The 288,358-nt window shown below is 39.3% G+C and overlaps 3 protein-coding genes across 12 annotated transcripts in view; 2 read left to right on the top strand and 1 right to left on the bottom strand.

Annotated features, from left to right (window-relative positions):
• LOC122560162 (tyrosine-protein kinase HCK-like) overlaps nt 1-40,703 on the top strand; it is a 90,941-nt gene extending 50,238 nt beyond the window's left edge. For both annotated transcript variants that reach the window (XM_043710498.2, XM_043710496.2), the window contains exons 9-13: nt 986-1,168; nt 14,599-14,675; nt 32,543-32,696; nt 38,528-38,659; nt 39,237-40,703. In XM_043710498.2, coding sequence (XP_043566433.1) covers nt 986-1,168; nt 14,599-14,675; nt 32,543-32,696; nt 38,528-38,659; nt 39,237-39,439 — 749 coding nt within the window. In that variant the 3' untranslated portion in view covers nt 39,440-40,703. The remainder of the gene's footprint in view (nt 1-985; nt 1,169-14,598; nt 14,676-32,542; nt 32,697-38,527; nt 38,660-39,236) is intronic.
• Nucleotides 40,704-68,443: 27,740 nt separating this feature from the next.
• tm9sf4 (transmembrane 9 superfamily protein member 4) lies at nt 68,444-116,203 on the top strand. Of its 2 annotated transcripts, none has more exons than XM_043710501.2 (18): nt 68,444-68,464; nt 75,604-75,717; nt 77,063-77,162; nt 81,272-81,440; nt 83,350-83,479; nt 87,887-88,010; nt 89,808-89,926; nt 90,331-90,442; nt 93,698-93,768; nt 97,970-98,102; nt 98,195-98,276; nt 102,104-102,179; nt 103,425-103,508; nt 108,827-109,002; nt 110,785-110,848; nt 111,310-111,429; nt 113,774-113,863; nt 114,001-116,203. In XM_043710501.2, the coding sequence occupies exons 1-18, from the start codon at nt 68,450-68,452 to the stop codon at nt 114,148-114,150; spliced, it is 1,929 nt and encodes a 642-aa protein (XP_043566436.1). In that variant the 5' UTR covers nt 68,444-68,449; the 3' UTR covers nt 114,151-116,203. The 2 variants fall into 2 exon arrangements, with proteins under 2 accessions (XP_043566436.1, XP_087850977.1); XM_087994851.1 differs by lacking the exon at nt 68,444-68,464 and adding an exon at nt 69,500-69,605.
• A 17,492-nt stretch (nt 116,204-133,695) lies between these two features.
• Nucleotides 133,696-276,172, bottom strand: plagl2 (pleiomorphic adenoma gene-like 2). Of its 8 annotated transcripts, XM_087994850.1 has the most exons (7): nt 276,042-276,157; nt 209,183-209,258; nt 162,970-163,074; nt 161,981-162,231; nt 156,365-156,495; nt 156,059-156,267; nt 133,696-139,395 (listed from the first exon to the last, which is right to left on the bottom strand). In XM_087994850.1, exons 4-7 carry the CDS (start codon nt 161,997-161,999, stop codon nt 138,150-138,152), a joined length of 1,605 nt encoding a protein of 534 aa, XP_087850976.1. In that variant the 5' UTR covers nt 162,000-162,231; nt 162,970-163,074; nt 209,183-209,258; nt 276,042-276,157; the 3' UTR covers nt 133,696-138,149. The 8 variants fall into 8 exon arrangements, with proteins under 8 accessions (XP_087850976.1, XP_087850971.1, XP_043566438.1 ...); XM_087994846.1 differs by lacking the exon at nt 156,059-156,267 and having other exon boundaries at nt 133,697-139,395; nt 156,435-156,495; XM_087994845.1 differs by lacking the exon at nt 161,981-162,231 and having other exon boundaries at nt 156,059-156,495.
• Nucleotides 276,173-288,358: the final 12,186 nt, after the last annotated feature.

The raw sequence follows: 288,358 nt of genomic DNA, 5'->3' as shown, positions 1-288,358 counted from the left end.
TTTGAGGGCAAGTAGGGTTGTGCAACAATGCCAACCTTGCCAATGATGCCAACGTCACTCAAGAATACAGGAAGAAAAGTATGTTCATAGTTAATTATTATCTCAACTCATCATTAATGAGAAGGTGTTGAAGCTCAGTGACTAATGTCACTGCTTCTGAGTGAAAGGTCCTATGCCCTAGTCTAGGATTTATTGGCTGTGGAAGAAATGTTCATGTCCAATTTCAACATGCTGGTGACCAGCCTGTTAATCCTATGAAGATACACCAATAGTGAGAGTGGGACACATTCCTGGTCAGCCATGTGATGGAAAGAAACTGGGGTCTATACTATCATCACTATTCTTAGTTCTAATCCATAGCATGTGTGAATGTGTATGTTGCCACAGCAGCTTTGATCTGTTGGGAGACAGTTGTCTCAGTTGCCTAGACTACCAGTGTCAATCAGTTTGGTGCTAACAGGATTGGATTTGATCCCTGTTCCAGTTGGGATAGATTCCAGACCTTCCTTGCCCTACCCATGGTTGATCTGTCTTCAGGCAGAGCATTTTTAAAAATAAATCTTTCCAACATTTCCAAAGAGGAAAAAAGTGCATGCAAAGATATGAATCAGGCATTCTAAGTCAGCTGGAAGATTGGAGTTTTCCTCCAGGGGAAACTGCAGAACAGCACTAATGGTAACTTAACTGTTCTCCAATAACTTCTGGAAAATAGCCAAGAATTATTTTTAAAAGCCAAAGAAAAGCTGTTGTTACCTTTGCTAGGAGGAAGTGTATTTGTTTATTAAGTGCAAAGACCCAGTGAAGTAAGAAAATGTCCTGTGACTCAAAGATGCGCACTAGCAATCTGCAATTGCTGAATTTAAGATAAACTTTGAAGTCAGTTGAGCACTGTTTCTGTGAAGAAAATGTAATAAGTAATCCTGATGCTCTCTTTGAAAGTTGAAATTCAGACTTTGCTGATGGGACAAATATTTAACTTTTTCAGCTACATACAACAACCATACCAAAGTCGCTGTGAAAACGATGAAGCCGGGCAGCATGTCTGTGGATGCCTTCCTCATGGAAGCTAACCTCATGAAGTCTCTTCAGCATGATAAGCTGGTACGGCTTAATGCTGTGGTAACAAAGGAAGAACCGATATACATCATTACAGAATACATGGCCAAAGGTAATATGCTGCTACTATTTATACAGCTCTTTCTTGCTTTCAGGTGTTTTGAAAATCTTTGGGTTCAGTGATGATATCATTCCTGAGGGAGGTTTGCAGGACTTTGTACAATTGTATTTGCTCCAATTACTTCACAATACTTAAGCACACATGCAGAATAAAGCCTATTTTTAAGATTTAATCCAATATGTTCACCCTTGCAGCTCACATCTACTTCTACCAGGTTTAATTACTTGACTGTTCTGAAATATTGCAATTTCTGGGTAACCAACTGATGTTTATCAGGCAACTGGAGATTTTCAATTCAAAGCAAGCCACTTTCCATTGTGGTTTTATCAATGTGCAAACATAATATGAGCATTGTTATCCTTCATATGCACTGTCAAACAAGAGTTGCCTACTGCTAAATATTCTCCTGTCTTTTCAGTTACGTTCTTAATTCAAACAGATTGGCTACTTGACATGACTGGTTTGAATTTCTTTGTAATCTTGAATGATCTCATGACAGAAACATTAGACATTCAGGCCTCCCACTGCCCGTTCACCCCAGACTCCTTTTTCTGAACACACAAAGGCTGCTGGCTAGCAGTTCAATTATTGGTGACTCCAGGGACCATCAAAGAGATTATCTGTTTCCACCTTTGCAACATTGACCAAAACTATCTGTCTCGGTGTACACAATACAACCTCGATTATCCAAACATCAATTATCCGACTTTAGGATTATCTGAAAAAGATCTCAAGATCCTGTAAAAATGGCGTTAGGCTACTTAGTATTCAGTTATCAATTAAACGGCATAATGGCGTGCATTGTTGGATAACTGAGAAATGTCCGATAACCACTACTCAAATTACCACTTGTTAATGATTGGACCGGTTATCCGTTAAACGGCATTAAGGTGTGCATTGCCGGATAGCCGAGAAATGTTTAGATAACTGGCACTCATAAATTACAACTTGTTTATGATCAGATCAATTATCCGAACAAAATATTCCCTGCCCGTCTTGCTCAGATAATCGAGGTTCTACTGTATCTGCATTACCTCAAAACTTCGCTATTCTGTTTTCTACGCTCTACCCTTGAGGTCGTCCAAAACACTGCACGTGTTTTAATGTACTAAGTCCCATTCACACATCACCCTGCTTGCTGACCTCCATTTGGATTGTTTTCAAAGTTCTCATCCTGGTTTTCAAATTGTTGCATGGCATCACCCTTTCCTGCCTTTAATCTGCTACAACCCATTGAAATATCTCTGTTCTTCCAATCGTGGTCTCTTGCATATCCTTGATTTTTAATTACACCACCATGGGCAGTCATAACCCCAGTTGCCATATCATTAAACTTCCCCATCTCATCTTCCTCTCCTCCTTTTGTAATGTTCCATGGATTACCTCTTTAATCTCGTTTTTGGCCATCAGATTGAAAATCTCCTTGCACGCCTCCATTTCAAAATTTGTTTGATAACACTCCTGTAAAGGGCTATGTTTGCATACCAGCTGTGGTTTGTGGTTGTAACACCCTTTCTGGAAGATGGCCACCAATCCCAATATGCTTTGAATAAAAATTTTATACCTTTTTTAGAATTTATGGAAATTATTTATATAGTTTGCAAATCAGAAAATAAGTAATGAATAATACTCGGGTGTTTGAGGAAAAAAAGTTTTGTTAGCCATTTCATTACCAGTTATGCCTGAGAATCGTGTTACTAAATTTAGCCTCAATAAATCAGAACTCTATGAATACTCCGTGGAAAAACATTATTTTGAATTGTGTACTTTTTGAATACCATTGCTTTGGCACAATGTATTTTAAATCTTCAATCGTGCTTATGAGAGAGCAATTCGATTGCATGTATGAAATAAAAGATTCTATCAGCCATGACTTGTGGAAGTGTTTAATCTTTTTAAAAAAAAAAAAAAAGTGGTCCCTATGCTCCCAGAGGGTGGTTCTGTTAAAGAGATGACTGGTGGTGAGTTTATTGTGCAGGTCATCATGCCTCTGGTGACGGACGAGAGGCAAAGTCATGAAGGTGTGACAACCTCCGACAATGCGGGAATTGACCTTCCGCTGTTGGTGTCACCCTAAATTGCAAACCAGCTGTCTCGTGCACAGAGCTAACCAGCCTCTGGTGTCAATAGAACAGTAATAGTGTGCTCTGGTACAATGTTGCTTTATTTAGAGTCACGCCATTGAGAAGTGTCAGAAGCTGTTTGCCTTATTTGATGTTAACTGTCATGGTGTTTATTGCAAGTAACAAGTGCATGTCAACAAAGCATTCATGTTAACACACTCTGGCTGATACCATCTGAGTTTTTGATGTGTAGCTGTTTTGCAATAAAATTCAGCAACTGCATACTCCCACATACTGTATATTGTAACTTGAAATTTAATGGCGTAGGCTACAGAATGAAGGGATTTGGGAGAGTTTGTCCATGAATCACAAAGCTAACTTCCTAGTTCATTGGGTAATAGGGATGGCACATGGAATGTTGGCCTTTATTTCAAAGGGAATGGAAGGGAGGATTTTCTAAAACTATACGAGGTGCTAGTCATACCTCAGCTGTAACACTGTATGGTTTTTGAGCCTGATATCTAAGGAAAGATATTGGATTGGAAGGAGCAGTCTAGAAGAGGTGCACTAAGCCAACACTGGATATGGAGGAAGTGTCTAATGGGGAGAAGTTGAATAAGTTGGGCCTATACTCCTTGGAGTATAAAAGCATGAAGTGTTTTTTTTACTATTCACTTGTAGGGCATGGGTGTCGCTGGCTGGCCAGCACTTATTGTCCATCCCTAGTTGCTCTTGAAAAGGTGATTGTGAACTGCTGCAGTCCACATGCTGCAAGTTGACCCACAATATCTTGAGGGAAGGAATTCCTGTATTTTGACCCAGTGGCAGTGAAAGAATGGCAATATATTTCCAAGTCAGGAAGATGAGTGGCTTTGAGGGGAACTTTAATCAGCTGGTGGTACTCCCACATATCAGTTGCCATTTTTCTTCTTGAAGTGGCCATGGGTTTGGAAAGTGGTGTCTAAAGATGAATTTCTGCTGAACATTGAGTCAATAGTAGTAGCAGTGTGTACTGAGCCTCAGTGGTAGAGGGAGTGAATGCTTGTGGATGTAATGCCACAATATTGATATTGCTTTGTTCTGGATGGTGTCAAGTTTCCTCCGTTTTGTTGGCACTGCACTCCTCTAGGGAAGTAGAGAGTATTCCATCTTACTCCTGACTTGTGCCTTGTAGCTGGTTGACAGAATTTGGGGAGTCAGGAGGAGAGTTACTCACCATAATGTTGTTAGCCTCTGAAGTGTGCATACAAGACACTCTCTGAGGACTTACGAGCTCGATGCAGAATGATTTGGAGATGCCAGTGTTGGACTGGGGTGTACAAAGTTAAAAATCTCACAACACCAGGTTACAGTCCAACAGGTTTAATTGGGAGCACACTAGCTTTCGGAGCAACGCTTCTTCACCTGATGGAGCGTCGCTCCGAAAGCTAGCGTGCTTCCAATCAAACCTGTTGGACTATAACCTGGTGTTGTGATTTTTAACTCTATGCAGAATGGTTGTTTTTCCCTTATGGGAAAATCGAGGACTAGAGGGCATAGTTTCAAAACCAAGGGTCGTATGTTTAAGACACAGATGAGGAGGAATTCTTCTGAGGATAGTGAGTCTGTAGAATTCTTTACCACAAAAGTCTATTGAGGATGTGTAATTAAATACACAAGGCTATGAGAAACTTTTTTTTTTTGGAATCGGTAAGGGAATAAAGTGCTACAGGGAAAAGGTAGGAAATTGGAGTAGAGGATTATCAGATCAGAATAGACTCTGGCCTATTTCTCCTATTTCTTCTTGTCTTATTCTACCCAGCTGTTTGTCTTTTTTGAGACCATAAAGAGCAGAAATTTCCCTCTGGTGTTTCTTGAGATATTTTATCAAAGAACCTCCTGTTTTTCTTAACTTTGTAACAACAAGAAATAAGCCAGTTGCACATTACTAAGCCAGGCCTTTAAATTGCCATAGCCATAGAATTTCCACAGTTGGCTGGAGGAAAAAAGTAAATCCAGCCATTTCTTGGAGGAAGCTGTTCACTTGATGCTATGTGTAATACACCGTTTTAAAGCTGTTTCTCCTATGTGTAAAAAGTGAACAGCAACAGCCTGGATTTATATAGCATCTTTAACATGGAAAAATATCCTCCGGTTCCACAATAGTGAACTTGGTAAAATGTGGTATTTTGCTAAAGGTGATATTAAGAAGATGATCAAAGAGGTGAATTTGACGACATGTCCTCAAATCTAAGGGAGAATTTGAGGAATATTTAGCACTTTTAACCTAGGTGTAGGCCATGCAGCCTCTATCTTGTTCCACTACATAGTTATTCTATGGGTGATCTCTTCGTTCAATTTATCTATCCGTCTCAATTCTGTAACCTTTTTAATACCCTTCCCTAACACAAATTTGTCATCCTTGGTTAGATTTTAATTTTTTTTTTAATTTGTTTAACAGCAACGTTATGGGGAGTCAACAATGCCCAGGGTTGGGAAGGAGATGGAATGTTTGTGTGGAAGGACACCATTCAACCCATTGTCTGTACTGGCTCTCTGGTCGTTTTAACCTAGTGCCACACTCCTGATGTTTCCTGTGCACGCTGACTGATTATTTTAAATAGGTTCAGTTGAGACATTGTTTCTATTTTGATCACACTTCCAGGGTGTGCATTCCAGACCCTGAATACTCGATGTCTGGAAAAGGGTTTTTCTGACATTGCGTTTTGATTGATTAGATTTTGATTAGATTCCCTACGGTGTGGAAACGGGCCCTTCGGCCCAACCAGTCCACACCGACCCTCCGAAGAGTAACCCACTCAAACCCATTTCCCTCTGAAAAATGCACCTAACACTATGGGCAATTTAGCATGGACGCTTCACCTAACCTGCATGTCTTTGTACTGTGGGAGGAAACCAGAGCACCCGAAGGAAACCCACACGGACACAGAGAATGTGCAAACTCCACACAGACAGTTGCCCGAGGCTGGAATCAAACCCCGACCCCTGGTGCTGTGAGGCTGCAGTGCAAACCACTGAGCCACCGTGCTGCCAAAATTGTTCTTTTGCAAAACAATTTAAAACTATGCCCTCTGGTTCTCAAACCATTAACCAGTTGGAAGTTTGTCCCTGTCCACTCATGATTTTAAAAACTTCTAATAACTCTTTGTTTTCCTTGGAGAGGGGAAGACTATCTCATTGTCTCCAGTCTTTCCTCATAAATGAAGTGTCTCACCCTGGAACCATTCCCAAACCTCTTCTGCACTCGCTTCAGTCTGTTTTGCATCCTTCCTATACTGTGGCACTTAGAACTGTACACAATACTCCTCCAATTAAGGTCTAAACAGTGTCTTGTGTAAGTTAATCATAACATCCCTGTACTTAAATCTATGCCTTTATTTATGAAGCCTAGAATACGATGTTTCATTAATAGCTCTCTTGTAGTCCTGTGCCTTAAATGAATTGCATAAATTTCCACCCAGCTGTCTATGCTCTTGCCCACCCTTTAGAATAGTAATCTTCTTTCTTTTACAGACTTTCAATGTCCTCCTTATCAGTGGGGAAGAGGGTGGTAAGCATCATCTTAGTTGTGGCGGACAGGCTGACCAATATCAGGCATGCAGGATTTGAGGTTGGGGAAGGGACTGATTTAAAGACTGGTCCAGAGCCAGCCCAAAACTCTGCATGTCAGTGACTTGAAGACAGACCTTGGGGGCCATGTCTTCAGTGTATATACTGCAATATGGGCCGAAGGCCTGCTGACTCTGCTTGACAACAAATCCAAGCTGGAGTTGACATGAAAGGTCCACATTCCAAAAGAAACCGTCTTAAATGGAGTCAACGATGCATCCTTCTGCTCAGCTATTTACCAGAAGATCTGGGCCATTTTAGACAAATGAGTTACTGGGGTATTCTGTCAGGGTTGCTAAATGAAACAGAAAACATGCTGTTGTACCAATCCCATTTCTCCTTTTCACTTCTTCCTTTCTTTCCTGTTTAAATGTCACTGTAATACCTTCCTTTTATGTTTATTTTTAGAAAGCACCACCCAGTTTTGACTATAAAGAGAATAGACTTTATTTAGGCCATCCAGGACATCCTAACGTTAAGTAGGGCAGCTAACTATTAAGGTCTAATGAACTTGTGTGAGCATCTTAACATATTTCAAATGCCAACAAAAATATAAAAATTGCTAGTAACCTATTTCCCCTAATCTTATTTGCCTGCTTTCTGACAACCACTTTCTAAAAATTAAACTTTGACCACAGTGTCAAAGTCCTCTCTCTTTGTTTGTGTATACACTGATATGTATTTGTTTAAACTTTCAAAGTAACACACACAGCAAAGATGCTGGGAGCAATAACCTGTTGACTGAAATAAATTTGCATACAGTTCCCTTTTCTGTTGCAGTTTGTGCCTTTCGTAATCATTTTATTTAATGAATCATTAAAGATAGAAGTCACTTAAATGTATAGTCACTTGCCAGACATTGAATATTTTTAACTGCTTTTTTAAAACTATAGTTACTCACAACCAACCTAAAGTCTCTTTACGTCTAGAATTCAATTCGCATTAGCTTTCAGTTAATGATGTTGTGTACTTTTAGTCCATTTTGCTCGAAAGTTGAAACACTTTGTTTGACATAATTTTCTGCACTGAATGAATGCTAGTATTGTAGCGATGCTGGATCAACTATGGTATGGCTGGTTTTGGAGAACAAGTCTTCAGCACTACAACTATTGTCTGGACTTGTTATCTTTGCTGGATATGGCACCTTGAGCCATTTCTTGGTGTGTTATGAAGTGAACGGAGTTTGTTGAGAATTGACAATTTTGACATTGGTGTCCTTGTTTGGAGGTTAACTTGGATCATGCACCCATCATTGTAACATCCAATGTCTGTTGCTATCAGGTGGTTAAGAAGCCAAATGTTATACTTGCCTTTTATTAGTTAACCTCATTGCTCTTAAAACTCAATGCCTTATGTTGGAACTGTATAAAAAATATTGGTTAGGCTACAGTTAGCATATTGTGCAATTCTGTAAACCACATTATAGGAAGGGTATAGTAGCACGGGAGAGGGTGCAGAGGTGATTGATTTGATTGGGATGGTCCCCGGGCTGAGGAGTTTAAGAGGAGAGATTGGACAGATTAGGATGTTTTCCTTAAGAGCAGAAGAGATTGAGAGTGGACAGGATTGAGATATCTCAATTGAGAGGGATAGACCGGAAACACCTCTTTTCTCCTTCTCCCTCTCCTCTCTCTCTCTTCTGAATGGGTTCAGAAAAGATTTGCAAATTGTTGCCAGGGTTGGAAGATTTGAGCTATTGGAGATGCTGAATAGGCTGGGGTGTTTTCCCAGAGGGTCGGAGATTGAGGGGTGAACTTAGAGAAGTTTATAAAATTATGAAGGGCATTGATAGGGTGAATAGGGTAGGGGAGCCCAAAATTAGGGGGTATAGGTTTAAGGTGAGAGGGGAAAGATTTCACAGGGACCCAAGGGGCAACGTTTCATGTAGAAGGTGGTATGTATATGGAATGAGCTGCCAGAAGAGGTGATGGAGGCTGGTACAAATATTTTAAAAGACATCTGGATGGGTATATAAATAGGAAGGGTTTAGAGGGATATCTGCCAAATGCTTGCAGATGGGACTAGGTGAATGTAAAATATCTGTTTGTTTGGTGTGGATGAGTTGGACCAAAGCATTTGTTTATGTCTGTACATCTCTTTGACTCTATAATGGTGGGATCAGTGACCAGGGGCATAGATTTTAAGGTAAGGGACAAAGTAGAAAGGGGAAGTGAGGAGAAAATCTTACCCTGAGGGTAATGGGAATCTGGAACTTGCTACCTGTAAGGGTGGTAGAGGCAGAAAACCTCACAACGTGTGTGAAGCATTTAGATGGGCCCTTGCAATGTCAAGACATTAAAGACAATGGGCTAAGTGCTGGTTAGTGAGATTAGAATAGTTGGTTGTTTTTGACCAGTACAGATGTGATGGGCAGATGCACCTTTTTCTGTGCTGTACATTTCTGATTCTGTGACTGAGTCGTGCCAAACTTGAAAAAAATCCTTATCCTGTATTTGGCTGTTTAGCTGGGGTCATATATGTCTAAAGGCTGGTCTTGCTTGGCATCCATTTTTTGCCTGAGAAGATTTCCAGAATGGAAAGGAGATTTAAATCATAATTGAAGATAACTAATTTAAGTAGGAAAGAGTTAAAATTATTTTATCTATTTTAGTTTACAGAGCAATATTATGTGAAAAGTTTCTGGTGGTCTTGTGTTTTACTGGGTATGAAAGCTGTTCAGTGGGTGGATAAAATTGTATCAACCTGATGTTCTTCCAAATAGCTATGTAATAAAAGTGCTAGTGATTTTATTTAGTGGCTAGCTGAACCATAGGATGAGGGAAATGGACTTGGCTCTGTTTTCAATGGAGTCAAATACCTTGTCTGGTTTCATTGTTCATAAACTATCATGAACAATGATCATTTTTGGTAATTTACCGCAGGGTAAAAGCTTCTATCGAGCTATCACAACTAAATCTTCAGAGTGGCAGAAAATGAGACAAAGATAAATCTGATTCCCAGCTGTTGGAGAGAAACTTCTAAAAATTAAATATAGTAGTCATGGAGAAATCCATGGGGATCATCTCAAAATAACTTGAGAAATGGGCAAGTTTGGGCTGCAGTCCATTAAGTCTGGCTCAATTTTACTAAATCCTCACTCTGTCTGACTATAATTATGACAATGTGATCTGCTTCAACCATCAAACTATTCAACTTGGGTACTTATGTCTGTTAAACTGGTAGTCATTTGTTTTTAGAACTGGGTTAAAATTTTTAATAATGAGAAGAAAATGATGCATTTGGTCCAAACCCTTCCATGTTTTAAATTCAAAAGGTAAACCTACTGTACTGGGACATTCATTCCTGCCCCATCCCACCAGTTCATTCCTTCAGTTACACATTGATTTGAGTTATATTCTTTGTATATATCAGGATAATTTATTGTAAATGAACAAGCACTTAATTATTTGCAACCTTGAACAATGTGGAGGAAGATGCAAGTTCCTGTGGTCAGTCAAGAGCGTACATTATGCGCTAGATTTCAGCTTCACTGTTTTCTGCAGTCAGTTTAAACCACAACAGCTGAAACTGCAAGAGGAAATAAAGATTTTATTTTAAATGCATAGGAATGTTTTCAAAAGAAATGTTTTTTTTCTATTTTATCATTTGCTGCAAAAGAAAGTTTCATTGTTTATTCATTTGAGAATCAGTTAGTGTTCAATTTAAAGCATGAAATTGGTGATCATTTTAATGTTTTAAGATATGTTCAGGAGTATTGATTGACAAGCGGGTGAGTGATTTTATTATTTTTGAAGGAAGTTTGAAACACTCTTGATAGTACAGTTAAATACATGAAGCATGTCTAAAAATTGTACTTCAATCTCCAGCTGTCTAAATTGACCATTGATGTTGCATAGTTTAGCTGGTTTCTAATCTAACCAATTAGATAAGATTGTTAGGAGTTTTCATTCATAATTTTAGCTTGTTGCAAATATTTAAATAAACTACATATAAAAGCTTCAAAATTAATGTTATGTTATTACTTATTTCATTCTGAATTAGCCAACAATTATTTATTTGTAATTAAGCATAAATTGTTAGCAAGCAATAAAGTTATTGAGGGGGAAAAATATAGTTTAAGCAACTCTAGTTTAATTGGAGATTTAAAGTTTGAAATTGCCTCCCGCTTGAGCTCATTTGTCCCATTTACCTTATTCAGAGTAATATGTCATTAATAGAAATTGTAATTAAATTGGACTGAAATGTTAGGGTAGAAATGTTTAACTAATTAGATTTAATTTGTTACCTATTTTAAAATAGGTTAGCATCTCCAATTAGAATAGTTAACAGAACATTTGCACACAATGAAGTATTTGTATTGTGAAAACCCATTTATAACACTTTTATAAAATTCTAAAGCCGTGTATTTAATATTGATTAGTAAATTAGCAATTGCAACTTTTCATCCTTCCTTCCTTAACTTGCCTTCTACTTCTCAGAAGCTTCAAGTGCTCTTCACTAAATACCCGTGCTCACTGATTACAGATTAAACCATGCCAGTCAGGTGCCAATATCCTGTATCAAATCCTTCCCTCTACTCTCTAAACCCTATCCCTGTAACATGAAATCCTATAACCCTCCAATATCTGCTGCAATTTTGGTTTCTTGGGTCTCTAATTTTATTAACCATTTCGCCATTAATGACTACACTTTCAATTACTGGCACCCTAACCTCTGGAATGCCCTTTCTAAATGTTACTGGTGAGTTACCCCTTATTGGTGTTATGGTAGGGGATTTTAACTTTCCAAACATTAACTGGAATTGCCATAATGTTAAGGGTTTAGATGGAGAGGAATTTGAGTGTACAAGAAAATTTTCTGATTCAGTATGTGGATGTACACTAGAGAAGGTGCAAAACTTGACCATCTCTTGGGAAATAAGGCAGGGCAGGGGACTGAGGTGTCAGTGTGAGAGCACTTTGGGGTCAGCGACCATAATTCCATTAGATTTAAAATAGTGATGGAAAAGGATAGACCAGATTGAAAAGTTGAAATTCTAAATTGGAGAAAGGCCAATTTTGACAGTATTAGGCAAGAACTTTCAAAAGCTGATTGGGGGCAGATGTTTGCAGGTAAAGGGACGGCTAGAAAATGGGAAGCCTTCAGAAATGAGAATCCAGAGAGAGTATATTCCTGTTCTGGTGAAAGGAAAGGCTGGTAGGTGTAGGGAATGATGGATGACTAAAGAAATTGAGAGTTGGTTAAGAAAAAAAAAGGAAGCATATGTCAGGTATAGACAGGATAGATCAAGTGAATCCTTAGAGTATAAAGTTAGTAGGAGTTTCTTAAGAAAGAAATCAGGAGGTCAAAAAGGGGACATGAGGTAGCTTTGGCAAATAGAATTAAGGAGAATCCAAAGAGGTTTTACAAATATATTAAGGACAAAAGGGTAACTAGGGAGAGAGTAGGGCCCCTCCAAGATCAGGATGGCAGCTTTTGTGTGGAACCGCAGAAAATGGGGGAGATACTAAAGTATTTTGCATCAGTATTTACTGTTGGAAAGGATATGGAAGATATAGATTGTAGGGAACTAGATGGGGCCATCTTGCAAAATGTCCATGTTACAGAGGAGGAAGTGCTGGATGTCTTGAAATGCATAAAAGTGGATAAATCCCCAGGACCTGACCAAGTGTACCCTGGAACTCTGTGGGAAGCTAGAGAAGTGACTGCTGGGCAGCTTTTTGAGATATTTGTATCATCGATAGTCACAGGTGAGGTGCCGGAAGACTGGAAGTGGGCTAACACCAAAATTGGAGGAATGGTGGACAGCAAAGAGGGTTACCTCAGATTACAACAGGATCTTGATGAGATGGGTCAATGGGCTGAGAAGTGGCAGATGGAGTTTAATTCAGATAAATGCGAGGTGCTGCATTTGGGAAAGCAAATTTTAGCAGGACTTGTACGCTTAATGGCAAGGTCTTAGGTTGTGTTGCTGAACAAAGAGACCTTGGAATGCAGGTTCATAGTTCCTTGAAAGTGGAGTTGCAGGTATATATGATAGTGAAGAAGGCGTTTGGTATGCTTTCCTTTACTGGTCAGAGTATTTTGTACAGGAGTTGGGAGGTCATGTTGTGGTTGTACAGGTCATTGGTTAGGCCACTGTTGGAATATTGCATGCAATTCTGTCTCCTTCCTATCGGAAGGATATTGTGAAACTTGAAAGGGTTCCGAAAAGATTTCCAAGGATGTTGCCAGGGTTGGAGGATCAGAGCTATAAGAAGAGGCTGAACAGGCTGGGGCTGTTTTCCCTGGAACGTCTGAGGCTGAGGGGTGATCTTATAGAGGTTTACAAAATTGAGGGGCAAGGATAGGATAAATACAGTCTTTTCCCTGGGGTGGGGGAGTCCAGAACGAGAGGGCATAGGTTTAGGGCGAGAGGGGAAAGATATAAAAGGGACCTAAGGGGCAACTCTTTCACAGTAGGACTGTGGGAGGAAACCGGAGCACCCGGAGGAAACCCTTGAACCCGGGTCTCTGGCACTGTGAGGCAGCAGTGCTAACCACTGTGCCACCGTGCCACCGTGCCACCCACCAATTACTTTAGACATTCCTCTGCTTTTAAGCCCATTTGTCCCAATGTGTACATGGAGGCTTGGTGTTGACTTTGCTTTGATTATGATCTTGTAAAATGATTTTGCATTTTATTATGAAGGTGCTACATTTGTTTTTCTTTTTGGAGACTCCCCTTTATTTCCTATTCAGAGTCAAGATTAGAGTGGTACTGGAAAAGCACAGCAGGTCAGGCAGCATCCGAGGAGCCGGAAAATTGATGTTTCGGGCAAAAGTCCTTCAGGAATGAAGGCTTTTGCCTGAACCACTAATTTTCCTGATCTTCGGATGCTGCCTGACTTGCTGTGCTTTTCCAGTACCACTGTAATCTTGACTCTGACCTCCAACATCTGCAGCCCTCACGTTTGCCTTTGTTTCCTCTTCACCATGGATAGGAAAGTGTAACACTTCCATGTGTTAGAACCTGCCCCATACTTTTCCCTCCTGAATTTTTGCCGTATGTTAACAAGAATTTAGTTTGACAGATACTTAATTTAATTCCTGTTATAATTGCTGTACTTGCTTGAATGTTAGATTCTGAGGGGGTCTGTCTCCTTCATCTCCCCACACTTAATTATACACCTTTTTTTTTCTCTGGTACTTGGAGAAAGCCTTGAATTAAAACCTGAAAACTGACCTTACTCAAGTGCTTTAAGAGAACTTTTTTAAAATTATTGACAGCCGAAAGATTTTTTAAATCGGAAAGTATATCTGTTACCTCTTCCTCCTTTTCTAGTTGGCCCTGTCCTGAATTCCTTGCAGAGGCCAAGGGCTCATTCATGGTAACCAACTAGAAAACTAAGATCATTACAATTACAAAAGGATTTCTCCCTACTACTTTGCATTAAAACAAAGTCCATGTTAAAGGTTAAACCAGATTTTCCCCTGGCAGGAAAATCTTGCTTAGTAATTGATCTGATCCTTCACTATAGTAAAGCATTTCACTTGGGAGGTAAGGTGGAGAGTAATGTAGGTATTGGTATTTTTTTTCCTCTGGTTGTCAGTGATTAAAGTTATTTAGAAGTTAACATCATAGCCTATTCCATAACTTCAATCTAAAGTTAATAGAGAATCATTTTGATAACCCTTGTGTAATTTGAAAAGCAATAGAATATTTTGTGCACTTCTAGTTTGTATTATGTCATTCTTTTAAAACTTGCAGTGGTGCTTGGTCATTAAATCTATCTTTGTCTCTTACAGGGAGTTTATTAGATTTCTTGAAGAGTGATGAAGGGAACAGATTGCAGTTGCCCAAGCTGATTGATTTTTCAGCCCAAGTAAGTTATCGTAATTACTTTCTAGATCTGTGCAGAAGAAATATCAGGTGGAACATAATTAAAACATTTTGAAATGATAGTGTTTTTTAAATGAGTAAGTTACAAATACCCTATAGTGCTATAGTGGGATATTTGAAAATTTGGAAGATGCAATAAATATCTCTAGTAGTTCAGTAGCAAGCTACATTGTGTGCTTGCTCTTGGGTCCTTTTTGATTTCATAGTCATAGAGACGTACATCATGGAAACAGACCCTTCGGTCCAACGTGTCCATGCCGACCAGATATCCCAACCCAATCTAGTCCCACCTGCCAGCACCCGGCCCATATCCCTCCATACCATTCCTATTCATATACCCATCCAAATGCCTCTTAAATGTCGCAATTGTTCCAGCCTCCACAACTTCCTCTGGCAGCTCATTCCATATACTTACCACCGTCTTGTGTGGAAAAAGTTGCCCCTTAGGTATCTTTTTATATGCCGTCTAGTTCTGGACTCCCTGACCCCAGGGAAAAGACTTTGTCTATTTATCCTATCCATGCCCCTCATGATTTTATAAACCTCTATAAGGTCACCCCCTCAACCTCCGACTCCCTCTTGCTGAGATATTTGTATCATCGATAGTCACAGGTGAGGTGCCGGAAGACTGGAGGTTGGCAAACGTGGTGCCACTGTTTAAGAAGGGTGGTAAGGACACGCCAGGGAACTATAGACCAGTGAGCCTGACGTCAGTGGTGGTCAAGTTGTTGGAGGGAATCCTGAGGGACAGGATGTACATGTATTTGGAAAGGCAAGGACTGATTAGGGATAGTCAACATGGCTTTGTGTGAGGGGAAATCATGTCTCTCAAACTTGATTGAATTTTTTTGTAGTAACAAAGAGGATTAATGAGGGCAGAGCAGTAGATGTGATCTATATGGACTTCAATAGGGTGTTCAACAAAGTTCCCCATGGGACACTGATTAGCAAGGTTAGATCTCACTGAGTACAGGAAGAACTTGCCATTTGGATACAGAACTGGCTCAAAGGTAGAAGACCATCCTCTGGTGGTGGAGGGTTGTTTTTCTGACTGGAGGTCTGTGACCAGTGGAGTGCCATAAGGATCAGTGCTGGGTACTCTACTTTTTGTCATTTACGTAAATGATTTGGATGTGAGCATGAGAGGTACAGTTAGTAAGTTTGCAGATGACACCAAAATTGGAGGAATGGTGGACAGCGAAGAAGGTTACCTCCGATTACAACAGAATCTTGATGAGACGGGCCAATGGGCTGAGAAGTGGCAGAAGGAGTTCATTTCAGGTAAATGCGAGGTGCTGGCTTTTTAGAAAGCAAATCTTAGCAGGACTTATACACTTAATGGTAAGGTCCTAGGGAGTGTTGTTGAACAAAGAGACCTTGGAATGCAGGTTGATAGCTGCTTGAAAGCAGAGTCGCAGGTAGATAGGATAGTGAAGAAGGCGTTTGGTATGCTTTCGTTTATTGGTCAGAGTATTGAGTACAGGATTTGGGAGGTCATGTTGTGGCTGTACAGGACATTGGTTAGGCCCCTGTTGGAATATTATGTGCAATTCTGGTGGTCTCCTTAATATTCATTTAAAACATCTTAAAGTATTGTTTGAACGGAGGCCTGAAAACTGATGACAGTCCTTCAACAACTTGCTCTGACTCTCAACCATTCTCTTACCTGAATCTGCAGTTCGATCTGCTGTCACTGTACATACTTGACCTCTGTCACTGCAATTTGAGTGTCATTCTCTTTTTTTTTCTTTTGGAATAAACAGAATAAAATGCCTTGTTTACTGTTCAAATTAGTAAGGGTTTTACACATTAGCATTCATAGCTTAAGGATACAGTACATGAAAATATGTTAAACATACCTTAACGGTACTTAGATCTCACAGATTGCTTTGAGCAATTACAGTTCAAAGGTTGGCCTTTAAGAATCCAGATAATCTGATTAAATTGTTTCTAATTGAACATTTCTTTGTCTCAGTAACAATCCATACATTTCAGTATTGCATAGTATCCTGCAATTCTTGTAGTGCAGTACCAGTGTCCCTGTCTTTGAGCCAGGACTGAAGTATGAAGTAACACCTCTGAACAGATTGATTGATTGTTTAAAAATTATACTTTTTAAACACAATAATACTTAAAATTAAATGGGAGTTTCTTAATGGAGCGATTAATTAAACAACTGCCCTTAATGACTTCAGTTAATGAGCTGGTTTATTTATTACTGTTTACATCAGGCTACCAAGGGAGGTTTAAATCTCTTTGACATTGTATAGTAATTTTGCTCTTAATTGCTCTTCTGCCATATAAATGTTTTTAAGGAAAGATCTTTAATTTATGTATCGGCCTCTGATTTTCAACTTCAAATCATGGAGATATACAGCATGGAAACAGATCGTTCAGTCCAACTCCTCCACACTGACCAGATATACCAAATTAATCTAGTCCCATTTGGCCCATATCCCTTTTAAACCCTTCCTATTCAGATACCCATCCAGATGCCTTTTAAATGTTGTGGCAGCCTCCTCTACCACTTCTGGCAGCTCATTCCATACACCACCCGCCCTCTGTGAAAAGTTTGCCCCTTGGTCCCTTCTTTTAAATCTTTCCCCTCTCACCTTAAACCTATGCCCTCCAGTTTTAGATTCCCCTACCTTGGGGAGAAGACTTTGGCTGTCCACCCTATCCATGCTCCTCCATGATTTTATAAACTTCTAATAAGGACATCCTCCACTTCCAATGCTCCAGGGAAAATAGCCCCAGTCTATTCTGCCTCTCCTTATATCTCAAACCCTCCAAACCTGACGACAACCTTGTACATCTTTTCTGTGCCCCCTCAAGTTTCACAACATCTTTCCTATATTTGGAAGACCAGATGTTCAGTACAGGACCCAAAACTTTACAGAAAATTGTGAATTTATATATCTTAATAGCTTTCTTTTTGAATTAATGTCTAGAAATTGTCATGTAAATTGTCACTAATGGGCATGTTGCTCCATTTCCTGAGTTAAACTGCACTACTGCCTACTTGTTACTTGTTATGGTGACAGAGGGACACATGCAGGTAACTCCCTAATGTCTATGGAGCAGCTTGACCTATGTTGTCCTGGCACACAGCTGAACTATCTGATTCATTGTGCATGAGTTCTTAATCATGGAAATGTACTAGTCCACAAATTCATATATATCCAATAAGTTATTACAAAAAATCATTAAAAGTATTACTGCTCCATGTAAGATTCTAGGGTATGTCATAACAAAGTAGATACTAGAAGGATGTTGCCCCACACACTCAGAAGTCTAGAGTTAGTCAACACATTTCAAAATAAATGGTCTCCTATTTAAGTCTGAGATAAAGTTAAGTTTTTGTTTTTCACGGGGTCTTGCATCTTTGCAGTTCTTAAAGTTTTAATGTAGGCTGGGCCATTGAATATGTTGAAGGCTAGGTTTGACTTTTGATCCACAAAGTTGAGGCAGGAAAAAACCCAGTGGGTGAATGATCAACTGCTGTTCCTATTCCTTTAAAATCTAATCACTGGAGGATCAATAGCAACTGGGAAATTTCATGGGGCTTAAGCCAGTACTAATTACATGCAAAGTCCAAACGTAGGTGTTCTTAGTCCTTCACACTCCTGATTTGGTTGTTGCTTTGTTAGGTTCTTGGAAGTATTTAGCGTTCCTTTTTATGATGGGTGCCAAGGGTTGTATAATGTGGGAAAGAAAGGTAGTCTCTGTGATGGTGGAGTTATCATTGATCATTGCAAAAACCCATCTGTTTCACTTATGTTCTTTAGGAAGGAAATCTGCCTTCTCACCTGGTCTAGATATGACACCAGAGCCACAGCAGTGGGGTAACTCTTAACTGCCCTTTCAAATGGTCAAGTGAGCTATTCATTTGTCATAACTAAGGGCAGTTAGATATGGAAATATTACCAATCCAATGGTGAAACAAAGACTGTGGACATGGCCATGTCCCTTTTCCCAATATTCAACAATAAAAACTTATCCTCTTTTTATTTTTCAGCATTGCATCTAGTTTTACAGGCGATACCCTTGTAGATTTCCTTAAAACCTGACTTGTGGGTGCCTTCCTCTTTATTCTTTGCAGTTCTCCTACAGCTGGAGCATGGCTACTAGAAAATAGCTGGCTTTCCCTGATGAAGATGCAGTTGGCTTTGATTTATTGTAGTCTGGATAGCAGCAATCTGGTCTGATCTGGCTGGCTGAAGCAATGGCAAGGCCACTGGAGGAGTGGCATTGATGGGAACACACATGCTGGTTGCAGTGGCAGCATCTGTGGTAACTAGCAGATAAGTTGTCTGTTGCTTAGTCTACTGGTGCTGTCATGGAGTTGCTGTCACCACATTCACAATGAAGGGGTTGGACACCAAGATCTGCATAATAACATCTGCAAGTTTGTCCAGGTTCCTAGACAGGGACAAGAGATCATCTGGCAAGCTGCCATTGTCCCAACGATGTGTTTGCCAATTTATCAGCATTCTCCTATATGTCATCCGATTCAAGGTTTCACCTAAGTGATCCAAAATGGAACCTGTCCTCCAGTTCACCCTCTGGAGAGTTAACGCACAAATGACCCTTTCCCTTAGATTGACTGTAGCCAACATTTGCATGGTCACCATGTGCTATTCCTGCTTCAGGACACTCTTGTATGTTTGGGGCAATTTCTTTCTCTTTAACTGGATGTGGGCATCAGTGGCTAGACTAGCATTTATTTCCTTCACTAACTGAACAAGCGTAGGCAGGGATGAGCTGCTATCTTGAATCACAAAAGACTCTTGTTTTGATGCATCCACAGTGCTGAAAGGGAATTGGAGTTCTGACCCCATGATAAGGAAGGAGAGGTGATTAAAGTTCCAAGTCAGGATGGTGTGTAACTTGGAGGGGAATTTACAGCTACTGAAATTTCCTTGGATCTGCTGCTTGTGTCCTTGGAAGTAGTTGTAGCTGTGGTTCTGTCAAAGGAGGCCTGATGAGTTGCTGACACTGTACCTTGTGGATATTACTCACCTGCTGCCAACATGTGTCACTAGTGGAGGGAGTGACTATGGTACCAGAGAAGTGATTGCTTTGTCCAGGATGGGGTCAAGCTGCTTAAGAGTTAATGCATTGTGACTCATGCAGACAGGCAGACTATTCCAGCACACTCCTGACTTTTGCATCGTTGCTTGGGAACAGGCTTTGGGGAGGCAAGAGATGAGCTACTCACTGTAGAATTTCCAGTCTCTGACTTGCTCTTGTTGCAATAGTATTTACATGGTATATGCTTTTGCCCGAAACGTCGATTTCGAAGCTCCTTGGATGCTGCCTGAACTGTTGTGCTCTTCCAGCACCAGTAATCCAGAAAATATTATTTACATGTCTGGTTAGTGTTTGGCCTATAGTAATTACTAAGATGTGACCGTGGATGTTCAGGGATTGTAATGCCAAGAGGTGTTGGTTAGCTTGTCTCTTGTTGAAGATGGTCATTGACTGGCACTTTAAGAAGTGAATGGTACTTATCATTTCTCAGCTCAAGTACGTGATGTCCAGGTTTTGCTACAAATGGGCTTAGGTTGCTTCAATGGTGTAGACTAGTGCTGAACATGATGCAATGATCAGCAAACACTCCTTTGTTTGCCCTTGTGAAGGGAATGTCATTCACAAAGCAGCTGGAAATTTTGTCCTCTGACACTACTCTGAGGAACTCCTGCACAGAGATGTCCTGGGATCGAAAGGATTGACCTACAACACAACCATCTTTGTACTAGGTATGACACCAATCAGAAGAATTTTCCCCCTAATTCCCATTGACTCCAGTTTTACTGGGGCTTTTTGCTGTCACATTGTCAAATTCTGCTTCAATGTCGAGAGCAGTCACTCTACCAGTGTCTGAATTGGTGGTTAGGATTCAAAGATCAAGTGTTGGTTTAAGCATATGAGAGCTTTTCACCATGTACCAGTATTTGTTGGGGAAGTTGATGAAATTGACCTCTGAGGGTGTGGGGGGGAAATTGTGCAAATAAGTTTATTTGCAGAAAAACATTGTGTGACTGATTGGCATCTCTGAGGTTCTAAAGTTCTGTCTTCTGTGCTCAATTTTATCAATGTCTCTGTTTGCACAAGGCTGATGTGTCAAGTACTTAAAACTTGTTAAACAGTCTTTGGATACTCAGGAATGGAGGTCTTTTTAAACAAATTCACTTTCTTAGCATTTTCATGTATCATTGTTATTATAGGGTTAATTAGTTCTGTACATACAGTATACTGGACTCATGGGCATTGCAGGACCATGAGTTGACGTGAAGGGTATGTGGTACCATTGGTCAGGCATTGAATTGTCATGACGGTGGTCAGAGGGCATGTGTTAGCATGGCAGGGGATGGATGAAAGCTTTTGAATATGCTGGGAAGGTTTTAAATGGGCTCCAGAGTAGTTCCAACTCTGAAAATCTGGCCCTAAATCTGTTGTTCCCAGCTAATTAAACTACAGATGAATAACTGAGCTAACGGCACAGATATCTGATACGTTTGAAAGAACCTGAAAGTACAAGGTCACTTTTTAAATATTAAATGCAGTCAAATGTAGTAGGCTCTTGGAGCCCCATGCCTTCATAAGGAGAAGGGAGTTTGTCTGATAGCACTTTACTAAAACAGTCCAGCAACAGCTATTTAGCTTGCTGGAGAATGTGACAACTAATAGGGCTATTTTTAACCCAACAGTTTGCTGTATTCTTGTATGAAATAGTTAAATTAGAGGCAACCAAAGCAGTCATCTCATCCCATAGACAAAATTAGAAGAGAAAATTTGCTTTTGGTTTTGTTCTCCACTGAGGTTTCCTGATGAAAGTTAAACATTTTTCAAGTTTCTTGGCCAAAACCAATTCAGTACTGTACTGCTTAGTCCTGTGTCAGTACTGCGACTGCATCACTTGGATAACGTCCGTTCTGTATATCATTTTGCTGCCATTCATTGCTTTTGAATGTTAAGTTTGCTCAGGTTGCTTGTGACAAGGCTGGCATATTTGCACCAGCCAGGTCTTATCTGTTTCAGATGAGAAAGTGATCTGGTAGCGTACACAACACGGTGAATATCTTGGCAATGTCTTGCAAGTTAAAACTCCCAACAATGTGACGTTATCACTGTTGTGCTAAATGCTAAAGTCTTACCCTTGATTCTGGACTCCTGGCCAGCAGGACCATCCTCCCAGCATTTATCCTGTCTTGTCCTAGTTAAAATTTTTGTAGGTTTCTATGAGATCACTCCTCCTTGAGTCAGTTGTGCTATCCCAGAATTCAATCTACCAAACATTTGTGACACTCCCTCCATAACTAAAACATCCTTCCTCCAAATGAGATCAAAACTGCATACAACAAAGTATGGTCTCACCAAAGCCCTGTACGATTGCAGCAAATATCCCTGCTCCTATACTCTAATCCTCTTACAATTAAAGCCAACATATCAATTGCCGCCGTTACCATCTTCTGCACCTGCATGCTTACTTTCAGTGACTAGTGTCAGACACCCAGGTCTCCTTTTCCAATCGTATGTTTGCACTGAATCATTCCAGAAATAATCTAATATATCACAGATGTATAATTGTGCCTCCCAGTGACTTTCCAAGTCAGCCATATAGTAGCAAATTTTGTTTATTTTTTAATAGATTTTCTGCACTGATACAATACAGTGAGGAGGATGAATCCAACTCTCCTTTTTCTAACTTGCTTGTTTGGTGCAATAAATGTCTAAAATTGTTTTCTAGTATATTTTTACATTTGTCTCAAAAAAGAAATTACCCAATTTTACTGTCAGGGAGTCAATCACAAGGTTTTTTGAGAGAAAGAGCAATTTTATCTGCAATCCCAAAGGAAAATAATAAAGATGTGATGTCAATCTCGCACAGTTAAAGGGATAGTGCCTAGTTTAAAAAAGGCTGAAATGAACATAAGGTTTAAGACTCATAAGGTCGTCTTGAAAGAAAAATTGCATAATTGATGTCTTGTAACCTCAGCAGTAGCAAATATTTCCATTTCTTTCCAGTTCTCAATCAATTATATTGATGGGTGCTTTTCCTTCTTGGGAGGGCTATATTCAGTTCTGCAGTCGCAAAGTCATCCCTCGCCACTCCCTGAAATCTTTATTGGTGTATGTCCATGTATGAGCTTGATCATTAATGTGGTTTTTCATTTAAAACTTTTATTTTACAAGTATAATCAAAATAAGAAAAGTGGGTGGAATAGTTTAAATTTTGGCTAAATGGGTTTTAGTTTAATTCACATTGACTTCATGAAGCTTAGTTAAGTGATGTGGCTATTCAGGTCAATATTTTTCCTTTTTTTTTAATCTATTCTGGTCCATGAGAAATCAAAGGGGCTAACATCAAGCGATGGAGTTTGAAAATCAGTAGTCCATATTTTATTAATATCACGATGATATTTAAATACCCTGGAGGTGCCAGCATTAGATTGTAATAGCTGCTGTTCTTTTCACTTATCAGCTGAGTGAAAATGCAAGTAATTACAATAGCATTTAGCTTCAGTCAACAGAACCACTTTCTATAGTTATCTTTATAGATGAGCTATTTTTAAAAAGAACTGTCTAAAAGGGAAGTACAGATATGCTTAGCTGTATCTGTGGGAGGATGTTGAATTGCAAAAAGACAAATTTGAGGGCAATGTAATCATTGTAATTTTTTAATAGAAACATTAAGAAATTTTTGCTCCAGTGTGTTGTTGCCATTTTGGTCTGAAGTAGTTTTTGAACAGCAATATGAATCTCCGCTTGGAGGTGGTGCTAAGCTCAATGGCAATGAATTGCAGGAATTATTGATGCATCTTAATTTTCCTTTATCGCGCTTCATAGCATTGGAGTGCAGTATTGAAGCTTGGCTTTAATTTTCATCAGTTTGTTTTTAAGAAAAGAAAATGTATGTATAAAAACAGACTTGGGTCTCCCAAATTTCTTCTATGCTGAGTTGGTTGTTCTCAATAGAATAAGTTTAATCACTAGAGAAAGGAGTGTGGGGAAATCAGCCAGAGCCTTCTACTCCTGATCACTCTTCACAGATCCCTGGTAGAACTTGCACATGAATAGATCTAGGGAGAGATTAAAGTTAGGCTTGGCTATGAATAACCTTCCACTGAAGGGGATTGGACCAAGGACTGCAGGAGTTCCTCCGGGTAATGTCCTTCAACTGAGATTATTTGACCTCCAACACCCACAAATTCCTTTTGTTTGGTATGTTTCTAATCAATGGACAATGTTTTAATCTCTTTAGTTCCCATTAATTCCAGTTTTTCAAGGCCACCTTGATGTCATCTGTGGATTGCTCATCTGTGAATTGCACCTGTCAAAGGTTGTCACTCTCTCCTCGTCTCTGGAATTGAGCTCTTTTGTCCATTTTGGAACCAGGCTGTATTGAAATCAGCAACCTTGGTGCAAACAGAATGTCAGTGGGAAGATTATTCCTTTGCACATGTTACTTCATAGCACTGTCGACTATGTCTTCCATCAGGTAAAAACAATGACTGCAGATGCTGGAAACCAAATTCTGGATTAGTGGTGCTGGAAGAGCACAGCAGTTCAGGCAGCATCCAAGAAGCTTCGAAATCGACGTTTCGGGCAAAAGCCCTTCATCAGGAATAAAGGCAGTGAGCCTGCAGCGTGGAGAGAGAACTAGAGGGTGGGGGTGGGGAGAAAGTAGCATAGAGTACAATGGGTGAGTGGGGGAGGGGATGAAGGTGATAGGTCAGGGAGGAGAGGGTGGAGTGGATAGGTGGAAAAGGAGATAGGCAGATAGGACAAGTCCGGACAAGTCATGGGGACAGTGGTGAGCTGCAAGTTTAGAACTAGGGTGAGGTGGGGGAAGGGTAAATGAAGAAACTGTTGAAGTCCACATTGATGCCCTGGGGTTGACGTGTTCCGAGGCAGAAGATGAGGCGTTCTTCCTCCAGGCGTCTGGTGGTGAGGGAGCGGCGGTGAAGGAGGCCCAGGACCTCCATGTCCTCGGCAGAGTGGGAGGGGGAGTTGAAATGTTGCGCCATGGGGCGGTGTGGTTGATTGGTGCGGGTGTCCCGGAGATGTTCACTAAAGCGCTCTGCTAGGAGGTGCCCAGTCTCCCCAATGTAGAGGAGACCGCATCGGGAGCAACGGATACAATAAATGATATTAGTGGATGTGCAAGTAAAACTTTGGATGTGGAAGACTCCTTTAGGGCCTTGGATAGAGGTGAGGGAGGAGGTGTGGGCACAGGTTTTACAGTTCCTGCGGTGGCAGGAGAAAGTGCTAGGATGGGAGGGTGGGTTGTAGGGGGGCGTGGACCTGACCAAGTGGTCACGGAGGGAACGGTCTTTGCGGAAGGTGGAAAGGAGTGGGGAGGGAAATATATCCCTGGTGGTGGGGTCTGTTTGGAGGTGGCAGAAATGTCGGCGGATGATTTGGTTTATGTGAAGGTTGGTAGGGTGGAAGGTGAGCACCAGGTGCGTTCTGTCCTTGTTACGGTTGGAGGGGTGGGGTCGGAGGGCACCTCCGCCATTCCTCATCAATTCTTTGTTATTGCTTCAAAAAACTCAATCAAGTTTGTGAGACATGATTTCTCTCACACACACAGCCATGTTGACTATCCCTAATCAGTCCTTGCCTTTCCAAATAAATGTACATCCTGTCCATCAGGATTCCCTCCGACAACTTGCCCACCACGGACGTCAGGCTCACTGGTCTATAGTTCCCTGGCTTGTCCTTACCACCCTTCTTAAACAGTGGCACCACGTTAGCCAACCTCCAGTCTTTCGGCACCTCACCTGTGACTATCGATGATACAAATATCTGAGCAAGGGATCCAGCAATCACTTCTCTAGCTTCCCACAAAGTTCTAGGGTACACTGATCAGGTCCTAGGGATTTATCCACCTTTACCCGTTTCAAGACATCCAGCACTTCCTCCTCTGTAATTTAGACATTTTGCAAGGTGTCACCATCTATTTCCCTACAGTCTATATCTTCCATATCCTTTTCCACAATAAATACAGATGCAAAATACTTGTGTAGTATCTCCCCCATTTTCTGTGGCTCCACACAAAGGCCGCCTTGCTGAACTTTGAAGGGCCCTATTTTTCTCCCTAGTTATCCTTTTGTCCTTTAATGTATTTGTAAAGAGCCTTTGGATTCTCCTTAACTCTATTTGCCAAAGCTATCTCATGTCCCCTTTTTGCCCTCCTGATTTCCCTCTTGAGTATACTCCTACTACCTTTATACTCTTGTAAGAATTCACTCGATCGATCCTGTCTATACCTTTACATATGCATCCTTTTTCTTAACCAAACCCTCAATTTCTTTAGTCATCCAGCATTCCCTATACCTACCAGCCTTTCCTTTCACACGAACAGGAATATACTTTCTCTGGATTCTCATTATCTCATTTCTGAAGGCTTCCCATTTTCCAGCCGTATCTTTTACCTGCGAACGTCTACCCCCAATCAGCTTTTGAAAGTTCTTGCCTAATACCATCAAAATTTGCCTTTTTCCAATTTAGAACTTCAACTTTTAGATCTAGCCTAACCTTTTCCATCGCTATTTTAAATCTAATAGGATTATGGTTGCTGGCCCCAAAGTGCGCTCCCACTGACACCTCAGTCACCTGCCCTGCCTTATTTCCCAAGAGTAGGTTAAATTTTGCACCTTCTGTAGTAGGTACATCCAAATACTGAATCAGAAATTTTTTCTTGTACACACTTAACAAATTCCTCCCCATCTAACCCCTTAACACTATGGCAGTCCCAGTCTGTTTGGAAAGTAAAAATCCCCTATCATAACTACCCTATTATTCTTACAGATAGCTGAGATCTCCTTACAAGTTTGTTTCTCAATTTCCCTCTGACTATTAGGAGGTCTATTATACAATTCCAATAAGGTGATCATCCCTTTCTTATTTGTCAGTTCCACCCAAATAACTTCCCTGGATGTGTTTCCAGGAATATCCCCTCTCAGCACAGCTGTAATGTTATCCCTTATCAAAAGTGCCACTCCCCCTCCTTTCTTGCCTCCCTTTCTATCCTTCCTGTAGCATTAGTTTCCTGGAACATTAAGCTGCCAGTCCTGCCCATCCTTGAGCCATGTTTCTGTAATTGCTATGATATCCCAGTCCCATATTGCTAACCATGCCCTGAGTTCATCTGCCTTCCCTGTTTAGCCCCTTGCATTAAAATAAATGCAGTTTAATTTATTAGTCCTACCTTGTCTGTCTGTCTGTCTGTCTCAGATTGACCTCTTTCCTCACTATCTCCCTTGGTCCCAACACCCCCCTCACTAATTTAAATCCTCCCTGCCAGTATATTAATCACCTTCCAATTTAGGTGCAATCCATCCTTCTTTACAGGTCAATTCTACCCCGAAAGCAATTCCAAAAATGTGAATCCTCCTTCCATATACCAGCTCCTCAGCCATGCATTCATCTGCTGTATCCTCCTATTCCTGCCCTCACTAGCTTGTAGCATCGGGAGTAATCCAGATATTACTACTCTTGAGGACCTCCTTTTTAAATTTCTGCCTAACTCTCTCTAATCTCCCTTCAGAGTCTCCACCTTTTCCCTTCCGATGTCATTGGTTCCAATGTGGACAAGGACCTCTTGCTGGCCCCTCTCCCTGTGAGAACATTCTGCACCCTTTCCGAGACATCCTTGATCCTGGCACCAGGGAAGCAACACACCATTCTGATTTTTCGCTGCTGGCCACAGAAACACCTGTCTATACCTCGGACTAGAGAATCCCCTAACACAATTGATCTCTTGGAACCCAATGTACCCCTCATTTCATTAGAGCCCGTCTCAATACCAGAAACTTGGCTGTTGTACTATGTTAAAGTGAGGACTGCAGATGCTGGAGATCAGAGCTGAAAATGTGTTGCTGGAAAAGCGCAACAGGTCAGACAGCATCCAAGGAGCAGGAGAATCGACGTTTCGGGCATGAGCCCTTCCTGAAGACGGGCTCATGCCCGAAACGTCGATTCGCCTGCTCCTTGGATGCTGCCTGACCTGCTGCGCTTTTCCAGGAACACATTTTCAGCTCTGTTGTGCTATGTTCCCCTAAGATTCCATTTCTCCACCCCCCCCCCCCCCCACCCCCACTACATTTTCCAAAACAGCATTCTTGTTTGAAATAGGTATAGCCACAAAAGACTCCTGCACTAGCTGCCTACCTCTCTTACCTTTCCTGGAGTTAACCTATCTCTGTGACTGTATCTGAGATGTTCCCCCTTCCTATAACTGCCATCCATCACACACTGTTGTTGCAAATTCCTCATTGCTTCTAACTGTCTCTCCAACCGATTCATTCGATCTGATAAGATTCGTAGCCAACAGCATTTATGGCAGATATAGTCTACTGTAATCCTTAAACTCTCTTTAAACGCACATCTGACAAGAAGCACATTTCACTCTACTACTAAAGGCCATTTTGTTGCTTCACAATCTACAGACCCAGAAAATAACACTCTCATTCCTCTACAAACACTGCCCCAGGTTAAATGAATAGTTATGGCTTCTATTTTAAGTTTAATCTAGAGACATATATCTCCAAAAACACATCATCAAGAAAGGACCCACTCTACTCACTACTACAGACTTTCTGTAGGTCACACTTAAAACAACAATACAGTTATCTGCTTCTGTGCTGTGAACGTCACTCAACAGTTCCTCCAAGATCAGTTGTGAATTTCACTGTTAATTTCCCCAGATGCATTCTGATGTCCAGTGATCCATGAATTCAAACAGCAAAGGCAGTGTAAGTTTTTCTTTCTCTCTCCCCTGCACTGACCTCACCATGTGCTTCCTTTGTCTGTTGTTCTTCCTTTTAAACTGTTGTTGTTGTTCTGACTTTTTATTTCCAAAGTTCCAAAACAATGCAACAGCATATGAAACAGTAATTGCTGCTCCTGGAAATCCCCTCCAGCACCTAAAATGCCTCCACAAAGGAGCAGCTGTTACAGCCAGAATTTTTTTGGTAATCGAGATTTCATTGCCCCATGTTTGACCTGACATCATGGAATCTAGCTGCCAGTGACATCCCTCCAAACTAGGCATTATGCTACTAACATATCTCGTGGGTTTGTTCTGCCAGAGGGGCAGGACATATCCCAGGATGGTGGTGATGCTGTCTAGGCCATTTGCCTGCTTTTTTCATTTACGTACTCCTGTTGAGTTTTTACTGGAGTTAGCCACAGTAAATGGTTGCCAGTCTATCAGGGGGAACATGCATTAGAAGAGGAACATGTGCAAAAATATTGTGTTAGTGATAACTCTGTCACACAACCACATCTCTGACCATTTTTAAAATATTTAAAAATATCTCAACATATTTCATGAGTTATTTTAGTGTTCTGAACATGAAAAGCTTTAAATTTTAGTGCCTTGTAGAACAAGTAAATTCCTGGTAGCCTGTTTCAAATAGAATGTGAATAAGATACAGGCAAAAAGAGGTTCATTTTTGGATTTGTTGAATATGTTTGTCTGTGGTTAGCACTGCTGCCTCACAGCACCAGGGACCTGGGTTTGATTCCACCCTCTGGCGACTATATGAAGTTTGTGCATTCTTCTCTGCATCTGTGTGGATTTGCTCTGGGTGCTCTGGTTCCCTCCCACAGTCCAAAGATGTGCCAGTTAAGTGGATTGCATGTGCTAAATTGCCCAAAGTATCCATGAATGTGTAGGCTAAATGGATTAGCCATGGGAAATGCAAGGTTACAGAGATAAATAGGAGGGTGGGTCTGAGTGGGATGCTCTTTGGAGGACTGGTGTTTAGCTCGATAGGCGAAAGGCCTGTTTCCACATTGTATAGATTGTAAGGTTATATGTAGAAGTTTCAAATATGTAACATGTATTGCTAAAACAAAGTGAGATAGAGTGGAGCTCCACCAACTGGACGTATGTTGAATAGACATTTGTGACCACCAAATCCCTTGTATCATGCACTGAGATGACCATCTGGACTGTTTGCAAGGTACTGCAAGTTCATGAAATCACTTTGGGGAATACTAGGTGGACTTTAGAAATGTTCTTCCTTACTATGAGGCCTCCTGCACTGGGAGCACATGTTGGCAATCTCTGAGAAGGATTCAGTGCTCCAGCAGAGTTTTTATTTTCCAACTGGGAGAGAATAATCAGCAACGAACAACAGCCGAGAGAAGACTCTGTCAACCAATTAATGTCAAACCAGGCCTGCAACATTCTTTCAGCTTTTGGTTTTAGTGGTTCCTGGTCATGTGATATAACTTGCATTGTCACTGTTGTTCCACTTTAAGTAATATTGATCAAAGAAAATAATGAAATTCTTTATTTAAAAGTGAAATATTGGTAAGGATTCCTTTAGTTTAAATGAACACTTTGTACATTTTAGGGACCCTAAACCATTGAGGCTTTCCTAATTTGAGAGGACAAAAGGGAATCTAAGATTCTTCTTGTGAGATCAAGCAGAACAAACTGCATGATGGGCAAATGGTAGTGGTTTGTGGAATGCTGTTTAATTGCTTTAATTATAAGCAAACTGCATCCAAAGCTGGGACTGTGCTTCATTGCAACATGTCTCATTAACCTTTTGTGGTAACTGTGACTTGTATATTAATGTATGCATCTGCATAAAGGAGATGAGATATTTTCAGACTCTAAGAAGAGGAGAAGCAGAGGCACAGTGAAGGAAAGAGAGGGCACAAAGCAAAGACCGTGGAAGGAAGGACAGGAAACTGAAAAGATGGAAAACAGCATTGACATGAGAACAGTAGTAGGCCATTCAGACCCTAGAGTCCTGGATTACCTATGGCCTAACTTCATATATCTTTGTCCCTTATCCCTTAATTGCTTTGCTTAACAAAAATTACCTATCTCCAATTTAAAATTAGCAACTGATCCAGCATCCACTGCCATTTATGGAAGGGAGTTCCAAACATCTACCACCCTTTGTGTAGATGTACTACTTAGCATCACTCCTGAATGATCTGGCCCCCTTGTCTGGAATCCCCAACCAGCGAAAAATAGTTGTCTTTATCTACCCTGTCTGTTCCTGTTAATATGTTGAATACTTAAATCAGAAAAACCCATAACACTCAATGCTAAAGAGACCTAATGTGTATAAGTTCTCCTATCTCTAAATAGCAATAGAGAGAAGGAAAATGAGATTTATGTAAAGCTAGAAAGGAGAGAAAGAAATGAATTTAGGTATAATGAGAAAATTGATGGAGGAAAAGTGGAAAAACACCCTGTTTGTCCTTTTTATACAATAAAACACCAAAAGATTTCGCACTGAACCACGTGAGGTGACTAAATGTCTGATCCGAATAGACAGACATTTTTCTGTATTTTAAATACAGAAGTACCAAGGCAGAGTGGTCTCTGGGGATAATTCCAGAGCATTGTGTCTGAGCAAGCATGAGTGATGCATGAATGGTGCAACAAGTTAGAATGCAACAAGAGGTTTTGAGGTTAAATTTCCATGGATGCAAAACAAGACGTTGATGGGAGAGCATTGGAACAGTCAGGACTGGAGGTAACAAAGGTGTAGACTTGAATGATACATAGAAATCTCAAGGAATATAAAACAGAGCTAAGTTTAGCATAAACGTGACTAGAAAGATCAGCACAGACATGCTGAGGGAAAATTCAAGGAATCTATGTAGCTGGCAAAGGCTTGTGCCAGGAAAATCGAAAGGTTTTATATGCGGACAGCTCTTTTTGCTGAGGTGAAGATAGCTATAGATTGGCTGCTCACTGAACAGAAGCAGGCAGGCTCTAAATAAAGACCCAACTAAGCGCAATTTTTCTGGGCCACTAACATTTTGCCAGCAGCATAACCCTCCAACAAATGGAGGGCATCAACATCTTGCAAGTAGCCTCCCTGTGGTAGTCTGGTAGGTGAGGAGCAGGGTCCATGGGAATTGAAGGTAGAGAAGGCATACTCGTTATACAGAGGGGTCCGTCTGCTTAGTTTTTGAAGTTTTAATTTAAAACTAGGCAGTCAAGTTGTAGGCTGCCTCAGCAGCACCCTCACTTGCATTGGACAAATGGCCAACTGAGAGGTTACCTCTGAGCAAGGAGCTCAGGTGATCTCAATGCCAGCAGCTGCAAGCTCAAGACCCCGCATGTTTTCACAACCTTGGTGTTCAGAGAAGCATGTTGGGTTGACTAGAGATGTCAAGGTGGATGATGAACGCAGTCATACATTCTGTATCTGTATTGTTGGGAATAGCCTTCCTTAATATAAGGAGGTCATCATACCCAAAAAAAGACTTAATCAGCATTATTTAAGTTGTCACAGCATTACTAGTTATGCTCATTCATGGGATTAGAAGAACTTTACTCCTCACTCACTTAAAGGGAGCCCAATAATAGTCACCTACCGTTACTCTTAAATCTCTCAATACAAATTTGGAAGTAAACCCAAACCTTTGTATGCATGTCTTAGCTGTTCAATGTAAATTTGTTGAGATGTTTGTTTTTATTTGTAATGATGGGAGCGTTCTATCAGTGGAAAAGTGGAGCCAAAAAGAAAGGCTTGAAGTATACTTTTGAAACCAGCTACATGAGTTAAGGGCAAAGATTTTGTTTTTACTGGTAGCAAATAGTGAATGGTCTCTCTCTGCCTCTTCTGCCCAGCAAGATGTCAAAGCTAACCATGTATTGGTGGTGTTGAAAAACTTTGTATCATTTTACTTCCCTATCTTTTAAATAGTGAACTTTGAATGTTTATAGCATTTTCTACAAATCTAGCAATGCACTCTGGTGTGTAATTTAAATTTTTATTCTGAAAAATAATAAATCTGTCTACTCAGATTGTGAAATTGCATCATATATAATCTCGCACTTTGTATGATTTTAAGATTGCAGAAGGAATGGCTTACATTGAATCCAAGAACTACATACACAGAGATTTGAGGGCTGCTAACATCCTGGTGTCTCATGCATTGGTTTGCAAGATAGCCGACTTTGGCCTAGCCAGGATAATTGAAGATAATGAATATACAGCCAGAGAAGGTATGTTAAAATATTTAAAATATGAAATAATTTGTCCTCCTGCCACTTAATGAAACTGCTGGCAACTGCAACAAGATCCCAGAGGAACTGGGAAGCTATTAATTCTGGTCACGCTCGGCATGTTGTGTTGTGAATGTGTATTTGAAATTCCACATTTCTATTTATTGATACAGTAAATCCTCTGTATCGGCAAAATCATAAATTCACCTATCCATGCCAAACAAATAAGTAACAACGAGATTAAACAACCATGGGCAACACTCTTGTCTGCAATTTGTAACCTATTTTTAACCACCTTTTTAAATGAGCAGTGCACTTGCAGATTTCATCGTTCGCAGGGGTTCTCAGGGACAGAACCATCACAGATAAGGCCTACTGTAATGCATTTTGTTTTGCTTATTTTGACTAATTAAGCATGTTCTAATAAGGAGTAGCAAGGGGTCTCCATTTGCACAGCTGACATTATTCCCTTAAGTTGGGAGTCCCTGCCAGTACAGTTTCTGGGGGAGTGCTTGATGGGAGGTGGGTTTCTTTTTGAGAGTTGGTGGGTTTGTAGCGGATATTGATGGATGGCCGAATCCGAGAAACTGAAACCGTGAAGTCAAGAAAGGGAAGTCAGGGATGGACAGTTACCTCAGCTATACTTTTTCACACTCTGCTTCTTACAAGGACTAATCCATTGTTCCAATTTCTCTGAATCAGTCATGTTGTCCCAAGGATTCTACCTTCCACAAAGGGGACTTTGACATGTTGTACTTTTACCTTTAACTGAGGACCCCCTGCCTCCCCTTCCTCACTGTTCAAGATCCCAGATGCAGTTTCCAGGGGAAGCAGCATTTTATTTGTACTACTTTCGATCTCATCTACTGTATTCACTGTTCAGTGTTGACTCCTTCATGTTGACAAGACCAAATGCAGATTTGGTGAGTATTTGCAGATCACCACTGCTCTATCTGTAACAATTACTCCAACTTTCCAATTGCTTGACATTTCGAGAAACTGTCTTTTTCCGATAGTAATATTTCTGCCCTGAGCCTGCTGCAGTGTTCCACAAAGCTCAACAGACACTGGCGGAAAAACCCTTCATTTTCTACCTAGAAAATCTACAGTCCCACTCTCCACCTGATCACCCCTGACAGCTGGATAGGCCTGTATCCCATGTATCCTTATCTTCTGAATGAGCCTATCATGGGGAACCTTATCAAACACCTTGCTAAAATCAAGTACACCATATCCACTGCTCTACCTTCATCAATGTGTTTTGAAACATCCTCAAAGAATTCAGTAAGATTTGTGAGGCATGACATGCCCCTCACAAAACCATGCTGTGACTATCCCTTTCTTGAACAAGGTAATAACATTTTCCACCCTCCAAACATCTGACACTACTCCAGTGGGCAGTGAGGACGCAAAGATTATCGCCAAAGGCGCAGCAATCTCTTCCCTTGCTTCCTGTAGTAACTTTGAGTATATCCCGTCTGGCCCAGGGGATCTCCCTATCTTTGATTTTTCAAAATTTTCAGCACATTTTCCTTCTTAACATCAACCTGTTCAAGCATATCAGTCTGTTTCACGCTATCCTCAGAAACATCAAGCTCCCTCTCAGCAGTGAATACTGAAACAAAGTATTTATTAAGGACCTCCCCTACCACCCCAGCCTCCAGTTCCCTCCACTATCCCTGATCAGCCCTACCCTCAGACTGACCATCCTCTTGTTCCTCGCAAGCGTAGAATGCTTTAGGGTTTTCCTTAATCCTACCCACTAAAGCTTTTCATGTCTCCTCCTAGTTCTCCTAAGTCCATTCTTAAGTTCCTTCCTGGCTACCTTGTAACCCTCTAGAACCCTGTCTGATTCTTGCTGCCTCAACCTAAAGTAAGCTTCCTTCTTCCTCTTGAACTAAATGTTTCACATCTGTTGTCACCCAAGCTTACTTCACCCTACCATCCCTTCCTTGCCTAAATGGCACTAACCTGTCCAGTACCATCAGCAAGTGCTCCCTAAACAACCTCCACATTTCTCTGCATTTCCCCAAGAACATCCTGTTCCCAATTATAGGTGTCCCAGTTCCTCCATATTTTCCCCCTCTTTTTTCTCTCCTTCCCCCCCCCCCCCTCCCAAGTAAATACATTCCCATACTGTCCACTCCTATCCCTCTCCATGAGCATAGTAATGGTCAAGTAGTTATTATCACTATCACCGAAATGCTCTCCCACCGAGAGATCTGACACCTGGCATTGTTTGTTGCCAAGCACCAAATCCAATCTACATATTTCATCAGGAACCCTTCCTTCCTGGACACACTTGACAAAAACTGCTCCATCCAAACTAATTTGAACTAAGGAAGTTCCAATCGATATTAAGGAAGTTGAAGTCAACCACGACAACAACCCTGTTACTTCTGCACCTTTCCAAAATTTGGCTCCCAATCTGCTCCTCTGTGTCTCTGTTGCTATTGGGGAATCTGTAGAAAACTCCCAATAAAGTGACTGCTCCTTTCCTGTTTCTGACTTTGCCCCATATTGACTCTGTAGACAAACCCTCCTTGATGATCTCCCTTTCTGCAGTTATACTCTCCCTAATTAGCACTGCCACTCCTCTTCTCCCCTTCTCCCCTTTTCCCTCCCCCCCCCCACCCCCCCCCCACCATCATCTCTTTTACCTACCACCCTCCTCCCATTCCTTTTGAAACATCAAAACCCTGGAACATCCAACAACCATTCATTTCCCTGTGATATCCAAGTCTCTGTAATGGCTACAACAACATCGTCCCAAGTACTGATTCATGCTCTTGGGTTCATCACCCTTATTCCTGATACTACTTGCATTATAATAGACACTTCAATCCATCACACTAACTGCACCTTTGCCCTATCAAGTGCCTATCCCTCCTCACTCTCTGCGCACTGTATTTGGCTGTTCACCACCTACTCTATCATCTGATCTATATTTGTAGTTCCCACACCTCCTGCCAATCTAGTTTAAACCCTCCTGAAGAGCTCTAGCAAACCTGCTGCCCCTCCAGTTCAGGTGCAACCTGTCCTTCTCAGACAGGTCCCACTTTCCCCAGAAGGTATCCCAAAGATCCATATATCTGAACCTCTCCCTCCTACACCATCCCTGCAGCCACATATTCATCTACACCCACTCTCTATTCCGAGCCTCACTAACACTTAGCACTGGTAGCAATCCCACGATTACTACTCGGCTTGTTCTGGCTTCAACTTAACTCTCTATATTCTCTTCAGGTCCTCATCCTTTTCCTACCTGTGTCATTGGTACCGATTTGTACCACAACTTCTGGTTGCTCTCCCTCCCCCTTAAGAATCCTATAGACCCGATCCAAGACATTCCTGACCCTGGCACCTGGGAGGCAACATACCACCCGGGAATCTCATTGGTGATCACAGAATCACCTGTTGGTTCCTCTCTTGACTGAATCTCTCATCATTATTGCTGTCGTATTTTCTCTCTCCAGCTCCCTAACGTGGTTTGTGAGGAGCTGATGTTGGGTGCACATCTTGCAGGTGAAGTCTGCAGGACACCCGTGATGACCCTTACCCCTCACATCCTGCAAGAGGCGCATGCAACTGCTCTAGCCTCCATCCCCTCTGCTCGAAATTACTAAGAGAGATTGAATAAATGAAAAGAAAAACCTTACTTGCCTATCCTCCATGCACAATCTTTTTGTTTTGGTTAGAGGAGGATTACTGGGAGTTACTACACGTGTAGTCTTTCGGGTTTAGCCACAACCTGAATATAGCAGTTCACATGCAGCAATCCCCATGTCTGTGTCCACTCGTGTTGACCTTTTGCTCCGTCTGTTCATGAGGTAAGTCTTTAAAAGGGAAACTTTCCTTCCCCGCTGCCCCCTGGACCATGCTCTCACCACTCCCACTGATGCAAATACAGTTGGCTCTATTCTTTTTACATGATCCCATTATTTGTTTTATATCCTTTCCCACAGTTTGGGTAAACACCCAGTACTATTAGTAAGGGACTTCCAGGATTTTGACCCAGTGGCCATAATAACGATGAAATATTCCCAAATCAGGAAAATGTCTGGCTTGGTAGGGAACTTGCTGATGCTGGTGTTCCTATGCATCTGTTGTGTCACTCTTCTAAGTAGAGTTTGTGTTTGGAAGGTGTTGAAGTTTAAATACACAATATATTTATAAATCTTTTTACTGTTAGCTTTGTATTAACTTGAATTGTTTTTCTATATTTTTTGCATTGCTTGTTACATTCTCTGCATCTCTTTGGTTATTTTTGCTCTCTTAGCCTACTGAATTTCCATTTTTCCTTGCATGTGTATAAGAACTTTTGTTTCAGCATGTCTCTTACCTCTCATGTACCACGATCATACAAGTGGAGCTTTTTGGCCATTTCGGGTTGCATTGCAACTTAATCATTGTTAGCATACTGCCAGAGGAAGTAGTGGATGCAGGTACAATTACAATATTTAAAAGATATTCTGACAAGTACGTGAATAGGAAAGGTTTGGAGAGATCTGGGCCAAACACCGGCAAGTGAGACTAGTTCAGTTTGGAAACGTGGTCAGCATAGATTAGTTGGACCGAAGGGTCTGTTTCCATGCTGTATGACCCTGACTTTATTAGAAATCTGCAGACAATTCCCTTGAGAGTTTTGTTGTTTCTTACTGATACTTAGTCATATTCAAAGTATTTCCTTCATGTTTCAATTCTTATTTAAAATTTCCTCTCTTCACCCAAGTATTTGTCCATTTTAATATAGTCAACAGTAATTCCCAGCTGCTAGTTTGGAAATGTACTAGATACCTACATTATTTTAAAAAATTTCCCTAAGTTCTGTTTCTGTCTTGCCACATGTTTTGAAAGTAGATGACAAACTATTTATAGTAGCACATGGCATATACAGTGGTATTTAATGCTATTATAATAACTTCCACAGTTGGCTTTTTTAAACCTTTTTTTGTCATACGACTGAGATTAGCTTCAAGCTTCTCGTTTTGAACTGTTTTCTGTTTAATGTATAGTTATCTTTAATCTACTTATGTTTACTTTTTCCTAATGTGTCTTTGTTCAACATTCCTCTTGTGTTCATTTAATTTTGTACACTGGTTTACATTGGGCTGATTTCAGAACTGAAATCTAACTCTGACTCATAACTTCGTAAATGCCCATTGCTTTAGATCGAGATGAGGCTGTTGCTGTCCGTTTTGAAGTGTATAGAATGCCTTGTTCAATGCCTGCGACATCCTCTGGGTTATATCCTTCTATATTTATGCTGCTAATGAGCTATGAATGAAGTGATTTAATATTAAAGCATAAATCTGTAATAGCTTTTGTATAAAAACACAACATTTCTATACATATTTCTGTTTTACCATTAAACATTTGCAACTATAATCCCAAGACACATTTGCAGAGTTCATTGTTTCTTTAACCTTGGCATCATCCATTCATTTTAGAAATCCAGCAAGGACAAAAATAGTAAGCAACAGGAATGCAGACATCTTTCCCACCTTTTTGTTTCGAAACTAAAATTTCATCAGGCATTTAGTACTGAAATTATAAAGCAGAATAATGTATCGAAATAATTTTGTTTTGAAAATACAATAATACTTCCCACTAATTTATAGGCTTCATTTCCATTGTGAAGTTATGTTTTAGCTATCTCGTAAAAAGTGTGTATTTTTGTTTTTGTATTTACTACTTTATATAATATTTTAATTAATAAGACTTCCGGTCTGATGGGTCTTGCCCAAGCTAATACAGATTGGTGAATCTATACCCTCAATGGATTTCATGGTTCTGGAGTTTAATTTGGCTTTTATAATCTCCATTTTCAGGTGCCAAATTTCCGATTAAATGGACGGCGCCAGAAGCTATCAATTTTGGGTCATTTACAATCAAATCTGATGTGTGGTCCTTTGGAATTCTTCTCATGGAAACCATCACATATGGCCGGACCCCTTACCCAGGTCTGTAAAGAACAGTCAAGTTTTTCCAGCAGAACTGCAGTTCAGTTATATAAACATTTCTTCCCTTTGCACTTGCATTACTTATTGAAGATGGCACTTAATGCAACAATAGAGTTGGCTCACTTCATGCTGATGCTGCAGTTATTGTACAAATGCAGTCTGAAGCTGAATTCAGAACGTCAACTGAAGCAGTGGCACGAGGAATATACTGCAGGAGGACATCATGATTCACTTCATTTCAGTGAATTTGTGCGCTGAGCTGTAATTTGCATTATGTTCAGCATTTGTTCTTCCAAAAATATCAAAATGTTGATGAAACATGGAGGGTAAATGTATTGTTGTACATCTAATAGTTAACTTACACTCTACCTGTTAGTCAGACATCCAGTCATATATTTTAATCACTCAATTATTAATGTTTATTTAGTACATTTTTTTCAGTCCTTTCAAATACTTTTGCAAATTTGAATTTAAGAATGTTAAATTGATAGTGGTGGGTGGATATGGCAATACTGAGCATACCAGTACATCTGTTTCCAAAAAAAGGAAGCTTACAATTGCATTTCTGATTTTTAAGGAATGTCAAACCCAGATGTGATACGTTCATTAGAACATGGATATCGGATGCCCCGTCCAGACGTGTGTCCAACAGAGCTCTATGACATCATGATGAAATGCTGGAAGAACAAAGCAGAAGAGCGTCCAACTTTTGAATACTTACAAAGTGTGCTAGAAGACTTTTTTACAGCAACGGAGAGCCAGTACCAGCAGCAGCCATAACAAAGTGCCAAATATATAGGGACGATCACAGGAGAAGAGCAATTCAGGCAACAATTTTAAATTTAACTGTTTAAGACCTGCACTTGCAGTTTTTTGCACCTTGTCCAATAAAAATAATTTTCAACATTCTTGATCGTAAATAACTGTTTTTCATGCTATGTATTTTCAGTAAGTCTTTGAAAATGTGAGCAATCCTTCTGCACAAGATATAAAATGTTCATCAGTCCATAAATGACTGAATAATGTTTTTTTTTTTCGGAACAATGTTTAAAGTAATATTGGTAATGTATTTTCATTGACATCACAGTTTATCTTTTTTCTAATTGTGCACTATTTTTATACTGAAAGTAGCACTCAGAACAGCCTTGTCATTACAACCTTTTTTTTCCCCTTTTTACAGCAATGTTATGTTTACATGCTACACAAATCGAAGTTGATTTGAATTGTTTCAATTCTGGATGGGCTCTCATGACAGGTTTCCCAAAGCACAAATAGTTCATATAAAGGGAGCAGTTTTAGGAAATATGTTAATATAGTTGTACAGTGTCTCAATAACTTGATACATTGATCCCAGCACTTGCAAAGAGGGGAAGGCAACAAAGTTCTTCAATAATATTTTCAAAGACTAGATGCTATTAAGATGACCATTATCAATTAAACTGAGTATCCTATTTCATATTAACTAATAGAATCCTTGGCTAGTCTTGCTTTGAACTGTGAGTGAGCAATGTGTGGAGTTGTACCCTCTGATCTCTTTCATTCCTTTTTTAAAGGGCTCATTTGTTGTCGAAAGTCAAAGTTGACTTAGTCAGACTTAGCAAAAATGTAAACAAACTCACATGACCGCTTCTTTGTGAATTCTCCACTGTTGACTTTCCAGGGTAATTTGGAAATGAGCAGATTCATGAGGAATGATAAACTATTGAGGCAAAATCTTAAAACTAATTCAAATCTCTGAAATCAAAACTAAACCCATTATTTTCATTGATCTCTTTTATTCTTGGAATATTTTGTTTAAAGTTTTTTAATCAAGTGTGGAAAATAATTTATAATGTGTGTGCTGCATTAGTAAGTTTCATTGGCCAAAGTCTATAAGAACTTTGTTTAATAATGAACTGGAGTTTGAAGATTTATAAAGGATGCATCATTTCTCTCTGGATTGAAATGGTTTCAGAATTAAAGTACTGTGACTTCAGAAATGTTGTCATTCATAGTGTATATTTGTATTAATGCTTGAGGTGTGAAATAAAGTGCCTTAATCTTACTAGTTCTGAAATTTGTCAGACTACATCTGTGAAATTGACGGTGATTCAACAAGTTGACTTATCAATCATACTGATTTAACATTTGTCTTTATAAATTTTAATCTGCAAGTTTTCTAACAATGGTTATTCTGACTTCCATTAACAAATGTGTATCTTTCAGTTATCCTCCTGTCTTTGCACATAAGCAATGCTTTCGCAACCAAGCACTCCCATCAGATCAAATGCTGAACAACTTGGGAATTCAGAGCTGGACATGCATAGTTTCCTAAAACATGCTCCCAGTCTAGGAGTAGCAGATCATAGAATCACCTTTCCAGTGCATCAATGAAGTCTCAATTTCCCTGCCCCGTTCTTGGCATTATACACTTATTTGCAGATAGTTTTAATATGCTTTAAAAGAAAACATCTGTAAGAATGTGTTGAGTCTTCACTTTGAGTCTATTCAATTCATTTTAGATATCTAATTTTATTTAAATGTCTCTAAGGCTGAAACTAATTAGTTCCCCTCCTTTTAAAGATGTCAAATATTGAATGAGAAATGTCCTCATTTCAGACAAAATATGTGTGGTATACCTTGATCAAAGTCACTTATCTACATTTACAGATTATTGGCTGCTTCAATCCATAGGATCAACAGACTGCATGAATTGAAGGATGCTGCCACCATTCCTCTCTTCTACATTAGGTCTCAGGGCATATTTGATCTAAACTCCTGGAGGAACAACTGCTAGTGTGTCTTAACAAAATGGTTCTATCTTTTGCAAGATGTAGAGAAGTTGCATTAGTTTGTTAGATACTGTTACTAAGACTGAGGAGACCTGTGGATATCGGTCTACTAGATGCTATCTCTTAGCTAGAAGCCAGAATGTGACCACAGACTGAGTGAAGCATTTTCTCAGTTCCATTACAATACTCAGCAGATTCTACTTTGGTATAATGTGTACAGTTTCTATAACATTCCAACACTTGAACTATCTGAAACTAACTTGAGTTTCTGAAGAGTTTGTGACAATTTTCTACATTGTAAATCAAAGAAGGAATAATTTTTTAATGAGAATTTTGAAATAGCTCTTTTCAACTCCTATGCTTCGAGTTGCAGAAGGAAATGGTAAATCTCCAATGATTATAACATCTGCATTTCAGAGCTGCAGCCTTGAATCTTGTGCATGTTGTGCTTTGTAATCTATGATTTGGTTTTGCTCAACCATCCCTAAAATTAGTGGAGCCACATGTCATTTTCAATTAAGTGCTACAATAAAGCTTTTCATCCACAATAAATGGAACACTCCATATAATACCCACCCATGCCACCACTCCCCTCCAAAAAAAATAGTCCAATCTCCGTGGTGGCGGGGGGGGAGAGAGATGTACCACCACTATGTAAAGCATTCCGCTTCAGTACCAATTTCTGATCTGTAATTAGTTACGTTATCTTAGTCTGGGTGATAATCGGGACACTGCAATTGACCATTAGATTGAAGGGGGAAAAATCGTAGCATTTGTGTTTCTGATTACTGTCAATGATACCCTACTCCCTGTTGGAAATTTTAAGGGCATCAAATGGAGGATAGATTGAGACAAATATTTGGTGACCCCTTGAGTAAATATTCTACTTTTGCCTCTATTTAGACAAACTCTTAAACAATAAACAAGGATAGTCTGTGTCCTTGGAACCTACTGCAGCAGGAATTGGAAGCTTTGAGACTGGGAGGGAGCAAAAGTAAAATTGGTATAGTCTTCAGGAAAAAAATGCTTCCTGAATTTAAACTTTCAGTTGATGCCCATTATAATGTTATGATACAAGTTTTTGAATTCATCTGATTTTTTTAAATACATGGAACCTTTCATGGATTAAAATGCTTTTAGAAAAGGATAAACATTAATATGACCTCAGTATTCACCTGAAACCAATGATTCAGATCTTTTACATCTTTCTAAAAGTTTCACTTTTTGGTTTGAAAGTCACCTGCAGACTATCTGATATTACCCATAAAGAACAATCTAGCCAGACACAAATACACAAACTATTTCAAGCAACTGCTTCTGAACAAAGGCAAAATAAACTGTTTTGTGACAACAGCACTGGTAAGTTTGTTTCTATTCAGAAAAATCAAAACATATCTTCAAACTCTGTCATTGTAGAGGATACATCAATTAAACAAACATGGTTTGAACCTAACACCTCAAACACTTTCAGGTCTTTGTAAGCTGCATATTTTGATTCTCCTTTTTGTATTAAACACTCTCACTATTTTTCCAAGCTTTATACTTATGTTTGTATGTATTTAATGCATTTTATTTTCTCTGTTTAAAACCTTGTGATTGACTCCCTAAGTCTGATTAGTAGTAACATTTCATTGAAATGTGATACAGCTGCATGATGAAATAACTTTTTTTTTTAAACTCATACGAGGTTTTTTAAAACCCATACGAGGTTTTTTTAAAAGGAACAATTTCACTCCTACACCTGTTGGTAACAGGAAGACCATTTTAATTCCTTTCTGTCAATGGATTATTTTATTATTTGAAACTTTTGTAATGATAGCATGTCCTATTCAAGTTAGGTTTTTTGTGTGTAAATTATAAAAACCTATTCTTGAGCATTACTACTGTCAGATATTCTCAAACAAATGACTTTTCATTGCCTAATTTTAATTGAATTTCTCCTTAGAGCAATTTAAATAAATATTATTGTCCTTTTAAATATTTTTGTGTATATCTTCTTGTTATTGCACCATGATTTTGTGTCTCTCCCTTCAGGTAAACTAAGGGAGGTCATGGTATCATGGTGATACCACTTGGCTCTCAATCCAGAGGCCTAGCATAATGCTCTGGAGATATTGGTTCAAATCTCACCATGGCAAATAATAGAATTTACATTCAACTAATATCTTTGGCAAGTATTACTAGCTTTATGGCCACCATTGGCAAGACTATCATCAATTGTTGTAAAAACCTTTCTGATCCAATAATGCCCACTAAGGAAGAATATGCCATAATCCTTGAATTGGCCCACATTATGATGCCAGGCCCACGGTATCATAAAAACCTTAGTGTAGAAGCAGTCCATTCAGCCCATCACGTCTACACCAATTCTTCAAAGAGCTTCCCACAGAAACCCACCTCCCTACCCTGTTCCTGTAACCCTACATTTCCCATGGCTAATCCACTGAGCCTGGACACTATGGACAATTTAACATAGCTAATCCACCTAACCTGCACATCTTTGGACTGTGGGAGAAAACCAGAGCACCCAGAGGAAACCCACACAGACATGGGAAGAAGGTGCAAACTCCACACCTTCACCCAAGGGTGGAATTGAGCCAAGGTCCCTGGTGCTATGAGGCAGTAGTGCTAACCTCTGAGCCACCATGCTGTCCAAGTACTGTTTTGCTTTTAGTTACAGTCCTTCTTAGGGGCAGCGTGTATTAATTTTGTTGATTTAGTTGTTTTAAAATAGTAGAAGAGAGGACTGGTAACAGTGACAGACCTTAACAACAAGCTACCCAGATGCTAATATTTGATAGTGATCAATAATAGGAGCTGTTGCTGAACTTCCTGAAGGTGACAGTTTTGGAAAGAATCCATTCAACCCAGAAGAAAAGTAAAATTCTGAAGATATGAATTAAAGAATTATTGCCTTATGGAGTCACAGGCAGCCAGCATGTTGTAGAGAATTCTGCATCACATTTTGTCTCATGGTGTATGTGTAGGTAGGGAGCAGTAGCAGGAAGGAAAATAATTACTGTAAATTTTCCATTTTAATAGTGATCTATTGCTTATTAAATAAAAATCAGTAATTGGATGGAATTTTCCCAGTTTCAGTTAAAATGGTTTCTCTAGTGAGAATTAAGACACCTAGTTAACCATGGTTTAGAGTGACTTCTCAGTCACAAGGTTCTGCTCTTCTTCATTAGTTATGGAATTGGGCTCTTTGATTCCCTTCTCATGGAATTGCATCCTGGATTGGTGTAAGTACTCCGTATTGTCTGGTCATCAGTGTCAATGTCACTGGCACCATATTTAAAGCCCAGCCTCGATGCAACTTCAGATGCAGCAAGCCAGGAACTTACCCACACCCTATAGTCCTGCATTGTTATCTAAAGAACATGGTTCAGAAAAGTCTTAGCTCCCCACTCATCAGACAGGGACCTGAAGTTGCTAAGGCTGGCTCTGCATTCCATTTCTCCTGCAGACTGGCATAGGCCATGTCACCAGACTGTGCCAGCCTGGTCACTGACCCAGGTCAGTGCTGTGGCCTGAGTCAAACAATGCACAGCAATGCAGGAAGAAAAGCTACCATCATCTTTCTGCAATTTCACATTCTCAGAGCCACCACACAATACCTCTGCCATTACACATGCATCGCACAAAGACGCATGGACTACAGCTCTCTCTATTGCAGGCTTCATGTCAACTTAATGGCTGTCACCCACATATTCGTCCCAAACCACTGACTCTTCCTGCCCTCCGCACTTACCTCCTCACCTGTCTTGCTCATGTATCACGTTAATTACATTTCCATTCAATCTCATTCACGATCCCGCCCTTTGTCCTATTGCTGGAAATATTGTCATCTAGCCCAACCACCCACATCCAAAGAACTTAAACTGACCTACATGCAGTCCCTAGGTTGGGTGCACTTGACTGGCAAGACTGGCTGTGGTCAATCCCCTAGACTGGAATCAGGTAAACCTGAGAATGATGGTACCCCTGAGTGACTGCAGTCCCCATTGACCCCAATAACGATTGACCCACTTTGTTGTTTGCTTTAAGCAAACAACAATGTCTGAAAGTGTTTGCCATGTAAACCTCTGCTGTAGGCCTGTCATTGAAACAGTGCCATGTTATACTGTGACATGCCCATCTCCTTAGCTGTTCAGTTTTCACTACAATGGCAAGCTGTCTGCCTCTCACTTGGCACTCGTAGGAGCTAACAGCCTGTAACTTGATGCTAAAGAACCTTAGCATTGAGAGCTATTAAAAGCCACATGGGCTTGAATATCCATGTAAGTGCAATATGCATGAGCACTAACAAAGCAAGCAAAGAGCGAAAAGATGTATCTTGTGCAGACGCATGCGATGTGTGTGTGACACTGCGCACCAAGACAAAGGTGTTCCAGGGCTCCAAAGTGAAGTGTTAGACGACTGAAGTGGTGTGAGAGTTGATCTGAGAATAGCCATCATGATGTGGTGAGGCTGGTGGTATGTTGCATCTAGTTTCTTGGGGAAGGAGAATAAAGTTGCCACATAAATAAAGTGATTTGGCTCTTAATAAGATTAAGTTACATAGTGATAAGATGGTCGCCTCAATAGCAAAATTATGAAGTTGCCATTTAAACATTAAGGAGAAAATCATAAACTTTTTCTCGATATCATGATTCTGATTTTTCATCGTCATCATAGTTTCCCTGCTTTTATGCCTTGCTCATGCCACATCAAGGAGAAAATTCTGCCAACAGAAATTACTTACAAAGGAATCTCCACGGATGAAAGATCCACAGCTACAAATGTAAATATCTGTAATTATGCTGAGTTCAAATATTTTCTATTCAATTTATTAGAAACGTGCAGGAAAAAAATAAATTAAAGACTTTAATTGTGCCTGTTTGTAGGATGTCACTGTTCTCTGAAGACAGAATGTTTAAAGTATATTGACCCAAATCTAACATTGGTCATACTTTATGATAAACGTTTGCTTAGAATGCAAAATTTACCCTGACAGTACCCACTTTTCAAATATTTATTGTGCCTTTTTTGGACCAAAGCAGCAAGCACTAAAGCATACACACTTCAATGAATCACACTGGATGGCATCTAGCTAAAGCTATGAACACACACAGCTAAAGTCGACTGAAAATAAGAATAGAAACATCATGATGTCAATCAGTGTTAGACAATGATTTGACAGTAAGACTGTCATTCTGGTGTTTCATACAACAGCCTACACACCCTCTTTTAAACTTAGACAGCTGAACACATGTAGAACACCAGTGAAACTTTATCAGTGCTATTTAATGGAATCAACAAGTACTTGCAAGTTAATTGCTGGTTGATTTTGTCTAGTTGTGCAAAAATTATTCAAATGTTGATGCTTTCATAATTGGTCAAATGCTGCAAAGGGTTATGTGCAGATACTGAATAGCCATTTGCTGACTGATATCTGCGCAAACAAGTGGCTAACAGGTCTTCCACTGGAATACAGTGAGACTTGGAGTGAATTAGCAGAAATCACAAAAAGCAGGATCAGCTACTAAAAACGGAAGGATCAGGAAAGGTGGAAGGTGTGGTAATTGTAATGAGTTCCCTGATTGGGGCTGTTAATCTGGTCCAATCAGGAAAGCCCTGGCTGGCAGATATAAACAGGAGAAAATAAGCACTACCGCACTTAGGTAGTAGTGTGGGGGTTAAATTATTAAAAACAAAATATATAAACAGGAGATTCCCTCCCCTTCACTGTTTTAAAAAAAAACAAAAAAAAAATAAAAAGAAAAAAAGAAAAAAAATATAAACAGGAGAAAATAAGCACTACCGCACTTAGGTAGTAGTGTGGGGGTTAAATTTAAAAAAAAGAACAGGAGTGTCAGATATCCTGATCACTAAAAAAAAGAAAAAAAATAAACAGGAGATTCAGAGTCTCCTCAGTTTAGGGGGACTGACTCTGTGCTGGCTGGTGTTACAGTCAGTATGTTACTGTTAGCTTCTGCTTTCCTTCTTTGGAGGGGGAAGCCTGATTCTTGAACTGGCTGAATTATTTAGCCAGTTTGTTAACTGGCATTCCTTTTAGTGAGGACTGATTTGTTAAACTCCTGATGCACATAATGTGTTTCAGGTGTAACTCAGTTCTCATTATGGGATTGTTGTTTCACTGGTTGGTTGCAGCCTGTGTGTTACGCTCTCCTCTTTCTGAGAAAAGGACAATGTTAATTTATGATAGGGCTTAGCCCTTGGACTGTAGTTTTCTTTGTTTTTTTTTTGTATGTGTCTTCACTTTCTATTGGTGTTTTGGACTGAGTCCTGTGGAAGACATGCATTTTACCAAAGGAGCTGTTCCTGTGGGGAGGCCTAGCCCTGGACTGGGCCTCTGAAGATTGAACACCTGTATGTGTGCTGGGAGGTGAGCAGTTGCTGTATCCTGGAGTTTGGGAGAAGACCTTTCCTTCAGGAGTGGACCAAACCCCTGTGAGTTAACTGCACCTGTACTATGTACTGTGTTCTTGTGAGTGGGCCTGGCTCTCCAAGGCTGGACCAGGACTCTGTTGAGACTGAACATCTGTGCTATGGGGTGTGCATTTGCTGCCTCCAGGAGTGGACTCTGCCCTTGATTGTGGACTGTTTTTTAACAACGGATTCTGCAGTTTGGAGCGGCCTCTAATTCTGACATTGCACATTGTATACTGGAGTGGACTCTTCCTGGAAATGGATTCCATATCTTGAAGACTGTATAAATTTGGACTGTGTACCAGAAGGGAGTTTTTTTTTTGGGTAACTAACTGTATTGTGGTGTTTCCTGGGTCTATCACCTGCACTGTCTTGCGTGTCCCTGGGGTCTGGCAGGCCTTGCTGTGAGCTGGGAGGCTCATGGGTTGTCCTGAAAGCTGTCACCCCGAGAGCCGGAGGGTGGGTAGGCCATGCTGTGAATCTGAAGGTTGGTAGGCTGTCCTAAAAGCCGGAGGGTGGGTAGGTCACCCTGATGCCAGTCACCCCGAGAGCTAGATGGTGGGTAGGCTGTTCTGAGCACTGTCGTCCCGATAAGGGGTAATCGGGACGGGCTGTCCTAGAGGTGGTCGAAAGGTGTCAGAGCAGCCGAGAGCCAGAAGGCAGGTAGGGGTGGGCTGAGATCCGGAAGGCTTGTGGGCTACCCTACACGCTGTCGTCCCAGGGAAGGGGACGGGCTGTCCTAGAGGTGGCCGAAAGGTGTGCCAGGATAGCCCACTGGTCGGAGGTGCAACGAGGTGGGTGAGAGCCCAATGGTACCTAGGGGCAGACCGAGAGCCAGAAGGTGGGTAGCCGTCCTCAGCGCTGTCACCCCGGGCAGGTACCGGGGCGGGCTGCCCCAGAGGTGGTCGAAAGGTGCTGAGGGTGGTTAGTGAAGCCGGAAGGTGGGTAGGCCGTCCTGACTGCTGTCACCCTGGGCGGGTACCAGGGCGGGCTGTCCTAGAGGTGGTCGAAAGGTGTGTCAGGGCGGACCGAGAACTGGAAGGGGCATGGGGTGGACCGAGAACCGGAAGGTGGGTAGGGGCGGGCTGCCTTAGAGCGGTCGGAAGGTGGGAGGGGCGGGGGCTTGCTGGGTCTGTATTGTCTGCACTTTTGTATGTAACGGTATTGTCTAATGTATAAATGTCATTGTCATTGTCTTGTCACACGTGGAACTGGGATTTGAGGTTTGTCCTCCTCCCTGTAAAATGGTTGAACGGTAGGGTTCGGGGCCTAGCTTTGCTGCTCCCCTCCCTTGTAAAACTGCTGTCTTTCGTGTACAGCTGTCAATGTTTTTTGTAAATTGTTTTGTAACTTGTTTAATAAAATATAAACAGGAGAAAATAAGCACTACCGCACTTAGGTAGTAGTGTGGGGGTTAAATTATTAAAAACAAAATATATAAACAGGAGATTCCCTCCCCTTCACTGTTTTAAAAAAAAACAAAAAAAAAATAAAAAGAAAAAAAGAAAAAAAATATAAACAGGAGAAAATAAGCACTACCGCACTTAGGTAGTAGTGTGGGGGTTAAATTTAAAAAAAAGAACAGGAGTGTCAGATATCCTGATCACTAAAAAAAAGAAAAAAAATAAACAGGAGATTCAGAGTCTCCTCAGTTTAGGGGGACTGACTCTGTGCTGGCTGGTGTTACAGTCAGTATGTTACTGTTAGCTTCTGCTTTCCTTCTTTGGAGGGGGAAGCCTGATTCTTGAACTGGCTGAATTATTTAGCCAGTTTGTTAACTGGCATTCCTTTTAGTGAGGACTGATTTGTTAAACTCCTGATGCACATAATGTGTTTCAGGTGTAACTCAGTTCTCATTAGGGGGTTGTTGTTTCACTGGTTGGTTACAGCCTGTGTGTTACGCTCTCCTCTTTCTGAGAAAAGGACAATGTTAATTTATGGTAGGGCTTAGCCCTTGGACTGTAGTTTTCTTTGTTTTTTTTTGTATGTGTCTTCACTTTCTATTGGTGTTTTGGACTGAGTCCTGTGGAAGACATGCATTTTACCAAAGGAGCTGTTCCCGTGGGGAGGCCTAGCCCTGGACTGGGCCTCTGAAGATTGAACACCTGTATGTGTGCTGGGAGGTGAGCAGTTGCTGTATCCTGGAGTTTGGGAGAAGACCTTTCCTTCAGGAGTGGACCAAACCCCTGTGAGTTAACTGCACCTGTACTATGTACTATGTACTGTGTTCTTGTGAGTGGGCCTGGCTCTCCAAGGCTGGACCAGGACTCTGTTGAGACTGAACATCTGTGCTATGGGGTGTGCATTTGCTGCCTCCAGGAGTGGACTCTGCCCTTGATTGTGGACTGTTTTTTAACAACGGATTCTGCAGTTTGGAGCGGCCTCTAATTCTGACATTGCACATTGTATACTGGAGTGGACTCTTCCTGGAAATGGATTCCATATCTTGAAGACTGTATAAATTTGGACTGTGTACCAGAAGGGAGTTTTTTTTGTTTTTTTTGGGTAACTAACTGTATTGTGGTGTTTCTTGGGTCTATCACCCGCACTGTCTTGCGTGTCCTTGGGTCTGGCAGGCCTTGCTGTGAGCTGGGAGGCTCATGGGTTGTCCTGAAAGCTGTCACCCCGAGAGCCGGAGGGTGGGTAGGCCATGCTGTGAATCTGAAGGTTGGTAGGCTGTCCTAAAAGCCGGAGGGTAGGTAGGTCACCCTGATGCCAGTCACCCCGAGAGCTAGATGGTGGGTAGGCTGTTCTGAGCACTGTCGTCCCGATAAGGGGTAATCGGGACGGGCTGTCCTAGAGGTGGTCGAAAGGTGTCAGAGCAGCCGAGAGCCAGAAGGCAGGTAGGGGTGGGCTGAGATCCGGAAGGCTTGTGGGCTACCCTACACGCTGTCGTCCCAGGGAAGGGGACGGGCTGTCCTAGAGGTGGCCGAAAGGTGTGCCAGGATAGCCCACTGGTCGGAGGTGCAACGAGGTGGGTGAGAGCCCAATGGTACCTAGGGGCAGACCGAGAGCCAGAAGGTGGGTAGCCGTCCTCGGCGCTGTCACCCCGGGCAGGTACCGGGGCGGGCTGCCCCAGAGGTGGTCGAAAGGTGCTGAGGGTGGTTAGTGAAGCCGGAAGGTGGGTAGGCCGTCCTGACTGCTGTCACCCTGGGCAGGTACCAGGGCGGGCTGTCCTAGAGGTGGTCGAAAGGTGTCAGAGCGGACCGAGAACTGGAAGGGGCATGGGGTGGACCGAGAACCGGAAGGTTGGTAGGGGCGGGCTGCCTTAGAGTGGTCGGAAGGTGGGAGGGGCGGGGGCTTGCTGGGTCTGTATTGTCTGCACTTTTGTATGTAACGGTATTGTGTAATGTACAAATGTCATTGTCACTGTCTTGTCATATGTGGAACTGGGATTTGAGGTTTGTCCTCCTCTCCCTGTAAACTGGTTGAATGATAGGGTTTGGGGCCTAGCTTTGCTGCTCCTCTCCCTTGTAACATTGCTGTCTCTTATGTACAGCTGTAAGTGTTTTTTGTAAACTGTTTGTTTGTAATTTGTTTAATAAAATATAAACAGGAAAAAAATATATATATAAACAGGAGAAAATAAGCACTACCGCACTTAGGTAGTAGTGTGGGGGTTAAATTTAAAAAAAAGAACAGGAGTGTCAGATATCCTGATCACTAAAAAAAAGAAAAAAAATAAACAGGAGATTCAGAGTCTCCTCAGTTTAGGGGGACTGACTCTGTGCTGGCTGGTGTTACAGTCAGTATGTTACTGTTAGCTTCTGCTTTCCTTCTTTGGAGGGGGAAACCTGATTCTTGAACTGGCTGAATTATTTAGCCAGTTTGTTAACTGGCATTCCTTTTAGTGAGGACTGATTTGTTAAACTCCTGATGCACATAATGTGTTTCAGGTGTAACTCAGTTCTCATTAGGGGGTTGTTGTTTCACTGGTTGGTTACAGCCTGTGTGTTACTCTTCTCTTTTTTTGAGTAAAGGACAATGTTAATTTTATGGTAGGGCTTAGCCCTTGGACTGTAGTTTTCTTTGTTTTGTGTATGTGTCTTCACTTTTTATTGGTGTTTTGGACTGAGTCCTGTGGAAGACATACATTTTACCAGAGGAGCTGTTCCTGTGGGGAGGCCTAGCCCTGGACTGGGCCTCTGAAGATTGAACACCTGTATGTGTGCTGGGAGGTGAGCAGTTGCTGTATCCTGGAGTTTGGGAGAAGACCTTTCCTTCAGGAGTGGACCAAACCCCTGTGAGTTAACTGCACCTGTACTATGTACTGTGTTCTTGTGAGTGGGCCTGGCTCTCCAAGGCTGGACCAGGACTCTGTTGAGACTGAACATCTGTGCTATGGGGTGTGCATTTGCTGTCTCCAGGAGTGGACTCTGCCCTTGATTGTGGACTGTTTTTTAACAACGGACTCTGCAGTTTGGAGCGGCCTCTAATTCTGACATTACACATTGTATACTGGAGTGTACTCTTCCTGGAAATGGATTTCATATCTTGAAGACTGTATAAATTTGGACTGTGTACCAGAAGGGAGTTTTTTTTTGGGTAACTAACTGTATTGTGGTGGTTCCTGGGTATATCACCTGCACTGTCTTGCGTGTGCCTGGGTCTGGCAGGCCTTGCTGTGAGCTGGGAGGCTCATGGGTCGTCCTGAAAGCTGTCACCCCGAGAGCCGGAGGGTGGGTAGGCCACGCTGTGAATCTGAAGGTTGGTAGGCTGTCCTAAAAGCCGGAAGGTGGGTAGGCCACCCTGATGCCAGTCACCCCGAGCGCTAGATGGTGTGGGTAGGCTGTTCTGAGCACTGTCGTCCCGATAAGGGGTAATCGGGACGGGCTGTCCTAGAGGTGGTCGAAAGGTGTCAGAGCAGCCGAGAGCCAGAAGGCACGTAGGGGCGGGCTGAGATCCGGAAGGCTTGTGGGCTACCCTACACTCTGTCGTCCCAGGGAAGGGGACGGGCTGTCCTAGAGGTGGCCGAAAGGTGTGCCAGGATAGCCCACTGGTCGGAGGTGCAAAGGGGTGGGTGAGAGCCCAATGGTACGTCGGGGCAGACCGAGAGCCAGAAGGCGGGTAGCTGTCCTCAGCGCTGTCACCCCGGGCGGCTACTGGGGCGGGCTGCCCCAGAGGTGGTCGGAAGGTGTTGAGGGTGGTTAGTGAAGCCGGAAGGTGGGTAGGCCGTCCTGACCACTGTCACCCCTGGCGGGTTCCCGGGGGCGGGCTGTCCTAGAGGTGGTTGAAAGGTGTGTCAGGGCGGACTGAGAACTGGAAGGGGCATGGGGTGGACCGAGAACTGGAAGGTGGGTAGGGGTGGGCTTCCTTAGTGGTCGGAAGGTGGGAGGGGTGGGGGCTTGCTGAGTCTGTATTGTCTGCACTTTTGTATGTAACAGTACTGTGTAATGTACAACTGTCATTGCTGTTGTCTCTTTATATCTTTGTGAAACTGGGATTTGAGGTTTGTCCTCATGTCCCTGTAAACTGTTTGAACAGTAGGGGTTTGGGGCCTGGCTTTGCTGCTCCTCTCCCTTGTAAAATTGCTGTCTCTTGTAAATTGCTGTAAATGTAACTGTTTGTTGTAAACTGTTTTTGTAATTTGTTTAATAAAATAAAATATAAACAGGAGAAAATAAGCACTACCGCACTTAGGTAGTAGTGTGGGGGTTAAATTAAAAAAAAAGAACAGGAGTGTCAGATATCCTGATCACTTTAAAAAAAAAAGAAAAAAAATAAACAGGAGATTCAGAGTCTCCTCAGTTTAGGGGACTGACTCTGTGCTAGCTGGTACTACAGTCAGTATATTACTGTTAGTTTCTGCTTCCCTTTTTTCTGGAAGGGGAACCTGATTCCTGAACTGGCTGAATTATTTAGCCAGTTTGTTAACTGGTATTCCTTTTAGTGAGGACTGATTGTTAAACTCCTGATACACACAATGTGTTTCAGGTGTAACTCAGTTCTCATTAGGGGATTGTTGTTTCACTGGCTGGTTACAACCTGTGTGTTACTCTTTTCTCTCCTTTTTTACTTTTGAGAAAAGGACAATGTTAATTTTGTGGTAGGACTTAGCCCTCGGACTCTAGTTTTCTTTGTGCTTTGTATGTGTCTTCACTTTTTATTGGTGTTTGGACTGAGCCCTTGTGGAAGACATACATTTTACCAGAGGAGCTGTTCCTGTGGGGAGGCCTAGCCCTGGGACTGCGCCTCTGACGTGTGTGTGTGTGTGTGTGTGTGTTATGGTATCCTGGAGTTTAGGTGAAGACCTTGCCTTCAGGAGTGGATCAAACCCCTGTGAGTTAACTGCACCTGTACTGTGTTCCTGTGAGTGGGCCTGGTTTTCCCAGGCTGGGCCAGGACGCCATGGAGACTGAACACCTGTGGGGTGTGCATTTGCTGCCTTCAGGAGTGGACTCTGCAGTTTGGAATGGACTCTATTTTGGACAATGCACCTTAACAACTGGAGTGGACTCCATTCCTGGGAATGGACTCTATATTTGGAATGTGGACCAGAAAGGACTCTGTTTTTTGGTAATTAACTGTATTGTGGTGTTTGATGGGTCTATCACTTGCACTGTCTTGTGTGTCCCTGGATCTGGCAGGCCTTACTGTGAGCTGGGAGGCTCATGGGTCATCCTGAAAGCTGTCACCCTGAGGGTCGGAGGGTGGGTAGGTCATCCTGTGAACCTGAAGGTTGGTAGGCTGTCCCGAAAGCCGGAGGGTGGGTAGGCCACCCTGATGCCAGTCACCCCGAGAGCCAGACGGTGGTAGGCCGTTCTGAGCGCTGTCGTCCCGAGAAGGGGTAATCGGGACGGGCTGCCCTAGAGGTGGTCGAAAGGTGTCAGAGCAGCCGAGAGCCAGAAGGTGCGTAGGGGCAGGCTGAGATCCGGAAGGCCTATGGGCTACCCTGCACGCTGTCGTCTCAGGGAAGGGGACAGGCTGTCCTAGAGGTGGCCAGAAGGTGTACCAGGATAGCCCACTCGCCGGACGGTGCATCTGGGTGGGTGAGAGCCCAATGGTACATAGGGGCAGACCGAGAGCCAGAAGGCGGGTAGTCATCCTCCGTGCTGTCACCCCGGGCAGGTACCGGGGCGGGCTGTTCCAGAGGTGGTCAAAAGCTGCTGAGAGTAGTTAATGAAGCCGGAAGGTGGGTAGGCTATCCTGACTGCTGTCACCCTGGGCGGCTATGTCGGATTTGAGGTTTGTCCTAATCTCCCTGTAAACTTGTTGAACGGTAGGGTTTGGGGCTTAGCTTTGCTGCTCCTCTCCCTTGTAAAATTTTCTGTTGTATACAGCTGTAAATGTTAACTGTTTTTTGTAAACTGTTTTGTAATTTGTTTAATAAAATATTATAAACAGGGGTGTTCCCAGACAGAATTTCACATTGGCCCCTAGGTCCTGTACCTCCCCCGGGAGCCTGTGTCCCACAACCTGAGCTGCCTCTAGAATTTTAATTTTGTCCCTTTTTAAGGACGTAAAAAGGCGGGCCCTGTATCAACTGCTGCTGCACACCATCCACTTCTCCCTCATCCACCGTCCGGACACGCCTTGGCGTGCCTATTTGCCACCCGGGCGGTGGGGATCCCCAGTGGAGGGCTCTCTACAGGGGAGTCCTTCCCCCTTTCTCTCGGGGATCTGGGGTGGAGAGTGCTGCACGCAGTGGTCCTCTGCAACCGCAGATTGTGGTGGTTCACGGACTCCCAGCCCAACTGCTTGTTCTGTGGCGCTGTGGAGTCCGTGGACCATGTATCTATTGGGTGTGGGTGTTTGCACTCCCTTTTTGATTTTCTTAAAAACCACCTCCTCTGCTTTTGGTTGCACTTCAGTCCCACGCTCCTGATCTTTGGGCACCTGGTATGCAGGAGGGAGGGCAGGTCTAAAGACCTCCTCGTGGGTCTGCTCCTGGGCCTGGCCAAACTGGCCATAAACAAGTCCAGGCAGTGGGCTGTGAAGTGGGTCGTTGAGGCCGACTGCCTGCCCCTCTTCTGCGTTTACGTTAGAGCCCGGGTGTCCTTGGAGAAGGAGCACGCGGTCTCCACCAACACCCTGGAGTTGTTCAGGGAGAAGTGGCACCGCAAGGACTGGAGTGCATTATTTCCCCCTCCAACTCTATTTTGATTTAATTCCTGCCCTCCCCTTCACTGTTTGATCACACAGCATTGCCCTTTGATGTGAAGGGCACTGCTTGTCACTGGCTACTTGGGTGTTTCCTTTCTTCCTGGTAGTGGAAATTTGAATAAAGATTTGTACACCTTGTGTCTCTCACTGTATCTCATACCTGTACACACACACAACGTGGGTGCTGGGGAAAAATAAGCAATTATGCGGTAGTGTGGGGGTAGAGAAAGAAAGAAAAAATAAACAGGAGCGTCAGAAGTCTGGCTCACTCTGAAAGGGGAAAAAAAACCAGGAGCATCAGACAGTCCAACACTCTGAGAGCTGGCTCGGAGGGAGCTGGACCAGTGTGGGAAGGACTCTCCTCTTGATTGCTTCAGGAGAAGGGGGAACTGATTCTGGGACGAGCTGGCCCACAGCCAGTGAGGAAAAAAACAGGAGTGTTTCAATCATTATTTTATTGTAATGCAAAAAAAAATAAAGAGGTGTGTTACACGCAAATGGCACTTGAAGAAAAAGAAGTGTCAAAGATCCTGTTAACTCTGAGAGGTGCCTCTGCGGGAGCTGCATCCGTGTCAAAGACTCGATGATGGGATACCGGTCTCTCTGGAGTTATTTCAGTGGTGACAAGAGAAAAACATACAGCTGAAGAAATTCATTTGCAACAGTCATCTTTGAGTTGGGGTAAACATTTCTGCTATCATGCCATTATTTCAGAAGCTTGACTCATTTGATCCTGCCTTCGAAGACTGGGCTGAGTATGTGGAAAGAATGCGTCATTTTTTCCAGGCAAATGACACTGGAGATGATGAAAAGCAACGGGTATTTCTTCTAACATGTTATGAACCTATAGCTTTCTAAATTATGATGAGCCTAACCTTCTCTGAGGCAACAAATACTAAAACCTTTTAAGAGTTGATGGATTTAGTTAAGGAATGTTACAGACTCAAGTCTCCTCTAATTCTGAGACACTATCAGTTTTACTCAGCAGTTGGAGAACCAGGGGAATCAGGCTGGGGATTTTTTGATAAGATGATAGGCAGGGGCATGTGACTTTAGTTTAATCCTCAATGAGAGGCTGAGAGACCATGTGGGATTAATGATGTAACCATGCAAAAGTGCCTATCAGCTGAAGCCTAACTGGACTTCAAGAGGCATTACAACCAACTTTATCATTGGAAAATGCGGCGAGTGGAGCATGTGAGTTGCAGGATATTCAGACGGAAGTGGACATCCCCCACCAGTCTGACTGAGCCACGGAAACACCAGTTGAGTGAAGTCAATTGCATAGCCTCACTCCAGACATGTCCTGAATAGAAGAACTCATGGTCAACCCACAAAAAAAACCCAAAACAAAGTCAAGCTTCAGCCAATAGTTATAATATTCTTCAGGATCTGGGCCAGCAAGCCATTATATTTGTTGCTGGTATGTAGATTCGAGACAGCAAAAGAGTCTCACTAAACCTAAATTGAGGAAGAGAACTCAGGTCAGTATCTAGGAAAGTGCACACCTGGGAAAATCCACCTACATGTGGTTTTGAACAGTTGAATTGCTTAGCAACATCCAGTCAGAGCCAATAAAAATAAACATTTAGTTGAATGGTCACCTGGTTCTAATGGAGATTGATACCTCTGTGGCTGTTTCAGTGATTGCAGAACCAGTTTTTAACAAATTTTACTCAGGACTCCAACATCTAAGGTCGTGCAAGATTTTGGCTAGACCGAGAACCTATATCGAGGAACCTTTATAGATTAAGGGTACAACTTCAGCTCCAGTCTCTTATGAGATGCAGCTGATTCAGTTCCCACTGGTTGTAGTAAAACGCTTGGGCCTAATCCTGATGGGGCGAAATTGGTTGAGAAAGATTCACCTAGACTGGCTCCACACTTTTCAATTAGAAAATGGCTGCCTGAGCTAAGTACTCAGAGGTTTCTCAGGAAGGTCTAGGGACTATCAAAAGAGCCAAGGCCACCTTGCATGTTGACCAGGAATCCATTCCATGATTCTTCAAGGCCCGCCTAGTGCCATTTGCCTTATGGGCAAAAGGCGAGGTTGAAATCAGAAGGAATCATCAAATCAGTCTTGTTTACGAAATGGGCAGCACCAGTTATACTGATTGTGAAGCTCAACGGGTCAATTCACCCTTGTGGAGATTTTAAACAAACGGTAAACTGCTTTTTGCGGGTGGATAAATACCCATTCCTTTGCATAGACGATTTAAATAAGCTGGAGGGGTTGTGGGTTGGAGTGGGGGGAGCGGGGGCTGTCCTTCATGAAGCTGGACATGAGCCATGCGTTCTTGCAATTGCATTCTTGCATTCCCAGAAGTATGCTACAATTAATACCTATGAGGGTTTGAACCAATATATGAGACTGCTGTTTGTCAGACTGTGCAATTTTTCAGTGGATGATGGAAAACATTTTACAAGGTCCAACCCAGATTGCCATTTATCTAATTGATGTGGTAATAACAAGGAATATCAATAAGGAGTACTTCAAAAAAACTTGGACATAATGCGTAGTTGTTTCTTCCAGGTGGGCGTATGCCTTAGAAGGGAAAAATGTTTCCAGGCACCCCGAGTGACCTAGTTGGGCTACAGAGTCAACAAGACTGGGTTACACCCATTGGTAGATAAAGTGAGGGTGACTCCCACATCTGTACCAGAACATAGGTCTTTCCTTGGACTAGCAAATTGTTACAGAAAGTTCATACATAACCTGGCCTCCATCCTGGCACCTTTTGCTTCAAGGGAAAAGGGGATAGCCTTGGAAATGGTCATATAGCCAAGTCGTAGCTGTTAGGGAAGTGACAAAACAGCTATCTTCTGCAAAGTATTGCACATTAAGATCCTAAGCAAGACCTGGTATTGACATGTGATGCCTCCCCGTAAGACATTGGGGTTGTATTAGCTCAAGCATGGTCCAATAATAAGAAACGCCCAAGAGCATATACATCCAAGACTTTGGTTAATGCAGAGCAAAAATATACGCAGGTAGAGATGGAAGGTTTGTTGATTGTATTTGGTGTCAGGAAGTTCCATCAATACCTTTACAGACAGAAATTAGTAATAATAATGGACCACAAACTCTTGGTAGGTCTGATAAAAAGGTCAAGGCAACACTGCCCATAGCTTCAGGCCGGTGGTGGGCTCTAATCCTAAGTGTGTATAATTACAAGTTGGAACACCATCAGGGAGGCCAAATAGCAAATGCGGATGAATTGAGCGATCTACAGCTGGCAGAGACACCTCGGGTGGTACCACCACTGGGAGAGACCATAATGGTTTTAAATTTATGGACACTTCCAGTCACAGCTAAAAGTAACCGACTTTGCACTCGGGGTGCCTGGCAAAACTGAAACAGCTGGTTGTGATGTGGGGAACCAAATTGTATCTGAAGACTGACAGGAAGTGTGTAGCCAAATGTGTTAGTTATCACTATCATATTAGAATAGGAATTTCCTTCCATGACATTCAGTGGAATACTGATCACTTACTCTGTCTCTGTTTCTTTCATATTATTTGAAAATGTAGAAAGTAGTCAAGAGAATGTTTCATGCAAGATTTTGTGGGATTATACAGGCTGATACGACTGGCACCTTGTGGTATCTACCACTTCCTCCAGTATGTACTTCACAGCAAAGTTTGTTTGAGTTAGTTAACTGACACCAATATTCTATTGTCCAGAGTCTTTCTCAGAGTGCACTACAGTAGAGTTTTTACAGAAAACGCAGTTATCTTAGTTCTCAAGATGATTATTTGTGTAATATATAGACTTCAGAGCTTTAATAATTTTGTGGATTGAAAGATAAACTGTTATACTCAAAAAATTAGCAATAACTCTGTCTGGAATAAACTATTAAAGTCAAGGACAAACCAATTCAGGAATTGAAAGTAATTAGCTGAGTCATAGAGTCATAGAGATGTACAGCATGGAAACAGACCCTTCGGTCCAACTCGTCCATGCCGACCAGATATGCCAACCCAATCTAGTCCCACCTGCCATAGAAGTTACCATAACCAGGCACATATCCCTCTAAACCCTTCCTATTCATATACTGATCTAGATGCCTTTTAAATGTTGCAATTGTACTAGCCTCCACCATTTCCTCTGACAGCTCATTCCATACACGTACCATCGTCTGCGTGAAGAAGTTGCCCCTTGGGTCTCTTTTATATCTTTCCCCTCTCACCCTAATCCTATGCCCTCTAGTTCTGGACTCCCCCCAACCCAGGTAAAAGACTTTGTCTATTTATCCTATCCATGCCCCTCATGATTTTATAAACCTCTATAAAGTAACCCCTCAGCCTTCAATGCTCAAGGGGAAAACAGCCCTATTCAACCTGTCCTTATAGCTCAAATACTCCAACCCTAGCAACTTCTTTGGAAATCTTTTCTGAACCCTTTCAAGTTTCACAACATCTTTCCGATTGGAAGGAGACCAGAATTGCACGCAATGTTCCAACAGTGGCCTAACCAATGTCCTATACAGCCTCAACATGACCTCCCAACTTCTGTACTCAATACTCTGACCAATAAAAGAAAACATATCAAACGCCTTCTTCACTATCCTATCTACCTGCAACTCTACTTTCAAGGAGCTATGAACCTGCACTCCAAGGTTTCTTTGTTCAGCAACACTCCCTAGGACGTTAGCATTAAGTGTATAAGTCCTGCTAAGATTTGCTTTCCAAAAATGCAGCACGTCACATTTATCTAAATTAAACTCCATCTGCCACTTCTCAGCCCATTGGCCCATCTGGTCAAGATCCTGTTGTAATCTGAGGTAATCTTCTTCATTGTCCACTACACCTCCAATTTTGGTGTCATCTGCATCTTACTAACTGTACCTCTTATGCTCACATCCAAATCATTTATACAAATGATGAAAAGTAGTGGATCCAGCACCGATCCTTGTGGCACTCTACTGGTCACAGGCCTCCTGTCGGAAAAGCAACCCTCTACCACCACCCTCTGTCTTCTACCTTGGAGCCAGTTCTGTATCCAAATGGCTAGTTCTCCCTGTATTCCATGAGATCTAACCTTGCATATCAGTCTCCCATGGGGAACCTTGTCGAACACCTTACTGAAGTCCATATAGATAGCATCTACTGCTGTGCCCTCATCAATCCTCTTTGTTACTTCTTCGAAAAACTCAATCAAGTTTGTGAGACATGATTTCTCATGTACAAAGTCACGTTGACTATCCTTAATCAGTCCTTGCCTTTCGAAATACATGTACATCATATCCCTCAGGATTCCCTCCAACAACGTGCCCACCACCGACATTAGACTCACTGGTCTATAGTTCCCTGGCTTGTCCTTACCACCTTTCTTAAATAGTGGCATCCCTTTCGCCAACCTCCAGTCTGCCAGCACCTCACCTGTGACTATCGATGATACAAATATCTCAACAAGAGGCCCAGCAATCTCTTCTCTAGCTTCCCACAGAGTTCTAGGGTACACCTGATCATGTCCTGGGGATTTATCCACCTTTATGCATTTCAAGACATCCAGCACTTCCTCCTCAGTAATATGGACATTTTTTCAAGATGTCACCATCTTTTTCCCTACATTCTATATCTTCCATAGTAAATACTGATGCAAAATACTCGTTTAGTATCTCCCCCTCCTCCTACAGTTCCACACAAAGGCTGCCTGGTCTTTGAAGGGCCCTATTCTCTCCCTAGTTACCCTTTTGCCCTTAATGTATTTGTAAAAATCCCTTTGGATTCTCCTTAACTCTATATGTCAAAGCTATCTCATGACCCCTTTTTGCCCTCCTGATTTCCCTCTTAAGTGTACTCATACTGCCTTTATATTCTTCTAAGGACTCACTTGATCTATCCTGTCTATACCTGACAAATGCTTCCTTTTTTTTCTTAACCAAACCCTCAATTTCTCCAGTCATCCAGCATTCCCTATACCTACCAGCCTTTCCTTTCACCCTGACAGGAATATGCTATTTCTAGACTCTTGTTATCTCATTTCTGAAGGCTACCCATTTTTGAGCTGTCCCTTTACCTATGAACATATGCCTCCAGTCAGCTTTTGAAAGTTCTTGCCTAATACCGTCAAAATTAGCCGCTTTCCAATTTAAAACTTCAACTTTTAGATCTGGTCTATCCTTTTCTATCACTATTTTAAATCTAATAGAATTATGGTCACTGGACCCAAAATGCTCCCCCACTGACACCTCAGTCTCCTGACCTGCCTTATTTCGCAAGAGTAGGTCAAGTTTTGTACCTTTTCTGGTAGGTACATCCACATACTGAATCAGAAAATTTTCTTGTACACACTTAACAAATTCCTCTCCATCTAAACTCTTAACACTATGGCAGTCCCAGACTATGTTTGGAAAGTTAAAATCCCCTACCACAACCACCCTATTATTCTTACAGATAGCTGAGATCTCCTCAAAAGTTGTTTCTCAATTTTCTGCTGACTATTAGGGGCTCTATAATAAAATCCCAATAAGGTGTCATCCCTTTCTAATTTCTCAGTTCCACCCAAATAGCTTCCCTCGAGGTACTCCCAGGAATATCCTCCCTCAGTACAGCTGTAATGTTATCACTTATCAAAAAAGCCACTCCCCTTCCTCTCTTGCCCCACACCCCCCTTCTATCTTTCCTGCAGCATGTGAATCCTGGAAGATTAAGCTGCGAGTCCTGTCCATCCTTGAGCCATGTTTCTGTAATTGCTATGATATCCCAGTCCCATGTACCTAACCATACCCTAAGTTCATCTTTCTTCTCTGTTAAGCCTCTTGCATTGAAATAAATGCAGTTTAATTTATCAGTCCTACCTTGTTCTCTGCTTTGTCCCTGCCTGCCCTGACTGTTTGGCTTGCCTTTGTTCTTAATTGTACCAGTCTCAGATTGATCTCTTTCTTCACTATCTCCCTGGGTCCCACCCCCTACCTTACTAGTTTAAATCCTCCTGAGCAGTTCTAGCAAATCTCCCTACCAGTATATTAGTCCCCTTCCAATTTAGATGCAATCCGTCTTTCTTGTACAGATCACTTCTACCCCAAAAGAGCTTCCAATGATACAAAAATGTTAATCCTTCTCCCATACACTAGCTCTTCAACCATGCATTCACCTGCTCTATCCTCCTATTTCTGCCCTCACTAGTTTGTAACACTGGGAGTAATCCAGAGGACCTCCTTTTTAAATTCCTGCCTAACTCTCTGTAATCTCCCTTCAGAATCTCAACCTTTTCCCTTCCTATGTCGTTGGTTCCAATGTGTACAATGACCTCTGGCTGACCCCTCTCCCCCTTGAAACCATTCTGCACCTTCTCTGAGACATCCTTGATCCTGGCACCAGGGAAGCAACACACCATTCTGATTTTTTGCTGCTGGCCACTGAAATATATGTCTGTACCTTTGACTAGAGAGTCCCCTAACACAATTGATGTCTTGGAACCCAACGTACCCCTCATTGCATTAGGGCCCATCTCAATACCAGAAACTTGGATGTTCGTGCTACATTCCTGAGAAACCATCATCCCCTAAATTTTCCAAATCAGCATTCTTGTTTGAAAAGGGGGTAGCCACAGGAGACTCCTGCACTAACTGCCTCCCTCTCCTACCTTTCTTGCAGTTAACCCATCTATGTGACTGTATCTGCGACTTTTCCCCCTTCTAATAACTGCCATCTATCAAACCCTCTTGCTCTTGTAAATTCCTCATTGCCTCTAACTGTCTCTCCAACTGATCCATTCAATCTGACAGGATTCGCATTTATTGCAGATATAATCCTCAGTAACCCGTAAACTCTCCCTAAACTCCCACATCCGACAAGAAGAGCATATCACTCTACGAAAGGCCATTTTTGCTTCTTGCAATCTACAGACCCAGAAAATTGCACTGTCTTATTCCTCTACAAAACACTGCTCCAGGTTAAATTAATTCTTATGGCTTATATTTTAAGTTGAATCAAGAGACATACCTCAATAAAACATATAATCAAGAAAGAACCCACTCTACTTACTACTGCAGATTTACTGTAAGGCCATGCTTAAAGTATCCACTTATCTGTTTCTGGCAAAAGAAGGAGTGGAGGCTACATGACCAAACTGCTCGGGTAGCTGCTTGATAAACTGGATGCTTTATTGCCACAGAGGACAAGGACTGCCCTGCAGAAGAATTTAAGGAGTTGATCAACCCCCAACCTATGTCTTTGAACAGATAGTTAAGGTCAAATGTAATAAGGAGCAAAGAAGCTACTTCTGATAAGAAGGCAGACTTGCAGTAATTTGGATGAAAGAATTTAAAGAATCATCAATAATGATCTGAAGAACAAAAAATTGTATAAGAATCAAAAATGAGAACTGCCCCCTCAACAGAACAACTTTGCATAACGATTGAACCCTGGACACTTCCAGAGACAGGCCCCTGTTGGTGGAATCATGGCCAAGTTCTACTATTAATCGGGTAATAGCCAAATTGGGTTGTGAGGCTTAACCTGCTTATTTGAGGGGTCTTTATTTTGGTTGCAGCATGCAATTAAGTTTTAATCATTATTTCAATATTTGATTGTGAGATTTTTTAATAAGTAGCTAAATTAAAAGTGACTTGTGGTGATTTACTCACAATGTTAATGCTCTTGAAAGCTGTTCTGAATATACCTGTTGGAGGTTGGTTAACTCAGTTGGCTGAATGGCCGGTTTGTAATGCAGAGTGATACCAACAGTGCAGGTTCAAATCCTACATCATGTCGGTCCTGCCTTGTCATACAGTCATAGAGTCATAGAGATGTACAGCATGGAAACAGACCCTTTGGTCCAACCCATCCATGCCGACTAGATATCCCAACCCAATCTTGTCCCACCTGCCAGCAGCCGGCCCATATCCCTCCAAACCCTTCCTATTCACATACCCATCCAAATGCCTCTTAAATGTTGCAACTGTACCAGCCTCCACCACTTCCTCTGGCAGCTCATTCCATACAAGTACCACCCTCTGTGTGAAAAAGTTGCCCCGTAGGTCTCTTTTGTATCTTTCCCCCCTCACCCTAAACCTATGCCCTCTAGTTCTGGACTCCCCGACCCCGACTTTGCCTATTTACCCTATCCATGCCCTTGCCTGAGGTGTAATGATCCTCATGTTAAATTCACAGCAGTCATCTCTCTCAAAAGAGCAAACAGCTCTATGGTCTGCAGGGATTGTGGTGACTTTACCATTACAGCTACTCCCTACAATGCTATTGTAGAACTCGCCGTCTCCACTAACAAATTGTATGTGACACCATGCAATGTAACAATAACACAAATTTCGTCAGAACTTTTACATTATGCAACAATGGTTAAGCATTCCTATGTCATACAAATATTAAGCATAATTAGAAGTGATGAAACTGTACAGTAGATTCGCCAATAAATATTTTGATACATTTAATTGTCCACAACTGGAATACTAAAGATAGTATTGTAGGGGGTGGTAATGACCATACATTTAATAACTGCACAAGTTGGTTTCAACATTTCAGTGGTGCTGATGTGTGCATAAATAACACAACTTAATGAAGTGAAATATGACTAGGAGAGAGTGACTGTTTACAGTGTTAGAAATGTCAGTCTGGGGCACAGACTTAAGATCGTAGGAAAAGGAATCACAGGTGATAGAAAGAAATAAATCTTTTATGCATCAAATTGATAAGATCTGGAATTTACTGCCTGAAGGAGGTGGAAGCAAATTCCATAACCATTTTGTAATGAATATTTGAAAAGGAAAATTATCCTGGATTATGGATAAAGGATGGTTGAGAGAACATAACAATTATTCAAAAGCAAAATACAGAGAATGCTCAAAATCTGAAATAATCGTTAAAAATGTTCAGCATGTCTGGCACATCTGTGGCACGATAAATCTTTGAGTTTAGTATGACAATTATGTAGAAACATAGAAGAGCAGCAAGTTGCCATTCGGCCCTTCAAGCCTGCTCCATCACTCATCATGATCATGGCTGATCATCCAACTCAATAGCCTAATCCTGCTTTCTCCTCATAACCTTTCGCCCCAAGTGCTATATCTAGCTGCCTCTTGATTACATTCAATGTTTTGGCATCAACTGCTTCCTATGTTAATGAATTCTACAGGCTCACCACTCTTTGGGTGAAGAAATATCTCCTCATCTCCGTCTTAAATGGTCTACCTCAAATACTCAGACTGTGGCCCCTGGTTCGGGACACACCCAGCATCAGGAACATCCTTCCTGCATCTACCCTGTCTCGTCCTGTTAGAATTTTATAAGTTTCTATCAGATTCCCCCTTCCCCCATTCATCTGAACTCCAGCAAAAACAGTCCTAACCTAGTCAATCTCTTCTCAAATGTCAGTCCTGCCATTCCCAGAATCAGCCTGGTAAACCTTCGCTGCACTCCCTGAAGAGCAAGAGCATCCTTTCTCAGAAAAGGATACCAAAACTGCACACAATATTCTAGGTATGGTATCACCAGGGCCCAGTATAACTGCAACAACACATCCCTGCTCCTGTACTTGAAATCTATCGCAATGGAGGCCAGATTATCATTTGTCTTTTTTACTGCTTGCTACATCTGTATGCTAACCTTCACTGACTGGTGCAAAGGACCTTCAGGTCCCGGTGCACACTCCCCTCTCCCAATTTACAGTTGTCCAGGTAGTAATTTGTCTTCTTGGTTTTGCTTCCAAGGTGAATAATCTCACATTTATCCAAATTATACTGCATCTGCCACTAATTTGCCCACTCACCCAACCTGTCCAGATAATTCTGCATCCTTATGACAGTTCACCCTCCCTCCCAATTTGGTATCATTTGCAAACTTTGAGATGTTACATTTTGTTCCCTGATCCAAATCATTAATATATATTGTGAATAGCTGGGGTCCAATCGCCAATCCCTGTGGCACCCCACTAGTTGCCTGCCAATTTGAAAAGGACCAATTAATTCATAATCTTTGTTTCCTCCCTACCAACCAGTTTTCTATCCATCTCAATACACTTTCCCCATCCCATGCACTTTAATCTTGGACAATAATCTCTTATGCAGGACTTTGTCAAACACTTTCTGCAAGTCCAAATATCCACATTGATTGACTCCCCCTGTCAACTCTACTTGTTATATCTTCATAGAGTTCCAACAGATTTGTCAAGCATGATTTCTCCTTCATAAATCCATGTTGACTCTGTCTGATCCTACTACTGCTTTCTAAATGCTCTACTATAAAGTCCGTGATATCTGATTTGATAATTTTCCTCACTGCCAATTAGATTAGATTACTTACAGTGTGGAAACAGGCCCTTCGACCCAACAAGTCCACACCGACCCGCCGAAGCGCAACCCACCCATACCCCTACATTTACCCCTTTAACCTAACACTACGGGCAATTTAGCATGGCCAATTCACCTGACCTGCACATCTTTGGACTGTGGGAGGAAACCGGAGCACCCGGAGGAAACCCACACAGACATGTTAAGGTAACTGATCACTAATTCCTTATTTTCTCTCTACCGCCTTTTTTGAAGGTTGGAGCGACATTAGCCACCCTCCAATCTGCAGGGACTGTTCCAGCGTCTTAGATTAGATTACTTACAGTGTGGAAACAGGCCCTTCGGCCCAACAAGTCCACACCAACCCGCTGAAGCGCACCCACCCAGACCCATTCCCCTACACCTAACACTACGGGCAATTTAGCATGGCCAATTCACCTAACCTGCACATTTTCCGACTGTGGGAGGAAACCGGAGCACCCGGAGGAAACCCACGCAAACACGGGGAGAATGTGCAAACTCCACACAGTCAGTCGCCTGAGTCGGGAATTGAACCCGGGTCTCTGGTGCTGTGAGGCAGCAGTGCTAACCACTGTGCCACCGTGCCGCCCTAATGTCGAATCCTTTTCTCTAGAAGGGCAAGAGTATCAGCTATGCCTTGCTCTTTGTGGAGTATGTGGAACATGCCTTGTTCCGGTCCAGCTAAATAAATACTGAAAACAACAAATGCACAGTGGGTCAGGCAGCATCCATGGAGAGAGAGCTTGCCTGACCCCTGAGATCTCCAGCATTTGTTGTTTTCAGTGCGGATTCCAGCACCTGCACTAATTTGCTCGTACATAGTTGTTTTAGAGGGCAGACACATACATGCTGGTTCGAAGTGCTTCCTCCTGTCCTGTTGCATTCTGTGATCCAAAAATGTGTTGCTCAGGTTGTGCCTGTTCTCCATCCTGAAGATGTGTGTTTGTGTGTGTGTAGGAACTCTAAAGTGATGTGCAAAAGTGGGTGTAAGGTTGGTCAAACAACTGGCCATCACAACCACAGGGAGCAGTCAGGTAAACAACGATTAAAACATGATGAACAAACCCAAATGACAAGACAGTCACTGAATTCGAAGCCGCTCAGATTCAATTTAAAAGGATTGAAACGTCACTCCTGGCGGTCAGCCAATGGGAGGGAGCGAATGACCTCACTTCCGGTTGCGTCACTGATGACACGTGGATTCCAAGATGGCGCTCATGAGGGTAAGAGGAAAGCCTTTCCCTCCCCATCCCCCCCCTCAATCCACCCAAACCAGTTATAACCTCTTTGTGTTCGCTGTCAGTTTGCGGGAGAAGGGGGTTGTTAGGATTCAGGCGGCGTTGTGCGTATCCCCCTCGCCCAGTCCCGTCAGCCCGCAATGGCCTAAGAGACCGGCTCTCTCGGCTGCTTCAGAGCAATTTGCTTTTGCATTGAACAATAAAGGAAGCAGCAGTAACTCAATGGGTTCCAGCTCGACTGGTTTACAGGTGTTGCCGTATCCCCAAATCTCCCCACGATCCCTGCCCTCAGCTTGTTTCGTACAGGTCAATCTTTAACTCTAGAAACGTGGGGACCAGCTCGCCCTTGTCCTGTAACCCAACTCAAATGCACTCCATGGCATCGTTACATTTTGCACGTTCTGCTTTTGAACGATTCAGTTGGAGTTGTATTTCAAACGTGGTTATGTTAAACGTTCGGATTGTTGGATTTGCCGTGGCTGGAAATTAAAAAGTTATTTCAAGTTGGTAGACAATAAGTAGGTTGTGTGTAGGAAAGGACTACATCAGAGTTTTAATTTGATGGGATTGTCAGGGTTTTCTCCCACAGGAATTTTTAGGAATTCATAAATATTTTTGCAAGTAATTTGACTGTTTTTTTCCCGAGAGAGTTGTAGAGATATACAGCACGGAAACACACCCTTCAGTCCAATTCGTCCATGCTGACCAGATGTCCCAACCTAATCTAGTCCCATTTGCCAGCACTTGGCTTATATCCCTTTAAACCCTTCCTAATTTTATATCCATCCAGATGCCTTTTAAATGTTCCAATTGTTCCAGCCTCCACCACTTCCTCTGGCAACTCATTGCATACACACATCACCCTCTGTGTGAAAAAGTTGCCCTTTTGGTCTCTTTTATATCTTTTCTCCTCTCACCCTAAACCTCTGTATGCCCTCTAGTCCTGGACTCCCCCAGAGAAAGAAATATGTGAAAAGTGGTTGTTGAGGTCTTGTCAATTTTGTTTTATAGTGATGGTAGGGTGTCCAGGTAATTTGTGCAGAGGTTCTTGGTAGTGTTAGAGTTTGCATATTTTGGATTATGTCACCATTTTCAAAGAAGTACTTGTGAAAACTAAGCTTCGTTGGTATGATAAGTATTTAATATGTAAATTTGTGCTTTAATGTAAACTGTACCTTTAAACTTTTATAGTATAAAGATGAAAGCATATTTTCTTGCAAAAAACTTCATAGGATGGTGAATATTAAAGATTTGTTTAAAACAGGGCAGCTCATCATTCTCAAATGTTGTTCCTGTTTATTGTAAGTGTAGAACCAATCACAGTCCAAAGATGTGCAGGTCAGGTGAATTGACCATGCTAAATTGCCCGTAGTGTTAGGTAAGGGGTAAATGTAGGGGGGTATGGGTGGATTGCGCTTCGGCGAGGCGGTGTGGACTTGTTGGGCCGAAGGGCCTGTTTCCACACTGTAAGTAATCTAATCTAATCTAAGATTATTATAATTGTTCATACTGTTTAAGCATTCTGAATCTAGAACAAAATTCTCTTGTTAATGCTTCAAATCAGTGTCCTTGCTTCAGCACAGGAGAGTTGACAAAAGGATACTGACCTGAAATATTAACTTTATTTCTCTCTTTACAGATGCTGCATGACCTGAGTATTTCCAGCATTTTCTGTTTTTATGTCAAATTACTAGCATTTGTATCTTCAGTAAAATCCTCGAGGGTTGATTTGATCTTTGGATCCACTTTAGGAAAAATGTTCTTGAAGATGCCCTATCGATAATTGTCATGTGTATGTATTCGATGTTTAATGTTTGAGCATAAAGCCAAATCGTCAGAAAAGCAATGCTGATGTGGAAGGTTCTTTCGATTTAAATTCAAAGCAATCATTAGCATCAAGTTGCTTCTTGAATGTTTCCCTCTATTGTACCTGAAAATTGATTCATGTGGTTGAAATTATTAACGTCAGTCTGATGTTGCAGGAGGATGCCTTTTATAAAAACAAATGTTGCCGTGATGATGGTTGATTTTCAGGGCTTTCCTGGAACAGTTTTTCTCTTATTAATTGAAGGTTGATTTCTGACAAATTGCATGCAGATTCAAGAAGTGCAACAGTTGAAGTCATTCCAGCTGATACTGTTAGCAACTCTTAGTTCTGTTTTCCAAGCCTCCTGTAGGTATTAAGTTGATTTCCATTATGCTATGCTTATTAGACTACTTTGATTCCAGTTGGGATTTGGATTTTTTTTAAAGAGGAGCATGGAACATTTTAAGGGGAGGTTTCTGTTGGCAAGACTGACTGTAACAGAGTTGTAAAGTAGTTTGATGATTTTGAGGTCAATGAGAATAAAAGGAGATCAGGTTATACCAACCACGTGTAGATGTCAAGAGAACTGGTGAGCTAAAGAAAAGAAGACCTTGCTTTCAGCTACTACCTGTCGTGGGTGCTTTACAACCAGTGAATGGAATGGGGTTCCACAGTTTGAAGGCCCTAGAAAACAATGTTACTGTAGAAAACTGATCTTGATTTTTTTTTACTGTCACAATAGGGAAAAAGAATATAATGTCATTGTTCAATTTTCCTTTCTGCTAATGTACAATTTTCAAGTTACTGAAAATGTGCAGTGCTAAAACAATGAGGCAATGCTTATATTTGTTAGATCTTGGGCATTTAAACCAAATCCTTTATGTACTCAAATTATATGCAAAGTTATCAAACTCCAGATATAGAGTGCTTAAAGTAATCAAATTGTAAATCTGCCAGAATTGCAATGCTACTTGAAATGTGAACTAGCATAAGTTATTATTTTGTGATATCACGTGGATCTGGAGCCATGTTTGCTAGGAAGAAAATTGAGATAATCCAAAACATTGGGAACATGAAAGAGGTTTTGACCCATAATGAGGCAGAGTTCAAACCCATGGCCGAGAGATGGTAGAAGAGTGTGTTGCTGCTAACATGATATCACTTGTGCATTAGTCTAGAATTTATAGAGAACATTGTGTTACTCAGTGCAAAATACATTAATGATGGAATTAACAAGGTAGGAGCATTGCCTATTCCAAGTACAAACATAAGTAAAATTATTGGAGTACTGGTGGATCAGAACATAGTAATTCTTTTTAGGAAATATATTAAAAATATTGCTCAAATCTTCTGTGTGTTGTGAATTTTGTATAAACACTTAGTTTAATTTAACATAAGTGATAAAATGATTAATCTTTGGACTTAAATATCTGCACAAAGGTCATTCAACTAATCAGGTCTGCCTTGTTATTTTAGATTTGTTTCGATCTACTTTCTTTTTCATCTAGGGAACTTTTGTCTTGTTTAACTACTTTGCCTCATATTACATCAAGATTGCATGTGCATTTGAATGCTTTTAAATATATTGTTCCTGGTCTGACTGTTTGTTTTTACATGGATGGTTTTACAGCAGACAAATAGGCCATTCTGTCTAGCTAGTCTATTCTTGCTTATGTAATCCACAAAAACTGCTGCCTCTAATTATATCTTCCCAAATACATCTTCTAAGGAAGTCCCTCATTGAGGATGACTTGCTTCCTCTCTGGTTTTATTTGTTTCTGAGATGGCTGCAGGGTAAGATAAATGTTATTTGGAGTTTTGTACACACTTTCCAACCTTGTAACTTAGGGGCACTTAAGTAAGAAATGGGCAATGTGCTGAGAGCTTTTAAATAAATTTAATTGCTTTCAATTTGGATGGTATGAGATCACTGACTTCCGTGAGTCTGAGAGTTTGATCTCCAAGGGATGCTTTGAAGCCCTCCATAAAGCACTTCAGCTGTTCTATTGACAGTTTCTGGCTGGGACTGACTTCCAAGTAGAGCAGTTACTTTGGGGGTCTGGTGTCAGGCTCATGAGTGGCATGTTGTGCCCAGGTAACTTGGTTTTGAGTAATTTGCACCCTGATACTAATTTAAGATGCTCTTGGGTGATCTTTTGTCGTCATAATTAGAGGATCTTGTGAAAGCACTGCAAATTGTCAGGCACATGTGTTGCCCAGTGAACCATAAGCTTAGTTTTGCATTTGTGTTTTTGACCCTCAGTGCTGTTTTCCTCAGCTGAAGGCTGGGCTGACATATTTTGAGACAATTATGAATTTTGTCATACATATCTGCCTTAGTTGAGAGGAGACTCTTGAGATATGGAAAATTGATAATGTTTTCCAGGATCTCTCAAATGATCCTCAGACAAGATTGCCTGCATTCTAGGTTCTTAAGAGGGAATAGCTATAGAGATAGTTGATTGATTGATTGGTTTGTAATCTTCCAAAATTCCTCTGATTCTGGAACTGTCTTAGTGGATTCCTGTACTTAACAAAGACTACTTGTGATTATCTTCTTTGTAATAAATAGCAAACTGCTATGAACTATCAATATGTGGCTCTACTGGTTGAAACTCTAACTCCTTGGAAAATCCCTACATGCAAATAGCTGTATGGTTGGATAAAAGGTTATTAAGAAATCACATTTCAATAACACCAGTTGACAGGCTTATATTAGGTGTTCCTTAAGCTTCCCAAGACCTTCAGTTGTCCCAAGTCTGTCCTCCAGAGACTCAGTTCTTTGCTAATACACTGGTGATTTTACATAACGATTGTTTAGTTTGTTGTTTAGATGTAGAGCTTACAGCAAATGATGGGGAAAAAAAAAAAATTTCTCCAGGCTTCAGTTATTTGCTGCACAAAAAACTCTTTTTCCAGGGTGGAAAATCTTGTGCCACTATATAGTTTGTACACATGAAAGCTGTTCAGCCACTGAAGAACCAACGACAATTATTATCAGGCTTATGACCTCTGGCATCCACAACTGGTCACATTTACACCAAGCAATCTATCTGTTACCAGCTGAAAAAGTCTCTGCACTCACCCTAGTGCTATGCCATCTTACCTCACCTTCCCACTGCTAACAAAGTAGCAGTGGAGACACAACTTAAAATGTATTCCAATGAGCTGTTTTTAAGTGTTGTAATTCCTTTCATAGTCCTTGGTTTCAAAACATGCCTGTTCTATTTCAGTCAGCAATTAAAATAATCTTTACAATGTTCCCTTTCTCATTTGTCTCTAAAATTACACTTGTATATCTCATTTATTAGAAAATCCTAGGAGCCTGGGGAACTGGTGCTGCAGTGCATGTTAGACAAGCCTTTCACACTGAGCTAAAATCCAACCTAATGAATGGAGTGAAGTTGTTCATTTTGTCTGTTAGTTGTCGAATGAGTTGCAGCAGTCTCACCCAATTCCCAATGAATGCAGTTCATGATACAAAACTGCTTGTTACACTAAATTGATCAGTATAGGAAATTAACAGCTGTGTAGTGCTTAGAGATTAGAGTTAAGGTATATTGTTGAAACACAGTGAAAGGATTTTAATATATTAACTACACCATATTTGATATAAGTGCATTAATTTTAAGTGACTGAGAGAATTTCTTGTTTTATTCCATCACCTCGATACAAAAAGTCATTAAAGTTGAATTATTATTATTACATTTAAAATTGGGCTTCAATCCAGTGTAAAACAATACTATAAGTAAATTACAGTAAGAAAATGCAACCCAATCAAATGATTCTGTATCAGGTTCCAAGGACATTTGATGAAAAGCCTTTACAAAAAGTAAATGATGACTTAAGGGCTTTTGGATACCAGTAACACAAGTTTATATCTTAATTGTGGGCGGTACTTTAATCTTCATGCAGATTGGGAAAACTAAAATTGGAATAATAGAGTGGAGGGTAAGTTTACATATGAAAAAGGAACAAAATTAGACCAGTCATTCCCTTGAGCATACTCCGCCATATACTTGTATTATGGCTGATCTGTGTATGTTTTGATTTCCACATTCCTATCTACTTGGCTGCTGAGTGTGATAGAATATTCTCCTTGTCTGGATGAGTGCAACAAGGAGGGGATGGGGGTGGAGATCTGATTGAGGTACACAAAGTTATGTGAGACACTGTAGATTATGAGAATATTTTCCACATGACAGACATTTCTTAGACCAGAGGGCATACGTTTAAGGTGAAGAGTAAGTGGTTTTGATGGGATCTGAAGTTTTTTTTTAACCCATGATGTGGTAGTTATATGGAATGTGCTGCCTTCTGACTTGGAGCTGATTCACTGTTCCTTCACTAGCCGAATCAAATTTTGAAATTCCCATTCCCAACAGCACATGCACTGCAGCAGTTCAAGATTTTAACACATTACCACCTTTCTCCAGGCCAACTGGGGAATTGGCAATAAATTATCATTCTAGCAATGTTGGAGGCATCCACTCGTGGATGAGAATTTTAAATGCCAGGACATAGTAGGTTGTGAACCAAATGTAGATAAATGGGATATGTAGTTGGTATGTGTTTGGTTAGTATAGACATGGTGGGTTGAGAGGCTTGTTTCTATGCTGAATAACACTCTGAATCTGTGACCATCCAGAATAAAGCCTGATTATTTGGCATCTCATTCGTCATCTTAAACATGTTCTCCCTTCAATAATGTGCAGAGCTGCTGTTTGCATCTTCTACAAGATGTACTGAAATAACTTGACAAGGTTCCTTCATCAGCGCCATCAAAAATCTGACCTCTTTCACCTAGAGGAATAAGCATGGCTGGGAGAAAGGAAAGCTGCAACCTGCATGTCTCCACCTGATATGGAACTGATTCACTGTTCCTTCACTTGCTGAATCAAATTTTGGAATTCCCATTCCCATTCCCGAAAACGCTTGCACTGCAGCAGTTCAACAAATTGACACATTACCACCTTTCTCCAGGCCAACTGGGAAATTGGCATTACTAGCAATGTTCGCACCCATGCCCCAAGGAAGTTTTATTTCAAGCCAGGTGTATTTGAATTTTACCTGAAGCAAACAGCAATTTCTGCAAAGAGAATGGAGTGCCTCAGTGAGACAGAGCTCTTTTACTCATATATAGCTCATTTGGAGCGTTATATACATTTAAGCACCTAAGTAAGTCATTGTAGTATTTGCCATATGTGTCATTCAATGTTTATCAAAAGCCTCATTTTGCTTCAGGTAATAATTATGCAAATTTTAATAATCTTGTTAGAATTCATATACTAACAAATTTTAAACCCTTATTTTTCAGGTAATATTAATCTGGCTATCACCATTTCTCTTGGTCTTGCATCCATCATATTCTTTTTACGTACCAGGTGTGGCTCCAATGGACTTTCATCGAAATCATCCTGTCGAAATTAAGGTATGCATGTAATTTATTTATCATTCATTCTTGAGATTTGGGTGTCACCAGTAAGGTGGCTGGTGAGGGGCATGGATAGAGTAAATAGACAAGTTATTTTTCCTGGGGTGGGGGAGTCCAGAACCAGAGAACATAGGGTGAGAGGGGAAAGATTTAAAAAGGATCTAAGGGGCTACTTTTCACGGAGGGGGTGGTACATCTCTGGAATGAGTTGCTAGATGAAGTGGTGGAGACTGATACAATTACAATATTTAAAAGGCATTTGGATGGGTATATGAATAGGAAGGGTTCAGAGGGAAATTGACCAAGTGCTGGCAAATGGGACTAGATGAATTGAGAATATCTGGTTAGCATGGACGAGTTGGACCAAGGGGTCTGTTTCCATGCTGTACATCTGACTCTAAACGGAGATTCATAACTATTGAACATTTTCAAATTGTCATACATTATTAATAATTCATTGTGTGGTCTTCGGTACCTTGGTGAAGCCAAACGAGACTGACAACTGTGTGTGAAATGTCTCTGTTCTGTTCTCAAGCTTGATTTTGAGCTCCTTATTTAACCTTAACCTTCACCCCAATCTCACTCCGACTTCTTGGTCCTTTTATACCTACAGTTTTTGAATGAAACTAAACAGATGCTTGAGGAATACCACTTCAGGTTTTAATTTGAACAGGCTTGAAGTACCAAGTGGCTTATTTTTCATGTTACCTAGTGTAGTGACGAAATGTCTGAAAACGAACCTTCCAGTTTAACGAGCTAACTTGCCTATTTATTCTTCATATGTTCATAATTTGGCTGTTTATAGTCTTTAAGACTCAATGTTGATTTTAGCAATTTCATATCATAACCACTGTTCCCTTTTTTAATCCGACAGCAACTCTAGGAAATAGCTTACTGCATGTTATCTAGACCAATTTTTTTTTTATTTCTTAATTATACCATTTTCAATCCCCTTCCGTCTTGCATCACAATTCCTTTTGTCATTCAATATTTATTGCCTTCAAACCTTGTTGTTCATAACTTCACTCTCCTCCCTCTCTGTCTCTGTTTAAAACACGTTACATCGTTTTTCAGTTTGAAGGTAAAGTCAATGACCTAAAACATTACTTCTGTTTCAGCCTCCCTAGAGGCTGCTTGAGCTGAGTATTCCCAAAACGTTTTGTTTTTGTCTCATTTTTGCTGTTTGTTAACTGGATCAAAGGCTGAATGGTAGCTTGGATGTTTCTGTGCTATCTTTTGAAGCATAAACTCAAGAAGGCATAATTACTTTTATTAAAATAAATATAACTGCATAAAATGCCAATGTGAAAAAATAACTAGCTTTTAGTTCTTCATATTTCAGGCAGTGAAATTGACGAGCTCACGGACGCAGCTTCCATATGAATATTATTCTCTCCCTTTTTGTCGTCCAGAAAAAATTGAATACAAGGCAGAAAATCTCGGTAAGTTTGTTTTAAATTTTAAAGTATTTTGTATGTAGTATTCAGACCACAACAGATGAATTAATGACACAAGTACAGGTTAAAAGATATGATCTTATAGCCATTCTGGAAACGTTGTTACATGGTCAATACTGGGGACTAAGATATTCAGTATATGTGCAAAGGACTGGCAGGAAGGAAAGAGTGATGGAGTAATGGAGTAGCATTATTGATGTGGGGTGAAATAAGAACTGAGGAAGAAATGATCTCTAATCGGAAGACATTGAATTTATATGATTAGAAATAAGTAAAACAAGAAAGAAGTCACCGTAAGTATTGTCTATAGGTTCCCTAACAGTAACTCTGTGATGAGACAGGCAATGTATCAGGAGAGAATGAGGGCATGCCATAAAGGTAGTACATTAATCATATGTGAATTTAATCTTCTTGTGGATTGGGGTAGTCAAATTCGCAAAGGAAGAAATGAAGAAGAATTCATAGTCTGTAATTGGAACATTTTCCTAAATCAATATTTGGTGAATCTAAAGAGGAATCAGGCTATTTTGGATCTGATGATTATATAATGAGGCAAAGTAAAAGATCCCCTAGGAAACAGTGACCTTAATATGGTAGAATTTGCAATCAGTTAAAGAGAGAGAGGAACCTGGGTCAGAAACAACTGTGCTCAGCTTAAGGATAAAGGCAAAGGAATCAGGAGTAGTAGAAACTTGGAGTAGACTGTGAAAGGAGTTTAGCAGCAAAGATGGTTCAGGACCAAGATAGTAAGAAAATGGTTTGTTTCTCTGCAAAGATATATTCCAGTGATGAAGAAGGATTCTAGGAAAGGGATAAACCAATCATGGCCAAAGAAGTTAAGGATAGCATTGAGTTGAAAGAAGAAACATGCGATGTTCAAACATTAGAGGTAAGTCAAAGGTTTGGAAAGGTTTAAAACATAAAAGACAATCCAAAAGTTTATAAGGAAGGAGAAAATAAACTGAGGTAACTCATGCAAGCAAGGAAGAGAGAATAAAAGTGAACTTGGTTCCCTTTCCAAGAATAAGGCTTGGAAAATAATAGGGAACCAGGGAATGGCAGAGACATTGGATAAATACTTTGTATCAGTCTTCACAATAGAAGACAGAATAACATCCCCAAATTATTAAATATTCAGGTGGCAAAAGCAGAAGAGGAAATAAGTACAATATCACTCGAGGAAAAAAAAGTCCTAGGGAAGCTAATGGGCTAAGGACCGTTAATTCCCCTGGACCTGATGGCCTGTGTCCAATGGAACTAAAGGATTAGCAACAGCGATAGTGGATGTGCTGGTAGTAATCTTCGAGCACTCCTTAGACTTTCGAAGTCTCAGAGGATCAGAAATCTGCCCATGTAGCTTGTTTATTTTGAAAAGGGAAGGAGACAAAAACCGGTAACTATAGGCCAAATAGCTTAATGTCTATCATTGGGAAAATTGAAATCTACTACAAAGGAAATAATAACAGTGCATTTACAAATACATAATATGATGAAGCAGTGCAAGCGTAGCTTCATGAAGGGGAAATCGTGCTTGTCAATGTTGTTAGAATTCTTTTTGAGGAGCTGGCAAACAAGATGGATAAAGGGAAAGCAGTGGATGTAATGTATTTGCATTTTCAGAAGGTGTTTCATTACGTAACATACATTAGGCAACTTAGTAACATAAGGGTCGATGATGTTTGAGGTAGTACATTAGCATGGATAGAGGATTGGCTAACTAGTAGAAGACAAAGTTAGAATAAGGGAGGCATTTTCAGGATGGCAACTTGTACCTAGTAGAGTGCCATGGGGATCAGTGCTAGGAACACAGTTATTTACATAAAGACTTGTATACAAGTGAATGCAACTATGCTACATTTGCAGAAGACACAAAAATGGTGGGAAGATAAGATGTGAAGATGACGCAAAAAGTTTGCAGAGGGATATACAAGTGGGCAAAACATTGGCAGATAGAATATAATATGAGAAAATGTGAAGTTATTCACTTTGTCAGGAAGAATAGAGAAGCTAAATGTTATTTAAATGGAGAAAGACTGTGGAAAGCTACAAAACAGAAGGATTTAGGAATCATTGTGCATGAATCATGAAAAGGTAACATCCATGTCCAGTGGGTAATAGGGATCGCAAATAGGATGTTAGTCTTTTTTTCAAAGGGAATGGAGTATAAAAGTAGAGAGGTTTCTCTGAAACTGTCAGTCAGACAAGAGCTGGAATACTGTGAATCTTGAGTCTCTAATCTAATATATATTGGCATTGAAGGCAATCTAGAGAAGGTTCATTAGGCTGATTATGGGTTTGGTGGGACTGTCTTATTAGAAGAGGTTGAGTATGTGTGCCTGTACACATTGGAATTTCGAAGGTTGAAAGGTGACTATATTGAAAGACGCAAGATTATTAGGGGATTTGACAAAGTACATGTGTAAAAGTTTTACCTCTTCTGGGAGTGTTTAGAACTAGTGGGTTTAATATCATAGTAGGTCTTGCACATTTAGGACAGATTTGGACCAGAACAGTACAGGAACAGGCCTTTGGCTTAGTATGTCTGCATTGACAATGATCCCATTTTTAACTAATCCCACAATCCATAACCTGTTATACCTTGCCTGTTCATGTGTCTGTCTGAGTGCCTCAACCATTGCTACTGTACAGGTCATTCTGCAATAATGTGTATTTCGTTATCACGATATTCCTGTAATGCAATTGACGAATTGGGGATACTGTTTCTAAAGCGTGAACTTTCAAAAAGTGTTGTTGGCTGTAATGCGATTGCCTCGTCAACACTTTAAGTTCTGTTTCTAAAGAGCGATTTTTCTATAATGCGGAGTTGCATTATATCTGTATTTGGTTTTACGACCTACCCACCCTCTATATTTTAAAATAAACTTAGCTTACACATAGCTGTTAAACCTATGCCCCCTTGAAAATGAGATAGGAGGAATTTCTTCTGAGAGTAACAAAGCTGTGAAATTCTTTACCACAGACAGCTGTCAAGGCTGGATCATTAAGTATATTCAGGGCTGAGATATGTATCTTTAAATCAGTAAGGGAACCAAGGGTAAATTGGAAAAGGCAAGAAGTTTGAGGATTCTGAGATGAGCCATGATCTCAATGAATGGGCTGAATGACCTACTTCTGCTCTTATGTCTTATGGTCTAAAAACAAATTGCCAGTTGTCTTTTGTGCTACCAATCAATGGTCTGATTTCAGAGATTAAGCGAATGGCTAGTATATTAAATCCAAAGGCAGAATTAAAGAAAAGAGTTGAAATACTTGCCTGAATATCGTATTACATATTTTGATTTTGATTAAATTTCAGTAGGATCGTAAATGTTGATATGAAATTACAGCTATATTGTGTTTAGGAATACTGTTGAACAGTGGAAGGTGCAGTTTGTTCATCTGTCAGGCTATCCCAAATAAAAAGGTTACTGACTCTGGTATTGAGTTAACTGATGTGCTGTTCCTGATCTGGGAGCACCTTTCAGTAATGTTTCTCTTTCCAACCTCAGGAAATGTTTGTATTTTAATGTTATTAGTAATAGGATCCTAGATACAACATGGTCACCTTTTGAAATGTCTCTAACTCAAAGGAAATCTTGTTTTTTCTTCATAATTTAAATCCTTAGTCAACCGATAACTAATTGTCTAGCCAGCAGAACAATGTCATGGATTTTTCATCTGATGGTGTTTTAACAACTGAATTATCTGTTGAAGTGTAGAGAATTTAATTATTAGCTATTGCATCGCACTTCAATCATGAGACTTGAACTAAATTTATATCAGGCGAAAGTGATCAGAGTTGAGTGTGGCACTGGAAAAGCACAGCTCATCAGGCAGCATCTGAGGAGCAGGAGAATCGATGTTTTGAGCATAAGCTCTTCATCCTGATGAAGCAGGATTCTCCTCAGAGGCTGACTGGCTGTGCTTTTCCAGCACCACACACTCAACTAAATCTGTATTATCCTAGGAATACGGAGTAAATTGTTTACAGCTGTTTTTGTTTCCTGTAACAATACCACTAATAATCTTACACATTCAAAATAGGGCGGAAGAAAACGAAGGATTAACTTACAAAATTTATTCTTGTTTTACAGGTGAGGTGTTAAGGGGTGATCGGATTGTGAATACACCATACAACTTGCATATGAACGTTGAAAAGAAATGTGAAGTGCTCTGTGACAAACCAAACAAACCTGTCAGGTTTAAAATAACAGAAAGTAAATTGGTCGTAGAAAGGATTCGGGAAGAATATTACGTTCATCTGTAAGTATTTTAGCTGGTATACTATGCTGATTTTGAGAAACCTTCTCAATGGCTTGCTTGAAACATGTTGGGTGGACACGATTTGGTACAAGTTTGACTGAGAGTAGCACAGTTTTAGTTCACCTCAAGTTTATATCGGGAGTGTGGAACATGCTTGTGGGAATTTGATAGCAAAATTAATTTCCATTTTTCCCAAATTTCAACAGTGATTACTATTCAAAAGTATTGTCCCAAAAATTGGGACATCCTTAGATCATGACCAGAGCAATATTAATACATTTATTTTTAATTTGCAAAAGTAAACCGAAGTGTGTGTTGCAATTGTCGGTTCTTAATTCATGGAGAGGTTCCCAGCAATTGTCCCTTTTGTTTGCATGGAAAACTGGAAAGCCCAGGAATATGTGAATCCTAATTGGTCAGTTGTGAAGTTGGCTTTAGGGGTGAGATTAATTCTTTACTCTTCATTGGAATAAACCATGGATTAGAAACAGCACTTCAATGATTCAGATCCTAGTTTTGAACCCAATTGTCCTTTTTCAAAAATAAGCAGGCAGGTACAAATCAGACTGGGTAATTGGAGTTTTTCTGGTGCCTTTGAATTTTTTGTCAATTTGGAGACTTTATCCTCCAGTTTATGCTACCTTCATTAATGGATTTCTAAATGGTTCCTTGTGCTGTTTGCATTGGTATTCTGAAGGGAAGGATAATTGTTTTCCATTTATCTTGAAGATACACTTTACTATCATTAGGGGACTTTGGTGAAAATTATTGAGAATTAAAGTCTGAGAACTGTTATTGGTGGTTTTGCTTGTTGTAATGCATTTACAGTTGCATAGTTAGGTTTACTTTTGCAAATTAAAAATAAATGTATTAATATTGCACTGGTCATGATCGAAGGATGTCCCAAAGTGATCTTACGGCCAATACTTTTGAATAGTAATCACTGTTGAAATTTGGGAAAAATGGAAATTAATTTTGCTATCAAACTCCCACAAGCAGCAATGTGATTTGCACCAGATAATTTATTTTAATGCTGATTAAAAATAAATATTGGTCTGGCCAATAGTTACTTTGATATTAAAACCATAACTGCCAGTTACAAAAGTATATAGAATAAGTACCTGTTAGATGATTTATTTGGTTTTGGATCTTATCTTTTGTAGGCCTTAAAGTATTAAATAAAACCAATGGGATACAATACTACCTTCTGAATTTGATAACATTAACAAAACTCTGTAATCTGCTAGTAAATGCTTCATCCAAAGCTGAGGTGATACATTAAGCAGATCAGTCTTCTATTAGCTGTACCTGAAGTGTGTTTACACTGTCAAGTTCCTAGTAGTGCCTCAGATTCATTCTAAAATAACCTGCACTTGAACACTGAGTTGGCAGACTCATGGAGACCCTCCTAAGGTGGCAGTTTAATGCACTTTTGGGGTAGAGCAGAGTGTTTTCTATGCTGTATTATGCATGATCAAGGAGACTTGAAGTTGAAACTTCAGGGTAAATTCGTCAACCCTAAGCTGCCAGCAACATTTGTGCTTGAAGGGTACAAGAGTTGAATACACAATGGCATACTATCATGATCTAGCAAAAGTTCCGTGAAGCATATCAGAAATTAGCTATGGTCTTTTAAAACAAAACTTATGAAATTAAGGCTTTTGTCACTCAAACTGAGCAGGCCAAGAGGTTTTCAAAACTCAAAAGTTTTGAACAGATGAAAGACTTTGTGACTAGGTGATATAGATTCAGGATTATGATGAGAATTACGCAGGGGAACTCAGCAATATTTTTACAAAGGTAATTAGAATACTGAAGATTTTGCATGTTACTATGGATCTTTTAATGTAAAGTTTGAGGTATTCGTTTTTTTCCCCCTCCATTTATGAATGGTAATTGTCTGTTCTAGAATTGCAGATAACCTGCCTGTCGCAACACGATTGGAATTTTACCCAAACCATGATGACAATGACAAAAAGAAAGAGAAGGAAGTACAGTTTGAGCATGGTTATAGATTGGGATTTATTGACAATAACAAGGTAAAACTAACTGGACAGACTTGCTGCACTAAACAGGAAATCTATCCTTAGAAATGAAATTAGATATTTGAGCCATAAGTAAACAGAAAGTTAAGCTGTTAGAATAATTACTTCAATACAAAAAGCTTTGATTTGTGTGCAGACATTTGGATCTTATCTTTTGTCAGCCTTAAAGGGGTTCAGTGGTTAGCACTGCTGTCTCACAGCGCCAGTGACCCAGGTTCGATTTCAGCCTCAGGCGACTGTCTGTGTAGATTTGCACATCCTCCCTGTGTCTCCATGGGTGTGCTCCGGTTTCCTCCCACATTCCAAAAGGTATGCAGGACAGGTGAATTGGCCATGTTAAATTGTTCCATAGTGTTAGGTGCATTAGTCAGAGGGAAGTATAGGGAAATGAGTCTGGGTGGGTTACTCTTCAGAAGGATCGACGTGGACCTACACTGTAAGGATTCTAATCTTCTAATTTCTTAATGGGAATTCAATATATGAGAAAAGTAATAGTGCTATTTCTGAAAATTCCTGCTAGTTTGTAATGTAGTCAAGCTGCTTTGTCTTGAGGATTAAAGCATATAAACACAATACTGAATTCCCTCATACCACTACCCTCAATGAATTATGGGCAAGATACAACAATGCCTTCACCTCCAGGCCTGCTATCACAATTCTCTCCCTGTTCAAAGGACATGTTGAATTATTTCCAAGACCCTCCCTTGACCTGTATCCTTACCTTTGATCTCTTGCCTTTGTTCTTACCATGCAGTCAGTTTTCAGTGAAATCAGCTGCCTTAATTTTTCTGCTCTCTTCACCCACTCTCACGTGTCTCCCTCTGAACGTGGTCCGGACTCTGAGTCTAATCCTAACTGTATCATCATAGCAGCATCACTTTTATGAGCAGATATCGTCTGGTATACCAACATCTTATGTCTAGAGATAAGTGCCAGTGCTCAATTAATTCTTCCTATCTCTCCTTGGACCATGACCCCACCACTGAAAGTCATTTACAAGGCTGTTGGTGACCTCTTGTCTGAATCCATAGCTTCACATCTTTATAGTTCCACAACCATGAACAGCCTGTTTCTACCTCCTTCCCAAATTCCCAAGCACAACTGCCCTGGCAGACTCATCATTTCAGGCTGCTCCTGTTCCAGTGAATCTTTTTTCCTATCTTGACACTCTTCCCCCTCATCCTGTCTCCTCTTGTCTACAGGCATGACTTTTCTGAGGCCTTGTGTCATTCCAGCAATTTAATTTCCTGGCCCTAATGGCAGCTGCTTCACGATGGATGTCCAATCCCTCTAAAACCTTGTAAGCTTCTAGGTTGGTCTGAGGGCTTGTTTTAAAAAATTCTCAAGGTCAGGTTCGTAGGAGAGTAGTCTGACACAGAACAAACGACCAAGAGGCGAGTCTGCTAGAATATGGGCATTTTATTCCCCGCAGCGTCGCCAGAACGGGTCTGGCTTATACTCACTCTACATGTTACCGGAACTGGGAGCCGTCAGTTCTCGTAGAGCGGTTGCCAACAACCCACGCTCGGCGGTTAAACGTAACCCCGGAGCAGACTCACCGAACTGGAGACTTTTCCAGCTGATATACTCTCTTCCAGATATAAACATTCATGTGAACAGCAGAGCAAGGCTAAAAAACACATTCCATTCTGGTTACATACAGATAAGAAGATTCACACGGGACTAAGCAACACCTCCATTCCGGTTAGATTCACACATGTATTGGGACATAATTTTTAACCGTTTCACCACATTCCACTGCTTGGAATTTTACACCACAGGGCTCTCCATTTCTTCCTTGACCAGTGACTTGAACAGTCTCCATTTACCACTATCCTATTCTACCTGGCTGAGCTTTTTATCTCATTGAACAATATTCCATTAACTTGTCACACCTCTTCTAAATGAAAGATCTGCCTGTTTGGTACCCTGTTATGAACAAATACTGGGTGAGGTTCCCCAGTTTAATATCTTTTCAGATGGGACACCTCAAACGCTGAAACAGGTGAGGGGATGAACTGACTTCCCTTAGTTAATCACCTGCTCCCTCTTTTGCTGCAGCAAGTACAATTGAAAAAGGATCCCTTCCTTTGTAGATGGTTTTCTCCCAAATCCAAATAAATTAACCTATAATAAACCTTTGGATTTGTGACCTTTTTCCTTTGTAAAAAAAAACATATTGCAGTTAAAGTTTGATATGTCAGTAGGTGATCTTGTGTTATAATCTGCGGTCATGACATCCTGCATGGAGACTAGTTATGTTTATCATTTTGTGGAGTGTGAGAAACATTTGTCGTTGTGGACCTTCTTGGGCCTGCTCCAATAACTCTTTGCAAGATATGTCAATGAATTTATTGGTGCTGTTTCTTGCTACTCTAGAACTGGCCTGGTCAATTTCTGACTCTTCCGTCTCTTCCTTGATGTCTCTGGCTCCATTTCTGAGTATGTGATTGTTAACTAATATTCATTGCAAACCCACTTACTTCCACACCTACCTTGACTACACTTACTCAAACAATGCATCCTGTAAGGACTTCATTCTGATCTCTTAATTTTACTGTCTGTCACATCTCTTCCAGGGTTACTACCTTCCACATTGGCATTCCTGATATGCCTTCCTCTTTTACAGGATGTTCAACTGTGTATGACCCAGGTGCTGCATTTCTGTTCTCACTCCTTCAACCCCATCCAGAGCCATGAGAGGTTTCCCCTTTTCTTCACTTTTCACCCTACCAGTCTTCATACAAGAAGGATAATCCTCTGTCCTTTCCACCAAATCCTGTCTGATTCCACCACCAAACATACCTATCCCTCTCCTCACTGGTCAGTAAGCATTCCTACTGAAACACTCTGATCCACTGCTCTCAGTTCTAAAACGGCATCCATTTATCTCAGCATCTTCCCACACGTTTGCAGGATATGTAACAACTTGTCCTTTGCCTTCTACCTCCTCTCTAACCAAGGCCCCAAACATTCCTTCCACGCGAGGCTGCAGTTTCTTGTATTTCTTTCAGTCTAAATTATTTGATGCAACATTCTTTACACCATGGAGACCAAAAGCAGGCTCGGTAGCCACTTTGTGGAATACCTCCACACTCTTTGCAAACCTTCTGGGCAATTGCCATTTTGGTCCTTCATCGTGTTCCATGTTCATGTTTCTGTATTGGTACAGTTGCAATTTTCCATTGAAACCCAGTGCAAGCCGGAGGCTTAGGCACTTTACAGCTGTCTGAACTAAACTTTGAGTTCAACAGTTTCAGATCATGAACTCTGACCTCTGTTTTGCTATACTTTTTCTTCCTTCCATGTGTCTGATTCTTGGTCACATGTTTCTGCTTTCAAAGCTGATTATATTCTACACTGCATGTATGTATTGTGCATTTTCTGCAATCATTACCACTCCCTTTGCCTTTTGTTCTCAGACATGTTCTTGATCTCTAATCTCCCTCCCCTTTTACCATTTCGTAACTTTTCCTTTTTGTTCTACTTGCTGTTCCCCTCATTTTCAACAGCCAAAACCCCATCATATTTCTAGCTGCCTTCAGATATAAAGAAAGATCATGTTGGACTGAACAATAACTGTTTCTCTACAAATGCTGCCAGACCTCCTGAGTTTGTTACATGTGTTCTATTCAAAATACTAAAAAATACACAATAAAGTAAGCACAATTTGTTGAAGGCTGCTTTATTCTAGAAATGCCCCATACTTCTAGAATTGCCTTTATAGATCACATTCCATTGTAATTAAATATTTTTGATATTACAATAGAGCATTCAAGTACTCCACTTCTGAATCTTTAATAAATGCTGGTATGTGTTGAACAGAAGTTTGCAAAGATTAAGTCTAGAAATTTAGTAATTTTATTTAATGTTTAAATGCAAGTTTCAATTTTCTTTCTGAAGCATTGTGTTCTGTCTATTAAATGTGCCTTGATCTTAATGAATGGCAGAGCAGGTGTAGATTAAAAGGATACAGATTATCATTTTAATCTGTATGTTTATGTAAAATTCATCATTATTATAGTGTTTGAGTTCAGGCAATAGCATTATCCACTGTATTTCCATACCCTCTGACTTACAAAGCAAAAATAATGATGCCATCTGTATTACTGTAACAGAATAACTTATTATTCCCCAATGTTTCTCTGAGAGTGGAAAATGTGGCTTTCACTATGTATTTAAGACTTAATCCAGAATAAAAACTATGCCACAAACTAAACTTCATAATTCCAAGCTGTAATATCTACATTGCGAGCCCATTGTTTTTACAATTGTTTGTTTTATTTTGCGTGTGGTCACGTAAGTGTAGGTTTGGTGGGAGATCAGGCATACCTAGTATTCTGTCTCCCACTCTCACTTCTCTTGCAAATACAACCAAATTCACATGTTCTTACTTTCCAGTTCTACCTCCACAACCATCTCTCCTTCATTGTCTATTATCACAAGGAAGAAATAGAGAAAGAGCAGGAACCTACATATAGAGTTGTGCGTTTTGAAGTGATACCACAGAGTGTTAAGTATGAAGGTAATAGTATTATTTCTGGATATAATTTGAGCATACTTGCATGTTGTAGAATTATAACTACAAAGGCAAAACAATAATTGTATAATATTTAAGTGAACATTTAAATGCAACAAATGTATATCAGCACTGCTCTGGTTTTGCTACATATGCGTGTAGATTCATGGTAAACAGTTAACTATGGTTAAATGTCTTGTAGAATATTCTTCATATACTAATGCTACAGGGAGTAGTAATATCATAGGCACACTTTGCTTTTTAGCAACATGACAGCATATTCAAAATGACATACAACCAATGGTGTTGAGCTTTGAAAAACAGTTAGTTCATATTTCTGGTGCTATGCTTAGTTGGATTTATGCCTTTTCTTGATAGGCTTTTGATGTTTTGATTTTGAGCAAAATTAGGAGACTAACAGTTCTCGTATAAATTGGTAACAGTATTTTTGTATGTTTTATACTAATTCCCTGCCAGTGTGAGCGAATGCAATTGGTCCTTGCATTAATTTAGTGCTAACGAGAGTTCAGGTCAACCCTAGCTATGTTGTTACGTTAGTTGTACAGTTATGTCAAGGCAGACAATCTTTATAATGTGGGGAGAAGTGGGACTTTTGGGTCTTCATAAATCCATATGTAAGTCTTTTATATTTGCGGAAAAAAGCAACTAGTCAAGCAATAATTATCTATATGCCAATTGCATTAGGCATGGTAGGTTTCTGCAATATCAGCCATGACAGTGCTAATGGTTCACAGGACTGGGATAACTTCAACTTCCAGTGGGATGAATCCCTGATGCCTAGCGCGCTCCAGTTCTGGAGTAGGTACAGCAATAGTATTCCAGTTAAAATCTTGTCTCATAATATGTAACATCACAACTACCCCCTGTAATCGCAGCCCCACCAAAAAACACTACCTGCGAACCCTTGGACCAATTGCCCCTCAAACTTGATTTGACTACTCTCAATCTGACGCACGAATCACCTAATCTGCTTACCTGTTCTCACCCACCTGCCTGTTTACTCATATTTACCTCCACCTACTAATTCACTGTCCTTTTGCACACCTTGTGCACCTACCATATCCCAATCACTCTCGACCTTTCACACCCTATTTCACAAACATACCAGCCTACTCCACTATCCATTTACTCATCCACTTAACCGCATCACTCATTCACAAACATTCAGGCTGGACCTTTAAAATTACTATATGTCAACTTAGTGCCATAGAATGGAGCATTTCTTCTCTGCTGTTCTCTTTATAGGTCTCCACATGAATTCCTGTTTTTGAGCATTTTGGATCAGAAGTCAAAACTTTTTTAAATGCAACATAGTAAGTGTGCAGTTTTCTGACTGGTCAATGTCAGTGCAGCATTTGTGATGCTGACGGAAATATTTGGGATAATATTTGCAACTTCTCATTTACTTCTATTGCTTCAATTTTTGCTTTTATGTACAGAGTTCAGTTTGACTTATTTATCCACTCCCAACATAATAACGTTCAGGTGAATTTTTTCCTTTTTCATGACAAATGTAAGCAAGCATTTTCAATTTCAAAGTTTTCTGAGGGAAGTTAAAGGAGAAAACAAAAGACAATATACTTATACTGAATTTGATCAAATGCAAAATTAAAGGTGGCTTAAGAGTTGCTAGCATTATAAATCATTGTTTATCATTGTTTGTTTTTTTGTGAATGGAAGAAATATTTGTCTCATTACTTAATGAGTAAGTATTTCAAAAAAAAATTCAAACCCATTAAATATTGGGTTGTTGTATCTATTTAATTATCTTTTTTTTTCCAGATCTAAAAGCTGATGAGCAAGGAAATTGCATCCTGCCTGAGGCTGCAGGGTCTCTTCCCCAGGAGATTGATCCCAATAAAGAAAATGACGTGCTTTTTACTTACTCAGTCCGTTGGGAGGTAAGCATTGTGTAGGCAATAAACATGCCAGTACAGAGCCCTACATTAGTCAAATCCAAGCATCTGATTTTGCTAACTATGTCCTTTTTAAACTCAATTTTTTGGAGAATTTGTAGAAGGAAGATGTGAATTACTGAACACTTGAAGAGTCTGAACCACAAAGCTATGCAATAATAGTTCACCATTTTCTTTGTATTGTGAACCAGAAAACAGCATGTGCTTTTATTTGTGCATATGAGCACCCAGTATGTCAAAATGACCTGAAGGTTTATACTGCTGATCTGGCGTCAGGTTATCGTAAAACTTTCTGCAGACTGTGTAATTAAACTTGGATAGAATATGAAACTGTAAAGTGTCAAGTTAATATCAAATCATTTATACCTTTCTGTACTTTGTATTCCTAGGCAAGTGTTATTAAATGGGCATCTCGCTGGGACACGTACTTAACAATGAGTGATGTACAGATTCACTGGTTCTCAATTGTGAATTCAGTCGTTGTAGTTTTCTTTCTGTCTGGTGAGTTGATTATTATTGTTATGCTTTTCATTTTCGTAGAACTATTTCATGGTTGTTTAAGATTATGAAAAGGGTTTAACATGGTAAATATGATCACTTGTGGAGGTGATCAAAACTAGGGGCCATAAGTATAATCTACTCAGTAATACTTTAATATGGAGATAAATTTATCTCGAAATGGGTTACAATGTCTAGAACATAGGGCAATATGTAAATCACTACAGCTAGAAAGTTGAGTTCACGAGTAAAGATGCAGTTCAAAGAAAGCAAGACAAATGCAATGGAGAGAAGAATAACAATAGATGATGATGAGTGGGAGGTGGGTCATGATGCAATGAGTGCTCTGTTTCAGTGCTACACTTCTAATAGAATATATAGTGTGAACAGGATATCCATACAGCAGTTCAAATAAATCCTTTTTAATGTATCTTTTCTGCATTTTATAAAAGCATTGACTGAGTTCATTAATTCCTGGGAAACTAAATACCTAACAGGCAAACAAATGTAGTGATGTACCAGATAAGTCCCACATTTCTCAATCATTAGAGTCTTTCTGTTTTCAGCTGGTCAACCTTCCCAGGAAAATCATTGTACCAGTGCCAACAAACTTCCATGGTTTCCAAATGACACAGTAATTGACTGACAGGCTCAGATATCAACATTTGAGATGACCAATAACTGCCTATACCAGCAATCGGAAAGAAATAGGCAGTCAGTTCAGGAGTTTTCTGAGAGCATTTCATTCTGAAACCAGTATTTAGAGAAGGCAGCAGCCTTCATTCTAAAAAAAGTAATATTGGACATAAAACATTATAACTGTCTGTCTCTGTCTCCACAGATGCTGCCACACCTGTTGAATTTCCCCAGCACTTACTGTTTTTATTTCTGAATGTTGATTAGAGTGATGTTCATCTTGGGAGTAACAGCCAAAGTTAGATAAACAGCACCATAGTTTCCTCATCTCTACAGACAGCACAAAGAAGATTAGAGGAATAACAATAGGATATTTGGTAGTTAGGAGGACAGACAGGCACTTCTGTAGCTACAGACAATCAGTAACTGAAAAACTAGGAAATTACATCAAAAATTAATAAACAGCACCTCAAAAGAAGACGACTCTGGATTACTCCTGATACTGTGTGTAATAAGTATGGAGAAAGGAGATAAAGCAGATGGAAAGATGGCACAGTGCAGAAAGGAGGACGTTGGGGCCAGCCTTATGAAATGGGACCTATCCCAGGCTGGATTGGTGCAACAAAACAGAACTGGCATAATCTCTTTTGAGGGGGTATTTCCTAGTTCTACAGAGGAGGGCTCAAATTAACTTAACAGAGTAATCGAAACTGGCAGGAATATTAGAGGGTAATGTCCAAGTGCTCTGAGTATTAGAGAATCTCCACCGGAGTAGGAAATATTAAGTTATTTAGATGGGTTCAGAGTTAGGTGGCAAGCAATAAAGACTCATTTGAGTTGTCATGCATGTCGGCGAATATGCAGAGTGGCAGATAGCTGTGAATGTAGATGTATTGCAGACCCTAGTAGCTATGTGGCAGTAATATGTTACGGTTGTAACTCAGACCTTTTTCAAAGAAAAGCAAGATGTGAGTATCAAAAACTTCTGGATGCAAGATGCCAGGAAGGAGGAAGGGTACCTGCATTATTTAAAGAGTGTTGCAGTGCTGAAGAGACAAAATACCAGAGAGGCCACTGACAGAATGGATTTGACTTAAGTTGAAAAAACAAAAAGTGATACAATTAAATTGTTGACTGATAGGAAAATTGGAAAGGGAAAATTTGCAAGGAAATGACAGAGGAGTGCAGGAATTATAAAATTATTTTAATAGGTGACTTCAGTAATTGAAGTGTAGACTAAGGATAATAGTAGGCTGAAGGATCGAGGAGGGTAGGAGTTTCTAGAGTATGGAAATGTGTTGCTGGAGAAGCGCAGCAGGTCAGGCAGCATCTAGGGAACAGGAGAATCGACGTTTCGGGCATTAACCCTTCTTCAGGAATGAGGAAAGTTTGTCCAGCAGGCTAAGATAAAAGATAGGGAGGAGGGACTTGGGGGAGGGGCGTCGGAAATGTGATAGGTGGAAAAAGGTCAAGGTGAGGGTGATAGGACAGATAGGGGTGGGGGCGGAGAGGTTGGGAAGAAGATTGCAGGTTAGGGAGGCGGTGCTGAATTTGATGGATTTGACTGAGACAGGCTGGGGGGAGGGGAAATGAGGAAACTGGTGAAATCCGAGTTCATCCCTTGTGGTTGGAGGGTTCCTAGCCGGAAGATGAGGCGTTCTTCCTCCAACCGTCGTTTCGCTGTGGTCTGACGATGGAGGAGTCCAAAGACCTGCATATCCTTGGTGGAGTGGGAGGGGGAATTGAAATGTTGAGCTACAGGGTGGTTGGGTTGGTTGGTCCGGGTGTCCCAGAGGTGTTCTCTGAAACGCTCCGCAAGTAGGCGGCCTGTCTCCCCAATATAGAGGAGGCCACATCGGGTACAGAGGATGCAATAGATGATATGTGTGGAGGTACAGGTGAATCTGTGGCGGATATGGAAGTTTCCTTTGGGGCCTTGGAGGGAGGTGAGAGGGGAGGTGTGGGCGCAAGTCTTGCACCTCCTGCGGTTGCAGGGGAAGGTGCTGGGAGTGGAGGTTGGGTTAGTGGGGGGTGTGGATCTGACGAGGGAGTCACGGAGGGAGTGGTCTTTACGGAATGCTGATAGGGGGGGGAAATATATCCTTGGTGGTGGGGTCCGTTTGGAGGGGCGGAAATGACGGCGGATGATGCGCTGTACATGGAGGTTAGTGGGGTGGTAGGTGAGGACCAGTGGGGTTCTGTCCTGGACAGAACCCTGTCCTGTCCTGTTTCTAGAGTATGTTTAGGACAATATTTCACAGCAGTAGTTTTTCAATCTAGTGAGAAAGGAGGCACAGTCAGACCTGGTTCCAGTGGTGTACCAGTGTTTTGAATCCTTGGTTTCAGCATCAAAATTAAGTGATCTGTTTCATGCTCCGTTATGTTTTTTTCTCCTGTACTGGGATAATTCTTAAAGGAATATTTCTGAAAGCTAGTTTTGCTGTTATTTAGGCATAATGTTTTACATATTCTTAAGGGCAAACATTTTTTGTCCTTTAGTCGATGCCTTGAGATGGTGGCTGAGTTAAATTTAGAAGTTATAGCTTAACAATTTGAAAATGATGACATTCTTCACCTTTCAGTTTTGAAAACCTAATTTTGAAACTTCTTTCTTTCTCTCAGGAATTCTTAGCATGATAATCATTCGAACTCTCAGGAAGGACATTGCAAACTATAACAGAGAAGATGACATTGTATGTATGTTTGACTGTGAATTAAATGACTTGGGAATAAGGGTATTTAACACATGAGCTGTTGGCAATTTATGGGACATTTCTTTCTTCCTGGACAACTTGATTAACTTTTCAGTTATGCCCTTGGAGTGGCAGGGTGCGGGAAGAACCAAATAATTTATTCACCTGTATGAAAATTTTCCACCTGATATGCTGCAGCTGAAGCAAAACAAAATCTAAGGTTCAAAATATTCTCATTAACATACTTTGCTTAGACAATTAATAAACATAACTAGGCACTTCACTTCCTACTACAGTTGTTGAAAGTTATTTCAGTATCCATGTTGTTCCTCAAACACCACCTCCCCACTAAGAATTGCACAGGTCAACTTTATAACAAATATCCACATTATGGCATATTTAGTTTTGAAAATAAAACAAAACCAAGCAAGTCATCAATCCTGTTTTCTAGCAGCTAAAATAACTCTGTTTTGCTCTTTACTCTTAAGCTCCCATTTATTTAATTTTGTCTTTGGTCATAATATTTTTGGGGTCATCTTGCAAGTTAACTGGACTGTATATGTAAACCCTGATGTGGAAGTGCCGGTGTTGGACTGGGGTGGATGAAGTCAGAAGTCACAGGAAACCAGGTTATAGTCCAAAAGGCTTATTTGAAATCACAAGATTTCAGAGCACTGTTCCTTCATCAGGAGCAACTCTGAAAGCTTGTGATTTCAAATAAACCTGTTGGACTACAACCTGATGTGATGTGACTTCTGACTTCATAAGCCCTGTTTGTCCTACTGTGCTTTGGAATGGGCTATGTATTTCCTGACTTTTAATCTGTTTCAGTGTTGCCTTTAGTTTTTCTTTGTTGTGTATATAGTCTGCTAATTGTGCCCATTACATTCCAGGTTTCTGTGCACCCATCAGTTGAGAGGAACTTTGGTAGCCATGTTGTAATCTGCAGTTCTGAATGGAGAAAGTTGCTTTGACAGCTTTGGGTGCTGTGATTTATTTACATATTCATTTCCTCATTGGTGTAACTTTTCTTTTCAGAGGGTAGTGGCAGTGGTAAATTTAGTTTAATTTTCTTGTGAGAAGCATTTAAAATTCTAGACTAGAACATCATGATACTGCTTAATATTTTTTAAAAAAGCAAATCCAATTACCTATTGCATTTGAGATTTACTCACCATGTAACTAATCTGCTAAGAAGCACCTGCTAAGAAGCACCTACCCATAAATAATGAATTACCCTTCCAGCTCTCAACTATTTCTGAGCAATGTCTCAGGATATCAACTTGCTTTACTCCTATGAATTTAACTTAAACTTGTTAAAACAAATGTTAGTTTGAATTTTTTTGAGGATTTGCTCTTACTAAGAATTGAAGTTCAGGGAAAGGACTTTATGGTCCAAGATTAGATTTCCAAACGCAATGAATTGCATTCTCTCATACTTCAAAGTTGTAGCAACTAAGGTATTTTCTCTTAATTAGGTGATTCAATATAATTTGTAGTTTATTTAGACCCTTGAGCTATTTTGTCTCTTTCAGTGATTTTTTTTTTTAGTGCTTTTGTTTCTCTTGTCAATGTCCTTTTAAATTCAGTCTATCTCAAGTTGTCACTTATTCCATTTATGCTGTAAAGAGGAAATCAAGAATCTGCATTTGAAATGTTCACTCAGTCATCGTTCACTTTTAGGGCCTATGCTGTACAGGACAGTGGTTGGGCCACTCTTGGAATATTGCATGCAGTTCTGGTCTCCTTCCTATCTGAAAGATGTTGTGAAACTTGAATGGGTTCAGAAAAGATGTTGCCAGGGTTGGAGGATTTGAGCTATAGGGAGAGGTTGAATAGACTAGGGCTGTTTTCCCTGGAGTGTCACAGGCTGAGGGGTGGCCTTATAGAGGTTTATAAAATCATGAGGGGCATGGATAGGATAAACAAAGTCTTTTCCCTGGGATGGAGGAGTCCAGAACTAGAGGGCATCTGTTTAGAGTGAGAGTGGAAAGATATAAAAGAGACCTAAGGGGCAACGTTTTCACGCAGAGGGTGGTACGTGTATGGAATGAGCTGCAAGAGGAAGTGGTGGAGGCTGGTACAATTGCAACATTTAAGAGGCATCTGGATGGTATATGAATAGGAAGGGTTGGAGGGATATGGGCCGGGTGCTGGCAGGTGGGACTCGTTTGGGTTGGGATATCTGGTCAGTGTGGACAAATTGGACCAAAGGGTCTGTTTCTGTGTTGTACATCTCTGACCCTGACTTTATTCGTACCTTGTTGAGGCACACGGATTGCAGATTTCATTTGGTCTAATTGTTCCTTTATGTGAAAGACATTTAGTGGACGTAGCTGATATGTGGAAAGAGTGAGAAAGCACGAGTGAGTGCATGGCACATAGCCCCAATGTTGGAATAAAAGTACCTCTGAATAAAGAGAATAGTCACTATTCATCTTGATACAATGACTAAATGCTTGATAACGAAAGTGAAAGTTGTATCTTCTCACCACTTTACACTGAGTTCAAAAATGATCATCAAAGACATGGATTTTGCATTTTTAATTCATTCATAGAACCTTACAGTACAGAAAAGGCCCTTTGACTCATCAAGCCTATACCATAAAAAAAGTGGGCTGGGGCTTCGATGGCTGGTCTAGCCTTTATTGCTAATCCCACGTTGTTGAGAAGGTGGGAGTGCGTTGCTGCCTTGAACCGCTGTTGTGCATTTTATTTAGGTATACTCCTGATGTTGTTAAAGAAGGAGATCCAGGACTTTGACTCAGTGACACTGTAAGAATGAGGTGTATTTCCAAGTCAGGATGGTGAGGCTTACAGGGAACTTGCAGGTGGTAGTGTTCCCATGTATCTGGTGCCATTGTCTTTTTAGCTGATAGTAGTTGAAGGTTTGGAAGGTGCTGTCTGAGGAGTCCTGGTGAATTATTGTTGTTAACCTTGTAGAATATACATAGTGCTTAATTTATGCAGTGATGGAAGGAATGGATGTTTGTGGATATAGTGCCAATCATGCAGGCTGTTTTGTCCTGGATGGTGTCAAGCTGCTTGAGTGTTTTTGGCATTCCACTAATCCAGACAAGTGAGCAGTATTCCATCACACTCCTGAGATTGTCTTGTAGATTATGGACAGATCTCGAAGTGTCAGGAGGATTGCGAGTCTCTGACCGAATACAGTAGCCACAGTATTTAAATAGTTCGTTCAGTTCTCAACAGTAATAACCTCCAGACTTTTGATAGTGGGAATTCAATTATGCCCATGTCACTAAATGTCAAGGATGTCAGTTGGATTCTTTCTTTTTCAATATGGTCATTGCCTGATATTTCTGTGGCGTGAATGCCATTTGCCACTTGTCAACTTGAGCCTTGATATCGTCCAGGTCTTACTGTGTTTAGACATGGGCTGCATCATTATCTGAGGAGTTAAAAATAGTGTTGAATGGTGTGCAATCAGCCATGAATATCTCTGCTTTTGACATTGCAATAGATACTCTTAGGATAGATGGTAGGTCATTGATGAAGCAGCTGAAAATGTTTGTGCCTTGTATACTAACCTGAGGAATTAGGACACTTGTGACATGGTGACACTGTCCTGCGTGTAAGTCCAAATGCCCAGGTTCATATCCCATCTGCTCCAGAGCTACGTCATTACACATCTGAAAGTCACCTAAAATGATCTACTCTCAAACTCTTTTAGCGATGTCTTTAAGCTAAGATTGTTAGCCTCCAACAACCACAACCGTTTATCTTTTGTGTTAGATACAACACTGACCAACAGTATCTTCCCTGATTTGTATTAACCCTAGTTTAATTGGACTTCTAAGGCTCTTTCATGTCATACTGTGAGGAATGTGGCCTTGAAGTCAAGGTGGTCACTCTCTGTGTACCCTCAGGAGATGACTTCTGTTGTTTGACGAAGGCTGAGTTGAGGTCAAAACCTTCGTAGCCCTAGTAGAAACTGAGCCTAAAAGGGAAATGGTAAATGCAATGGCATATTTTAAAAATTCATTTTAAAATTTAAATAGAAATTCATAAATGTTGCTGAGCTGACTCTTAATGAGGAAACAGGGAAACTGGCCTGTTTGCTTTCTTGAAAGGCTTGTCTTAAGCACTGGGTAGTAACGAAGAATATGAAAGTAATGGGCAAAGTGACATTTTTAGTTGAAGCTCAATCATCATAGATTTGTAAATTTAATGCTTGTAGGAAGACACGATGGAAGAATCTGGTTGGAAACTTGTCCATGGTGATGTGTTCAGGCCACCTCAGTATCCTATGATTCTCAGCTCTCTCTTAGGATCTGGGATCCAGTTGTTTTGCATGATCCTCATTGTAATCAGTGAGTATTTGCCATCATATTTCTTCTTTAAAATATGATAGCTGTATTTTTTTTAGATCCTTTTCTAATGTTACATATGATTTTATTTTCAGTTGTTGCCATGTTAGGAATGCTGTCACCATCTAGTAGAGGAGCACTGATGACAACTGCTTGTTTCCTGTTCATGTTCATGGGGTATGTTAATTGATTTTTTAAAAATGTGTGAAATTCAAGGATGAGAATGTTTTCCATTTGTTCATACTCCACCTACAAAATTAACAGATTATCATTCAAAGATGGCCTCAACCATTGGATCAGCCATTGGCATCATATGAACACCAGACAATTGTGTTCGCTGTCTTTATTTTCACTTCGCCCATTCCATTGACTTATACATATGTCACGTTTTGCTCCAAAAGTAGATCAAAACTTTTTCTCCCATCTTTAACAGTTCTATTACCAATACAGTGAGAGAAAACTATTGATGCAGGGTTCAGATGCTGAACATGTTCAATCATTTTCATGTTGACAGTTGACTGGTTTAGATTGATGTCTCATTAAGGTTGTCTTCAAATTTGATTGTTAAATGGGCTACCAGCTTGAAAAAAGTCAGCTTGCCGTGAGTCCTTTTGTTACTGATACTCATGAGGCGAACCTGCATTTTATTCAATTATTGGAATTACATGACCTTAGCTGAGTTTAATAGCAGCATGTGCCATCATAAAGCTCATTGTGAATAACTTCTTCAAATATATAATGCTCTTGGCCTCCATTGAAGGGACCTAGGTTTGTGATTTGTTAAACAAGATTAGATTAGATTACTTACAGTGTGGAAACAGGCCCTTCGGCCCAACAAGTCCGCACCGACCCGCCACCCACCCATTCCCCTACATTTACCCCTTATTACCTAACACAACGGGCAATTTAGCATGGCCAATTCACCTGACCTGCACATCTTTGGACTGTGGGAGGAAACCGGAGCACATGGAGGAAACCCACGCAGACACGGGGAGAATGTGCAAACTCCACACAGTCAGTCGCCTGAGGCGGGAATTGAACCCGGGTCTCTGGCGCTGTGAGGCAGCAGTGCTAACCACTGTGCCATCGTGCCGCCCACTAACAAGCATGGTTCAAGGTCAGGTTTAAAGGAAAATTAAGACCACTCTAGTTGCATTTCATATTGTTTGATTCATTTTGTTGAATTCTTTGATGTTACTATCAAGATTGACAAGGCGTGTGCCTGGAATTTGGCAATGTGAATCCCTAGAGGCATGTAATAAGATGCCATGCAAACAAATTGCTTAGGCTATCAGTTGACAACTGGTTGTACAACAGTGAGTTTTGACGCCTTCTGAATGTAGCGTACCCATAGATTTGGACTAGGGTCTCGACTTCTTGATATAAATAATAATGACTTGAATGAAGGAATTGAGGGTATTGCATGTGGATTTACAAGTTGACTTGACAGGAACAATATTATGTAGATGGGTATGGGACATTCTAAAGGATAAAACCAAATTAAGTGAGTGGTAAAATTATATAGCAGTTGGAATTCGCTGTCAAAAAATACATATGAACATACAAAACAGAAACCAGCCATTCAATAAGATTATGGTGATCTTCAAATCCACATTTCCAGCTACCTGATAACTTGTCAACCCATTGTTTAACAGTAGTCTACTCCTGCTTAAAAAAAATTCAAGGACTGTGCTTCCATCTCTTTTCAGGAAAAAAAGTTCCAAAGACACTGAATCCTCAGCAAAACAAAAACCCACCTAATCTCCAGTTGTAAATGAACCCTAGTTCTAGATTCTCCCATAAGAAGAAACATTCTCTCTGCATCTGTCAAAACCTCTCAGGATTTTATATGTCTCTGTCAAGTCGCCTCCTACTCTTCTAAACTCCATCGTGTACAAGGCTCGCCTGATCATCCCTTCCTCATAAGACAACCTGTCCCTTCCAGGTATTAACTGTTTCCAAATCATTTACAGACTACCTTAAATAAGCTGACCAATACTGTGCACAGTTCTCCATATGCTTTCTCACCAGTTGAAGCATAACCTCACTACTTTTGTGTTCAATTCCCCTCATGATAAATGCTAACATGTATTTACTTGCTGCACCGGCATATTAACCTTTGTAATTCATGTAGAAGGACAACCCAATCCTTCTGCAACTCAGCTTTGCAATCTCTCATCACTTAGATCATATACTAAATTTTTCCTGATAAAATGGACTATTTCACATTTTCTCAAATTACACTCCATTTGCCGCCACATAATCTTTTTGTTACTCCTGTGTCCTCTTCATAACTTACTTTCCTGCATTGTTTCGTCAGCGGCAACTTAGGCAACCATGCATTTTATGCCTTCATTGAAATCATTTGTATAAATTGTAAACAGTTGCAGCCCCCGCAACAATTTGTTTGGCATACCATTTGTTACATTTTGCCAATTAAAAAACAGTTCATTTACACCTACCGTTTACTCCTATTAGACAACCAATCTTTTCTGTCTCTACACAGTTTTTATTTTCCACGGGCACCTATTGAAGTGTCACCTTTTCGGATGTTTTGTAGAAATTGAAGTACATCCGCTGATTCTCCTTTGAGCTGAAATATGTTACCTCTGGAAAGAACACTATTAGAATGGGCAAGCATGACTTCCTTTTCACTAAACCATCGTAACTTTGCCTTATTACTTTGAACTTGCCCAAAAGTCTTGCTGTAACTTCTTTTTTCAATGGCTTCCAACATTTTCCTGTGACAGATGTTCAGCTGTCCTGTACTTTCCTCCTAAATGTCCTCCTTTTTTGAATAAAGGAGTTAACTTCTCTATCTTCCTAATGGATCCATCCCAAGATCTTGATTTTTGGAGAATTAAAATCAATGCATCAACTATATTACTAGCCTCTTCTTCTAAGCTCTCAGGTTGAAATTCATCAGCCTGCAACTTCAACAATTTATTCCATTCCACTTTGGTAATTGTGTTTTTTCTAAGTTCCACCCTCCCTTCCATGATCTAATTGATTACTGCTTTTAAAATGTTTCTTGTATCCCAAACATATTTCATATTTAATAGAAGCTCCTACTGTTTTTATATTTCTATTTTTTCTTACATTTTTCACTCCTTTTAATTTTTTGGTCATTCTTTGCTGCTTTTTATATTCTGTCCAATCTTCTGATCTGTCCACTGACCTATCTTCACTTCTAGTTAACCAGATATGGTGGGTCCATCCCTTTGTGTTCATCTTACTGATTGAAATGTATCCATTCTGCACATTCTAAAATATCCACTTACGTTTCTGCCGCTGCAGACCTATATTGATCTATCATTTAAGCTAATTTGCAAGTTCACTTTAGCCAGCTCTCTCTCCGTGCATTCATAATGGTCTTCTTGTAAATTTCAAAGAATGCTTGCGACTAAGTAGTTTCTCGGTTTTGGAATTTTCTGGATTATCACATAGGGTGGCATTGGAATGTCTAACCACAAGTCTGTGAATCTGAAAACATTATGGATATAAATATTAACCTGAATGGTAAAATATTATAAAGCAGCAATACAAATTGTTTTACTTATTCAGCTATATCCTCCATGTTTTCACTCCCAAAACACACTACTAATGTTGAGCAATGAGGTGGGTCTGTTTAAAGCATTTTCAGGTATAATTAATGTTTCTGACTGAGCATTTTCTGGATTGGAGATGTTGCAAACTTGAAAATTGGTAATATTAAAGAATACTTGAATTAAGTTGGTGATTCATAAAAAGAAAACTATTGACAGAGTTGAAGGACCAAGTTTTGTCCATGACATTGTGATTCAATTATTTCAAAACTCCAGATCACCATGGCAAACTCCATTCTTTCAAGGAATGGCTTTAAATGGATATCTCTAGAGACAACAAAATTCTAATATTCATGCACAGTAAGACTCAGTTTTTCCAGGTTGTGAGACTGTATTTAGAAAATATTTAGTCCAACACTCCTCTTACTCAGTCAATCTTACGGAAATTTTTTTTTTCAGGCTGTTTGGTGGTTATTTTGCAGGCCGTCTGTACCGTACTCTCAAAGGCCACCGATGGAGGAAAGGTGCTTTTTGTGTAAGTAATCTTGTCAACCAAGTAAATATTGGCTTATTTCATCAAAATTTAATTTGAAAAGGATATCCTTTTTTAACCATCATTCAGTCCTAATTCAGTGTATCCTTCAAAGCCACTGTAACAATTAGGGGATAGATATGTGTGTTGCCTCTGAGCATTGCTGCTTTTCATGAGTTCAGCAGTATGTCAGGATACAGTATTGTAGTCTGTGTTCTGCTGTTAACCCAGTCTCTCAAAATTTTAGTTAATATGTTATCTCACATCTTTTGAGATTTTGAACCAGTTTTCATAATATGCAATGGGCATGGAGGCCATTTGGCAAATGTGTGGAGGATGTCCCTATAATTGACTCTTTAGACCATGTGGTCAGAGATGCATTTGGCATGTTGACTATAGAGAATTTCAGAATGAAACTGATGCATTGCAAAGTTTTAAATGATGAATTCTGCTTATAAGGTTGAGTTTTGACTTTAGGTCACTCCTTTAAGCTTACTAGCATTTTGACCACTTTTTTTGTCTTGGTACTTTTTAAATAATGTATCGGAGCTACATTGCCTTTATCGCCACACATTTAAAGGTAACATAAACCTCAAAATCCTTTTCCATGAAGACTTTCATCAGAAATATCCCAAATTACTTCAGTTGTTTGTCATTACTTACTCCAATGGAATCTAAAATAACTGAAATTATCTGGACAGAGTTTACTTTTGAGAGTTATTCAAGTGATTAGAGTCGTAAATGTAAGCCTGCAATGTCAATAAGCTATTTTTGAGTAATATTTTTGCGCAGTGTTCTACAGAAAAATGTTTAGCAACTTTGACTTATCAGATTTAGCTAATCAGCCAGAGATCTTAGCACCTTTCTGTTTCATGAGATGGTTTGTGTCTTCGTGGTCAACTCAGTTAGATGTTGCCTTGTGTGACTCAAAATCCATAATCTGGTATCAGCATGTGGTTTTTATTGGATCTCGAATGTCTCTAGGTACTTAGTAAGAAATTACATACACCACTATTATACAATCTTTTATTTACCCTGCTTCTCAGGGGAAGATTAATGCATGAAATCTAATTGACTTTTAGAAGAACAGTCCACTGACGCAAGCTTTGGTCATTTAACTTAGTGAACTGGGTAATGTGTTCCACCGCTAGTGTTGTTCTGTGCTAAACTGCCTCAAATAAATAATGGGGTCTACAGAATTTACTCTATCTGTATTTTGCTCCTCAACATTGTTTTTCTCCTTTATAGACGGCTACTCTCTATCCCAGCATTGTATTTGGATTGTGTTTTGTCCTAAATTGTTTCATTTGGGGAAAGCATTCATCAGGAGCTGTAAGTATGAATATAAACATAAGTTGTTAGTAATTATAATTATTTGTGGAACCGTTTGAGTACAATAACAACATTTTACAAAGTATCTGAATGGGTATATGAATAGGAAGGGTTCAGAGGGATATGAGCCAAATGCTGGCAAATGCGACTAGATTATTTTAGGATATCTGGTCACATGGACAAGTTGGACTGAAGGGTCTGTTTCTGTGCTGTACATCCTCTGACTCTGGGTCACTGCTGCAGCCCAGATTTGAGATTTGACAAACATTGCTTATGAAAAGCTGTTTATCTTGTGGATTACCTTAACACGTATAAACAATATTAAGTGTTCTGTCTTGTTTTATTTCACTGTCCTACCTGGCAATTATGCTTTACCTCCTTGCTATGCACCAAATACTGTCTGTTATTGGTATTCTAAAATTAAAATGGGCGGCACAGCGGCTCAGTGGTTAGCACTGCTGCCTCACAGTGCCAGTGACACGGGTTCGATTCCCGCCTCGGGCAACTGTCTGTGTGGAGTTTGCACATTCTCTGTGTCTGCTTGGGTTTACTCCAGGTACGCCAGTTTCCTTCCACAATCCAACGATGTGCAGGCCCAATGAATTGGCCATACTAAATTGCCCATAGTGTTAGGTGCATTAGTCAGGGGTAAATATAGGGTAGGGGAATAGGTCTGGGTGGGTTACTCTTCGGCGAGTCAGTGTGGACCTGTTGGGCTGAAGGGCTTGTTTCCATACTGTAGGGAATCCAATCTAAAAGCAAAATAACTAATCACAATTTAGTTTAAACGAGTGCAAAAATGTTTCTTTTGTGTTTATTTCTATGTTGGGGACAAAAGGCACAAAACAGGTAGTTGGAGGAAAGTGAAATAGAAATTCTTAGTAGGACTACAATTTGCATTCAAATAGGCCTTCAAATTTGAGCTATTGCTGAGTTGTCAGCTTGGCATAGGTGCTGCATTGATTGCAGAAAGGTTGGATTGTTTTTAAAATTGAAAGAAGTTTGAATTTTGAAGGGTTCATTTTATTTGTTTAAACTAAGTATCAGTTATTAATTTTATGTTCAGATATTTATAATGGAGTTCAGTTTTTGTTGAAAAGCAATTTTTAGAATTTCCCAACATTCCTAAATTAGAAAGCAGAATGGCAAAAATTAATGTCAGAATTACTACCTGAACTATAAGCAAATTAGTGTCAGATAAATACGATAGTTAAATGCTTATTTGGTGCGGCAGAAGTTTAGTCTAGAAGAAGTAGGTTTAAATTCATGAAGCTTTGGTATTAATTGGGTCAAGTGAAATGGTCTTCAATTGCAACCCACTATTCAGACAAGATGTAAAACTAGGAAGGAACAGAGACTTTTTAAGGGGCAAGGGTTCAAGTTTGGGAAGATATGATAAATTGAATAAAGAAGGCAAGGCAAATCAATGTAGCAATTAGGAATATGATGATCAGAGCATGGAAACAAGGGATAGAGAGTCTAAGAATGAGGAAAGTGTGCCAAGCAGGCTAAGATAAAAGGTAGGGAGGAGGGACTTGAGGGAAGTGTGTTGGAAATGCAATAGGTGGAAGGAGGTTAAGGTGAGGGTTATAGGCCGGAGTGGGGGTGGGGGTGGGGGCGGAAAGATCAGGAAGAAGATTGCAGGTTAGAAAGGTGGTGCTGAGTTCGAGGGTTGGGACTGAGACAAGGTGGGGGAAGGGGAAATGAGGAAACTGGAGAAATCTGAGTTCATCCCTTGTGGTTGGAGGGTTCCTAGGTGGAAGATGAGGCGCTCTTCCTCCAGCCGTCGTGTTGCTATGGTCTGGCGATGGAGGAGTCCAAGGACCTGCATGTCCTTGGTGGAGTGGGAGGGGGAGTTGAAGTGTTGAGCCACGGGGTGGTTGGGTTGGTTGGTCCGGGTGTCCCAGAGGTGTTCTCTGAAACGTTCCGCAAGTAGGCGGCCTGTCTCCCCAATATAGAGGAGGCCACATCGGGTGCAGCGGATGCAGTAAATGGTGTGTGTGGAGGTGCAGGTGAATTTGTGGCAGATATGGAAGGATCCCTTGGGACCTTGGGGAAAAAAAGCAAGGAATGACTAAAATATTATGAAAAGAGAAATTAGGGTGGAGGGAAAGTTACCCAATAATTTAAAAACATGATTTCTATAGGTTTTTTAAAAAGTTCAGGAATAAGTACACTTTAGTCCGAGAGAGAGAGAGAACGAGATTCTAGTAAATTAATAATGGACAATAAAGAAATGGTAGATGAATTATACAGAGATTTTGCATCTGTCTTCATTGTAGAGTCTACCAGTAATGTCGTTGAAATAATTATGAATCGGAAGTGAAAGGAAGAGATTCCAATAAAAGTACAGTGCAGACTGTTCTTGTGCATGAATTACAAAAAGTTAGCAAGCAGTTTCAGCAAATAATTACGAAGGCAAAGGAATTTTCGGGCTTTATTGGTAGGGCGTTGGAGTTTTAAAATAAGTAAGTCTTGTTGCAACTGTACAGGGTGTTGGTGATGCTGAATTTTATACAATTACATTAATCTGCAAAAAGATAGTGGGAAAATTATTAGAACTAAAAACTGACGAGTCCCCAGGTACTGTTGGACTTCATCCTTGGATTTTAAAGTAAAGGGCTGCTGAGATAGTGATTTGTATTATTTTTAATCTTTCAAAAGTCCCTGTATTTAGTTGAGCTCAGTTGGTTGGATGGCTGGTTTGCGATGCAGAGTGATGCCAGCAGCGCAGGTTCAATTCCCTCACTGGCTAAGTTACCATGAAGGACTCTCTTCCTTAACCTCTCACCTTGCCTAAGGCATGTAACTGTCGGATTAAACCACCTCCAATCATGTCTCTCTCTAATGAGAAAGCAGCCTCATACGACTATGGCAACTTTACAGCATTAGAGAGGCCACATCTGGAGTATTGTGCACAATAAGTACATTTTTTAAAAATACATTTTTAAACCTAAACCATCATTCAGCAAGATCATGGTTGATCTGCCCAGGCTTCAACTCCTCTATCGTGCCAGTTCATCATAGCCCTCAACTCCCTGATTGTTCAGATATCTACCTCCTCTTAAAATGCATTGTGATTTAGCCTCCACAATTCACTGAGTAGAGAGTTTCAAACATTCGCTATTCCTGGGAGAAGAAATTCCTTCACAATTCAGTTTCAAATAATTGTTTTCTTATTTTGTAACAATCTCCCCTAGTTTGAGATTCCCTACTCCTGGAATCATCATCTTAACATCTACCTTGTCAAGCTCACTCACACAATCTTTTGTTTCCATAAGCTGATCACTCTCTGAAATTCTGAGTAAAGGATTGACCTGTTTAGCCATTCTTGAGAAGCCATCCCCTTCATCTCAGGAATCAGTGTCATGAATCTCTCTTGAACATCCTCCAGTACCAATATATCCTTTTTTAAATACAGAAACCAAAACTGTATACATTATATCAGGTGCAATCACCCCCAAACCCCCCCGCACCGCCGTACAACTGAAACAAGACATCCCTATATTTAAATTCCAAACCCAGCAATGAAACACAAAATTTAATTTTCTGCCTTTATTACTTGCTGCATCTGCAAGCAAACATTTTGCTTTTCATCCACAATAACACCTTGGTCCTTTTGTGTAGCACTTTCAGTCTCTGTACATTTAAATAATAGTCTGCCTTTTGATTCTTTCGACCGAAATCCAGAATCTGTCACATGCCTTCATTAAACACTATCCATCAAGTTTTTGGCGACTTGCTCAACCTATCCCTTTGCAGATTCCTTGTGTTTTCATAACATCTTCCCAGCTCTCTTTTTTTTAAATCGTCAACAAATTTGAATACATTACACTCTGCCCCCTCTTCAGTCAATAAGATATTTAGTAAATAATTAAGGCGCTGATCCTGAATCTTGCAGCACTCCACTAGTTATGCCATTCTGATCTGAAAAAGACCCATTAACCCTATTCTGTCTTCTGCGTACTAACCAATCGGCAGTCAATACTCATTTGTTACCCCCTGTACTGTAAGCTCCTGTCTTGTGCAGTAACATTTTACGTGGTGCCTTACTCTCTAGAGTAGCAGTTCCAGCCATTTTAATGCCAAGGCATACAGGCTGCATAACTGGGTAAATTTCCCTTTTATTTGAGTAACAAGGGAGTCAGAGGTTATTGAAGATGGGCAAAATGTGAAGTTGAGTTCACAGTCAGATCAGCCATGGTTTTAAAGAATGGTGGAGAAGGCTTGAAAGGCCATATAGCCTACTTCTAATTTGTATGTTTGTAAAACAATAAATAATGGGCCTGCAATGGTGACTCCCCTACCTGTCCCCCTCAACCAACTGAACCATATACTCCATTCCCAAATCCTTTTGTACTCTCCTCTTTGAAACAGCTATGTTTGTCAATTTTACAGTGTTTAAGGTAAATGCATGCTAATGGGCTGTGGCAGAAAATATCACATTTTTATCTCACTGTTTAAAGGCATTTTCTTTAACTTTAATTGTTTTTGTGATTATCTCAAAATATGCTACCAAGCAGAAGGAACCTCTGTTCCAATCAGTGAAGTGTTATGTGCAACTATGTTGCAACATGAGGACATACAGCAGCCAATTGTGCATCGGATCATCCCACAAATAGCAATTAAATAGTTTTCTGTTAGAAGAATAAATGTTGGCCAAGACAAGCAATATTCGCCATGCTTCCAATTGTAATGTAAGATTTTGGGCACACCCAAGGTCAAATGGAAATTCATGTAAATTCTCTCATTGGAATGCAGTAGTATTGACAATGTCATTGTCCAAGAGTACTACACTTCAATGCTGCCAATAATTTACTGTTTGTGTGTCTCAGACATTCTTAGAGATGAGATTGTAACCACTGAATCAATGCTAATCAATATAATTTTTAACATTAACTACCATCATTTTCTGAAAGTAAAAATAAGAGAAATTCTTACTATCTGTACAGCAATTTGTTATTCTAATAAAGCATCACACTCTGGATTTCTTGAACATTAGTGTAATGGGATTTTTCTTGACTACATGAGTAACCGATGTCTGAAATACATTGTAAAAAAATGCTTGCTTTGCTTGGGATATATTCAGATTTGTGTACCATATTTTTAGAATCTGTGCCAGGAGTTTTGACTTATTAGAAAGCAATGGAATCGGCTTTGAATTTTCAGTTTCCTGTTGAACATTGAAGTTGTGCTATTTACTGACTTAATTAACAGCGCCAACGTATTAGTTTCACAAGGTTAAGCTTTTGCGCTCTGATCTCTTAAAATTATTAACGTTTCAGCCAAATGTAACTTTTTTTGTATTTCTTTTCAAGGTTCCCTTTCCTACGATGTTGGCCCTTCTCTGTATGTGGTTTGGTATCTCCTTCCCATTAGTATATCTTGGCTATTATTTTGGCTTTCGAAAGCAACCATATGACAACCCAGTGCGGACCAATCAAATACCCAGGCAGGTCCCTGAACAGAGATGGTACATGAACAAATTTGTTGGGTAAGTTGTAGATTACCAGTGTAAATTTTGAGATATTGTGAAATTCTATTACAATTTGTCTCTCTTAACTTCCTACCATTGGAAATTATTTACCTGGTTTTTATGATTCAATTTTATGGACAAAATTTATTTTGAATGAGATTGCGTTCTATCCTTGCACAAGGCTTACAAATGTAATGCTTTTATGGCAGATAGTATTGAGTGTCCTTGTGTGTTTTGGTTAGGATTGTTTCAAACTTTTATGTGAAATGAAAGCACAAATAAAGCCTTACTTGCATGTCATCCTAACAAGGCTAAAAGAAAACAAAACCTTAATTGCAGATATTAACTCTGTGCTGGCATTTTATTGGAACAACAGTAGATCTTTTAGTCCACCTTTTCCATCATTCTGTGGCTGATCTGCATTTCCACTCCTTTTACTTGCCTTTGCTCCATATTCCTTGATGTCCTGACCTAATGAAAGCTGATAAGTTTTAGTCTTGAAAATATAACTGTACTAATTCTCAGAGATTTTTTGAAGCAGAAGGTTTAAGGATTCCTCTAACCCTTTGTGTGAAAAAGTATTTCCTCATTTTATTTCTAAATGGTCCACAACCAATTTTAAGTTAATCGTGGCTGTTTTTAGACTATATTAAGCTTCTTTAATTATTTACGCAGTTGAATGTCTCTATCATTTTATTACTTTGGATTAATTACACCCCTAACTTCCAAACTCAATGGAATACAGATTTTGTAAGACATACCTTCTTCTCAGTTTATATCTTTTTAAAGACCTGGTAAACCAGTGTTTTACCTCCAAGATCTGTATTACTTCCATAAACTTTGGTGCCGAGAAACTGAATATCTGATGGGTGCCTAACCAAGGTACTATACAACTGTTGTTTCACTTTCTTATCCACCGTTTTGAGATAAAGGTAAATTTTTCATTACTTTTGGCTTTTGTTTGAACCTATGGACATTTAAATCCCTTTGTAGCTTCCAGGTTCATACTTCCATATGTTAATTGACATCTGCCAGTTTTGACCACTCCCTTAAACTGGTTTTACACCCCTTTGGAACATTCTAGCTTTATAACATTTTAAAGAGAGTGCTCCAAAACATGCCATGGTATATAATTCAAACTTAGATTGATGCTGAGGTAGATTTACTCTAGAAGGAGAGATTGCAGTGCAAGTGGTCACAGGATCCATGCAGCTCAACTCCAGATAAAGAACTGTTGCATTTACCAAGTGTATTTCTTAATCTTTTTATTTTGTATGTTCTCTTCACAGATGTTGACTTACTGTTTCCAGCACTTTTCCTCCATTTTGTTATAGATTTCAAATCCCTGCAGTTCTTATTTTTGCTTCTAGTTACAATAGTAATACTGATGCATATGTTTCAATCATAGAATGTTAAGATACAAACAGGACATTCACCCTGGCAAATATTAGGTCGGTGTTTTTCTCCACATTAATTTGACTAGTCTAATCCCAATCCCCTGCTTAATCCCCGTGCTCTTTTTCAGCTATCTAATTCTGTTTTAAAAGATTTATAAGCTTTGCTTCAGCACTGATTTATGACAATTCATTTATGACACATTATAACCACTTGCTCCTTGGAGGAAAGTTGTAGTCTTCACTTTAATTTGTGGTTATTTTAAGTTTTGTTCCCATGTTTGTGTCTTGCCAAATGTGCAAACAGTCTATCATTACTTACTTTGTCAAAATCCTTAACAATTAAATCAAATTGTTGTATTTGTGTTTCTGTATCATTGTCTAATTTTACTCAATATTTTTGCAGAATTCTTATGGCTGGTATTCTGCCATTTGGTGCCATGTTTATAGAGCTGTTCTTTATTTTTACTGTAAGTAAATCTATTGTATTATTTTATTGAATAAGTTTTTTTGGTATAATCTACTTATACCATTTCCTACTTTTTCCACCTGTTCTTTTATATTTGTTTTTTAAGAATATTTAGCTAGTTTCCTTTTCTGATTTATATGTATTAATATTCACTGTTCTGATAACTCTGATAAAAATACTGATTTCTCTTGCCTATTGACAGGTTAATTATTCATTAACCCATAGAAATTATTTTTAATTGATCCTAAAACCATTCATAATTTTGAGTCTCAACTAGGTTTCCCTCAGTACGTGCAAATAGAGTCTTAATTTACCTGGTTAATTTGGAAAATATATTCCTGACTGTAACCAGAAGCTGGTGCCTTTTTTTGACTAGTACTTAAAGTTTGATTCTAAATGAAAGAATAACTGTCATTATTCAACTGTCATTTGATTTGAATTAAAACCATTCTTTGTTTGCAGGCAATTTGGGAGAACCAGTTCTATTACCTCTTTGGATTCCTATTTTTGGTATTTATTATTCTGGTTGTGTCATGTTCTCAAATCAGCATTGTCATGGTTTACTTCCAACTTTGTGCAGAGGTATGATCAGATATGCATTTTATTTTATATGGCTACCATCATTTTTATTTTGTAATTTTAAAAGAAGTAGTTTTAAATAAGGAAGTTAAGAGATCCTATCACTAAGCGTCAATAAAAACAGAAATTCTTTTAATTTTGCAGTTTTCCTTGCCCAAAGATTTTTGATTCTTGCAGAGTCCATGGTACTACCTTCAATACAGAAACTAAGTGGTCATTATTTATGTATAAACTGTCATACTTAAGTACTAATCTGTCTATGATTATGTCGTTAACGTTTACTTTTAACAGTGGTCCTGTAGTTGGGGCTAGTGATCTTAGATAATCCCTAACCTGAGAATGCTAAAGTTAGCCAAAGTTTACCTTGTCCTAGATCAGATCTATCAAATCTCAAAATTTAGTAGTCTGTATGGCTCATTACATAGGGAATAAACTCAGCTATTGGGAGCTCAGTGTACTTTTAATTGTATGTGATTCATTCATTCATAGTCATATCTATGTGAGTACCCATTTCCTTTGTAGACAGACTTAGAAACATACAAATTACTCTGCTAATGTTAACTCTACCCGGTCTGCTTGGAATCCAAATTGGCCTTGACCATTGAATGTCTTAATCTCTAAGACCTAGATAATTTGTAATCCTATCCATTTTTAAAGTACGTGAAAGCAAATCCTTCATTTTCATAATAGTCATCACCTTCCAAAAGCTTCCTTACTCTTCTGCATAAGAATTTATCTATTCAGGCTGAAAGCAGGAACCAGCTAAAGCAATTTGATTATTTTATTATTTGATGACTTATGTTTTAAAAGCATTGTTTCTGCTTGCAAACCTAGTTATTTGCCTAAGTGACCTTTGCCTTTGTGTGACTGAGGCAGTTGGTATTGGCAGGCTATAGTGTAGGAGTTGTATCCAAAATGTATATATGAGGTGTGTGTGTATATTATATATGACTATACAGAAGTCACATCTGTATTTGCTTATATATCCCTTCTCTCCCCACACCACCACCAATGCAGAGGCTAAGGCCAATAATACCTTTATTGCGGTCTGATTCTACAAACTACATTGGGATCAAATGTGGGACATTTTTAACCCATGGAGTATATTTAAAATGAGGAATTAAGGCAAAGATTTTCTTAAAGCACACTTTGGATGATTCCTAATGGGAAAGGACTTTGCTAATGCTGAAAATGAACAATAAGTTGAGCTGATGATAAGTTGCCAGAAATGACTATCAGAAAATGAGGACTAGAGATCAGAGTCTAGAAGTGTGGCGCTGGAAAAGTGCAGCAGGGCAGGCAGCATTCGAGGAGCAGGAGAATCAACATTTTGGCTTTAAGCCCTTCAGGAATGTGGGGGGGGAATGAAAGGGGCTGAAAGATAAATAGGAGGGTGAGGTGAGGTAGCTGGGAAGGTGATAGGGTGAAGCGGATAGGTGGGAAGGAAAATGGACAGGTGGTGCCGAGTTAGAGGGTTGGATCTCTGAGGAGTTGGGAAACTGGTGAAGTCTAATGCAGTGTAGTTGGAGGGTCCCATGGCAGAAGATGAGGCATTCTTCCTCCAGGTATCAGTTGGCTAGGATTTGGTAGTGGAGACGGCCCAGGACTTGATGTCCTTGGCAGCGCAGGAGGGGGGAGTTGAAGTGGTCAGCTACAGGGCAGTGAGGTTGTTTGATGCGTGTCCCCCAGAGATGTTCCATGAGTTGGCGTTCTGTCTCCCCAGTGCAGAAGGGACAACATCGAGAGCATTGGACACAGTAGATGAGGTGTTTGGATGTGCAGGAAAATCTTTGCCGGCTGTGGAAGGATCCTTTGTGGCTGAGGGGGGAGGTGTGGGTGCAGGTTTTGCATCTCTTGCGGCAGCAAGGCAAGGCACCAGGCGTGGAGGATGGGTTAGTGGGGGAGTGTGGACCTAACAAGGGAGTCATGGAGGGAAAGGTCTCTGAGAAATCCCGATATTAGTGGGGAGGGAAATATATCTCTGGTGGTGAGATCTGATTGTCGGTGGCGGAAATGGCAGAGAATGAAGCACTTTATCTGGAGATTAGTGGGGTGGAAGGTGAGGACCAGAGTGGATTCTATCTTTGTTTCAGTTGGAGGGGTGGGGTTCAAAGGTGGGGGTGCAGGAAGTGAAGGAAATGCGTTGGAGGGGAATTTGCAGTCCTATTTGGCTGTAATTTCTTTTATCCCAAACTCAAAATTAGTAGAATAATTTTGAAATGTATTGACCTATTTTGAAATATCAAGTTTGGAATTTTAGGATGAACATTGTTTAGTACTGAGTGAAGGAAGCTTTTTTGTTTTAATTCTAATCAAAATATTAACTGACTTTTCTTTGACGTTTCAGGATTATAGATGGTGGTGGAGAACGTTCTTGGTGTCTGGCGGATCAGCATTTTATGTGCTTGTTTATGCCGTATTTTATTTCGTTAATAAGGTATGAATGACAGAAAACAAACTTACTAATTCGCTAATCTGCTAATTCGCAGCAGCAGGGTATATGTTCAGAAACTTGTTAATTTGTTTTGCATTGCAATTCTAAACTGTTTTTAAAAACAAAATCTTCTTTTCTAGCTGGATATTGTGGAATTCATCCCATCATTGTTGTATTTTGGGTACACAACTCTGATGGTGCTTTCTTTCTGGCTGCTAACTGGAACTATTGGATTCTATGCTGCGTACATGTTCATAAGAAAAATCTACGCTGCTGTAAAAATAGACTGAAAACACAAGGAACTTATGGTTATGATGGACCTTCCAAGCATAGATCTTCATGGACATGCTGGCAAGCAATTTTCGATTCTGAAGAATTCCTTCAATTTAGGTATAATTGCACAGTGTTCACTTTTGGAGCGATAAGGCAACAATATTGGAATTCTTAAAAGGAAGTTTTTATATGCTAGTTTTGTTTTGAAAATATGCCCTTTTCGAAGAACAGGATATTTAGTATGTTTTTGACATTCGTTAATTATATTTAAAACTATTGGTATCCATTTCCAATTTGTTCCAATATGTCATTGTGAACATTCTACATAAATGAATTAAACCAACTTTTACCTACTTTATCACTTTGTTATTGTGCTGGACACTTTAAAAAAAAAATATCTTGCTGGAAGTATTTGTTGCCTCTTAAGCAGTTATATCTTAAAAATTCAACCATTTGCAATTAAGCCTGATGTGGAAATATTTATGTACAAATACAGCACATTTTGAGACAGAGCCAATTTGAAAAGAGGTCCATAGAATGTCTGAGTGCCATTAATCAGAGAAGTTCATTACTTGTACTTTCTATGCAGCTCCACTAACTGGGAAGAAAATGATCTTTTTAACAAGATATGTAGAATGCTGGTAGCTCAAGAAGCAGTGCAATGATCTACTTTACCCAAGCATATTTGTAAACAGACAATGCCCATTCTATTTGAGTACTTTGAAAAAAGCTGACTTGCTCATGGAGAGGAATGCTATGGGAATATGATGCTTAGAACTTGGTAGTGGATTTTGGTTGATAGATTTCCCATTCATTTTTTTATGTTTGCAGTCAGTTAAAGTCTACCTTATCTGAATATATTTGTTACGATAATTATAGTTGGGCAAACAACTGAAGTGGACTACACACCAAAAAAAACTGATTACACTTATGTTCAGATGTAAATAAAGCTTTTTTTTGTTTTTAAATGTTTCTTTTTGAAGTAATTAAATAAAAACCATGTAAACAAGACCTTAAAATGGAAGCCTTTAAATCACTACTGGTGCAAATTCAAAATTGCGGTTGACATGGGAGTTATAAAATGCAAAAATGTGGTTTATTAAAAATTTGAAATTGCCTGTACTATGAAGTGTTTTGGTTTGGACCTCAATTTACTGAGGCTGATGTGCATTTTTAGATTTAAATATGTATAAATAGCATAGCTACAAAGATTGAGTAGAAGTATTAAAGTATTACCAAAGGCCTGACCAAATTTATATTGTTTTGTCACTTCCTTGATGCTTTTTGTGAATGTCTCATAATTAAAGCACTGACGAGCTGCATCCAGAACATGTTGCACTTTGTGATCTGTATGCAGTGCATGTGTACAGATACAGCAGATTGTTCTTTATTTTAAATACTAAATAGATCCATAACCTATAACTGATATTTTGCATTATCTATTTTTTCCCTTGAGCCCAACTTTCAATGAAGATCAAATATCCGTTTTCTTTAGAAATGTAAGAGTAGTAGACACTTTAAATGTCTATTTGTATCTGGACCTATGATCAAGATAGTAACAAAATGAAAACTGGAAAAGAAATGGAATAATTACCTTTAGTGGCTGCCAGTATGATTCTATTTACTAAATCACTGATGGAGTATTAAAAAAAAATACAACACTGACTTCATTCAGTACAGGCACATTTGAGTCTTTGGCTGTTAAACATATTATAAACCTTTTGATTTCCTCTTCTGTACAATTAGTGGTAATATAGTCCTGGAAAAGTGGAGGGTGGGCAGGGATAGGGATAATATGAAGTTTACTGTGATTCAGCTTTTAAGTTTTGTATATTTCTAAATATTTAAATATTCTTTTTGAAAACCTGCATTAGATTCTTTATTTCATCTGGTTTCATGGAATCCATTTAATTTTGAGAGACTTTCATGCAAAGGTGTAAATAAATGCAATTTTGTACTTTTGCTTTTTGGTCATAGGCACTGTATGGACTGATTATGTAATTGTTTCAAAAGGCATGTTACTCTTTATATAATGTCCAGTATAAAATAAAGTGTGTAAACTTTCCTTTATACATTTTGTAGTGGTGTGATTTAAGCTTTTTCGTGTAAGGCAATTTCATTGCAGTGTTGTATGAAACTTTAATATAATCATTGCGTAAAATGTTTTGATATGCTTATGCAAAGGACTTCACAAAATAGTTTCTTGCCAATGAATGTAACCCTTTGTCTTCCAGGAACACATTTCTGGCAAATATTGGTCAATATTTTTAAACTATTTTTCGGACATAGTTATTGTGCAGTACTAGATAGAACAGTTTAATACTCAAAATATTGGTAGTCTGAGACTCACAAGTATATGGCACTAGGGAGTTTGGTTTATTTTTGGCATGCAATTAAGTGTATCACTTTGAAAACTAAAGCATTTTGTTTTGGATCATTTGCTTTCACAGCCATTATAATGAAACTGGAAACGATGAGAATGTATAGTCATGTTCTAAAATTTCATCTGGAATGTAGATGAACATCTTTCTGAATCAATATCCTCAGGGAGAAGCTAAGCAATCTTTAAGACAGTCAGCCCATTGTACAGCTCTTCAACTGAAGTTCCTTCTCGGATCACATTTTGTTGCCCTTTGCCTCTATCTTTTAAAGAAATTTGATAAATGTTTTCGAAATATTAAGAAAAGCTTCTTGAAGCCCATTAACTGAAAGGAATAATGGTCACATGGAAACAATAGTGAACAGTAATTTTGTATAGAGATCTATATTTATGACCTAGTGGTATTGGGGACACAATTTTTAAATTTGCAAATGACAAATTTGGAAATATTGTGAGCTGTGGATATACTTTAAGAGAACTTACTGGTGAGGTAGACCAATGGCAGGAAAACCAAAACGGCAATATGAGAGTAACCATTCTAAAATGGATGTGGGGAGCAGAGGAACCTGATGAGGGAGAGGATGTATTTTAAAACTATTTCAGCATGCACATATTGAAGAAGCAGTTAATGAAGAGGAGGATTTTATTTGCATGTATTTGTGCACTTTGTACTTACAAGGTTTCAAGGGATTGCTACAAGATTGTTGCAATATTTTCATTGAAGAGTAGTTACGGGATCTCAAGTTAGTCGAAGAAAACAGTTTGAGACTGAGGAACATTCCTTGAAGGAAAAATTTGAAGTCGTTCTGCCACAATATGACAATTGCATTCCCCTGCAACCCTGCACTATAGAAAATCACTATACCCATTTAGTAGAAAGTTTGCATTATCCAGTGTCCACAGTTTGTCAATAGTGTTTATCACCAATGCATGTTAATGACACACAAGTTATACCAGAACGACCTTTAAGCTGTGTTGCTGAAATGACTGAGAACCCACTGGCTCAGGAAAAGTCACGGAGCTTGGAAGAAGGCATGTGCAATTAATAATTCAGTGTAGTTTTGAGCGAGAGTGCATTAAGTCCACAAGCAGTAATTTGTTCATTCCCAAATAAGTTGAGAACTCAAAAAAAGAGTTCTGGGTTGAAGCTATCTATCCATCAAAACATTGCAATTGTGCCTGTCAGTAAGTGCTGAAATGTAGTTTTTAAAATCCAGGGCAGGAAAGTGAACCACCAGAATGTGATCCATTTGTGAGGTTGTCCATAATTTACAGATACTTGGGGGGGGGGGGGGGGGAAGGATAAGTATGCAAGTATAGGAGTTAGGGTGCCAGGTTATAGGTGGATAGTATAGTACAGTAAGCAAGTGAAGTGTTTAGCACAGGTCAAGGTGCATGGAGGTATCAGATTGGCAGAAGTGTGTCTGGCAAGGAGGAGGAGTTTGTTGAGTAAAGGGCTCTGGTTCAAAGGAATGGTGAGTTGGGGAGGGGAAGAGAACAATTCCATTCAATAGTTACCCTTGAGTTACACGAAACTTTGTGAAGTTACTGACATAAGTGTACAGAATCCTCTGATTTAAGTGGAGAGTTCCAGATACAGGGAATTGTCCATTAGAATTTTCAATTTTCTGGCCATTCTTGGAGTCTATTGTGGTGGGAATTCTGCACACTCCCAATGTGCAACTCCTATCTATCCTGTACAACTACTTGGGGATTTAAAAATCTGGTTCAATGTATAAAAAGTGTAGTTTAGCCATCACATATGAGGAAGTTTTTGAGTTACTGAAGGAGTACAGAGCAGGCAACTAGACTGATGCCAAGAATGGAAGGCTTGCAATAAGTGGAGGGAGACCAACTAAATGAAAAGATAATTTGGGGAAAAACAGGATTATTAGTGTGTGCAACTTTATAACACCAGTGACTATGAGCAGAAATCTTGATTTTTCATGGCACTGCTGCTTCGTAGAGTGCTCTTCCTGCAATGGAATGATTCTACTATGAAAACCTCACCTTTTAACTTTGTTCTGCAAGGAGAACACACCCAGTTTCTTTAATCTTTCCAGGTAGCTGAAGGTATTCATCTCTGTAACCAACTTGGCAGCACGGTGGCTCAGTGGTTAGCACTGCTGCCTCGCAGCGCCAGGGACCCAGGTTTAATTCCAGACTCTGGCAACTGTGTGGAGTTTGCACATTCTCCCTGTCTGCGTGGGTTTCCTCCCACATTCCAAAGTTGTGCAGGTCATTGCCATGCTAAATTGCCCATAGTGCATGAGTAGGGGAATGGTTATGGGTAGGTTACTCTACGGAGGGTAGGTGTGGACTTGTTGGGCCAAAGGGCCTGTTTCCACACTGTAGGGAATCAAATCTAATCTAATTCAGCAGCCTCTAATAGTTTTGTGATCTACTTAAAGCATGGTGCCCAGTAATGGACAAAGTATTGCAGTTGATATTGAAGGAGGGTTTAATACTGGTTCATCATAGCTTCCTCACTTTCAGCTTGTATAATTTTTTTTTGTAAAAGTCCAGGACTGAGAATGGAAGGATGTACCAATTCCTATCCCATGACACTGCTTCAAGGTTAAAACAAATTTCAAATTTAACCAGGTTGATATTTACTGTTTATGTGGGTTTTAGACAAGATCTGGTATAGTATTACAAACATCAGCCAGGTTTTTCTTAAATCAAAGATTATTTGTAATGAAACAAAGATGGAAATGAAATATTCTAACATCCCAGATTTAACCTGAGGTAAATATGAGTAACAAGCTATGATCCATTATTCCATGCAAAATACATTGCTGAGAAATCTGTAGGATTCAATTTCCTGCTGTGGGTCAGCAAATCTCATTGAAACTTCATATGGGATTATAATTCTGTACTTTGGATGAACCACTTGGTAAAAGTAACTTTGGTAGAGGGTCTGCAAAAATGCTATAAGCAATGCTTCATCCTATAACAACAACAAAAAAAACCTTTGCTTTCTTTCATGGATTTAAGTGAGCCAGAACTCTGCACTAGTTATAGTAGTATAATTGTCAGCATTCAGCTTCATTGTGCCATTGAATTGAACTGTAACTTCAGAAATTTGCACATATACAGAATAATGCAGAAAATCCAGGAAGTTACAATCAGCAATTCCAGAGGCACTTGCAGACTGCAAGCAATGGGTAATAATTGAATTGACTGACTTGTTAAACTTTCTGCAGCAACCTTTCAGTATTGAAAACAGTTGTAGATCATTCTAGATGCAACAATGTATTAACTTCATAATTACTAAATCTGGACGTTTCAGAACCTATTACTTTTCACATCAATTACTAATTTACAAACATCATGAACAAGGTAGCATCAGTGGGAATATAGTGATTGTATCTAAGACACTAAATTGTAGTTTATTGATTGAAATCTATGAACAGTGTATTGATCTAGTTATTTAGTAATTGCTGAACTTTGATCCAGACAGATCTTTGTATTAGTGGGACACAGGTGTTTGGAGCTGGGGTATTACAGTTTCAACTAACCTATAGCAGAACCCTATTACAAAATTGATTAGCTTTTGTTAGTCTTTGTTGTTGAGGTTAAGACCTTGGTAACCAACCCAATATATCTCAGAACTGGTTATCTTTATGGGCATACTGCAAACTATCCTTTATTACTCCCATGCTGAAGTGATCCAAATGGCTGAAAAACAGCAGGTACCTTGGAACTAATAATGTAAATACTTGTGTGTGCACATCTATTTGTATATTCTTTCTAAAAAGCTGTTATAAATACTGTACAAGTCCCATGCAAAGAACTTCCCTTAAAACTTCCTACATATAACGGATAGTTAAGCACGTTACTTAAGAGTGTCTGTATATTACAATAGAATGCCACTGAATAAGCCAGCACTATGATTTCCAACAACCTTGCCCAGGTGGCCATTCTTCAGGTGAGGATTTGCTATTTTATTAGGGCATGAGTTAATCCTGTTATCTTTACAGTGTCCATACTTTCCAGTAAATCATAAACTGGTTGACAGTAAGGAGTATTATCCTTAGTCGCTTCTCCCATGAGTTTCTTCAATACAAATTGTCTTTAACACGATTGAAGAATTTGCACTTATTTGTAGGATGCAAACTTTCCCGACCTGTAGTAGCAATTCCGATCCCATTAGTTTAAATGGTGTAGCTATTGCATGATTTTCGTATCACATGAAATCATGAGAACAGAACTACTGTGTTATATCAGAACCTGACAATCTAAATTTTAATACACTAACAATGCTATTTATGAGAGTATACTGAACAGACTATTGTAAATTTACACAATTTAAAGCCAGGGCAACAGTAAATAAGCATTTATTTCATCCCTTTAGATTAAATGAAGGCTTGCATTCTGTACTAGTTTTATATACATAACTCCTATTTTGCAGGTTATCTAAAATATGCATACTGTTTATAAATTATACCTAATTTAATTAAATTGTCCACCTGAAACCACAATATCATTAGAGAAAAATACAGATAGAGCGACAAGGAACAGTTCTTTTATTAAAAAAAAAGGGGGATCAGCCAAGAAAGAATGAGTGACAGTATTGTTCAAGCTACCACTACAGAACAAGAAAGGGATAATGAACATGTGTGATGAAGTTGAAGGCGGGTACTGTAACTTTAAAAGAGCATGAATGCTGTTCTGAACTGAGAGATTACAGGTGCCAGTGTTTGTGACTAGATGGCAGTCCCAGAGTGTCCTGGAAAATTGAAAATATGTAACATTTGGCTGTGAAATGGCTCCTTGAACTTTGGTTGCTATTTTGACAACAATTTGAATTTAACCAGTTTAAATTAGGCCCTAGATACTAAAACCCAATAGAATTTGAATTTATTGTTTTGTCAAAATTGACCCAATGAGGCAATCTGATGTTGGGAATAAGAAATGTGGGAATTTTGAAAACGAGAGCGAGCAACTGCCGTCAAGACAGATAAACCTGGAGATCTAACATCTTGCTCTCCAAGAAATTAGAAAACACTCTATCAAAAGGTACCTTTTCATATGAAGCCTTTTCGCAGTAAAAAGGATGGCAACTACCCAGGGAGGTCTTCAGCTGGAAGAAGTAAGGCACAGAATATGACAATGGCGATGTGGTTTTGAAATGAAGTTGATGTAATTTGAATAAGTATCTTATTGGAACAGCATTTTGTTAATAGAGTTTAAGGCAGGTATTAAGCAGCCAAGAGAAAGGGTACTTAGAGTTGTAAACAGTTGTTTAATATTCATTTTTAGTGGAAGTTGGGAGTTCTCTGTCACTCATATTTTAACAGATTTTGAGGCAAGGTGAGCTATTCTGGGGGTTCAATTTAATTAACAGAGGGTTCATCTCCTCGTCGTAACTCATTCAAAAATAGATTTGGTTAAAATTAAGGAACACAATAGCTATTATAAAATAAATTTTAGGGCTGGAGATCTGAAACAAATGCAAGATGTGCCAGAGAAATACTACTCTACTCACGAGAGTCATCGAGTCACAGAGCTGTCCAGCATGGAAAGAGACCCTTCAGTCCAATTCGTCTATGCCAGATATCCTAAATTAATCGTCCCATTTTCCAGCATTTGGCCCATATCCCTAGAAACCCTTCCTATTAACTTACCCATCCAGATGCCTTTTAAATGCCATAATTGTACCAGCTTCCATCACCTCTTCTGGCAGCACGTTCCATTTACACACCACCCTCTGCATGAAAGAGTTGTGCCTTGGATCCCTTTTAAATCTTTCCCCTCTTGTCTTAAACCTATGCCCCCTAGTTTTGGACACCCCATTATGGGGAAAAGACCTTGACTATTCACCTTACCCTTACTCCTCATGATGATATAAGCCTCTACAAGGTCACTTCAGTCTCTCACACTCCAGGGAAAATAACACTTGAACAGTTAACTGTTTCCTTTCCACATGCTATCAGACCTGAGTTTCTCCAGCACTTTTGTTCCAGAGCAGCTACTATGTTAATTGCTTGACATACAAAATAGGACTATGAATAGAGACAGAAAACCAAATTATAGAAAGATCCATAACAATGGGCAACTTAATTATCCTCAGACTGAAAATTAGCATAAAGATTTGTGCTAACTTATCTTTGGATGGATTGATTCTGCCACTTGTGAATTTCTGCCCATTAATGTTGGCTCTGTTACATTCAATAAACACTTGTCTGCATTTACCATTAAGTTCCTGCTGACTGCAGTGTCTAATAATCTCTGCATTTTATTATGTTCCTTTCTATTGACTCCATGAGTAATGATGTCATCTGAGATATTGGCTGTCATTAAGATTCTTTATCACCAAGGACTTCATGTTCATTTATCTCTGCTGTGACATTGATGCCAAAGAGGAATCTCTTGAGGTCTTTGCCAATACATAAGTGACAGAAGCTGTCACCTCTTTTGAACTGGTATGATGCTTCATCCGGGGGAATCCCACATCAAAGTCTAATTTGGAAACCACTGTGCCTACCAACAACTCTTGAAATACTTCATCCACAATGGTGATGTTTGTCATATGTCGTTACCTGTCACACATCAAAATAAAATCTGATGTCACCATTTGGTTTAAGCACAATCATACAACAGGGCTCACCCACAGTGTAGGTCCCCAGTGGCTCAGGGATAGTTGATTAGTCCCCTGATCGTTGTCTCAATTTCACTCCACAAATGAAAAGGTTTCTGCATTCAGGGTGAGCTATAGGCTTCATGGTCTTGGCAATGCTTAATTGTGTTTAGCAGTTATGCAATACTTGAAGCACTGGCCCAAACTCCTCCTTTAACTTTACATAGTATTTCAGAACATTTAATTTCAACTCAACATGCAACATCCTCATGACTTGGGTAGATTCTTTGCTCACATTAGGGCTCCTCAATCTCAGACAGCATGCATTCTGGCTCTGAATCCCCATTTCTTTCATCCTCAGTGGAGTAGTAAACAGTTTGAAATGGAGTCTTAGATGCTTAATGATAGTGCTGTTTGACACATTTGAGCTATGCACTTGATTCTTCTCTTCATACACAGTTCCACTGATAGTGGTTAGTTGATGACATTACTCTCACTGTGCAAATTACAATAATGGCTCACTGCTGTTGAAATGAAATCCTTATTTTTATAAAGAGGTATAGGGTGCAAAACGTGAGGAAGATATTAAAATATTGTTGAGCCTATGGTGTCTGGAATTGGACTGAATACACAAACAAGATGGCAAGGCCTTAGAAGGTGAGCAGAGGAGATTTGCTAAAATGGTGTTGGAGATATGAAAGGCTTTAATTACACAAACTGGCATAATCATTAGAGCAGAGATTAAATGGAGATTTAACAAAAGGAGGAATGGCTCTTTCCACATAGAAGCATAGGCAACAACAGGGCAAATAGGCATATGAAAAGCAACATGAAGAGGAGTACTTTCACAAGAGTGTATGATGAACTTAAACGGACTACTTGAAAGGGTGGTGTATTTCAGAAGAGAATTAGGTTAACACTTCAACTGTGTTGGGGGGGGGGGGGGGGGGGAGAAGAAGTGCACAGCTTACAGGAAAAAGCTGAGGAGTGGTATTAATTTGGTGACTCCAGCAAAGAGCAGCATCCTGTGCTGAACTATTATATCACTGCTCTTTAGGTACATTTGGCTAACAGCAACTAATTTAGCTCAGAGTACACATCAGGCTTGAACTTCTTTTGTACAATTGAATCAAAAGCATAACATTAATAAGCGAGGCACAAAGGGTTTTTTTCCCCCATAATCGCAATCCAAAAAAACGTAGAACTGAGAAATCAGCCCAAATAACTGACTCTCCCCAGGTACTAGTGCATCATGACTAAATTATAATAGCTTGGATTTTACTATTACTATTTGAAATTACAATATGCTGTTAGGTTTAGTATAAAACAAACCAATGTATCACAAGCAAAAAAAAACATTAAGGGAAGTGCATGGAATATAACCATAACGTAGCAATCACTACACTACCTCACTGCAACTGTCTTTTTGTTATTCATTTGTGGGATGTGGGTGTTGCTGGGTGGGCCAGTATTTACTGCCCGTCCCTATGACCTCGAGACGGTGGTGGTGAGCTCCCGGAATGAGACCGTTCGGCGCAGCCATTTTGGCGCAAGCGATTTGGCGCGACCTGTCTGGTGCAGCCTATTTTGCCGCAGACCCATTTAGGCACAGAACTATTTTGGCGCAGATATACGGTAGTCATCAAAGAAAAACAACATAATAGTAGAATTATTAAATGGGTAGTTTCCAGTATGTTGTAGTTATTTGTGCATCAACTGCATTTAGTCTGTGATTAGTCCACTCCTAACCATGGTTCCTCAAAATTTCTAACAATAAAGAAAATATTTTGATGGAATATCATGCCCTGCTACGAGATGTATAAGGTCAAAGTCACAGTTGATAATGTCAGGGCGGCATTCAGGTTGTATTTCCAGAACCACTTCAAATAATTTATCGTATGTTGTTCGTGACTTATTTGGGAGTAAAGCATACAACAGTGGGAACACACCTTTATGTATTTCCCCTAAAATAACATAAACTTGTGAAAATAGAGGTAGGGAAATTTTGAATGTTCCACCAACATACAACTTTTTTGATTGTTTCAGAAACTCATCATTCCTTTTTCTTCCCAATATAAGAATTCTGCAGGTGGTGCTACCGCTGTTGGCTGGTAAAAATTGTTCTTCATTATATTCATTAACAGAATATGTTTTAAAGCTATCTGGAATTACAAGTTCTTCTAAATTTCTTGGATTTACTGGGTAAGCAACAATTTCTTTCCTTATCCTACGAACCATTTTCTTCAGCGCTCTGTTGTTAGGCATCGTTCCTTGGCAAGCTTCCGACAAATATTCTAGGCACTCATTAATCACTTGTAAAGTTCCCTATACAGTTGTTTTGCTTTGATGACTAGTTATTTTAATAATAACTATAAACTACTGCAAACTACCCATTTAATGATTCTACTATTATGTTGATTTTCATTGATGACTACCGTATATCTGCACCAAAATAGTTCTGCACCTAAATGGGTCTGCGGCAAAATAGGCTGGGCCAAACAGGCCGCACCAAATCGCTTGTGCCAAAATGGCAGTGCCTAAACCAGTGAGCTCCCTTCTCAAACCGCTGCAGTCCACCTGCTGTGGGTTGATGCACAATACTCTTTGGAAGGGGATTCCAGGATTTTGACCCAGCGACAGTGAAGGAATGGTGATATATTTCCAAATCAGGATGGTGAGTGACTTGGAGGCTGCTGTTATCCTTCTAGATGGAAGTGATCATGGGTCTGCTGTCTAAGGATCTTCAATGAATTTCTGCAGTGCATCTTATAGATGGTACACACTGTTGATACTGAGCGTCACTGGTTGTGGATCTAGTGTCAATCAAGAGGGTTGCTTTGACCTGGATGGTGTCAAGGTTGTTGGAGCTGTACCCATTCTGTCACACTTATGACCCAATGTCCAATCAATATATTATTGGAGTTGGTGCATGGGTGAAGGGATAGCAACAAAATACAGGTTTTATTTTTGAAGTAGTGACTCTGAGAGAGAGATAAACTCTTGTATTTTATGGGAATTGGGAAGGGCTTAATGAAGCCATTCACGTTTGATACATTTCTGATATTTGTCAACATTTACAGATCAACTCCAAGATTGTTCTTTAAGTACATATTTTACTTTCTCAATTTTAAATTACTTTCATATGGTGAAATTCAATGTGATAATGCAAAGTACCACTTTCCAAACACAGAATTTGCAAGTTCCTGTTCCTTTGACCTGTAAGCAATGATGTCAATGAAGCTGAACTTATAAATTTAGAAAACTGTGTCTGAGGTACAATAAGCATACAAAATAAAATTTGCTTAACTTCAGAAAGAGATGCCATTGAAACACTTCTGTCAAAGATAACTAATGAAAATTTCAATCAAGTTGGAAGTACATCTATGAAAATAAAATTGGCATGCTTTCAGTGCCAAATCTCTCAAATTTCAAGCTTGGTTTCCTTTGTTCAACATGATGCGCTCCAGCTCTGGGGATATATGAAGATAATGTTGTTGCCACCTGCACCCCCAACACACACACACACTTCAAAACAGGCAAGTATGCATTAGTAATTAGACAGGAATTTTAAACTAGCCAGTTGTGCAATGGTGAATCACTAATTGCTCACTCACTAATATTAACATTTTACAAAATTTAAAGGAAAACAAAATGCATATATTAGTCTTTAAAGTTTAATACAATGAGTTCTACAATACTATTTTATATCAAATTAATACTTTATACTATTGAAAGCTATCAATGTTCAGTATAACTCAGGTATATATTAACAGCCTACTCTAGTAGAGTCATAGAGATGTACAGCACAGAAACAGACCCTTTGGTCCAACTCATTCATGGCAACCAGATATCCTACATTAATCGAGTCCCGTTTGCCAGCACTTTGTCCATATTGCTCTAAACCCTTCCTATTCATATCCCCATCCAGTGCCTTTTAATGTTGTGACTGTACCAGTCTCCACCACTTCCTCTGGCAGTTCATTCCAGACACACACCATTCTCTGCATGAAAAAGTTGCTCCTAAGGTCCCTTCCTATTTTATTATTATTGAATAAGATTTTGAATTTTTTACAAAATTATAAAATTACTATGCACTAGTATAACAATAAATGAACTACTACTCTACTACACAAAGTAGAGGAAAAAAAATTACCCATCTACAATGCAATAAATAATGAAACAAAATTAAATTAGATTGAGCCAAGTTAAATTATAGCACTCAGCGCAACCCCAACAAAGCTCCCCATCAGTTGGCATATCCGTATTTATTCGGGATTCTACCTCTCATGGGCCCCTAGACTGCCAGACATAGCCCTCGCAGCTGCACAAAAGCCCTCATCAACATAGCCCACAAATCTGCATCCATAAAATTCAGAAAGGGCCACCACGTCCTATAAAAAAGTTCCCTTTTCTGGTGCACCATACTTGTAAGGAAATCTAGGTGGATATGTTCCATAACTAACCTACGCCATCCCAAAAGTCCTGGAGGATTTTCCGATGTCCAGCTCATCAGAATGTTCTTCCTTGCACAACATGAAAGAATATTAAGCAGTTTCTTCCTTTGCGCATCTAAAGCGTGCAGATTTGGCAGATCCATGAGGGGGGATACTGGATCTACCCTGACCTCAGTTCCCAAGATCCCTTCCAGAACACTTGCTATAGCGCCCCAATACCCACGAAGCTTATGTTATGACCACATGCAATGAGTAACAGTGAGAGAGGGATTACTGAGACAAGGTGGGGGGAGGGGAAATGAGGAAACTGGTGAAATCCGAGTTCATCCCTTGTGGTTGGAGGGTTCCTAGGCAGAAGAAACAGAGACTCCTCTAGCCTCCCAAAACCTAATGCCAGAATCCATCAATCCTGGCCGATGAGTAACAGTACCAATATTTGTTTTATATTTGGGACACATTGAGGGCGTTCATTTTTTAAATTTTGCAAGCTGCTCCAGAGCCAAATAGACCTTACGGAGAACCTTCAGTTGCACAGCCTGCATCCTATTAGAGATTGAAATCTTCTTCACATTCTCCCAACTATCCTCCCATGCCTCTGACGAGATCTCCACCCCCAATTCCTGAGTCCAGATTCCACACAGCCATTCAATGTCCTTCGAGACACTACCTCCTGGTAAACGATAGAGGGTACTGATCGAGAGAGTACCTGTGGTCCGAAGTACTCTCCTCTCCATGTCAGACTTGTAGGGATTAACCAATATGTAGTCTTTTTCTGTATAAAGTCCCTAATCTGAAAATAATGAAAGAGGTCCCTACTGGACAATTCATATTTCTGGCTCAGCTGATCGAAAGACATCATGAACTCCCCCTCAAACAAGTCTCCCAAACAGAGACTCCTCTAGCCTCCCAAAACCTAATGCCAGAATCCATCAATCCTGGCCGATATCCTGGCTTTCATTAGGTCTCTTTTAAACCTTTCCCCTCTCATCCAATGTTGTCTAGTTCTGGACTCCTCCACCCCAGAGAAAAGATGTTGTCTATTTACCCTATCCATGCTCATGATTTTATCAACCTCTATGGTCACCCCTCAGCCTCAGACACGCCATGGAAAACAGCCCCAGCCTATTCAGCCTCTCCATACTTCATTTGATTGCGGCCGATCTTACTCAATTTCACTTTCCCAGCTACTCTCCATATCTCCAGATTCCTTGAGACACTAAAAATCCTTAGATATACTTGATGAAGGCTCATCCACAACTCTGAGTAGAGAATTCCAAAGGGTTTGACTGTTAATGCCACAATGTCTTGATATTTAGATTAAAATTAATAAAGAAACAAAAAAGAAAATTGCAAGTAGTATATTTGGTAAAACCAAGAGGATCACCTGGTGGTGCTGCCTGTCCTTTCTCAGCAACACAAGTAACAATATTCTAAAGAACGCTGGAATCAAACCACTGCAAAATAAGAACAATCCCTGGCAAGGCTCAAAGATGAAATGTAAGGAGCATAACTTATTCAGGCTTTTTTCCCCTAATTTCCATGAACATCAAAATACAGAATATGTTTGAAGATTGAAAAACAGAAAACTTGCCAAACCCTTACAAACAGCTGTTTGCTGTAAGTGCAAAATGTGAATGAAAAAAAGTCACTAAACAGAAACCAGCATTTAAGAACATATGAAAAGGGAAATTCCCCACCAAACTGTCTCATGATAGTGTTGCACTAATCATTTTGGCAAAATCTAAATTGGAAAGTACAATGTTGCTGTGTCAAGTCAAATAAGGCATAGAAAGGTGACTGAAGGTTACTGACTCTCGTGTAAATGCTTTTTATGCACTGTAAAGCTGAATTCATTCTCCAGATTTATTCTAACCACTGAATCTGCATAAATGTTTTTCTTGGTTCACATGCAGTTGCTTATGTTTTGGGAGTGGTGCCAGAGGACTGAAGGTGTTGAGTAGCTCAAGTCTCTTTTATGATCTGCACTGACATTCTGGATAAATGCAGATCAAGAGTGCTACATAAACACTGGCCAGATATTCTAATTGGAAGTTGATTGTTGCTGAAGTGTACACTGGAGTTGTGCATGGGACCAGAGATCCAGATGCAGGTGACTGTCGGAACTAAGTGACCTGCATACGGAGGAGAGAATGCACCGAAATTGGAAGAGAACTAATACACTGGCAGGGAGATTTGCTGGAGCTGCTTAGGAGGATTTAAACTAGTAAGGTGGGGGGTCGGGGCAAGAACCCAGGGAGATAATGAGGAAAGACATTACTCTGAAACTGGTATAGTTGGGAAAAACAGCCAGTCAAGCAGTCAGGGCAGGCAGGAACAAAGCAGAGAACAAGGTAAATTAAACTACAACTACATTCAATGCAAGAAGTCAAATATGGGATGCAGATGAACTCAGGGCATGGTAAGAAACATGACACTGGGATATCATAGCAGTTACAGAAACATGGTTCAGGGATGGACAGGAGTGGCAGCTTAATTTTCCAGGATACAAATGCTACAGGAAGGACAGAAGGGGGGGTGTGGGGCAAGAGAGGAGGTGGAGTGGTGTTTTTGATAAGTGATAATATTACAGCTGTACTGAGGGAGGATATTCCTGGGAGTACCTCGAGGGAAGCTATTTGGGTGGAACTGAGAAATAAGAAAGGGATGATCACCTTATAGAGCCCCTAATAGTCAGCGGAAAATTGAGAAACAAATTTTTGAGGAGATCTGTTATCTGTAGAAAATAGGGTGGTTATGGTAGGGGATTTTAACTTTCCAAACATCGACTGGGACTGCCATAGTGTTAAGGGTTTGGATGGAGAGAAATTTGTTAAGTGTGTACAAGAAAATTTTCTGATTCAGTATGTGGATGTTCCTACAGGAGAAGATGCAAAGCTTGACCCAATTTTGGGAAATAAGGCAGGGCAGATGTCTGAGGTGTCAGTGGGGGAGCACTTTGGGGCCAGCGACCATAATTCTATTAGTCTTACAATAGTGATGGAAAAGAATAGACTGGACCTAAAAGTTGAAGCTCTTAAATTGGAGGAAGGCCAATTTTGCTGGTATTAAGCAAGAACTTTCAAATGTTGATTAGTGTGGATGTTTGCAGTTAAAGGGATGGCTGAAAAATAGGAAGCCTTCAAAATGAGCTAACAAGAATCCAGAGACAGTATTAGGATGATAGGAAAAGCTGGTAGGTGTAGGGAATGCTGGATGACTAGAGAAATTGAGGGTTTGGTCAAGAAAAAGAAGGAAGCATGTCAGGTGTAGACAGATTGAGTAAATCCTAAGAAGAATATAAAGGCAGGAGTATACTTAAGAGGGAAATCAGTAGGGCAAAAAGGGGACATGAGATAGCTTTGGCAAGTAGGGTTAAGGAGAATACAAAGGGTTTTTACAAATACATTAAGGAGAAAAAGGTAACTAGTGAGAGAATAGGGCCCCTCAAAGATCAGCAAGGCAGCCTTTGTGATTAGATTAGATTAGATTACTTTACAGTGTGGAAACAGGCCCTTCGGCCCAACAAGTCCACACCGACCCGCCGAAGCGTAACCCACCCATACCCCTACATTTACCCCTTACCTAACACTACGGGCAATTTAGCATGGCCAATTCACCTGACCTGCACATCTTTAGACTGTGGGAGGAAACCGGAGCACCCGGAGGAAACCCACGCAGACACGGGGAGAACGTGCAAACTCCACACAGTCAGTCGCCTGAGGCGGGAATTGAACCCAGGTCTCTAAGCACTGTGAGGCAGCATTGTGTGGAGCCGCAGGAGTGGGAGAGATAATAAACAAGTATTTTGCACTAGTGTTTATTGTAGGGAAAGACATGGAAGGCACAGAATGTGGAGAAATAGAGGGTGAGATCTTGAAAAATGTCCATGTTAGAGAGGAGGAACAGGATGTCTTAAAACACAGGATGTCTTAAAAGGTGGATAAATCTCCAAGACCTGATCAGGTGTACTGTGGAACTCCGTGGGAAGTTAGGGAAATGATTATTGGGCCTCTTGCTGAGATATTTGGATCATTGATAATCACAGGTGAGGTACCGGTGAACTGCCACTATTTAAGAAAGGCGATAAGGAAAAGCCAGGTAATTATAGATTGGTGAGCCTGACATCGATGGTGGGCAAATTGACGGAGGGAATCCTGGGGGACAGGATTTACATGTATTTGACTAGGCAAAAGCTGGTTAGGGATAGTCAGCACGGCTTTGAACATGGGAAATCATGTCTCACTAACTTGCTTGAGTTTTTTGAAAAAGATGTGATCTGTTTGGCGTACAACAAGGTTCCTCTGATAGACTGGTTAGCAAGGTTAGATCACATGCAATACAGGAGAACGAGCCATTTGGACACAGAACTGGCTCGAAGGTGGTGGTGGAGAGTTGCTTTTCAGACTGGAGGCCTATGACCAGTGGTGTGTCACAAGAATCATTGCTGGGTCCACTGCTTTCATCATTTACATAAATAATTTGCATGTGAACATAGTATATGAATAGCATGTGAATATAGTAAGTTTGCAGATGGCACCCCCAAAATTGGAGGTGTAGTGGGCAGCAAAGAAGGTTACCTCAGAGTACAACTGGATCTTGATCAGATGGGCCATTTGGCTGAAGAGTGCAGATTCATAGCTCATGAAAGTGGAGTGTCAGGTAGATAGGATAGTGAAGATATTGATCAGAACATTGAGTATAGGAGTTGGGAGTTCATGTTGCAGCGGTACAGAACATTGGTTAGGCCATTTGTGGAATATTGTGTGCAAATCTGGTCTGCCTCCTAAAAGAAGGATATTTGAAAAGTTGAAGGGTTCCGAATAGATTTACAAGTATGTTGCTAAAGTGGGTGAGTTTGAGTTATAGGCAGAGGCTGAATAGGCTGGGGCTGTATTCCCTGGAGCATCGGAGGCTGAGGGAGATATGGAGGGAGATATACCTTATGGAGATATACAAAATCATGAGGGGTTTGGATAGGGTAAATAGACAGGGTCTTTTCCCTGGCATGGGTGTGTCCAGAAGTAGAGGGCATAGGTTTAGGTTGAGAGGGGAAAGATTTAAAAGGGACCTAAGGGACAACTTTTTCACGCAGAGGGTGATGCATGTATGGAATGAGCTGCCAGAGGATGTAGTGGACTCTGGTACAATTACAACATTTAAAAGGCACCTGGATGGGTACATGAGGGTTGAGAGGGATATGGGCCACGTGCTGGCAAATGGGATTGGATCAATTTGCAATATCTGGTCAGTGTTGACGAGTTAGATTGAAGGGTCTGTTTCTGTGCTGTGCATCTCGATGACTCTATGACTGCCTGGAAAGTTTAAACGTGCAATAGGAAATTATCCAACAGCTGGAGCCTTCCAGAAGAGTTTCCAAACTTCAGGTTAGAGAGTCAGAGGTTTTGACATTTTTGACTTAGTGACTAAAAACTTCTTTAACTCCTGAGTAGCAATAAATTTGTCTCTAGTCACTAAAAACGACACTCCCCACTGACCTCCAGCCTTTCTTCCTAGTCTCCAATACACCCCACGACCAAATTCTACACCCTGACATTTTCCACCCACAAGCCCAAAATTCCCAATCTCCCCATTGATCAGTCACCGGTTTCCTGACCCAACTGGACTTGACGCTACCACACAACCTCCACTCTGAGCCACACCAGTCCATCCTGCATTCCTCCAAACCGATCTAGTTTATGATCCCACCAACTGACAGGCTGCCCAACTACTTACCTTACACACTTACTTTCGCTCCATATTTCAAAGTACGTTTTGGACCTTTTAAGTTGTTTAAAAAGGGCCGTGGCATGGCATGGCTTGGCTTCTAATGCTAATTCAGCACTTTGTGAATTCCTAGTCAGTTTTCTATAAGGGAGGCATCCAGAGCAGGTCACACTCTTAAGTCTCCTATGCAAATCATTGACAAGTAATAATACAATTATAATTGGTTGGATAAGGTTCTGGCAGGAATCAAAAGGTCTGGGTCCTTACCTCAATTCTTTCCAAGTTAAATATTAGATCCAACTTTCATTTGTCAATACATGAAAAGAATGTATCAGTAAACAAATCGAGGCAGTCTGAATTAATGGATAGCGTGGGAAGTTGATCAAAAACAGACATCTGCCTCAATTCTTACAATAATCCACAAATACATGTTGGATCTTTCTGAATGCAATTAAATGGGGTTTCACATCAAACAGGTGAATGAAAGGCTGGCAAACATGCCTGTGTAAACAGACTCAGAAGTGAAGCTGGGAATTTTACATCAAGGAGAACTTCCAATAGGAATTTTAAAAGGTTATTTTGTTAATCTTACTGGATGATTTCCAGCCTTTATTAAAATTGTAAAACAATAAGTTTCCACATTCATATATCATGCAGTGTTTTTTTCTCATTAAATCTTTTTTTCAAAATGTGTTGGAATCGGAATAAATGTAAATAAGGAACATTTAGCAATTCAAGCTCCATATTTTAATTGCTCAAAGATAACATGGTAGCAGTCAAAGTATAATGTACAATAAAGTAAATACGTTTGCCGAAATACTTCTTTGGATCTACCAATACAAATGTCCAACAAATTCAACTGCAGCAACAGATTGCAAATGAAACCTGATAAAACACTCGTGTAAAAATATGTGATTATGTTGCTCTTTACCTGAAATACATTTTGTACAAATACCAGTAGTATGTAAATAAAATGCTATATAAAAATAATGATTACCATATGCAATAAGCATCCTGTTGTGGCAGAATGCAGTATTTAAAACAAAATGCAGGAAAAAATACTATTTACTACACGACGTATAAAGGACAGAAGTTGCCTGCATTTTTTTCCCAACTGCAATAACTTTTTACTATCTATTACTAGAAATCTATTGACACTTTATGTGGACTTTATGCCTTAAGTGTTTTACACATTCAGTTTAGTCCTGGACGAAGCTTGGCACATGGAAGTTTGAGAGGGGAAAACTATCTTAACGGTATTTAGTGATTTGTGAGGAAGCAAAACTGTTTTCAGTCTTCTGTCATCCACTGTGGAACAATCCAGCAAACACACAATGTTGATTATGCCTCCATGCCAAGTCTATGAACTTTCTTTAGGAGTACGCATGTATATTTTTGAAAAAAAATATAACAGGAAAATTACTTTACCTTGAATCTGCTTTCATTCAGTCCTAAAATATCAGTACAAATATAGAACATAACACTTTTAATTGTAAAGAACTTTACAAAATAGAGAAATTGTGCAACTATGGAAGCACACTGACTATGGGCCATCTGATGTATAAATCATTGGTAAACATTGGTTAATATACAGCAAAGAGAGATGCAACATGTACAATGCAAAATACAGTCTGTACATCTTTGAATGCTAACAATTGGAAATCCTGGCACACAGAATTAAACAAGAAAGAAAAAGATTTGAGAGTATTTGTGGTTTTTACATCAAGTTGATTTATACATCAGACATCCTACGTATTAAAGTACAAAACAGAGCAGCTGAATGGTAGTAATACAAAACACTGTAATGCTCTTATCGTAAGTAACACTAAATACATGTAACAAAATTCTAATGGCACTTAAATTTTATAAAAGATTCATTACCAGTTTATGGTGCTGAAGAGATACTCTCCTATATAGATTTATGAAAGTGCTAGAACATAGTGAGTTAACCAGCCATAAGAGGAACTATTAGCCTTACAATGAATACAGGAATTAATGTTCATTAAGAAAGGTGTACTCGATCACTATACAGTTGTTCACCAATGTGAAAAAAGTTGATATTGTCACTTTGGCTGTTCACCAAACAATATTAAGATCAACTTAAAATCTGTCCACAGGTAACAGAGTTGTTGTCACTCATTTGCATCCAAATCATCCATGATATAAACAATTCTTTTTTTTTGTGGGGTGAAATGGAACATGCAGGTAATTTTCCAATTGGTACCACAACAGTCTATATGTTAATCTCCTCCTGAAAAAGTGAACTGAGGAAATCCATTAAGATATTTAAGTTGAGTAAAGCCACACTATACATATTGTTGCAACAGTTTACTGGTTTATAAGATAAACCACTCTAGGCTATGATAGATATGACACTGGACTTCTGCCATTATAGTAATTTGGCAGTGATATTATTTTCATAAAAATAATAATTTATATATTAAAATACAGATATTGTTGATTTGCAAAAGGAGTTTAATCATTTTTAATCAGCTTATTGCAAATCAATAGCAGGTTTTTGCTGATGTTGATTCAGTAACAGAGGTCCACATTCACTGTAAGGCAGATTTGGTTTTCTCCTAGGCTTATAGCAAGAAGCATGCATGAGGTGATGCGTTGTGTCTTTGTGAGGTCCTGCTCAGAGAACTGTGAAATAAGGATTCAAAATAGCTCAAAGCCTCTGGTGGCCAGAATAAGGCACTGTCAGGAGAGGCAAAACAGTAAAAGAATTAAAATCTTTACATTAAACACAAGCATAACATAAAAATCTTTCTTGATGAGACCCTGACATATAATCAGGGTATTCTTAAACCAAACACCCTGTTCTGTATCCTTTGTAGATCTCAACTCCTAAATACAAGGAAAGGTACAATATTTTCAAAGTAATTATTCACTACAATAAAAGTCTAGTGATACTTGATGGATTTTAAGATTACTATGCCTACAAGCCAACAATGCACCTCTTGCAGACGATGGTTAAGAATTTACTTAGCTTGATGTGTTTTAACTACTTAATTTGGAACTAAATCTTCTAATATATGCACTTTAGTATTATACACAGATGTATATCATAATGTCTTTCCTTCTCTTGAGGATACGTTTGGGGTTTAAATGAATGCACAAAGCAAAATTTAGGATTATTACTCAGATGTAAAAGGCAATGATTAAAATATAAGAAGCAACTGCATTATAATTAAGCCACAATATCTCCCCAGTAAGCTGAGAATTGAGTGTGTTCAGTGTTTTGTTTTTAAAGCTTATTTTTTAAAAAGCAAAATTAGTGTTGGAAGGAAAACTGCATCACACATTTAGATAGTGGCTATTATGATAATTAATTTTATTCAAAATGTTAAGTTTTGAGTGTGCCACAAATCTGGACGCAAAGAAGGATTCTTCAATAGTTTAGAAAAATAGAGCCAGACTCCGGTAAAAATGTGCATCAAGCTAACTTTGATCGATTGGCTGTGATTATTTTTTGTGCAATTATGTACCTTTGTTACAAACTAACATTCAAGTCTACCTTGCTTTAGGCTATTCCTTTTTCAGAGATGTTTAACCAATGGTCTGAAATACTTTTACAGTACTACACAGAACACAATGAGGGTGCTCCCGAGCCTAGTACTGAACAAAATCACTGAGGTGCTGAATCAGTACCCTAGAAACATCAGCAGCAAAATTTAAACTGCTAATTTTATAACGTAGGATGCAACATATAAACTTTGCTGTAAGTGAGTTAATATTAATGTTCAAAACCTGCATATGCATAAGCTATGTAGGCTCTGCACACCACAGTATAATAGCTTAAATGTGAGACAATGGATTGAAATAATTGAACATAACGAGGTGACATCTATCCTCATGAAAAATATTACTTCCTGAGGAAAATGAAGCAGCTGCTTTGCAATCATAGTAGTAAAGAGGGACCAATCTGGCAAGATGAAAACTTTCATACACCAGAGTATGACAAATTTAGCTATACAGAAAGAAATGCAAGGCTAGAAATTATTGTTGCCAACGCTCACAACTTGAAGTGTCCATTAGATTTGCTTGCTGTTTTAACAGGTATTGACCAGTTTACTTAAAATGGGTTAATACCACCATTAAAATAACAAAAGGTCATATGAATATGCTAAGCATTTCCCTAGCACCATTATAAACAGTAATTTCTAGGCCCTGCTCTTCGAATAATTATTCATGGTCAACACTTCCTGGCACATATCTACATTTTTAAAAACTGAAAGGTGTTTTAAAGAAGAAATAAACCAATACTATTTTTTTTAAGAGGACAATTGACTGGGCACAACTCACATGGCGAGCACAATTTAACTATTTCACAGAGCAACTTTTGTTTCATGAGGAGACCTTTGCATGCGACAAAAATTGTTTTAAAAACACAATTTGGACAAAGCAGAGATTAATACATGTTGCACAATGCTATATTAACTATATTATATTCCCATCCTTCACTAATCTTTCCCTGTAATTCTATTTCAGACTTTTAGCTCATGAATTAACTTCTCAGTTGTAACAGGTCTCCATGTATGTTAAAAACATATGAAATGTTAGCTATCTGGGGAGTAATTTTCACATTAAAACTCATCCACTTCAGAATTCTGATATGATCAGCCCTCCTGTGGATTTCTATCCATAGTAGAGTGTAGAAAGCAAAAGGCTCATTGTTTGTATAGGCCTCATCAGTTGCTAATAGATTTTAAAAAAAATAACCCTCCATATTATGGATTAAACTGAATAACGGAAATTGCCTTATAAAAGCTTCTTCAAAGCTTTAGCTTCCTTTGAGTTCTAGAAAGCTTTGTGCGCTTCATTAATTTCCACTCCAAGCACAGATTATTGAATAAAAGATTCAACAGTAGTTCACTGGAAAGCCTGGTGGAATCGTGGCAATGTTGTTGTGCTCAGGCTGGTGGTAAAGACTGGAGACAATGGGTGAAGAGGCCCAAGGTTCAGACCATTTCCAGATCCTTGGGAGTCCTGGAGCTGAGGCTGAAGAGCAGTAAGCAAGGACTGAGGTTCACTTTGAGCATAGCCCATTACCAGCCCCCCCGTTGAAACAGGTGGGTTGTACGTAGGGTGGTTCAGTGGTAAGAAGCTCAGTAAATGTGAGAAGTCCATGTTTGCTGTACAGAGGGATTCCGTAATTATAGCAGGGCTTTTGGAAAGCAAATGTTCACCAGAAATGTCATCCAGAGGCCCAGTTTGTGAATCTAAGCCTACTTTAGCTGGTGAAGACGGAGATTCATGGGTTGAAAGTGGCAAACTGCTGTGCAAGTCCATTAAGTAACTTTCGGTTGGCTTCTCAGACAAGCCAGTGGCATATGAGGTAGATCCAAGCTGATATTTAGAAGGGGGTTGAGGGGGTGCTGAATGAATTGACGATGGAGACTCCATTTGGCAACCCATTCCCATGGCAAGAGAACTTGCAACCAGACTGTGAGACGATCCAGAATTTGTCATGGCTTGAATGTGTGGACTGTACATGCTCATTGGTAAACTAGTAAATGGCTTTCCTACTGCCTCCTTCGACGCCATGCACATCATTGGACTAAGTTCTTCCTTTACTGTTATGGGTGGACTGGAGTGAAGCAGACCCATCATTTCAGATGGTTCAGTCTTAATTTTCAATAATTCCTGCGAATGACTCTTCTTCATATGTCTTGTCAAGTGGTCCTTTCTGCCAAATCGCTGAGCACAATACTGACAGAGGAAGTCTTTTCTGCCCGTATGGACTACCATGTGTCTCCGAACATCTTTGCGAGTGTAGAACCGTCGATCACAGTGGTCACACTGGTGCTTCTTCTCCTTAACTCCACTTGATGACTTGCCTGAATGGGTTTTCAGGTGCTCAAGCAGAACCTCTGTACTCTCAAATGTCTGAAGGCATACTTTGCAGGTCAGGTCACCACTAGTGGCAGCATGCAGCGCCAGGTGACGCTTGTAGCCCAACTTGGTATTGTAGTTCTTGCCACATTCTTCACACTTGAATGCCTCTTTATTTGGATCGTGTGTCTGAAGGTGGTTCTTCAGGTGGTCTTTTCGGTGGAACATTTTTTCACAGTAGGTGCACTTATGTGTTTTTTGTGGTGAATGCGTGGCCATGTGCCTAAACAAAATAATAGTGAAAATAATCAGGACTACACACATTTCCCATGCTACTTTAAAATATAGTGACATCAAAATAAATTAGAAAGATTTAATGCTGATTACAAAAAAATGCAAGCTCCATAATTTTTCCAAGTGGTTTTCTAATACTTATTGAAGATAATCATTTCAAGCGATGATCATTAATTATATTCTTACTGATCCATTACACAAATGTAAGACACAATTCAGTGCAATTTTGCCAAATTGTCCAAAAGTATGAGACAATTTTTGAATTATTACAAGAAAATGCAAAGACTCGACCAAGTGTTCAATATTTTGAAATTAAAACAGAAAGCAGCATTGCATACTTTCCACCTCTTAAATCAAAGGTGTTTGTTAACTATATTTTGTCCCTGGAGGAAATGTAAATGTTATAAACTAAAAAGATCAAAAAGCAAAACAGTGAATTTTTTTATCAACTTAATGGCAACTCAACAAAGCAAAATAATTTTATGTTTATTAACAGCTGCATATATCACAAAATTAGAACTTATATGCCTATTTTCAATACAACTGTAATTTAAAAAACACACGAGAAGGTAGCCATGCAGAGCTAGGCAGAGGGTGCCTGTAATACTGAAGATAGCAAAGGAAGTGTAGATAGGGATCATTAGATACAGAGTCAGGATTCTTTGGATCATTGAATAATTTGCCTATAGATTAAGCTTTGTGACATGTCAGGGTTTTTAGATTGTCAAGCTGGATTTCCAAACTAGCCCCAAATATCAACCAGATTTGTCTGCTGTTGTAGATAACCGTTATTTGACATTGCAGGTTTTATTTGGCTGTGGCTGCTTTTTTTTGTTGTTTTTTTAAGTAATACTGCCACCTCATCAGCGTTGACAGCGAGACACTGGAGGTTACTCACGCATTGAAACTCCTCAATGACCAGTCACTTGCTGCCGAAATCCACACAGGTATCATTAAAAGCTGTATAAGAGAGTGCAGAAGAACAGCAATCTGACTGACAATACCAAACCTTTTGAGCCTACTAAGTCTATCTCCTCAGTGTTCTCTTTCGCAGACCTACACAACAAACATAAGGCAGAAGAAAAGACTGAACAGTTTCTACATTCAGATGCATCTCATAGCAAGACAAAGACACCAACTCAGGAATGGTGATTGGCTCTTTTGACTGACATTGTGAAAAGTGATTCTACGTCACAATTTCATACCATGGATTTTCAGGGTTTCAAATCATATTCCTATTAACCTGCAGACATGTTAAGATGTTAATACAAACCAGTCTCAATTGGAATTTGTCTTTCCATGAGGCAACACTGTTCAGAACAGCCCTTTAAATGCCTACTGAATCACAAAATGAAAGCAAGATTACTATATTTACAGGATTTAAAAGATGATTTGAGACTGCATTTTTAAGTTTAGAATAAGGGATCATGTGACCTTTTCTGACATTTCCAGATCCTGGACAGAGGCTGAAGCTAGAAATTAAAGAAGTTATTTTAGTTCACTAAGCAGAAATGCAGGCGGGAGCCTACATTCAAATAGAAAAGGTCAAATTAGTGCGAAGTTAGAAGTTACCTAGTTTCGGCTAGAGGGAGTGTTTGTGGGAAACAATACCTCATGGTAAAAGACAATTATTAGTTTGTGAATTGTCAGGCTGAGAAAAGAACAGGAGTAAAGAGTCAGTAACTAAGAAATAAAACCATAAATAACTGGAAAAACTCAGCAGGTCAGGTAGCATCTGTGGAGAGAATGCATTCCCTCCATAGATGCTACCTGGCCTGCTGAGTTTCTTCATTAATTTAGGATTTTGTTTCTGATTTCCAGCATCTGCAGTTCTTTGTTTTTTTTTGTTTAGTGTTTAACTTGGGAACTAAGAATCACTTTGGATCAATTTTGGAAAAAATTAAAAGTATACAGAAAGGGACATGAAGTCGATACATGGAGACTGTTTCATCGACTGTACAAAAATTTAAAAAAGGAGCATTCAATTCTGAGAGTTAAACACAAGTTGCCCACAAAAGGAAAGTAGGACTTAGTTAAAAGTACTCATTTAAGTTACTTGTTATTGTCAAAGTTCCGAATTGTGAAATCCTGTCATTCACTCTTAGTTGGAAGTTTGAATCTGTTTTTAAAAAATAGTCAGTCAATCTCTACCAAGATCCTAGCAAGCAACGAAACAGAAATAGATCTGAGCAAACTAAGAATCTTGAACTGTGTTCAATCAGAACCAATAAATTGATCTTCTTGTGTCATAGCATTTAACAGGATTTCTCTACTGGGAGTACGGACAGGTTCACATTGAATTGGCATGAGTGATGAAACTGCCCCATCACCACAAAGTGAATTCACTTTTATAAAGAAAACCTGTTTAAAGGCAGGTAAAGAGGAAACAAATTAGTGAAGTTCAGTGCATTGTGCAGCCAACATGGTGGAAAGGTTGGAATATTTGAAAACTTGGAAGAAAATTCATGTGAAGTTCAGGTCATTATGTACTTTTTAATCACTGCCTTGTTAATGATAACATTATGTAATTCTGAGATGAGCCATCTGCTTGTCTGACAAACTTGTAAGACTCGCTCATAAAGTATATTTGGAAGCAGCTTAAAGTTTGACTTTCAGATCATTTCTTCAGTTGTAAATGTTAGTGAAGCAGACCATGTGATCTTTCTAAAATCTACTCTTATAGAATATCCTAGCTTCAATGTCACCCTGCTGGTTAAATATGCTTATTATGAAGTTGTGAAATTGTTCCACTGCCACTTAACATAATTCACATTGGTTTTTAAATGAGTAGAGAAGTCCCAGCAGATGTCTAGTTTGCTGATGCAGATGTACACTGGGTGAACATAGGAAGTAGTAGATCAAGACTCAACAAATTTGCATGTCATTCCTCTGTGTGCAACTTTAGCAACAAGATTAACCAGGTTTTTTAAACTAGCAGATAGAGATTTGTCATGCCACATTATTAAGAACACACGGCTAAAAAAAAAACTGTCATTTATAATTTGTGTCAGGTTATCACTAAAAAGACTAATAAATTAAAGACATTATCTTTGCATGCTGAGATACTTTGACACCTTGAAGAGGTCAGTTTTGATTCAGAAGTGGTTACATCTAATAGGAAATCTACAACAATGGAGTCCAAACTCCAACATTAGCAGACAGTTCTGGTCATACCACAGAAGTGCTTTGAATAAGTGCCATAGTTTGGTGAATTATTGTGGCATATTGATTATTCATCATTATTGCATCATCACAATCCCCAAAGTGAGAAAGGGAGGGCAGCAGAATCAGCTTTTAACATTCATCAGCTTTCTGCAGAACAGAGGATCAGGTTGATAGAAAAAGCATTTTAATGTCAGCAAATCATTTATAATGATGTTGCTGATGAAAACAGTAATAGTGTTTCACACAATACATGGAAACAGTGGCACAATTTCCTCTGTATGTTTTGTATAACAAATTAATAAATCAATTTCTAAAGAATGCGTTTATGCGTAACACATTTCTTTAGGCATAAAATAGCCCAATTTGGGCAGGGAGAGGGGAGGGGTCTTAAAGATTTTCCTGGACTGTAGTCTAATCAGTCGCAATTTTCAAATAATATTCCAAGCGAAAGGCACATTATTGATCAGTGTCCAGGTGATTTTGTTAAGCAAAATTCGCAGTGCTTTCTTAATGCTGAATAGTTTCTTTAAACACATATGAATTTCAAATGTTCACGATTTCCTAACATATTTTCTGATGTTAATACCCCTTATGCAATTACTTCCCAGTCTAATTCTAACGTAATAAATGTTCTGATTAGCAGAGTACACTCACAAAAAGCTTAACATACCACATTACAATCTCGGTATGCACACATGTAACAGGCTTTACACTATTTACCACATATCCATTTAAATCAATGAACATACTATACCTCTGCAAAAAGAGAGTTAAAATTCACTAATAGTTTGCATGCTAACTTTGCTTATCTAAAGTTTTTCTCTTAAATGTCCTAATCTTACAAACTGACCAATTTCAGAACTGCCTTATGATACAGAAAATCAGTTACAAGAAAACAATAAATGAGCAGTATAATACCCAGGATCTGGCCACATGTTTAATGGGCACGTAATCTCAACACTGCTTTTTACATGTGTATTTGATGGCAAAATGTCAATTCAGTAAATAGAATATGCAAAACCCTCCTATATTGTTTTTTGCACTTTAGTAAATAATAAACATGTAGCAGAAAGGTTAAAAAAAGGCAGACTTCAGCACATAAGAAACACCAGCAATATTGTTTGAGAACAGGAGATGTCACCACGGTCAGTTCAGCCAAAATGAATAACGCTCCTGGTCAGGAGATAAACCCAGGCAAATACAAGTGACTCTATACAACACATCATGGTAAAGGACATGCAGCTTCAACTAGATTCTGCTATGCAAGTCACTAACTGCTAGTCATAAACTTTGAAGTTACATTCTATGTTTTGCTTGGTAAATTTAGGCCAAAATTCCAAACTTTGGTGAATGGGAGACCACAACATTTGCCACTAGCTATTAGTAAATAGATGTTAAAATACTCTTATCTATTGTGTCCCAGGCAGTTTCTATCTAAAATCAATGTATGTAACTAAAATGGTGGCACTGTAACCAGCCTGTGGCTAATTAGAAATTTCCAGTCAACAACACTGTCCAAGATCTCTCAGAGAAATAGCAGACAAAATCAGTTGCTGAAACTCAGGAGGTGGGGTGATCAAGGGTGGGCCATCAGATTGAGGAGTATATCGAGGTTGAAAGTTAGAGGGGTTTAAGCAGAGAATTCCACAACACAGAGTCAGGACTGCCTGAAGAACAGAAGATAAATCGGCACCTTTGTTATGGATGAGATGGAGTTTACACACCATACAGGATGGAAAGCTAGCCAGGGTAGCATTGAAACTGCAAGGCATGAAGGTGAACTGGTAAAGAACTTGAATATCAGGCCTAAAGCACAGGGAGGGGTAGGCAATTTTACAAAGGAGTAAGCAGCCTATGTGACGGTTGTGATAGGAAATCATATGGTCAGCTTGGTTTGCCAAGGTGGCAAACATTGTGACCATCCTTAAAATGTGGCCAGGAAACAAGACCAGAGTCGCCTTCAAATCTCAAGCCAATTTGTTATTTATGTAGCAAATCTGCCTGTTGTGATGAAAGCTGTGTAATATTAATGAACATTTTCAGAGCTTCAATTTCCAAGTAGTGGCATGCAGATGATGATGACATTGTGAAGGAATGTTAGTGAAGGAACCAGGTTAGACAACCCTTCGTCAACAGTGACGTAATTTGGTGTCAGAGAGCAAGTGATTGTAACCAAGTACAGTGATCATGCAAAATTATTCATGCTGCACTGGTTTAATGATAAATGGAACAAACATTGAAGGTGTTTAGCTTGTTCTCAGTTCAGGAGAATCAAGGATTGATTTGAATTTAGAAAACCTAGAAATTTACACAGTTCAAAAGTTCTGACTGAGATATGACGGACGTAGAGTGTCTCTCCTCAGAAAAAGCTTTTTTCAGAGTAGTTCAGGGAATGTGCTACCTCAGTATAAGAGGTTAGGTTGTGCAACTTCAAGCCTAAGAATGTTTGGTTAAAAATCTACAAAAAATTAGAAGCTGAGAGAGGGTAGCCTCCTAATGGAGTATTCATGTAAGGTGACTCCACAGTTCACAGGACAGATATTGGTAAGAGTTCTTCTTGAAATTCATTCAAGGAACTGCATTGGCTGTTTATTGCTCATTCCTAATTACAATTAAGATGATGTTAGTGAGCTGTCTTCTTGAACCACTGCAGTCCATTTGGTGCAAGCACATCCACAAAGCTTTTAGGGAGACAATTCTAAGACATTGACCCAGTGGCAGTGAAGGATTTGCAATATATTTCCAAGTCAGGATGGAGAATAACTTGGAGGGAACTTACAACCGGTTGGGTTCCCATGTACCTGTGACCCAAGTCTTTTCAAGTGGTTGTGGTCAAGAGTTTGGAATGAGTGTACAGATGGTACATACTGCTGCAACGCAACACTGAAGGTCTTGGGAATGAATGTATGGGGATGTAGTTCCACTCAAGCAGTCTGTTTTGTTCTGGAAGGTGTCCAGCTTCTCGAGTGTTGTTGGGGCTGCACCCATCCAGGCAAGTGGGGAGTATTCCATCACACTTCTGCCTTGTAGATGGTGGACAGGTGTCAGGGAGTCAGGAGGTGAGTTGCACACTGTAGTGTTCTTAATCACTGACCTGCTCTGCTAGCCACAGCATCTGCAGGCCGAGTCCAGTTCAGTTCTGAGTAACAGTTTAAAAAAAATTACTGAAGAATTGCTGAATCCTTCAGTGTATCTGATGAGTTGAGAACAGAGCTGCCCATTGCACAATCAGCAAACATCCCCATTTCTGACCTTTTGATGGAGGGAAAGTCATTGATGTAGCTGGGCCTAGGACACTACCCTGAGGAACACCTGAAAAAAATTACTTAGAACTGATTGACCTTCAACCACAGGGCAGAAGTGGGTACTGCAGATGCTGGAGATTAGAGTCAAGATTAGAGTGATGCTGGAAAAGCACAGCAGGTCAGGCAGCATCCAATGAGCAGGAAAATCAATGTTTCAGGCAAAAGCCCTTCATCAGGAATTTTCTTCATTCCTGATGAAGGGCTTTTGCCCGAAATGTCGATTTGCCTGTTCCTCGGATGCTGCTTGACCTACTGTGCATTTCCAGCACCACCCTAATCTTGACCTTCAACCACAACTATGTGCTAGCTATGACTCCAACTAGTGGAGAGCTATCCCCTTTATACTAAAGCTAAAACTCCTTGATGCGACACTCGGTCAAATGCTATTTTTACGTCAAGGGCTGTCACTCTCACCTCACCTCGAGAATTCAGCTCTTTTGCCGATGTTGGAACCAAGGCTGTTATCAGGTCAGGAACTGAATCGCTGTGGTGGAATTCAAACTGGATATCATTCAGCAGGTCATTGCTGAGCAGATGCTGCTTGAAAGCAAACCCTTTCCATCACTTTACTGCTGAATAAGAGTAGACTTTACTGCTGAATAAGTGTGGTAATTGGCCTGGTTGGATGTGTTATTCTTTCTGTGCACAGGACATGGCTGGGTAGTTTTCCAAAAACCAAAACAGAAGTTGCTGGAAAAGCTCAGCAAGTCTGGCAGCACCTGGTAGAGAAATCAAGGTTAACGTTTCGGGTCCAGTGATCCTTCCTCAACTGTTAGCTTCGATTTCTCTTCACAGATGCTGCCAGACCTGTTGTGTTTTTCCAGCAACTTCTATTTTTGTTTGATTTCTGCAGTGTGTAACTCACCTCCTCACTCCCAGACACCTGTTCACCATCTACAAGGCACAAGTCAGGGAGATGGTGGAATTTGAAATCAATAATTCCAAACAAAATCTGGAATTAAAAGTCTAATGATGACCAGGAATTAATTGTCGACTGTAAGAAAAATCTGTCTGGTTCACTAATGTCCTTCAGAGGAAGGAAATCTATCATCTATACCTGATCTGGCCTATATGTGACTCCAAACCCATTCCTGAAGAAGGGCCTGTGCCCGAAACGTCGAATCTCCTGTTCCCTGGATGCTCCCTGACCTGCTGTGCTGTTCCAGCAATAAAGTTTCAACTCCAAACCCAGACCAATGTGATTGACTCCTTGCTGCCCTCTGGGCAATTAGGGATGGGCAATGAATGCTGGTCTTGCCAGCAATGCCCTCATCCAGTCAATGAATAAAAAAACTCTCAATGGACAATGCCTTTACTGTCCACATGCTAACCAATCAATATTCTCCTCTGATGCAGTATAAATGTCGCTTCTCCATTTGAATTAGTATTCTTGAGAAATATCCTGATGATTGCAAGATGAGAAGTTTGAGCTGTGTTCTACTTTGTCTTTTGGATTTAAAAAAGTATTATGGTGTTCTGCAGCCTAACTGTGGTTCAGTGAGTGATTACCACATTAACTACAATTTCAAAATAAATGATTGACCAGGTCAGACTTCATTGAGATCTGATCTGAGGACTAGTATCATCAACTGAGATTAAAAACAACTGAGGTTTAGTCTAGATGATAACAAGTTGGCTAGGGCAGCATTGAGATGGTTGAGCCTGAAGGTGACACAGGCATGGCCAAGTGTCCTGTTCAACCTTAAATTGTAACCAGAATTGACTATACAGGCTTTTGCCAGAAATATTGATCTTCCTGCTCCTCGGATGCTGCCTGACCTGCTGTGCTTTTCCAGCACCACTCTAAGCTAGACTCTGATTTCCAGCATGTGCAGTCCTCACTTTTGCCTACATCTCAAGCTTATTTGCCATTTAACTGAATTGGCTCCAAATCTACCTACCTCGTTTGAATCCATATCCCTGCATGCACACAGGAAGTTACGAAATGAAATCAGAGTACCTGGGATTGGGTCAATATACTGGTATGGATTAAGAATTGTTTAAGAGACAGAAAGGACAGGGTAGGAATAAGCAGATTATTTGAATAATGACAAGCTGTCATTATGGAGATACCACAAGGGTTACTGCTAAGATCACAACTATTCACAATGTTGACGTGGGACCAAGTGTAAAATTTGCAAGTTTGCTGATAACACCAAACTTGATGGAAATGCAAGGCTAGATTAGATTAGATTAGATTAGATTAGATTACAGTGTGGAAACAGGCCCTTCGGCCCAACAAGTCCACACCGACCCGCCGAAGCGAAACCCACCCATACCCCTACATTTACCCCTTACCTAACACTACGGGCAATTTAGTATGGCCAATTCACCTAACCTGCACATCTTTGGACTGTGGGAGGAAACCGGAGCACCCGGAGGAAACCCACGCAGACACGGGGAGAACGTGCAAACTCCACACAGTCAGTCGCCTGAGTCGGGAATTGAACCCGGGTCTCTGGCGCTGCGAGGCAGCAGTGCTAACCACTGTGCCACCGTGCCGCCCACCTAGAAGAGGTCAAGTACAATGAGGAAAGATAAAATGAGAAAAAAAGGAAATGGGGGGAGGTGATGTGGTGTTGGCACTGCACTAATAAGAGACCCAGGTAATATCCTCGGAACACAAGTTCAAATCCTGCCATGGCAGATGGCGAAATCTAATCTCACTAAAACTCTGAAATGAAGGGTCTAACTATGACCATGAGCTCACTGTCAATTGTCAGAAAGACCCACCTCATTTATTAAAGTCCCTTAGCTAAGGTAAGGTACATCCTTACCTGGTCTGCCCTTATTGTGACTCCAGATCTACAACAACTTAGTTTACTCTTGACTGCTATTACTAGTGTCATTATTAGGGATGAGCAATAAATGCTGACTGAACCAAAGAAATTTCTAGTCGCAGGAGGGTGATGGATATCTGAAAAGCTCTACCCTTGAGTGTCATGGAGGCTAGATCTGTGTAGACAGACTTCTGAATGATCAGGGAATTGAACATTTGACACAAAAGAGGAGTTGAGGCCTGGGCAGATCAGCCATGATCTTGTTGAATGGTGGTGTAGGCCTGAGGGGCTGAATAGCTTACTCCTCCTCCTTTATGTTCATATATTTATCGCTATCTGAACATATGTGGCAGAGGAGAAAAGTGGCCAAATAAATACATATGTACTGATGCCTTACTTGAAAGAGGTGAGGATGCCATGAGGTACAATTGCAAACTTGGGAAATGTGCTGCAGGTGCAAGTTCTTGGTCAAATTATAATTTAGATTAGCACCCCAACTTGGAAGTTTAAACTACAAAACAGTTAGGGAGCTTAGTTAGTTGAAACTGCTTGACAGTGGCATTTATTTATAAATAAGTGATACATTTGAAAAAGTGTTGTAAGTGTTAAGTGTCAAGAAGGTGTTAAATCACTGCAGTGGAGAGCTGGTTTCGCAGTTGTGACTGTTGGGTCTGAGCCATCAATTTTCTCTAAATAAATTTTGCTGTTGTGGAGTGGGTGAAGGCCCAAGTACAATGAGGTATAACTGTTAGGATGGGCATTCTGGGAACGGAGGGAAGGAGGTACTGCTTTTTATCATTTTTTTTTAAAAGCCTGTAGAAACTGGTGAGCAGTAATGGCTTCAACTAGCTTAATGGGGATGCAATTGTTTGGTGAGCTTTTAATATTTTATCCCTCAAATATTGGAATAAGCTTATATTGGCAAGAGCAGATAAAAATTGCATTAATTTATAACTATACGAGTTAAACAAGCAACAGTTCAGTAAAATATTAGAAACCTGTAAAGTATGACAAAGAAACTCAAGTACAAGAGAAAACGAGAAAGAAATATAAAAGATAATAAAATCTTCTGGTGCATTCATAAAAATGAAGACAGCAGCTAAGTTAAGCAGTGGTTCCTTAGCGAGACTGACTTCTAGCTGTACAAAAGCACTCCAAAATAGCACAAAGTGACGAGCCAAAAGGATAGAAGAGCTTTAAGCCACCACAATCACTCAAGAAAAAACTCTGAGAAAACTAATGGGACTAATGGCTCACAGGTACCCTAGCCCTGCATCCTAAAATCCTGAAAGAAGTGGCTACAGAGACACAGCTTGTGTGAGCTACAATGCTCCAATGTTCCCGAGGTTTTGGAAAGGTCCCAGCAGAATGGTAATCGGCAAATGTAATACAACTATTAGGAAAGAAGTGAGACAAAAAAAACAGGAATCTATTACCCAGAAACTGCTAAAATCTATTACTAAGGTGGTAGAAATACATTTAGAAAATACACTACAATTCAACCAAATCAACATGTATCTGTTAAAGAGAAATTTTGTCAGCTTGTTGGAATTGTTTAAGGATGTATCAGGCAGGATGTGTAAAGGGAAACCAGTTCATGTAGTGCATTTGTATTTCCATAAGGCATTCAATAAAGTGCCACTTAAAAAAAAATACTGCAAAAGGTGACATGGTAATGTGGTGATGACAGCCTAGGTGGAGGCTCGGGTTAATTGGAAACAGAGCCAGGAAAAACAAGTCATTGTCCAAATGGGCAAACTATAAATTTGGATCAGTCTCTAAACTTTTCTCCACGTAATGTTATGAAGTCCATCGCAACCGTTGTTTGTTATGACTTCCTGCGCTGTGGTCTGCACATCCTGCATGCACACAGGTTTTCATCACTGTTAGAATCAGTGTACCTCTTCCCTTTACTCCAACTCTCAGTCCTAAGGATGGTCTTCCTCCAAATGGAACATTGGTCTTTATTGCAAGGGAATGGAGGATAAAAGTAGGGAAGTCTCACTCCAACCATGCTGGGAATTGAGAGTCTGTACTTAAGAGTACAACGCACAGTTTTCATCATCTTACTGAAGGTGAAATATACTTCCATTGGGAACATGTCAAAGAAGGCTCAGGGTATTGGGTTCCAGCGAGAAAGTAAAGTTAAGGCTGCAAACTGATCATTCTTATCAAATGAGAAGCAATCTCAATGAGTCAACTCCAACTCCTATTTACGGTCTTATTAGGAACTGAGCTCAAAACAATGGGAACAAACCCAAGATAATTAAATTATCCATGAGACTCAATGTTTTCATTCTATTGGGTCAAAAGGAATGTACCATCTCCAAAAAAATCAGGTCAGAGTTGAAGGTGAAGATGTGTAGATGGTTTAAAAACACTCTCTGCTTCTCAAATCTTAGTATTTATTTAAAAAAAGATAACTGCAGACAGTTACCTAGGCCGGAGAGAGTCCATTATAGGTTAGACTTTTTGTGGCTGGAACAAGGCAGTGGGGTGATGAGTCAAGTAGGCTTTCCCTATTGCATTTATTTTCATATCCCAAATTCCTACTTCTATTAATCAAAAAAAATTTAGATTTCAAGTTAGAATTTAAATTTCCAGCTTCCATGCTAGAAGCATGGAGTATTGCGGAATTAAACAGTAACGTGCTATACCACTAGCACTTTCTGTTCTTACTTCTAATTTCCAACATGTATGGTATTTTACTTTTGTGATATTCTGTGTGCGTTCAATTCTGATGCTTCCCAATTATGCTTAACCATTTGTGATGAACGCTATGGATTGTGCTGGTCAACGAAGAACAAATCTTTAACGTTGTTTCCATTGAACCACACGATTCCAACAATTAGCCGCAGGTTTGTAGCTTTCTACCAAATGTCTCCTGATTGGAATTATAGAATATTGTAAACAAGATATGCTTTGTGTTGAGATTTTGCTTGACTTTTGCAACTACACAGAGCTATGCAGTTGACAGTTCAATCATTCGTCACATTTTGTGGCTTTCTTGAATACTCGGAGCAGATATAGAAAATTGAAATTTATGAATGGGTTTCAGATCAAAGTGATCCACTTCAGTACTGAGTTAAGCAAATTTTGAATTCCCACTGACTGTGTCAAATTTCTCCTTATTCTGCCATCATTGATAAATGGGTCTGACAGTCTGATATAGAGAAAATCACACTCACCAAATGAAACATGAAAATCTGCACCTGATACGTCACAGTTGAGGTGGGAGGATTGAACGTGAAAGGGGTCAAACAGCTGGCAATGAAATAATGCCATCAGGAAAAAGGAATGTTCTTAGACTAGCACTTTAAATAAATGAAGGAACAATTTTTTAAAAGTATATGATAGAAACTTATAAATTTTATCTGGCACAAACCTCAGTATGATCTACTTGAAATGCATGGTCTAAAGCAAAAGTTGGTATCCATTCACTTATGCTCAAAAATCCAGTAAAAACTGAGCTTTGATTTGCCAAACAGAAATCTCTGCAATCTTTTAACTCAGTAATTTGTTTTGTGGTTCCCTGTAAACAACCTGCCCAAGGCTGTGCAAATAACCTGTGCAACCTGTCAAAAAGATAAATGTGGTGTTCACCGATTAACTTCCTACCTTCGTCCAGCTAGAGCTGGTTTTCATTCATCTCACTCATAATGCAAGAACAAGTGAGGATGAAAAATGAAGTGATCTTCAGAATGCCATGCAAGTCAACAATTACCAACAGGTACATTAACAAGGGCCACACCCCTCCTCCCCCCCACCCCCAGACCTACAGTCTCACTTCCCGGTACACTGACATACAAAGCAGCAAAGGAACTGCAACGCTAACGGAAACACCTATTAGAAGACTCACGCCACTCCAACCAGGAATTCCTGAACATCAAAGACATCAAAGTAGAGGACGACGAGGTCATGGTTTCCTTCAACATGACAGCCCTATTCATATCAATAAATATCACTCTGACCAAAGAAACACTGACCTCACTGCTAGACAAACCAAGGACACAAACACCTGACAGCATCAACTCCATTAGCAAGAACAGCATCCTCAAACTAATAGACCTGTGCCTCACAACTGACTTCACCTTGAACAAGACCTACAAACAAATCAATGGGATGCCTTTGGGATCACCAATACCAGGACTCTTAGCAGAAACAGTTGTGCAGAGATTAGAACAAGCAGCCCTTCCCAAGATCCAGCCCAAGCTTTGTGTCTGCTATGTGGATGACACCTTTGTCATCACGAAACACAACAAATTAGAAGAAACCCACAAATACAAACAACATTTTTACCGAAGAGAAAGAGAATGATGACAGACTCCCCTTTCCTGGAACGCATGGTAGAATGCAAAGCCAATGGAGAGCTATAGACCAGCATTTACAGGAGAGCCACAGACACTGATCAGATACTCAACTACAGGAGCAATCATCCCAACACCCACAAACAAAGCTGCGTCAGGACATTATTTAAATGAGCCACAACACACTGCAACACCCAGGAACTATGAGAAGCCAAGGAAAAACACAAACAATGTATTCAGGAACAATGGGTACATGATAAGCACAGTCCACCAATAGCCACCCTGCCATCACAGAGATTACAAACAGACCACCCTGGCCCTAGGCATCTAGGTAGATGAATTGAAAGGACCCCATGCCAACAACCAGCAAAACGAACGTCATATACAAAATACTCTGCAAGGACTGCAACAAACATTACATTGGACAAACTGGCAGGAAACTAGCCACCAAAAGACATGACCAACTATCACTAGTATCCACACACACAAATGAAGAGGGACACCAGTTCGACTGGGACAATACATCCATCCTGAGATAGGCTAAACAAAGACACTAATGGGAATTCCTAGAGGCCTTGCACTCAAACTGGAACTCCATTAACAAACACATCGATTTGGACCCCATTTACTAACCTCTCAGAAAAAGAACCGGAAGTGATATCACCCACCACAACAGACCAAGACAGATAAATAGTAAGCAGGACAGAACACCAGTGCTTTATCACAGGCTCACTGATGATGTTACCTAGCATGATGACGAAACATCTAAGAACAAATCTACCAGCTCAGTGAGCAAACTTACAACCTGACTTGTAATAGGCTTAGGTTTGGCTTTTTCACTACTGAACTGCCTACCCCTAGCCTTGTTATACAACACTGAAAACTGGGCTCATTCTCCACCTTTCTATTTCATAAACTAATTGTAAACTCTAGCTTTAGTTTATTCTTCTCAACTGAACACCATTAATTTTGCACAGATTATGGATGAAACCATCTACTACTCAGTTCCAGAATTCCACTTAAAATATTTAATAAATATCCAGTGCCACTTCTACCAGTACCAATACGTCGATTCTCCTGTTCCCTAGATGCTGCCTGACCTGCTGCGCTTCTCCAGCAACACATTTCCACCAATGTTTGAACAATCAAGAGTATTTTCAACACACCTTTTTTCCTCAGGCTCCGAAACAGGAGGAGAACATTTTCCATTTTTACCCACTAGTATTATCATGAAATCAACTGCACCATAACATCTATTAAGAGAAGGAGTGTATGAAGCATTGAAAAAGTGACGAGATTAATGTTCTTTGAGTTGAAAGTATACTGAGGATAGTCTATCAGTTAAGTATTTAATTGTTCCTTGGAAGCTAATGAATACTCTACAAATATGTAAGTGAGGCAGTGTTACAGAATGACCTTGTTGGGTTTGAAACAACTGCTGGCAAAAGAAAGCATCTGAAATTACACAGTTGAATGCAAATCATCTGTTTTTTTTAACGAAAAGGTATGTATGTGAAGAAAGTGTTAGCATTCCTTGGGATAGGGTGTCTTGCAAGATAATGTCTTCTATAAAATATGGAGGCTTTGATGCAATTAATTTCAAAATCTGGACTAAACATATTAGCCAGTTTTTATTTACAAAAGAGAATAAGAATCAGTAATGGTTTTAAATTATATGTTGCTGATCAACATTAGCTGTGCTCCAATAAATATGATAGACTGAAACATTGCCTGTCGGATTATGAAGCACAACTTTGTAATACATGCCTGTGTAACTAAATTCTTATTCGAGTGTTTAAGACTCCAGTTCTATTCCCCATCATCTGCATTTAAGGAAGATATTTCCTGGCAGAGAATGGAATTGTCAGGCAAATCAGTTATCAGCTACACTCTGTAATAGAAGTAATGTATTTAAAATTAACACCAGAAGGTTAACACCCCATTTTCAAATGTCAGCGACAGAAGCATTTGCTGAGGGTTTGATAAAACAGGTCCTAACAATAAGCTACCTTCCACAGCTACCACTATTTGATTTGCCAGCATGGTCAGTGATGGATATTTATATAAACAACAGGATTGTTCTGAAACAGAAGTGTGCATTACTATCTTTTAGCTCTAGACTTTTATTTCTATCTTAAAAAAGATAAAAAGACACTGCACAGCCTACCATTTCTAGGTTTGACTCCCAACATTACACTGCCGTATATTGGCTCCCTGTTGTGCAGTTTTTTTCCTCACTGTTATAACGTCAGTGTAATGTTCAGTTGTAGCAATGTTATCTTCTTTTAATTATTGCTCACTGATACATTGTCCTCTCCTTCACCTACGCCACTCTTAGAAATAAAACCGCTGTGAATTTTGCATCCCAGTATCACCTGGTATGAAAGCAGAAGCAATAAACAAATGGCAGTAAATCGCCATTCTGGTTTGAATATGTTCAGTGCATATGCTATGTGGCTAACAGGTACAAGGTAAGAAATGAAAATGCAAAATATTGATCTAAATAAAGCCCAATTTTTGTAATATGACAAGCAGCTGATGATTTGCTTTGGCTTCCTTTTGGAATCATTTTAAGGTTCCCAGCCAATGTTGTATGTACAATTTGATACACATACACACATTTGAAGATTTTCTTTTAATCAATGGATGCCCGGAAACAACTGGACATCTCATTTGTAATGATAGCCAAACAGCATATTATAACCCTGCTTTATTGTGTGACATCACTTTATGCAGGAAATTAATGGAGCAGGTAATGGTCAGAAGTGGTCTTTAGCAGATGGCTTGCAAGAATCCTCATTAAGCCTGAAGGAGGTGTAGATACTTAACTTAACCCTTTGAGGACTGCAGTGGCATTACTGCAAAATTATTAAAAATAGGTTTTAGTTATTTATAAAATATAGTTCACACTGTTTTTAACTTGGTATGATTGCAGTTAATTTTTGTAATTTGTTACAATGTTTGTTCCAAAACCATTTTAAATGCTCAAGTAGGTATACATGTTACAAGTTATTATCGAAAGCTGCGTCCTCAAAGGATTAAATACATTTGATAAACAGGTTTTTAGGGCACTATTTCCATTCAGCTTCCCATACCTGAGAAGTTTATACTTGGACACAAAGGCTTTAGTGCACTCCGGGTGTGAGCACGTGTAGGGCCTCTCTCCTGTGTGAGAGTATGAATGGACTTTAAGTTTGTCAACACTGCTGAAGAATGCTCCGCAGATCAGGCACTCAAGGGTTCTCCTTGGCTTTGACTCCTTCCCTTTCCATTTGGCTTCTAAAACCTTCTGCGTATCTTCCTTCTGTTTTGTAATTGTGATTTGACTTAGGTCATCAGTGGCAACAGCTGCCATTGCAGCCTTACAGGCCAAGTCCCTAGAAAAATGGGGCTTTACCCACCTTCTCGCTACCAAGTGTATTTCCTGTGTTTTCAGTCTGTGTATTATGATCACTTCCAGTTGATAGATACCTGTTGCATCCAGAGTTTAAGGTTGCTTCAGCAATTTGGGAGGAGTAGAGAAATCTTATGCCTAAAAGTCAAATTAAATACAAAGATTAACATTTCTCAACATGAAAATCATGATGTCTGTGAACCTTCAATCATTAATCATTATTGACTGACTACACAAGATATTCAGGCTTCCAGTTTATTTTCACAATCAAACATATCTTCTACCAAAGACAATTTAATATACATAATTGATTGAAAACCATACAATATTAGCCCTTAAAACATACACAGCACATTTCATAAAAGCTATCTACATGTAGCTTACTCTCATGCAATTCATCAGGAACATACAGTAGAGGTTGAATTCATGGCACACTGCTTTGAGGACCAACATACTGTGCCCAGAAGTCATAGGAAATGATCTTCCTTGCATGCAATGGGTAAATCCGTACCAAAACAGGAGGAAGAGGACAGCTAGGTGTCTCCCCAAGAGGGGTAATTAAAGCTTGAGACAAGGAAAACAAGTCAACTTAGGCAGCCCTTTCTACATTTCAGATAGTTTAATTAACGTAAAGACATCAGTAATAACTCGATTATAGATTTCCATCAGTATACACGTTGGTTTGAAAATTTAAAAATAAAACATGGAAACTACCTAAATAAAAAGAATATTAAAGAACAATAACATAAGAACCTAAGCGTATACAGGAAACCTCCACAAAAGAAGCCTATATTCTAATTTTGAGAAACAAAATATCCAGTTCTTTGAATAGTTAATAAATTGAATGTTTTCTTTCAGTATTTTTTTGAAGGTGAAAAAACACTGCTGATGCAAAACAATGAATGACATGCACGGAATACCTGTCCACTGACAAAAATCTTAGGCCAACAATCCATACAAACATGCCAGAACTTGAGGAAGGGCTCATTTTCAAAAAATGCCACCTTTCAAATGAGGCATAAGGCACTGTTGACAGAAATAGTTTAAATGCCATGCCACTATTCAAACAGCAGAAATTTCTCCAGGTAGTCGGACCAGCATTCTTCCCTCAAACACCATGACCAAAACAAGTCAACTGGTCATTCATCTTGTTACTGTTCATGGCATATACCATGCACTAAGTGGCTACTGTGCTTACTTACACTACCCCGTTGAAGTGCAATAAGCATTGAATGCAAAGAAAGCATTTTAAGATGTTTGAAATATAACATGTTGAAGAATTGCATTTTTTCCCTTAAAGTCTGAACAGAAATTTATGAACTTAGCTTACTTCGAATAGGGTGCTGAAAAGTGAATTCCGCTGTGTGTCAAAGTTAAACATTTTTTTGATCCAAACTGTCAATTATAATCACTAGAACAATGGACCTTATGCCAATTCTAGAATTACAGACTCACCAAAATGTGCGTTTATGTCATACTCTAGCCACATGAGCTGTCGGACTCTAGCAATTTCACTGCTGGTTTAAAGCTTCGAAAGATATTGCTTAACTCGCCAACATGTTTTTGCATAAATACTAGATGTTGTATTTTGAGAAGGCAAACCAGGACAGGACTTTTAAATTAATGGTAGAGCCCTGGGGAGTGTTGCCAAACAAACACAGGGACCTGGGATGCAGAGGCATACTTCCTTGAAAGTGGATTGTTAGACAGAGTGGTGAAGACAGCATTTGGCATACTTAGCTTCACTGGTCAGAACATTTAATAAAAAAGTTAGGATGTCAGTTGCGACTGTACCGGACATTGGCAAGTCCACGCTTAGAGTACTGTACAATTCTGGTTGTTCTGATATAGGAAACATGTTGATAAATGTGAGAGCGCGCACAGAAGATTTAAAAGGATGTTGCTGGAACTTGAGCTAGAGGGACAGGCTGAATAGGCTTGGACATTTTTCCCCCGGAGCTTCGGAGGCTAAGGGGTGACTTTATAGAGATTTATAAAATCATGAGGGGCATGCATAGGGTGAACATCCAAGGTCCTTTCCTGGGTGGAGGAGTCAAAACTAGAGGGCATAGATTTAAGGTGAGAGGGGAAAGCATTAAAAAGGACCTGAAAGGCAGAGGATAGTGCACGTATGGAATGAGCTGCCAGAGGAAGTGGTAGAGATGGGTACTAATACAACATTTAAAAGGCACCTGGGATGGGTACGTGAATAGGAAGCATTTAGAGGGTTATGGGCCAAATGCCAGCAAATGGGATTGGGATGTCTGGTCTGCATGGATGAATTGGACTGAAGGGTCTGTTTCCATGCTGTATGACTCTAAGTGACAGTAAACCTGTTACAGGAGCAGCATTATTATAAAAGAACTGGTTGAGGTTACCATAAAGGTCTCATCTTCTCAAACCACCCCATGCCAATGGTATGGTGACCCTCAGGTTAAACAACCAACAGTCATGCCTCTCTCTAACGAGAGTGCAGCCTCATGGCCCATTAGGACAATGGTGACTTTGTTTTTTTAACTGATCAATATGGGAGGGGAAATAACCCATTCGGATAGGATTTATATTGTGATCTAGAATCCTAACAGTTCATCAGTGGACAACTAATCTCCATTCAATATCTCTTATACATCTGTTTTCCTTGATTATCTGCCTCAAAGATTTCCTAGCAGGTGTACCATGCCTTAGAAAAACATCAGAACATCCATAATCTGTGGACTGATGATTAAAAAGCATTGCAGCGGTTTCATAGTATACAAAGAATGGTGTAACAGGTAGCTGCCATTACAATGCTGTAATAAATAATCAGCAGATCTGCTGTGATATTGTGCATAAGTAATCTGGAGTATAACTCTGATATTCAGTAGTTAATTTGACCGGCTCCTTTTAAACTCGATAATCTTTGTTGGGAATCCAGTAGCTCAAATTTTATAATTCAATGAGATTAACTGGAAGTGACTAAGGCTTTTTGGTACAAACTTGTTGAGGAAGACCTCAAGCAACAAGCCACACAACTGCCAAGGAACAATCTTTGACAGGAAGACCAGCAGTCAATCTGCCCTGAGCAACAGCAACTCAAAACTCAACTGCAGCACGTCACAAGTTGGGAATCTGAGGTGGGTATTTCACTTACTAACTCCCCAGGGCTTATGCACACATCTATAAGGTAATGTCACAAGTGTGATGAAATACTCTCCCTTGGCCTGAATAAGAGCAACTCCTTATACATTCAAAGCTTGACACTGCCAGGACAACACAATCCACTTGTTTGGAACCACACCCACCTTAAACATGAACTTGAACTCATCCAAACTCCACTGCTCGATTTCTGTTCACCTTTTCACCCTGTTCTTACTCACTCCTGGTCTAGTGACCCTTGCATTTTAAATTTCTCATTCCTTATTTTTACTCACTTCACTACCTTACCAACTCTGATCCCTGTAACCTACGGTCCCTGTACAATGCTTGGCCACTAACTGAAAACCCTGTGCAGTCTGTGTACAATTCAGCCCCTCAAAATCATGGCACGTGCACTGCCACATAACGAATTCAAACTGATTGCGTACTTAAATAAATGATCCATACACTGTTAGACAGAACAAGGAAGAACAGTGCTTTTAACCTTATTAAACGAGACCATCCTCCAAAAGGCATTGTGCTCCTCCAACTCTAGCCTTGTACCCAAATTTAATTCTGCCACCAAGAGCAGACTTGCTTTAACCTGCCTAGACCCTGGCCTGCAGAGCCTCTCGACCTCCTATTTCCTTCAAATCTTCTCTCTTTAAACAAACTTTTTTTGCCTTCGGCAAAAGGTGCAATGTAAAAGTGCAAAGTTGTTGTTTGAATTAGTCGTTTGTGGTCTGCCGGTGCTAAAGGAAGTTAACCTCAGGCATGAGTCGATGAGAAAAATGACTCCGTTCAGAGTGGTAGAATGAGTCTGCCTGGTTTAGATGAAATGCCAATTGCGATCACTTGTGACTGAACAGTGGTCTGAAGTTTCACTACAGGAAGTGGCAGACAATGTGCGACAGAAAGGTTGTTGCAACAAGGTAATGATGCACACAACAAAATTTAGCACATGAACTCAGGTTCATTAAATCTTCAATGCAACTTAAAAAGGAGAAGAGGTGGCCAAATGCTCAACATGATGCATGCCCCAATTTAAAAAACGCCACAGTGCATGATCTTCCCAGTGATAAGTCTGCAAATGGGAGAGAGGGTAGGGTTAACGTTTTTGGAGACAGGAAGATTTTGGAGGGAATCCAGAGGAAGTACCAATTCCTCTCAGCAATCTAATCCACCCTCTGTCAGTGACAGCCGAAGGGTGGAAATCCACAATCAGTTCAGCCACTTCCTCTTCTCAGTGAGGAAAACAGCAAGTGGAAGTTGAGCAAAGAAAGAGGTAAGGGGTCAATAGGTCAGTAACCTATAAAATACAAGGAATTAGGAATATTTTGTTTCTTTCCAGCTTTGAGTAGCATACATTAAATCATATTTGATTAGGCTGGCGCATTGAAATTAAGTCACTGCATATGCACTCTGGTGTGCTGGGAGACAACGTATAATTTTGTGGTGTTGTGTAATTCATTTTCCCAAAATAAAACCAGCATCCTACAACTACCTCACTCTTTATACATCATTTGAACAAACTGTAAATTGTGTTGATTGCATTCCAATGTCGATTATCTGTGAATAACAATTCCCAAATAAAAATTACAGACCAACGTATCCTCCTGTTAAGCACAACAATATTTCATGATCTAGCTCAATGGCAGATAGACATCTATGTTCAGTTCTTTGGATTCCATTACAAAATGTCACATTATTGACATGTTGGCCATCGTTCAGTTGCTTACTCTCTCATCTAAGTCAGAATGACCATATTCCACCAGAAACTTGAACACCAAAACACAGGATGACACTCCAAAACAAAACAGAGAGAATAATCTACTACTGAAGTAGTCGTCTTTAAAGTAAGATGTTACACACAAGTCAGTACTTTCAGCTTGAGGAGGTGCAAGACATCCTATGGCATTATTCAAAAAAGCAAGAGCTTTCCTTAGTATCTCAGTCAAGATGCATTTTTCAACCATCACTAAAACAAATGATCCAATCACAATCACATTGCTATTCTCTGGCCATGCTGTGTGCAAATTTGTTATTTAGTTTCTTAAATTTCATGATTTCCAAAACTAGTGATTAATGTCATTCCATATTTTTCCTTTTTAAATTTGGTCCATTCTCTCCTTTTGAGAACCTTTAAACATAGGTACAACATGGAGGGCCACCTTGTGAGTGAATGCTGTTGCAGTTTCCAACAAATATTTCATAGCAAATCTCCGGTTGCCTTACCTTTTGGGATTGGCTACAAGATAGAACTTTATACCCTGGAGTATTCATCTCAGAATATGCTGCAGATTAATGCTCTGGAAAGTACAGATTCCAGGTAATTCCTGGTGGTTCTACACTGCCAACTATTCCATGGCTGCTGGCATAAATCACTGTCAATGAATCTGTGTCTTTATCAACGAAAACGCATAGCTTCAGTGTAAGTGAATGTGTGCTTAATTTAACAAGACACTGTTTGAAATCATTAATGTGGTGAGAGGATAATGATCAAACTTACAGTGCAGTGGAGGCGTCATGAAGTGGAGGGACTCAGGTTGAAATTCACCCCTGCACAATTATCCCGATCAGTCATAACTCTGTGTCAAGTATCTGATCTGAACTTGGCATCTACCAAATGAGGTAGAGTATGTTGCCAGGCCACTGCTCTACACTTCTGAATAACCACTTATTAACTGGAAACAGCGGAAGCCTGGGAGACAATTGCACGCCTTCTCTCTCAGTCACAGGAGGTGCATAGCCCAACGAGATCTGCATAGGGAAAAACACAGGAGATTTCAATCTGCCCCATGCAAAGCAACTATCTAATGCTTCGTAACCAGCTTCTCTAGGTTTCTGACTTTCAGTTGCTTCAAAATGAATGAAAGAAATATACCACATGTTCAAAATGCAGCAAGAACCTTTAATAAAGTTAACCAAATGAAAAACACTGAGAACTGGACGTAGTGCCTGGATGACAGGGATTTCTGAAGAGTTTATGATTTGTTTCTGTGGGTGCCAATATTACAGTCAAGGATTTTATCCAGGAAGACCAGATAGCCAGAAAAGGCAACCATACACTTTAAAACATCTTACAGCTGGTGACATCCTTATTAGGAAATCTGTACTGTCACAAAGCTTCAAGAACCAACAAGATACCTGAATTCTTGGATATCAAAGCATTAAGAACACAAGAACAGAAAAAGCAAGAGGATACCCTTGAGTCTGCTCTGTCATTCAATCCTCTGCCTCAGTTCGATATTTCTGCCCATTCCCTCAATTCCTTCAGAATTCAAAAAGTATCAATCATAGCCTTGAACATACTCAATGACGAAGCATCCATTTCCCAATTCCTGGGAGTGAAGAGACTCCTCATTTCAACAGATCTTCAGAGTTAAATGTAGCACAAACTAAAACTACTTAAACTGAAAATTAAACAGGTTATTTCAGGGACATTCTCGTACTTTTGTTAAATACAAGTAAGTAAGTAATTATAACTGAGGAATTTACCTTTGGCATGACTTGCTCCACATGTACAATAATCTCCTTCAGCCAGTTCCAACAATTCTTGTTGGAGGACACCAGGAAGTGTTGCTGCACATCTTTTTCACTGACCTACACAGGAATAAAATTCCATTAATTAGCAATGTTGAATCTCCTTTTTAGTAAGCAGCACTGTTTAGTGAACAAGATCCCTTTTCATAATGTAGCACTGTCCTGGACATGTCTTTACTTCATTTTTGAACACCTCTCAGTTACAATGCTGATCACCCTGACAACATATCTTCAATTCTAAATTCATTTGGACTTTTCCCGTCCTCACTAAGTAATATTTCTGATGTGGAAACGTTTTCATAAACTTTTCAAACGATCTTGGTTTTAACAAGGAAACCTGTACTCATATCCTGAACACCAAGGAATTTTGATTCAAATATGATCCCTAATAGACATTAGGGATTGTGACGTCCAATGTCATTCACTCAACTTTCTTTAATCACAAAAATAATAGCCAGTGGCTCATATCCAGGCTTTGTAACTAATATAGATTATTTGTCTCTCAAGAGGAGTAAAGCAGTTCCCCGTTTGCAAATGATAATATGCAAGTTAAATAATGTTGAATCTCAGTTATCAGTTGAAGTCAGGTTGCTAAATTTCAGAAGATCTTTGTTGTTTCAAAACCCTTGGGAAAAACCTAATGGACACTTGGCAACCATCAGGTATGTTGGTGACATTGTATGAACACTCAAGCTGCATTTGAATCAAAATTTAAATTAATTTCAAAGTTCATTTTCATAAATACTGAAAATGAACCATTAGTAATCAGTGCCTTCATCATGAGTTTCTTTAAACACTAACCAAATATAAACAAGATGGGCATTTGCTCATATGGAGTTTGATTCATTAAGATTCAATTGTAATGTGCTTCTCAGTGTGATGATGCTGTTTTGCATGAAATAGGTCAAAGCCTGAAAAAATCATCCATCATGACAATTAACTGCTGACAATTTTATTTTGGTCAAAATCACACAACACCAGGTTGTAGTCCAACACATGTATTTGAAAACACAAGCTTTTGGAGCCTCACTCCACTTCCAGGTGCATGTGTTTTCAAATAAATGTATTGGACTATAACCTGGTGTTGAGTGATTTTTGACTTTGTCCACCCCAGTCCAACACCGGCATCTCCACATCAATTTTATTTTGGGATATAAAGACTTGCTAGAAGTTCAGCTTGTTTTAATAAGTGAAGAATTTATATTTTTTTTCATAATTCTGTGTACAAACCACAACGTTTCCTATCTTCTAGCTATAATTTATAAGTATTTCACTGGCACATTTGGCACGAAACTTTTAAAAATCTTAACAAGACATTTCCGAAAGTTGTGCCAAGTACGCGGAATATATTTCCGGTTTCTGTTAATAGCACGTTGTCCCCACTAGGTGGTAGGAGAAGCACTGAGCAAATAAAATGCAATCATTTCCCTATTGATCTCAGCTGAACTGTCGCAGAAACCACACAGAGTCCAAGACAGTTGTTAATCATATGTAAAATGAACTCAAATTCAAAATATACATCCATCACTTGGCAAGTGAGAGCGTGTCTGGTCTCTTTCACATTCCCAATGTCATCACTCCACAATTGGAACCATGTCTTCAGCTGCCAAAGCCCGAACCACTGGAATTCCCTCCCGTACCCTTTCCAGCAATTGCTTTACCGTTAAGATGCTGCTTGAAACCTACTTCTGATTAAGCATTCGGTCACCAGTTCCAAACTCTCATACGGCTCAATGTCAAACCTGGTTTAAATAAATCTCAGTGAAACATCTTAGGATATTTTAGAACACAGGAGTAACACAGTCATACAACACAGAAACAGACCCTTTGGTCCAACTCATCCACGCAGACCAGATATTCCAATCTGACCGGGTCCCAATTTCCAACATTCCGCCCCTACCCCTCTAAACCCTTCCTATTCATAAAACCATCCAGATGCCTTTTAAATGTTGTAACACTAGGTTATAGTCCAACACATTCCATACACACACCACCCTCTGTGTGAAAAGGTTGCCCTTCAGATCCTATTTAAATCTTTCTCTTCTCATCTTTGTTGCAAGTGCTATACGATTGCAAACTTGCTATTATATATAGTTCTACATAGATACCCAAAATTCTGTTTTGTACAGTATATTTGGTCATTGTAAATTCTCTCTTCAATGTTATATTGTGGTAGCTGTGGGGTATATGTATTATATTGCAATATATTTAGCAATATCTATGCAGTTGCATCAAATGCTGTACGGACACAGCTTTTGCAGTGAAATTTGTATATTTTATTTTATCTATTTTTCTAATCAACATGTTCAGAGAAGTTATTATACACTCTGGAGTAGGCAGCACTTGAACCCAGGCCCGTCAGTCCAGGGATAGGGATATTTTAAACCTGTGCTTTGCGTGTAGTGGTAACATATATATTTTGCACATTGCATAGTTGCTCCTTCCTATTTCTCACCTCCATGCTCCTCATTGGTGACAACATCTGGAAACAGCTAGTTTTTTAACATATTCACACTGACAACACCAAGATCTAACTCACCATTAGCTCACTCAGTTCCTCCATCGTTACCATGGGCTGAAATTAGCCAAGTGTTGATTCAATGACATTCACCGAGGGTTTCTCGTACTGGCCCCAGTGAAGTTTCTCTGTGGAAACACTCACTTCTGCCAGGACCTCGTGGGATCAACAGAACCATTTTTAAACTCCAGCCATGCGCAATTTTTAAAACGAATGCCTCTGGGGACATAGGTCTCATGGCCAACACATCATTGCAAATCCAAGTACATAATTGTAAACAAAGAAAAGCTGCATTGGCTTCCAGGAGTAGATGGGAACTAATTGCCTTTCAAAACAACAAATTTACCATCAAAGAATGATCACTGCACCAAGCTCATGTCTATTGGAAATGCTTCTCCATTAAGCCCTACCTGGCTTATTATGTCCGATGCTGCTGCACTCTATCAAGCAGAAAGTAATGCTTCACCTACTCAATGTCATCATCTTCCTCCTCCGAAGAATGCTGATGCTCTACCAGCTCTTCAGAGCCCATCACATCCCTTCATTATTCGCTCCAGTTGTGCTGGACTCAGCATTCAAGGATTATGCAGTACACACTGTCCAACGCCTATGGATTCAAGCAGCAGAACCTCATCTTTACCAGGCCTGTCATCTACTCCATAACAGCCATGCTGGAAGTATGTCTCAGTCAGGGCATTACATAATGGAGCCATCAATCATAGTGATAAAGGGCAGTCCTCATCTCTCAGTAAAACGTACTTGAAAGGTATCCAGCCCCAAAACATAACAGAAACATGAGAGTTCTCAAGGCATGATGGCATTTCCCAGGTACTTGCTGCAAGCTTGGAGTGGCACTACTGATCACATAATTTGTACATTGATTGAATTAAATCCTTTTCTGTTGAAGTCAACAGTGTTATGATGCCTTAACCATGACAGATGCAGAGCCTATACAGCCCTGCACCTGAGGGAATCCAGCCACACTTCCAAAGCCCACTGCCTGGGCTGCAGCATTGATCTCGTCACAGGCAAATCAGATAAATTGGTGTGATCCAGCACAAACTGCATTAATAACAGCTTCAATACATTTTCCAGATAGGAGTTTGAGAGTTCCCACAAACAGTCTCAGTGGATCCTTAGAAGCAGTCAGTTGCATGAAGGTTTGACGCAGCTGTCACTAAGATGACCATTTGGATGGAATGGCTACCCACTCCAGCAGTTGGTATCGCTCAATGATGGTGTCCCCAGGACACCTTCAAGTCTGTGGTGACATGCCCCTCCGTCCTGTGAAGGAAATAGCACCAAGAACAATAGACTGTGGGCCTTCTGTACCCTATCCTCATTCTGATGGAACGATCAGATGCAACTACCTCACGTGGACGTTGTTTGGTTGCCACTGATCCCGAACTTGCCAGTACAAATGTCCCTCTTCAAATTCTCTGTACTTTCATTGCACCAGAACAACAGTGACAATTGATCAGGGTTAAAATGAACCTGTGTGGAGAATATCAGTAATGGAACAAATCCTGAGCCATCAGCATTCACATCACACAAATGATGACTTAGCACAGAGCTACATTGAGAAAGACATGGAGGACTCTAACTAGCAACGCCATGAAATGCCTCTACAAGGAGCCCATGTCAATGAATGCAACACAAATCACATCACGGAAATTCAACTGGTGATTATAAGTGCTGTAAGATCACTGACACCTTGCTCTCCCACCCCTAGCACTCATTAAGCAACATCGCTTATTGGAGCATTTTGGCAAATACTTATTGTTCAAAGTGAGAGGAAATCAGTTACACATCCTTGATCAGCCTATGGGATCTTCGACTGTCTTTGATAATTGTGGCCTGTGGGTGGCACTTATCTGTGACTACTTCAGCTTCACATGGACAGTCAAAATTACTTATAACTAGGATTTTTAGCTCACACCATTGGACATTTCATGCGCAGGGTGCTATGATTACAGATGACTTCAACCTGTACTTTGAAAGTTCAAGATTAATGCTAGTGCCCCTTGAAGGGCCTCATACTGCTCACAGGTTGAGCCTGCGGACTCAGACAGAAAGAAAAACTTGCTTCACCCACTGAGGGCACAGTCGCAGACACTGTCCATTTCCATTGCACATTTGTGATTCACATGAGTGTAGTGGACGATGCGAATCAGGCTTGGCAGGATGAGTCAGAGGTTACGCTCAGTAATAAAGGGGCTCTCTGAATCTCCATGTTCCTTTCTTTCTTGAAGTCACTGTTGAAACCATCAATACACAGCTTTCACACACTCCTTAAAAATAATGTTCCAAAGACTCTCAACCTTCAGAGAATTATTTTTGCCTCATTTCTGCTTTAAACATCAAGGGTTGCCCATTTAAACAGTGATCATTAGATCTGAGTTCTCGCATAACATGAAACCTCTTTTCTACATCTCCCCTATCAAAACCCCTCAAGAGTTTATATTTTCAAATAAGATGCATCTTACTTTCAAATAAGATGCCAACCCACTCACTTTCATTATGTGTCTTCTGAACTGCCTCCAAGGCATTAACATCCTTCCACAAATAAGATGATTAAATAACTGGCACAGTACTCCAGATGTGGTCTCACCAGTCCCCTGTTCAGTTGAAGCAGAATCTCCCTACTTTTACCTTGTAATAAACAATAAACATTCTACAAGCTTTCGCAATTACCTGTTGTACCTGCACACTAAGCTGTTGTGATTCATGCATGATGGCACCCAGAACCTTCTGCACTGCAAAGGTTTGCAATCTCTCATCATTTAGTTGGATACTTCTTTTCTAGCCAAAATGACCAACGCGATTTTTGCGACAATTTGTAGCTCAGGTTGTGGTTCAGGTTGTAAGTTTGCTTGCTGAGCTACTACATTTATTCTCCGACATTTGGTCACCATGCTAGGTGACATCAACAGTGAGCCTCTGATGAAGCACTGGTATTCTGCACCACTTTCTACTTGTGTGTCTTGGTCTGTTGTGGTGGGTGATATCATTTCCGGTTCTTTTTCTGAGACGTTGGTAAATGGGGTCCAAATCGATATGTTTGGTGATGGAATTCCAGTTTGAATGCCAGGCCTCTAAGAATTCCCATGCATGTGCCAGGATGGATGTATTGCCCCAGTTAAACTGGAGTCCCTCATTGTCTGTGTATAATAATACTTGTGATAGTCATGTCTTTTGGTGGCTAGTTGGTGCTCATGTATCCTGGTGGCTAGTTTCCTGCCAGTCTGTCCAATATAATGTTTGTTGCATTTCTTGCAGGGTATTTTGTTTATGATGTTCATTCTGCTGGTCATTGGTCCTTCAGATTCAACATGAGCTGTTTCAGTGCGTTGGTAGGTTTGTGGGCTGCCATGATGCCAAGGTGCCGGAGTAGTCTAAAGTATGGCAGGCTGGCTGGAGTACATGGGTGTGCTGTGTCTTCTTGTTTAGGTTTGTGTGTAAGAATCGGTGGACTGCGCTTATCGGGTGCCCATTGTTCTCGAGTATGTTGTATCGGTGTTTATCTTCGACATCTCATAGCTCCTGGGTGCTGCAGTCATTGTAGCTTGTTTAAATAATGTCCTGATGCAGCTCGATTTGTGGGTGTTGGGATGATTGCTCCTGTTGTTGAGTATCTGGTCTTTGTGTGTCGCTTTCTTGTAGACACTGGTCTGTAGCTCTCCATTCGCTGTTCATTCTACTGTGATGTCTAGGAAGGGGAGTCTGTTGTTGTTCTCTGCCTCTTTGATGAAACTTATACCAGTAAGGATGTTGTTTGTGTGTTTGTGGGTGACCAATTTCAGACTTTACCAGGTTATGCTCCACTTGCCACATTGCTGCCTGTTCACTTAACCTATATCTTTTTGTGACCCTCTGACTATATTCTCCCCAAACCTTATTTTCCGACCTATCTTTGTGATATTAGTCAAAATTGGCAATAATTTCTTTCCGGGAGTAAATGAGGACCAGAGATGCTGGAGATCAGAGTCGAAAAATGTGCTGCTGGAAAAGCACAGCCGGTCAGGCAGCATCCAAGGAGCAGGAGAGTCGACGTTTTGAGCACAAGCTGTTCATCAGGAATCCTTCTCGGATGCTGCCTGATCGGCTGTGCTTTTCCAGCAGCACACTTTTTGACTCGACCATATCTTTCCGTCCCCTAGCTCAGATCATAAATCCACTTGATGCACTGTTCAATGTAATTGTCGTGGACTAGATGGTGGAATTATGTACCGCATGTTACAGAGTACAATATATTGTACATATTGCACAACTGTACATATTGTTTTAAGATTGTTTATTTTCTTGCAAATACATCTTTTTATGGTGATTCTATGACTAGGGCGGGTGTTTAAGCATTATTGTACTACTTAAGATCGTTTATCATTAAAATACAGCTCTATTATTTCATCGTAAGCATCTCCATAGAGACCAGCAATTTCATAAGTGATGACTTTTGCAAGAAATAACTGAAGGCCAAAATTTTACATTTCAGAAGTTTTACTGCAACAAAATAATATCAATTATAGATCAAACATGACTGAACAAGCAGTGATGCATCCAACTAAGGGAAAAGGTACTTTCACATTAACTAATGTTAACCAAGAAACCTCTAACAACTTCTAATTGTTTACAGTAATTTTGATGGATATTTGATAGGCAATACAAGGTTAAGTCCTAAATTACCCGCATCTTCTGAGCAGGCTCACTTCTGCCTACTACACCAAGAGCAGTCTCCCTGTCTGTAGAAAACTATTCCGCTCAGCAGAGTACTCTTGAAAGTACTTTCATTCAGAGTCTTCCCTTAGTGACTTGCTGTTACTTAAATCCCCAGAAGTCAGCTGTTCAATTCTCTACTTTTTGAATGGAAAACTAGCTCTCACCAGCATCCTGCTTAGTTGCTAATACAAGTACCGTCTTCCTCCTGATCCTCACAGCAGTAACTGCTTTAACCATGATCCCTTTGTGGATGTGTTCAAAAGGCAATAGCATTTCTTTTTTGAGTCAAGGTGTGAGAACAGGCACTTATTTTCTAAAGATCCCTGGTCGGGTTTCATTCCCTAGGAGAACCAGACTGAGGCAGTCATCTATCTCTGAGCAGAGGTTTACAATGACCGCCAGCCCACATGTAGAAGATTCTGATTTGCCTCACGTTAAAAGCAGAGCTGAAAGGCTTTCTCTTGCTCTCTCTGTCCCATTTTCTTTCAGTTTCGCACAAAAAACAAACAAAAACACCAAGTGCTAAAGTAAGTTGGAGAAACATCCATTTCATTGAGAACTCAAAAGACGCACACAGATTTTGCCTCTGCTAAGGATATACAACATCAAATAAACAACCAAGATCTCAAGACAAAACCTATCATCTCAAAGACCCTAGGAAGTTTTTTTTAATTAATTATACACTGCATTCTGGCATAATGCAATGGTTACATTCCTCTGTGACCTCATGCTTTTGAAAATTTAATTGGTGAAGATCGCTACAGAAAAATACTATACCCATTCAGTAGAAAGTCTATATTATTCAAAGTGTCCACAGTTCACCAATCATGTCATAGCCAATTTGAGTTGACAAAATATGCGTTATACAATAATGACCTGTATATATAAAATGGCCTACCCTTGATCTTCGTTTTTGTAGAAGACACTGTCCTCAATTTCAACGTTATGCCTGTTTGCTGGGTATTGTGTTATGATTTTTTCCAGGATTAGTGATAACAAAACCTCTTTCTTGCACACAAGAAAACCTTGTAATTCACTCTTTTTAAAAGGTAGTACATTTTAATTTAGGTATAATGCAGCTGCTCAAAGATTTAGAAACCCTTGTTGCTGACAATCAATGGGTTAAGGAAGGCAGCCAGTTTGCTCCCATCACCTGGTCATATCAATTCTTCAACAGAAAGTTCTGGTAAGTTATGGGTGTGGCCATGGGCAAAAGCTATTCAAAACATGTCAACACTTTGGTACAAGGCACCTTGACCAATATTTTGAGTGAATGAAGTGTCCTAGATTTATGCTTTTTAATTAACTTTAGTATGTATGATTGTTCATTAATTATGTGAAAATACTCAATGACCAAAATATACCAACAGTTCTGTCTGACCATTTCACCAACTGAGATATTAAAGAGTTAATTTGCTCTACTGACGTGCAAGAAATTGAATGCCCTGGGGTAAAGTGGTGTATCTTTGTCTTCTGGGTGGAATGTGGAGGTTTTAGACAGCCATTTCCTTGCCATTCAGGGACAATTTACAAATTCATCCAGAAATCAATAAAAACATTACAGTTGGAATTTGACTTCTCCCCTATAGTTAAAAAAATGATTTGCAACAGATTTGACTATTAAAGGGATGATTTGCACCACATTGTCTCTGGAGGGGAGGTGGTAACTGCATTGTATCTCAAGTGACATATGACTGTGAGGGTGCAACTGGGGGTTGTTTTGTGTGCATTACTATGATGTAAAGATTTTGTATAAAGGAAGGACGGTTTCCTTTGTTCAGAGAGAGCTTTGCCACGATCCCGTAAGCTCTGCGTGTTAAAGGTTCGTCCAGAAAGAGACACCCCGGACATGCCTCGCAAGCATGGCGAGGAGCATTCAGAGTTTCTCTGAAGCTTGCGCTGTATTGTATTTAATACATTTGGCTGTTTGTTCACAGAAGTTGATGTCTTGCAGTTGCATCAAGTGCGTAAGGATCTCAGAAAAAAGAACTTAACATAACGAACATGAAAAATGTTAAGCACACAAATGTACTTAACAAATAGGAGATGGTATGTCCAAAGAGTGTCCAATCCTCATTTTTATTTACTGATGACAAAAATAGTGACATCTGGATTCCCAATTAGCAATGCACGGTTAACGTACTGGAATAATACTGCCTTAAAAGTGACAGGAAGGAGAATGTGCACTTTCTCTGGAAGGAGGGTGGGCTTCTTACTTTATCAGGATCAGTACAAATACATGTTCATTAAAATGTAGACTTGAATATAGAGGAGAAGCACGAAAGAAAAGTGTGTCTATACTGAATTATCAAGTCCATGATACAGGATTCCAAAATCCAATAAATGGACATGAGATTCTGTGTTGCAACTTCTTCCTTGCAATACATTTGATGGCTCACTAACACATTACGTAACAAAGATCGGAACAGGAGTAGGAGTTAGCCCCTTGAGCCTGTTCCGCACCAAACGGAGATATTAAGGGGTTACTTTGTTCTGCTGGCCTTCAAGAAATTGGATGCCTTGGGGGTACGGTGGTATGTTTCTCCGTCTTGCAGGTACAATGTAAAAAAAAAATTTACATTGTCATCTCCTGCTATTCAGAATCAATAAGAGCACTGCGGTTAAAATTCTGACTACACTCTGCAGTTAAAAAAGAAGAGATTTACACCAGATATTGCCATTAAAGAATGATCGACATCACATTGTTTCCAGAAATAATCAAATCACTATTTCATGTCATGAGTGGCATGAGTGACTATGGGGGAGTAGCTGGGTATTGTTTTGTGGGCATTACTGACTGTAATGTGAAACTCTTCTAAGGAGGAAGAACTGGCCCCTTTATTAAGACAGAGATCTCTTGACATGGCTCCATAAGCATTGCAGAGAGTATTAAGGGATCCTCCAAAAGCTTGTACTTGCTTAATAAATTTCAGTTGTTCACAGAAGTTGGTGTATTGCAGTTGCATCCAGTGTGTAAGAATCTCAAGAAAAATAACCTAACAGTACAATAACGTCATGGTTGACCTGTAATCTAAGTTCCTAATCCTCTGATTACCATTTATCTTTTAAAACTTTTGGATAACAAACATTTCTCAAGTTCTGATTTAAATTTAAACAGATGATCAAGTTGACATTTCTTAAAACCATCCTTTATATTGTATAAATGTTCTATAACTTGGCTCCATACTAATAATACTGTATTCAATGAAGTTAGTTCACAAACACGCAAGTGCAATATTTCATAACTTAGAACCAACAGTTCCAGAAAATGCATCAATACCATTTTCCAATGAAGGCTGTAATATAATCAGTTTGAAGGTATAATAAAGCTGTCAGAGAGCCAACGAGACTTTTTTCAGGAGGGCCACAGGAATTCTGGAGGGCTGAGAGAGCTAACTATATTGGTCAGAGGATAAGCTAAGTGGTAGGTAGAAAGACAGACGGACTGAAAGCTAACCAGCCAAATTCATTCTCTGCCACTATCAGTGGCACAAAAAGGCAAGTTGAAAATGAGATATATACATGACTTTTGGGAAACCTAGTTTACCACTTATGCCACAGGATTAAGTTACAAGAAAGACTGTAGAAAATAGCTCTTCCTAACCATCAAAAAGAAAGTGCTGATGGAGACCAAACCAGCTAGAAGTATAAATGCTTAACATACGGTTAACGTTGTTATGTTATTAGTCCAGCAAATCAGGAGAACAAGTTCAAATCTCACCATGAATTTGTGTAAAATGTATTCACTACAGGAGTAATAAAACTCATTGATACAAAACCAAATGGATCATTAATGTCCTTTGCGGAAGGAGCTAACTGTTTGACATTTATTGCCTACTGAGGTGACCTAGTTAAAGAGCATAGTAATTTCTCATAAAAGGAATTCTTTTAAATAGAAAATTGTTGGAGTCTAACCCAAGATCAAAACCTTAAATAGAAATATGAATAATATAAAGAATTCCCTCCCAGAACCTCCACAACTTGCTTCTCTTTACAGCAGCTCCCTTAAATTTATCACTGTCTGATCTTTTAGTCACCGTCTCAATGTCTGTTTCTTGGACTTGATGTCAATATTTGTTTGATTACTCTGAGGTACCTTGGGCTGTTATTGCAGAATGTAACCATATTTGTTTATTTCTAGTACAAGAGCCAAGAGAGCTATGTAAACTAGAAACTGCTTTAGTGAAAAGATCCATTGAGCCTTTAATGAATTATAAAACATTTATTTTAAATGGCTTGTTTTAAACAGGGTCAATGTTTCAGTTAAAACGTCATTCACATGTTCATTATCTAGTATTATAACTGCAATACATAACTTGTTCTAAGCTTTTAAAATCAAATGTTTGAAATACATGGAACCAGACAGAAAAGAACGGGCTCATGCTCAATTTTTCAAGATTTTGTTTCAAGGATTTGGAGAATTGAAAAATTTGGATCTAGAAAATGTATAGTGTTGTTCCTTTGTTGGAGAGGGGAAACAGGCAATCCAGGTAATTACAATGATTTGGAGATGCCGGTGTTTGACAACCACCTGATGAAGGAGCGTCGCTCCGAAAGTTAGTGTGCTTCCAATTAAACCTGTTGGACTATAACTTGGTGTTGCGTGATTTATGACCAGGTAATTACAGGTTGGTGAGCCTGACAGCAGTGGTGGATTTATTCACACCTGGAAGCGAATGGACTTGTTAGTGATAGGCAGCATGGGCTTGTACAGGGAAGGTCACGTCTGACCAACTTGATCGAGATTTCTGAAGAGGTGACAAGAATAACTGATGAAGCAATAGCAGTGGATGGTGTTTATATGAACTTGATCAGGTACCTCATGGCAGGCTGGTACAAAAAATACAAAGGGACTCGTGGGATCCAAAGTGTGCTACCTCGACGGATACTAAACTGGCTTGGTCATAGAAGACAAATTAGCAGTGGAAGATGCTTTTCAGAATGGAGACCAGTAACTGCTAGTGTCCAGCAGGGATGAATGCTGGGACCTTTGTTGTTTGTACAGTCCGTTCTGCTATAACGCATGTTTCTTCAATGCGAATTGAGTATAACACGATTGAAGTATTTAGACCATTATTTGCAGAATGCAAACTTTCCTTACCTGTATTGGCTATAATGTGATTAGTTTAAATGGTGCTGTTATTAGGTGATTTTCTTATAACGTGGGATTCATACAGGAACAGAAGTATCACGTTATGTCAGAACAGACTGTCATATACATCAATAAAAATTATCTGGAGGAAAATATAGGTGATCTGATGAGTATGTTTGCAGATAACATCAAATTGGCAAAGTTGCAGATAGTGATGAGGACTGTTAAAGGATACAGCAGGATATAGATAGATTGCAGGTTTGGGCTCAGAAATGGCAGATGTAGTTTAATACAGACAAATGGGAGGTGATGCATTTTGGAAGATCAAATTCAGGTGAAAATTATAGAATAAATGACCCATCACTGAGGAACTCTAACATTCAGAGGGTGTACAAGTCGCTGAAAGTAGGAACACAGGTAGATAAGGTCGTCAAGAAGGCACACAGCATGCTTGCTTTCATCGGCCAGGGCATCAAACATAAACATTGATGAATTATGTTATAGCTGTATAAAACTCTAAGTAGACCACATTTAGAACATTGCATGTGGTTCTGGTCGCCACACTACCAGGAGACGTGAATGATTTGGAGAGGATGCACAGGTGGTTTACCAGGCTGTTGCCTGGTCTGGAGGGTTTTAGGTATGAGGAAAGGTTGGGTAAACTCAGACGATTGTCACTGAAAAGACAGAGGCTGAGGGGCGACCTGATAGAAGTCTACAAATTGAAAAACACTGATGGGGTGGTTAGTCCGAGTGGAAAGGTCAACTACAAGATAGTACAGGTTCAAGGTGAGAGGAGAAAAGTTTAGGGGAGCAGTGGAGAGAAATGTTTTAACACAGAATGGTGGGTGCCTGCATGCACTGCCAGTGGAGGTAGTGGAAGCGCGCATTTTAACAATGCTTAGGTGTATATCAATAGACACGTGAACGAGAGGGAGACGGAGTACGGGCAATAAGTAGCGGGTCTAAATAAGGAATGGAATCGAGGCAAGCTTGGTAAGCCAAAGGGCCTGTTCCTGTGCTGTATTATTCTTGGATTTTGATCCATCTCATCCCATCCTGGAACTTGCTAAAAATTTAAATTATTTATTCAACATTCTGTCAAAGTTGATAAAGTGTGGAGCTGGAAAAAAGCACAGTAAGTCAGACAGCAGATGAGCAGGAAAGTCACCGTTTCCAGTCAGAATCTTTCATCAGGACTGTCAATCAAGGTCACTCCCCAATTGCTTTTGAACTGCTATTGGGTCCAGAAAAGGATGTATGCAACAATGAAATCATTCTGGTTTGTGTCAGCAATATGCAACACTGCAATTATTACAGGTTTGCAAAACAGGCTTCATTCACAATTGACACAGTCTATGAGGAGTTAGAATTTCAATGAAATTGATCATTTTATTTTTCAAGTATCTACAATCCTTCCAGGGATTTTTTTTTTGTCATTTCCACAAAAGGACAAGTTTTCAGTAATCATTGAAATTTGCAGAACTGTGTAAAATACAAAATTAAATTGGAGGGGTAGAACATTCTGCCATACCTTGCTTGAAAATAAATCTCCTGCATAACCCTCATTGCTTGCTGTAATCCATAGACATACCAAATGCACACTGTGCTTTTATGTTTTTGTAAATTTTGGTTCTATGAATTATAGGTGTTCACATACACTTAAATCATTCAACAGTCCTTCTTACTTCACAATCATGAAATACGTAATAGGTCAGGAGCCTCAAAAACGAACACCATCTCTGGCATCTCATAGATGTCAAAGCAGGGGAATATATTTGGGAAGATCCAATGTGAACTTTCTGTGCTTTGCGCAAGTTTACAAAAAATGAAACAGCAACAAGATCATGACTCCTGAAAAACAGACTATTAGCAGCTCACAGCAGTATCTGTAAAAATGAGGACTGATCCCATATACTTTGAAGATTAAAATTTATCGGAACTGACAAAATAAGCCATCGTAAAAATGCATACATCATTGGTTTTCCTAAAATAAAGATGACATCTGGTTAAAGATCAACACAATATTTTATCACCCAAATTACTCTCCTGCATGATCAAAGACTCACAAGAAGCGTTTGACAGTATACATTGGCAAAGCTAACACTTGTTGCAGAAGGGAAGAGCAAGTGATACATTTATGAAACACCATATCACGATCATTTGCAGAGCGTCACTGAGCGCTCCACAAGCAATTATTTCTTAAGTGTTGTGTTACTTTTGTTATGTAGACAAGAGTGAACAGTGGAACAACTCTATGTCTTTGAATATTTCCTTTTTCTTACAAATAACAGATATCAGAACTGCATAATAGTTTGCTTGAAAGACATCTATTTCTGTGATAAAACAATCTACCTTTACTGCATTCTGGAATCAAATGAGATGAACCAAACAGCCGTCATCCATGCTCCATCTTCTTACTCATCACCCAAGTACTAATGGCTTAATTCCATAGCCTGACTCAAAAGGACAAAGGAAATTACAGCTAAACAACCCAAGAGGATCAAAGTAAAAATAACTCACTTTAAACTCAGCACTAACTGACAGGTACAGGTTTAAATTGAAAGTGCATGACTCTGGTGCAGTTTGTATTCTTTTCTTCATGATGTGTACAGATGGGTCATTAACATTGCCTAAATTTCCAGTCCCAATTTTTAGAAATGCACAATCTTTGCTACTTTTCTTCTTCCTTTGGTTGCAAAGCATGTGGCCTTCGTGAGACTACTTTCTCTAACACCTGAAAGTATTCTGGCTCTAAACCTCCCTCTCCTCAAAGATCTTCTCAATACCTTGTTAAACACCTCCTCAGCCACTCTTCTTGGTGCCTCTGTGTATGTCCTTTTCAAATTTCCAATTGCAAACCATGACAGGACCATTTTTGCATTAAATCCAGTTAACAAATAAATAGTCACTGCTTACATTCTAATACTTGGCTTGCATACATTTAACCTGAATGCTTTGCTTTTTGTTTTTTTTTTCTGATTAGTTTCAGCTATTTTAAAAAAAACTCGAATGCAAGTTAGAATATGGACGTGCAAATAATAACAATTAACAATATTTGTTTTAGCAGGTTTTTGTGATGGCTCAGCTATAAATATTTGCCTCTATTTTGTATTTCTCTTTCATTGCTTTATCACACTGTAACCCCTCAGTTTGGCCTTCCACATCATTATATCCATGATTTAACAATCCTGGTCAGTCCATGCTTTCACACAACCTCATTGTTACTTTATTCCCGAGGCTATTATTTTCTTATAATCATGAAACAAATGGTTTCCGGTTCCAGTGAAAGCCTAATGGCCTGAAATGCTCTGTTTCTCTCTTCTCTGTTGCGGTCTGACCTGAACAGCATCAACAACATGTTCTGTCCCGATTTCAGATTCTCAGTATCTGCAGTCTTTTACTAATTAAAATACTATATCAGGCACCAAAAGAAAGGCAAGGTTGCACAGAACAATGTCGCTTATCCAAACAAGACTGGAGGGGAGTATTTTGATCAGATGACTGATTGTTCGGATAACTGATAACCTTTTTATGGGACCTTGAGATCTTGTTCAGATAATTGATGTTCAGACAACCGCGGTTGCTCTATAAACTGCTTTTAGGAACACACAAATTAGGAGCTGAAGTCAGCATGCAGCTTGTTCCGTTACTTGACAAGATCATTGTCATGCCCTCAATTCTACTCTCTGGTCCTTCCAGAACCTTTGACACCTTTGTCAAACAGCTATCTACCTCAGCCTTAAAAAATTTAATCAGATCGACAACAATTCAAGAGAAAGAAATTCTCCTCGTATCAGTCTTAAATGGGAGATTAGAATTTTTAAACAATGTTCCCAGGTTATAACAGTGTGATATTAAAGAGTTGACTTGCTCTGCTGACCTGCAGGAAATTGGAAGTCCCGAGGAGAGGATGGAGATGCCTCTGACTTACAGATAGATTGTAAGAAATTTACATAATCATCTTCTACTATTCAGAGCCATTTACAAGGTTATTTCCTTGCAATTCAGAACCATGTACAGTGCCATCATCTCCTATTCAGAAATCAATAAGAACATTACAGTTGGAAATTGGACTACTCCCTGTAGTTAAAAGTAAGGGATGATTTGCATTACATTGTTTCTGGAGATGATGTGATCACTGCATTGTGTCTTGAGTGACATGCGACTGTGAAGGAGTGACTGGGGGTTGTCTCGTGAGCATTACTGACTGTGATGTAAAGATTTTGTATAAAGGAAGGACTGTTTCCTTTGTTCAGAGAGAGCTTCCCTGGATATGCTTTGCAAGCATGGCGAAGAGTGTTCAGGGTTTCTCCAAAGTTGGTACTATACTCTGCTTAATAAAATTTTGCTTGTTCACACAAGTTGACATGTTGTAGTTACATCAAGTGTGTAAGGAACTCAGGAGAAAAGAACTTCACATTTGGTGGCAGTGGTGATATCCCAACAAACATAGAGCTGCCAGGTGGACTGAATAAGTGATCGTCTGAGTACCGGTTGCATGAGACAGAAGTGCCCACAAGGTAAGATTTACCTTGATCCTTTTCCTTAACCTACCACTCATCACCTAGGATTCTGTGCTGACAGAATCTCTAAAGTTAACTTAGGCACTTGCACACCAATGAACTCGGCCTTTAGAATCATGAGTTACTGGGAATTCGGAGGTTAAAGTCCCCCGGGAAAAGGTGGTTAAAGTCCCCTAGATAAAAGGGGGTTAAATTCCCTTAGTGGTGAGGTTTGAGGCTCTGGAGCATAAAATGTCAGTAAAGAAAAGATAGAGGATATACCTCCTGTGTCTGTCTTTATCACCCTGCCTTGGATTGGTTGTTAAGAGGGGAAATCCCCCATACAAAGGTCAGCACTCTGAAGTAGGTGTGGAGAAGACAGATACAAGATGAGGCTCCGGAACATTTAAAAAAAAAGTTAGAAATCAGGAACTTCAAAGAAAAACATCTAAACAAAATTTGGTACTTAAAGTTATCGCCTTTATCCCCAACACCTCCCCTTAGAAGTACTTTTAGGACAACATGGCGTCATCGGGAAAAGGGGGAGAAAGTGGAGCCAGTCCGCTCAGATCCCAACAGGGAAGTGCATTGACTGCCAGGGAAGCTTTGCTCGGGTTTTTGTTGTGAGAGTCTCAGGTTCTGGGCTGTGGACTCAACTCTGCGAGTCCTTCTTCTGGGGTAGGGGAATGGCATTGACTGGGGTGCTGTGTGGTCCGTTGCAAGTGTTTTCTCTTTTTACAAGTAATTTAATCAACAGGATGTGTAAAAAAGGAGAAACATTGAAATTAAAGTTGCACTAATACTTGGATTGAGAAAGGAAGTTTCAATATAATTTTGCCATACTAAAAGTGTTTGATATTTTAATATTTTGGTTTGTTAAAATACTGGTTCAGAAAATATTGAAGTAACGGTTTTGCATTATTGGAATTAGGATCATAATTCAGTGTGTTTTGTGGGTTATGCTTTAGGGCAGGTTTTGTTTTTACCTTAATATTATGCAACATTAGGTCAGTTTTAAAATTATCAAACATGTAACCTTAAAACAAATTGATCAAGGGCCTTCAGTCCCTGATTTGTTTGAAATTCTACAATGCCTGTTGAAAAAAAAACAACTGCGTCAGTGGTCATGCTTTAGCCACATGAGAGCATTGTGTTAAAATACCTTTGCTTTTTTTTAAAAATGCAGAGTGCCCACATAAAGAAGAGAGTGCATTTTAACTTTAATGTTTTGTTAAGATTTTAGAGAATATTAGAAGCTGAGTTGTTTCAGTCCTGTTAATTATTGTTAAGACTTCATTGGCCCCCTTCATATTTCAAATTCAAAGAAAGTTGATCTCGACCTAAGACATACAGTTCCTGGTCTGTAAACATTGGAATTCAGACGGTTTTATTTGGGAAATGTCATTTGCGGAAAATATTTTAATATATTCTGTATTTGTTTCCGATGAATATTTGAGATTTAAATCTGAACTGAATCTGCCTCTTAAATACCTAAAGCACATGAAACATTTTGTTGTTTTCTTGCTGTTCCAGATTTTTGAAATACTTTTCCTGACAGCTTTCACATTAAGCCATGTATTAGTGAAAAGAAAATAATTTTTGAATAACCTGAATGGGGTCCCCCGAGGGTTTGATTTTAGGACTATTGATTGTTGTTTATAAACAACTGAATTGTTTAGGCAGTACAATTTAGAACTTTATGGTGAGGCCCCTTTTGATCATAGCTGACCATGGGTTGCATGCTCGTTTTTCTAGCTTTTTTGCTTCCCTGAAGCAACATCACTTGGAACTGAAGAGACCAATGCTGGAGTGACAGTGCCGATCACAGAGCTCACATCTGGATGTGGTTGTTGACCTGCTAGAGCTGCTACACCCCTTGCTGTGTGCCCACTTGCCTGCTGCAGCGTTCATCAGCTTCTTTTCCTCTGTTTTGAGGTGTTGGTTCAAGGTGCTTCTCCATGTCGTGCAGTCAGCTGCAAGCCTTTCCCAGGACTCCAGAACGATATCAAGTGCCCTCATGTCCGTCATGCAGACGTCCTTGTAGCGCAGCTGGGAACATGCTGTGGGTCTCTTCCTGGATGTGAGCTCTCCATAGAGGATATCTTTGTAGAGGACATGGCCCAGCCAGCACAGTCTTCGCTGCCTGAGTGGAGTTTACATGCTGGGAAGGCCAGCGGCAACATCGCACTGCTACATTGGACACACTGTCTTGCCAGAATATGCCCAGGATACAGCAGATACTCCTCAAGTGGAGATTCTCTCCTGTTTGGCATACGTAGTCCACATTTCACTGCCGGACAGCAGTGTGGTTATGATGCAGGCATTGTAGACTGACATTTTGTCTTCACTGTCAGCTTGGGATTTGTGCATACTTGAGTCGTGAGGAGAGCAAGAGTTGAGGCTGCTTTCCTGATCCTCTTGTTGACCTCTGTGTCAAAGGAGAGGTTGTCAGTGATGGTAGAACCAAGGTACGTAAACTGATGGATAACACTGAGTTCATAGTCATCGATGGTGATGACTGGCGGTGCCTCTGTGGCCTGTCCCAGCACACTCGTCTTTTCCAGACTGATAGTCAGCTTGAAATCCTTGGCAAGTGTGGGAGAGGCGGTCTATCAGTGAGTGCATGTTGCAACTGCAGCATCAACGGCAAACAGCATGTCCCTGATGAGTGCCACACGTACTTTTGTCTTGGTTCTAAGGCAGGCCAAGTTGAAGAGCCTGCCATCTGATCCAGTGCGAGGTAAATCCCCTCCCTTACGGTGCCAAAGGCATGGTTTCAGGAGCACAACAAAAAAAAAAACCCAAAGAACTTTACGGATCATATAAATCTTGATAGTGTCATAAATAGTGACCAAGAGTAACAGACTTCAAGATGACTGAGAATGTTGAACTAGACAGACACAATTTAGTGTAGCTAAATGTGTGACTGTCTTCATACTGATAACCACCTTGACAAGGAAGGAATGAGAGAGGAAATGCAGAGATACTTTCAGAACTAACATCATCACTGGAGTTTCTCCATTCAAAGGCTAAGCATGCCTTTGGACCACCATCACCCCTACACAACCTGATCCAATGGATTCAATCAACTCCCCAGTCATGAGCATGAAAAGTGATGAAGCTAACAACAGTGAAGCGGAGGTCCATACGCTCGGTTGTCAGTGGCCTTCCTATGGACATTAAACCACGTGAATTTTACCTTCTCTTCCAATCATTTAAGGGTTACGATGGTCACTGATCAAGCTAACATCAAAACAGCCAGTTGGTTTTATTACATTTGATAGCAGAGCGGGAGCAGAAGCAGCAAAGCGTGCTGCATTCACCTACCCTGCTGTTGCTGCTGCACTTCATGCCCAGATGTGCTGGTATCATCCATCTGAAGCACCTCCCAGAGGATGGAAGTCTCGTCAGTTTTGTTAAGTATTAAACAGCCCTCATCCAAGAATTCAGATTTCTCTGTGGAGTGGTGTGCTTTGGACAGACTGAATTTTGTTTTCAGGTAGAACTTTACTGAAGGAGATTTTGGATATGGCTCATTTCCACTCGGTTTGGAGGGTTGGACTGGTCACCAAGGACTGTGAATATAAGAACTTTATTGGTGAATTTTTTTGCCACGTGGGAGGATCCTGCAGATCCTATCCACTGCATGGACTAGTAATTTTTGTTATAATCATTTGTGCTGCGTGTCAATAACTTGCCTAAATACTGGCTCTCAGAGTGGAATGATAAAAGGAGGGAATGTGATATTAAAGAGATAACTTGCTCTGCTGACCTGCAGGAAATTGGATGTGCTGAGGCAAGGCTGGGATGACTCGAACTTACAGATAGATTGTAAAAAATTTAGATTATCATCTCCTATTATTCAGAGCCATTTACAAGGTAATTTCCTCATCATTCAGAACCATGCACATTGTCATCACCTCCTATTCGGAAATCAAGAAGAACATTATATTTGGAATTCAGACTACTCCGTGTTAAGAAAAAACTTTACACCAGATCTGGCCATTAAGGGATGATTTGCATTATATTGTTTCTGGAGGTGATGTGATCACTGCATTGTGTCTTGAATGGCATGTGACTGTGAGAGAGTGGCTGGGGGTTGTCTTGTGAGCACTGACTGTGATGCAAATATTTTGTATAAAGGAAGGACTATTTCCTTTGTTCATAGAGTTTCCATGGACATGCTTCGCAAGCATGGCGAAGAGTGTTCAGGGTTTCTCCAAAGCTTGTACTGTATTCTGCTTAATAAAATTTTGCTTGTTCACAGAAGTTGGCATATTGCAGTTGCGTCAAGTGTATAAGGAACTCAGGAAAAAAGAACTTAACATCAGGTGAAGCAATATTTCAGTATTCACCCTGTCAAGGACACAGAACCAGCCTCTCCAACCTTTCCCAATAAAGGCAATTCCTTCATCCATAAAGAGGCAAGGAATCGTCTTTGAATTGCATCAATAGCAACTATAATATTCTTAAGTAAGGAGTCCCAAACTTTACATGATACTCCAGATGTGGTCTCATCAACAGCATTTACCATGATAGCAAATTTCCCCTATGATCCATTTCCCCTTGCAATACTATCCTCATCATTTGCTGCACCTGAATATTAATGCTTGTGATTCACATAGCAGTGCATCCAGATCCCACAGTTCTGTATTTCTGTCCCATATAAGTTGTATACTGCTTTTTTGTTCATCCTGCCAAGTTTGTATCTTTCCACATTGTCAGATCTTTGACAACTCATTTAACTTATTTATCTCCCTTTGCAACTTCCTCTTCATAACTATATCTCCCATATATCTTTATGACATTCACTCACATTTGCACATACTTGCAAAATAGCACTCACATTTTATGAGTAAAAATGTTAATTAGTTGGCAAGTGCACTCCAATTGGTACAGGCATTGCCATGGAGATTGCATCATTTAGATGAAGTGTCAAGTATTACACTTTAAGCCAGACAGGTTGAATCCAATAGGTCAAGTCATTGCACTGAGAAGTAAACTGTAGGATGGCTTTCACCTATGTTATTCAATTGAAACAGGCATAGCATGTACATGTTCCATCTGCAGAGTCCAAGGCTCTGTATGTTAATACATATTGCTTCCACAATACACAAATGTGCCACAATGCAAGTCTGACTGATGATCATAACTTGATTGTTAGTGTTATTTCCCTCATACTGAGGATCATTTAGCAAATGGTGAATAATATGGAATTCCATCTAATGTTGGGCATTGTTTTGAGTTTTGCAGTTCCAGGCTGGTTGGGAATGGTCAGTACCTTGCCTGTTCCAAACAACAGAAAGACTGGAGGCCTGTGACCACTGGAGTGCCATAAGGATCGACGCTGGGTCCTCTACTTTTCGTCATTTATATAAATGATTTAGATGTGAGCATAACAGGTATAGTAAGTTTGCTGATGACAGAAAAATTGGAGGTGTAGTGGACAGCAAAGAGGGTTACCTCAGATTACAACAGGATCTTGATCAGATGGGCAAATAGGCTGAGAAGTGGCAGATGGAGTTTAATTCAGATAAATGCAAGATGCTGCATGATAAGGTCCTAAGGAGTGCTGCTGAACAAAGAGACCTTGGAGTACAGGTTCATAGCTCCTTGAAAGTGGAATCGCAGGTGGATAGGATAGTGAAGAAGGCGTTTGGTATACTTTCCTTTATCGGTCAGAGCATTGAGTACAGGGGTTGGGAGGTCATGTTGCAGCTGTACAAGGTATTGGTTAGGCCACTGTTTGAATATTGCGTGCAATTCTGGTCTCCTTCCTATCAGAAGGATGTTGTGAAACTTGAAAGAGTTCAGAAAGGATTTACAAGGATGTTGCTAGGGTTGAAGGATTTGAGCTATAGGGAGTGGCTGAACAGGCTGGGGCTGTTTACTCTGGAGCATGAGAGGCTGAGGGGTGACCTTGTAGAGGTTTACAAAATTATAAGGGGAATGGAGAGGGTATTTAGACCAAGTCTTTTCCCTTGGGTGGGGGAGTCCAGAACTAGAGGGCATAGGTTTAGGGTGAGGGGAAAGATATAAAAGAGACCTGAGGGGCAACTTTTCCACAGAGGGTGGTACGTGTATGGAATGAGCTGCCAGAGGAAGTGGTGGAGGCTGGTACAATTGCAACATTTAAAAGGCATCTGGATGGGTATATGAATAGGAAGGGTTTGGAGGGTTATGGGCTAGGTGCTGGCAGGTGGGACTAGATTGGGTTGGGATATTTGGTCGCCATAGACAGGTTGGACTGAAGGGTCTGTTTCCATGCTGTACATCTCTATGACTCTAACAGAAGGGATATGTTGATTGATACAATCCACCAGATTTTTTTTTTAAAAAAGAGATCTCTACATATCTAGTAATAAGAGCAGCATTGAAATCCACACACTACGTTATTCATTAGTGAAATGGATAGACTCTCCTTGTGACTTGATGGCAGCATCCTGTTGGTTGTGAACACTCCCATGTTGCTGTTGCCTTATATCAGCAAGAAACAGTTAGCTGTTGCTTAAATGTTTGAGATACTTTACTTATCCAAGTTAATCCAAGGTAGGTTCAGTACTTTCCAGAACCAAAGATTACAGTTTTGGATCTGCTTATGAGTTTGCACAAAATACAGCAACAAATGATCTGATCAAGTTATACATTATCCCCAAAGATGGCTTTGATATGCCTTATTTCAGCATCAAGCTTCCATGAAAAGCTTGATAAAGCCATCAACAAGAGGTCTCTTCTTCCTGCACCATCCATTCGACAGTGCAGTTACTGCTATAAGGATTGTTAGAAAGTCACAAGGTCTAACATACTATTCCTACAAGTGACATATCATTTTTTGATATTTCTCATTCCTACCAAACTGAATCAAGTGTTTGTGGGAGGTCGTCTTGAACTTCGAGCTGCAACACAATCTGATGATCATAATTTGATTGTCAGTGTAATGCCCTTCACACTCAGGATTATTTAGCAAATGGTGAATAATAATGGAATTCCATCTAATGTTTGGCAACCTTTTCCCAGCGACCTATCCTTCTGAAACGCACCTATGAAGACTCAAGTGCCAGCCTTGGCTATCTGACAACCACGTCTTTATGATGATCAGACATGAGGGAGAATGTGCAAACTCCACACAGACCATCACCTGAGGCTGGAATTGGCCCTAGAAGGTCCGCGCATATTCATGACATTCTGGCCCACGTTCCCTCCTGAACTGAAAAGATGAGCTCGTTATTCATTCATTGGAACCTGACAGTGCAGGAATTAGTGAATGCGTGCTTACCTACAGATCATTACAGTTCAAAAGCTTGGGAAAATATTCTGAAAACTACATAATTACTTTCATCTATTCGTTTAACAGATCATGAAGATTAATTTTTTAACATTCAAATAATTTCTTTTTGGCTCCCATGTCTAATTTAAAGTTAAAAAACTGAACAATCTTAACACCATAATATTCTACATTCACAACTGCTCTGGCATCTATATGGGACAGTAAAACCGTAGCACGTCAAACACTGCACTAAGTTCTACTTTTATATTTGCTGAGTTACCACAATGCTTAATTAGAATTTAAAAAAACTTGCAGAATAATCCCATTTTGTGACCACAGTTTCTTTACTAAAAGCTTCGTTCATGACTCAGTCAGAAGCACTACTTACCCAGTTGTTTAATAGTTGCTGAAACTGACCACACATCAACCGCGTCTCATTCAAAGCTCTCCTGAACATCCACCTTACTGTTCACTATAGTAGCTGTGCCACTAACAACATAAGAGGAACTAAAATCCAGAATATGGTCTAAGCAGCTCTCTGGAGCAGAGAACGACCTTCTTCTTACTCAAGAGCTCCTTCCATTTTCTCAGTTTTATTCTTTGTTGTTAGTCCTTAGTATTTTCTAACATATTTAAGTCACAGCATTATGGGAACCCAAAAAGTTTCTTCTGAACTGTTACCAATGATAGTAAACATAAAAACAAATTTATGACACACTTTATGATATGCTATAGTTCTACATCCACGTGGATGCTGAAATGTGACCTAATATGGAACATTGCAGTACAAAGATCGAGTTTCTGTGCTCGGAATTGATACGAACAAAAGATGTTTGAAATATTACAAGACCAGTTTTTCAATGCAATATTTCTTAATGACAAGCTGTTGAACCAAAACAGTACACATTGTACACTGGCAAAACATATCAAAACAAAAGACAGGGCAATTTTGGTTTGAAGAACTATTTAAACAAGCAATATGGAACAGTCAGTATGAAACAGTATTTAAAAACTGTCAGAATGTTTATGCTGGAAGTTTTTACTATTTTATATGATTTAAGTTAATTTATGAATTGCTATTTATAGTATCGGAGTAACACAACGTAGTTACTAGACAGTTATCTGTCTAATGGCATCTGCATTGATATTTCAACACAACGCCACTGTTCTTACTGCTTTGACTTCATGTTTCACCAGAATCACAGATGAGGTTAGATGAGCAGGAAGCAATGACCTAATAGAAATGAAGACCCCCCTTAGGCAGCAGCAAAAAAAAGCAGCACTTCCTGTGAGCAATCAAATATACTTCCAAGGCTTTAAGGAACTGACTTTAAACAGGAACATCAATGGGGAACAAATGATGAGCTGGTCTCCAGCAACAACGTCTGTAACCATTTGAAGTGATGTGAAACTGAGCAAAATCCTACGGCCAAAGCTACAAAATAAAAACAGCGTTCTCATTCAGTTCTGTTGGGAAGTAGCTTCAGCTCAGTACAAAATCTCAATGTGAGCTCACAGATAGTTTGCGATACGAAATGCATCCTTAGATCTAAACACCTATCGATATCTAAATTCAACTAGAGCACTAAGTTTGTACCAAACATGAAACCACTACCTAACATCATTATATACAAGGAAAGAAATCCATGAAATTTGTAACAATTTCCCATCATCAATTCAGATATGCATGTCATTATGATGGAATTCACAAGAATGCCAATCCAGTGGGAAATGCGTATAACTTCAAAGGCAACATATATTGTCGTCCCATTTCCCCCCTCAGTGGAAGCAAATTGGTCAGAGACACAGAGCAGCTTTACCTCCTTCATCTTTATTCCAGGCCCTGGAGGGAGAGAGAACAATCAACCGTGTGCACAGAAACATAGGTTCTCGGTCTTCTCTCTCGAACGGCAGTTTCTTAATGAATTACATAGTCATTTTACATGGAGGAGCATCTAGATAAGGTTACAGACACACTGATTGGTGACCATTACAATCAGCGAGCATCAACAGTAAAGATTAAGCCATCTGCTGTTACACAATAACTGGCTTCATATAATGAATACTTTTCACCTTGTGTGACCTCACATACTGAATGCTTGCAATATTGTTAAATGGTTCTACATAATAAATGCTTTTCCACCTTATTAACCTCCAGCACCCCATTGTTAACTGTAAGTTCTTATCTGATCTGAGTCATGCTCAGCTAAACCTCCTGTTTTACAAAACTCAAATCTTTCCTTGCCTGCTTATACCCTATACACATTCTCATCTAACTTTAATTGGCTTCACATAATGAATACTTTTCACCTTGTTCAACTAACTTCACATACTGAATTCTTCCCATAGTGTTAAACGGCTCTACATAATGACTGCTTTTCCATCTTGTTAACCCATTACCCTTGCTTGCAGCACCCCATTGTTAACTGCAAGTTCTTATCTGATTTGAGTCATGCTCAGCTGAACCTCTTCTTCCACAAAACTCAACACTTAACTCTTTCCCGACACACATCCTCAGTCAGCAGGATCAAAATGAATAGTTACAATCAGACGGTGTCAATGATCACCCGGAACATCGGTGTCTCAAGACAGATGGACCCACAAGCTATGATTTTAAATCTTGGTACCTCTCAATATTCCTGTGCACCAGAGATGATCCAGTCACTCGATCGCTCTCTTCTACAGATTCCTTGAAAGGTAATTACTTCAGTCGAGAGACACAGTTTCGTAAGTGCGCTGACAGAGGGTCCAGTGTTCTGTGCTGTATTAAATGGAGAGGGGGGCATAATTGAGGTTTGAGTCCTCTGCACGGTACTGGGGGTCGAGTCTACTGGGTGGGTTGATTTGAGGTTCATGTCCTCCGCCTTGTGCTGAGGTTCGAGCTCTGTATTTAAGCGAATTTGGAGCTCTTCATGTTTAAGCGAGGCTCGAGCTTTCTGTGTTTAATTGAGATTCGAGCTCTGCGTGCTTGAGTTTTCTGTGTTTAATTGCGGCTCGAGCCCCATGAGGAGTACAGTGAGAAAGGGGTTAAAGTTCCCTCATGGCAAAATTTGAGGCTCTGCGAGTCTTTGTTCTGGGGGAAAGAGAGTAGCTTGGATTGCGGAGCCATATGGTCCATTGCGAGGGCTTTCTCTTTTTATGAGTGTAAATTCAGTGAGAGGATTCCAAAAAAAACAAGAAACGCTGAAATTAAAGTTGTACTCATACATGAGTTGAAAAAGGAAAATTCAATGGAAATTGTGCTATGCTGAGAGTGTTTGACATTTAAAAATTTTAGTTTGTTAAAACACTGGTTCAGAAAATCCTTTTAAATAACTGTTTTGATTTGTTTGAATCAGGATCTCAATTCAATGTGTTTTGTGGGCTAAGGAATGGGCCAGATTTTGTTTTTAACTTGAAAGCATACAACATTATACCCTTTTTTAAAATTATCAAACTTGTAACCTTAAAACAAATTGGTTGAGGACCTTGAGAGTATCGTATTAAAAGATGTTTGCTGTTGTGCACAGTAGTTAGAAAAGGAAGAGTGCATTTTTAGTTTGATGTTTTGTTAAGATTTTCTAGAGAATATCAGAACTTGAGGCTGAGCTGCTTAAATTCTGTTAACCATCATTAAGACTTCATTGGCCACCTTCATATTGCAAATTCAAATACTGTTGATCTCTACCAAAGTTGCCACTGTAATTCTAACTGTTTTATTTAGGAAGTTTCATTTGTTCCCAACAAATAACAGATTTAAATCTGAACTGAAACTGCCTCTTCAATTGCTAAAGCACAGGAAACATTGTTATTTTCTTGCTGTTCCAGACTTTTGAAAGACTTTTCCTGACAACTTTCACATTAGAGCTGAAAAATGTGTTGCTGGAAAAACGCAGCAGATCAGGCAGCATCAAAGGAGCAGGAGAATCGACGTTTCGGGCATAACTCCTTCTTCAGGAATGAGGAGGGTGTGTCAAGCAGGCTAAGATAAAAGGTAGGGAGGAGGGACTTGGGGGAGGGGCGTTGGGAATGCGATAGGTGGAAGGAGGTTAAGGTGAGGGTGATAGGCCAGAGAGGGGGTGGGGGCAGAGAGGTTGGGAAGAAGATTGCAGGTCAAGAAGATGGCGCTGAGTCAGAGGGTTGGGATTGAGAAAAGGTGGGGGGAGGGGAAATGAGGAAGGTGGAGAAATCTACATTCATCCCGTGTGGCTGGAGTGTTCCTAGGCGGAAGATGAGTTGCTCTTCCTCCAGGCGTCATGTTGCCATGGTCTGGCGATGGAGGAGGCCAAGGACCTGCATGTCCTTGGCGGAATGGGAGGGGGAATTAAAGTGTTCAGCCTCGGGGCGGTTGGGTTGGTTGGTGCGGGTGTCCCAGAGGTGTTCTCTGAAACGTTCCGCAAATAGGCGGCCTGTCTCCCCAATGAGGGGGCCACATCGGGTGCAGCAGATGCAGTAAACAATGTGTGTGGAGGTGCAGGTGAATTTGTGACGGTTATGGAAGGATCCCTTGGGGCCTTGGAGGGAAGTTAGGAGGGAGGTGTGAGGTGTGGGCGCAAGTTTTGCATTTCTTGCGGTTGCAGGGGAAGGTGCTGGGAGTGGAGGTTGGGTTGGTGGGGGGTGTGGACCTGACGAGGGAGTCGCGGAGGGAGTAGTCTTTTCAGAATGCTGATAGTGGAGGGGAGGGAAATATATCCCCTACGGGTGGTGAGGTCTGTTTGGAGGTGGCGGAAATGACGAAGGATGATACGATGTATCTGGAGGTTGGTGAGGTGGTAGGTGAGGACCAGTGGGGTTCTGTCCTGGTAGCGATTGGAGGGGTGGGGTTCAAGGCGGAGGAGCGGGAAATGGAGGAGATGTGGTGGAGAGTGTCGTCAACCACGTCTGAGGGGAAATTGCGGTCTTTGAAGAAGGAGGCCATCTGGGCTGTTCAGTATTAGAACAACCTGCTCCTGCCCCACCAAACCCATCTCTGCATACCTTGACACGGTCCTGTACCCCTTAGTCCAAGAACTCCCCACCTACGGTCGGGACACCACCCACACCCTCCATGATTTTCACTTCCCCGGCCCCCAACGCCTTATCTTCACCATGGACATCCAGTCCCTATACACCTCCATCCCCCATCACGAAGGCCTCAAAGCCCTCTGCTTCTTCCTTTCCTGCCGAACCAACCAGTACCCTTCCACTGACACCCTCCTTCGACTGACTGAACTGGTCCTCACTCTGAACAACTTCTCCTTCCAATCCTCTCACTTCCTCCAAACCAAAGGAGTAGCCATGGGCACCCGCATGGGCCCCAGCTATGCCTGCCTCTTCGTCAGATATGTGGAACAGTCCACCTTCCGCAGCTACACTGGCACCACCCCCCACCTTTTCCTCCGCTACATCGATGACTGTATCGGTGCTACAGGAGGTTGAACAGTTCATCCACTTTACTAACACCTTCCACCCAGATCTCAAATTTACCTGGACCTTCTCAGACTCCTCCCTCCCCTTCCTAGACCTCTCCATTTCTATCTCAGACGACCGACTCAACACGGACGTTTACTATAAACCGACTGACTCCCACAGCTACCCAGATTACACCTCCTCCCACCCTGCCCCTTGTAAAAAATGCCATCCCATATTCCCAATACCTTTGCCTCTGCCCCATCTGCTCCCAGGAGGACCAATTCCAGTACCGAACAACCCAGATGGCTGAACACTAACTCCCCCTCCCATTCTGCCAAGGACATGCAGGTCCTTGACCTCTTCCATCGCCAGACCATGGCAACACGACGCCTGGAGGAAGAGCGCCTCATCTTCCACCTAGGAACCCTCCCCCTCTCTGGCCTATCACCCTCACCTTAACCTCCTTCCACCTATCACATTCCCAACGCTCTCCCCCAAGTCCCTCCTCCCTACCTTTTATCTTAGCCTGCTTGACACACCCTCCTCATTCCTGAAGGAGGGCTTATGCCCGAAACGTCGATTCTCCTGCTCCTTTGATGCTGCCTGACCTGTTGCGCTTTTCCAGCAACACATTTTTCAGCTCTGATCTCCAGCATCTGCAGTCCTCACTTTCTCCTAGTTAACTTTCACATAAGCAAAGTCTCAATTTATTCAAGGAAAATAATTTGTGAATAACCTGAATGGGATCCCCTGAGAAGTGGATTTCAGGACCAATGATTGTTGTTTATAATTGACTGAATTGTTTAGGCAGTACAATCTAGAAGTTTATGGATTGTATAAAACTTGATAATGTCATAAATAGTGAACAGAGTAACAGACTTCAAGGATTCAAAGATTGTTGAACTAGGCAGACACAATTTAGTGTAGTTAAATGTGTGACTATCTTCATACTGATAACCACCTTGGCATGGAAAGAATGAGAGAAGAAATGCAAAGATACTTTCAGCAGCTAATATCATCACTGGCGTTTCTCCATTCACAGGTGAGGCATGCCTTCGAACCACCACCCATCCCTCCACAACCTGATTCAACAGGTTCCATCAGCTCCTCAATCATGAGCACAAAAAGTAAAGAAGCTAATAAAATGAAGGGGAGGTCGGTGTGCTTTTTGTCAGTGGCCTTCCTATGGACATTAAACCACGTGAGCTTTACCTTGTCTTTCAATCATTTAAGGGATATGAAGGCTCACTGATCAAGCTAAGATCAAAACAGCCAGTTGGCTTTTTTTTAAACATTTAAACAGCAGAGTGGGAGCAGAAGCAGCAAAGAATGCTGCATTCACCTAGCCTGCTGCTGCAATTGCAACTGCTGCACTGCACAATCAGATGTGCACTATCCTCCATCTGAAGCATGTCTACAAGGTTGGAAGTCTCGTCAGTTTTGCGAAGTATTTAACTGCCCTTATCCAAGAATTCAGATTTCTCTGTGGAGTGAGACAGAAGGACAGACTGACTTTTGTTTTCAGGTTGGACTTTACTGAAGGTGGTTTTGAAGAATTGGCTCGTTTCCAGTCAACTTGGAGGCGATGGAGTGGACACCAATCACTGGGGGTTTAAGAACTTTACTAATGAACTTTTGTACATCGGAGCATTCTTTAAACTCTATTTATGTAATGGACTAATAATGTTTGGTACAATCATTGTATGTTGTGTATCAATAACTTAAATACTGACTATGAGTGTCTTGACAGCTGGTAGTGTCATCTAGATGGTTGTCATGGAATGATAAAAGGTGAGAATGAGAATGTGTGTAGGGAAAGAGTTAAGTTCTGAGTTTTGTGGAACAAGAGGATCAGCTGAGCATGACTCAGATCAGAGAAGAACTAGCAGTTAACAATGGGGTGCTGGAGGCAAGGGTAATAGGTTAACAAGGTGGAAAAGCATTCATTATGTAGAGCCATTTAACAATATTGGAAGCATTAAGTATGTAAGGTCAGTTTAACAAGGTGAAAAGTATTCATTAGGTGAACATTCACTGTGTAACAGATGGCTTAATCTTTACTATTGATGCTCGCTGATTGTAGTGGTCACTCAATCAATATGTATGTTGCCTTATCTGGATGCTCCTCTCTGTAAAATGACTATATAATTCATTAAGAAACTGCTGTTCGAGAGAGAAGACTGAGAACTCATGTCTCTGTGCACACGGGTGATCGTTCTCTCTTCCTCCAGGGCCTGGAATAAAGATAGAGGAGGTAAAACTATATTGCATCTCTGAGCATTTTGCTTCGACTAAGGGGGGAAATTGGACGACAGTATACATTGGAATTCTGTATTTGTTGGTCTTACAAAATTTGGTGTGCAACAAGACTGAAGTTAAAGCAAGGACTAAATAGGTGCCCTACATGGGAGCAATGCAAAGTCATTGTGCTTTAACAAAGGAGTCAAAATTGGGTCAAAGTCCCGAAACTCACTAACTGACAATATTGTAGGTATATCTGCATTTGGACTGCAATGATTCAACAAGACAGCTCATCACCACCCTATCAAGGGTCATTAGGAATGGGCGATAAGTGGTGACATAGCCAGTGATACCTAAAACCGACAAATGAATTTTTAAAAGTATGTTTATTGAATTTCGGTTCTGCCTGGCCATGGACAAATAGGTATCTGCTACATAAGAATTCAACAAAAAAAAGTTAACAATTTGAGATGATACAATGTTACAATTGCCCAAACACTGGCTGGGCAATTAGAAATATGACCTTGAAAGAATCCAGAACTAGGTGCACAAACCACAGAAAAAGTATCAACAAATACAAAAATGGGTTATAGTGAAAAAAAGAGATAACACCCAACAGTTCAAAAATCAGGACATGTATGAGAAAGAAAACAAGACATGTTTTGTTCAGAAGACTAAGAAAATATAACTAACTGCCTTCAGGAGAGTGGAACTATTCGAAGTTCTTTCGGAGCATGGAGGCTAGCATGATGAGCTGAATGGCTAGCTTCTGTATCAGATGGCTCTCAGCATTTTAGACGTTACGTTCTCCCACCAGGATCTGGATTTAACCTGCGTGACTCCTATGACCGAGGTTCGAGAATAACAACGGAGGAGGCAGAGAGTCATACAGCACAGAAAGAGACCTTTCAGCCCAAATCCATGCCATACAGGTTTCCTAAACGGAACTATTCCCATTTGTCTACATTTGGCCCATATCCCTCTAAACGTTAATCCACGTATCTGTCCAAATCTCTTAAATGTTGCAATTGTACCAGCCTCCATCACTTCCTCTGGCAGTGTATTCCAATACTTGCACCACCCTTTGTGAAAAAGGTGTCCTTCAGGTCCCTTCTAAATCTTTCCCCTTTCACCTTTAACCTATGCCCTCTAGTGTTAGAACTCTCCTGTTCTGGAATAAATACCTTGGCCATTCACCTCATGATTTTATGAACCTCTATAAAGGTCACTCCTTAGGCTCCTATGCTCCAGGGAAAAAGGTCCCAGTCTCTTCCTCCAAGTCAAACCTTCCAGTCTCAGTTACGTGGTTGTAAATTTTTTCTGCAGAATTTTCAGTTTAATAACATCCTTCCGAGAGCAGGGCAACAAAAGTTGTATGCACTACTCCAAAAATGGCCTCATCAACCTTATGTACAGGCAACATGACGTCACAACTACAGATCTAAACTACTGTTGACCACACCAAATGATAAACTATTGAACATTAGCAAAATGCATTTGACCCAGCAAAAAAAACCCTCTGGCAGCTAAGGAAATAAGGGGCTAGTTTTGGTTAAGCCTATCAGTGAACACTGGGAACATGATATACAATCATCCCATACTCAGTCAAGGGAATGAAGGCAACAGTAGAAGCCAAACATGCTGATAATCTGCTCAATGAGTGGGTGGGATGAGGAATTAGAGCCAGGTAATTCAGAGAACATTTACTGGTTAGCTCAGTTGGCTGGATGGCTGGTTGGCAATGCAGATTGACACCAAGTGTGGGTTCTGGTGAGGTTATCATGACGGATCCTCCTTTGTAACCTCTCCCCTTCCCTGAGGCATGGTAAACCATCACCAGTTCTACCTCCCTCTGAGAGCAGCTTACAGATCTATGGTGACTTGACCTTTACTAGATTAATACCTGGAATGGATTGGTTGTCTTTTGGGAAGGTTGGACATGCTAGGATAGAATCCAGTGGAGTTTCGAGTAGTAAGAGGCAACTTCAATGGAACAGATAAAATCTTGAGGGTTCTCAACAGAGTACATGTGAGCGGATGTCTTCTCTATGACAGAATCAAGAATAGGCCTGTCTGTTTGAAAATCAGGGGAAACCAAGTTAAAACAAACATTTGGTGATTTTTTTCTCCTCTGGCAACATGAGTGAGTGTTTGGAACATTCGTCCTGAAAAAGGTCGTAGAAGTAAGAGTCCATGAACATTATTCAGGCAGAGGTGAAACGATTTTTGATAAGCAAGAGATTTAAACGTTATCAGGCCACGAGGATTTGAAGTTACAATCAGCTTGCCATGATCTTATTAAATGGCAGAGTAGATACAAGGACCCAAATGTTCTATTCCTGCTCCTGATTGGTGTTCTTGTATGCGGCTGCAAATGATTGGAGGAGGTGGCAAGATCCAGGTCGTCGATAGCCAGTATTCCTTTGAATTAAAAATACCAAGAATACGCACTAATTCTATCCACAAAATCTGGTACGAGGAAAACCCTTCCACAATGAAGTTAGAAATTCCAATCAGAATCGGAGAATCCCTGTGGTAAGGAAGGAGGGGAATTGGCCCACTGAATTTGTCCATTGAACCCTCTGAACAGCGTCCCACCCAGCACCAGCCTTGTAAACCATCCCCGTAATCCTGTACTTACTATGGTTAATCCACCAAGTCTGCACATCCTTGGACTCTACTATAATGAATATTTTGAGTTATCATTATAAGAGGACTGCAATTCCATCTTACACAAACAAATGAACACAGAAAAAATGAGGAGTTGGTCACTCATTATCTTGAGCCTGCTCCACTATAAACTAAGGCTAATCTGATTACACCATATCAATGACTTGGCCATTACTGTTTTCTGGGGAAGGGATTTCTTCCAATTAAAGCTACCCCCACCCCCTCCCAAAACAAAACTTCCCCTCCTATCCACCCTAAAAGCAAAATCTCTTGCTCTTAAATTGTGTCCTCTAGTTCTGGTCTCTTCTATAACAGCAAACATCCTTTCAGGATCCACTCAAGTCCTTTCAGGATTGTATTCAAATAAATATACTCAGTAATGCAGCTTTCACAGCCGTCTGGTGTAGACGATCCCCAAGATTCACAACTCTCTATGATGATGTTTTCCCAACCTCAGCACCAATTAACTAACATTAACTCCTGAGGCTGTGCCTATTTTCCTGCTTCCACATCCAAAGAAAATAATATCTTAATGTTTACCCTGTCACACCCCATTGGAATAGGTTACACGTTTTATTGGGATCACATCTCAATTTTCTAAGCTCCAGAGTGCACAAGACCAATTTACTCTGCCTCTCAACATACATAGAAGTTTCTCATTCCAAGAACTAAGCTAGAGTATCTTGACTATACAGCCTCCAATGCAAGTATGTAATTCTCTGAGTACATTGGACACAGTACTCCAGCACTGGTGTCATCAAAGCCCTGCATAATTGTAGCAAGATGTCCCCAAACTCTTCCCAGGAAAAAAAACCTGTCATGTGCCTTCCTATTTGTTGACTGTATCTGCATGCTGATTTAGTGTTCTTTGTAAGAGTACATTCAAGTCTGTCTGATCATGAGTATTTACAAGTTCCATACCATGCAAAAATATTCACTTTCTTGCTCTGCTTATCTTAATGAAAAACTTCCCACTTCCCCATATTATCTTTCACCTGTCACCTTGTTCCCCACTCATCTGACCATATTTCTCTACAATTTCCTGGTGCCCTCCTCTTAGCTTGCATTTCCACTCAACTTTATCAGCAAATTTGGAAACATTGTTGTCAGTTTCTTTAAGTTAATAATATAGCTTATAAATAACCAACAGGAGCACTGATCCTTGCAGCACTCCATTTATCACAGCTACCAAGTTAAAACTGCCACATAAATTCCTACTCTATGCCTCCTGCACATATTAACCAACCATCTCATTGCAGCTCCACTTAATGCACTCATTTCCTGTCGACTAGTCTTTTGTAAAACAGCACTTGAATACCTTTTCAGAATATTATTGTATCACATCGATTGGCTCTTTATTGATCCGACAAGTCACATTCTCAAAAAACAAACTCCAATGAATTTGTCAAATTTGATTTCCCATTCATAAAACCATTCTAACCATGACCATACAATGATTTGCTCAATGTACTCTGCTGACTTTATTAGTAGATTCCAGTATTTTTGTGATGACTGTTTCTGTAGGATAAGTCTTACCCTGTGATATGCTCATGAAACAGTCACGAATACCATCATCACAGGACATGATGCAATGTTAAACAGTCTTGCACCCTTCTGCAGCCACAGTAAGGCATTCGTTTAGAATTCTTTTTATTACCTCTGCAGATTGTGTAAATTTATGCTTTAGCAGCACTATCAGACAAAGATTATCACAATGAAAACAAACTTTCTAGCTCAGCGAGCAAACCTGCATCCAGAACCCCAACCTGAGCTACAAATCTTTTCAAAACATGATTATCACAATATCATATTAGCTTGCTTATAGGTCCCAATATTTCTTCTCTCCTCACTTTAATACTAGTTCTTCACTTGTTGACTTCCAATCCTCAAAGACTGATTTAAAATCTAGGAAACTTTGGAAAATTGTAATCAATCTATCCCTATCTCTTCAGTTACCTTCCTTTTGAAACCTTAAGATGTAGGCCATCAGATCATGGGGATTTGTTGACTTGTTATTTATCATCATCAACTTTTAAGTTGCCTAATGCTGATTTCTAAAAAATACCCAATCATCACGCTTACTACTATTCTTCATATGACAAATCTTGTCTCTTATTTTGATAGTATCCTTAAATTCTTGACTAAACCAGGGAGAGCCATTTATTGCTTAGCTTTTGTTCCCCACATCTGTCATGAAAGGCATTTTAAGCGATTTTTAAAAAATAATTTCTTTAAACATTTCCCACTGCTTATTTACCATTTAACTCTCCAGAATTCATTGGGTCAGAACTGTGCCTCTGAGCCAGAAACATTAGGTTCAGGTCCCACTTCCAGACTTTCTACCCTCAGAAGCAGCTTTCAAAACATCAGAATTCTTGATAACCAACCTGCTAATCCTTCCAGTTGTGTCCCACTATTCCCAAAAGAAAAGCAATATGCAAGAAGTTATGTAACAAACAAACCTTTCACTCTATGCCATCAACAGCCAGCTTTCCCATTATACCAAAGCAGTTAATTTGTTTAGATTTACAATTCTCAATTGGCACTGGAAAACATTGCTTCCAAACTCATATGGAATTTTGTTACATTGTGATCACTTTTCCCCCAGAAGACCTTTGGTGGGAGGTTACTAATTAAACCTGTCTCTTTGCATAATACTAGATCTGGTCAAACTTGAGAGGGTGCAGACATAATTTACAAGAATGCTTCCAGGACTGGAGGATTTGAGTTATAGGGAAGGGCTGAAGAAGCTGGGACATTTTACCTCCGGAGAATCGAAGGCTGAGGGGTGACCTTATAGAGGTTTTTAAGATCATGAGGACCATGGATAGGGTGAGTAGCCAAGGCCTTTTCCCTAGGGTGAGGGATTCCAAAACTTGAGGGCATAGGTTTAAGGGGAGAAGGGAAAAATGTAACAAATGTCAAAGGGATAACTTTTTCATGCAGAGGTGCATTGCTTGAATGAGCTGACAGAGGAGTTGGTGAAGGAGAGAACAATTACAACATTTAAAAGGCATCTAGATAGGTATATGAATTGGAAGCATTTAAGAGGGATATGGGTGAAATGCTGGCTAATGGGACGAGGTCAAATTGGGATGTCGAGTTGGTGCGAATAAATTGGACCAAAAGGGTCTGTTTCTATGCTATAATGACTCTATTCAAAATAAGATTTATTCCCTCTGGTTCTCGATTGTATTATGACAGAAAATAGCAAAAACATTGCAAAAACTCATCTTCTGGACCACCTTTGTCCAATCTATAAGACTAAAGCCCCCCACAATTAGTACATTGAGTATTAAGCCCTGTTTCATATTTCTTCCAGCAATGCATCATTCTCAAAACTGCATTTAAATGAATACTTTAAGAACAACCCAAACTTGTGCTGTTTCACTTCATATCTCGTGTTTGTATATCATGAAGGGCTTCACAGGCCAAATCTTTAGCTGTTACGTGGATAAATGAAACAGCTAATTTGCACAAAAGGACTTTCAAACTATAAATGACCTGAGTGACCACTTTTAGCCATGTTAGTTGTTGGGAAAATACAACTGGGAAACAGTTCTCCACATTCTCTGCTCGGGTTATGACAAATATTGCTCCTTTCAGTAACTATTAATGCACGGGTTAAAATTTGTACTTTAATTACTCTATTTAAAGTAAGAGAGAGCTTTACTGACCTCATGAAATGATGTGGAGGTTCCTATTTTGGCAGCCTGCTCAAATGCAAATTCTACTATTTGCCTCCAAATGGCTTTCAGTTCTACACACATTTTGCAAATTCACTGTAAATATTTCTGCTGCTCAGCGAAAGCTTTGTAGATGTTCTTTGTTCCATGCCTCACAGAAGTAGTTATCTTGCTTTTGGTTCAAATAGCTTGCGGCAGCATGTTGAAAGGGCTTTAATGGTAGGAAAACATTGAAAAGATATATTTACCTCTACACCAAGTTTCAATTCCAGAGTAGGTTTGGATGTATGACAAAAACAGAACTAATTTTGCCACAATTTGCAGCTGTGATCGCGAGCAGAAGAACATGTCTTCAGAACTGCCTCAAAAGCAAAATACTGCAGATGTTGGAAGTCTAAAACACAAGCAGAAAATGCTAAAAATACCAGATAGGTCACGCGGCTGCGATGGAGAAAAAAAAAGAGCAGCTTTCATTTTAGGCCTATAACCTTTTGCCTGTTCTGGTGAAAGGTCATGAATGTGAAACATTTAGAATTTCTTTCTTCACAGATTCTACTGATCTTAGAATTTCTAATATTTTCTGCTTTAGAAAATTTCTCTTAAGAACTGACTCTCAAATATGTTAGGAGAAAGTGAGGACTGCAGATACTGGAGATCAGAGTCGAGAGTGTGGGGGTGGAAAAGCACAGCAGATCAGGCAGCATCTAAGAAACAGGAGAATCGATGTTTCGGGCAAAAGCCCTTCATCAGGAAATCCTTTGATGAAAGGATCTTGCCCAAAACATCGATTCTCCTGCTCCTTGGACGCTGCCTGACCTGCTGTGCGTTTCCAGCACCACGCTCTCTTATACATGCTTTGAACGTGGTTGAGAACAAAACGCGCTGATCTCAATATGTCTCCCACAGAGTAAATCTCTGAAGCGGTAAGATGTCTTAATGCCAGATCATCAAAAGACTTCAAACCAATTTCAAAATCTGGGTATAGCCAATGCACAAACACTCACAAAACTTTCAACAAACAGAGAGAGGATTTGCCCTTAGTTCAGCCGAGGAAAATCGACACTGAATTTTACACTGATCATGCTGGCAATTGTGACACATGGCAACATTTTTGAATTTCTTTTGCTAAAAGGATAGTAGCGTAGAAAATCTATTAACCTTTCCCAACTTGTATTAGCCTTCTTTGGAACAGCAATTTGTCTGTTCTGTTCGGAGCAGTGACGTCAGTAGTGACAGGAGCACGCGAGCCATGACATCACACTGCAGAGTCATTTTCTCTGCAAGGTTGCGAAGACCTGGCATCACTGCTTGGCGCACATTCACTCACCAAGACATCTCGGTCGTGTTATACATGTGGAGATTATGGAGTTTCATATGCATTTTCTAAAACCATAATGACTTGACTTCAGAAGTAATTAATTAGTCATTAGAGCACTGTGGGATATCCTGAGGAAATGACAGAATGCCATAAACATGCATTTACTCTTTCCAGCAGTACCTGGTCTAATCTATTGCTACTAATCACATGAACCATGCATAATGTAATTAAAAAACAGTTGCTTTCTTTTTTGCAATGATATTCCTCCACAATATCCAAGTGCACCCTATAATTTACAAAACATTTACTGACAGCACATGTAATCGTATACATGCCTTAGTTTTAAGAGCGGGACCAGCTTGAGTAGGTAATGTTAACAACCTCAAACATTTAAAATGAGTAACATGGTTAATTTCTAATGCTATGGCATACCTCCATAGCAAGTGGGACTTAAACACAAACCTTCTGGCCTAGAGGTAAAGACATTTCATCTGTGCCACACTGGCTCCTTTGAAATGAGTTATACATTATATTTATACTGTTCTTGACTTCAGGTGATATAAACCATCTGTAAACTGTTCCAATAAACAAGATCTGTATGTAATGCATATAGATTAATCGGTTCTGCAGTGCAATCATGCTACTTAGCTGTCAACCTGGTCTATCCCTTTATGGTCATTATTCAAGTACAACTTGAGAGGAAGCAGCATAAAAAGGAAAATTTAGATCATCCTCGCCACTTACAAACTTCCGATAGCTGGGAAAATCTACCTGTCCACAAATTTCTGTATTCACAGAGGAAAAGGGAATTACAGGATTGTGGAGGAAGGTCCACGCCATTGAAGCAGTGGACAAAGAAAAACACAAGTTTCCATAGCAAGGTGGGTAGACAGCCAAGAATTATTGCTAGACCCAGCCTTGGCAAATAGTCCTGGCCAGAATCCATTCTCACTAGTTTGCTTGACCTTTTCACTCCATTCGCAATTCCTCAGTCTATAAATACAATACAAACAAGCATCAGATCACTTGGAAAATTACTAAATTGAAAATGACCCCGACTTGCAAGAAGAGCACTGGGATCAGTTTTGCCTGCGGTAGGTAAGATTAGCAAGTTCAATACAACAGAGGACAGTTTGGGGCTGAACTGAAAACCTCGGACCTGGAGAAAAAAAAGTTACATCACAAGAGGACAAAAAAAAGCGAAGTATTTCGAACAGGGACTGGGTAACTTTTATGGCATTTTGTTGAAGCATTCTATCTTTTTTATTTTTATAAAACAATATATATTATATTTTACAATCTCATATGAACCCGAAGAAAGTTGTGACAATACTATGACTTTAAGAAGTGTATTTTGTTACGAAGGGGTGGGTATACCTTGAAGAGAGTTAAAAGCAGAACTACCGGAGACAGTGTTCTCAAAAAGGTAATAATGTAACACTGGGTCGAACAACTCAATTAGTTCATTGGCTGGAGACAAAAACAATTTGAATTTGGCCAATCGGTTTAAAATTATACCCGAAACAGATCAAACTCTAATCAAGATTGACAATATACTTGATTCAATCTTGAGGGCCAATGACACAATCCAATGCCCTGGTTTATAAGGCCAGGGAAAATTAAACTGTTGAGAGGAGAACTGCCACAACCTAGCATGTAAACAGACTGCCTGAAAACAAAGCTCTCTTAAAAAGGCACCTTTTTCGATCAGTAACTGTAGAGCAGAAATTCCTAACCAAAAGAAGACACAGGAAGATCTGAAGGCAAGAACCAAAAGCTGCCCGGTTTTGAGATAAAAAGTGTTGTTTTGTAAATCTTAATTGGGAGTCTTATCAGACTAGTATTATAGAAGGGAAGGTAACAGATAGATTAGAGTAAGGAATGGTAAATAGTTGTTCATTAATTATTCTCTGTTATACTTTAAGAAATAAAGTTATTAATTTTTACTTTAAATAGTTCTTGGCCACTTAAGGTTTTGCAGATTGCTGCACAGGATAAATCTTTTCTGTGTTGCTGGTTTTAAGTTTAGCAGGAGGATTTACCCTGTGTCTTTACAATTTTACCTTTTTTTTTATATAAATGAAGAAAGGTTGAGACAGAGGCGGAATGCAGTCAGCTCCAAAGCCAATAACGTAAACAGCTTTTGTGGCCTTGGGTTTTCTTTTATTAAAGGTTGGAACAATAGAAGCAGCTTGAATGGATGGGGCCAAATTCCCAAAAAAACCCAGGATTTCTTTTTGTTTTTGCCTTCAGGATTAGTTACTGGGATTTGAAATTGCATATTCCTCTCTCTGGTACAGCTAAAAGCTGGGGTTCCCTTCCTAATGCTGGAATTGTATGAGAGACAATCTGTTTTACTGAATTTGCCTTTGCCAAGGGTGTGTTGATGGAATGTTACTATATTGGAACAGTTAATCAGTAGTTGTAGTCAACACATATTATTTCAATATTTCGATAAAGTTATTCAAGTTTTCTATTTTATTTTGCCTGCATTTTAATTATAGTGTACGAATAAGGTGTATTTTATTTTGAGCCTGGTAGTTTGACTGATCAAATTGCATCAAGACCATAACACCTCCCTTAAGAAAATGGAAAAGGTTAGATTCTAGATTATCTTAATATGTTTTGAGAAACTTTGGTCTGGCCCATAATGAAGTGAAAGAACTTTGAAGGGATATTTGACTGATTGATCATCTTTAATTGGTTGTTCTTAGCAAACAGAAGAAGAACACTGCAACTCAGTGGAAGGATATTTGGCACGTCCAATCCAATAGTCTACAACTAATCACTGTTTTGCTTTCTTCACTCCATCTTCTACTGCTTTAAATGCTTATCTTTCTTTAAAATGATCCCATTCTCTGCTACAACTATTGCCGGTGGCAAAATATTGTCCATCTTTAACAAAGTAAAAAAAAATCTCCTCAGCCACATTCATTCATTCACTTCATAATTTTAAATTGGTGACCCCTCATCTCCAATGACCTTACCTGAAAGGAAGGGTTTCTTGATTCACTCGAGCAAACACATCATTATTTTAAATTTTGCTGCAAAACATCTTCTTACTGCAAATATAAGCTACTATTCTCTGAAGCAGAGACACAAAAAGCAGGAAACTATAAACCGGTTAGCCTAACGTTTGTCATTGCAAAACGCTAGAATCCATGAGAGTGTATTACAGGATATTAACAAATACATGAAAAAAAAACACTGAATCTGCTTTATAGTATGAAAGCAGAACCGTGTTTCACAAATTTAATAGAGTGCCAAGAAGCCAATTAGGATTGAGGTGAGGAGAAATTTCTTGTACTTCAAGAGTTGTGAATATTAGAAATTCCATATTCAACTGCCTGTGGAAGCTCCATCACTGATTAGGTTTCAAGTAAAGATTAATTAATGATGGAAAGGGATACTGGAGTCGGAGTGGGAAAAGATATTGAACCTGTTGATGTTATACTTCACTGGGGTAGCACATTGTAATAACTCCAGGAATGCTTTCCAAAAGTTAATGATTTCATAAAAGTCCACAAAAATCCCCAATTTAACTGTCTTTTTGACCCAGGTTGACAAAAGCAGGTTGCCATTTTTAAAAAGAAAATCTCCCCATGTACCCGGCCAGGTGTTAGATTTGGAGGTAGGTGAGCACTTGGTGATAGTGACCACAATTCCATTGTGTTTACTTTCGCAATGGAAAGGGATAGATAACTACCGCAGGGCAGAAGTTATTACTGGGGGAAAAGGCAATTACGATGTGAATAGGCAAGATTTAGGATGCATGGGATATGGAAGGAAACTGCAGGGGATGGACAAGGTTGAAATGAGGAACTTATTCAAGGACCAGCTACTGCGGGTCCTTGATAAGTATGTATCGGTTTGGCAGGGAGGAAGTAGTCAATCGCAGTAGCCGTGGTTTACTAAGGAAGTTGAATCTTTTGTCAAGAGGAAGAAGCCAGCTTATGTGCCGATGAGATGTGATGGCTCAGTTAAGGCACTTGACAATTACAAGTTAGCTCTCTCTTTGTTCTTAGCCAGGAAAGACCTAAGCAGGAGGGGACATGAGAAGTCAGTGGTGGATACGATCAAAGAAAACCCAAAGGCTTTCTATAGGTATATCAGAAATAAAAGAATGACTAGAGTAAGATTATGGCCAATCAAGCATTGTAGTGGGAAGTTGTGTGGGGAGTCAGAGGAGATAGGGGAAGAACTAAATGAATACTAGAAAAAGACAAAGACAATGTGGTCAAGGAGAATACGGAGATCCAGGCTACTCGACTAGGTGGGATTGAGGTGCATAAGGAGAAGGTGTTAGTAACTCTGGCAAGTGTAAAAGTAGATAAGTTCCCTGGGCCAGATGGGATTTATCCTAGGATTCTCTGGGAAGCCAGTGAGGAGATTGCCGAGCCTTTAGCATTGATCTTTATGTCGTCAATGTCTACAGGAATAGTGCCAGAAGACTGGAGGATAGCAAATGTTGCTCCCTTGTTCAAGAAGGGGAATAGACATAACCCTGGAAATTATAGACATGTGAGCCTTACTTCGGTTGTGGATAAGGCGTTGGAAAGGGTTATAAGAGATAGGATTTATAATCATCCAGAAAGGAATAAGTTGATTAGGGATAGTCAACACGGTTTTGTGAAGGGTAGGTCGCGCCTCACAAACCTTATTGAGTTCTTTGAGAAGGTGACCAAACAGGTGGATGAGGCTAAAGCAGTTGATGTGGTGTATATGGACTTCAGGAAGGTGTTTGATAAGGTTCCCACAGTAGGCTATTGCACAAAACATAGAGGCATGGGATTGAGGGTGATTTAGCAGTTTGGATCAGAAATTGGCTAGTAGCTGAAAGAAGACAGAGGGCGGTGGTTGATGGGAAATATTCAGCCTGGAGTTCAATTACTCATGGTGTACCACAAGGATCTGTTTTAGGTTCACTGCTGTTTGTCATTTTTAATAATCGACCTTGATGAGGGCATGGAAGGCTGGGTTAGTAAATTTGTGGATGACAGGAAGGTCGGTAGAGTTGTGGATAGTGACAAAGGATGTTGTAGATTATGAGAGAGACATAAGCTGCAGAGCTGGGCTGAGAATGGCAAATGGAGTTTAACGCAGCAAAATGTGAGATGATTCACTTTGGAAGGAGTAACAGAAATGCAGAGTATGAGGTTAGATGAGCAGTGAGATCTGTGTGTCCAGGTACATAGATCCCTTAAAGTTGCGATCCAAGTTGATAAGGTGTGTTAGCTTTTATTGGTAGAGGGATTGAATTTCGGAACCATGAGATCATGCTGCAGCTGTACAAAACTCTAGTGCGGCCACATTTGGAGAATTGTGTACAGGTCTGGTCACCGCATTATAGGAAGGATTAGATTAGATTACTTTACAGTGTGGAAACAGGCCTTTCGGCCCAACAACTCCACACCGACCCGCCGAAGCGCACCGACCCAGACCCATTCCCCTACAGTTACCCCTGCACCTAACACTACAGGCAATTTAGCGTGGCCAATTCACCTAATCTGCACATTTTCTGGAGTGTGGGAGGAAACCGGAGCACCCGGAGGAAACCCACGCAGACACGGGGAGAATGTGCAAACTCCACACAGTCAGTCGCCTGAGGCGGGAATTGAACCCGGGTCTCTGGCGCTGTGAGGCAGCAGTGCTAACCACTGTGCCACCGTGCTTTGGAAAGGGTTCAGAGGAGGCTTACTAGGATGTTGTCTGGTATGGAGGGAAGGTCTTACGAGGAAAGGCTGAGGGGCTTGAGGCTGTTTTCATTAGAGAGAAGAAGGTTGAGAGGTGACTTAATTGAGGCATAAGATAATCAGAGGGTTAGATAGGTTGGACAATGAGAGCACTTTTCCTCGGATGGCGAAGGCTAGAAGGAGGGGAAATAGCTTCAAATTGAGGTGTTATAGACATAGGACAGATGTCAGAAGTAGTTTCTTAAATCAGAGAGAGTAGTAGGGGTATGGAACACACCACCTGCAACAGGAGTAGAATTGCCAACTTTAAGGGCATTTAAATGGTCATTGGATAGATATATGGATGAGAATTGAAGAGTGTAGGTTAGATGGGCTTCAGAGTGGTTCCACAGGTCGACGCAGCATCGAGGGCCGAAGGGCGTACACTGTCCTGTAAGGTTCTATGTTTTATTACAAATAATTACTCTCACTACAAATAAACATGATAGGCAGTTGACATATAAAACTATTAGTTAAGTCTCTAACCCCCTTATTAAATCCATCCTAAACAGAGACACAGACAGACAAAATAAAAATGGGGGTCATGGGCAGAAGGAAAGGTTGGGAAGGCAGTTCAACAGTCCCGGTCTACAGGATTCACGGAGATGATCCTTTTCACTTACTTGTTGTTCCTCAATCTTCTTTCATTAAGTACTTTCTACCTACTTTTGTGGGACACAGAGTGAATGGCTCACTCTTATAAAGGGTCTGACTTATTGGTTAAGAGCTACTGTTTACAGCAACTGGTGAGGGAAATAAACTTGCTTTATAATCAGGCTTCAGATGTCTTTTACTGCAGAGAAAAGGACAGTTCTTTTTTTGTTGGAGGTCTGGTGGCTTTTATCCAAACATCTTCACCCAGAAGCTGGGAAGCCAATCACATTTATTGGCAGGCAGAAGGCCTATATCAATCATCAACAATGCATTATCAATCAGCCACCCATTGCCAACAAACCTCCATTCATAAATGTTTCCTGGCTTCAGCTCATCTGTCCCACTGCTGGAACAAATCACAGTGTAAACAGCACTTAAAATGAACATCACCGAACTTACTTTTCAAAAGAAGTGTAGTAATTCTTTCCACAGTCCTTGGTTTTTTAAAACAGTCCTTTTCCCTTTCAGTCCATAACTAAAAGTACAGAAAAATAAAAAAAAAATGAATGGTGGAGCAGGCTCAGCAGGAATGGGAATAAACAATTCAGTCTATGTCCCTAAGTGACAAACATACTGGATAAAGGTGGATGTATTGTATTTGAATTTCCAAAAGGCATTGGATAACATGCAACATTAAAAAAAAAGCTACTGCATAAGAGTTTGTGGTGTTTTGGGCAATATTTCAAAACTGATAAAGGATTGCATGTCTAACAGAAAACAGAGACTGGGGGTAAATGGATCAAATTTTCAAATTGCCAAGCTAACTATTAAATGCCACAGTCATCAATGTTGGGTCCTCAACTATTTATGATCAACAGTGATGGGACAGAGTATATCATCCTAGACTTTTAATGAGGCATGGAGAAGTCAGAAAGCATGAGAAGTCGTCTTAAATGGAACAGGTAGGTGAAGTGAATAATAGAAATATAGGTGTGACAAACTAAGCTCATTCACTTGGTAAAATGGTTAAAAAGGCAAAAATAGTATTCAAATGGAGAGAGAATGCAGAATATTGCAGGAGAGAGATTGGGTGTCCTGGTAGAGAAACTGAAAAAGAACCTTTTAAAAAATATGATTTGCTTAGACATGTTATGACACAGCTGCATAGCAGGTGAAACTTGAAGCCAGACCTCTTGGTCTAGAGACAGGGACATGGCCACTGTGCCATAAGATATCCCAATGACTAAAAATTGGCATACTGACAAGGGATTTGGAAGACCAAGAGGATATTGGATTTATGCTCAGGAGATAGAGTGTACAAGTAAGGAATTTGCTACACATGTACAGGACATTGGTGAGACTATATAGAACGTTCAGTGTACAAATGTGACCTTTATTTAAGGAGGCAATTTAAAGAAGATTCACAAACTTGATTCGTGAGATGAAGGGATTGTCTTATCAAGAAAGGATGGGTAAATTGTCCCCATATTCAATGGAGTTTAAAAGAATGGGAAATAATATACTTGAAACACAAAAAAAATGAGGAGCCCCAAAAAGGGTGTAGGCTGAAGCAATGTTTCTTCTTCTGGAAAAATCTAAAACTGGAAGGCACAGCTCAAGTATAAAAAGGTCGCTCATTTAAGATGTAGGTGAAGAGGAATTTTGTTCTCATAGGATTGTTTACTCTTTAGCTCAGACAGCAGTGCAAGGCAGATCAAAGAATAATTCAGTGTTGAGTTATGCAGATGTTTTATCTACAAGTCAAAAGATAAAAGGGGCTATGGTAGGAAAGTGCAGTTGAGGCTACAATCAGATCAACCATGGTCACAGAGGATGGCACCACAAATTTGAAGAGCCAACTGACTTGCCTCTGCTTCAATTTCTTGGATTTTTACCTCTCTGATCCAACAGGGCAAGTCGCCATACTTCAGGTTGCTTTTTTCTCCAAGTAGAGTAACCCTTGATGACGCTGCTTGGCAAATCCACAATGCATGCTCAGAATAGTTTTCAATAGTCTTCATATAAAGGTGTGCCCAAACTGCAAAATGATACGCTTCAGCTCTGGCACATACAAAAATTACCATTTGTGCTCTTGCATTCTCCATTCTAATTCTAAAACCAATTGTACCAATTGCACTTGACATTACTATTGTGTTCCAGGAAGTTCTTGAAATGGCCAAAATGCTGTCTCTGGGAAAAAGACCAACTTCATGCCTAGGCTTTGGAGACAGATCAATGTTTTGAAGTTAAAAAGTTAAATGATGGTATTCAAATGCAAATCAGTCAATTTTCTAACAAAACTAGATGATGTGCTGTCAGATAAAACTTACATTATTTGCATAATTTTTAAAATAAAAGACAAATGATGGCTAAAAGTTTGCAAAAATAACCTTTGGATTTGACTGAATGAAGTTAAGTCAATGTTTGAAATGCAAACATACTTCCTTTTGGGAGATGCTTCTTTTTTTGCTATTTTTAATTTCAGCCAAGTAAAGAAGCACAATTAACAAATCATGCTCAGTCCCAACAATTTAATTAATATACCTGCATATCTTCTGTGGCATTGCTCATGCTAAATCAGCCATTTCTTCACACCAGGGGAGCATTATAACATGGAGAGCCTCAATAAATAGCCCTTTAAATGCATCAAAATTTAATTGAATAGCATGTCATTTAAAAGACTACAAAATTCTGATGTTGCATGTTCTCTTTACATTTTGCCTAAGGCCTAACAAACTGGCTTTGGTGAGGAAATAAACGGAGGATAATTTTTCTATTAAATATATTTTAACATTAAACAATTATATTATTTCAAACACAAATGGACAAATTCAAACACTTTCTTATCAATGGAAAAAAGTGAACTTATATTGATAAAAGATCTAGAGCAGTTCAGATGCAGCTAAAAGCCAAAAGGACATATATGAAGAATATTCAAAATTATTTTACCATGAACATTAAAACAAATGATAACCTTTGACACTATTGAGCAAGTTTTAATGCCAGCTCAGACATAACATTTTCAGCAGATTCTGAGGTGTTATATACAAAAAAGTGTACATTACATAAATCCTGATAAAAGGTTATTGAGATGAAACATTAACTCTGTTTCTCTCTAATGATGCTTCCTGACCTCTGGAATGTTTCAATACTTATTTCAGAGTTCCAGAACCTACAACACTTGCTTTAGCATTGATAAATCCTGATTAATTTGCTAATTTGTAGAGTTACCTAGCAGGCTCTTGCAGCACAGTGGTACGGTGAGGCAGAAGGCCTGGGTTCAAGTCACTTCTGCCCCCACAAACATGCACCACCAAGTGAATTAAAAACACTTAGCACACAATTATATATGTAGGTTAATTGGATTCAATGTTTAGTAGGTGATCACATTCAACTTAAGTTGGAATTTTGCTACGCATTTATAAATATTGTTTCTAATCAATTCTGCTGGTTAACAGCGTTCAGGTGCACTTGGAATGATGTCTTGCAAAGAAATAAACTGAAATTTCAATTGGCCATCTAGCCTAAACAGCTCACATTGATACCAATGCTCCACACAAACAGCAGTTCTAATCCCACATGCTTGCCCTGATTCCCTAACATCTATCTCAGCCATTCTTAAAAGTTGGCACACAGACTCTGCTGTAATCAGTAACTTCTGCACTATTTGTAACTTCCTGTAACATGATGCAACTGAAGATTTGTCACGTGGAAAAGAAACTTGAAAAAAGTCTTGGTGTCAGAATTGTAACTGAACAAAATTATTGTGTAATGGAGAGTCAGACTGCCTGCCCAAGATCCAAATCTCAAATGTCTCAAAACACCTTTTCACCGACACGCGACAAAAAATCTACTGCTGAAGAATGGCTATAATCAGACCATCGATCATATTGGAATTCATGACAAGATTGTTTACTTCCACACACTGTCATATGGCCTGCCACAACACTAGAAAATCTGTACATATGCATTCTGCTGTCTCAATAGTGGCAATGATCTCTCTGTCGTCTTAGGTCCTTCACCCTTCATAACTTCCATTTGTTGAAACCCTGCCAAGTACAGCCACAAAAAGGGGAACATTGGAAGCAGATCAGTCCCTGGTGTCCTTGAAGAACACTTCTTCATCAAAATATCTCTACTCAAGTTTGATTGAGCTACCTTTCTTCGAGGTGGTAAGTTTGCTTGATGACCAGATGTTCTAATCAGGGCACTGTCTGAAGCCCATGTGTTGCTTGGTACTTGCAACTTATCCCCAAGTTATTGATAATATGCAATAAATGAGTGGCTTAGGCAATTATTTGGAAGGTAAAGTATTTTTTTACCCACACTCAAGGAATGCAAATTCTACTCGCACTGTTAACATTAATGCAATTGCTATTTTCTCCAACTTTGCAAAACATATGCAAGCTGTGCTTCGATTTTAAATTCAAGATTGGAAAAAAAACACCGGTACCGCATTCTTAAAAATTCAAACACAAGCAGCTGAGAGACTCACTGAGTGACCTGCTCCCATTCTTTGGCCAGCAAACATTTAGCATGCACAAGGAGCCCATTGGTAATTCTCTCTCCAAATCAGCCCTCAGAAGATACCAACAAATACCAGATACCTTCCCAAATACAAAATACTACTAATCAGAGATCAGCCAAGGCAATGCATGTCAGTATTTTATTATGCTGCAACAATGTCCTTCACAAATAATCCTTTTTTTCTGCCTGCTGATGCTCCTTTTACCATGTGGTTTGAAGCAACATAATGAATTTGGGGTCAAAACAAACTGGTCAAGAAGAATTCAAGTGCCTTCTGCCTTTAACTTCGATGTAAGGCATTGCATAATACCCTCGTACTAAATCATGTTATACATTGTAATCACATACAGGTTCTGATCCGGCATTTACATTAAATGCTAACCTATCTTATATTCACACGTTCACATCCACATGCTTTTAAGACTACCTGCAGTTCTAGGCCAGTGTAGTGGCATGATTTATTCTTCTAAAGCACATTTTAACTCTGATCACACCACATCATTTACTTGTCGATCCTCGACATCATAAGGTTGCTCCAGGATCCTGAAACCCTTGCACAGCACTCTGTCCAAACAAACATTTTTTTTCCTCCATCAAAAAGATTTCACCCAAGGTTATTTACATTCTCAATCTACTGAGCTACCTTGATTACATATTTTAACAACTTTACAACACATTTTCTCATCTCTTCTCCCCAAGTCTTTGACTTCATTCAATGTGTAGATCAGGAAAATTCTGATAAAGAAACAATACATAAAAAGTTGGTGTTCTTGCATTTTCTCGATCGGCAACCACTAAATCAGAAATTTAAATCAATCTGACTGAAGGAATGTGTGGCGATGTAACTGTATTAGTGCATGAGAATTACGAGGGGATTATACATCTTTTGTTCGATTATAGTGTCAGATATTGTTGTTACTCACCCAAGGAAAAAACAAAATAGTCTCTCCATGTGTTATTGTCCTTCAACACAAAGAAGCTGTCTAAGAACAGCAACTTTTGGTGGGTCAAACTAGAACTAGGGGGCATGGACTCAAAAACAAGGAGGAGCTGATGTAGGACTGTGTTTAGGAACAACTTCTCCTGAAGGGTTGGAAATCTGTGGAATTCCTTGAGCAGTGAGGCTGCCTCATTAAATATTTTTTAAGGTAAAGCCAGATACTGTTCAAAAAGCTATGATGAGCAATCAGGTAAGTGGAGTTGAGTCCGTGGAATGCCATGATCTTACTGAATGACGGACAGGCTTGAGGGAACAGATGGCCTATTCCTGCTCCTACGTCTTATATTTTTATTTTCTCTTGCAGGATTGATGCGTTCTTCGAAGTTCTCTTCCAAAGCATGAACGTATATTTTGTTCCTACTTGATAGAGAAGTGTGTTAACCTGCTCTTTACTGTCCTAAACTGAAGCTGTTTGAAATCTTAGGATTTGTGCTCTCCACTTCGGCTAATTTGCTGATCAATCAAATGGATCTCAAGCCTTCAAGTTTTTGTGGCAGTAAGACTGGTACCGGCAAATTTTATTCCATTGTTCTATTCCTAAAAATCTTGATTTCAAAAATATTGTCGTTCTTAAGTACGTTGTTTAGTTCTAGTTGCTTTAATGATCATTGTGATTGAAAGCTCTTGCCATTCTAAATTCTGTTTTCAAAGTAAAATTTGGCTTTCTTTCACCAAGTTAAAAATCACACAATACCAGCTTATAGTTCAACAGGTTTATTTGGAAGCACTAGCTTTCAGAGCACTGATCCTTCATCAGATGGTTGTCCTTTCACCAATATGGCACTTGCATATCATTGAATAAAGACATTATTTGCCCAAGATAACTGCAAGATTTCCAAATATCTGTGGGCAGAACTTTCTCAAATGGCTGCATTAAAGACTCAATTATTTTTTGACTGCATCAAAGATGTCTCTTTGAGTTCTTCTGCACCCACGATATTTTTGTGCAGAATTTTACAGGACAATCATGCTCACAATTTTTGTATTCTGAATGAGTAAAATTGAAAAAAAAAACTTAATTGTCTAATAAAACTAAAAATAATAAATATTTCAGTATTAGGGCCTTGATTTTTTTTTAAATTTCAGTAACGATTCTCATTCTTTGACCGAAAAAGAAAAACAATGACTTTTTAGGACGTACCTTAAGAATCTTAACTTCTCTTAGCTCCTTTAAAGCTTCTTTCCCCTATTAATGCCTGTGAAAGGCACTTCTAGACCTACATTATTCAGCTGGTTTCTCTGGAGAAGTTTCCATTCAGTAATGTTTCAGTAACTGCAAATAAAAGCAAAATACTGCAGATGCTGGAGAAATTGAGCAGGTTCTAGCAGCATGAACAAAGCAACAGAGTTTATGCTTCAGAGTTCTGAGGAAGTGTCATAGTGGACTTGAAACATTAACTCAGTTTCTCTGTCACAGATGCTGCCAGACCAGAGTTCTCCAGCACTTACAGTTTTCAGTTCTTTCAAAGCAGCTCGATGTTCAACTCTGTGACTTAGAAAACTCTGGTCTGAAAATTGAGCTGATCATTTCTTCAAAATAATAGATTTTTTGAATTTCTCTCTCCCCTGATAATCTCACATCTGTTTCTTGACCTTCACTGCTGGTGCAACTTTCTAGGCAATGTCTCCCGTCACTGGTACCATCTTTAATGCTATAGTTGGATGCCTCAGTATGCGTTTGGGTTCAAGACAGACTGGTCAAGGAGAAGCCAAAGTCATGAGCTATGTTGCAAATTTGTCAAAGTAAACTACTTATTACACATTAATATAAAATACTGTCTTCCATGGCAGTCATAGATATACCAGACTCTGATGTAGGAGTTGGATGAGGCAACTCTGCCCACAGTGTGCTATTTACACAGATATGCAGCACCATGACATCAAAAAACAATACTTCTAAAGCCTCACAAAAGATCTTAAAGACAACACTCCCGATCCTTTATATGTTGTGCTTCAGTGGTTTGCAAGTCAACAATACATAATGAATATTACATTTCAAAAGGTTCAAAAATATTAAATTCCTGAAGAAGAAATATTAATATTCCCGAAGAAGGGCTTATGCCCAAAACGTTGATTCTCCTGCTCCTTTGATGCTGCCTGACCTGCTGCGCTTTTCCAGCAACACATTTTTCAGCTCAAAAATATTAAAGCCATAATACAATAATCTCCTCCTGAGCTGAAAAAAACAGAACGGACCTTTTTCTGTGGCTTCAGCTGTTTGCAGTCTGAACTGAATCCAGAAGTCTACTTGCCCCTGAAAACCCCCTTGTCAACAGCAACTGAAATGCTAAACAACCTCAAGCTTTTGGCTATTTACAGCCTTAAAACATGGTTCAATTTGGTGAACAGATTATACCACAGAATATACAATCCCCCTTTTGTTGCACTGAGTGTGCCACAACATGGGAAGCAGTGAGCATTAATTATAAATAAAACAGAAATGAAGTTGTTTGGTGATGATTGCAGGCTGTTCAATATCATTTGCAATACCTCAGTTAATACGTGCATCAAGACAATATTCAGGCTTGGGGTGATAAGTGGCAAGTAACATTTATGCCACACAGGTGGTGGACAATAATCGTCTGTATCAAGCAAAAAATAATTAGTACAAAACAGAATACTTGCCTAGATGGATGCATTTCCTATAGGATACAGTGGATTCAACAATTTCACAACTGTTACGCTGCAGGAAGTCATTCAGCCTATTGTAGAGGCACTGACTCCATCAGCATGCTATCAATCATCTGAAACATTCCACTACTTAATTTCAACCTGTGTATATGAACTGAAATGCAGACCAGCTATAAGATGTACTGCAGCACTCATCAACACCCTTGACATGATCCATTCATGACCTGGCCCACTGAGAAGCTCAGGAGTAGCAAACATCACCAGCTGCAAGTCCCCCAACGAATGGCACACTTCACTGTTTCACAGTCACTCGATCAAAATTCATGGGCCTCTTTTATACCATTGGAACAGAGGTCCATGTCAAAACTAATTGAAAAGTAAGATGCAGGTTTTAATATCCAATTGCAAAAAAGCAGGCAACTGGTCATGCTGTGACCAGGCTCAACAATTCTCAGAGTTAGTCAGACAGAGATTTGGGGAAGATGACCCACAACAAGTGCTGCTATGCCAAGTAGAGAAAAAGGATTGATTTTAATTAACCACCCAGGCAGAATGCTGGTGAGAATGGATTCATGGTTTGAAGAAATTAAAAACTTATTCAAAAGGTAAAGATCAAGGAGACACAGAAGATAGCTTGTAACTGGGGTCCATTCAAATATGCTGAGCTGATTCAGAGATGAGACTTCATTTATAAAGCAAGAGGAAGATTTATCCTGGTCAGCCAGGGAGAAAAAGTCTTGTTACACTTAGGACCAACTCACAATTTTATAACCAATTCTGCTACAAGTCCATTACAATGTATCAACAAGTTAGCAATTAATAATACATATCTTTAATCTAGTTTTAGTGTATTGGTTACCTATCAAATGATGTTTAGCCAATATTCAGAATGCTTGTTAAAAGCTTTATGAGAAATCTTGCGCAAATCCTTTTGTACCAGTCACCAGTAAATATATATCCTTTTGAAAAAAAGTGTTTTCTCTCTCTACGGAAACTGTAACCCAAACACAACGTTCCTTTAATGCTGTACGCAACCACTCTAAGGTTCTGCGTATAGCACTCAGTGTTGGCACACCAACAGTGGCATTGATTTCTGGTTCCAGAAGTCACTGTAGCATACAGATCTTGGAGGCCCACACAGCCGGCAAGAAATTTAAAAGGGAATGCGGACTGCAATCCATTTTAGTTTTAGAAACAAAACCACTAACAAAACCCTCCTTTATACATGTATTGGAAAGAAGAATTTGACTCGGATGGAGAAAGGTTATTAAGAGAGAGGGATAAGAGATACATTGAGGGTTACAGGATGGTGAAAGGTTTTGAACAGATAGAGGAAAAGCTATCCCCGCTGGCAACTGCATCAAAAACCAGAGGTCATAAAATCAACAACGTGAGCTAATATCTGAAATAAAATTCTTGTACCAGTGATGCGCATGAGTAATACAAGGTGATATCAACTAGTTAATCCTTTACTGACACTATGTGGTCCCCACTTACTCTTCAAGGTAGTGAATTGCAATATAACAAAAGAAAACAAATTGCACAGCTGGACATAAAACAGATACCTATTTAGTGATTAAATACAATTTTAGATGCTAGATGATAAATGCAATTTTATTTAGGTACTGTTTTGTGCATTATCCTTGAAATGGCAAAAGGTGACAGAAACACTCAGATTTAAGAAAATTAAATCACAGCCTGAAGATTTACATACAGGAGTGGACCATTCAGACCATCAATATGATTAGAAACTGTATCTCTATACAATAATTACATGTCATACTGAGATTTCAATGGTCAAGATAACACATGAACCACACAAATCATATTCATACAGTTGTGGTTTGAACTACTTGCCACCTTGTGATTCACACAATTATGCATTGGACTCGAAGAGCCTTCTCAAATTTCTGGATTCATAGTTGAAAACTAATGTTTTTATTTCGAGGTAAAAGATACGACATAGCTTAAAAAAGATATTAATATTCAAATACTAGTAGAATAATAGATAACACAGAACGATTACGGGGCTGTCATCAGATAGTAACATCAACCATGAGAACAAGTTTCTAGTAGTTTATAAATGTTGTTATTTGAACCACAAGATTATGTTAAAGCCTTGAATCATTTCCTTTTGCCTGTTGTTGTTTACTAGACATTTTGGCTTCCAACACTAAGCTACTAAGCCTTACAGATTTTGCCCATAGCCTCAAGGTAGGAAGTGGCAGACTGATTTTACATGGACACTCAGCAACTGTTTTGTGAAATGCATTTTTAAACATGAGCTGCTGCAGTTATCATGGTCAAATAACAAAAACAGTCACCCTATAAGCTTTAAAAAGGAAGTTGCCCTTGAGACAAGATTTTACCCCACCATTCCTTCTTAGCATTACTGTTTTTTTTTTACTGTTGATTAGCAATTGATTGGAGTTTGCAACACTTCAGAAACTAAAACGCACTTGTAGTGTCATTATCAGCAATTTGCAAAGGCAATTGGTTAAATTGAGACATAAATTAGATGCCCAGTACATTTTGCACCATGATAAGTTTCATAGTCATTGCAGGAAAATATTAAGCTAAAAATCGCACAACACCAGGTGAGAATCCAACAGGTTTATTTGGAATGACAAGTTTTCAGAGCACTGCTCCTTCGTCAGGTAGCTAGTGGAGCAAGATCATAGGACACAGAATTCATAGTAAAAGATCAAAGTGTCATACAACTGATCTGATGTATTGAACAAACCTAGATTGCTGTTAAGTCTTTAGTCACTTAGAATGGGGTTGCCGGTTTCAATTCATTAATATGTAAATCCCAGAACTCCTTTCAATTCACATTCCCGAGAGAACATAAGGTTTTATAATTAAAAAAAAAGAGGGGGACATTTCAGCTCAGACAATACAGTAAAAGGTGTGAGGTTAGAGTCTGTCTGTATTCCAATCTTGGGTCAGACCGGTCCTGCTTCCAAAGTAGGAATTTATAAGATGTCAAATAGACTGACTGCCAACAAATTGTATTTTTGTTTGAACAAGATATAACCTATCTGCAAATGAAAATGCACCCCATAGACTTGTACACGTGAGAGTAGGGGTGGCAGTCAAATGCATGTGTCGGTATGTGAACAGGTGCATGTATGCTTGATAGTGTGCGCGCACGCTAGTGTGACTGAGTAAATGCCCGAGAGGGTGTGCACACGTTAGCATGAAGGTGTGTGTGCGTGTGTGTGTGTGTGTGTGTTTATATATATATATATATATATATATATATATGAGAGAGGGCCGTGAGAGTGCGTGCTCACATGTGTATGTGTACTTGTTTGGGAGAATGCGTTTAGTGTAATGGGGTCACCTGTAGTGTGGCATGAACCCAAGGTCCAGGTTAATGCCATTCTCATGGGTACCAAACTTGGCTATCAGCTTCTGCTCGGCAACTCTACATTGTTGCATAACCCGAAGTCCATCTTGGAGGATGGCCACCAGAATATCCAAGGCCTAACGTCCTTGACCATTGGAGTGTTCCCCAACTGGGAAGTAATATTCCCATAGCCAAGTTCTGTACCCATGAGGACAGGTCAATCGGGATCTTGGGCTCATGTCACACTACAGGAGACTCCACCACACTATACAGTCATACACACACACACACACACACACACACACATCCTCTGACAGCCATCTACTCTGTCACACGTGCACACAATCAAGCATGCGCGCACACATGCACATAGACATAAGTCTATGGGGTAAATTTGCATTTGCAGATACATTTTAATTTTGTTCAAAACGCACACATTCTGTAAGCAGTCAGTTCATGTGACATTGTATAAATTCCTACTTTGGATATAGGACCGATCTGACTTTGGGATACAGACAGACTCTAACTTCACACCTTTAATGCATCATCTGAGCTGAGAGGTCACTTTTTTATATTATAAAACCTTACATTATCTCAGGAATGTGACTTCAAAGTTGTTCTGGAATATACATATTAATCACTCAAAACCTGCATTCACATTCTAAGTGATTAAAGATTTAACAGCAATCTAGGTCTATTCAATATTCAGCTGTATGACACTTTGATCTTTTATTATAAATTGTGTCCTATGATTCTGCCCCACTAGCTACCTAACGAAGGAGCAGTGCTCCGAAAGCTTGTACTTTCAAATTAACCTGTTGCACTATAACCTGACGTTGTGTGATTTTTAAACTTTGTCCATCCCAGTCCAACACCTGCACAATATGGAACTTAAGTTTTTACTGTAGATTCATTCCAATCAGAACTCCAAATACTTTGTTATAAAAACTAAATACTGTCAGGATCATAGAATAATTGTGATACAATACACAAAGCTACTTCATTCACACTAGCAACATAATATTTGTTATTAAATTGAACTGTAATTCATTCAAGCTCAAATGACATATGCAGACACAACACTACACTAAGACAGTAGGATTACATGTTTCTGGATGCTGGTTTCCAGCATCTGCAGTCATTGTTTTTACCCAGTAGGATTACATGTATCCAGTCTAATGACCTAAATCATATTTAGGAATACCCTTCACATGATCAAATTTGCACTTCTACAATAGATAATTGTTAAGTTTCTGTGAAATGGTTAAATTTGAAATGCAAACACTACTGTTTGGCAAACAATGCAGTTAGTGGATTCACATACAACAAGATTGTTCAGCAACAGAGTGAATAAGCAGACGATCAACACTGTACAGGATTAATTTAGGGAGGAATGGTAACCATAAAACCAGGAGTGCTCCTGAGTCTTCTGACAGTCAAAAAGTGCAGTGCTTGAAAAACACAGTTAGTCAGGAAGGTGAATAGTTTATGCTTGAAATGTTGACTCTCCTGCTCCTCGGATGCTGCCTGACCGGCTGTGTTTTTCCAGTACTGCACTTTTTGACTCTGAGCCCCAGTATCTGCAGTCCTCACTATCACCGAATCTTCCGACAAGAGTTCTGTAGTTTCTTTTAATCCCTCAAACCATTTGAAATAAGGTTCACATCTCATCACAAATTAACATGCTAATGATTAAAGTTTAGGTCAAAGACAAATTAGATGGATCAGAATTCTCTTCAAGCAGCACACTAGCTCAGTAGTTAGCACTGCTGCCTCACAGCACCAGGGTCCCAGGTTCGATTCCAGCCTCGGTCAACTGTGTGGAATTTGCACATTCTCCCCCTGTCTGGGTGGGTTTCCTCCGGGTGCTCCGGTTTCCTCCCACAGTCCAAAGATGTGCAGGTCAGGTGAATTGGCCATGCTAAATTGCCCACAGTGCTAGGTGCATCAGAGAGAGGGAAATGGGTTTGGGTGGGTTACTCTTCGGAGGGTCGGTGTGGACTGGTTGGGCTGAAGGGCCTGTTTCCACTCTGTAGGTAATCTAATCTAATCTAATCTATTCTGATAAAGGACTTAGGTGCTGAATTCATGACACTATTGTAAAATTGCAGTAACATCCAAGTGTAACAGCAACATGAAATTTACTATTTTGCCAACATAAAAAGGCAGATCATCATAGATACTCAAAGGAGATTCCTAAAGGAATCCCCAAGAAGTTATTTTCTTTTCTAACAACTAAATCATACAAGAGTGGAATTTTGACTCTTTGTCAGAAGAGGTTAATTAACTATAGACTAACAATGGAGTTCATCCTAACTTCACTAAATACATTCTGAATCAATCCACACAACTATTACAACTGAGAGTGTTTAATAAAAGATTATCAAAGTGCTGTGAACAATTATGCCATGCAACAAAACAGGTAAGTCTTAGGTTTAGACAAGTCTTCAGAAATAGAGATAGCCAAAACACAAAATTAATGATTAATCTTTGATCACAAAGAAAGACGTTGAAGAAGTGTTACACATGTTCCATTGGGAGAAACTATTTTGCCAAGACCTCGGTTTCATAACTTGAAGTATCTCAGTTCTAGAATCCCATTCATAATTGAATGTTGGCCATGGCTAAATATAAGATTGCCCCTTCCAACAGTGAAATCATTGATATGGTGACCAAAAAAAAAAGCCAACCAGTTAACTCAAGGCGACCAGTACAATCGGTCAAATGCAAAGTGCCCACTTTGTCTTCGAGAAATGGATCACAGGAACTGGTTGGCTTGGGCGATGGCTCGGATCATGTCAAAGGAAAGAAACCAAGCAGTAAACTGGTTACCACAGTTGCCATTGCTGAACCTGCCGTCATCTTTTTTGTTAAAAGAAAAAATTTGTTTTTATAGTTTGACTTCCAATATATTGTGTCTCTGTACTCAACTGATTCAATAGGGCATGCATCAGTGCAGATCACAAATGATATCTTAATCCTGAAACAGAATGAAGAAGAGCTGTCTTAAACAATTGCCAAAGGACGTATTTTAATTATTCCTGCACGGAATGCAGACATCACTGGTTCAGCTAATTATGGTTTATCCTGACTTTTCTTTGAGAAGGTGACAGTGATTCAGCTTCTAGAACGAGTTCATATTGAATAGGTGCTCCAATAATTTTGCGAGGAAGCATGAAGTGAAAAAGTAAACTACTTTCCAATGTTCACTGACCTCCCTGATTGACCTTAAAATTGAGTTAATCCCTTGAAATTTATCTCATTGCATACATTCAGGTATGTGGTCAAAGCAGCTTTGGAAAGATCTATAGTAAACAAAGTATTTGGAGGATAAAATAATTGTACTTTATTATCAAGTGGAAGAATTGTTGAAGAAGTGAAAATAATGAATTGTTTTCTGTTGGTAAAACTAAAGATAAAGCAGGAACAGATTCATTTTTTCATCCTGACAGCGTTTACACTATGCTGTGTATCAATGAAGTGAGTCATGCCATAAACATGATGATGATGATTCAGACACTGCTTGGTATAAAACTTGAAGGAAGTACAATTTAACATTTTCACTCTTATCAAATACATTTATCAAATGTAAACGGTCTGACTCAGAGATAATTGGGTTAGCAGACATGATAAGATACATTTTCAGACTCAAAGATTGAAGATATTCCTATTACAAAGTAAAACTTCCAAACTCTATTTCTTAGATTCCTTCATTTCTTAAATTTTCAAAAGCTTAAAGTACACTGATGCTAAGAATAAATTTCCTGGCATAAATTCTTTATGAATCAGCACTACCCACTGAATGCAGAGATCCGCTGTGACTAATGACACACTAATAAAATGTTTGAGATTCAGGAAGTAACCACATCAGTATATTTTACTACAGCTAAAGAAAACAAAACTGATTCATCACACTGATATTTTATTTATTTTGATATTTTTTGAGCCAGTGTGTTTTGGGCACACAATCTTGCTTCCTGCTGACTGAGATAGAACATAATTGTTGACCAGATGGGACTGGTATTCACTTTATTTTCCACTCCCCCAAAACACCCACAATATCCTTCCTTCCTACAAGTGATGAACCATATTGGCATGCACAGCGCTTAAACCATTCTTCCCCTGCCAGACCAGACAGTTCAATATTTGCACACTGCTCAATTTAAAGGACCATCCAATATTCACATGCGATGCCATGGAAACAAGTACTATAACTTTGATTCTCTGTGACGAACTTTATAGAGTCCAAGTTAAAAAAAAAATCAGACAACACTAGGTTATAGTCCAACAGGTATATTTGGAAGTACAAGCTTTCGTACCACTGCTCATTCATTGCTGATGGATTCTAACCTGATGTTGTGAGACTTTTAACTTTGTCCACCCAATTCCAACACCAGCACCTCCACTTTGTAAAGTCCAAGTGTCTAACAGAATTCAAATGAATCTGCTTATTCTTTGCAGTTAATAGATTTATAGAGATGTATTAAAGCAGGTTCAAGAGAAAATTAGTGTCAGTCTTAGGTGGGACAAAGTTGCAGAGTGACAGACAATGAGGTCAGCTTTGCTGTGCCTCACATAATCTATTACATATCTATAGGAAAATATCCACCTGAAGCAAGCATACATTCATTAGAAGTAACAAAAAGCTAATGCAGTGTCAGTGAAGAAACTGAAAAAGATGACAGCTCACAAAATAAATAATAAATACAGCAAGAATGGAAGTTAGTAACAGTTTGTGAAGATCTATTCAAAACTCAAATTAAACTGGAAAATAAGTTTCCCTTGTTTTCTTTGTGTTATTTGACAAAACAGCATTTGTTAAAAAAAAATTAAACATAGTACATGATTAAAATATTGACAATTTTCAACAGTTTATGGGTATAGCGTTTTGAAAAAAGGGAGAGCACACAAGCAAGAGACAAAAGGGAAAGGAGGAGGGAGGAGGGAAGAGGAGGGAGAATAATGAGGAGGAGGAATTAAGGGAGGGAGATGATGTAGAAGAAGCAGAGCAAGAGATAAAGGAAAAAGGTGGTGATCCTAAATGTGACTAGTTGTCAAATGGAAGGTCATCCAAAGATAGTTTTATTGGCATGACAAGAAAGGGAATCCACATTTCAGATATTTTGAATCACGCATTTGTATCCAGAAGTCTCACTTAAAAAATGAAAGCATCGGCCAAATTTCTACATTCATTTAAGATAACAAAATAAATGGATTATTTGATTAGACAAAATGACAAATATAAAAGGTGTCAAATGTAATACAAATACAAATGAGACATTAATAATCTCCAAGCCAATTATATTGAATATCTTAACGTGCATGTACAAGCCAAGTACCGTCTTCATTGTTATTTCAGCAGAGTTAATGTTCTCCAAAATATATGAGTCTGAAAAATATGATTTTTGACTTGTCACTGAGGAGATTAGGAGCAAATACTGGATAATACTGTGCATGGTCACAAGTGGAACAGTAGATTTTTAACCTGGAGGCATTCACTATAGGCATACAGTTAGGTCTGCATTTAGGAGGAACACAAATCCTAATGGCATAGTTTTGCTAGAATTCCTTCTCCTAGCAAAAACAAATTTGTGAAACACTTATGAGGTAAAGGTTTCTATTAATAGGACTCAGCAAAGGTTAAACTGAAGCTCGAATGGCAAGTTTTAAAAAAAAAACTTTCAAATTCACAATCATAAAACAAGATCTAAGGAGGCGAAGTTAAACAAAGACAAGGTCAAGTCCAAGGTTTCACCCTCATTTCTGGCGAGAACAGTAATTCAAATTATGATGGGAACAATACAAATGGCTTCAGAATTTCAAAGTAAAGAGGAGGGATAAGAGAGTAACAGAGTTCCTCATTGCTATCCAAGGACTTCTGTAGGAAGTCAGCGACATATGACAGGATCAAGTTCTAATGTGATGTCTCCTGACAACTGAGCAACCTCTCAACTATCACTGCCCTGAAAGATAGATCAATTATTAAGGCATCAGAGGCACATTAAGTGATGATAAGTCAATTCTACTTTCAGGAGAGGAAGCGAAGGGGGGGAGGGGGGAAATCAGAAAGAAAAATTGGAGGAAGAACAAAATAGACTTGCTTCAGAAACAAAGCACATTGAAATGAGAATGCATCCTTTGCTCAGCACAGCAATGCAATGCATGAGAAGGTCATCATTTTGGCAAGTTTATTGCAGACGATGTTTATAGCTGGATTCTTTAACCGACGTCTCAGGTTTCAAAATTCAAAAAGCCTCAAAAGGAAAGCAGTGTCTCCACATCTTCCTTGTTAATACTCAGGACATTTTTAAAAAGTCTTCAAAGCATTATCATGATTATAAAATTAAATTGATTGCATAGAATATACAACAGATACAGTTAATTTATGCTCTTCTATTCCACTCCCCCTGTAGTTCCTTATTTCTCTGGGTGCAAACAATCAGAAACAGCGTAATTTACAATGGGGAACAAGGAAATGGCTGACTAAATAAATACATATTTTTGTGTCCTCCTTTTTGAACCTGGAAGCAATAACATTCAGTATCAGAAATGCTGGGGAACACAGGGTTTACTGACAGAGAGGAATTGAAGGAAATCAGAAGGAACAAGGAAATGGTGTTAGGGAAATTGACTGGATCAAAAACTAAGAAATCCTCAGGGCCAGAAATTCTCCTCCTCAGAGTAGCTAAGGAAGTGGCCTGAGAAACAGTGGATATACTTGTGGTCATCTTCCAAGATCCTATGGACTCTGGAATGATTCCTAAAGATCGGAGGGTAGCTAATGTAACTCCATTATTTAAAAAAGGGCAGAGTGAGAAATTGGGCATTACTTGACCAGTCAGACTGATGTCAGGAATGGGGAAAATGTTAGAGTCCAAGATAAAAGATTTGATAGCTAAGCACTTGGAAAATGGTGACAGGATTGGACAGAATGGAGATAGGCGTTCTCCCTACTATCTCCATACTGTCCAATCATGCTCAACAATTCTACAGGAATTCCTTCAGGAAGTAACAAGTAGAGCTGAGGAGGGGGTGCCAGTGGCTGTAGTTTACTCAGACTTGCAGTAGGAGTTTGGCAACATCCCACATAAGAAAGGAGTGTGCAAAAGTAAAGCATGTGGGATTGGGGGGTCGTGTATTCAGATGGTGGGATGAAACTGGTCAGTAGCCAGGAAATGAAGAGTCAGACTAAACAGATCTTCATCCAAATGGCAAGCAAGGACTAACAGCTTATCACACGGATCCGTGCTGGTACTGCGGCTATTTCCAAATATAATTTAATGATTTAGATGTAGGAACTAAACCTACTGTTTCCAAATTTGCAGATGACACAAAGCTGGGTGAGAGAGTGAGCTGTGAGGAGGATGCAGAGATACTTCTGTGTGATTTTGACACATTGAGTGAGTGGGGAAATGCATGGCAGATGTGGGACAAAATTAATATGGGGTTATCTACCTATGACAGCAAATACAGAAAGTCAGATTATTATCTGAAAAGCTATAAATTGAGGGCAAAGGGGGAAAAGAGGCAACAAGACTTGGGTGCCCTGGTTGCTGATGGCAAACAGAAAGGTGTCTCTGGCATTCAAGGTGGCAAATGGCATCGTTGGCCTTCATAGTAGCAAGGATGTCTTGCTGCAATTATACAGGGATTTGGCGAGACCCCATCTAGAGTATTGCATCCAGTTTTTGTTCCCTTGTCAGAGGAAGAATGTTCTTACTAAACAAGGAGTGCAGTGAAAGTTTACCAGACTGATTCAGAGTGCAGGTGAGGTAGAAATCAGTTAGGATTGTATTCAGTGGAGTTCAGAAGAGGGGGAGGCTCTCATGTATACATCCAAACTCCTTTTAAAAAAGTATCTATGCTAGTTACTTCAACCATTTCCTGCAAATACAACGTTCCAACCATAAAGTGCAAAAGAGATTTCTCCTATTAGATTTATTAGTAACAATTGCATTTCCTTGATTTCTATTGAAGCTTTTACCTTTCAAGTTACAAGGGTCACCACAATTCTGGTTCACTTGCATATCAACTATTTTGGTTTTGGATTTGGCTGCGGGATGCTCATCCCTCATACAGGTGCTAAGTTGAAGTTTGACACTTGTTTGAGGAACAGGTTTGCCTGCAATAAATGCATTACTTTTGAGTTTTTTTAAAAAATTCAGTTTGCTCCTGTTAACTGTCAATTCTTTTCTCTGTATTAATAAGACATTTGCACTTTTAATATGTCTTGAGGTGTAATAGGGCACAATGTTCAGTTCATCTTTCCTACCAGAGTTGTAACATAGTCAAATCGTTTCCTGAGAAAAACAATAAATTCTCAGTTCTGAAGCCATCGTTGCATGTGTAACTTTGAAAACTCATGCTGATAAACTAAAAGTAGTTTATATTAACAACAAAGTAAGTCACTTGTAAAAGGACAAAGATGCATCTATATGCTTTCAGAGACACAATTACAAAGGGTTGGAAGATGGAGAGGGGAAGAGACATGTGGTTCAACCACATACGTCGCAAATCTGCTGAAATGCATTTCCTACATTTAACATTTGTCCATAAAAAGCACCCAAAAATCATTATATGGATATGTCAGAACAGAGATGGATATATGGATTATAATGTTGTATGGATATCAAACAGTGGAAATGTTTAAATGTTCTACAGGGAGTTCAGCAGTTATACGGTTACGACTGCTGAAGTGTTTAAAAGTATCAGCAGTAAATGACTATCTAAATCACTGGGGAAAGAGTTGTGCTGAACCAATTTCCACAAACCATAAAACACTTAGAGCGAGAGAACAATGTGTGAAATGTTTAAAGGTAACATACCACACCTTGCAATAGCTAGCTGAACCCATCTCTGGTCTTAAAACCTCTTTTGACAGATACAATTTTTTTCTGCTGGAGCATGCTGGCCAAATACTTTGGCAGGCACTATAACAGCTTTTATTTTTGATCATCATGGTATTGTTTGTACTATGTGCAGCTGGTTGATGATTACATTGCCGGGCACTGGTTTGCAGATTTAGACATTTGTCACTGATTGGATCCAATCCAACACTACAATCTTCTCCACAGTCATAGCGCTTGATCTCAGCGATAGGAAAGAAAGACTTCTGTTTCCCTGGAGAAGGATTTTGTTTTCCCCTTAATTAACTCTAACTGAGCAGTAGTTATCATTATCTTGGGTGTGAGGAGTACACTACAGCTCTTCTTTTCGGGGTTGTGAATTACACACTCCACAGTGAGAACACAGACTTGTGGTGGCGCAAGCATCTGTGAAGTGGGAAATCCCACAATGTTTGGCGATTGCTGGCGCGTAAAACTTTAATTGCAGCACTTAGAAATTTCCTTTATGCACAATGCCAACCTAAACAATGTCAATCACCCTGCTCATTTATCCTTTTATCTTCTGATGCCTCATGCAATTTCCATACAAGCTATCAACTAACATTATTACCTTGTTCAAACATAAAAATAAATGCGACTGCAATGCTCCAAGAACGAACAAAGCATTCTGCTTTTTGCAGCAATCCATGTGCTCCGTACGGCCAGCTCAGTTTCCCCTGGGTTGCACGTGTTTCGGCACAAAATAAAAATCATGAAATTTATACCTATCATTTCAGTCTTCTAAAACTGAAGCCATTTTGTCAAAATCTTCCTTCTTGGGATATTAGGATAATCTAATTAGGATAATTCACAAGAAAATAGCAAAGTAAAGGGGTAACTACAATTAGACTATAAGAGGGGAGAGAGCTAATTGGTCAACATCATGCCAAGGTGAACGCACCAGTTAATGATGCCATCAAGTCCACATGGCTCCAAATTATAACAAATTGACAAACGGCAAATAAGCTTAATCTTCTGATTATGTGGATTTAAGTTTTGGAGTGCCAGAAATGGATTTTGATTCATGGGCACTGGCATCAGCACTGGGTAAAGAGAGGGCCATACCATCATAGACAAACAAATTGTTGGAGAAACTCAACAAGTCTGGCAGCATCTGTAGAGAGAGAAACAGTTAATGTTTCAAGTCCAGTATGATTCTTCGTCAGTTTAAAAATGTGATGCTGGAAAAACACAGCAGGCCAGGCAGCATCAGAGCAGGAGAATCGACGTTACGGGCATAAGCCCTTCTTCAGGAATGAGGCTGGTGAGCCAAGCGGGCTGAGATAAAGGGTAGGGGGGAAGGAATTTGGGGGAGGGGTGCTGGGAATACGATAGGTGGAAGGAGGTGAGGGTGAGGGTTATAGGCCGGAGAGGGGGTGGGGGCAGAGAGGTTGGGAAGAAGATTGCAGGTCAAGAGGGCGGTGCTGAATCTGGGGGTTGGGACTGAGATAAGGTGGCGGGGGGGGGGGGGGGGTGGAAAAATGAGGAAGCTGGAGAAATCTACATTCTTCCCGTGTGATTGGAGGGTTCCTAGGCGGAAGATGAGGCGCTCTTCCTCCAGGATTCTTCGTCAGACCTGGAACAAATATATTATCTTAGGATGAAAGCGCTGCGTTATGAAACAAGGTTGACCAAGATGCGCCTATACTCCCTGGAGCTTACTTCGTTCTTTATTCATTTGTGCAATGTGAGCATCACTGGCTGCGTCAGCATTTATTGCCGGTCCCTAGTTGCCCTTGAAAAGGTAGTGGTGAGCTACTTTCTTGAACCGCTGCAGTTCACCTGCTGTGGGTTGGCCCACAATGCCATTAGGGAGAGACTTCCAGGATTTTGACCCAACAGAGAAGTAAAGGCATTATATTTCCAAGTCAGGATGGCGAGTAGCTTGCAGGGCAACTTGAAGGTTGTGGCATTCCCATATATCTGCTGCCCTTGTGCTTCTAGATGGAAGTGGTCATGGGTTTGGAAAGTCCTGTCTGAGAATCTTTGGTGAATTTTTGCAATGCAACTTGTCAAAAGTATACACTGTTGCTACTAATTATGGTGGAGAGAGTGCCAACCAAGTGGACTGCTTTGTCGTGGATGGCGTCAAGCTTCTTGAATGTTGTTGGAGCTGCACCCATCCAGTCAAATGAGGACTTTTCCATCCCACTCCTTACTTGTGCCTTGTGGATGGTGAACAGGCTTTGGGAAGTCAAGAGGTGATACACTCGCCGCAGTATTCCAAGCTTCTGACCTGCTCTAGTAACCGCTGTGTTTGTTTATGTGGAGACATCAGTTGAGCTTCTGGATGGCTGAATGGTGATCTTATTGACAGTTAAAAGATTGAAGGGGCTCTGCTCAGGAACTTGGAAAATTTAGAACTGGGGGCACAGTTTAAATATAATGGGGCTCTCATTTAAAACAAACATGAGGAGGAATTTTTCCTCTTAGGAAGGTTATTTGTTTTGACAATTCTCTTCCACAGCAAACAGTGGAGACTGGGTTATGGACTGAATTAAGCAGGAATGCTGATCAACAGGGGACTCATGGAATATGCGGGAAAGTAGAGTTAAGGCGACCAATCTTGGTTTTAAGGAATGGCGAAGCAGACTTGATGGACTCTTGCTCCGAATTCTTATGATCTTACGAAGGATCAAACCATTGCTCTTCTGAAGATTCCATGGAGTTTCTCATCAGTTTCTCCCAATACAGTACATTATTTCTTGTTACTTCAGGTGGGGTGTATTTCGAGATAGGTATGGCATTTCAGAGATCACAAATCCCAGTTCACTACACTCTTGGGTGAGGGTGGGAATGGTAGCATCACTAATTTAAAATGCAACTCAACAGACAAAGCTGCCAAGATTTTAGTGACAAGGGGGGTGAACTGGGATTGTGTACACAGCAAAACAGGTGAAAGAAATTGAACAGAGACTTCTTGGGAATTCTTATGTATCAGTAAGAAAAAGGAAAGAAACATGGAATTCTGCTGAGGCTACATAAACTCTCTACAGATCATTTCAATGCTTACTCAGTTTATAACTACATTTGACAACTCATTCCAAAAGATTTTCCTCTCACTTCAAAAAAAAAACAAGTGGTAATTCTGTTGTGTAGCCACCTAGTGGTTTGGGTACAATACTGGTAACTGTTGCATTTTGCAATATTACAAAAGCAACGTCTAGTTTCTGGACAAATAATACATCACCACTTCGTACAGCAAAAGCCCAACTACAATGCCACCTACATGTGGAATGGTACTATTGACACAAGTACTTTTAAATGGAATCCTGACAACTTGCAGAGTTTGATTCAGTAGGTTTTAATTAATTTTGAAAGGGAATGCCATGCCCCAATCATTATAATTCTAGAAAGAGATTCAGACAGATGAGGGGGGGGTGGGGGGGGGATGTAATGAAAACCTTTAAAGTTTTTTCAGTCACATCTCAGAATTGAAGGACTTCTCTCAAAGCACTCTCCAGAGTTTAAGTTTCTGCCTGGAGATTTCCAGAATCAAAATATAAAACCCGAAAGCATACACTTCAGAATTTCACAATCCACTAGAAACAGTTAAAAGTACTTTTTACTTTAAAAGAATCACAAGACCGCTGGCTCATTCATTTATACCCAATTCGTGAAGAAGTGACTGACCATTCAACTGCTGGAATGGAATTGTCAATAGTCATGAATCTAGTTTAGTTGTTGGACAACTTCTTTCTCCTCCCTCCCATCACTTCAACTGTTCATGCAATTCCAATATGTGTCCTATGTCCTTCCTACATCAAAGTGGTAATTACAGCATTATAATACAATAATTCATTTATATTCTCCACCATCACAGCTGATTAACCACAATGCTGTAAGCCTCATTTGAAAGTCCTTATTGCGGCATGGGATATGGATATGACAAACAAGATAGCATTCATTGCCCATTCTTAGTTGGCTTTTAACAGTTTTACTCTTAACAGCCTCTGAAATGGCCTTGAGAATCAATGACATACTTGCGGGATGGAGTCACAGACTCCGAGATATACATCATGAACAAAGACCCTTCGATCCAATTCGCCCATAAATCTAGTCTCACTTGCCAGCACTTGGCCCATATCCCTCTAAACCCTTCCTATTCATATACCCATCCAGATGCCTTTTAAATGTTGTAATTGCAATGGCGTCTACCACTTCCTCTGACAGCTCATTCCATATACGGACCACCCTCTGTACGAACAAATTGCCCCTTAGGTCCCTTTTAGATCTTTCCCCTCTCTCAGCTGAAACCTACGCCCTCTTCATGTAGACCAGACGAGCGAATGACAGATTTACCTCCCTAATGGAGAATAGAGACCCACATGAGGGTTCACAGCAATTAACAATGACTACATTGCTACTATTTGCTATTTTTAAATTCCAGATTTTATTGCATTAAAAAATTCAATATTTGCCTTTGTGCAATTTGAACTCATTTCTCCAGAATATTGCCATATGATATAGGAACAGGAGTAGGCGGTTTGGCCCATCGAGCCTGTTCTGCCATTCAATAGGATCATGGATGACCAAACATTCCTTACATCCACTTTCTGAAGATTCCCCTTCAATTCCCCAACCGATCAAGAATCAACCTCAACTTTGTACAAGAAGTCTGCCTCCACAGCTCTCTGGGGAAAGGAGTTGTCAAAGCTCAAAGGAATTCTTCATCTTAGTTTTAAATTAGCACACTAAGACTAAGACTATACCCTCTGGCCCTGAACACTCCCATCTTTTCAACATTTGCCTTGTCCAGTCCCTTAAAAATCCTCTGTGCTTCTCACTTCTATTCACTGGAGTTTAGAAGAATAAGTCGCAAACTGTTCAGCCTTTGCTCATCAGATAATTCTTCCATAACAGGGATTATCCAAGTGAATCTTCTCTTAACTGCCTCCAATGAAATGATATCTTTCCTTTAATAAAGTGACCAGATGTGGTCTCTGCAGCACCTTGTACAGTTGAAGGAAGATTTACCTACTCTTTATTCCAACCCTTTGAAATAAGGGCCAACATTCCATTAGCCTTCTGGATTACCTGCTGCATCTGTGGACTAGCTTTCTTTGTTGCTTGCACAAGACCCCCAAAGTCCTTTGTGTTGCAGTTTTCTTTAGGTTTTCTCTTTTTACATCATACTCTGTTCCAATGTTCTCCCTTCCAAAATGAACTTTACATTTTCCCATATTATACTCCATTTGCCAACCCTTTGCCAACTTTCTTAATGTCAATATCACTCTGTAACCTTCTCGCAACTTGCCTGATTACTTATGTTTGAATTGTCTGCAAATATTATGATAGTACATTCCACTTCCTTCCTCCTAGTCATTGATATATATCATAATGAATGTTATGGACCAAGCTCCCCTCAAAATACAATAAGGAGGAAGCCGAGACACTACTTTTATCTTATTTTAAAGGCAAATGTCAGGAGCTGTGTTCAAGATGCAATTCGACCGGTAAAACTACTTGGCATTAAGAAAAACACCAACTTATTCAAACACAAGTTAAAATACAACAAAGGAAAGAATAACTTGGAATAACTTAACTCATTGGATTAAAAAAACAGAATAATAGATACAGTTATCATGACTGATTAACAGTTCAAATATCGTAACATCCTTTAAAAACACCCTTGGGCAAAAAGACAAATTCAGCAAACAGATGGTTTTTTTTACACAATCCAGCAGCCCATGAAGAGAACCTCCAGCTTTTGACTATAAATCGAGAGAGAGAGAAAAACGGCTCCCACTTCAAGACCCCAACAGCAACTCCTGCTGAAAACTAAAAATCCCTGGTTCTGTAGATGAGAGCTTGACTGCACCCCCTGAGGCTACTTCTATTGTTCCAGTTTTTAAATAAAACATCCAAGGCTTCACAAGTTGCTTATTTTCTCAGACTGCTCAGCACCCACATGCCAATCTCTCACTTTAAAAAAAAGAGAAAACAATCTTTAAAGCCGCAGCAGCATCACATAAACAGTTGCAGTCCCAGACCGGCCTCTGTGGAAGACCACTGATTGCAGGTTGCCAACCTGAAAAAGAACTCCTTATCTCCACTTATAGTTTCCTGCCCATTAATCGATTCTCTACCCGTGTCAATATGGGACCTCCAATACCGTGGGCTCTTATGACTTTGGTGAGGTATCTTGTTGAATACCTTCTCAAAGTCTAAATACAACATATCGGTTGAGACTTTCTCAAAGAGAAAACTAATCAATTAATCAGACATGATTTCCCCCAATGAAGCCACATTGACTCTGATAAGATTACGATATTTCAAACATGCTGTTACTACTTACTTAATAATTAATTTCAACATTTTTCCAACTGCAAATGTTAGGCTAATCAGCCTACAGTTACTCACCTTTTGCTTCCCTCCCTTTTTGAATAGGGGTGTTTTCAGCAGTTTTCCAACTCATGGTATATCTTCAGAAAATTACAACCATTGCATCTACTATCTCTGTTGCTACTTCTTTTAGGATTCTAAGAAGCACGCTATCATGGCCAGGGAATTTATCTTCCTTTACTCTATTAGTTTGTCTAATATTACTTCTCTAGTGATGGCAACGTACTTCATTCTTCCCGAGTATTCCTTAGTATAAATGGAATGTTCGAAGTACCTTCCATTGTAAGTACTAATGCAAACTATCTGCTTGACTTCTCTGCTATTTCTTTCTTCCTCAGCACCTATCTTCACAGATTCATTTTCTAAGGGACCCATGTTCAACTTTCTTCCTTTCTATAGAAAGAAGCTCTTGACAGTTTTTATACTTCTCATTAGTTTGTCCGCAATTTATTTTCTCTCACTTTATCTTTTTAGTCCTCTTAATCCTGGGACTCTGGATAATAAATCCAGCATCTTTACAACTTTGCTACCACCTTCCCTGGAACATTCCTAACCCATTTGCTTCTGTGCAAGACTTAACCACAGAACCAACCGATGAGAGTGAATTTCATGTTTTAACTCGTATAATAACTACAGTATGTAAAATGCATTGCTCACCAACTAGCACAGCACTCCGTTCCATGTGGTGTACAACCACTCCGATTTTATTTTCTTGGGAAGAGCCACTCAGCAAATATCATTAGAAAATAAAAATAAGTTTATGTACAACAGTTAGAAAAAAATCCAAAAGGAAAGGCAAGTTAAAAAAATGGAGTAAAAAGAAAATTTGGTATCAATGTACAGATGATGAAACTGAAAATGTAGTGGAGATTTGTTTATTCGCAGCCAAGATGCTGTAAATTTAGTGTATAATTTCAATATCAATATCATTTGCTATTTTTCAGATCGAGAGCCAAGGATTCACAAGCAGTTACCAATCAAACAAAATTTCCCCATGAAATAGCCACTAAAACACCTCAAGAACATAGTTACATCTTTTCTGCAAAGCGAGGACACTCAATGAGGCAGACCATGTCAAACAAAGCAGCTAAGGCTCACAACAAGACACCCAACTCCAGACTACCATTTAGTACCCCTACATTAATCATAGCCACTTAACTTCCTGAATCTTAACTTCACCCTTTTATTATATCCATTGTAGCAATCTCTGCTCGCCAGAAAATGCTCATTCAACAGGAGCAATGCCACGGGGGACCTACAAGTGTAAAATCCAAAGAAGGAACCAACTTCTGGCAGTTGCAAGTTCAACAGACGCTGTTGAATGTAGAGAGCCAGATTTAGCCCGACTTAAGGAACTTTCAATCTTGTCATGTTGCATAGCTCCCATCGACATTTTTATGGTAAAATCTACAGTTAAATAAAAAAGCTATTTGCAGCTGCACTGCAGGTTTTCCTCCATTAATCGTCACCACTCGACTTCCTGAATCTCAATTTAACCCCTCCACTGCTCCTTTTGTATCTCATGAAAAGCTTTCGAAGTAGCACTTTCTCACTGGTATTGATGCATGAACAAGCCCTTTCATTTTCTGTCAGATGAGACTGTTTGAAATTCATGCTTTCAATGTCTTCATTGCAAACTAACCTGCTGCATTAATCAATATCTCTAATAGTTTATTGTTTTGTTCAAATGTACAAAACAAAAATAACATGCTGATTTTTATTTCTAAGAAGATGCTCAGAGACTGCAAAAAAGAGCTTGAAAACCTTGCCTCATTGCCAAACATGTAACATGGAGATTATTAATGGTAAAAATCATGCAAACCATGGTTAGAGAAGAGGATATACAAGGTTAATTTACACTGTACAACTAGCAGTCAGAGGTCCCTAGCAACTGGAAATGGCAATGCTTTCTCTTTTGAAACATAAGGGTGCTACAGCCCCCTACTGTTGCTCGGAGTAAATCTGCATGGACTGGATACAAACCCCAAACTATTCTTTTTCTCTTCAGACTTAGGGTATGGAGGCTTTTTTCTCAATCCACTTGGGAATTCCTACAAAAAGGATACTAGAAATAACAGTACTGTAGTTACAGCAGAAAAGTCAACTTCAACATGTGAATGATCAACAATCAATTTTCATTATTTTGAAATCAAACTTTCGATAAATACTGAATTAATTGTGGATGCAATTTGTGCATCAAACTTCTTGCATCACTCATTTGGTTTATGATTTGCAAGCTGAATTCCTTAATCACTGCTGGATATTTTAATGCAAATTAAACAAAATATCACCGTATCACTTTAAAAGTTCATTTAAAATTCTAAAACATTCCAGTGGGTTATACCCTGCAAGAACAGATACTGATTACTAACTTCCAAAAGACAGTGCTCATACTACAATGGAAATTACTGCAATCAGAAATCTCTTCTTTAAAATCCAAGTACACAACTACAGGAAGTACCACAACTCCAAATGATTATCATCAACAAATGCAGAAACCCAGTGATGGACAGAGCAAGATCTGATGGTTTTAAAAGATGTAGGATTCCAGAATACTTATTTAACATCTATGAGATAAGCTGTTTGGGCTCTGACTGATTCAAGTCTTATTTATTCGCAGAATCACAAGAAATTTCAAACTGCACATGTTTAAATTTAATGATAATGTTACCCTTGTGACATGTTTCTTCAAAGCAACACATAATATATGTATGACGCTCTAATTCCTGGAAGGAGGAAAACAACTGGAAAGGAAGTATTACTTTCTGAATAAACTGCATTGCAACGTATGTACCACCACCTTCTGATTGAACAGCAACAATGCCTATGTCACTACTAATTCCTGGTTAGACTGGGTCACTTTTTAAATCTGGCAGCATTTTTTAAAAAATTGTCTTATCGACAAATTCTTTGAATTAATAATTAATGAAATATTTAAAACAACGGCTATTTTACAGACCGCGGTAGATTTGTAACCATTAATAATGGCTAAGATATAATCGACAATAATTTAGTAAATTGACTCAGTTAGGTGCTCTGCAGCCTCTCGAACTTAAGGGAAGTCCATCAGTTAGAACAGAACTCCCCTAACTGTGATAAATAAGTGGCATATGATCTTGCTCATCCACTTGAGCAGAACGGACCCAGGCTCAAATTCAAAATAGAGCCTTTTTAAAATGGAACACTCATCCATTACAACACTAAAATATCAGCTTGAACGATATGTTTAAGTCAGCAGTGAATCGAACACTCTTAAACATCTGACGGGCACAACAATGTGCCCAACTGAACAAACTGGCTAAAACTTACTCACTCTACTGGACATCAACAAAGCAATGTGCAAATTCACAGAACCACAAAAATCGACAATTGGGTTACAGATTGTGTGTGTTGAATTTAACCTAATAGTGGCATGCAACATAAACTGTTTTCAAATTCTTAAAAATTATCAACCTGGTTGGCACCAATCATTTTGTGTTCAAGCTCTATGCACACGACTTGAATATACAACTTATACTGACAATTGTATTGCTGACTAAAGCTGCTCTACAATGCAAGTTAATTCAAAGCTTCAGGTTGATGTCATCCCGTTCCTAATGTTCTTGTTAGCATGGGGAAAATTGCATCCATGCAGGCCAATAGCCTTGATCTATAATGACAGATCATTATTAAAATAAGAGGTTGAATGGTTTACTCCATGTTAGACATCAAAATGAAAAAAAAGCTTCTGGACTTCCCAGCACCCAAATAATATTACTTTCTTTAAATCAACACCAAAACAGATTAACTGGTCACTCATCCTAGTTGCTGTTTGTGGCACCTTGCTGGGAATGAATAACAAGAAAACAGTTGTCCCATCTTCTACACATTCTCAGTTATACCTGGTAATGCACTGTCACTGAAAATCTGTGAAAAATTCTGAAGAAATGGAAATGTGTGACACAAGTGACCAAGTGGTCTTAACCATTGGATTAATGCTCCAGCCTCCACGGAAGCTTGGGTTCGAACCCCACTGCTGCCTAATGTGCCAATTATAAATTAGCGGCACAGTGGCTCAGGGGTTGGCATTGCTATCTCACAATAGCAGGGACCCAGGTTCAATTCCCATCTCGGGTGATTGTCTGTGTGGAGTTTGCACATTCTCCCAGTGTCTGCGTGAATTGACCATGCTAAATTGTCCAGAAGGTTAGGTGCATTAGTCAGGGGTAAATATAGGACAGGGGAATGGATCTGGGTGGGTTACTCTTCGGAGGGTCGGTATGGACTTGTTGGGCCAAAGGGCCTGTTTCCATACTGTAGGGAATCTAATCTAAAAGAAAAGTGCAAGAGGTCAAAGAGTGTAGTGCTGGAGGAACAGGCGAGTAGACATTTTGAGCATAAGCACTTCATTCCTGATGAAGGGCTCATGCCCGAAACATTGACTCTCCTGCTTCTCGGATGTTGCCCGACTTGCTGTGCTTTTCCAGTGCCACATTCTCGACTCAGATCTTCAGCATCTGCAGTCTTCACTTTCTCCAACCTGACAAGTAGAAGCTTGTTCTCCTTGACATGTTCATATTGCCATATCCCAGTGTATTGTGAACCTTCAACTAATGATTTTAAAATTGGACAAACTACGATAATAATAATGGTAAATCATGATCTTTAGCATTCTGAGTTTCTGGCAGTGCTAAGTCCATGTGAATGGTCAACTAACAAAGTATATCCAGACTGACCTGGAGAGTTCACATTTTCTGTTGGGAATTATTTTGTATTGAGCATTCTTTAAGCAAAGCAATCTCTCCATTTTCACCCTAACAAAAGGGAACAAAATTCAATATATCTGACAAATACAAATTCAATCTTCCATGTACTACAATAGTCCCTCATTGAAATATCATAGCTGCATTAAACTCTCAAGGTATTAAACAAGAGATCAATATGTAAATCAACACACTACCCTTTATTTGAATTTGTAAAAGCCATATAATAACGAAGTCATTTTGTTACTTCATGTAAATCAGGCAGAGTTTGCAGGAAGAGTTCCATATAAAACACCAATCTTGCTGCAAGTTATCCAAGCAGTCAAGGTTATACACAAATAATACCATGAACATGGAAAATCCTAACACAGAAGAATTCACCCCAGTCAGTTCTAACTCTGAGTTCACCTGAGAACTGGTCTAGACATGTGACTGAAAAAGCTAAAGAGGTAAAGACGCCATGGTGCTGGATCACCACAAAGCTGCTCTCTGAGAGGGGGGAAGAGAGAGAGAGAGAGAGAGAGAGATAACCAGCAGTGAGTGAACCAGAGGGTCACCACACCCCAGGTGAGGGCAGAGCTTGAGAAGGAGAGTCCTTCGAGACTAACCTCAGTCAGTGTGGGAATTGAAATCGATTTGAGTTACTCTGCATCACAAACCAGCAATCCAGCCAACTGAACACAAGAAACCATACAGCTCACAGAGACCTTGATTTCAATCAAAGTACGAACTTGATCCAAAGAACTGTAGGCCTTCCATGAAATAGAAAGACAATTATAAACTGGAATTATGAGCAGTGGGAGAGGGAGACAAGCAGAAAAAGGTTGCATCATTTTGGAATGAGGTAGGGTAAGAATAAATATTTTTTACTTTCATTCTTGCAAAAAGCTTGTGCAGGCACTATTTATTTGAAAACTCAGAGCATAAGAAAACATACCTCACGTATGTAAAATACTGATCACAAATCCTGATAACAAGGAACACATTCTATGACAAGGTAAAAAAATGTAATAACCCATCTTGGCCTTGTTCATCTAAAAACTGCCATTAAATTTGTGATTACATCACCCACACCAATGCCATTTCGCTACATGAAGGAATGTACAGCACAAGTATAAATCTTATGAAAATTTAATGTAATACCTGGTCTGCGTATTCAATCTCTTTCTAAGCACAAATTGAGAAAATACAAAAAAAGTGATGTGTTTTTCTTTTTAAAAAAACCTTGTAACCTGTTTGTGTGAAATTAGTTTGAAGGATGCACAGAGGCTAATACAGAGTTTGGCAACTGATTAATGTAGAGCAAAAGTGATCTTGTTACTTCAAATTGTGCATGTTAATTCAGGTCCTTCAGATTATTGTTGCAGCAACTACCAGACGCAGTATTGTTGCTTTAATGTTAACCACTACATTCTTAAGGGGAATGAATGATGAGCAATAAATGTTGGCCTTCATTGTGAAAACCACATTCTGAAAACAAATAAAACACACCCTTTTAATGTATCTTAACTAAAAGCTCTTTAAAATGCAAACTCAATCATAAAAGGTTAAAAAAATCAACCAGTAAAACAATGGATAGTGATGATGATACAGCTAATGATATTTTAAGAGACTACAAAGTTCGCAAAGCAATATGGAAATTTTCTAAAAGGAACGAATAGGACGATGAGATTAAACTATTTGGATTAAGGCATGAAGTAAATGAAAATGATTCGTCACATTCTAATTGTAATTAATACCTTCCATTTTGGAGTTTTGGCTGCAGTTCTCAAAATTTATAAATATCTATTAGCAGTAGATGAGGGACACTTGATTTTGGTCATACAGACTCCCATTTAGAGAAGTGAAATTGATGACTTCACAGTCTAACAATAGCCTAAGTCAAGATGTAACATCTTAAGTAATCTAAAACATGGTTTGTTGTATATTAGCCAGAAACAGCAGTAAGGCAAAATAGTGCAATAGTGTAAATTGCAAATTTTGTGAATGGCACCTTCTTAGGTGTATAAAACCCTGTTCACTGAAAAAGAATAACACTTTAAATTCTGCACAACTATTTACTGAAGAGAAACAGGAAGAACTGTGGATGCTGCAAATCAGAAACAAAAACAGAAATTGCCAGAAAAGCTCAGCAGGTCTGGCAGCATCTGTGGAGAGAAATCAGAGTTAACTTTTTGGATCAACTGCGTTGAGGAAGGGTCACCTGACCCAAAATGTTAACTCTGATTTCTCTCCACAGATGCTGCCAGGCCTGCTGAGCTTTTCCTGCAATTTCTGTATTTATTGAAGAGCATCTGTTCCATACAGAATTGGTCATTTCTTTTTGCCAATTCCACAAACAACTGAAATTTATAAGATGATGATGAACTGCATTTGGGAGACAGTGGCAATTCTGGCAGCAATGAAAATATTGTGGTAAATTCTTAATGTTTCAAGGTGCAATTTCTTTCAGGAATCACTTAACCCAAGTAAATACATTTGATTCACTGCTTCTAAGGATGAAAAAAGGCCTAGGCCACTGAAGTTCATCGAGTCATAGAGATGTACAGCATGGAAACAGACTCTTCAGTCCAACTCGTCATGGCCAAACAGATTCTCCAGTACTCTAGTCCCATTTACCAGCAATTTGCCCATATCCCTCTAAACCCTGTATTCTTATACCCATCCAGATGCCTTTTAAATGTTGCAACGGTACCAGCCTCCAGCACCTCGCCCTTTCACCTTAAATCTATGCCATCTAGATTAGATTAGATTCCCAACAGTGTGGAAACAGGCCTTTCAGCCCAACCAGTCCACACCGACCCTCCAAAGAGTAACCCACTCAGACCCATTTCCCTCTGACTAATGCACCTAACACTATGAGCAATTTAGCATGGTCAATTCACCTGACCTGCACAACTTTGGACTGTGGGAGGAAACCAGAGCACCCAGAGGAAACCCACGCAGAAATGGGGAGAATGTGCAAACTCCACACGGAGAGTCACCCAAGGCTGGAATCAAACCTGGGACCCTGGCGCTGTGAGGCAGCAGTGCTAACCACTGAGGCACCATGTTGCCCTAGTCTAGTTTTGGACTTCCCTACCTCAGAAAAAGGCCTTGGCTAATGACTTAATCCATGTCTCTCATGATTTTATAAACCTTTCAAAAGATCATCCCTCAGCCTCTGATGCTCCAGGGGGAAAAAAGCCCCAGCCTATTCAGCCTCTCCCATCCCAACAACATCCATGTGAATCTTTTCTGCACCCTCTCAAATTTAACAACATCCTTCCTATAGAAGGGCAACAAGAATCGTACAATACTCTGAAAGTGGCTTCACCGGAAAGCTGAAATGGGACATCATACAGAATAGACCATGAGAAGAGCATCAGTCTTAACAATAACCTTTGGCATCCCTTGATGTATATGTTTTATACCAGCAAATGGAACTAGACTTAACATTAAGGAAGAGTAATAATATTTGTTTGTAAATTAGAATAAAATTCTAATAAAATTGAATGGTGTTTGCCCATTTTCTCCCACTTCTTCTGGAAGTGCTGGTGTCTTGCAGATTTACTGCTGATCTACACGATTTGCAAACCTTCATCAGAGTTTCAATCACAAGAGCTTTCAGCCTATCCTTATGATGGGCAATGACAGTAGAGCCTGATTCTGTCAGCAGCAATTCACTTCTACTTGGGGTTAGTGGGTAACAAATATAGCAAGAATCTAGACCAATTTTCTCACTATCATTTTCCTATTTTCAAACGCACAGCTCTGACTAAGCATAGACCAAAGACTAGATCTGAGGACTTAGAAGGATTGTATGGCTCAGCTGCTCAAAGGATAAGAGTTATAGTGCAACTTCCAAAGAGAGTTAAGATTTTGCTCTGTTGATTCTCTGCTTTAATAATTAATAGGATATTTAGAAATAGATTATGGATAGGTTAAGTGAACAGGCCAAATATAGGAGATGGACTTTAACATAGATGTCCATTTTGGTCATAATGAATAAAAAGGCAACTTAGCTGTAGGTACAGCAGATAATGAGGGCTGCAAATGGAATGTTGTTATTTATTGATCAAGGAATGGAATATAAAAAGTAGATAAAGTGTTGTTGCAATTGTACAAGGCACCAATGAGACCTTTATTAGATTAGATTACATTACATTACAGTGTGGAAACAGGCCCTTCGGCACAACGTCCACACCGCCCCGCCGAAGCGTAACCCACCCATACCCCTACATTTACCCCTTACCTAACACTACGGGCAATTTAGCATGGCCAATTCACATGATCTGCACATCTTTGGACTGTGGGAGGAAACCGTTGCACCCGGGGGAAACCCACGCAGACACGGGGAGAACATGTAAACTCCACACAGTCAGTCCCTGAGGCAGGAATTGAACCCGGGTCTCTGGCGCTGTGAGGCAGCAGTGCTAACCACTGTGCCACCGTGCCGCCCACTGCAGAAACTGCAGACACATTGCCTTTTTCCCCTTTGAAGAATACCCAGGGACAGATGCAAAAAAGCCAGGTTCAGTTTTACTGGAGTGAACTGGTGAGACTGAACACTCATGCATACCTGCATCAGCGTGTTTAGAAAAATACAAAACAACGGAACTTCCATCAGCTTACAAAATGAAAAGATTGCAACAACAAATTTTATTCAACTGCCAATGTCAATGCTATATTGACCGCAATGTCACCTTATCCATTCTTATGTCCAGATCAGAGATTGATCTGAATAAGATTTTTTTCTTTTAACTTTCTTGAACTCACCTCCTATTTCCAATCTGTGAATATTTGTTTCACGTTACTAATTTTTCTCCTGCTGACTAAGTAATAAACTCACCTCTTTATGAATTAAAGAAAACCTAGCTAAATTGGCTCCTTTACAATGCACAACCATGTCTGGTCTGGTAGAGAGGATCCAGAAGAGAAGGTCGCTATGGGTGAGAAAATGGGAGTAAGTTCAACTATTGTGGCATCCCATGTGAAACTGTAACAAATTGGGGGACTAATTTCACCAAAGATCTGGCCATTTTACATTTAAATAAGAGAAACTCGATGGATCAACTTAAATCATTTGGATACTTATCTATGCTTTCCTAAACCAAGGAATGCAGATCTCAAACTACCCAAGTGGGAACAGCTATATTCCATGGCATTAACCTTCCTCACATTTACCAGATATGCAGAAAAAAGTTTAAAAAGATGTAAAACCTGCTTGAAAATAAGTCCAAGAAATATTAACGTGAAAAGTATTTAATTAGATTAGATTACTTACAGTGTGGAAATACGCCCTTCGGCCCAACAAGTCCACACCGACCCTCCGAAGAGCAACCCACCCATACCCATTCCCCTACATTTACCCCTTCACCTAACACTACGGGCAATTTAGCATGGCCAATTCACCTAACCTGCACATCTTTGGTCTGTGGGAGGAAAGCGGAGCACCCGGAGGAAACCCACGCAGACACGGAGAGAATGTGCAAACTCCACACAGACAGTTGCCTGAGGCGGGAATTGAACCCGGGTCTCTGGCGCTGTGAGGCAGCAGCGCTAACCACTGTGCCACTGTACCGCCCAAGGTAAATGAAGGTAAATGTCAAAAACCGATTTCACACACAATCTAATGCCAATACCTAAATCAATTTCCCATTTGCTTCATTTGAATGGATTTGCATTTTAACAAAGAAATTAGTTAATGCCAGAACTAAAATGAGAGTAACTGGACAGTTTGTTGTTTAGAAAACACCATATCTTGTGTAAGCCTCCTAAAGAGTTAATGTTGGAGGCTACTTTCAGCTCCAACCACTGATGATGCCATCTCATCTTCAGTGGGAAGAGCGAGTAGTTGAACTCTAGATTCCCCATTTCTGTTGGCATTCTGACCTGCATTACAGTAGCCCGCTCAGAACACGGACACAGCAGAAATAGGCCATTTGGCAATATTCAATGAGATCATGGCTGATCTAATCATTCTTAATACCACTTTCCTGCGTTTCCCCCTAACCCTAGATTCGCTCACTGGTTAGAAATCAATCTGTATCAGCTTTAAACATACTTAACAACCTAGCCTTGACCACCCTCAGCAGTCAAGTAGTCTACAGATTCACTACTGTCTGGGAGAAGAAATTCCTCCTCATTTCTGTTCTAACTGGGTAACCTCTGCCTCTGGTCCTGGACTCCATCAAGAAAAAACAACTTTGTCAGTGATTTTTCTTCTTAGCTTTTCTACACGCCTTCTCTAATTTTCTACCTGATTGAACACCAAACTTATTAACGCTTTTCTGCATGCAACTGTTTTCATATTAATTTCTGGTGCCAAGTTTTATACTACCTTTGGAATACTACGTAACCAGAACCTTGTATTTCCAATCGTTTAAGCCATTACTAAAGACCAGGGAGAGGTAAGCCACACATCATGATCTCATTCAGGAATATGGAGAAGACATTCCCTATGACGAGATTTATTCCTCTGATGGTATGAAATTTGATGACAAAAAAGTTGTTTCCACAACACACCAAACAAGCCAAGTCTCATGCAACACCATTACAACTCTCAACTCAACAGCAATCTGCACTGTTGAAATCAGCACTTTTACACTGCCATGCCATTTCGCTCCGGAAATGTTTTATATACCATCACGGAGTGGATTTTTGTGTAAATTGCTACTCTGGCCCTTCATTTTTGTTTTGGAAAGGAACAAGGGAGCTCCACATTTGCGAGAAAAGATTCCAGTTAGGGGCTCCTCAAAAACACAGAACCGTACTTTCATTCGGACAGTTCTTGAGAAGCACAAGGTGGTAAATCATACCCAATTTCACAGCAGTTCGTTACTATATTCTGAAACGTAAAGATACTAACAGCTACAAAAGGGAAGTATGTTAGGCGTTGGGAGGTTAAAAGATCGAATTATTTTTCATATATTCATTCACGGAATGTGGTCTCTCGAGCTAGGCCAGCATTTGTTGCCCAGCCCAAATCAACCACATTGCAATGGGTCCGGAGTCACATGTCGGCCAGCCCAGGTAAGGACAGCAGTTTAAAGATATAGTGAACCAAATGGATTTTTCTGACAATTAACAATAGATTCCAGATTCCAACTCCTCATTCCAGATTTTTATTGAATTCAAATTCAACCATCTGTCATGGTGAGATTCGAATCCAGATCCCCAGGACACTACCTGGATTTCTGGATAAATAACCCATTGATAATACCACTAAACCATTGCCTCTCCTATGGGCAAGGGACTTAAGGTGTCAGATAACTAGGGTGGCAGTTGAGGGATAGCAGATGGGAAGGGGATAAGCTGCTAGATATGTAGGGAAAGTTGACAATTTAATTTGGTACCAGCAGGAGAGGGGGAAAGGTGTGCCAGAGTACAAATAAATGATGCATTAGTGTAGAATGGGTTGTGAAAGAAACTGTATCCAGTGGGCTGAGGGGAGAGTCAGTTCGGCTTTGAAGGTGGTCAAAAGACAACTGGAGAGGTGTACTTGAGACCGTTGGAGTTAAGTATGGCATCAGTTTAAATAGTTACTCATAAGTTAGAATATATAGTCAATTTTTCCAGAATAACTGTTTTAATTCACTTAAAATGGATACTTTCAGAGGTACAGACAAACTACCAAGTGAAGAATTCAATTTCCCAAACAATTCGTTCAGAGTATGCCAATTGGAATTCTGCAGGGTTCCGATGCACAACTCCAAACTATGCTGCAGTAATGACTGGCCAGTGAAAAATCTGAACCCATGACTTTAATTTAAAGAGCAGGTATTATCACAAATGGAGCAAAGGTTGATCAATAGGTTAATTTATTTTTGGTGTTTTCTGAAGATTGTTCAAACACACTTGAGTAACTGCCTTACTCTCCTTTAGATAGTGTAAGGAGCATAAACTTCAATCTCAATAAGCAGAACAGTATTTCCTTTCGAAGGTGTAACTTCCAATATTGGATCGATCGTTCAGCACGATCCTGAAATACCACTCTAGATAACATGCTCAAGGCCTGGAGTGGTGTCATAGACTTTTAATCTTCTGTTTAGGATGCAATTATGCTAACAATGAATCCAAGCTGGCACTCATTAAAAAAATAGTGGCAAATAATGAAATGTTTCAGACAGAAGTTAAACACATGGGAAAGCCAAAAGAACATAAAAAGAACAGATTACAGTCAAGTCATTCACGTGTCTAAATTTCAGCCTATTTGCCAATCGACAATCCTGGCCCCTTTGCCCAGCTAACAGTGTTTCTAAGTGTGCCCATATGCTTTTGTTACACTATATTCAAACAGAATAAACCAGTATCAGGTAGTTTAGAAAAGGAGTTAACCTTAACATTACACATGGACACTTGCTAGTTCAGTTCTCCTTAACACATCTGTCCAAAATCTCCTTATACACATTTAGGTAAAAACAAAGTACTGTGGATGCTGGAAATTTGAAAATCAAACAAGATAACAAAAGAAAATTCTGGTAAAATTCTGTCGTTTAGCAGAACCTGTGGATTGAGGAACAGAACTAAAGTTGAGAGTTCCACGACAACTCTTTGGAAATGAAGGGGATGGAAAATGAAAATTTTTAAATTGTTGATAAAGGTGAAGGAAGAACAAGTGGAACAGATAGTGAGGGTGCTCAGAGCAATAGACAGCAGGAGTCCAATCATACCAGATGGACAATCAAGAGATAAAGTAAATGTTAATGGTGGATTTCAATAGAGAAAATATGTGAGCTCTGCTGAGAGCAAACCTTACAAAACGTGAACAAGGATCAGATGAAGGACAATATTCAGCTTCTAAAATTGTTGAACTTTATGTACCAATCTGATCTACATACGCCTAGTCTCAAGAGACCAAGGATCTGTCATCACAGTCTTAAATATATTAAAACATTGGAGTATCCACAGCCATCAGGAGTAAACAATGCCAAAGATTCCTAATGCTTTGAGTGAGAAGGTTGCCCTTATCTCAGTCAAAAATAATTCAACATCAGATTATAGTCCAACAGGTTTATTTGGAAGTACAAGCTATCAAAGCACTGCTCCCCCATCAGGTCACTACTGGGACAAGATCAAGGAGTCCAAAACAGCATCAAAATTTCGGTTGTTTGCACCAAATTCTTCAACAATGTCGATTTGAATGTCTGAAGGCCAACATGCTGTTCACCTTCCCAACAGCTTGCTATACCTTCATGTTTGCTTTATGTTTTTTGGACAAATAAAAGATCAACATTTAGTTTTGCACTTATATTCTGCTTTGCAATTAGAGTCATAGAGATGTACAGCATGGAAACAGACCCTTCGGTCCAACCCGTCCATGCCGACCAAATATCCCAACCCAATTTAGTCATCTGTACCCGGCCCATATCCCTCCAAACCCTTCCTATTCATATACCCATCCAAATGCCTCTTAAATGTTGCAATTGTACCAGCCTCCACCACTTCCTCTGGCAGCTCATTCCAAAGACGTACCACCCTCTGTGTGAAAAAGTGAACAAACTCTCACTTCTCCATTTTATTGTCTTAAATACTCTTCTAATTCACTCCTGAACTTTACAATAGCACAAGGATTGATACAATAAAAATTTATTGGAAGACTGTACTCAATGTTCACTGGGTGACTGTACATACACAAGTTGCAGTTGTAAATAAGAGTCCAGAGTCGTGGGACTCAAACGTCACATTCTACAGAAGTGGTAATGACTGCTAACATGTTAAGATAACCCCTTCAAGGAACAAGTAGATCATATCACAACATCTCTTTTTGGCTAAATTCAAGGTTTACCTTTAAATCAAATTACTTACATGAAAGAAAAACAAGTAATGTCATGCCTAGATACACTATACAAAGAAATACATTTCCAAGATCTGAAAAGTATTGGCAGTTTGTTTGTCAATCCAATATCCTTTAATGGCACATGCCAAATGTAGAGTATTACAAGCTAGGCAGTTTCAGGGTGCATATAGGAGACCACATCCTAAGGCGTTGCAAAATGCATTTGCCTAGATTGACTAACTTGATGGACAAATAATGCACTGCCTATAGACTCCATCCATGTAACAGAATGGCTTTGCCCTTGTATCCACTTTATAATTAGTGCCATAGTTTAACCCATAGGATAGTCTACTGGGATCATAAACTTGATATGGTGCAGCTTTACCCAGTGAAGGCATAATAATGCCTCTGGTGTCCGCATCTATTAATGAATAAATCAGTAGTATCCATTGGTTAATGCTAAAGGACATAAATGCTGGATAACATACTAAAATATTTTTGAATGTGGACCATATTTCATCCAGTTTTTCAAAAGAAAATCATACCAACAGACCTGAAATCTTCAATCTTTAGCAATATTGTTCTTTATAGCACATTGACCTGGTTCTTAAATATTGACGTTGAGCAGATACACCTCTGCATATATCAGAATATACGTATCAGAATGAAGCACACGTGGATCTGATGCTTTCCAATAGAATGCTGGAAATTATGACCGCCTTTTGGTTTTTAAAGCAGGATTACTTAGACCTATGCGAAACAGGAACAACTACTGAGGCTGTTTGGTTCCAATGTCAATTACCTTAAGCAGCCACTGCTTTAGTTAAACATAGGTTGTTGTGATAGGTGGTGCTGTTGAACTCACTGGGCTTTGTTCTACACGACAGAAGTTGTACTTACTGAAGCATTCCACAAGGTTCCCCATGGAAGACTGGTTAGCAAGGTTAGATCTCATGGAATACAGGGAGAACTAGCCATTTGGTTACAGAACTGGCTCAAAAGTGGTGGTGAAGGGTTGAGCACCACTCTAATCTAGACTCTGGTTTCCAGCATCTGCAGTCATTATTTTTACCTAGTTGATTTTAACCCTACTGCGAATCCTCTTGCAAGGATGCCTGCCTTGAAGACGTTTTCCTCCTCTCTCTACAAGAATCTCAGGGAGTCCCTCTCCCACTGCAACTCCCAATCATTTCCCCATGACTTGTCCTACCTGCCTATCTTCTTTTCCACCTATCCACTCCACCCTCTTCCCCGCCGCCTCCCGACCTATCAACTTCATCCCCTTCCCCACTCACCTATTGTACTCTATGCTACTTTCTCCCCACCCGCACCCTCCTCTCACTTATCTCTCCACCCTTCACGGTCTCTGCCTGTATTCCTGATGAAGGGCTTTTGCCCGAAACGTCGATTTTACTGCTCCTCGGCTGCTGCCTGAACTGCTGTGCTTTTCCAGCATCACTCTAATCTAGACTCTGGTTTCCAGCATCTGCAGTCATTGGTTTTACCTGGTTGTTTTTCAGGCTGGAGGCCTGTGACCAGTGGAGTGCCACAAGGATCGGTGCTGGGTCCACTACTTTTCATCATTTATATAAATGATTTGGGTGTGAGCATAAGAGGTATCGTTAATAAGCAATTCTGGTCTCCTTCCTATTGGAAAGATGTTGTGAAACTTGATAGGGTTCAGAAAAGATTTACAAGGATATTGCCAGGATTGGAGGATTTGAGCTATAGGGAGAGGTTGAAAAGGCTGGGGCTGTTTTCCATGGAGCGTCGGAGACTGAGGGGTGACCTTATAGGGGTTTATAAAATCATGAGGGGACATGGATAGGATAAATAGACAAAGCAGTTTCCATGAGGTGGGAGAGTCTAGAACTAGAGGGTGAGAGGGGAAAGATATAAAAGTGACCTAAGGAGCAACCTTTTCATGCAGAGTGTGGTACTTGTATGGAATGAGCTGCCAGAGAAAGTGGTGGAGGCTGGTACAATTGCAACATTTAAAAGACATCTGGATGGGTATATGAATAGGAAGGCAAGTTTTGAGAAGATTTGTAGCTCAGGCTGAGGTTCTGGATGTAGGTTTGCTTGCTAAGCTGGAAAGTTCATTTCCAGACGTTTCATCACCCTACTGGGTAACATCTTCGGTGGGCCTCTGGGCGAAGCACGGTTGATAAATTCCTGATTTCTATTTATATGTTTGGGTTTCTTACACGATGACGAAACATCTGGAAATGAACCTTCCAGCTCAGTGAGCAAACCTACATCCATGAATACGAAAGATTTGGAGGGATGTGGGCCAGGTGCTGGCAGGTGGGACTAGATTGGGTTGGACTATTTGGTCGGCATGGACGAGTTGGACCGAAGGATCTGTTTCTCTGCTGTACATCGCTATGACTCTATAAGCAAAATACTGACTCAGGCATGACAAGAAACCTGAGACTTCGGAAAAAAGTTAAACAGTGAAAGTAGCTCTTTTGTTCAGATCATTACGGGATAGACTTTTATTCTTCCCTCAGCCAGTGTGCAGTATTTCATTTCCTCCAAACTTCTTAACAGCAAAGAAATCTCTTATGCAATAGAGTTCTGCTTCCAAGTTACCTCGACAAACCATGCTCCTGAATAAACTTCACAGTAGAAAGATGTAAAGTAATGAAGTTTAGGGTGTAGGTTTGCTCGCTGAGCTGTAGGTTTGATATCCAGACATTTCATTACCTGGCTAGGTAACATCATCAGTGGTGATCTCCAAGTGAAGCGAAGCTGTTGTCTCCTGCTTTCTATTCATAGGTTTGCCCTGGATGGGGTTCCTGGGGTTTGTGGTGATGTCATTTCCTGTTCGTTTTCTGAGGGGTTGATAGATGGCAACTAAATCTATGTGTTTGTTTATGGAGTTGTGGTTGAAGTGCCAGGCCTCTAGGAATTCTCTGGCATGTCTTTGCTTAGCCTGTCCCAGGATAGATGTGTTGTCCCAGTCGAATTGGTGGGTTTTTTTCATCCGTGTGTAGGGCTACAAGGGAGAGAGGATTGTGTCTTTTTGTGGCTAGCTGGTGTTCGTGTATCCTGGTGGCTAACTTTCTTCCTGTTTGTCCTACGTAGTATTTGTGGCAGTCCTTGCAAGGAATTTTGTAGATGACGTTGGTTTTGTCCATGGGTTGTAGAGGGTCTTTTAAGTTTGTTAGTTGTTGTTTGAGGGTATTGGTGGGTTTGTGTGCTACTGGGATTCCGAGGGGGTCTTAGTAGTCTGGCTGTCATTTCTGAAACTTCTTTGATGTATGGTAAGGTGATTCGAGTGTCTGGCTGTGTTCGGTCTGCTTGTTGTGGTTTGTTCTTGAGGAAGCTGCAGACTGTATTTTTTGAGTATCCGTTCTTCTTGAATATTCTGTATAGGTGGTTCTCCTCTGTTTGCCGAAGTTCGTCTGTGCTGTAGTAATGAAGTTCTTTGAATTTGTACAATCTTATTGGGACCTGCCGACTCCAGAGGTGCAATATTCCAAATTTTGGTACAGTGTAGTGTTGCTGCAGTTCTGTGGAATCACTAACTTCCTGAGTTAGTACCTGATAATTACCTTGCAGCTACACCAATTGTTCTGAGACAGGGTCATAGTTTGATATTTTTGTCAAACCTTCAAAAACCATGCTGCCTCCACATTACATTCTTCTATTCACATCAACATACCAGGCACACAATAATATGGGTTCTTTAGTTGAATAGAATGCTACAATGTTAACTGGGAGGCTGTATTTACATATCTGACATCCACAAGCAGCTGTTCTAGGCCAAGTTGAGAGCCACTGGACTAAACACTGCACTTGATATGTTGAGATGATAATGACTGACAGAAGCTTACGATACACTTGCTTGAAAGGTACATCTACATCATATCACAACATACTCATCTGCTGTCTTTTTGCTACCCACCTAATCTGCCTGCACCTCTTAACAGCCAGTGCTCTCCTCACAATTTGCACTCAAAACTAGCAAACGTTGACATAGCATTGCCTGTCCCTTCATTTAAACTATTAAAATTGCAAATAATGGAGACCTCAACATTGATCTTCATGACACCTCAATAGTTATAGCTTCACAACTTGAAAATTTCCCATTTCTGCCCACTCTGCTTCCTACGAACCAATGCTCCATCTATGCTTTTGTATCACACCTAACTCCATGGACGCTCATCTTGTGCAACTACCTTTTCCATGGCACATTACTGAATGCCTTTTCAAAGTTTAAATACACCCATATTTGTTGGTTCCTCTTTATCAATCATATTAGCAATATCCTCAAATAATCTGTCAATTTTATTAAACAGGATTTCTTTTTCATAAAACCATGCTGACAGTCTGATCATTTAATGATTCTCTGTGTATTGTAAGACTTCCTCTAATAGATTTCCGAACTTTGCCATAATCATGCTAACTGGCCTACAGCTTCCTGTTTGTTCTTTCCCTTCCTTCTTCAATAATGGAGTTACTTTGTCTACCCAATCTATTGGATCCATTCCAGAATTTAGGGAATTTTGAAAAATCAGAGCTGTCACTATCTGCAATCTGGTAAAAACAATGACTGCAGATGCTGGAAACCAGATTCTGGATTAGTGGTGCTGGAAGAGCACAGCAGTTCAGGCAGCATCCAAGGTGCAGCAAAATCGACGTTTCAGGCAAAAGTTGGATGCTGCCTGAACTGCTGTGCTCTTCCAGCACCACTAATCCAGAATCCACCATCTGCAATCTGTGCAGCTATCTTTTTTTCCAGACCAAGGGATCTCTAGGAGCTAGCGATTTGGTAGATTGTAATCCCTCAAGTTTCTCCAGTACTTGAACCCTGCTGATTTTAATTTCCTTAATTGTCATACTCTAGATATTACCTGCTATTACTCATAAGTAAACCAATGTCATCTGTGATGACAGACATCTCTGCAATTATCTCATTCTGCCACAATTCTCCTCTCTTTCCTCCGAAAGGAAGAGTTGTTTACTCGACTGATTCTCCTCCTTTTATTATTAATACAAAGCTTTGTTTTTGAATTTCTAGATCATTAACTCATTCTACTTTTTCCCTGTTTTTAATCAAATTGCTGGTAGCCCTTTGCTTATTCCAAAACCCAGCCAAATCTTGAGATTTACTTTTTTTTTTTCGCTCTATCATAAACTGCTTATTTTTAAACCAATATCATTCTTAAGCTCCTTTGTAAGCCACGGAGGTGTTTCCGCAATGGATTGTATTATGCATGATCACTTTGAATCATTTCTTTCTGTTCGTGTAGCTTTTAGTCTAATTACCCAATCAAACTTAGCCAGCTCTCCCCTCAATTCTATGTTACTGACTTTCGGTTTAAGATTTTATTTGATAAGATTTGATTGGAAAGGCACTTTCAAACTTGATATGGAATTCAATTGCATTATGATCAACATTTCCCAGCAACCATTTACTGCTAACTTATTAATTTAAGCAGCCTCCCTATACAATACTCTACGTAAAATAACTTCATCCCCAATCGGTTTCACATATTGCTCCAAAAAAAAGGTCAAGTTCATTCTACAAACTTAACTTTGAGATCACCTTCATCAAGTTGATTGGTCTGGTCTATGAAGACTGAAGTCCCTGACAATTACTACATTAGTTTCTGTTCCTAGCTCCAAAAGTTTTATTACTCGTGCTCTATCCAGCTGCGTAACTATTGTTAGAGAGGTTAATCCTGCCAGTATTTTCTGACCGATGTTATTCCTGTCTCCAACCATACTGATTCGGTGTAGTGGAATCTTGGAACTGCTACAGTGCGGAAGCAGGCCATTTGGCTTGTCAAGTCCATACTGACCCTTAATGACAGAAAAGGCAAAGGTAATTGGTGCACAGTTCTGCAAGCACAGATAACACTGGTGAGAAACACTTTAGATATATAGAAACAGGGTGAAACTATCGTCCTCCCGATTGCTAGCCAGGCCCATCCGAATCTTGCTCCGTTCAGGCGAGACACAACAGCACGGAGAAGTGGAGCAAATTAGCTGGCAGACCCAGTGTTGGGAAATCCAACACTAAAGCACATGCTCTGAAAGAGATCAACTATCAAAAAAAAAGCAAACAGAGTCATAGCAAGATTGGGATAATATGAGCAGATTTGGGTAAACATCTAAGTTGCATTTCTATTCAAGTGATTGGGAGAAAGAAAGGCAGCAACTTGAATTATTTAATCATCACTATCCACTCTACGTTGGGGTCCAGCCAACTTTCCATTCCTAACTACACTACTGAAAAGAAAGTATGAGGAGTTCATCAAAAGTTAGTGCCCAAGTCAGGCTGGAACTGTAGATAGAAAGAAGCTTCGATTCTGGATATTAGTTTATATATAGGGCAGGGGCAATTAATAAAGGTCACACAATATCTTGCACGTATTAATCCATACAAACATTTCCAAATACTCACTGGCTGGCATCAACAAGTACATGTGCAGTTGGAGGAGAAGCGCTCCCCTGTTCTCCATTGAATTATGGAGATATTCATTTAGAAATTCAATGTTATTTCCTGAATTCCATTTCTTTTCATTGTTCATCAGGTTTGGTTCATGTTGAGAGAAACCATATTGAATAAAAAAACGTTAATTAAAATTCATCCCTAGAACAAATCCATTTCCTCTTCTAAACAGGATATAATAACTCAGTTTGCTAATCTGCAGCAGTAAACTGGGGAACCCTCCTCAGAAGGGCAACACAACGACAGATGTGCTCCAGCAGTGATTGTACAGCTTCAGGCACACTGCCAATAGGCACTCCTCCAAGAGAGTCAGCTCTGTATCAATAGTGGATAATGAAGCCTTCTTCAGGCAAGAGCAAAAGCTAGCAATCAAATGGCATAAAACCACTCAAACTAGAAAAATGCTGTGTTGCTACTTGCTAGTTGCAAAATTATTTGAGGACAGCAAAATGAGGTTGACAAAACTGAAGCCATTCAGAACATATGGGACTGCTAACTTGTATCACTGTCTTGCAGCTTATTGGTGTGTTAAGGTCATCTGACCGTCTGGCGGAGCGAAAAATAATAGAAGTCTCTTGGAGAAGGGCAACAACCATTGGACACAGACCAAGATGCCACTACCACACACAGGGTCAGTATTGTTAGCTATTATTCATCTTCTCTCTTAGTGCACTTATCATTCAATTAAGTCTGTGTTCACACCAAGCTCAGCAGAAAAGAGCCTTCAATCAGACTGCAAACCTTACCAACACCATACCTCAAAAGCGGTTCATAGTTGTCACTCGAGCTTTGTCTTGCAGCAAAAGAGTACTGTTTGCAAATGTTTGGCAGCTGTTTTGCTCCTTGAGAGGGATATAGGAGTGTTTGTCTATTACAGCAAATCTCATTGCTTTTTAGTTGAGGAGTTTTATTCATTCAATTTAATCACTCTACCCTTTGTGTTTTGTTTGTCAGCTCAATGTACTGTACATACTTCAGCAGGAAAGGAGCCTGGAAAATAACAGCTATACCATGCACACTTGGAATGAAGATGTGCATTTTAATAAAATGTACAGATATTAGTGCCTGATAAGCTTCAATGAAGTTCTGAATAAACCTTTGAATCTCAAAGAATGCTTTAACTACAATAAGATCTACAATCAGGTCACGCTGGACTCAAGACACGTGCAGTTGAGGACAAAGCTACATAAACAGCCCTCATATTTGGCAGAGAAGTTCAATAGTGCTAACAAACTAGAAGTGAAATGCCAAAATCTTCAAACGGTAATAGTGCGTAGTATTTCATCAAACTTGCAATACACTGGACTTTGATTCAACAATCAGTCTTATCTTTCTTTTATCCACCCGAACCCAATGTTACATTTTCACTTCTTCCAGAATACACTTGTGAGCACTGTCACATCGGAGTTGCTAAAAATGATAATTAAATCTCCAGCTTTTGTTTCAGCGGCACCAGACATTATAGGCTTGAAGTGATGTTACTAAGTAATCTTTTAAATACAGCTGGATTAAAATACAAGTTAACTGCCTTTGCTAAAATAGAAGAGCACAGAATTTCCCAAGAATGGATTCAGTACGTGACCCTGTGTGCCACACAGCAGCCTCACAGTTTGTGCATTTGAAGATCAGTGACTCAAAATATTTAAACTTCTAGAGACAAATTTTAGTACTATCAGATTTCCCAAGTGAAGAACAGTTATCAGCTCAAAGTCAAATACAAAAGCACTAGGAGCTGCTTCAATTTGGTATCAGGGAGGACCAGATGCTGGACTTCGCAAATGCTGATGCCTTATATTTGATGGACTTAGTGATACCAGTCCCACCTCACTAATGCAATATCAAAGCAGCTTTTTAGACAAGTGTCTTGGAGGAAGTTAATGAGCCCAACATTGTAAACGTACTAAATAACTTGCAAAACAAATTTAAGCAAGTTTTTTTTTAAATCCTTTACACAAAGTAGCCTTATTTCATTTTATGACAAATGGATGTTTCTGGTTGAAGGTATCTTTAATCTCAGTCATTGGTATACCTCCTGGGTTGATGACTGCAGCTTTGAAACTACCATTTGATACTATAAGTACTAAATGTAAATGGATCAAATTCTTCTGTCCATTCTTTTCAGGGATGTTAAACTACTCAATGTAAATGGTTGACCACCTTTTAAAAAAGATACAAGTGCCTTGTAATATTGCCAATATAAATTTCTAACTTTTGTCTGTGGTCATTCAACTTCCTTCATTAATCATCAATTCCACCAAATTACTTGGGTCAGTAACTCACATTTCGCTTCCAAATCCCCCAACACTCACGGATGTCATTAATGTTCATCACTTAAAAAGAAAAAATGGGCAGAAGCTTTATTATGACAATCTCTAACCAGTCCTCAAAAGATTAGTGGACTCTTTCCATTTCACCTTACATTTGTTAAAACATCCAAATGGAAACTCTAAACTAATTACCTCGGTTTTCTTTGTTTTACATTTACCTAATCATTACTCTGTGACAATAGTGTATATCAAATTCAGTCAAGCAGTTTGTATGATCAGCAAAACATTAAAACAAACATTTATTTTGCACTCCTAGTACTGTCAAGATTCCCAATATCCTTTGGGAGTCTCTAAAATTTCCAAGTCATTTATAGAATCAGAGAATGTTTCTATGTTGTTACCTTTTAATAGCTCATCAAGCCTGTGTTGATGACATACAGACCATCTACATTTCTTTGTTTTCATATTCTGCTTCATTCAAACAACCATATGATTGCCCTTCAAAAAGTACTCAATAACAATTTGCCACAGACAAGTCCAACGTAACCATATTCTGTAAATAAAATCTGATCTTCCCTTAAATTATTTAAATTTCTGCTTTATTATAATCAATCACTCAGCCCAGTGAGAGCAATGTACTTACTACTTCCCTTTCCATCTTTGGATAATTGCCACTTGATGCTGTGAGATTTTTAACTTTGTACAGTTAATATAAATATGAATCTTCATATTCCGTTTCTATTGTAGAATTTTGAGAAACAAACTAATCATACAATTTTAATCATTTCTTTCTTGAAAGCAGCAGATCACGTAATTTTTTTAAAAAGTCAAAATGCAATGCAACCAAAAAGTATGACCAATGCATACAGGTCGAGAAACAACAAACACATGCATTGTGTGATCAGAATCAAACAACAGCTTTCCTCAGATCCGGATAACTTCTTTCAAATCAAAAAGGAATGTAATTATATTGTTAACTTGTGTGCGTCTGTTTGTTGAGATAGGAGTGGTTAGTGAAATATTCAAGTGAATAACTAAAAGCATCCCCAGCTTTATATCTAAAGTAATCATTTTGTTGGGGACTTTTTGAGTTTTGAGTGACTGCTGGTATCAACAGTGCACACCAAAATCAGTTGAATGACTAGTACATTAAACTTTGACTGACAAACTGTTGCAGATGTTATATCTAATGTAACATGGATTAAAAATTGTTTAATTCTGAAAATTTGCTTCACCATAAGTATACACCCCACATCCTTTTGTCTTCATATCCAGTCAAAACGCGTGAATTGAACTGAATTGAACTTATTGTCACGTGTACCGAGGCACATTGAAAAGTTTGGTCTTGCAAGCAAGACAGGCAGACCACAGAATTAAGTTGCATAGATAAGTAAATAATAGGCAAACAGTGGCAAAAACAAAAACACACATACAGACAAATGTTAAGAGTTTGCGAGCATGCCCTTTGCATTTCTGACTAAATTACCTAAAGCCACAATTTGAATTAGGATTTGGCGATGCCGGTGTTGGACGGGTTTACAAAATTAAAAATCACATAACTCCAGGTTATAGTCCAACCAGTTTATGTGGAAGCAGTAGCTTTTGGAGCGCTGCTCCTTAACCACTTGATGAAGGAGCAGCGCTCCGAAAGCTACTGCTTCCAAATAAACTGGTTGGACTCTAACCTGGTGTTGTGTGAAATTTAACTTTGTACACTTTGAATTAAGAAGCCTTGATTCGCATTCACAGTTTAGCAGGTGGAAAATTTAACTTGTCATTTCTTTGGACAATTCAAGCAAACAGGTTTAGATCAATGGGAGGTAAAGAGCTCTCTCTTTCTCTCCCCTCCCCCCTCCCCCCACCCTTCCCCTCACCCCAGCTCCACCTCTTATTTAATCCAATTCTTGACATGGAGAAGAAAAACTATCACCACAAAAAAAATTCAACTCAGACTGGTTTAAGACAATTTAAATTGAGTTTGATTCAGTTAGCCCAATGACTACCATGTGGTGCAGAATACTTGAACACCAACAGTGTTGGTTCAATCCTTGCACCACATGGTTCTTCATGAAGGCCTTGCCTCACACTTAATATGGAATGATCCCCTTAAGTTATGAACTCATTAATGAGCAACATCCTCTATGGCTCTTCATGGACTATAAGCTGATCATGATGGAGCTACAACTGATTGTCAAAGCAAATTAAGGAAAATTACAACAGATACCAATCTCTTCACCCGTTTTTCTTTTTATTTAAATTAGATATTTTTATTAGAAATTTAACATTTTTACAAGTTTACAAAAATAAACAAAACTCAGATATAAACATTGATATACAATTAGCTCAAATATACAATAGCCAAAATTTAACAAAACAAAAAAAACGAAAAAAAAATAAACAAAACTCAACTATCTACTAATCTAACCTACAACTAACCAGAGTGTATATTTAAGTCTCTTACATGCTCGGGATGTGTTAGCATCAGATATAATAAAACCCGTATTTGTGCGGGATTCCTCCCCCGAGGGGCCCCGGACCAGCCAGGTTTGTAATCTCAATTAAATAAAAGCCCTTGTTAGGATAGCCGAAATATCTGTATTTATGTAATTCAAAAAGGACTGCCATATTTTATAAAATAATTCGGTCTTTCGGTGCACCATATTTGTAAGGAAGTCAAGGGGAATACATTCCATAATTAGTCTGTGCCAATTTGAAAGTCCAGGGGGGCCCTCAGCTGCCCAGTTCACCAAAATATTTTTCCTTGCACAGAAAGAAAGAATAGAAAATAGTCTCTTCCTGTACGTGTCCAGGGAGGGAAAGTTTGAAAAGCCCAAGAGGAGAGATACAGGGTCCACTTTAATTTCCGTTCCTAAAATTTCTGTCAGGGTACTTGCTACTTTAGTCCAATATCTACGGATCTTATGACAGGTCCATAAGCAATGTACAAGAGTGCCCACCTCTATTTTGCATTTAGGACACATTGGAGATGCTCCTGTCTTAAATTTTGCCAATCGAACCGATGCTATATGGGCCCTATGAAGTATCTTCAGCTGGATAGCCTGGGTTCTGTTACAAATAGTAATTCTTCTATCACCCATTTTTCACACACTAAATTTAGGCAACAAAAGGAAGTTATAATTCAAGACACAACATATTTGAATCAAAAGCCTTGAACTTAGGAAAATACCCTATTTGAACAACGGTCCAAGTATTTTGTATAATTCAACTACATCATGAGATAACATTGACAATTTATCATCTCAATTGTTTTTCACAATGTGAAATAATTAATATATCTGTATAGAAATCAGTGTACCTGATTTTCTCTAAACACACGTTTTCTCTAACTGGCTTCAGTGCACCTAGTCTCAGGAAGGGAGAAACCAACTATAGTTCCTGTTTTGACAACAATCTAATCACCTACAATAGAAAGTGCTCATTGTTATAAATTCTAGATAAGGACAACATTGGACCTAGTAAGGTAATCCTTATGCTCAAACAATCTGCTCACATTCATTGTGTAGGTTTGTCAAAGGAAGAATGGCCACTGAGCCTAAGAAGGTTGTTGCTGCTATCTGTGACCGTGGACTCCAGCTGAGTCAACACCGTTAGCAGAAAAGATAATGGGGATGTAAATGGAGCAGAGCGAACCTTCAGTAGCGCAATTTTCAAAAAGTTTTTTGAAAGAGTTGCCCAATATTCCCATCTATCATTTGCGGTTTTGCAGAGTTCATCCTGTACACCAGCTCCATTACCTTTAAAATAAGTTTTTTTAAAAAATATTAGAAACAGACGAGTGTGATGTGGAATTTGGAGCAGAAATGCTGCCAACGCCAAACTGTGTCACAACCTGAACCAAACAAGTAAAAAAAATTGCCATTTACGCATCTTAAAGAAGAAAAGCAGGTGGAATTCTGAACTTTCAACAGTCTGGTCAGTCTTCAATACCTTGTTATTCTCACCAGCAATGTCATTTCGCCCCCAACACACTGTCCACCAATTTTAGACCCTTCATTGTTCCATGTACTTGCTGGACTGTTTTCAACTTTTTACACAGTTTCACCGGTGTCTCTGCCAAAAACATCACTCCCTCTTGTTGGATGAATCCTTCCAATCAGATCAAAAGGATTTTTTTTGCATGATTTGCTGCCCTGCATTCAGTGAGTCAACATCATGCTTCAATAGTTTTGAATGGCTTTCCTCACCTCAGTCTTAGTTGAAGTATTTCATGCTATTTTTCTTCTTAACATTAATGATCTTTCAACAAGAATGTAAATTGACAGACTTTTGATAGTGACTGCCATTAATTTGCATTTAAGCTTATTATTGTAATATTACTACTCTGCTGTATACTTTGCTGCAAAATAAGAGGTCACTTTTTTCTGTGCAGGGGATGGAAGAACAACAACAACAACAGCAATCTATCAAGTTAGTTGAAAGAAGAGAACTGGGTAGGTTTAGGCATCCATTGCAATGACACAGCTTAACATACGAAATTATGTCCAAAATTCAAACTCAAAATAAGTAGAAAACTAATGAAGTGAAGGAAGAGTACTTTAGCAGAAGCAGAGCTGGTACAGGGTGAATTTCTGTAACACTATAAATAAGTGTAACGCCATCAAAAGATCATCCTGAGGTCATATATGACACGAAGGTTGCGAACAATCTTATTTAACCTTAAAAAAAACCTGTCAGGGGAGGGATGAACTTGGTAATTAGTGATCAAAGTTTAAAGCAGCATTGACCACAATTACTCAGTCTGTCAAATATCTAACTGGAGGAAATTTCACATCATCTTCTATTGGATACTCAATAAGCGGTCGAACAAAATTTAGCAAGAAAGGTGGTGGTGAGGTAAAGTTGGGTGCTATTAATGTACAGGCAAAAAAGAGCATAGCAAGAAGTCCTACACAGATGACAAATCATTGTGAAGCCACTGAATTAACAATGCAGGACCAGGAAGAGAAGCCATTGAAAATAATTCTTTTAGACTACGATTAGAGGATAAGAACACAACCAGGAAGAAGCAGTTCAACCCAGCTGAAAATCTTTGCAGAGAATTGTATGATCAATCATGTCAAAGAATTCAGGCAAGTTTACTTTTGTCACAGTCATCTTTCCAAATTCGAACAGACCTGAGCAACAATTTGGTACTGCGACAGGGTTTGAAACCTGGTTGAAGTGTCTGAATCATGAAGTTCCAGGAAAGATGGGTCTGGATTTAGAAGGCAACAGCAGGTTCTAAACGACGTGGGGAAGGGTAGCAAGTTAACTCAGTGGTGATGATTTGCCAGTACAGTGTGTCAAGGTCTGTTTCTTTGAGAAGGGAGGGGACATGCTTAAAGAAAATCAAGTGACAATGCCTGAACAAAGAGAATCAATATCATCTAACATGGAGGCCAGGAGAGAAAGTTAAGTGGTCACCAGTTTCATGAGAATACAGTCAAGCGAAAAGACATGGGTCTTATGAAAAAGATGAACTCATAAAGAAACATGAAGGAGAGACATAAGTGAGAGGTGAGCTCAGGGCTGTTGTGCAAGTATTGGAAATTTAGCCCAGTCTGTAACTCAAGGACAACCAATCTGGTTTCCATTTGAAATGATAAAAAAATACAAAAATGTTGTTCAGAAAACAAAAACAAATAAACAAGTCAAGGATGTATCACCTTTGCCCTGCTTAAGTAAAAGCTACTTCCTAAATCAACCTGTTCAGTGATGTTATAACACACTTCTGGATCAGATGGAACTTGAAGCCAGGCCTCCTGATTCAGAGGTAGGGACACTATCACTGCATCACAATAGCCCTGTTCCTTCAGTAAAATGAAACCTTCTCTGATGCAAATCACCTGTAGAACCCTTAAAATTATATAGTCTATAATTAGAGTTAAGCGTACGATTTCTGTTAATTAGGGAGCAAGAAATAACAGGCTAGACAGTGGCAGTCAACAGCCAAACAACACTTGTCAATGATGTCGAAGAAAGCTTTTCAAAGATCTAGTGAGCCACATCCTTTGATGTGACTTTAGATCCAATACCAAGTCAAGTGGTCAACAGATGTCCAGCAACAGCAAGATCAGGCAGGGTGTTCAAATAGCAAACTGATAATAAAAACGGAGAGAAAGTGAGGACTGCAGATACTGGAGATCAGAGTCCAAAACTTTAAAAAATTAAAATGGAATTTTTTTTTAATTGACTGGGATTACATATGGGATTGGATAACAGCACAAGCAAAACAAACCCAATATTTTTAAACATGCAATTTACTATGAAGGAGAAAGTTCATCACTAAAACATAAAACTACACTTTCAGCTCCGGTGAGGATAATTAGCAATATACATATATAAAAACATAATACAGCATTAAAATGCCAGGTATCAAAGAGTAGAAACTCATGTAAATTTGATCATTTCTAATTGATCACAATCTTGGGTGGGGGTAAAAACATAAACAGTACTCTCTATAGGAAAATGCATAATTATTGGTAACAGTTCTGAACATCCACATTTAAATGCACATTTGGCAACTCCAGAAGTTTCTGTTAGTTCACACCAAAAGGAGTAATGCTGCTGAACACAGACCATTTTCTCTCATTACTGTCACAAAATGTAGGCTAATATATTACTGTAAAAATAAGGTATGTCAGATGCAATGCACTGAATAGCAGGCACATGTATTTTTGAATAAATGCATGCATTTCAACCGTTTGTAATCCACAATTCTTTTCCATTAATGATCACTTTATGGACAGGTTAAATGCTTTAATCTGACTACATGTTTTAAAATGACCATCTTAAATTATAAAAGCACAAAGTAGTGAGCTCTCAACAGAATGTGAAAAAGGATTGCAGAAGATTCAAAAGGAGCAAAGACACAGGAAAGACAAAGCTTTTGAGTTTATTCATTAAAGGTAGAAAAAGGTGACGGCTAGACAATAGGATGTAGGCAAGGAATTCCAGAGACTAAGAGCGTAGTGACTGATGATTAACCATCAACAATGGTGCAGAAACACCGAATACCCCAAAAGAAACTTCTTCAAACTCATCACTACACACTCCTTTCAAGCTCAACTATTCTCTCTCAACCTATAGGTGAGATATTGGATGTTTAAGTCTGAAACTCATACAGAGACAATTAGAAATTGTACCAAATACTGTCAACTTTCATTGATCACTTATCTTTATGTTATAATTCATTATGTCTTACATACTGTCATATAGCATGCTGTTTCTAACTATATGGTGCATAAATGATGTTTTGGCATCTTCAACAAAATATTTCAAACTTTGTATAATCAAATACATTCACAAACAATTGATTCTGGTGAAAACGATGACTGAAGGGCTGAGTAGCAGCAGTGGGTCAAGCATTATTCTTTTACTTTTCAGATCAAGATTTAAATTTTATTAAAGGTGACATTTAAATCTGAAATTAATTTAGCCAAAATCTAACCACTCATTTTCTTTTAAGTGAACAAGATGAACAGATTGCACAAAAACTGCTCTTGCTTCAAAAATATTGATAAAAGGACAATAGCAGTAACAGTTTGACCCCGCTTCCAACTAGTTATTTGTGACTTGAGATTAATGCTGCATTCCTCATTTTAATGACCAAAAAATGACAAATACCGTATTACAGAATCTAACCGCGAAAAAAAAAGTAAACCATTTGTTCCCCCTGGCTTGTGCTAGTATATTTTCCATGTAAACTGCTTTGTCTAATCCTAGGCTTCTTCTATTTGGTCCTCACACCCTACAATATTCCTTTTCTCCAACCCTTTTAGGAATTAATGGATTTTGTTAACAATCTATGTCAGAGAATTCTATCTTCTAGCCACGCTGAATAGAAGACAACTTTGTCTAAATTCCATATGCTCTGTCAAAGATTAGAACTCTAGAGATCTGTAAAATCTCCTTAGGTGAACTATTTCAGGATGGACAAAATTCAACATTTCTCTGAAGCAGTTTTGCATTCTACAAATGCAATGTGAAAATTGAACAATATCCAGCATTTAAAAATGGTGAAACTTTCCTGCTGTTCCATTCCCATTGTTGACTGAACCAACACCCCAGATTGAGGCAGTGTTCACATTACAACTACAGAGCTGCAAAATGGTCTATGATGAAACCTCATTTGTAAAACTGCCTTTAAAGTTTATAATGATAAATAATTACTGATACAATAGTACTGGCAGACATATTAACCTAATTTTATTTTCCATGTCCTTTCAAGTGTTGGGGTATCTTCCCAACCTATATATTTTAAACATAATGCAGCTTCAGTTTAAAGCAGTCAAACTGCAAGCCAGCCTGGAAGCTTGACATCAAGAATCCATAGCAGCTTACTGAAAGTGAGTGTGGGCATGCCAAACACACAATTGATGCACTACACAGAAACTTTAAAAGGTGTATTTATGAACAAAAGCTTGTTCTGGTGAACACTGCACAAATCTTCACAAACATGCCACTACTGAGCATTGGTAGTGGAATGGAGACCATCTGCAAGATGCACAGCAGAAATTCACTAAATATTAACCAGATAGCATCTCCCAAACTAATTACCATTTCCAACCACAAACACTATCACAGCAAATAGATGGGAATACCAGCACTTGCAAGCTCCCCTCCAAGCCACACACCATCTTGACTTGAAAGTATATTGCCATTACTTCAGTGTGACTGGATCAAAATCATGGAATATCCTCCCTCAGAGCATTGTGGGTCTACCTACACAAAATGCAGTTTATGAAGGCAGTTCACCAGCATCTACTCAAGGGCAGCAAGGGATGGAGCAGCAAATGCTATTCCAGCCAGTGATGTCCATATCCCGTTAAAAAAAATGACAAGTTTATAAATTAAGGCGTCTTGTATCTAACATAGCATCTAATGTTTTCATGCATTTTACTAGCAAGAATGATGAGAAATGAGAAAATGCATGACTATTAGAACGAAGCATTTTTCTGGAACATGCATCCATGATGCTTTGTCTTGTCACTCTCTCATTTGCCAAGCAAAACACAGTTTTTTTAAAAAATGTTTCTAAGTTTTTAAAATAGTTTCCAAGTTGAAAAACCAAACCGAGCAGAAGTATTATGTGATCTCCCAAATTCCTGATGTGAACGCTTTTTGAAATAAGTTGAATTGTTCTGATAAAATAGAGAACATATTAAACATGTGTCTGTGAATATTACCAGTCATAACATGTGGACTGTTTCAGTTTGATAATTGTTTAACACATGCTAGAAATCTAGTCAAGTTCTAGCTCCGATAAGATACTCAGCTTCCCAAAACTTATTGGTAACTGATCATCGGGTTGCCTTTAAAATTGCAATCTAGAGGCAATTTTGATTAACAGTTTCTGTGGGAAGTTTTCAATGAAACTTTTCACCATGAAATTCAACTATTTTCACGTCTATAAATTTCACAAATACAGTTCTTTCTTTGTGTGTCTAATGATACTCAAGTGCTTGAGTCTTTCACAAACAAAATACTCTACAAGTTCAATTACTGTAACGACTCTCCAATCTCCATCACCAAATAGCCTTGCTGCTCTCTGGTTAACATCAAATGCAATATTCTTGGTAGCATACTTGAGGAAATACCCTGGAATCATGCAAAATTAAGTGTTGGAAGGTTTGATTCTACATATACACATCTACATGTAACACACAAATAACATCCATATCAATATGTTTACAATTAGAGAAACAAATCTAAAGGGTGTATCCCAGAAATTGTTTTCTTGGAAACAGAACAGGTTTAAGTAGAATCCCTTAACACAATAAAAGCTGAAGTGTTTTGACATTAAGTTAAAACATAAAATTACATAAATTTAATTATATTTTCACACAATTTATCATAAAAACCAGTATTTAAGAGATGAAATGATCCACAGACCCATACCCAAGGGTCATACATGAATTGAAGCAAAACATTATATCTATATTGAGTGTAACCCGGTTATTTGAATATTATGGGAAAAAGATTTGTTAGAATAGTTCTAGGATTTAGCAATTTTAGTTGTGATGAAGTTTGCACCACTTATTCCATGAAGCATGAATAAAGTCAGAAATCTAAATAAGATGCTCAACAAAAAAAAAGTTTTCAGGAAGTTTATAATTAAAAAGATATAGTTTCACTTATTCACAAGTTGGTTGCAAGAAGACAATGACACAATTAGTCAGAAAACAAAAGAACAGAGTGGCACAAATCCTCTTTTTCAATGCAAAGGAAGTAAAAATATAGAATGCTTTCGCACTGGCTTTTAAGAAAGAGGCAGAGACAATCATTTAATTTAGAAAGGAAAATCATAAAAGAGAAAACATTGGGTCTATCAGCATCTGCACAGAGACAAGGCAGACACTTCAGGATAGGGTTTTCACCAAAAAGATTCTGCTACCTTTTCTCTTTACCAACAGTTGTAGATCAAATATATTATTTCAACTTGGATTTTTTAAATTACTTATCATTTAAAAGGAAATCAGTTAATTAATTGGATGAATCTAAAAAGAAACAAACAAATGGGATTAGTAGGTAATGTACCAAAGAGCTACAGTCTAGACTGGCATGTTGGACCAAATAGTTCCTTACTACTGCAATTTCTACTGATTCTATAAAATCAAGTCACTCTCATGTGCCGTACTTGACCTTAAATGTAAATAACAAGTTAGATGAATTATTCATACAATCCACTATCATTGTAACTGCAGCTTGCAAACGTCCTGAATCTTGTTTTGGACATACAGAAATTAATTTGTTGAACAATGGTTTTCAGAAAATTAGTCTTATGCCATGTGAAAGTTCCATTTTACAATGTTATACCACAGGAAACAGTACACACTGGCCAGATAAACCATTCTCTGGCACTCAAATTCTCACCTACCTTCTCTCTGATGTTGATGAGAGTCCCTGCCCTTTTAAGAACAAGTGCCATTTCTGCAAATGGCATTTAATCATTGGATATCCACCCTCTCTCCCTTTTAGAATACTGGGTCTTACAGAAGAACCAGGAAGTCAAGCAAAAAAGGCATTTCAAAATGCCTTTCTTAGCTTCACTTTAACTGTCTTCTGTGAACTTGGGAGCTGCTTTGACCTTTGAAAGAAGCTAGGTATTAGAACAATTTCTTCTGGTCTACAGCTTTGGAAAGTGGAGGTAGAAAACTAATCAATGTTAGACTACAGTGCAAGTTGCATTTATTCCCATCAGAAAGTGATCTGAACCATATTAACTCAAATGGGAGTAATGTACAACATGATGCTATACCTCTTCTTACAGCTCTCAACTTTGTCAAATTAAAGCTAAATATATCTACGCTGGCTAATTGATCATAAAAATGCCACACAAATTAATGAAGGCAGAATCATTTCTGTGCAAAAATAATTAATATGACATCCAGTAATGACACTAGCTACCAATTTTTTTTGAAAATTAAAAATGGTAATTATACAACTCAGTATGGGAGGCAGAAAAGAATCAGACAATGTGATTGGACAGATATGGAGAGAAGCAAGCTGTTCAAAAAGGTGTTGCTTCATTGCAAAACTGTTACAAATACAAATTGCTAATTTTGTAAGAGCATTTTGTGGAGGGGTGGGCAGGGGGAAAATGTTGAAGGAAACAAATGTTGAAGAAGCAACCTTGTAGCAAATTTTAAGGGAAGCAAGAATCAACAGTTTCAAATGTGACTAAGTAAGAAAGCCTCTTAAAAAGAATCCTGAAACATTTGGGAAGTTTTGACACCAAAACTATACATTGTAAGTAATGCAAGGGTACAATTTCCAAAATGCTTTTACCGTAGCTTGTTCCAAAATGTAACATCTTAACAGTATTTTAAGTTTTTCTGGAGGTCTTCCTGAAAAATTACCACTTTATCGAGGGTCTCATCAAATGAACAATAGCAATTATGGAAAATTCTTCAAATCCTCCCATCATTTCAGGCATGGTCAGGTCCTTTATACTAAAAGTGCTTTAAGCATAGGTCTGTTTATTTCATTATGTCAAGTCAACAACAAATCACTTACATTTTAGAAGTGACAAATATCAAAAGATTTTAGGTGGCATTGACTTAAAGGTTTGGGCAGTTTATTTGCTATAACTGTGCGAATGTTTCCTTTCAATTTAATAATAACGTCCCTCTACAATTTTCAAATCTTCAAATATTACAAAATCCAAGAACAGCATTAATGTTTCTTTAACCTACAGAAGATGTACTTCTCGCTCCTTAATAATCTTTGCTAATAAAACTAATGAATTTTTATGTTAAAAGGTGTACAAAGAGTCTTCTTAAATTTAAAAAAAACTTCTCCGAGTGATCTCAATCTCATTTCTGAGTTGCAGATCGAAAATTTGAAGCTTAGTTTCACTAAAGCTCCAGCTAGATCCATGAAAAAGTCAAAGTATTAGAAAAAAATTATGTACAGAAATACAAAGCAGGGCTACATAAAAGTCAGATTGCACTATAGTATGAATGACTGAACAGACAAACAAATGTGCAGTTAGAAAGCATTGCATTCGTTTGTTCAAAAAGATCAAAGGCGTTCACAAAGAATGAATTACACCATGGAAATAAGATTATGTTAAATTTTAAATGCGTCCAATTGTTTCTTGAATTGCTAAAAATGCAGTTTAAAAATACTTTGCTGTATTGTTGCCTATATCTATTGAAAACTTCAATTCCTGTGAAACGTACTCACCAAGTGGCACAACTTAATAACTAATCACCTTTTTACAACTTCATTTGGAAAATGATCAATGTGAAGTTACCTACAGGCTACTGGATATTTTCCTAGGTTGCATAATTATTCCTAAATTGACTGAAAGCTTTAAACAAACTGCCTAATTTGGAGAGCAAAAACTCTCCCCAAGATATCATCATAGTAGGCAATCTAAAGAAACACCATTTCAATAGCATTTGTTTTATGATCATTCATATTTTCTTCGTGACACAATGTCAACTACTCCAAACTGAAAGAAGAATCCACAATCTACTTTGCTGGGAGAAAACAATCAGATTCAACACATCCTCTTCTTACAACACAAGTCTACAATCTCAACACACATGATCTTAGTCAATTTCCAGCAAAGTGATTCACAGCAAAACACATTTTCAGGGATCTGGAATACTAATCTGCCTGATAACATGCATTACAGAGCTTAACTAATCTTTTGTGCATTTGAAGATAATTGCTGGTATCTAGCTAAAGACACAATCTTCCTCTTACAAGTCTTGATAGCTTGGATTGTCAGCAATCAATTTATAGATAAGTCTCTTTCACTGTCTAAGGTAATTTCAGATGATATAAAGGTGCTAGAACAGAAATTGGATATAGACTGCTGCATTCTATCTTTAAACATTATTTTAAAAATTGTTGTGAGTGTGTCATGTCCTGCATCATATCAACAAAACTATGGATTAATTTGTTTGAATACAAGTTTCAAATTAAGAAATTCTGGAAACTAAATAGTAACCTCTTCAGTTCTACCTGTAGCAGAAGTTCTAAAAGAAATTTCAAAACACATTTTCAAGAATCTCAACATTGAACTTCAATGGTCAAGTTCAGCCAAATTCCCTGTAACTTTAACAATGAATCCAATTCCAATTTACACATCAAGGCAGGTGTGTTTAGAAATAACATTTTAGACAATTATTTTCAATTCAACAGTTAACATGCAAGATATATAAAGCATATAGTTACAAAAAATATATTTATTTATGTTATACTAGATATGGCAAATTGAAGAATGAACTGTTTACAATTCAATACAGAAATAATACTTAAACTCTTTCACTAATTCTTGACTTATTTCAATGGAGAATAAAATCCAAGATAATCCTATTTTTACAAAACTGCATTGAAGAGATATCTGCTTGACACAAACAACTTTTTTCCCTAAAAAAAAACATATTTTTTAAAATGATGAACTTTAAAATTTAAATTACTTCTGTTCATCTTAAAATACACTTCCATAATTATTTCCACACTTTTGAGAATGCTTCATATTTTCGACCTACCAAAAATGATGAAGAAATGTTCAAGTGCTTGTTGTATACAAAGATTCTTTTTAAAAAAATCAAAATACTTTACATTGTTAGTTCTCTCCTGATAGCAAAAAGTCAATTTCAATAAAAGTTACACCTCACAAACATGTGCTGCACCAACAGTTTTTCAAATTTACTAACAGGAAAATAAGTACAGGGTACCAATTAATGATTCTTAACTTTGTTTGTGAAACATGAAACTATATTTACAGAGAAATCTCTTTGCATCTTTCATTGCTGTAATTGTGTTAGAAAAGCAGCTCAAAATGTGTTTCATCCATCACAAACTCACTTTCAACAATAATTTTGTAAAAAGTTTGAAAATATACTGAGATTCCATAGTTTGTTTTTATGTAGCATAGTTTATACAATAACACCCTAACAGCCAGGCATATATGAACTGAAAATAATTACACACAAAAATGAAAATTCCGTTAAAAGCTTTTCTAAGAAATAATTACAATACAAGTAATGGGTAATTTAAAATAGACTATGGTGCTTTATTCAAATTTATAAAATGTTTGCCTTTATTCTTGCAATTACTAGATGTAGAATTTAATCCAAAATTGATTTTTTTTTTACAGAAAATTGAGTTATTACAATAACATTAACATCGTGCTAGAAAAGCATCAAAATTTCCTAACAGAGGTAGAGTGTCTTCACAGTTCAAAGTTAATCAAATTTTTATTCAATTTGACCCTCACACATACTCACATTTCTTCAGTAGATTTGTTCCAATTAAAACCTAATCTTTCATATTTTAAAGGACTGGATAGTTTCTCTACAACTTTCACTGAAGAAATTGTCCAAGTATTTTAATAAGATTCATTTAAATCGAAACATCAAACCAAATTTTACAATTTAATAACTTATCTTATCAATGGAGGTACAAGATTAATTATTTTTGAAGGGTATTTAATTGTCAGATTTTTCTTTGTAAATGGTAGGCAGTAGTCTAAACAAATTGTTTTACACTCCATAATACTTTAAAGATAAAAGAGCACAAAGAATTATTCTGAAACAGGTGAAACTCAACATATAAAACACACCATGTCAACTCTGCAGCAAAAAGAAACTTGTAACAAGTTCCAACTTTTAGCAATTTAAGAACTACAAATAAAATAATTTAACACAACTCAATGTCCTAAAATACTGAAGAAATCAAACAGTACATCTTTTGTACAATTTTAATATTTCTAATAGTCGCATCAGATTTTCAACTTACAATTTTTAGTTTTTTGCAGATACCTTGACAACTGACTATTTCTCTTTGAATGCAGCATACATTAACTGTCTGCTTCATTTTATGTTTTCATCATTGCTTTGAGTTAATTCAAACCTCCAGCTTTATCTCGGCATTCTACAAACAACTCATTTCTAGATTCTTGAACTGAAACTTTGGTTAAGTTAAACTCAAACTATGATGGGGAACATCACCTTCTCTGATGTTTGAAAATATTTTGCACTAACTGCTGAATTAGTTTTCAACTGAACTTTGTGTTGCAATTCTCAACTTTCAAGCTATCATGTACTGTCTTTATGTTATATATATATATATTATATATATAAAAACTTCACTACTTCAACTATTGAATTAATGGAGGTTAGCATTAACATTAGAATATTTAAGTTGTAAAAATCTAATATAAATTAATGCATGCATTTCTAATTTTCAACACTTGATATAATAATTTGTATTTCATGTCTCTTCCAAGGCTAATGCATTGTTTTGCTTTAATAAATAACACAAACAATCTAGCATGTTATATCCTATGCAAATAGCAAACATCTGATACAAATAAACTGATAACGTTTAACAAGAGATAGCTTGCCATCACTCTTTTTGTCAGAGGGCAGACACATTTAGTCCAACGTGTTGGTTGCTACAAGACATGTAAATGTTCAGACTGCCATGTCAACATGGTAGATATTCATTCTTCCAGGTGTGCCTCAGGAATATCTTTAATTATGTAAGTGGGAAAATAAACTTGTCCCTTCAGAAAAACGTTTAAACACAACTAGTTCTGATAATATTAGACACATAACTAAGATGACATACACAAAAGAAAAGTAAGTGACTCCTATTACTCAAATTCTTGAAATTACAACACTGAACTGAACCCAATCGTTACAAAAACGCTCATCTTGTAAGAATAATTATCAACATTATTTCAAGGAACAGATTTAAAGTGCTTATTTCCAAGCTTTAAGCTTCAAACAAGCACAACGCGGGTTCCACTGCGTTTCATCAATATTTGCAATAGCTGAAAACTAAATATTTAACTTTTAACAGACAAACGACTTAAGAAATACTATCTTTAAATGCCCCCATTTCTCTTTGGTTGCCCTTACAACTAAACGACCTCACGTGTTACTACACACGCTGGAGTAACAACGAAACAGTTTTTCACACAACACAGGACAATATTCTATCTCTTCAGTGCAATGGTCGATGAAATGCAACCAGCGCCAACAACTCGACAGTAAACAAGTGCAATAGTTATCCATTTTAAAACAAAACGAGACTTTCTTTTCTGAAAGATTTTAGTTATCTACATGTATTTTGTCACAGTCCAGCAGCGTGACCACCTCCCAGCTCCTGACTCACAGCAACAAAACCGTAATATGAGCCACACAAAAAAACTAGTTAATGTTAACCAACTTCATAACGTGCCACTTTTAGAAGTGGAGGGGGTATAAAACTCTGAAGCGCAAAGAATTCGGGAAACATCCGATACCGAAATATTTACCGACTCCTCCACACCGACCCTCAAACGAAATTCAAAAGTTTAAAACTTTCCAATTCAGAATCGTTGCAAAGTTCACTTCACTAAAAACCCTCCCCGCAATAAAAAATGCACCGTATTTCAACAGCGCGGCGTGAACCACAACAGGATAAAGTTCGGGAAACACGAAACTGACTCCCTGAAAGACTTTTTTTTTGGATCACGTAATTAAAAAAAAGTCACCAAAAAATGAAGATCTGGCAAGGGGGATGGGGGGGGGGGGGGGTGGTGGTGAAGAAGAGAATCCCTGGCAAATTAAAACGATTGCAACAAGTGGGATTTTGGACAGCGTTGAAACAGAATGAGGGGAGGGGTGACCTGAATTGTTAGCCCCCCGCGGAAAAAAAAAGAAACTTGGAGTTTGTAGTATAAAGGCGAGCTGACTCACTCAGTCAGTCACTCAGTCACAACACACAAACACACACACATACAAACTGCCCAGCGAAACTTCCCAGCACTTCACTAGTCAATTTCATCCCCACAAACCGCATTATTCGTTCCAGCAATGGGCGCAAACTCACCGCCGTTGACTCGGCATCTCTTTCCGATAAGTTTTTGCACGCGATCTCCACTTTCCAAATTTTGGAAATTATTTTTCTCTATTTTTCACGGCCTAAAAAAAATTCTTTCCCCAGCTTCTTTTCAGAAGCCATTGTGCGAAGGATGCTGGGAGTGACGTCAGGGGGTTTCGCAACATTGCAGGCTGTTACAGTTTCTGGAGTCCAGGAGATAGGAGGTGGTGGTGGGTCAACATCCATCCATCCAGCCCATTGCCTCCAACAAACCCCACCGCCCACTGCTGCCCCTTTTTTCATGGGAGATCTTCTCATTCCCTTTCTTGCCTTTTTTTTTCCGTTGCAAAGTGGTGAGAAAGAGCCTGGCATCTTTCTCACCAGGGAGATGCTTAGAAATTGACCAGAGCTCCAAGCTGGCGAGGAGCATGGACTTGCCATTCAATTGAATGGGTTCAGAGCTAGTCTTGCAGCCTTTCGTTTGCTTCGTTAGCTGGACCTGAAGTGAGATCCAGCGCTGAATTGGGAATGGATTTAGCGCCAACAGTTGGATATGGCTCTGCACAAAAGTGGAAGTTTGTGAAGCAGATGATATTCCCTGGAATGATCCCTGGATGCTTCCTCGTTAATATAATCGATAATAGGAATGGAGAACATAGGTAGGAACTGGAATAATGCAATTCTATCATGGAATACATTACGTTTCAAGGCAAAATGATGGTCGATTCGTTTCTAAAATTTCTGTATGAATATAATTTTGCAATCTCACTCATTGGAATTGACATTTTTTCATACTGGTTGACAAATATAAAATTTTGTTGGATGTCGTTCTTGAAAGTCAATACAGCCTGGTTCCGTTGCAAATTGTCTCACTTGTGATCACCAGTCTCAGAATTATTTTTTTTAATCGGTGCAGGTAGTTTCTTTTAATTGGCTGAGTTGATGGCAATTTGAAATGTGTTGAGACCATGTGAAGGTGAGCCATTGCTCGCCTTTACATAAAGGAGTAGCGTTTGTCATTCAAATTGCTGGTAAATGATTTATATCTATTTGACTTTAATATTGATCTTATTTTCTTGACAATTGTTGAATCATTGGCAGGCACATGAATTCTGAACAGCAATATTAAATACAAATTTGCTGAGGATGAGTTCATTGATTTCATATTTCCTTGACTGCTGATCATGTTGTATAAATAATGGAGGCACATGCATAATAGCAAGATGATGATTCAGCTCGATTCAACATATTAGCAATAGATTCTTTGTTCCATTGATGCCATAGATGTGCAGACATAATTATTTGCCTGACAATAGCTGGAATATTTTCATGACCGCAACTAAGATATGTCAGTCAATGGAAATAATGAAGTGAATGTCTTAAAACTTAATGAGCTGGTTATAAGATTTAATATCTCATTCACCTATAACTCTGTTGTCTTAGGGGCTGTTGAGACAAATGAGTTTGGACACATTTCTACTTTGCATGTATTAATTTAGAACTTTACATTAGACAGGGGATGTAAGTAGATTTTGCTCCTTTCCTTGGGCTTAACATTGCATCACATATCCTTTTGCTTTTAAATGATTGAAGGACAGCTGTTATTAAGGCAAATCATTAATTTTTTTGCAATTGAAGAAATACTTAAGGAATTTATGTCAGCAGTGCTCGGGTAACAGTAACTGATTTTGGTTGGGTCTCCACAAGTTAGAAAATAATACTTTAAGTCTGAAAAATTTACCTGAATCATTTCAATAATGTACAAATGCTTGACTCAGACTACTATCTCCCTGTTAATGGTTGGACAATAGAAACGGTATAATGGTCAAAAACTGATAATCAGATGGATACTCAATGGTTCCCATCGTTGCATTTCAACGAAATAGTGTTGTTTTATTTCCATCTCATGAAAAGCAAACAAAAGGTTTTGTCTTTTTTTTTGTTCATTTGAACATATCTCAAAAATTTCTTCAATTGTGACATGTTTTAATATATTATCAATTCTTGGAGCTCTGCAATTGAATTGCCTTAACATCATATGACTGAATGAGCTTTAACTTGCAAGAATTGGAATAACCAGATTATAAGTACATTTAATCACTTCTATTGAATATTGTTAGAAGCTTCCATGTACGAAAAATGTACCAAATACTCATAGATCATCCACAAGTTGGAATATGTAAAAAAAAGCAATATGTATGTCCCAGAAAATTTTATTATGCCTAACAAATTGTATTCAATGCAAATGCACAAAAAGAATCAGAACAGATTACCAGTTAGCCACAGCAGAACCAAATATACTCTCACATTTCACAGACTTAGAATACATTATTAAATGCTAGTGACAGAATTTCAATATTCACAGCAGAATTCTACATCAAATACAAAATATTATAATCGACTTAGTACAGTCCCAAATGGTAAGAAAAGGATCTGATAGTAATTAGGCACAATAGTATCACATTAACGACACAATTGAAGTATGTTCTATATGGGAGAAAGTGAGGACTGCAGATGCTGGAGATCAGAGCTGAAAAATGTGTTGCTGGAAAAGCGCAGCAGGTCAGGCAGCATCCAAGGAGCGGGAGAATCGACATTTCGGGCATAAGCCCTTCTTCAGGAATCCTGAAACCTCGATTCTCCCGCTCCTTGGATGCTGCCTGACCTGCTGCGCTTTTCCAGCAACACATTTTTCAAGTATGTTCTAAATACCCAGATAGAAACAGATTTAAAACATTGTTTCTTATCATCTGTGGCAACTTAGTACAATGCACCAAATATACACAAAAGAATTTGCCAATGATACTCAGTACGCAGAATAAAGTTGACAATGGTACCAAATCCCAGAACAGATAATAAAAGATAATTAAAAAAAACTAAATACTCATCATTCAATCAGAATATGTTACCACATACCTCGGTAGAATCAGAAAATAGCCAAAACTATCATTGCAAAATTAAAACATTGCAACCGGTATCAGTATAGAATTTGTCCATCATGCTTTTTTGTCAACACAACTAGAACAGACTGCAAAATATGATAATGCTTCACAATATAATACTATGTACCACAAAAAAATTAGAACATGGTACAAAATACCCTGCACAGAATCAAGATTTATCATCAGACATCCACAGGAGAACTAGTTTGTTTACTGACAAAGGGTACAATTGGAATATGTCAACAAATGACAATGGATCATTAGAACAAGCTATTAAAGGAGAAAGTATAAAATGATAACAAATAACCATTAGAATCAAGGTATGTTTCAAAATATAGCAAGTACACTTCCCAGAACCAGAACGTTAATCAGAGCATTAGATTCTCCCTTGCATAAATATGTACCAATATATCTTAATCCAATTATGACAATTGGATATAAAGTGCAGAATTTTTTGTTTTAAGTGGCCACTGTGTTCTAATTTTGTAGTGAGCACTTCATATAATTTTCAGATTTCGGTATGTCTACATTTTTGAGATGTATTGATGTTTGGTATTAGATTATTATTTTGTTGGGTTTATTTTTTTGTAAAACAAAAATACCAGCTATTCAAAATAGAACCAGAATGTCTTTAAAAAGTAATGCCACAGAAAATGGGAGCCAGTGCCAAATAGTAACAGCAGAATTTGAACACAATCAAAATATGCAACAAACTACCAAGGATCTCCGACATAGTTAAAGTAGAACACCAGCAGCATCAAGTACAATTTTTAAAAAAAATCAGTATCAGAATAATGATACTAAATTGCCACATTCAAATTAAGCTCTTATCCTAAAAAGCAAATTGTGATTTGTGGCACATAAATTCATAAGAGATCGAAGATTATATCAAATTTCCACAATAGTAATAGATTGTTTGTTTGAAAAATACATGACAACAAATACTCACAAATGAATCAAAAAAATGTGCCAAGTAGCCACCACAGAATTAAAACACAGTACGAAAATGTTTGGGAGAATGAGAAAGTATAGCTCAATGCTTCAAATAAAATGGGAATATAACAAAAAAAATCTAACCAGAACAAGAACATACCAATACTCACAATGGTAACAGAGTCTAGTCAATACAAAGAGGTAAATTAGAACACTTTTTTTTTTGAAAAAGCAAACCATTCACAAGCAATCAGAATATGATATCACATGCACAACAGTATTAGAAAGCTATATGAAATAGCCATTGCATTACCAAATCACCACAGCAGCACCAGAATAAGGGATTAGAAGCTAGAAGTGAATTGCGATACCAATATTGGAACAAAACAGAGTCAGAACACAGAGCAACCCCAGCAGGACTAGAAGCATGTATATCAAAAATATAAACTGAATTGGAATATAAAGTGCAAATACCTAGAAAAAAGTGCAAGATGCCCACAGCAAAATATAAGCATCGTATTCAATATCAAGAATACAAGTAAAATATTGTGGCAAAGACACACAAATCCTATATGTTCAAAACACACAAAATTTTCTATGTGGACAAAACATTTTTTTAAAATAGGAAATGTCAACAGTACAATTGGAATGCAGAACGAACTGCCCACACAGAATTAAAATATACTCATAAAAACAACATACCCCTAATAAGCCACAAAATACTGAAAATACATGAGTACGATACAGCATGCTCAAGGCAAATTGGAAACACAGTACTAAATACTCACTGTTGAATTGTAATGCTGACCACTCACAGCTAGAGTAGATCAATACCTAGCAAAATTTCAACATTTTAATAACTTATCAGAACAGAATCAAAACATTAAGTGGACCTCCCATGACAAATTAAGAAAATAGGAGCAAATATCCAGAACAGAATTGGAATGTTGTTGCACATTCCCATAACATAATTAAAGTGCTATACTGACTACCCTTAACAGAATTAGAACAAAATACCAAATACCCATCCAAAGACAAAATGCTACATGCCGGCAATCTGAGGAAACAAACTAAAAATGCTGGAAATACACAGCAGATTCGATGGAATGAGTAACAAAATTTACTATTTCAGATCGATAACCTTCTGTAAAATGTAAATAAAGACTGATCTGCATTTCCAACTGGACAAAATTGTCTTTAGTTTTTACAGTGCCAGTGGTAATTTGAATTTGATCATAAGGAATGTGTCTCAACATCAACACAGTGTATATCTCGTGATACTCTGATACAGCTCGAGCACAGTATGTATTTCTCCACAAAATAACAAATTATTTTGTGCAACGCAGTTATTGTTTATGTATGTGTTACAATACACAACAAGCCAGAGAACCATCTCTTGAAATGATGTGTTGTTCTTCAGACCTTAAGGGGAAAACATCTTTTCAGGTTTTCTAGCTGTTCTTTCCTAAACTAGTCACACACCTGAACAATGCAGCTGATATGCGAGATGAGCATACAGTTTTGACAGGCAAGAAAAGAACAGCCAGTTTGTCAAGTCTTCCAGAAGGGCCAGATCATGTGGCTAAACACTACTTCACCCACCTACTTCAGCAGTCATAAAATCTTCAGGGAGAGAGAAAATAAAAAGAGAAATAAAAGGCCAGTGATGGGAAAAAGTACACTAGAAAATTCCTGTCCAATTCCCTCGGGCAGTTACAACTAGTTCACCAGTTCATGCCAAGTAAGTTTTATTCATCAAGACACTTCATTTACTTACATGTAAATGTGTGATGTTTTCATTCATTTATCTCTCCCCATTTGTTTGGGATGTTATAAATATATTAAATATTAAAGCTAACAAACAAAAAACAAACTAAATATGCAAAAGAGATAGTGATCTAAAAATGCAAAATATGTAAGAAAATTGGATGTGAAAATCCCTGCATTTGGAAAGACATAGATGCTTTAACAGTAATGTACATGTAAAATACTGCGTATGAAAAAAAAGACTTGAAAGAAACAAGTACAGAAGAAACATAAATACCAGCCAATTAACTCATATAAGAACATACAAGAAATCATATTAAAATGCGAGTTGTGAAAAATATTTTGTAAAAAGTAAAATGTAAAGTAAATGTAAATATAAAGATGACAAGGATTGAATGATAACAATTAATAGATATGTTTGAAAAAGATATAGAAACACTAAAGCTATAAAAAACAAAGTATGGTGTAAAAATAGATATTTTAAAATTTTATATATGTAAAAATCCTACTATGTTAAAAAAAATGAAATTTACTTGTTTTAGGTAAATGCCCAATATATGAAAATATTCAATATATCAAAATGACAATTATATAAAAATACCGCTAAAGTAATGGGTTGTAAAAGTATTACACTGTCTAAGAAACATCAAATTAAAAATATCGAAAAACCTTCAGGATGTAAAATACAATTTTAAATAAAGGATTTTGTTTCTTTTAATTTAGTGCATAAAATATGAGCTGTTTTATAAAAATAACAGCTCGCAAAAGTAGTTAGAACTTCAAAGTATCTCACACTGAATATGGAACAATACTGGTTAGGTCAAAATACAAAATCTGTTTAAACAACCAAAGTGTAAAGATGTAAAATACTGAAAATGTAAAATTATATCATGCAAAATTACTCAGTGACATATGCAAGAGTACAACAATGCAACGTATAGATTACATAATAACAATGAAAACAGTATTTGAAATATTCAGTACATAGAATACCTTTACCCTGAAATTCGATGGAATTTCATTCTGCCAACCTCCTACCATAATTCTCGCAAGAGACTCTTAGATCTTACCAGAAAAACAGCAGGGACCAAGTGTGTCATCCCTTCTGTTTCAGGGTAACCCTTTAAGGAGCTGAGTTAGAGTAATCCTTTTTCTGGAAAATGACATCTGGACAGTACAAGCAGGATCTGTTGGATCCAGCACGAGGGATTACTTACACTCAGTGTATTTGTCCAGTGAGGCTTTGTCTCTAAGATTTCTGAATTATTTTGTAGGAGTAAAACCTTGCTATCAAAGCATAAAAAGCATTAATTGCCTGACATAGATTCGATCATTCTTTACTCAACAAACAACAATTAATATAATTAATAAGCCTCTTTATATCCCCTTTCTGGTTGAACATATCTTCTAAAACAAAATAATTATAAAATGTAAACCTTTAGAGGATCTACACAGATATGTGTCAACAGTTTCTGCTGCATAATTTGACTGTTTGACCAAGGAAAATTAATACTTCATGTGCACCTCAAAGATTAAAAAAAAGTTGCAACAATCGTGTTATTGTCATGTTGGAGGTAGATCTCCACCTGTTTCTTTCTCAGACAGAGTATCTCCTTATTTTAAAAGAATCATATTCAATACAGACTTCATAAGAACACAAGAAATAATGTTGAGAAAAGGATAACTCCAGCTTTCCCTAGTTGATCCATTCATAGATTTCCTATTGCACTCCTAAATGACTCCAGAATGATGCATCCACAAGTCTATCCAAGCATCTATTTTTCATATTGATCTCTCTGTTTGAGAAAGAAAGTCCACATAAGAGTGCTGCATTTGCCTTTGCATATTTGGACCAGTAATCCTTTAATCTTTCCTCATGATTTAATTTATTAACAGGTTTATTTCTTTTTACAATGTTTACAATCCTGTATGCATCTTTAACATCACTCCTCAGATGTTTCCATTGAGACCTCAGATACATTAATTGTATTATTGAGGTCAAGAATACACACCTGAAAGACATTTCTGAAGAACCTTCAGTATATATCAAGAGAAACTTTGAGGACACTCTGACCTCGAGAGGAGGCAGACTTATGAGATGTTACAACCAGCAAATAAATCTGATATTAAGTTTGGGATCTGGTTTCCAAATTTATTTTCTGACTTGAGAATGAATGAACATAGCCACAGAGGATGGTTGCCTCAAATTAAAGGTCGGAAACTAAAAATTTATTTTCCGACAGATTATTGCAATCTGAGTTACGGGTAAAGAATGGCTGAAAGAGGTGCAAGTTGTGAAGGTACGATTGTTCACTGATATTCTCTGAAGCTGAACAGTATAATCTGTAAGGAAATGTAGTCGATATGCAGACATGGGTTACATCCTTACCTAAGAAAAACAAGGGAAGGTCTTGCCATGTCACCCCCAAATAAAATGTCAGGTACATCGTGAACTGAATGCCCACCAAATTGGAGTATGATGCAAGCTTAGATCATCTATCAAATTTCACGGATAAAATTTGAAGGATTATATGTTTTGAAAGACGAGCAGTAATTTCATCGAAGAATATATCATAAACTTGAACAGACTATAGAAAACATTACAAACATTCACCTTAGCACTTCCTTACTCAGTGCTCACATTCAAGCTAAAAGCTAAATACACAGATGCCAGAAATCTGAGCTAAAATGAACAAGTGCTAGAAATACTAAGCAGATATGGCAGCATCCATAGAGAGAGAACTAAAGTTGAGGTTTTGAGTCAAATATGACTCTTTTCCCACCATAATTACAGCTGGACTGGCTGGGTATTTCCAGCACTTTCTATTTTACTCACATTTAAAGTATTGGATTATGCTAAGGTGTTGAATGTGGAAACACTCCTGTTCTCAAATGGTACGCTGTTCTCCAACAAAAATATCATTTGCATTAATTGTCTGCTGCTTATATAAACAGAAAACTTCAGAGGTAGTCATTTCCAGCAGATTTGATACTGCAAATAGGATACTCTGTGGTATCATATAAAATAGAAGACTCCACATTTTGAAATTATTCAGTTATGGTGGACAGGCATCACTACAACAAGAGAGTTACAGACAGAAGGAAAAATACAAAGACATTTTTAGCAGACCTAGCAGACAAACCGGATTGGAGTAGCAATAATAAATTAATGAACTTTTGCAACAGTTAACAGATGCTTTAGATGTCATTCAAAACATCTGTATGCAATAAAATATCCAATAGGAGGGTTCCACAGAATTCAGATGTTGAAAATAATAACGATCAATCTGAGGAAATTGGATAGTTCTTAGTCTGGCAATAAGTATGTTTATTATGCATTAATTTATTTGTTAGATTTTTGATAGTGGTTACACTTTGATAATGTGTGAAATAGATTGGTTAATTTATTTTTTATTTATTCATTGGATGTGCTAGACCGGCATTTGTATCCATCCCTTAATTGCCCAATGAGAAAATGATGGTAAGCTGTCTTTTTGACCACTGTAGTCTTTGGGGTTTGTGTACACCCATAGCATTGTTTGGAAGAGAGTTCAAGAATTTCAAGTTTGCAACCTTGAAGACGTAACAATGTAATTCCAAGTTAGGATGGTGAGTAACTTGAAGGGGAATTTGTAGGTAGTGGTCCCATGCTTCTACTGTCTTATCCTTCTAGGTGTTAGAAGTCGCAGGTTGGAAGGTGTTCTTGGAGGATGGATATTCGAGTCCAGCTACTTTAACATTTTGAAAAAAATGAAACAGTTGTCCTTTGAGCTGGAATACTAAGAAAACCAAAAGATAGTTTACAGTAATTCACCTGCAGCAACACTGGCTGTTACAGAAGTAGTGGATATGGAAATTTAATTCTCAAATATTTTGGGGGAAGTTCTGTACAAAGTGATGTTCTAGAATAACTTTTTGTTAAATGTTATATAGATAATTGTCTCCTGTGGGATAGCATACATTTGACAAAGGGTATGACAGATAAAAAATTGAGAATTGACTTTGCTAATGTAAAACTGATGCCTAGAAACAAAATAAGATGGGTAAATGAAAGTCTTCGATTGATGTGTTGCTTTATATTCTCCTCCTTCTAACCAGCATTTTTATCCCTGTTATTCTGTATTGGAACCACAATTACACTTGAAAATAATCTATCAACAGTAAATTGCTTGAGGAGATTCTGAGATCTCAGAAAACATTTGATAAATGCAGCTTTTTTTCATTCTTTGCTTCTTTCCTCATTTCCTTTGATTTCAAACTCCTTCCACTCCTGCTCCTCTCTGTTCCTGTTCTCTCACTTTATCTTCTGTGACTCGATTTCCTTCTCTCCTTTATATCTGTCGCCTCCCTTTTTATTTGTGGATCTGTGTTTTTACATATATTGCTGTATGCCCTTTCCATGTCCATGTGTTCTCTTTCCTCTTTTCCTTCTGCCCATGTGTTTACCAACTCCTTCTTGAATCTCCCTTTTCTTTTCTAATCTGTCCTCACATAATTGTACATTTTTTTTCAGTCTATTCTCTATCCATTTCTGGTTCATTATTTCCTTTTCCTGATTTGTTTCCCTTTTTTGCTTCTTTTTTGCACTTCCCTCTGCTACTTTTATGTTTCTCATTTATGATTTCCTGCTTCTTCCTTTTGCATTTCCCTGTATCTCACTAAAGAAGCATAATCATTAAAGTGTTGAAGTCAGAACTGACAAACTTGAAACACTCACAGACATGTAAGAGCACTGGCACAATGCAAATCAGCAATCTTGGAAATAAACGGATGAAATCTTGAACAGATTTGCTGTCATCGATTTGTGCTGCTGCCCAGAAAGCATTTCAGTCCCACAGCTTTTTTTAAAACCACACAGCATTATAGTCCTTAATCATCTCCATTTCTATCTTGCTTTGCACTGTATGTAAACAGGATTTCAAGTTAGTTATTGTCTCTGAACATGCAGCTACTGGACATGAGCACTGCATTTCATTGGCAATTTTTTTTGTGGCATAATTTTGATATTGATTCGCAAATGCTGAGATGCTTCCAGGAAATACGAACAATCAATGTTCTGTTCCCCTTTGTTCTGAGGGTGTGAGTAACACACTCACTGCAGTGGTTACTGCCTGTTTCTAATTGCTGTGAAGGAATTATGACTGAACTGCTCATTTTGAATAATGTTCAGCTGACACCCTACAGTTCACTATCTGAATATTGGAGTTTCATTCTCAAGGAAGGACTTTTCTCAGCTAATACAATAGTACTCCTCCTGTGTTGTCAGGTTTGAAATTGGTTGAATGGCCATTAACCTGTATGATCTGTGTCAGAGCCAATGTTCCCACTAAATTACATGGCTGTGCAGCTGCTTGGAGGTTCCTGCAGTCAATCAGCATGCCAACTCATTGGAAATCACTGCTGCATCTGGATCACATTGGTCCCTATAGTGACAGGAAAACTTACGGGGAAAGTAGATCATAACTGGTTCAGATGAGTCGCCTATTACATCCTGAAAAGGTTGACTTAAAACTTCTAAAGGAGTCGTTGTTATGTGGTAATGTATACTAATGAAGTTATGTCTTGGTACTATGTATATTCTTCCAAAGATGTTCACTTTAAGATATTAACACCTTTGTGCAAGGAAGCATAATTGGTTATGTGGTTTGACATTTGCACGTTGTCTGTAAATGTCCCATTGTCATTCAAAAGTTTGATTCGCAAAATAAAGCCGAACATTGCATCTTTTAGTGTTTTTTTTCAACTCCACATCTGGAACAGAAACTTCTGGATTCAATAGATTTAAAATACTTTGAGTTGGTTTATCATGTGACATTTGATGTTTTTGTGCCAAAGAAAATTGATGATATCTAATGAACATCTAGAACTGGGTTGACATTCTGTTGTCATCATTGTCCTGTCCTGTTTTTTGTTACAGCTTCTACCTCTGTCTGGATGGTTGTTTTCATTGTGAGACCCTCTTGCACTTGTAACATAGATGGTTCAGAAATTCCAGATCAGTTGGTTGTGGTTGTAAATCAACAGGATCACAAAATTCTAAAGATAAATAAATATCATTGATAAAGTTGTCAACAGATTCTCCTGGAAGCTGTATCCTTTCTCTTTCGATTACACAATTGGGCTTAATTGTCGAATGCTCTTGCAATATTGCTAAAGGTTTCAGTCTTCCTCATTCTTTTTTCTTAAGATATGATTTGCTATTGGACCTACAGGATAAATACATTTGTTCACTTATTCTTCCCTAGGTTTCTTCTCTGAATGTTTCACACCATTTTATAATGAAAAAGTTATGTCATGCTGATCTCATGTCGCAAAGCATTTATTTCACTTGAACAATTTATTTCCTTCAAAACAATAATTTTTTGCCAACATACCTTCTGACTCTTAATTTTTTCACTTTAATTAATCAAGTTAGACCGCAGTTTTAATAATTTTTATTAACAAGTGTCATGTTTGGTCAATGCTTTGTCCACGATTTTTCTCAATAATTGTTAAGTTTTTGACAACATTACACTAACTTAGTGACTTAAGTGTTGCGTTGGCTTTTCCAAAAAGTTTTTTTTCTCAAATGTAAATATTTTCACCCTTCCTCAAAGGTGCTTAACATACTGCGAGTGTCAATTATTTCCTGCTCCATCTTTGGGTCAATGATTCAGAATTTTTCCCCTTGAAGCTTTAGTGCAA

Source organism: Chiloscyllium plagiosum, unplaced genomic scaffold (genome assembly GCF_037043375.1).
Source record: "Chiloscyllium plagiosum isolate Xiang-an unplaced genomic scaffold, Cpla_swu_hap1 HiC_scaffold_15, whole genome shotgun sequence".
Taxonomy (NCBI): domain Eukaryota; kingdom Metazoa; phylum Chordata; class Chondrichthyes; order Orectolobiformes; family Hemiscylliidae; genus Chiloscyllium; species Chiloscyllium plagiosum.
The sequence above is the reverse complement of the archived record's forward strand: the minus strand, read 5'-3'. Positions and strand labels throughout refer to the sequence as shown.

Bases quoted from the DNA above. Each gene is read 5' to 3' on its own strand.
- tm9sf4 (XM_043710501.2), top strand. The intron at 88,011-89,807 runs GTAATAGTATTA...TTTTTTTTCCAG, and splicing joins ACAGAGTGTTAAGTATGAAG to ATCTAAAAGCTGATGAGCAA. The intron at 90,443-93,697 runs GTGAGTTGATTA...TCTTTCTCTCAG, and splicing joins TGTAGTTTTCTTTCTGTCTG to GAATTCTTAGCATGATAATC.
- plagl2 (XM_087994850.1), bottom strand. The intron at 156,268-156,364 runs GTGGGTAAAGCC...ATTACAAAACAG, and splicing joins ATACACTTGGTAGCGAGAAG to AAGGAAGATACGCAGAAGGT. The intron at 139,396-156,058 runs GTATGGGAAGCT...TATTTTGTTTAG, and splicing joins TCCAAGTATAAACTTCTCAG to GCACATGGCCACGCATTCAC.